This window comes from Antedon mediterranea, chromosome 8 (assembly GCF_964355755.1).
Source record: "Antedon mediterranea chromosome 8, ecAntMedi1.1, whole genome shotgun sequence".
In the NCBI taxonomy this organism is placed as follows: domain Eukaryota; kingdom Metazoa; phylum Echinodermata; class Crinoidea; order Comatulida; family Antedonidae; genus Antedon; species Antedon mediterranea.
The window spans coordinates 15703429-15929897 of record NC_092677.1 but is presented as its reverse complement, the minus strand read 5'-3'; the positions used below and the strand labels follow the sequence as shown (position 1 = coordinate 15929897).

At 33.5% G+C, this 226469-nt stretch overlaps 18 protein-coding genes across 23 annotated transcripts; 8 read left to right on the top strand and 10 right to left on the bottom strand.

Annotated features, from left to right (window-relative positions):
• Window positions 1–26596: 26596 nt before the first annotated feature.
• Window positions 26597–42250, top strand: LOC140057657 (uncharacterized). The gene is made up of 5 exons (XM_072103376.1): window positions 26597–26602; window positions 27516–27630; window positions 28095–28123; window positions 41771–41850; window positions 42028–42250. Exons 1-5 carry the CDS (start codon window positions 26597–26599, stop codon window positions 42248–42250), a joined length of 453 nt encoding a protein of 150 aa, XP_071959477.1.
• Window positions 42251–43879: 1629 nt separating this feature from the next.
• On the top strand, window positions 43880–48839 carry LOC140056395 (out at first protein-like). Its single transcript, XM_072101758.1, has 4 exons — window positions 43880–44230; window positions 45168–45302; window positions 45962–46139; window positions 46569–48839. Exons 1-4 carry the CDS (start codon window positions 44033–44035, stop codon window positions 46826–46828), a joined length of 771 nt encoding a protein of 256 aa, XP_071957859.1. The 5' UTR covers window positions 43880–44032; the 3' UTR covers window positions 46829–48839.
• Window positions 48840–48944: 105 nt separating this feature from the next.
• On the bottom strand, window positions 48945–59162 carry LOC140056392 (retinoblastoma-binding protein 5-like). The gene is made up of 14 exons (XM_072101755.1): window positions 58149–59162; window positions 57729–57754; window positions 57409–57581; window positions 56386–56526; window positions 55907–55994; window positions 55441–55512; window positions 53923–54032; window positions 53352–53524; window positions 52196–52368; window positions 51720–51837; window positions 51355–51424; window positions 51063–51162; window positions 50370–50484; window positions 48945–49827 (listed from the first exon to the last, which is right to left on the bottom strand). The coding sequence occupies exons 1-14, from the start codon at window positions 58165–58167 to the stop codon at window positions 49664–49666; spliced, it is 1542 nt and encodes a 513-aa protein (XP_071957856.1). The 5' UTR covers window positions 58168–59162; the 3' UTR covers window positions 48945–49663.
• A 4096-nt stretch (window positions 59163–63258) lies between these two features.
• On the top strand, window positions 63259–65125 carry LOC140057656 (hepatocyte growth factor receptor-like). Its single transcript, XM_072103375.1, has 3 exons — window positions 63259–63323; window positions 63442–64103; window positions 64251–65125. Exons 1-3 carry the CDS (start codon window positions 63259–63261, stop codon window positions 65042–65044), a joined length of 1521 nt encoding a protein of 506 aa, XP_071959476.1. The 3' UTR covers window positions 65045–65125.
• On the bottom strand, window positions 65060–79620 carry LOC140056090 (TBC1 domain family member 31-like). 2 transcript variants are annotated; one of them, XM_072101334.1, is made up of 22 exons: window positions 79481–79620; window positions 78805–78960; window positions 78021–78136; window positions 77013–77191; window positions 76216–76364; window positions 75640–75799; window positions 74863–75063; window positions 74070–74225; window positions 73617–73699; window positions 73071–73217; window positions 72472–72605; window positions 71780–71913; window positions 71296–71475; window positions 70534–70713; window positions 69819–70024; window positions 68595–68730; window positions 68027–68119; window positions 67541–67681; window positions 66860–66976; window positions 66368–66445; window positions 65999–66113; window positions 65060–65366 (listed from the first exon to the last, which is right to left on the bottom strand). In XM_072101334.1, the coding sequence occupies exons 1-22, from the start codon at window positions 79555–79557 to the stop codon at window positions 65257–65259; spliced, it is 3048 nt and encodes a 1015-aa protein (XP_071957435.1). In that variant the 5' UTR covers window positions 79558–79620; the 3' UTR covers window positions 65060–65256. The 2 variants fall into 2 exon arrangements, with proteins under 2 accessions (XP_071957435.1, XP_071957436.1); XM_072101335.1 differs by lacking the exons at window positions 77013–77191; window positions 78021–78136; window positions 78805–78960; window positions 79481–79620 and having other exon boundaries at window positions 75640–75797; window positions 76216–76343.
• Window positions 79621–79757: 137 nt separating this feature from the next.
• Window positions 79758–86723, top strand: LOC140056091 (derlin-1-like). Its single transcript, XM_072101337.1, has 7 exons — window positions 79758–80259; window positions 81004–81115; window positions 81500–81564; window positions 82109–82135; window positions 82900–83048; window positions 83690–83800; window positions 84370–86723. The coding sequence occupies exons 1-7, from the start codon at window positions 80101–80103 to the stop codon at window positions 84500–84502; spliced, it is 756 nt and encodes a 251-aa protein (XP_071957438.1). The 5' UTR covers window positions 79758–80100; the 3' UTR covers window positions 84503–86723.
• Window positions 86724–91261: 4538 nt separating this feature from the next.
• On the top strand, window positions 91262–101041 carry LOC140056293 (sphingomyelin phosphodiesterase 3-like). Of its 2 annotated transcripts, XM_072101617.1 has the most exons (8): window positions 91262–92512; window positions 95126–95201; window positions 96490–96627; window positions 98092–98245; window positions 98563–98737; window positions 99658–99833; window positions 100103–100127; window positions 100312–101041. In XM_072101617.1, exons 1-8 carry the CDS (start codon window positions 91262–91264, stop codon window positions 100318–100320), a joined length of 2004 nt encoding a protein of 667 aa, XP_071957718.1. In that variant the 3' UTR covers window positions 100321–101041. The 2 variants fall into 2 exon arrangements, with proteins under 2 accessions (XP_071957718.1, XP_071957717.1); XM_072101616.1 differs by having other exon boundaries at window positions 100103–101041.
• Window positions 101042–110651: 9610 nt separating this feature from the next.
• LOC140056072 (RNA polymerase II subunit A C-terminal domain phosphatase-like) lies at window positions 110652–118336 on the bottom strand. Of its 2 annotated transcripts, none has more exons than XM_072101309.1 (6): window positions 118114–118336; window positions 117398–117481; window positions 116699–116789; window positions 116239–116364; window positions 115468–115718; window positions 110652–113909 (listed from the first exon to the last, which is right to left on the bottom strand). In XM_072101309.1, the coding sequence occupies exons 2-6, from the start codon at window positions 117436–117438 to the stop codon at window positions 112211–112213; spliced, it is 2208 nt and encodes a 735-aa protein (XP_071957410.1). In that variant the 5' UTR covers window positions 117439–117481; window positions 118114–118336; the 3' UTR covers window positions 110652–112210. The 2 variants fall into 2 exon arrangements, with proteins under 2 accessions (XP_071957410.1, XP_071957409.1); XM_072101308.1 differs by lacking the exon at window positions 118114–118336 and adding an exon at window positions 117962–118014.
• Window positions 118337–118355: 19 nt separating this feature from the next.
• On the top strand, window positions 118356–124726 carry LOC140056071 (centromere protein L-like). The gene is made up of 10 exons (XM_072101307.1): window positions 118356–118719; window positions 119436–119592; window positions 120288–120466; window positions 120751–120841; window positions 121619–121818; window positions 122114–122201; window positions 122324–122435; window positions 122554–122656; window positions 123118–123180; window positions 123757–124726. The coding sequence occupies exons 2-10, from the start codon at window positions 119436–119438 to the stop codon at window positions 123829–123831; spliced, it is 1068 nt and encodes a 355-aa protein (XP_071957408.1). The 5' UTR covers window positions 118356–118719; the 3' UTR covers window positions 123832–124726.
• A 524-nt stretch (window positions 124727–125250) lies between these two features.
• LOC140056070 (lymphocyte antigen 75-like) lies at window positions 125251–132874 on the bottom strand. Of its 2 annotated transcripts, none has more exons than XM_072101306.1 (8): window positions 132570–132874; window positions 132116–132427; window positions 131702–131959; window positions 131242–131361; window positions 130465–130701; window positions 129262–129783; window positions 126004–126082; window positions 125251–125365 (listed from the first exon to the last, which is right to left on the bottom strand). In XM_072101306.1, exons 1-6 carry the CDS (start codon window positions 132670–132672, stop codon window positions 129587–129589), a joined length of 1227 nt encoding a protein of 408 aa, XP_071957407.1. In that variant the 5' UTR covers window positions 132673–132874; the 3' UTR covers window positions 125251–125365; window positions 126004–126082; window positions 129262–129586. The 2 variants fall into 2 exon arrangements, with proteins under 2 accessions (XP_071957407.1, XP_071957406.1); XM_072101305.1 differs by having other exon boundaries at window positions 126009–126082.
• A 1097-nt stretch (window positions 132875–133971) lies between these two features.
• LOC140057655 (uncharacterized) lies at window positions 133972–143513 on the bottom strand. Its single transcript, XM_072103374.1, has 15 exons — window positions 143472–143513; window positions 142907–142943; window positions 142234–142653; window positions 141684–141932; window positions 139298–139432; window positions 138875–139021; window positions 138506–138637; window positions 137968–138117; window positions 137330–137641; window positions 136618–136941; window positions 135921–136292; window positions 135466–135723; window positions 135240–135371; window positions 134687–134830; window positions 133972–134006 (listed from the first exon to the last, which is right to left on the bottom strand). The coding sequence occupies exons 1-15, from the start codon at window positions 143484–143486 to the stop codon at window positions 133972–133974; spliced, it is 2862 nt and encodes a 953-aa protein (XP_071959475.1). The 5' UTR covers window positions 143487–143513.
• A 463-nt stretch (window positions 143514–143976) lies between these two features.
• Window positions 143977–163319, bottom strand: LOC140056390 (uncharacterized). 2 transcript variants are annotated; one of them, XM_072101751.1, is made up of 19 exons: window positions 162929–163319; window positions 161986–162058; window positions 161256–161289; window positions 160601–160624; window positions 155323–155640; window positions 154526–154939; window positions 153964–154218; window positions 153560–153691; window positions 153057–153200; window positions 152631–152762; window positions 152067–152225; window positions 150840–151148; window positions 150230–150541; window positions 149754–150011; window positions 149255–149368; window positions 148588–148818; window positions 147461–148008; window positions 147065–147136; window positions 143977–146818 (listed from the first exon to the last, which is right to left on the bottom strand). In XM_072101751.1, the coding sequence occupies exons 2-17, from the start codon at window positions 162013–162015 to the stop codon at window positions 147815–147817; spliced, it is 3060 nt and encodes a 1019-aa protein (XP_071957852.1). In that variant the 5' UTR covers window positions 162016–162058; window positions 162929–163319; the 3' UTR covers window positions 143977–146818; window positions 147065–147136; window positions 147461–147814. The 2 variants fall into 2 exon arrangements, with proteins under 2 accessions (XP_071957852.1, XP_071957853.1); XM_072101752.1 differs by lacking the exon at window positions 162929–163319 and having other exon boundaries at window positions 161986–162319.
• Window positions 163234–164650, bottom strand: LOC140057654 (NKG2-D type II integral membrane protein-like). Its single transcript, XM_072103373.1, has 4 exons — window positions 164611–164650; window positions 164035–164265; window positions 163351–163515; window positions 163234–163238 (listed from the first exon to the last, which is right to left on the bottom strand). The coding sequence occupies exons 1-4, from the start codon at window positions 164648–164650 to the stop codon at window positions 163234–163236; spliced, it is 441 nt and encodes a 146-aa protein (XP_071959474.1).
• A 98-nt stretch (window positions 164651–164748) lies between these two features.
• Window positions 164749–177525, bottom strand: LOC140056391 (uncharacterized). Its single transcript, XM_072101753.1, has 13 exons — window positions 177468–177525; window positions 176588–176621; window positions 175618–175641; window positions 172892–173209; window positions 170030–170407; window positions 169658–169915; window positions 168278–168409; window positions 167971–168114; window positions 167512–167652; window positions 167109–167273; window positions 166011–166328; window positions 165471–165782; window positions 164749–165258 (listed from the first exon to the last, which is right to left on the bottom strand). Exons 1-13 carry the CDS (start codon window positions 177495–177497, stop codon window positions 164984–164986), a joined length of 2529 nt encoding a protein of 842 aa, XP_071957854.1. The 5' UTR covers window positions 177498–177525; the 3' UTR covers window positions 164749–164983.
• Window positions 177526–178582: 1057 nt separating this feature from the next.
• LOC140056857 (uncharacterized) lies at window positions 178583–180876 on the bottom strand. Its single transcript, XM_072102363.1, has 2 exons — window positions 180816–180876; window positions 178583–180228 (listed from the first exon to the last, which is right to left on the bottom strand). The coding sequence occupies exon 2, from the start codon at window positions 180215–180217 to the stop codon at window positions 179423–179425; it is 795 nt and encodes a 264-aa protein (XP_071958464.1). The 5' UTR covers window positions 180218–180228; window positions 180816–180876; the 3' UTR covers window positions 178583–179422.
• A 7811-nt stretch (window positions 180877–188687) lies between these two features.
• LOC140056394 (lymphocyte antigen 75-like) lies at window positions 188688–194439 on the bottom strand. Its single transcript, XM_072101757.1, has 8 exons — window positions 194379–194439; window positions 193001–193064; window positions 192395–192652; window positions 190956–191069; window positions 190418–190648; window positions 189293–189838; window positions 188890–188962; window positions 188688–188722 (listed from the first exon to the last, which is right to left on the bottom strand). Exons 1-6 carry the CDS (start codon window positions 194391–194393, stop codon window positions 189642–189644), a joined length of 879 nt encoding a protein of 292 aa, XP_071957858.1. The 5' UTR covers window positions 194394–194439; the 3' UTR covers window positions 188688–188722; window positions 188890–188962; window positions 189293–189641.
• Window positions 194440–205264: 10825 nt separating this feature from the next.
• LOC140056362 (carbohydrate sulfotransferase 1-like) lies at window positions 205265–208947 on the top strand. Its single transcript, XM_072101709.1, has 4 exons — window positions 205265–205386; window positions 205716–205768; window positions 206089–206210; window positions 206431–208947. Exons 3-4 carry the CDS (start codon window positions 206138–206140, stop codon window positions 207426–207428), a joined length of 1071 nt encoding a protein of 356 aa, XP_071957810.1. The 5' UTR covers window positions 205265–205386; window positions 205716–205768; window positions 206089–206137; the 3' UTR covers window positions 207429–208947.
• Window positions 208948–209323: 376 nt separating this feature from the next.
• Window positions 209324–225362, top strand: LOC140057653 (uncharacterized). The gene is made up of 23 exons (XM_072103371.1): window positions 209324–209359; window positions 212096–212249; window positions 212659–212740; window positions 213276–213401; window positions 213836–213961; window positions 214225–214350; window positions 214908–215039; window positions 215186–215311; window positions 215885–216010; window positions 216508–216627; window positions 216824–216946; window positions 217783–217905; window positions 218277–218399; window positions 218725–218847; window positions 219026–219151; window positions 219645–219740; window positions 220139–220234; window positions 220544–220639; window positions 221193–221288; window positions 221775–221876; window positions 223703–223808; window positions 224074–224190; window positions 224473–225362. Exons 2-23 carry the CDS (start codon window positions 212130–212132, stop codon window positions 224531–224533), a joined length of 2472 nt encoding a protein of 823 aa, XP_071959472.1. The 5' UTR covers window positions 209324–209359; window positions 212096–212129; the 3' UTR covers window positions 224534–225362.
• Window positions 225363–226469: the final 1107 nt, after the last annotated feature.

Genomic DNA, 226469 nt, shown 5'->3' with positions numbered 1-226469 from the left:
AATGTTTAAAACTAGAGCTGCAGGTCTTCAAAAAATTGCATTTTATACTTTGGAAACATCAGGCCTAGAGGCTTAAAAAACGCAAGCGTAGACCTTTTTCAGTCGGGGAAAAAAGTTTATTCCTCCCAGGTGTATGCATGCGTACCATCTGGACTTCCGAGTGGTGAGAAATTCATGACATACAGGATATTGAAAATGTAATAACTATAGCTATAATGTTGGCTAAGCGAAAATGGCATGTTTTTTTGTTTAGTAATGGATGAAAAATTTATTTTAGGTGCCCCACGGTACAGAAGGTTACTTGTAAATTAAAAAATTGGTGAACAAACGAACAATTAACATAATTCGTTTTTGCTGTAGTGTAGCGTACGTCGACGCAGTACACGACGTAACCGTCGGTAAACTTCGCCTGGAAAATAACACATTACACATTTTGGTCCCTGGATGAAACTTGACAGGGCCGTAGCCAGGATCTGTCAAGGGGGGGTTCGGACACTAAGTATTTGGGTCACTGTCCCACTGTCACTGTGTTTCCCTTGTGGCCCGGGCAACAGCCTTAATTTCATACTAAATGTTGTTTCTGCCACTAAATTGAAATTGAGTTCCATTTCATCGTATACCATCCGGACACGGAACTTGATAGGCTTAGTCATAAAGTAGTTACAGAGTTGCAGGGCATTTTATCATTGTTGACTGTTTGGATATTAGCCTAATTGTTAAAACGACCTTCACAACCAAAATATTTCTTTGTAATAAAATCTATTTTAAATGGAACGCTACAAAAATAATTCTCTGCTTTATCAGAGCATGCATACCTAATAACCAGACAAGGACGTGTCTTTATTACATTTTACTATCAATCTATTTTCAAGTCACGCAATCCATTTTTCAACAATACAGTAGTATAATAACATTTTGATTGAATAGTGAGGGATTAGTTACAGTTTGACTTTGAATAAACAATTGGTAATTTACTGAAAATCCAAAATGAACTTGTGTTATAATACAAAAAAAATTATTCAATCAAAGAAACGTTCTACTACACATGAGAAATAGATGTCGGTCGATAAACTTCTGACGACGACTAAAACAACGACAATCAGCTAAATGTTAGTAATTTTATTTCATCTCTGGCTTGTTACATTTTTCATGACACATTACCGGACTTCCCCCTCCTCTCGCAATGAACGACAGTACAGATCCTCCCTATCTAGGCTCGTGTATGTAGCATACTACTACGTTATTCACAAATTACGCACGCATAGCAGTGTTACTAGAACCATCACAGATTACCTCTAATGGATCAATCATTCACACATGATTTAAAAAATTCATCGACAAACGAAATATAGCCTATATTCATTCCTTTTAAATATTAGCCATATTGCCAAGGCTAATAATCGATTTGTCCATAATTATTGCGTTTTGCCGGGGGTTTTCCATAATCTAAGGGCAATTTTTAGGCCAAATCATAATTGTGCGTATAGTGTTGTATTTCCCTATTTATTTTCATTTCCGTACGTTCGTCGTAAATAGGCCGAATTTCCGTAGTAATTTATAGACGTTCCAAAACTTGAACCGTGTTATACCGGTAACAGAGCAAAGTTTGCTTCTTTCTGCAAATTTCCTATCATTATTTTCTTTGTTTTATTTGGAGTGTGGTTTAAAACAACACTTTTGTAAAGTTTATAGTGGATAAATGAAAATGAATTTTTGGAAAATGTGGTTTTAACATCTGACTTTATTTAGCATTTTTAAATGAATTAAAATTCCAAATTATACAATTTAACCTTTTGCTCAATATATTTATAGCAACTGCTTCATATTTTTTGTACAACTTTTTAAAATTATTAATTGATAATTAATTTACATTAATTGAGTACAGTTATTAGAATGTATTACCGTACCAAAAGTACCTTAATCGGAGACTTCCCCGCGACGTTTGCATTGAACGAAAAAAAAATTATCATAACATTAGGCGCAGGAGCCCCGGATAGCGTTACGTTTGAAAACCCCAAAAAGTGAGGTTTTCAACCATTAGCGGCATGACTGATGTGAGTGATTAATGTGTTTTACGGACGGTTTCAAGGACTATCCTACCAGTGGGCTGTTCACTGGTCAAATGATTGACACTTTGTATCACCGTTTGTAACTGGAGCTGTGACGACCTTTGTAACTGGAGCTGTGACGACCTTGCAAGAATACTAGGCCAGAATTTTTAATTGAAAAGTGCCTTGGTATTAACAATAACATGGAGATGGAAACAAATTTGTCTATCTTTCTTTCTAAAATAAATGGTCACTATAGTTTCAAACTAGGCTTAGTCCACCACATTAGTAATTACGAATCGAAACCTAAATTAAAATTGTTGGTATTCTTTGGCCGTTGTTTGATTAATTACATCTTCATGCCATGTTTTTTTTTCTCTAATGATTTGGCGATACGCTCCTATATTAATTAGGCCTACTAGCAGAGGGTTCGATGAGTTTTGAAAAGTTATGGAAATGTGGCCTAACATATAGCAATTCAGTTTTTTAAGGCCCTTCTTCCTTGTCCGAGCCTTTGGAAATATTAAAAAGTTATATTAATATAATATATTCTGTGTTTTCATGTTTTGAGAAATTGTATATCATTTCAGATGTTTCGCGCTGCGCTTTTATTTGTTTCGCGCTTCGTGTTGTTCGAGCTTCCTCCGTACATACCGATAATTAATATGATTTTTCATTTCATTTTTTGTACATTATTAAAAAATAGCATACAGAACCCCATACAGAACATACCCTTCTCTGAGAAAACACTTGTGGGCGATTTTCCGAATACGACATGATGGAATAGCTTTGGAGACTTTGACTTTGGAGTAGGCCTAAATCGAAACGTCAAGCAACTCAACAGTTCTTTTCAGAACTAATATAGGCCTACGTGGTGTACCGCAAATTTATATCAACAAATATGTAACTTGTTTAGCACGTTTAAAATGGATAGCAAAACATATTTAAAAAAAAAACCCTGAATTATTTCAAACAGACAGCACATTAGTTCAAACGGATAGCACAATAGATAGCTCAATCAAATGGATATAACTATGATATAACTGTACTGTGCATTCTATACGGATTATCGGGTAGCACATTCTTTCAAATGGATAGCACATTCTTTCAAATGGATAGCACATTCTTTCAAATGGATAGCACATTATTTCAAATGGATAGCACATTAGGTAGCAAAATCAAATGGATATAGTACTGTACATTATTCTATGATTATCGGGTAGCACATTCTTTCAAATGGATAGCACATTAGGCCTATTTCAAATGGATAGCACATTCTTTCAAATGGATAGCACATTATTTCAAATGGATAGCACATTATTTCAAATGGATAGCACATTGGGTAGCACAATCAAATAGATATAGTACTGTACATTATTCTATAAGGATTATCGGGTAGCACATTATTTCAAATGGATAGCACATTAGGTAGCACAGTCAAATGGATATAGTACTGTACATTATTCTATACGGATTATCGGGTAGCACATTCTTTCAAATGGATAGCAAATTATTTCAAATGGATAGCACATTCTTTCAAATGGATAGCACATTATTTCAAATGGATAGCACATTATTTCAAATGGAAAGCACATTAGGTAGCACAATCAAATGGATGTAATTGTACTGTACAATATTCTATACGGATTATCGGGTAGCACATTCTTTCAAATAGCACATTATTTCAAATGGATAGCACATTATTTCAAATGGATAGCACATTGGGTAGCACAATCAAATGGATATAGTACTGTACATTATTCTATAAGGATTATCGGGTAGCACATTATTTCAAATGGATAGCACATTAGGTAGCACAGTCAAATGGATATAGTAATGTACATTATTCTATAAGGATTATCGGGTAGCACATTCTTTCAAATGGATAGCACATTAGGTAGCACAGTCAAATGGATTTAGTACTGTACATTATTCTATAAAGATTATCGGGTAGCACATTATTTCAAATGGATAGCACATTGGGTAGCACAATCAAATGGATATAGTACTGTACATTATTCTATAAGGATTATCGGGTAGCACATTATTTCAAATGGATAGCACATTTAGGTAGCACAGTCAAATGGATATAGTACTGTACATTATTCTATAAGGATTATCGGGTAGCACATTCTTTCAAATGGATAGCACATTTAGGTAGCACAATCAAACGGATATAGTACTGTACATTATTCTATAGCCTACGGATTATCGGGTAGCACATTCTTTCAAATGGATAGCACATTCTTTCAAATGGATAGCACATTAGGTAGCACAGTCAAATGGATATAGTACTGTACATTATTCTATAAGGATTATCGGGTAGCACGTTCTTTCAAATGGATAGCACATTAGGTAGCACAATCAAATGGATATAGTACTGTACATTATTCTATACGGATTATCGGGTAGCACATTCTTTCAAATGGATAGCACATTCTTTCAAATGGATAGCACATTGGGTAGCACAATCAAATGGATATAGTACTGTACTGTACATTATTCTATACGGATTATCGGGTAGCACATTCTTTCAAATGGATAGCACATTAGGTAGCACAGTCAAATGGATATAGTACTGTTCATTATTCTATAAGGATTATCGGGTAGCACATTCTTTCAAATGGATAGCACATTAGGTAGCACAATCAAATGGATATAGTACTGTACATTATTCTATACGGATTATCGGGTAGCACATTCTTTCAAATGGATAGCACATTCTTTCAAATGGATAGCACATTGGGTAGCACAATCAAATAGATATAGTACTGTACTGTACATTATTCTATACGGATTATCGGGTAGCACATTCTTTCAAATGGATAGCACATTCTTTCAAATGGATAGCAAATGATTTCAAATGGATAGCACATTCTTTCAAATGGATAGCACATTATTTCAAATGGATAGCACATTATTTCAAATGGATAGCACATTAGGTAGCACAATCAAATGGATGTAATTGTACTGTACAATATTCTATACGGATTATCGGGTAGCACATTCTTTCAAATAGCACATTATTTCAAATGGATAGCACATTATTTCAAATGGATAGCACATTGGGTAGCACAATCAAATGGATATAGTACTGTACATTATTCTATAAGGATTATCGGGTAGCACATTATTTCAAATGGATAGCACATTTAGGTAGCACAATCAAACGGATATAGTACTGTACATTATTCTATAGCCTACGGATTATCGGGTAGCACATTCTTTCAAATGGATAGCACATTCTTTCAAATGGATAGCACATTGGGTAGCACAATCAAATGGATATAGTACTGTACTGTACATTATTCTATACGGATTATCGGGTAGCACATTCTTTCAAATGGATAGCACATTAGGTAGCACAGTCAAATGGATATAGTACTGTACATTATTCTATAAGGATTATCGGGTAGCACATTCTTTCAAATGGATAGCACATTAGGTAGCACAATCAAATGGATATAGTACTGTACATTATTCTATACGGATTATCGGGTAGCACATTCTTTCAAATGGATAGCACATTGGGTAGCACAATCAAATGAATATAGTACTATACATTATTCTATACGGATTATCGGGTAGCACATTCTTTCAAATGGATAGCACATTCTTTCAAATGGATAGCACATTGGGTAGCACAATCAAATAGATATAGTACTGTACTGTACATTATTCTATACGGATTATCGGGTAGCACATTCTTTCAAATGGATAGCACATTCTTTCAAATGGATAGCACATTATTTCAAATGGATAGCACATTAGGTAGCACAATCAAATGCATATATGTAATTGTACTGTACATTATTCTATACGGATTATCGGGTAGCACATTCTTTCAAATGGATAGCAAATTATTTCAAATGGATAGCATGGATTTGGGTAGCACAATCAAATGAGCACATTGGGTAACACATTGCATCAAATGGGAGCCTACTGTACAGTTATTCTATTGAATTGAAATATATATTTATAATGGGTAACCTCTTCAGTCAAAGACTGGTCTCCCAGAGGGCCCAGTTGGTGATCAGTGGCTGTGATAATACACCGGGGTAACCCCCCACTCGTCTCGAAAGATGTACTAGGTTCTCTAAAGTACACACGAGTTAGATGTGTATTCTATTATCGGGTGTAGCACATTAAAATTGAGAGGATAAGATGGACATCATAATTTATTATTAAGGGGCAAAACAGCAAATCCTTACTGAGGGGACACTCCTATAAAGCGGACATTAAGGGGACGGGGAATATTTAAGCTCAGTGCCAATGTTCACTCAATATATTTTCCATCACAAAATAACAAAAAAGACGAAATATTTATATCCATTTATCGTTATTAAATAAAAATTGATATCATGATAATTATGATACTTTGTTTGTCTTGAAAGTTTTCATTGGTGAAACGTTGCCTGCTACATTTTGAATTTCCGAGTCCAGATCAGTATTGGTATTCCGTGATCTATTCTAACTAATGAAACAATTTTTAGAAAATGATATCTGATAGATATCATCTAACTTTTAATATAGTTCTTGTATAACACCATATCAAGTAGTAGTAGAACTTATTGTAGGGTTTTCTTATTATTCAGTCAATTCAGTGTTTCTATACAGAAAAGAGTAGTCAGTGGCCTTAACATCAATTAATTGTATAATTTGCACCCAAGGTCGAATAGCAAGAAACTCAGGTCCAGTTACATTGGTGTTCATTGGTCAATAGGAAATGAACAGCACACTTATGGGTGGTGACAAAGTTTAGTTATTGATAAGTTGTCCTTGGGAAAAACACATTAGTTGGGTTGACCATGGGCTGACAGAGTTAACGACTTCGTAACGCTATCCGGGGCTCCTGCGCCTAATGATTTACGTGCGAGAGTACTATTTGCGGCCATCTAGGGGTGTCATTTAACAATTTGCTTGCTCAAATACTCAGTGTCTACAGCCCTGGAGTCTTTGGGCAACCCTCTTAAAATAGTCCTGTGACCGCCCCTGATAGCTCTATCTATATTTATTTACAGCAATTTGTTGAGGAAACTAAATATATCAATGTAAATAGGTGGTATTGGTACAGTTGAGTAGGCCTACGTATCGGCTGGTGGTCTAGAAAAAAATAATCGAATGCCATAGGCCTAATGTAAACTACAGTACATGATACCATAGATATTATAGTGTAATATATTAAATTCACTATAATCCTCTATGATGATGATACACTATACTTCATAGCCACACATAAATATTGTAGGTAACCGCAGCGTTCCATTTTTTGATGTACGTCGGAAGGCTATATACTTTATGCATGCTGACTGCCAGTGATCGAAACAATAGGTACGCGGTTGTCTAACGGTGTTCTTTGTACGATTCGTTCGTGCTCAAGCTCGCGTCAATATCATGTTACATCCTGGGACCAAAAATTCGTATTATTTTTCAGGTGAAAATCGGCAACCAATTCATTTGTTTAACAATAAGGTATGAGTTATTCACGGACGAGTTTACAAATTTTTCAATTTACAAACAACCTTTTGTATTGTGGGGCATTTTCAGAGATGAGGGTGTGGTGAGGTATTGTGGATGTCGGGGATAGGGGTTCACAGTCGGTTATGGGGAGGGGGGGGGGGGTCGCTGTAAAGGGGATTCGCCCGAACCATACAACCCCCCCCCCCCCTGGCTACGGGCCTGCTACATGCTTGGCATTGTCACAGTCTACATTGATATGTGCCGTCACTCCAGTTGCAATGTTTGTCAGTGATTTTGTACTGTCTGTATTGAATGGATTTCGCTGTGTCAGATACCTTGATATGTCTTGTACATCACTGAGGTCCTTCATCTTTCTGGCATATGTTGTTTCTTTATGTTGTTCACTGGTAGTATACAACACGTTAGTGAACTCTTGCATTGAATGATTGATCTTGGCGCAGACTGGAGTTGAAAGGACCCAGACAAGTCGTTGAATTTTTTATTTTTTTTTTGTTAGACCTCCTCTTGTTTTTATGCTACGCATAAGACACTGTTCTATGGCAAGATCAGTTGATATTCCAGCCCAACGTCTGTCAGATCGCCGCACTTATTATTTGGTCAAATTTAAAATGTTATACTCGAGACCCGAGATTTATTCATGACAACGGTCAAAATAATGATTTTCGGTTATATTGTACATTTGCATTTGTTTTCATTAGAGTAAATATAAACAAATATACTGGTATAATAGGTCAAAGGTCAAAAACATAGTTTCTATCCATTTTTAAAAAAACTTTTTCATTAGGCCTATAGTGAATATAAATATATGAGTCTTCTGAATCTTTTGACACAAAATTGACAAAGTTGTGCTTAGTGGTTACTGAGATATAAAAAATGTAGTTACTGAGAAATCTAAAATAATGAATATGTGTCAAAGGTCAAAATAATGACTTCCGGTCATTTTACACGAATCTTTTCCATTAGAACTAATATAAACATTGACCTTATGAGTAGTTTGACGCAAATAACGCTCATCTACGCCCACTGGTTACTAAGATACGAATATACGAAAATATACAATAAAATAGGTCAAAGGTCAAAAACATGCTTTCCTGTAATTTTTGGTAAAAAGGTTTCATTAGAGTACATATAAATATGGGTCTTCTGAGTAGTTTGACACCAAAATTAACATGCTACGCCTAGTAGTTTTCAAAATAGAAAAATGTGTAATTTGACCCCTATGACCTTAAAACCCCTTAAAAAGTATGTTCCATTGAACCGATTTTGGTAGATTTTGGAAATGATCTTCCCAGATGCTTATAGAATCAAATAAAAAAGGTTTGGAAACTATTGCAATTTGTTTTGGGTTACGCCCTTTTTTGTCATAGATTGACTGGAATAGCAAGACGTGAATAATTTTCCTGCAACTGAAGGGCATCCAGAGGGGAAGAAATAATGTTTGAATAATTTAATATTATCGTCAAATAAAAGTGAATCAGAATATTTAAAATGAAATGGAAGATCGATCGTTAATGAATAAATTAAATTAAATATCAGAGTACCTAGAATCTACCCATGCGTGACATCCACTCGGAAAACTGGCCATTAATAGTAACGACCTTCTGTTGCCTATTTCGTAAAATCACTAAACCACTTCAAAAGAGAAAATCCAAACTTAGATATTAAAAAAATAAGAAAATACATGAGAACAGAATAAAAAGCTTTTGAGAAATCGGTATAAATCACACCACATTGCTTCTTGTCATTCAAAGCATCATATGTAGCGGCAGAGACTAGCACTGCAAGGTTGGTTTGACAGAACCTTCTAGTCAAAAAAAAAATGCTGGTTTAGACTCAAAACATATGAAACATGATGTGAAACAAAGTAATAAACTAATCTTTCAAAACAGAGAATTGAGTGATACTAATCAAAATAGAGATTGTCTTAGTTATAATCTGACAGTAAATTCCTCTTTTAGATGTTATAAAAAAATATTTAAAACAAATAATGAATGTTTTTATATTCGTGCTATAGTATAAATAATTTCATGTTTACTCTTTATCTCTTGAAATTATTTGTACCATCACACTCATAATCATTCATTATTTGTACGTTTTGTATACTATTAAACATAACGATAATTTGAAGTAGGTCTACTCACTCAGACACCTTATTTCCACCAAAATCCTACTGAAATGGAACGTTTAATGCTTTTTAGGGATTGAGTAAGAATGTTCATGGTCCACTGCTGCAATTGTAACACACCATACACCTTTTCTATTTGTCATGATCAAAAGTATGAATTAGCTTTGAAGTTATTGTCTCTATTTATCGAGAACGATGGTAGCCCTTTTTTGTCTCTCTTGAAATTTTAGAAAGCTTATAGGATATAATGAGATAATATTGTTGAAGGCGAAATCGCCGGTTAATCACTTTGGAAAAAGTAGCGACTCTTTAACATCGCCAAAGGCAAATAACTGAGAAAAAAAAATTAATTAGTGATACTGTTTTTAACCTAAAATGTCTTATGAATAAATTAGCCTTGCACCGTGACACATGGGTTTAACGGTTAACATAAAAAAAAAAAAATTGGTTTTTTATAAAGAGGGGTAAATAAAAAAAAAAACCGATCGTTAATTTATTTAAATGTTTTAATTACGTTAAGTTATATCGAATACAACTGTTTACAAACAAAAAAGACCCCTTTTTCTTTAAATATGATATAAAAACGCTTAATATTCTGTGCCTGATGCAGGCGGTCCGAGTTTGAGTTTCGGTTGGGGAGACTTTTTCTCATTCTCACAGATTTCCTAATCTTTATCGTTTAAAATGAATTAATTCAATTTCAGTATATCACGGTGCGGTTTAGAATTACTGTTCTTTGCCTGATTTGCTTTTTATTAGTTGTATGTGTCTGGCGGGATTAGAACCTGTGACCTACGTTTACAGGGTGAGTATCATACCACTAGACCACAGAGCCATGGTATTATCACAGATTTTCACCCACCAGATACAGTCTCTCATACAACAAACGCCCTCACAATCAGTGGAGGCCTAACTAAGTCAGAATAAATTCCAACTTTAATATGCACCGGTTTCATAGTTGCCATTTCTGGCATTATTATGCTTTTTGGCATTATTTGGAGGCCCACGGCATCTGGCATAATGCCGCGGCATTATTTAGCCGTTTTTAGCATAATCTGGCATAATTTTGTGTTTTTTGAACAACCAAAAAAATAATATACCACAGAACAAAAATAAAATATTTTGTTTAATCTTGCAATTTAATACATATCACCTTACACAATATCATATTGTACAAAACAGATCTGTTCGGGTTTTCCGTACAATAGTTCTTCCATCCTTTTGTTTCGGACTTAAATAGACTCTTCGGATAGGAAGGCTGCTCGAAAACTACCGTGTTGCGATATAGGCAGCACAACAAATCCGAAGAGGCTAGCTATTGGCCAATTATGTTGCTCTATTTCAGAGACCATGCAGGTTATTGGATCCCTAGATATAGAGACAATTGAACGAAAACATTATGAAAGGGGTTTTGTTGTTTCAGTTCATAATTATAAGTGGCCGCACCTCTACCCCAACCCTTGAAATGGCAATTTCCAGTAACTAATTAGAAGCTCTAATTTTAAAAAGAATTTCTTCTAGGAGAATTTGTTTTCCATATTTCAAATTATGTTCCATTTGCATCATCGTAGCAACCCTATTTTTCCAAATGTTCTTCACCTCTCAGCCCCAGTAGTGACCATGTGGGCGAGGTAATTTTTATATTAAGTGCCATTTCCGCTCATCGAGCAGCTCTATTTTTCCATTTTTTTTACCTCACCCCAACCATGGTGGGGCTGAGTCCTGGAGACACTTAATATATATTTTGATTCCCTATTTTCAATTATAATTGCCATTTTCGAACTATGGTGGGCTAAGATCCCGGAGACACTAATAAATATATTTTTATTTCATATTTTAAATTAAGTGGCATTTAAATCAGCATTTTTCAAAATTTTCTTATCAACCATGGTGGGGCTGAGGTCCTGGAGACACTTAATATATATTTTTATTTCCTATTTTAAATTATAATTGCCATTTTCTAATTATGGTGGGCTAAGATCCTTTCATATTTGAAATTAAGTGCAAAGATCGAGCAGCTCTCATATTTCAGCTCAAAAATTCTAAATTTCCATGGCTGTAACAGGTTTTTTTTTTTGGGGGGGGGGGGAGAGAAGGGTTTGTGGGTTGGTGTTTGTTTCATTTGCAAGTACCATTTTCGCACCCCAGATGATATTTTTAGAATTATTAGTTATTACTCACAAAACTAAAAATACAATTTTTGAACGACATAGGGATACAATTTAGGCCCTATTTTGTGTTAGTTGGGGTTTTACAAATGTTTATTAGACATACAACCGTTGGTGGCGCTGTTTAGGGCCAAATTTTGGGGATCTGGCATTATTTTTCCCAATCTGGCATTATTTGAGACAGGATACGGCATAATTTAAATTTTATCGCTGGCAACGCTGACCGGTTTTTACTCGGGGGTACTCAAGTCTAGGACTCATCTTCTCTTCCATCTGGACACTATTGAGCCAACTTTTGCCAATTCAAGTCCTACTAGTACTAGTAGTTGTCTGACGGCTCTGAAACATGCCATGCATATATATAATATATAATATATATATATATATATATATAATACTACTAGGGTAATAGATGAACAAAGTTATAGAGAGAAACATGTTCGTATTTCAACCGGATGCAGAATTATGACGCCATAAACATGATACCAATCGAAAAAAAGTGCGATTTATAAAGTACTACTCCTTCCTTATTCGTTGTAGTATTGAGCTGGTATTTGCCATGAATATACTAAAGGGACATGTTCTTAAAGCTATAGCCGGATTTTTAAATTTCAAACCGAATGCAGCCATATGACGTCTCGAAGATGGTACCGTATAGCCATATTTGTTAGCGAGGTTATTGATGCATGGAGGTATACCTCCATGATTGATGTGTATGTGACGTCACATCCCGTCTTATGACGTCATTACAGCTTCTTTTGCTGTACTCCGAGTATCGCACATTCGTGCTTGTTTAAATAATATTGTGTACTAAATGTAAATCAATTGTGTTGCGTAGCACTGTGTAAATAAGATTATGTAGGTGTAGCGAGACTGGCATGTTCTGTAAGTATATAACTATGTACAAAATGTACAGAATGAAATCAGGAAGGACATACACTGGTACTAAAATACTAATTATCAACTAACAATAGATTAATTTGAATAACAATAGAGCAGCAACGCGAAAACAAACGGGTGAATTTCAATTCAATTCAATTCATTTATTTTCCAGAAGACATATGAAATAGGTTTTTTTAAACTACTCTAATAAAAAAAACCTGTAAATTAAATCAAATTATGTTTTGAAATAAACCAATTGTCTTGATTTTCAATAGGCGTGGTCTGAAAGTATATACCTACACCAAAACAATTCAGAATAAAAACTTCAAAACTGTAGGCGCTATCAAGCTAACAAACATACAACCATACAAATTAAAGTATTTGGCAAAATATATCTACTGATTAATGTATTGGTTAAAAATAATGTGTTTAAATAATTTTAATACAAACAATCCCGGCATTGCAACAATGACCTTTCTAAAATCAAGATTGACCAGAATAATGTTAGAGGAGTGTCTCATTGTATCAAACACTGATATAAATCCACGATACCCAGATTTTCTAACAGTTAAACACCACTATGCTCGTATAGACGTACTAAAACACTCCTCTATAAATGAGTTTCCACGCTTATGGTCAAATCTACCAAATGAAATTAAGGACTCTGTAGTTCATCTTGAAAATACTAATATATTTGCAATGAAATTGAAAGAACATTATAAATAAAAAGAAATAGGTTTGTTAAAACTACTCGTATCAATAAACATGTACATTAAATCAAATTATGTTTTGAAAATTACAAATCACAATTTATAATTCTTAATTCTCGCCTCTTGTCAAAAAATAAGGTTTTTTGGACAGGTAGTTCTCGAGAAAATGCAATTTCAGTTTACTTGTTACTTTAAGCCTGTTCACCTGCTTTTGAAAATTGTCTCCTATCTTTTAACACTAGCCGGTCTGAAAAAAAAAATCATTTTTATTATTTGTGAAGTTATTAATAAACCAATTTTTTGAATTTCAATAAGTATACCTACCTAAACCGAAAATCCCGAATGATAACTTGAAAACTGTAGCCGCTATCGTGCTAACAAACATACAAACAAAGTAAATACTACTGTAAAAAGACACACGCGATCGAATACATACTACCTCCTTGGCGGAGGTAAATATTAATACGTCGACCTTTTACAGCGCTTAATGCACAAAGCTTATAAGCCATTTACATTTATTACCCCCCTTTTATATCTGTCATGATCAACTTTTTTTGTGTGTGTTTTTCTGTAAAAGTATTTTTTTCTATTGGATGAATAAGGTTTGGTAGCAATTTTGTCTTATTTGAGTAGGCCTATAATACGTGCATAGAAATTGTACAAAGACTAACAGCTTGTAGGATAATGAGATTATATTGTTCAAGGTAAAATTGCCTGTTAACCGCTTTGGACTACCTGTTAATGCACTATATTTTGCCTTGTTCGTGAATATTAGTTCGTTGAATATGTATATATGCTTTCGATAACTGAACTTTCCTAATGGACAAAAAATAAATAAAAGATGTGCTTTTTGTGTCTTTTGTCTTTCATTTTACATTATTTACTACCAACAATACATTTATTTATTCAAATAACTTCCAGACCAGTATACTGTCAATTTCTTTTAATATCTTTTTTTTCCAAACAATTTTTGTTTTGTTTTTATGTTTAACCATAGAGATATTATAATATCTCTATGGTTTAACATTTTTATAAACATTGACTTTGATCTAACAATAGTTTAATTTGAATAACAATAGAACAGCAACGACAAAAACAAACGGGTGAATTTGAAAAGAAATAGGTTTTTTAGAACTACTCGTATGAAAAAGCCGGTACATTGAATCAATTTTTGTTTTAAAATTACAAATCACAAATTATAACCCTTGCTTCTTGTCCAAAAATGAGGTTTTTTGAACAAGTAGTTTTCGAGAAAATGTAATTTCAGTTTACGTGTTACTTTAAAACTGCTCACCGGCTTTTGAAAATTGTCTCATATCTTTTAACACTAGCCGGTCTGACAATAATATCATTTTTGTTATTTGTGAAGTTATTAATAAAACAATTTTGTTTATTTTCATTAAGTATATTATACCTACCTACACCGAAAATCCCGAATGATAACTTGAAAACTGTAGCCGCTATCGTGCTAACAAACAAACAAACAAAGTAAATACTACTGCAAAAAGACACACGCGATCGACTACAATATACATATACCTCCTTGGCGGAGGTAAATATTAATACGTCGACCTTATACAGCGTGTTACAACCGCTAATGTAGAAAACGCCAGCTAATGTCGAAACAACCGTTAATGTAGAACAATCCACCGCTTATGTAGTAAAACCTCCAGCTTATGTAGAAACACCAACAGCTTATGTAGTAAATAAAAATCAACACCAGCTAATGCAGAAACAGTCAACAGCTTATGTAGTAACGAAAATTGCCTCCCAGCTTATGTAGTTACTATCGCCAGCTAATGTAGAAAATGTTATATATTTTACAAAAATGTCTAATTCATGTGCAAATGCATCGATCTTTACTTAGCTATCAGTCTTTCCACCTCTCGTAAGCAACCAACTTTCTAAAATGACCACACATCGTAATAAGCTACCATCTCTGTTAAGGGACCGCTTTTTAACACTTAGTGACGTTGTGATCGGGCGCGTCGGGCCTAGCTAATATTAATAATATGACCTGAAATAAGCGGCTAACAAGAACTGTTATATACTTGCTTACAATTGTTTTGTTATTGATGAACAAACAAGCAATTAGATTGAATAACAAATTATTTATTCATTTTTTTGGGGTAAAAACATGTACAAACTAGGCCTAGGGGCCTAGTACTGTATAATATAAATTAATAGTAATATTAAACTAATAAAGTATTAATAAAATATAAAATAGGCCTAACATACAATAAATATTCAATTTTTAAGGTCTACCACATGACAATAACATCATTTACAGAGTATAGTGTAGTAGGTTTGCATTCAACATAAATATTTGTATTGTAATTCATCTAAATCCTCTGCAACATACATATATATTTGTAATTCAACATTTTGTTTTAAATAATTAAATTATAGTTTGGGTATGACAATGTCGGTAGGTACAGGTGTCATCTTTTTATCCACTTCACTCTCAGTTTGAAGTCACAAAGACAAAGAACTCTGCATCATCAACGATTCCTGAAAGTGTCAGAAAAAATAATAAATATTATTTTAAAAAAATGTTAATGTCTGGTTGTATATATAATTATAATATTATATGATGACATAAAAGTAAGGCAAATGGAAGCTGTATTTTATTAATTAAATTACAGTATTTACTATTATTATTTATATAATCTAGGCCTACTAGTAGCCTAGCTAGGCATCTATTGAGCCTAATAAATCAAATAATAAATGAAAAATAAAATAATATTAATACTGATTGAAAAAAAGTATTTTTTGGGGGGGATCAGATCACCAGGCTAGGCCGGCCAGGACCAATGATACTCGTAATCAGTACAACTTAACGACTATCGGATCAGCATCAACACAGTACCAACACACGTCTCGCTATCGCCTATACTGACACACGTGTCTCGCGTTGCCGAAACCACGCTCACAGCTAGAAAATGTACCTACCTTTCGAGGCCTGAGAATACACCAACACATTTTGAACAGGATAGAAATATATCATACTCGATTAAACTAATATTATTCTTGATAAAACAATTGATTACAATTTTTTTAATTTGTTGGGATGCACCTCCGACTATTCAGAAAATGGACAACAAAACAGTAGTCAAATCGTACCACATTTATAAATTTCACGAGTCCCGACTTCAGTCGCCGAATGTATTGTATTAGCTTCGGTTTCTTTGAAGAAAACCGATTGGTTATTCAATTATACTTATTAGGAAATGCTTTTACCATAATAAGTAATGTTGGGCGGTTCTTAAATATTCTTGAGAACTTAAAATAAAACAGCACTTATTTGCTAGGCAACGAAAAATCGTGGTTTCAGTTTTCAACGATAGGTGGCGCTTCAAAATCGTCAATGCGGAAGTAAGTCGATTTTACACGATTTAACGGTCAAAACGCGAAGTGGCTTTCCCACTGTGTTGGTTGTTCTACATTAACGGTTGTTTCGACATTAGCTGGCGTTTTCTACATTAGCGGTTGTAACACAGCGCTTAATGCACAAAGCTTATATAGTAGGCCTGTTAAGTGACCCAATCCTTCAAATTGTGATAACATTCTGAAACTTTGCACAGTTATTCATTAGGGTGTCAAAAATATGAAATGGAAGGGTTGCGCAAAATTTGGTCAGGGGAAAGCCGCCATTTTGGATTTCAAAATGGCGGACCCAAATTGTTCACTTTTCAGGTATATCTCTGCTAAATAGGCACCTAGAGTTCTGAATTTAGGTGCAAATTATATGGTAATGAGGTCACCAAACATATTGGTATAACTAACATTTTAATTGCATGGCGGCCATTTTGGATTTCAAAATGGCGGACTTCAAATTTTCACTTTTTCACTTTTTAGGTATATCTCTGCTAAAGAGGCAACTAGAGTTCTGATTTCAGGTGCAAATTAAATGGTAGTGGGGTCACCAAACATACTGGTATAACTAACATTTTGATTCCATGGCGGCCATGTTGGATTTCAAAATGGCGGATTTCAAATTTTCATTTTTCAGGTATATCTCTGCTAAAAAGGCACCTAGAGTTCTGATTTTAGGTGCAAGTTATATGTTAATGGGGTCACCAACCATATTGGTATAACTAACATTTTGATTGCATGGCGGCCATTTTGGATTTCAAATTTTCACACTTCAAATTTTCACTTTTTATGTATCTCTGCTAAAAAAGTACAGAGAGTTCTGATTTTAGGTGCCAATTATATGGTAATGGGTAACCAAACACATTGGTATTTAACTGACATTTTGATTGCATGGCGGCCATTTTGAATTTCAAAATGGCGAACTCAAAATGTTTCAGTACGGTACCTACAGTTATACTTTTAGGTACAAAGTATAATATAGTATTGAGGTCAACAAACATATTAGTATAACGTCTTTGATTGCATGGCGGCCATTTTGAATGTAGCTCAACCCGTACTGGCTTTACACTATTTGTTTATGTTCATAATTACATTTAACACGGACACTTATTGTAGGTCACATTTTCTCTGGCAACCACACAGCTCTGTACATCGTAAATCACTCTTTCTGCATTTACAGCATCCAAGATCACAGTCGGTGTGTCAACAGCGAATTAAAACCTTTGTGACATCTGCAAGTTCCGGCAATGAACTCCAAGCTGGACTAAATTTGTTGCCGTCCTTCCTCTATCCCCAGTTCGCTGGGTCCTGTTCAACCCCTACATGATAAGTGGATTTGCAAGAGATCTTCTTATTCTGGATGAACGTGCCTTTTGGACGTAGACACGGCGAACCTGACTCAACAATGGTAGCTCTTAACTGGATAAGAAAATGGTGCTTCCTGGACGTTATCAATAATGTACCGGCAATTGGATACACACCAGATAGAAGGGATAGAAACATCCTTACGACCAATGGATATTGCTCAAGTCTTTCTAGCCTAAACCTCTCTTCACTGACATCTTATTATCAACCACCAAGATTTGACAGCACGAACAAAGATAACAACGATGTAGAGCCTGCTGACTTCAAGATTTCATCAGCTTCAGAACACTGGATGAAATGCATGACTATCGAAATCAAAGTAATGGATGAAAAGCTTCCGAATAATGTTAAATGGTTTGCATCTGATCGTCACGTCTGCATCCAGCAACGAATGACAAACATCAGGTAGGTTGAATTGAATTTAAAGTCTGACATTGTAATGTATAACCGTATTAATCCATGGTATACGCTACTGTCCGGAGAAATATTTTCGAGCCGTTGGACTGGTACTGTTAACTCCCAGCAAACAATATAACGTTTGCAGAACGTTATATGAATGTTTCCATGACGTTATATGAATGTTATAAGATAATGTTAGGATGACGTGAAAGTGTGGACCCTTTTTTTTGTTAATCGAACGTTATAACTAACGTTAGTTTTAACATTTAACAAACGTTTGTATAACGTTATTTCTGACATTAAAAGTAACCTTTAAAAAATGTTACTTGAATGTTTTGTTTGAACGTAATTTGAACGGTATAAAAATAACGTTAGGATAACGTAAAAGTGTGGACCCTTTTTCTGGTTAATCGAATGTTATAACTAACGTTGGTTTTAACATTCAATTAACATTGTTAGAATGTTATTTATTACATTAAAACTAACTGTTAAAAAACGTTATATTAATGTTTTTCTGAAACGTTATGTGAATAATGTAAAAATAACGTTAAGATGACGTTAAAATGTGGACCCTTTTTTTGGTTAATTGAACGTTAGAACTAACGTTAGCTTTAACATTCAATTAACATTTTTAGAAAGTTATATATTACATTACAAATAACTGTTAAAAAACGTTATATGAATGTTTTTCTGAAACGTTATGTGAATAATGTAAAAATAACGTTAAGATGACGTTAAAATGTGGACCCTTTTTTTGGTTAATTGAACGTTAGAGCTAACGTTAGCTTTAACATTCGCTTAACATTTTTAGAAAGTTATATATTACATTACAAATAACTGTTAAAAAACGTTATATGAATGTTTTTTCTGAAACATTTCGTGAATAATGTAAAAATAACGTTAAGATAACGTTAAAATGTGGACCCTTTTATTGGTTAATTGAACGTTAGAACTAACGTTAGCTTTAACATTCACTTAACATTTTTAGAAAGTTATATATTACATTATAAATAACTGTTAAAAAACGTTATATAGATGTTTTGTTGAAACGTTGTGAGTAATGTAAAAATAACGTTAGGATGACGTTAAAATGTGGATCATTGTTTTAGGTAATTGAACGTTATAGCGAACGTTAGCTTTAACATTTAAATAACGTTTGTGTAACGTTACCTTTGAAATTAAAAATAACCTTTAAAAAACCTTACTTGAATGTTTTGTTTATACATTATTTGAATGGTTTAAAATATCGTTAAGATGACGTGAAAACGTGGAACTATTTTTGGGTTCGCCGAACGTTATAACTAATGTTTGTTTTAACATTCAAACAAGGTTGTTAGAACGTTATATCATTTAGTTTAATGTTTTGTTGAACTTTATTAAATAAGATAAAATAACGTTAGGTTAACGTGGAATGTGGACCTTTTTTGTTTGGTATATGTTTGGTAATTTACTTTAAAAGATTACTGGTGTTCTGAACATATTAGTTTGTTTTATTTTTCACACATTTGTTGGATTGCTTTAATTGTTTTACAAACGGACAACGCACACAATTCAAATTACCATCATTATCATTGAAATAAAATACTTTATTATGGTTTTATTAATATTTAATTATTTTACAAATAACAATACTGTAGGCTTTAAGAAAGAGTACGGCTGGGTGGGTGGTTCTAGATATATAAGTTAAAAATTAAAATATAGTAGAGGGTGCAATTTATAATACAGTGTAAAAGATAATAAATTATAGAAAGATATAGCGCTCGACGTTGGCGGCGTCTTTTTTTTAATTTTAGAGTTAATTGTATGGTTTCCTCATAGAATCATAGCCTCATCACTACCACTGCCAGTACAGTATGCATTATATTTCTAGGCCTACAAGGTCTTCTGTTGTATCGTCATCATCCTCCTCCATTGAATCGTCAATGTTTACAGCCTGTGGAGTTAAAAAGTCATTGTTTAAAATAATCATCCTTATTTTTAATTAAGTAGACGTATCTTTTATGGATTTTTTAGGGCGTTAGCGCACTTTCGCACCTCGTCTAACCCAATTTAAAACATTCACCCGCTGCGCGGCGGTTACAACTTTAATCGTGGGTGAACAGCATGCAGACTACAGGGTTGGGTATAGACTTGCCCCAAGTCTGTATTATCTTTTTTTTAATTTATTTGTTTTTACTCGGACCGCGATTTTTGTCTGAAATCAAGTAGTATACGTATGAAACGCCATATGTGCCAAAATATTTTTCTTTTTACTACTACGGTAATAATATTAAGACAAAACTCCGTCTGGAACCCAGACTAGGTTGGGTAGGTCAAAGATAAAAGGAGAAGATACAACAGTTCCGTTGGCGGCGTAAACCACATCCGAGTTACTATTTGTCTACGCCTGAAGGTGCGCCACCTTCAGGCGTGGGTAAGGTAAAACTATCTATAAAAATGCAAACGATGATTATTTATCAAAATGATTATCAAAAATATTAATACTGTAATATCAAAATTAGTAGAGCACAGACGCGAGAACACATCAGATCATCACGATCCATCCAAACGTAAAGTGGAGTTGTGGCTTGGTGGTTATGATGCTTGGCTACCAATCCAAGGGTCCTGGGGTCAAGTCCCGTCCATGTTTGTCAGGATTTTTTCAAAAGACTAAATTACAATTCCACTCCAAAAGACTTGTAATAAGACTTTGTTTATGTAAAGCATCTTGTATATAATGTTTGTCTTGTGAACCTCTGAGGGTCCATAATGATCAGCAATTGCTGGATGGATCACCCTCATTAAATATGGTTTTAAAAAAAAAACAAAAAAAAAACGTGGAATTAGACGGGAACCATATCTAGAGCCCGCCGTCGTTCGGCTGCTGGATTCTTACGCGTCCATGAAAGCACGTCCGCGTTTCCTATCCTTCTACTGTATATATAATAGCGCGTACTGTTGATTCTTTACCTATTTATATTCTTTGGGTAGGTTTGGCCGGTATGCGTACCTTTTTATGGCCAGCGGGCGTCCAATTATTGCGCAATATATTTTTAATGGCAGCGTCTGTGCGTGTGAAATACGTACAATGCGACAGAGGGCGTTATATTTAAATTTTCCGCGCGAGATGCCAGCCGGCCACGGACCGGGCTGCGTGGATAGTTATGTGTGGATAGCTATGGGGATCATCGGCCGGCGGAGAGAGTCGGTTTTCATTTTTAAGCGTTTCAATTTTTGGCCTTTATTTTCTGTGTCTGGTTTAGAATTTGTTTTGTCCCTGTGATGTTTATAATTCACCATATTATATAGGCCATTATAAAATATGATTTACATTTATTATTAATTAATTATTATATGCCCTCTGTCGCATTGTACGTATTTCACACGCACGGAGCGGACGCTGCCATTGAAAAAATATTGTGCAATAATTGGACGCCCGCTGGCCATATTGCGCAATATCCGGGACGCCCGCTGGCCATAAAAAGGTACGCATACTGGCCAAACCTACCCAACCCGTATCACAGCAGAGCCATATATATAATTCATTCATTCTTTATTTAGCCTTTAAAATCGAAATACATTTAAAACAAGGTAACAAAAACTGTAGCTCGCAGGCTTGCTTATCCATCCTTAGACATCCAGTACATAAATATAGATAAAATACACACATTAACGATCCTAATATAAATAAATTCTAATTAAGTGAAAGTATAGCCTATTACTACAGTAGCAAATTATTCTTAATTTAGTCAAATTCCAGTACCCAAGGAATTTAATATTTATAATGTTCTTTCAATTTCATAGCAAATATATTAGTATTTTCAAGAACTACAGAGTCCTTAATTTCATATGGTAGATTTGACCATAAACGTGGAAACTCAGTTATAGAGGAGTGTTTTAGTACCTCTGTACGCGGCATATTGATGACTTTGGATACATTAAAAGTGTTTGTGATTCAGAAATATTTTTTTCCTTACCAGTGTATTTCACTATCCTTATAGGATACAAGGGCCATTTTGGGTCTGGAATTTCATGCCTTTTTGCCCTTGCAACAGTGTAATTTCTAAAAAACAAAAGTTAAAGTGGTTATCTTTCTATTTTTAATTGTTTTTTCTTCATACAGTGGTACAATACAATAAGTGAATATAACAAAATACTTACCTCCTGTTTTTTTATTATCCATTTTTCTGAGACAATGTCCACTGCCTCTTCATCATCAAAAATTACTACGGCAAAGTTAGTCATCTGTGGGAAAAAAATATTATTTTAATGTTTTTATTGTTTTAATTTAATACATGTTATATGTCCAACAAATGGCAATGAAAAATTAATTTCATTTTCTTAAATACTATATTAGGTTGAGCATCGTATTGTAAGATCTACCTAGTACAGTATAACCGTTTGTTACTCAAAAACCGAACCGAACCAACATAAAAGTGATTGAATCATCTAGTGTACAACCCACTGGGTATATCAATGTAAAAAAAAAATTAAATTTCTACTGTTAACTTATTTTTGGGGTACAACATCATTTTTTGGTCAAAAATGATTGCTAAACCCCGCAAACCTCCAAAAAACCATAGCAAACCCCACCGAACCAACATAAAAGTGATTGAATAATGTAGTGTACGACCCACTGGGTATATAAATTATTAAATTTCTACTGACTGTTAGCTACTTTTTTTCGGGATAAAACATAATTTTTTGGTTAAAAATTAGCAATCATTCTTGAAAGTAGAAATTTAATATTTTTTTACATGGATATACCCAGTGGGTTGTACACTACATGATTGAATCACTTTTATGTTGGTTCGATGGGGTTTGCTATATTTTTTGGGAGGTTTGTAGGGTTTAGCAATCATTTTTGACCAAAAAATGATGTTTTACCCCAAAAATAATTAGTTAACAGTAAAAATGTATTATTTTTTTTACATGGATATACCCAGTGGGTTGTACACTACATGATTCAATCACTTTTATGTTGGTTCGATGGGGTTTGCTATGTTTTGTTGGGAGGTTTGTGGGGGTTTGCGGTGTTTAGCAATACCCATTCTTATTTGTTTCTGTACAGATTTTGATGTCCGAACAAAAAAAATTAGAATTTCAATTATTTTTAAATTCTTACAAATGTGGTGTGTGTGGTGTGTACAAGCGATCGATAAAATAATGTTGTAGATACCGATGCTGTACCCACAATTTGAATTTCTTGCAATCTGAATTTTTTAACATTTTGTAACTTTGTTGAACAAGTAATAATTACTTATTTTGTGATTCTTTCTCATTAAATTAACAATCATAAAAATATCACCTATAATTCGTCAGAGTGATGATTTAATTTCGAGTTTAATGCTAACATTTGTTTTTAAGAAATCATAAATTAAATCTAGGTATTTTAAGTTCAGTTTAGTTGTTTTTTAGATTATGTGTATGGTTAAATAATAAATAAGTCAGATTTTTCAAATTATGTAGGTTCATGTAGTAAAATACTTTGTATTTATTCCTAAATTGCGAAATAACATTTTCTTAAACCAAAAAACACCGAGGTCTATAATAATGAAGTTAATGTATTTATTTAACAAGTTTAAATGATAATCTATGCATGCAAACATGGTTTGTTAAGCGTAGCAAAATTTGCAAAGAATATAAAAAAAGAAAAAGATTAAAAGTAGAATAAATGTATAAATATAAAAATAAAAGTACTGCATAAAGTAAAGTAACAAGTTTTGGTAATCTGTCTCCCCGGTCTGTCTCAGAATAAATGTTTACATATGGACAAAACACTGCACAAACAATAACAAATTGTAGGCTATGTGTCACGAATGGGACAGCAAATAAACATGACTTTTCAGAAGGTATACATTTATCCTCATTATAAAAGATACCTAATCTGTTTTATATAATGTTGCCAGATAGTTGTTTTATATAACTTACCTGTTTAAATTATAACATTTTATTATTATTTATTTATTTTTATTAAATATGATTTATAATGTCGTTGCGGACGAGACATTTTAACATCCAAATGGAACACTTTTGTCTAGGTTAAAAAATATTATAATTTTGCTATTAAAAGAATTGTTTTTGACGCAGCGCAAACTTTTATTTACAATCATCAATGTAATTCAACCATTGAAACACTGATAAAAGGGGTATTGTTAAATCCTTCAAACATCACAAAAAAACATATTTTTAAACCCTATTGAACCAAAATAAAAGTGATTGAATCATGTAGTGTACAGTATGACTAAATTGGTATGTCAGTCAAAACAAAAATTTGTTAAAAATTGTTAAATACAGTTACAGTCCTTATTTTTGGGGTAAAACATCATATTTAAGGTTAAAAATAATTGGGTTAAAAAATGCTGTTTTACCCAAAAATTCTTTTAAATTGACAAACCAAGTGGTAGGAAGTTTGTGCACTACTACATATTCAATTCAAAATTCTTTAATCATCCCACACGGGGCAATTCAAATAAAAAGGTCTGGATTAAAATTATCTTACAAAATATCACAAAACAGTACAAAATAATAAGAGTCAGATGGCCACTGCACTGGCAAAAACGAATTCCTTTTCTGGTTTGTTCTACATGCTGGGCATCGAAAGCAACACCCATGAGGCATCAGCTCAAAATCACTGAACAAGTCATGGTTAACATTTTTTAGAATAGCTCTACTTTTTTCTAGAATTTGCATGTCACAAAAAGAAGATAAGCTACAAAGTTGAAAACCTATTAATTTAGAACTTAAGTTAACAATTCTTTGTAGTGAGTTTTACTCTTTGACCCTAACTAAGACTAAAAAAACATCATATAAAGGAAAAAGTTAAAAAAACAATTATTATTGATTAGAACCCAACTAGAACTATATAGGGAGACAATTTATGAGAAAAAAAATTTGAAATTCCTTTAAGTTTGCCTTTTTTTGGGTTAAAAACTTCAATTTTTGGGAAAATTACTGATTTCACAGCGCAAAAAAAACAAAAAAAGCTGCGCAAACCTCCTTTAAATCAATTAAAATTGTTTTTTTAAAGAAATTTCAAATTTTTTTCCCCATAAATTGTCTCCCTATATAGGTCTAGTTGTGTTTTAATCAATATTAATAGATTTAAAGGAGGTTTGCGCAGCTTTTTTTTTTTTTTGCGCTGTTAAATCAGTAATTTTCCCAAAAATTGAAGTTTTTAACCCAAAAAAAGGCAAACTTAAAGGAATTTCAAATTTTTTTTCTCATAAATTGTCTCCCTATATAGTTCTAGTTGTGTTCTAATCAATAATAATTGTTTTTAAGGAGGTTTGCACAGCTTTTTTTGTTGTTTGCGCAGTTTAGCAATACCCCCAAAGTTTTACACTACACAATTCAATCACTTTTATTTTGGTTCAATGGGGGTTTGCTATGTTTTTTAAACAGTAAATGTAAGTGTATATTTTTTTTAATAACTAATTAACAAACTAGCATTTATATATGTAATATTATACAGAATTCCCACTGGCAATAAAAGCTGAAATGTAAACATCAATAGTATCAAAACAAATGTAATATTAAACTCAAATTAAAACAAATGAAAAGGGCTATTCATTACCTTAATTTCACAATCAAACAGGTTGCTGTTGCTTCCAAATAGAAGTCAAATTTGTTGTGGACCAGCTGATGCTGAACAATGACAGCATTTATGAAAGATAATACAGTACAGTATAATAATGTGCAAAGAGATATCAATTGTTGGTCTTGTTAACATTAAATGCTAAACAAAGAATGAATTAGTTCAAAAATATAAAACAATTATAGGCTCAATAACTGACCAATCGGATTCAGTTAACTAAAATGATCAACCAATGAAGTGAATTATAGGCTAATGGCTGTTAACCATAGAGAAAGTCTCCACATGAGTTAACAATTAAGTGGTTTTACACATAAACAATTAATCAGCAAGCAATCTCATGATCTGTGTTGTTTAATTCAAATCATGAGACAAAATTTGTATTAATTACTAATTAATAGAGTAATATAAAAGCCTAAAAAAATACTTTTTAATTTAGTTGCAAACAAGAAATGGTTATTTGATTAATCATGGAGGTAAACTCATTGGCTTCATTTCTTTTAAGTCTAGTTTGCATTTCATTGAATAATGCTAAATTTAACAAAAGTAACATTACCTAAATTCCATCAGCACTAAATGTGACCATTAATATTATGGACCTTTAGATCATGTGGATGCAGTTCCCACCAAGCTGTCTTTCTCGTTGAACACTTTTAGATTTCACTCAATGACCAAAAACTGGATTACAAAAGACCTCGGCGTAAAATATTTAGGTGACGTCAAATCCAAGTCTCACCAACTCTCTAATTCTAGTGAGAAATACAATCTGACGCATGCGCAACGTCTCAAAATGATGTAATCATCGGCATGTAAATAAAAGTCTTATAATAGTTCAGACTCGCAAAGTTATTTTTTTTCAATGGGTTTACTGTTACTGAAGGTCCTTACTTATGACATGGTGCAACATATGTAATCTAATGTTGCTCCATGCTTATATTTTTACCATGAGATTCTCTTTTTTTTAGGACTCTTGGGTGGGCTTCTTTTCGAGATTACTTTTGCAAACCAAACAGGGTGGGGAGGCGTTCTTTTTGAGAGTGTAAACTACATCTCCCTGGTTCTACTGGGTAGTGTAGTTAATTGTGTTTGGTAAAATTGCTATACCACCAGTCCATTGGGAGTGACCTTCTCAGATATCACAAGATTTTATGAGAATTCTATGCTAATCATTGAAGGCTATCAGCATGGAGTATTACTCCATGCTTTCAGTTAAATATTGTATTGTTACCACAGTGTTATTTTGTCATTTTCACAAAGATACTTGCCAGTACAGTACTGTAGTTTACATATTAAGATTTAGAATATTCAAGTATATGATATGATTTCCATTACTAAATTGACATATTCAATTATTTTACACATTTTTTTTATATATTTTTGTATATTTAGGAAGATACATTCCTATGTAGATGGAATCAAACATTAAAAATTATTGAGACAGCTGCAAAATTTGGTGTCCATGAATATGAACTTGTACTTAATAAATTACATCCTTGTGCTAAGGGTGAGTGAATATATAATAATTGTTCCTCTGAAATATTAATTTTTAAAACAATTTATAATAATTAAAATTAACTCCAATTTGATTACTATTGAAGAGTGCTAGGTTTGTACTAATATGTAATAGAGTGTATCATCATGGTATTATTAGCACTTGAAAGTGTTTTAATTTTTGGTTTCTAAATTCTATCCTTAGGTTAGGGCACAAGGTATACCATAAGATACAATTATGTTACAATTAAAACATTATAAACTATGAAACGCTGCTTGCGCAACAATTCAGCGAATTTAATTTCGCAAGTGTTGTCGCAGGGTGAATGAAATGCTTTAATGATAAACATTTTTTTGTTAAAAGAAACCTAATTTGTCTTTCCTGGCCATGATTTTATCCAGCATTTCAAATCATCATTCTAAAAGATGATTCTTGCAGCAATGAATTCCATAAATATTTGTGTTTCTACATTACAGTACTGACACTCAATGCTAATGGTAATGAGGTAACCAATGCATCATTGCTTTCACTAACCAAATTTTCTCTTAGTTTCTCACTTTGAATTCTTTGTATCATAATAATAATCTCCATGATCTCAATTATAATCTTCTATAACAATAAAATTTATATATTTAATTCATTACAAAAAGAAAAACATTGCTTTTATTGAATCAGATTTTTTATTTATATTTATTTGGATTTGGATTTAAATTTAAATCGGTGGCGCACACACAATATTACGTAACAAATAAGTAATCAAACTATAACATATAACTACAGTAATACAATTCCCACCCCACCCCAGCCACTTTTCTTTCAATTTATTTAATACAGCAATGATACATACTTTCAGAGTAACACTTAGTAATACATGAGTAAAAAAACAAATTCCACCTCAAAATCTATTCTCATACTCATGGCTTTAGTAGCAATTTTTAGTAGCTTTTATACCATGGATTTCCTTGCTTATATGAAAAACTATTGGTTTACAAAAGCAAAACACTTAATTTGCCCAAACCTATTTTCCTGTTGAGTTAATCTAAGTTCTATAGGCCTACGGTTCCTCATTCTATTTTAGTGATGATAAAAGATAGGTGGTGATTGTACTCCCATTACTACTGTACATTCTTCATAAATTGTGCTTTTAGACAATGTATTTAAAGTCTACTAAACACTATTGGATGATTTTCATATTTGATATTAAAGTATGTACAGTATTTTGGTTTAGTTAAATCATATTTGTTATAGATTATTTTTGATCAATTTTCATTATAATGAAAATTTAATACATACCTGTTATTATTATTATTGTTATTATTATTATTATTATTATTGTTATTGAAAACTAAGATCGACAATGATGACCCCTTGTATAATTAAATGTATAGCATTATCTATGGTGGTCCTGTTTTAAATTTGAACAGCAAATGTCTCAAATCACACTATTAAATTGTACAGTATTATTTTGATCAATTTAGGGCAAATGCTTCATAGCACAATAAATTACATTATGTTAACAAATGAAGCAACAAATTTATATAACATGTTGATCATTTTAAGAAATTTGACATTGATGAATAATAATTACCAATTTAAAATACCCCTTTTCATTTTATTATGTGAACTCTTTGTATAGATATCATGTAAAAACACAATCCTTGTATTGGGGGATGATCTCATGAAATTTATAGATCCATTACAATACAAGGTACATGAATCAAACTATAAAATGCTTTTTCGAAAATAATAATTTTATTGAACATATGCTTTTATAACAGCAGCACACTTTGACATGAAGGTGAGGAAACTTAAACTAGTAATACTATATTTATATAGACAAATTACAAAAGTACGATATTTGACCTACTATTACAAAACACCTATTACATTTAAAAAGTGGTTAGAATGACCATAAAAAATTAAAATTACACAGTAATGTCAATTCCAAATGAATATTATTATTATATTAATTATTATGAATGTGGGTTGTATTTATTGTTATTGTGTCATTGGTAATTTGGTTTAGTGGATGGTGGTACTATCTGAGTGTTATCTGTTTATTTTTAGTTTACTTTTTATTTTATATTATATTATATATGTGTGAAGCCATGTCCCTTGTGAAACTTGTGTAGTAGTGTAACAATTTAGTATCCCATCAATCAATCTCACTCATTTCCTGGTAACTTAGGCCCTATTTCTGCTGCCAATAAACAATACAGTATTTATTTTTGCCTGCGACATGATCGGTCAACATCGTGTTTTTATTTTCTGTCGTTGTCAGCTGTTTTACACACGTGTATAGATATATTCGGCGAAAATGTGGAGCAAAGACGTCACAGTATTTACTAAATCTGTCTGGGGAAGGAGGGGTGGAGAAGGAGGGGGTGGGGGAGCTAAAATTTCTGGCCAACTAAAAGGTAATAAAAGGGACAACCAACATTTATAAAGACATTTCTAAAAAACATAAAGCAGGAGTACGGAATATACTTGTCTCCAAAGCAAGTAAACTCAAAGCTGAAGAGCCTGCGAAAGCAGTACAACATTGCAAAAGACAATAACTCGGGGAGGGAATGAATTACTTGTCCCCATTACGATGTTTTCTGTGCTCTCACAACATCTCTATCACTAGGGCTAGGCTGTTGAAAGTGAGACGTAAAACATCCTTTAAGGCTTTATTGCGAATTTTAATTATCGACCAAATAAATGAATGGCAATTTGGGTAAAAAGGATGAAATTTAACACGACTACCCAAGAAGTATTGTTAGCAGAAACGGGGTACTGAAAAATACGATATAAAAAATACCGTATTTTATACTGTATTTTTAAACCGTATTTTGAGTAGTTGCAGCAGAAACAGGCCCTTATTCTATATGAATGAGTCAGGTATATCAGAGGTGGGCCTGTAACCAGGAATGTACCTCTCTGGTCAAGACTTCAATAACTTTTGCTCCCATAGGATACAACTGGGTTCATTTACCTTTTATAAGTACTACTAGTACTGCATAATTAGGAAACAGTAAAGTCATATCTGAATTGAAGTTCTAATATATATATTAATAGTTTATTTTGTATTTTTGTAGTTAAGTTAAGTGTTCTCCGAATAAATTATTATTAATGGTCTCCCTTCCTTTGTTTTTATGGCCTCCAGATGTTACTTGCCAGTGTTTGCAATAGAGATAACATAACATTAAATGAAGTTAGGTCCTAATTTTAAACTTAACTAAGAATTATTAATTGGCTTAAACAAATTTATGATAATAGGGTAAAGTCAAATAAAAGTAAAATTAATTAAAATGAGATATAAATTTAAATAGAAGAATAACAGTTATTTATCTCCCTGGCTCAATGTAGTTATGAAATTAAAGAAGGTAAAGGTTGTTCTCAGATTTTAAAGATACATTCCAATACACTTGCTTTAGATAGATATTTATGTACAAATAGGTCATAGTTTTATAAATATGGTAACTACACAACAAATTTACCAAATACCAGTTCATTGCAAACTAATAGAAATTTGGATAACATTTGTAAATGTTTGTATGTCTATGCGTATGAAACTCAAATTGCCAAATGTCTTTAATCCTCTAAAAATAGAATGACTATACAAAGTTTGTCGCAGTGTGAATAAAAATGCTTCAATGTTAAAAGAAACCAATTTCCTGAGATGTTTTTCTTGGTCTTGATTTTATCCTGCATTTCAAATCATCATCAAGAAAGCTGACTCTTGCAACACCACTCAAGGCTAATGTACTTAATGCATCATTGGTTTCAGTAACTGAATTGTCCCTTAGTTTCTCACTTTTATACCTCTAATAATCTAAACTAGTAATGTTATGGCTAACTTGATTAAAATTTATTGGAGTAACTTAAGTAATCAAACTGGTGTCAATACTTATAATGATATAGTTATCAATAGTCATGTTTCTGATGTTAGGGAAAATTATATCAATTCTGTTTACAGTCATCAAATTCACTACAGCTGAAATAATCTAATCTATGCTTTCCTGTTTATTGATGTCCCTAATTTGGGTTCCTATTGTTCCTTATTATTTTTGCTGGTGACACTATCAAGAGTGTGTATATCTTAACATAGATTCTAAGTACTGTATATATTCCTTTGTTTATATACTAATTGATATGCTAATTTAGTTTCCAAAGTATGTGGGTTGCATTTAATTGGTATTAGTATTACAGTTTATTTTTAATTTGGTTTTATCGAATTATCAATAAAAACTAATTGATCATTTCTTATTTTTGACTTATTTCTTAATTGAATACTATTTGGAAATTTTTTTTAATGGTTCAACAAAATTTAAACACCATTTATTACTAGATAAAATCTATGATTTATATCAAGATAAAACAATTTGCTCAATTTTTGGACTATAATTGTAAATCATTTTTAATTACAGCTATAGTTAAGTCTAGGACCTGGGTCAAATTTGTATGCATTTAATTTAGGAGAGGATATGTTAGGATAATTTGACACCAACGAACAACATGGAATGTGTGCTGAATTCGCTATCCGGGGCGAACATGCCCAAAATCGGGGTCAAAGGTTCTTATATCTCGACAACCACTTGTCGTACAGATTTGCTTTTGGTGACAAATTGTTCAGAAAGTACATATTTATATTCAGTCTAACACAACCTCTAACGAAAAAATGACTGGAAATGCTTTTACTGACCTTTGACCCCAAAATGACCACATTTTCAGGTCAAATTATTCTTTAAAATGCCAATGGACAAACTGTATGGTATCAAATGAAAGCATACACAATATGCTACCCAACTTGTATTGAAAATGTTTAATTATGAAGCTAATTATATTGAAAATGTGCATATTTTGATTACTTTTATACAAAAAATGAATAATTGGTATCAAATGAAAGCCCATAAAATATTCTACCCATTTCTACCCAACTTTTATTAAAAATCTGTAATTATGATGCTAATTTTGTTAAAAATGTACATATTTTAGTATTTTGTTACAAAATGAGTATACATATTAAATAGTGTAAATTTATTTTGATTTATTTATAATATTTAATAATTGTTCTTTTGGTGTCAAATTGTTCAGAATATACATATTTGTATTCGGTCTAACACAACTTTTAGCGGAAAAATTACCGGAAATGCTGTCACTGACCTTTGACCTAAAAATGACCAAAAAACACATTTTCTGGTTAAATTATTCTTTAAAATGCCAATAGATAAACTGTATGGTATCAAATGAAAGCATACACAATATGCTACCCATTGCTACTCAACTTGTATTGACAATTTTTAATTATGAAACTAATTGTATGGAAAATGTGCATATTTTGATTACTTTTATACAAAAAACGAGTAATTGGTAGCGTAATTGTTATGTTTTTTTATATAATATTAAATTATTTAAGTGTTTGGAAAAACTATTTGGTATCAAATGAACATAAAATATTCTACCCATTGCTACTCTGTAATTATGTTGTATTTTTTTATATCTAGGCTGAGGATAGTCTAGATCATTATCCTGTAACACTAACAGTTGAGATATTCTCTCCTAAATTAAATGCATACAAATCTGACCCAGGTCCTAGACTATATGACTATACATTCATTTTAACTATTATTCATATTGGGTGTTACTTTGTCCAATTCGTTAAATTTATTGGATATTTTACGTACTGTTGGCCATCTCGGATTTGACACCCCTTTTTTAGAAAAATTGCAACATCTTTTTTGTATTACTTTACAACGTAGAGAAACTAAATCAGCTGGAATTTTGCTTTAACAAAAAATGACAAACAAATTACATAGTGGCCTATTAATATGAATATATATGTTCCGAGTATTTTGATACCAATATCATTTTGAAAGACCAAAGGGTTACGGAGATAGGGCAATTTGGATGCCATTTTGAAATTGCATTGAAAATCTGTAATTATGAATAATGATGTAGATTTTTTTGAAAAATGTGCATATTTTATAAAATTTTTGACAAAAATGAGTATATTAAATAGTGTAAATTTATTTTGGTTTATTTATTATGATTAAATTATTGAAGTGTTTAGAAGATCTATTCAGTATCAAATGAAAGCCCATAAAAATATTCTATCCATTGTTACCCAACTTGTATTGAAAATCTAATTATGATATTTAACAACAAAATGTGCATAAGTTTTGACAGAAATGAGTACTGTATACTGTACGTAAGTGCAAGTAGTGTACATTTATTTTGTATAATAAATCAATATTTTTTTAGTTTTAATGAAATATGTGACACTATATCAAATGAAAGCCAATCAAATATGCTATCAAATTGAATTGTAAAGTTAAAATTAATAAAGCTACTTTAGAAAATGTTTTATAATATTATAAATAAACCAAAATAAATTTACACTACTTACTGTATACGGTACTCATTTTTTTCCAAACACTGATGATGTAATGATTTAATATTATATAAATAAACATACCAATTACGCTACCAAATATTCATTTTTTGTATAAAAGTAATCAAAATATGCACATTTTCCATACAATTAGCTTCATAATTAGAAATTTTCAATACAAATGCTTTCATTTGATACCACACAGTTTGTCCTTGGCATTTTAAAGAATAATTAAACCTGAAAATGTGTTTTTTGGTCATTTTTGGGTCAAAAGTCAGTAAAAGCATTTCCAGTCATTTTTTCGCTAGAGGTTGTGTTAGGCTGAATATAAATATGTATATTCTGAACAATTTGTCGTCAAAAGCAAATCTGTACGACAAGTGGTTGTCGAGATATAAGAACCACACATTTTTAACTTTTGACCCCGATTTTGGGCATGTTCGCCCCGGATAGCAAATTTGGCACACATTCCATGTTGTTCGTTGGGGTCAAATTATCCTATAACAGTTGAAATATTCTCTCCTAAATTAAATGCATACAAATCTGTCCCAGGTCCTAGACAACGGAAACATTAAAAAAAATTTTTCTTCTTAATTGTTTTTTTTTCTTCAAATTTTAGATTTAGAATAGATTTTACTATTATGAAAATTGTGCATTGTCAATTGTCCTTAAGATCGACAATTATCCTTAATATGCACTTATTTCTTAAATGTATTGTTTATAGTTCATAGATTTTACAAATATGGTACAGTATTAATTAATAACTTTTTGTGAACATTTTGTATGGGTTGAACCTCTCGTTACGTGTTCCTCCGTTTTAAAAGAGAGAAACCAAACTATTATTATTATAGTTGGCAAGCGTCTATTAATTAGTATAACAACAACATTTTTATATTTAATGACAAAAAGAGAGATTGACCTTTTGCTTTCATTAACTCAGATTAGCAAGAAAAAAAAATGTTTGTCTTTCTTCTTACAATTAAAGAATAATAGAACTTGAATGAAGCTCAATTGATTGGAATGAGAGTATATACTGTACTAGAATTATTTAGTAATCAACAAAACCAAAGAGGTGATAATTGATTTCGGCAAGGTACATAATAGTTTAGAATATCTTAAAAATGAAATTATTGAAGACGTTAACGAATACAAATATTTAGATACTACCATAGTAGAACAAATTTAATGTTACAACTCAGTCAGATGAAAAGCAAATCAGCGATTGTATTTTTAAAAAAAACTTAACTATTTTAACGTAGATAAAAACGATTTTAATATTATTTTACAAATCTGTTGTCCTTAGCATTTTAACTTTAAATTGTATATATGGTAACGTGACGAAAGCAACCAAAAACAAACTTAAGAATGTAAAGCTGCTAAACGTATAATAGGAGAGTGGAAATTGTTATTGAAACCTTAGAAACAATTTATACCAGCTGAACTCAAAAGAAAGTTATTAAGATTATTCAAATTAAACACATCCTCTAAAATCATTAATTAAAATATAATAGATCTGGCATAAGATTATGTGTACCGCGTACTCATATGACAAGATATAGGAATTCTTTTTATCCAAATTCAATTTTCAAGTTTAATCAGGCGCTAATTTTGTTACTTATCATTTGTATTATGTATGCCAAAGGAAAGTAAATTTCCACAAATTATTGGACGAATAAAATATATATTATATCTGATCTTAAAACTTTTTGAAAATGGAACATGTTCCCAATGTTAAATCATTACAGTGACATATTATAACAATAGACCTATTATAATTTATAGGTCCATCAATGATACCAACACACAGATTTATTTGATTTATTTTATATACTATCATCATGTAATTACTTTTAAACCATGATTTGACCAAAAAGATTGTATCCTTTTATTTTGTATATTATTATTAATTGTAGTAAGGGATTGTAATGCTTTTATAACCATACAGTACTACACAACTGCTCTTAGTCTTATCTCTGTGAGTGACAATAAAATCTCCCTCCCCATTAAATAACACCCCCTCCCCCTTGTACCCTAATGACATTCACACAGAGGTTCCAAATATATTGAAAAGATCGTTTTTTTATTTTGCGTCATTAAAAATCTGTAATTTAACGAGAAAATGTGACTTTTATACGCAATTTTGTCCACTCATGTCGTAAATTGTTTACCACAAATGCGATAGAGCGTGACCGAAATTACGATACGCCGTCAGCGCCCGTTGACAAATATGCTATAAAACCTATAATTGACTGTTTATAGAATAATGTAAATTTAATTTACAATAAATACTCAATGAAATATATGACATAATAAAGAAATCCAAATATAAATTGAAATATTTACAGATAATGTGTTTAAAAATATCCAAATTAAAACGGCCTTCCATAACATAAAGTGCGCCCTCAATCGTCATACATTTATCAAACTTTTGAATTGTATGTTTATGTTTTATGCCATCACATATATTTTTCGACTTTATGTTATTGTTAACTAAATTAAGAATGAAAAAATCCATTTGCGTCTACAAGATAATAATTTCACTTTCCAAACTTTAACAGCGGAAAACGGCCACGTTTGTGATTAGTCAGAATCAGAAAATATTTACTCATTCTTCCCTAAAGGATGGTGGAGCTGAATTGTATTGGCATCCCACATTGTGTGACGTTTTTGAGACATTTTAGAATAAATTTCATCCCAAGTGTTATTTGAAAATATAATATTGAAAAAAAAAAACAAAACAACGCTTTCCTCAATTACGTTGTTGCCAAATTGAATACTGGTTCTTCAAGTTGTGTATGATCGAATCGAATTAACACGGGTGTTAAGATAAACAAATACACCATCATCCAGACTGTACCTCCCTTCCTAGACTCATAATAACTATTGTACGCATCTTGGCCGGCGGCCCACTACAATTCAGAGAATTAAAACGCATAATATTTACGAGATACTTGTTTCCATTAAGAAAGACGTTAAAGAAGATGGATAAATGGTGAAAAGCGAATGTAATTTCTTCATTGAATGTCAACAACCATATTTATTTTCCCATAAACAAGGCCTATACAAATACATGTAAAAACTGCAGGTGTGTGGTGGTGCAGGCAGGCAATAAGCTAGGCAGATTCCGACTATACAGACATTTTGCGAAAGGATCTGATCCTGCTATTTTTTCTAATGTCCTTTCTATGACTTAATAATCGCAATAGTTTTAAAATTGTCTGAATTTTATTTCAAAACCCAATACCAACAGCAAAATTAACTCGCAAATATAACAGGAAGGTTTTCCACCAAACGCCATGCTCTGTTGTCAAAATCTACAATTATTGTGTGAAATGAGAATATTATATCATATATCTTTGAACAATGTAAATATAGCTAGTTAACTATTTCAGCGGTACGTTTACAATCTGCGTAGGAACCTTTTTGAAAAGTCTTTGTAGGGCCTCATCGCATAAATGTGTTTCTTTCATCTCTGTTTATTCCGTTCCGTTTACATTGTATGTTTGCCAATGTTTTTATTGAATTAAAAATTGATAGTTGGTAACTAATGTAAAGAGGGTTTGTGCAAAATGTGGTCATCCCAAACCAGAGCTGCTTAGAAGTAGTTTTGGTCATATATTTTGTAGAAACAGCACTTGTGACAAAATCTGCCGTCAATATGTGCTAACAACCACATTATTTTGTGCAAACTTGCCACCCTCAATGTGCAATTGATGTATCAATTGATTTCTACACTTGTGTTGTTTTTGATGGAAATTATAGGTTCATATCGGCAAAAAATCATCACCCAAACATGACGCCGTTATATGTAACACATTTTGATGTTAAATGTGCAAATAATATTTTTTTTTAATCAAAAAACTGTTTCGTTTGCTAATGTGAGATTGAACGGCTGGTAATAATATGTATATTTTGTAACACGAAACATTTTTTTTGTGTTCAATTCAATTCAAATTCACATTTATTTAGCCAAAAGCAGCATGGACCTTACACTCGAAAAACGGCATTCTGTAGTAGTACCGGTAGTAAATCCATTTACAAAAATAAAAATAAGTCATAATATTATTGCTGAGAATTCTAAATTAACTTCAATCTGTGGAAGTAGTGTCATCATCAGCAATAGACACGATCGTACATCCAGTATATCGGACAAAATGTGTTGTTTTTTAGAAGACAGCATCTTTTATTCTGGATTACACAATCATATCTGCAAGGTGGACAAGGACAACACATCTCATTTTGGATACATACTCAGTGTTATTGCATTTTTGCTATTTATTATTGAATTTTTCAAACAAAAATATGGTATAGATAGTAACAACGGATAGAATTATGTGCTAGATGTATCCCGGGTCGTCCCTATGCAACGTATTTTGGTGTTGAAATATTATACTATATAGGGGGCGCTATAACAAGCAAAAAATTGTATTCATAAAAGCATGCACAGCAAATTCATATCCGAATACTGTATCAGCAACAATTCATTTACGGCCTACAGAATTTTGCAAATCAAGATTTTATAAGATATCTCAACCTTAAAATCATATTGATGTTTTAGTTAAACGTTTTTGGGATAGGATCCCGTTATTATCAAGAGGTGTGTATAACGTTAGCAAAATGTTTTCAAAATGTAATGGTTTCATTACAAAGTTATTGTTAATGTTCATTTCACGTTAGTACTAAATGTTAAATTTAAACGGTTGTTGTAAATGTTTCAACGTTATCTAAAAAAGAATGTTTGGATGTTTCTAAAACGTTAGAAAAATGTTAACATGTTATGTAATCGTTTGTTTTAAATTGTAAACGTTTGTATAACGTTAGCAACAACTTATTGAAATGTTGCTTGATGGTTTATTTACAACGTTATTGGGAACGTTCATTACACGTTAGGCCAATGTTAAAAACAAATGTTATGTAGATGTCATTTTTTAACGTTTATTATAAATGTTATTTCAACGTTATTTGAAAGTTATGTTGATGTTATATTTGAACGTTATTGTAAACGTTTGTATAACGTTCGCAAAATGTTATCAATATGTTTTCTAATGGTTTACTTACAACGTTATTGGGAACGTTCATTACACGTTAGGCCAATGTTAAAAACAAATGTTATATAGATGTCACATTTTAACGTTTATTGTAAATGTTATTTCAACGTTATTTCAAAGTTATATTGATGTTATATTTGAACGTTATTGTAAACGGTTTTTTTAACGTTAGCAAAATGATATCAAAATGTTGTCTAATGGTTTACTTACAACGTTATTAGGAACGTTTATTACACGTTAGGCCAATGTTAAAAACAAATGTTATATAGATGTCACATTTTAACGTTTATTGTAAATGTTATTTCAACGTTATTTAAAAAGTTATGTTGATGTTATGTTTGAACGTTATTGTAAACGTTTGTATAACGTTAGCAAAATGTTATCAAACCTTTTTATGATCGTTTATTTACAACGTTATTGGGAATGTTTAAAACAAATGTTATGTAGATGTCACATTTTAATGTTTATTATAAATGTTATTTCAACGTTATTTAAAAGTTATGTTGATGTTATATTTGAACGTTATTGTAAACGTTTTTTTAACGTTAGCAAAATGATATCAAAATGTTGTCTAATGGTTTATTTACAACGTTATTGGGAACGTTCATTGCACGTTAGGCCAATGTTAAAAACAAATGTTATATAGATGTCACATTTTAACGTTTATTGTAAATGTTATTTCAACGTTATTTAAAAAGTTATGTTGATGCTATATTTGAACGTTATTGTAAACGTTTTTTTAACGTTTGCAAAATGATATTAAAATGTTGTCTAATGGTTTATTTACAACGTTCTTGGGAACGTTCATTGCACGTTAGGCCAATGTTAAAAACAAATGTTATATAGATGTCACATTTTAACGTTTATTGTAAATGTTATTTCAACGTTATTTAAAGAGTTATGTTGATGTTATATTTGAACGTTATTGTAAACGTTTGTATAACGTCAGCAACATGTTATTGAAATGTTGCTTGATGGTTTATTTACAACGTTATTGGGAACGTTCATTACACGTTAGGCCAATGTTAAAAACAAATGTTATGTAGATGTCATTTTTTAACGTTTATTGTTAATGTTATTTCAACGTTATTTAAAAGTTATGTTGATGTTATATTTGAACGTTATTGTAAACGTTTGTATAACGTTCGCAAAATGTTATCAATATGTTTTCTTATGGTTCATTTACAAAGTTATTGGGAACGTTCATTGCACGTTAGGCCAATGTTAAAAACAAATGTTATATAGATGTCACATTTTAACGTTTATTGTAAATGTTATTTCAACGTTATTTAAAAAGTTATGTTGATGTTATATTTGAACGTTATTGTAAACGTTTGTATAACGTTAGAAACATGTTATTGAAATGTTGCTTGATGGTTTATTTACAACGTTATTGGGAACGTTCATTGCACGTTAGGCCAATGTTAAAAACAAATATTATGTAGATGTCATTTTTTAACGTTTATTATAAATGTTATTTCAACGTTATTTAAAAGTTATGTTGATGTTATATTTGAAGGTTATTGTAAACGTTTGTATAACGTTCGCAAAATGTTATCAATATGTTTTCTAATGGTTTATTTACAACGTTATTGGGAACGTTCATTGCACGTTAGGCTAATGTTAAAAACAAATGTTATATAGATGTCACATTTTAACGTTTATTGTAAATGTTATTTCAACGTTATTTAAAAGTTATGTTGATGTTATATTTGAACGTTATTGTAAACGTTTGTATAACGTTCGCAAAATGTTATCAATATGTTTTCTAATGGTTTATTTACAACGTTATTGGGAACGTTCATTGCACGTTAGGCTAATGTTAAAAACAAATGTTATATAGATGTCACATTTTAACGTTTATTGTAAATGTTATTTCAACGTTATTTAAAAGTTATGTTGATGTTATATTTGAACGTTATTGTAAACGTTTGTATAACGTTCGCAAAATGTTATCAATATGTTTTCTAATGGTTTATTTACAACGTTATTGGGAACGTTGATTGCACGTTAGGCAAATATTATTTAAAACAGTTATGTAGATGTTGCTTTTCAATGTTATTGTGAATGTTTTACAGACGTTATATAAATATTATTTAGAACGTTAGACAGATGTTGAGTTTGAACGTTATTTTATACTGTCTGATTAACGTTATCAGCATGTTATAAAAACATATTGATTGCAACGTTTTTGTGAACGTTCAATTAACGTTAGACAAATGTTACTGAATTAGTTTTGTAAATGTTACTTTTGGACATTATTGTAAACGTTATTCTAACATTAGATGAACATTATCAAAACATGTTTTGTAATGGTTACATTTTGAATGTTATTGTAAATGTCCTTCAAACGTTACATAAACGTTATTATAAATGTTCTGTATGAGGTAAAACGTAACATTTTGTAGAACGTTTATTTAACGTTAGGTAAATGTTAATAAAACAAGTTTGGAAAATGTTATATATTAACGTTATTATAAACGTTTTTACAACGTTGAAAGAATGTCCGACGAATAAGTCTTGTTAAGTGAACGTTATGTTAATGTTCTTTTAACGTTCGTAGTGAACCTAACCAAACAATAACCAAACAAGAACGTTAGAAAAACGTTATGTGTTTGCTGGGCTGGTACTATTTTTTAGACTAGACATAATACCACAGAAAATACTGTAATATATCGACATTACGGGCCTATACCTTGATATAATGTTATATTTTTGCACATTATAGGTAGTACTTGGCACTGGTACATATGGAAAAGTTTTACTTCATCGTTTTGAAGTTTCTAATGGCGAACTCGTGGCTGTTAAGCGTGGTTCCCACTAGCGACGCAACGCAAGGACGTAACGCAACGCAAGTGAATTGACCAATCCCAAGCGATGGCTTTATTCGCTTGTGATTGCTAACTATCTATAAATTCGCTTGTCATTGGTTAAAACGCTTACGTTGCGTTTACGTCCTTGCGTTACGTTCTAGTGGGAACCAAGCTTTAAGGTTATCGCAACAACCACTCGATCGGGAAAATTCAATCGGTTCATCGACAAGCTGACAGTTTTATTTGAAGCTAGAATAATGATGGTTCTGTCTCAGGAGAGTGACGTGTTTCCACGGATTTATGGCGTTTGTGAAGCAGTTACATCAGACACACAATCGGCCATTGTTATGGAATTTGTTGGCGACTCAACATCATTCAAATCAACATATCACTAATGAAAGCTTTGGCAAGTAGTTCACCACATATTACCACGATTGATTGTTTTCACATAATTTTGGATATCGCAGAAGGAATCGAAATACTACAGAAGAATACTTTGATTCACAATGACCTGGCAAGCCGCAATATTCTCCTTTACAACAAGGGTCCTCGTATCTCCTCAAAAATGTTCGACCTTGGCTCAGTTTGCACCGCAGAAGCACCGTTTGATTTCTTCCAGTTGAACAATACCGACAAAGCCGATGTCTTCGACCTACAGCAAGATCACCCGGAACATGCGCCAGAGCTGTATAACATCAACACACCACCGACCTTTGCCTCAGACATCTACAGTGTTGGTGTCATAATTGAAGGAATTGCCGCTAACAAAGCATTACTGCCGCTAATGGATATCAGCGGACCCTGCCTTCATTCCAGACCAGAACAAAGACCAGCCATCGAAGACTTGATTGATCACATTGAATTCGAATTATTTAATTTCACAAAGAATCAACATTAATATTGTTTATTGTTATTATAATATATTCATTATGCTGTGTGTATAGTCACGTTTATACAAATAGATACATTATATTTTAACTGAAAGTTTATAAATTAAGATATAGTTTGGTAAATGATAACAACGCTATTTCTAAGATTCTAAGATCCTCATAAATCGACTGATCACTACTTCAACAAATCTTACTGAAGTTTAGCAACAAAAACTGGGCATAGCATCAAACAAACTTTTAACCGATATTTCATTTTTATTGATACTCCTTCGTCCTCTTATCCTTCTCGATAATCGTTGCATTTGATACGATTGGTAAATAAGTTCTTCTTGAACGACTTTCAAACAATTTCGGTTTTTCTGGCACATGTATCATACATTTCCGATCGAATCATTTAGACCTATGCCTACAGTATATAAATAATTAATTTTCTACTCCAAATTCCCTAAATGGTGGTGTTCTGTAGGCCTAAGCCTTTCTGTGTATATTTCCCCTGTCGCAAATATCATTCATTCACACATTATCCAATTCCATAATATGCCAACGACAACCAATCTTCCTATCAATCCATCTAATCAGATTCTGTTTTTTATAGGCCTAAACGTCAAAACTGTTTTCAAGAAATTTAATCGTGGATGTCATGTAGGCCTAATTTGAATTTTTTACTTCAAATTTAATTCTTTACCAAATCAGCTTCCATCACTCAAGCTAGCTCCGATCTGCATCCTCAGTTCGTAACCTTGGCGTGATATTGAATCAACACTGATGTTTCACCAATAGGCTATAGTTCCATCTGCAAAATCGATACTATCATCTTCGTGTTCATGCTGTTCACCTCCTTCCCCCTAACCACCCCCCCCCCCCCCACAAAAAAAATCAAAGAACAAAACAAAACACCTGCCCTTATAGGCCTACACCGTCATAAAGATGTTAAAAGGTTATGAGACGATGGAAGCTCTTTTTCCTTTGTCTTCTCATTGGAACGATCCTTTTTTTATTGAAACTTTCACTGACTTTGAGTACTTATTTAAAATAATAAAAAAAAACTCATTTTCATAGACGGTCCCTGCAAACACTGAACACGAAAAAAGACGAGTTTTATTATTATTATCATTATAATGAGGAATTAATTGGAAACAAAATTGCATGATCTCCGTGGATATACGGTTGACCGTGCCGATAGAAAATGATGAATTAAACACACGAAAGACGAACGTGCCGATAGCCAGCCACTTTCTTTTCGCGAAAATTTAATAGTATTAAAGGAAGGACATAAACAAATTAATAATGGCGTTGTTTTTACGCTTCGCCTCTATATTATCGTTAACAGCACTTGTGACGAGTCAACTAGTTGTTAATGTTAAAAATAAAGGCGGAGATTTAATACAAGAAAACATTCAAGCAGATATTCCGAATGATTTAGTGAGGTTAAGTTTTCAGAGGCTAGACGGAACACTTGTTTCTATTCTGATTGATTTTCAGACGGTGGGTAACACATTTTTGCCGCTGTGGGGAACAGAAAGTAGGCTGTCTAGGCTGTTATACTGTAGGGGCTTAGGTAGGCTAGACAAAACCCAGTACTGTACCTTTATATTGAAGTTGTTAAAAGTTTTCAATTTAATAATTTTATCTAGGCCTATTAAATATATATATTTTATATATATATATATGCATCTTACTTAGTTAGGCCTTAATTAATAAATGTTAAAAAAACTAAATATTAAAAATAAAAGCAATAGGCCTCTAGGCCTAGGCCTAGTAGATGCCTAGCTAGGTAGGTAGGCCTAAAGGCCCATTTACACTAGGACGATAACGATCGGCGATAAATAGATAAGCATGCCTTTTTCTTACACAAAACAAAATAATTTAGAAAGGTTTTCGTTCTAGAATTATAGAATACTCATTTATGCTGTCTTTGATAAAAATAATATTTTTAAAAATCCAATCAGATGACGTCATGATCAATAAAACCCAAAAAATCGTTGTATTGTCACGATATTATTGCTCTTACTAATCATGACGTTATTTGATTGGACATGTGAAAATATAATTTTTATCAAATTAAGCATAGATGGTTCCTAAATAGTTCTAGAATAAAAACTTGTTAGATTTCTTTTGTTTTGTGTATGAACAATGCATATTTGTTTATTTATGGTCGATCTTTATCGTCCTAGTGTAAACGGGCCTTAATACGTTTTCCATCATAATATCATACGAATATTTAATCTTAAATAATAGATACAAAGTAGGCCTAGCCTAGGCTATTGTTATTTCATTATTTCACAGTTTGCTCAATTATGAATATGTTTTTTGGAGCCAGTGACTCGGTGTAAATTTAATGTATTAAATTTAAAGAATAATTTAAAAGTTTATACTAGGCCTAGGCTAAATGTACTGTACCTTTTTATTAACTTCATTTCAGGAAACCAAAATACAGCGTTTAATTGTATTAGGTGAACAAGAACGAGATGAAGGTCGCTATCAGGTGGTTTGCTTTGTCAGTAAATTCAATAGAAATGATTTCATCTCATCTGATTCAATGTCTAAACTCCGGCAGGTTGGTACACATGTTTACGTTATGGATAATGTACATTATTATTTGCATGGAGAAAAAATACACCTTTTTCACAAAATAAAAAAAAAATTTGACCGAAAATAACATAGCATTTTCAGGTGATTTCAGGACACCGTGTTAATTTAAAAATTGTATTTCCTGCAAAGAGGGTTGTATGAGAAAACAAAAATTACTGCAAAATGTTCTTAAAAGATTGGCATACACTTACTGAATACTGAATGATTAAAAAATTAGAAACATTTTTTGATTGCAATGGGAAAAAAAGCCTTGAGGTTCAGTTGCGGTGCCTACTTACTTATACATTTTGTTTTACTTTTCTTTTTTTCATTAGATTCTAGGCGATAAAAACAATTTTTCAAATTTTTCAGTAATTTGTGTACAAAACTGTTCATTAAGGAATTATGAATTTTTAAGTAACTTCTACAAAAATATGCTCGCCGGGCTATGTTATTTCTGTTGATTACGCTTCCCTGTACAGCATTGTTTGTCATTGATCAAAGATGTCTTTCATGACAAAGGCATATAGGGGAGAAAATTGATGGGTGTGCTTTAATAACAAAGTCATTTATTTGGTTTTTAAAATTAGTTTCCTTCTCAAACATAATTTTCAATTGACTACCAAATGTGTTTATTCTTTTTAGAAAAATCCGGGTACAATTCGAACACCAGAAGAAGATTTAGGAATCGAAGACCATACTATGAATTTAGCAATTGACCCGAAAAAGTCGAGTCAATTCAGCAAGCATATTGAAACAATGTGCGCTGAAGCAAAAACTACTACTTTTACTAGTGTACTAGACATCAAAGGATGGTCAAAAGGTTAGTGAAAAGTTTTCAACATCAGCATGTCACGTTTCACATACCCATTGCTAAAGATGCTAATATTTTTTGATAGCACTGTTTATGTGATATGTTTTGCCATGCTTATAAACCCCCCCCCCCCCAAAAAAAAAGCGTGTGACGCAGTGTGTTTGACGTTGTATGGACTACTGATCGTGAGTTTGAATCCAATGCTTGTCGTATTGCTTTAGTATCCTCAGGCAAGACACTTTACTTACATTTACCTCTCTCCACCCAGGTGTACAAATGGTTACCTGGTAAAGTCAAGACACAACTTCGTGCTGATTACTAGCTGCTTTATAAAATCCTATATGAAATTAGATAATTAATTTTTTCCAAAAAAAAAAAATTTTTTGCTGATGTGTTCCATTATTGCCACGATTACATATAATTGTTATTGTATTTCAGGAAGCAATGTCACATATCAAGGACTTATGAACTTTGCACGTAGACTGAACACGGAAAAAATATCAAAATGTTCTCTAGTAAGCAAATCATCTGTGCCGTGTGCCTGTGCATTAGATGTTTGCATCGGCTGGTATCCGTGCGGATTGAAGTACTGCCATGGAAGGGATCCTGGAGGAAAGATTATAAATTATCGTTGTGGAATCAAGACATGCAGTAAATGTCATCATTTTACATATCAAGTTCAAGACAGGCATTTCTGACTGTGGGGCGGCCGATCATAATACTGCAATAGCACTTGTAATAATTTATTTTATACAGTGTTTTTTATACGAGGTGAATTACCAATACAGTAGCTAATATAATATACAAATAATGAATGTTTATGAGCAGGCCCGTAGCCAGGGGGGGTTTTTATGGTTCGGGCGAACCCCCCCTTTACAGCAAACCCCCCTTAACCGACTGCGAACCCCCATCCCCGACATGCCCAATACCTCACCCTCATCTCCAAAAATCCTCCAAATACGTGCCCCACAGTACAAAAAGTTGTTTGTAAATTGAAAAATTTGTAAACTTGTTCGTGAACCTTCTTCTCTGTATGAGCGTCAATTAGCGATATGTGTCTGTAAATTTCTAAAAGCTGCAAATGAATTGCCGATTTTAACCTGAAAAATAAATGTTTGGTCCCTGCATGTAACATGATATTGACGCGTCTCATAGCGAACTGGGGCACGAACGATTCGTACAAAGGACACCGCCAGACAACTGCGTACCTATAATTGTTTAGATCACTGGCAGTCAGGCAGCATGCATTAAGTATATTGCCTTCCGACGTACATCAGTATTTATGTGTGACTATGAAGTATAATGTATCATAGAGGATTATAGTGAATATTAATATTTTACACTATAATATCTATGGTATCAAGTACTGTAGTTCACATTATGGCATCCGATTATTTTTTTCTAGACCACCAGCCGATACGTACTAAAATGTATCAATATCACCTATTTACATATTTATATTCCTCAACAAATTGCTGTAAATAAATATTATAGATAGAGCTAGCAAATAGCATTTGCCTTCAACCAGTGTGCTTTTTTCGGGGCTGCTCCTAGATGTACGTTCGCATTGAACTTGAACGCAAAACAAAATACGGAGTAAATGATCAAACAATCGGCGGTTCCGCACAGAGCACGCGCATCTAACATACGGCAACAAATAGTTATCGTCCTTTAAATTATCGACGTGTTTGAGAAGAAGGAAAAATGTACGATCTTTTTGCTCATTGGTAGCATGCTGCACGAGTGTCTTTTCCGGCCATCTAGGGGTGTCATTTAACAAAATTCGCTTCGCATCAGGCCCCACCCCCAGGGGGGGGGGGGGTTTGACCCAAATATTTAGTTTCCGAACCCCCCCTTGACAGATCCTGGCTACGGCCCTGATGAGTGTATATATATAACAAGTGGATTCTAGTCATTTCATTTTGATTGAATGATAGGCTATGATACCAAATTTGTTGTTTTCTAAAGAAGGTATTTACCTTTATATGACTGCATATTTTAATTTGTTTTTTGTATTTTCTAAGTCTGCATCATAGTATTTAGTGTCACTCGTCACAGAGGAAAATTGTGGGGTTGCGAGCCGCACTGCAATGTTCAGTGATTGATAGGGCACTTCATCCAATCACATGACAGGAATCAATTTTAGTAAGGCCGTGTGGAGCAGTGTGTTGGAGGTTCGAATCTAACTCTCGCCGCATTGCTTGTATCCTTAGGCAAGATACTTTACTTACGTTTCCCTCTCTCCACCCAGGTATATATGGGAACCCGGTTATATAAACACAACTTTGCGCTGATTACTAGCTGCATTATGGGAGTATGTTTCCATAGTGTTTGATCCTAAAAAAATGACTGGGGTATTAATGTTCAGCGCTTAGCGGTTCCATTAGGCGCTATATAAATCCAGGATAATATTACATTTTAAATCCATAGTCACAGCCTCTATAGGATTATCAGGGTTGGTGCATTACTACAAGACAATACACAACATACTGATACAACTGTACATGTTTTAATATTCAAAATATGCTACATTTAAACTAAATACTGTGTATTGCAGCATTAATGCTGCTACACACTTGGAAAATAAAGATTGACCATGATAAATTAAATAAACATACATTTTCTTACATAAACAAAATTAGAAAACTTATTCATTCTAGAACTGTATATGCTCTCTTTGGAAAAACAATTGATATATATATATAATAACAACAATAGAATTGTATCGTTGCGCTAATCTTCGCCTAGTATGCTTGGTATCCCTAGATAGGATTTTATGATATGAAATGGTGTCAAGTACATGCTTAATTTAACTTTATTTTTTTTTTACCAGAAACAAGTTAAAAATCAGTTAAAATATTGTTACATTTTTCATTTGTCACAACGTGTCAACATCACTTATCACAGAGGCTTCAGTTGCGGAAAAAACATAATCAGTATTTTGATTTTTTTAATATCACAATAAAATTAAATATTATGTTAGCATGTACTTGATAATACCGGGTGAAGATTAGCATGACCTCCCTGTTAATCATGATTTCCTATAGTTCTAGGATGATCAATTTTTATATAAGAAAAATACATATTTATCTAGTTATTGTCCTAGTATAAATGGGCCTCCCTCTATTTCTTTTTAGTATATGTACTTTAATTTTACATTTAAAAAAGAAACACTAACCATCACTTTAGTTTATGTGTATGTTACAAACTTATTCATATTCCCTCATGGTGAAAGTTTCAAATTTTACCTTAGGATATCACTATTTTTTTAATCAATACAAGCACTTGACAGAGTTGGTAGGTTTGAAAAATGGCTGGCTATAAACATGAGGCCACATTTGCCTGCATATTATCATTATATCTATCCATAACTGATGTTAAACTTGGTTCCTGCTTGGATGATGCAACACAAGTAATTTGACCAATCATATTAGACATGAATCATCCACTGTCGCTTTTGATTGGTCAACCCTCTTGGTTTGTGTTTGGAATCAAGCATTAAATTAGGCATAACAACATTATAAATTAACATTTCAATCCTGGGCATCTGATGATCTATTTTTGGATGACTGTTTTATGTTTCTGTGTTTAGACACTCCATCCTTTGTTCGAGAACTCACTTTTGACTTTGAAATATTTGTAGTCTTTTTCTTCATCTTGCCCTCGCCCCCTTTACTCAGTGCAAGAGGGTGGATTTCTGGGGGGAAAATTACAATGTATTGTTTAAGATCAGAAAATGTATATAGCTAATTACCTTTTATGTTACGGTCAATACACTAACTTTGCGTTCATTACCAGCTGCATTATGGGAGTATGTTTCTATACATGTTTGATCCAAAACCAGTATAGTTACAGCGCCTAGATGGGTTTCACAACATTAGGCGCTTTCTGATTCAGAATTAATATGCTAGTACCATGTATATATTTATCTGTTTTTATATTGTAAATTAATGTTTTAAATAAGTTGATGATGAGGACATATCACTAAATTGCAGAATTAATATAATAGTACAATTTATTTATGTATATAATCCTTTATTTAATTTATATACTATACAATGTGAATTATGTTTGAAGTGAGTGGATGCAAGATATTGGACAAGACAACCTATTTTATATTGCATAGTACGAAGTAGTTTTTAAGCCTAGATATTATGAATATTTAAAATTGTATAGTTGTGTAGATTTTGAACCGTTTTTGGAATAAAATTATATAAAATAAAACAGTATTTGATTTACCGTCCGATGGTGCATTTTTCAAATCTACTTCAACAGCTTTGAGTTTCTTTTTTTTGGGTGACGGACTTATTGATTCTCCTGTAGCAGCACGCTTTTCAGCCAGGGGTTCATCAGTCTAAAATTAAAAAATGTTGTATTTTATTATTAATTAATGATACACAACAATACACATTTCACATTAAGCTCAGCAGTGATACTCTCTATGAAACGCTGGGGACAAGCCATTCCCATCGACCTACCAACCCAGGGGTTTTAAGCAAAATTGTAAATACTGCTCTCTATTCTGTTGTTAGCATCGCGATGATAATCAAAATCATTTTAATTAATAATATTTTTATTGTATAATAAGGAAGTCATATAATATTTCATTTATACTGCTATATATTTTGTACAAATAATTTTAATTTTAAGTATTTTAAAATGAACTATAAAGCAATATTGTGTGAGGATAACCCTTTGACCCAACATCCTGGAGTTTAAAGTTGGTATTTTTAACATTCCCGGCGTGTCTCCACCCAGCACAGAACATTCAGTTCAGTTTGATCTTTATTCACATCAACTACAAATCCTAAGTTGACATCCCAGTGTTTCAAAACACTGTTTGCTAGTTGATGTGGAAGGGGTACAAGATTAAACGTATAGCCACCTTCCTTACTGTGGTGGTGGTCATGGTAAGATGCATTGTTTACTTACAGGGTCTGTTGCAGGTGCCCAGCTTGGTTCCTCAGGTTCTTCTATCTCTGGTGCAACTGGTAAAAACAGCAATGCACTACAATCTTCATCTTCCTCGTCACTACAAAATTTGATTATCATTGCACAATAATTATTAAATAATATTTGTATTTATTATAATTGCGAGATCGGAGAAGGGGAGAGTGCAGTGGCATAACACAGTGGGCAAGGGCCCCTGGTTTAGCACTCTTAAGTGATAGTTGCATTGGACTGCTCCTGCTCCAAAATCTATCGGATAGCATGACGACTTTACCTGCTCATGAAGGCTGCAATTGCATCCACAGAAACAACATCAACTTCCTCATCCTCAAGTTGACGAGCATCTAGCAAAAAAAAGCAAAAAGTATTCATTCAGTTGCCAAAGAAAATTTGGAAATAGAATTTGCATTTTACTTGAACAACTGTAGCCAATCTATAATTCACAATTGTGTATCAATAATAAATAAATGTATTTCTAAAGCTCTGTCTGCACTATTAAACTAGTTTGGCAAAAAAAGTGTGCCCAAATATGGCAGTGATAGGACATTACCATGTCCATATTTGGGCACTTCACACTTTTTTTGTCCAACTAGTTTGATAGTGTAAACAGAGATTTCAAAGAATGTTGCCTCATCTTACCAACAGCATCTTCTACAGACTTGTCTTCATCTTCAATATCAAACTCGCTCTCACGTTCTTCATACTCAACATTCTCATCGAGTTCTTTAAAGTCAGGAGCATATGCACTCCAATTTTCCTGGCAAAAACAGTTATGCATCTGTTAAGTAACTACGTTTTAAGCTAGTACGTGATGATACCGATTTAAGGCCTGTTCACACTACCCATGATAAATAGATAAATATACTTTGCACTGAGGAAGGGTTAGAGTTGCAAGAAAGCTCTACAAATTCTTTCCTTGCTTTATTTGTATCTCCATTGAGATCCAGTCAATGATACCACAGCATTGTCATTTTTTCAGTAATTTGCCTTTTGATTTAAATATGCAATTATCTTCTATTCATCGTTTGTTATTGTCCTAATATAAACATGCCTATAAAAAAAAGTTTTTTTTATAAATTCAGTCTAAAAGAGATCGGTAAAAGACCAATACATACTACTTGATTCTGTGCCCATAGTGACACAACGCCACTAGAAACAGATGCAATGATTGGTCGAACAGGATGCCACACAACGTCCAATAGCAGTTCACCTCTGGTGCCATGAAGGATCTTGACTAAGTTACCATATTTCTTCTCCCATATGTAAAGAGCATGCTGTCTGGCAGAACCTTCATATAAAAAAGACTTATGTCAATTAAACATTCCTCCATTTACTGAGGATTTCAGTCACAATGCAGCTACAATCATTCATTGTCAGCAGGCAGGGAGAAAATACTCTTTTTAAAGTAAAATCGTGCATTTATGTACATTGGACTCACAAATAGTACATGGCAAATGACATGACAAATTCAGGAAAGCATTTGCCTAAGGGACCATGTCAAAATTATTCTACTGCAGTTACTGCAGTACTACATTTTTTTTATGCAATTATTTAGCAAACTTTCTTTGGATAAACATATACACACTGTTTATTGCATGAATGCCTCACAAACTGCTTCATTGTAACCATTGCAAAAACTAAAATCATTTTGTTACTGCAGTAACATACTTTTGACATGATCCCATAGACAACTCTAGTACTATCTATGCCTTTGTCAGAATTTGAACCCATGACCTGCAGGTTTACAGCAGCTACAGTAAAAACTTTTGAGTTACTGCAGTAAGATCATTTTGACATGATCCCCAAAAATACTCTAGTACTAGTCTATGCCTATTTTAGAATTTGAACCCATGACCTGAGGATTTACAGCAGCTGCAGTAAAAACTTGAGTTACTGCAGTAAGATTATTTTAGACATGATCCCTAAAATACTCTAGTACTAGTCTAGATGCTTATGTCAGAATTTTAACCCATGACCTGAGGATTTACAGCAGCTGCAGTAAAAACTTGAGTTACTGCAGTAAGATTATTTTAGACATGATCCCTAAAAATACTCTAGTACTAGTCTAGATGCTTATGTCAGAATTTTAACCCATGACCTGCATATTTATATCAGCTGCAGTAAAAATATAGTTACTGCAGTAACATAATTTTCACATGATCCCTAAACATACTGTGGTACTAGTCTATGCCTATGTCAGAATTTGAACCTATAATATGCAGCCAATCATGTTAAACTGTTATTCTTTTGATTTTTTGCTGCATACCATACCTGCAACAATGTATTCTCCATCCCCTGAGAAACAGCATTTCTTCCATGCTGTCCTATTTACCAGATCCTGCAGTTTTTGAATTGGTTCTGGCTCACCATCTTTGCCACATGCTAATACTTCCCGACTTTCGTAAACTCGGATCACACGGTCAGCAGTATTTACTAGGAAACAACTGACACAAGGGAGAAGAAAAGAGAGTTACTATTTTTAATAATGCAGATATAAAATAAAACATAACCACTTGAACATCGATGGGTTGGCTATCTGTCTACACTATTAAACTAGTGCCCAAATATGGTTGTGATATGCCAACATCATGTATATGGGCACATCACATTTGTTTGTCACATAATGTTTGATAGTGTAAACAGAGCTTTAGGTCAAATGTTCTTGGTAAAATATAATCTATGCCACCTTTATCAACTTAATTTTCAACGAATAAATCTGCATAGAAAACGAGTATCATGTACAGTATTTAAGTAAAGCTACACAGAATGTGTGACGTAGTACCTAAGTTTTACTCATACGCACACAAAGGTTGCCCAAACTGCCTACTGTATATTTACTTACTCTCCTCTTCTTGCAAATTCAATAGATTTGATTGCTGTTGTATTGCTGGAACCTGTACTAACTTTGAAACTTGCATCAACTTTCAGTGTTTTTGTGTTCACAACTATGACCTTTAGTTTCAAGATAAAAACACAATTGTTACAAATTTAGTATATAACCAGTCAATAAGGAAACCTATTATAACTGGTTAGTACACAACCACTCAATAAGGAGACCTATTATAACTGGTTAGTACACAACCAGTCAATAAGGAGACCTATTATAACTGGTTAGTACACAACCACTCAATAAGGAGACCTATTATAACTGGTTAGTACACAACCAGTCAATAAGGAGACCTATTATAACTGGTTAGTACACAACCACTCAATAAGGAGACCTATTATAACTGGTTAGTACACAACCAGTCAATAAGGAGACCTATTATAACTGGTTAGTACACAACCACTCAATAAGGAGACCTATTATAACTGGTTAGTACACAACCAGTCAATAAGGAGACCTATTATAACTGGTTAGTACACAACCAGTCAATAAGGAGACCTATTATAACTGGTTAGTACACAACCAGTCAATAAGGAGACCTATTATAACTGGTTAGTACACAACCAGTCAATAAGGAGACCTATTATAACTGCTTAGTACACAACCACTCAATAAGGAGACCTATTATAACTGGTTAGTACACAACCAGTCAATAATGAGACCTATTATAACTGGTTAGTACACAACCAGTCAATAAGGAGACCTATTATAACTGGTTAGTACACAACCAGTCAATAAGGAGACCTATTATAACTGGTTAGTACACAACCAGTCAATAAGGAGACCTATTATAACTGGTTAGTACACAACCACTCAATAAGGAGACCTATTATAACTGGTTAGTACACAACCAGTCAATAAGGAGACCTATTATAACTGGTTAGTACACAACCACTCAATAAGGAGACCTATTATAACTGGTTAGTACACAACCACTCAATAAGGAGACCTATTATAACTGGTTAGTACACAACCAGTCAATAATGAGACCTATTATAACTGGTTAGTACACAACCAGTCAATAAGGAGACCTATTATAACTGGTTAGTACACAACCAGTCAATAAGGAGACCTATTATAACTGGTTAGTACACAACCAGTCAATAAGGAGACCTATTATAACTGGTTAGTACACAACCAGTCAATAAGGAGACCTATTATAACTGGTTAGTACACAACCAGTCAATAAGGAGACCTATTATAACTGGTTAGTACACAACCAGTCAATAAGGAGACCTATTATAACTGGTTAGTACACAACCAGTCAATAAGGAGACCTATTATAACTGGTTAGTACACAACCAGTCAATAAGGAGACCTATTATAACTGGTTAGTACACAACCAGTCAATAAGGAGACCTATTATAACGGGTTAGTACACAACCAGTCAATAAGGAGACCTATTATAACTGGTTATAAACTAAACCGTGTTTACAATACTATATTAGTGATTGTCACAACAAATCTTGTTACCTTTCCTTTGGCATTGCCCGAATAAATATGACTTCCTCTGCGGTCGAATGTTGCAACAATATTTAGATCAGACTGCAAATAAAATATTTATATATATTAAGTATGAATTACTCAATAGTTATAATTAACTAATTAGGAGACCTCTTAAGTGTAATGTGCCCAAATATGGTAGTGAACTGACATCATCATGTCCATATACAGGTCCATCACATTTGTTGTCACATACATTTTGATAGTGTAGACAGAGCTTTAGGGTGTAATTTCCTTTTTGGGAATTTACAGAGCTATGCCTGGTACCATACAAATATAGAATAATAAGACAATACAAAAGTTACAAGTAAAAATGTTTTTTGAGGAAATTAACTTAAGCCAACAAGGATTAGGTTTGTACTATGGGCAGGTGCTTCTGCACCAAGAAGCCTCTTTACTATCAAACCATTGTCAATGTTTATTCTGTTAAACTTACGTCTTCTTCTAGTTGTATATCTGAATGTGTGCCATCAGTGCTAAGCACCACTGGGGTGTGCTTCATAGGACAAACAAGCATTTGATCTCTACAGTGACAACAAAATAAAGTGACACTCATTGTATGCAAATTAGACCATTTACAATTGGCAGATTTTGGATATAATATTTTTTTTTTCTTTAGACTATTTCCACCCATATTATCAGCACAATTTACCATATTTATTCAATAGTCCTGCTTTGAGTAAATGCCTGCCTCGAATAAATTCCCCCTCAAATAAACACCCGGGGTTTTTATTTCCTTGAATAAATGCTCAGTCACATGCATATATACACAATATAGTATTCCAACACGTTTTTAACTGTAGTAGAATTCATTGATTGACATGATTTACCAAGCTTTCTGATACAATTGTATTAGTATTTTATCACTTCTTGATATTAATTGTAGTCATACAGAAAGTGGTTAAATTTTTGTACCTTTTTCGTGGATTAAACATAACCTTCAGAACTGGAGAAGGAAATCTGAAGCGGTAATCACAGTCACCAGATAGAACATCCCATATTGAGACCATGTTGTCAGTAGATGCACTCAACAGTTTGTGACCGTTTCGACTCCAACTGAAAGAATAAACAAACACAAAATGTAATCATTTTATATATATTGGACACTATTATTATTTTTATTATTTATTTATACTGGATCACCTCTGCAGTCAAAGACTGGTCTCTCAGAGGGCCCAGGTATGATCAGTGGCTGTGAGTGTACTAACACCGCGAACCATGAGAGATCTCGGGAGAAAGCATAGTTGATTCCTATGATTGGTCATTTTGGTAACGAGACGATTCGGCCCGCGACTATTCGGCCCGGGACGATTCGGCCCTGAGACGATTCGGCACAGTTAAATTTATCGGCTTTGATATGCATTTTATAAGCATAAAATAAGCTTTTTCCCCAAACTTTATTTTCAGAGAGACAATAGGGTAGTACTACTAGGAATAAAGATGCAATAAAGCAAATATTTTGAAAACATTGTCGAAAATGATGATGTAAACAAGTTACGCCCTCTGTTGGCCACTTGGCGAATGCACGAAATAATACATTGAATATAAAATTACGTTTTTTTATATCAACATTGTCAATATCAATAAAATACGGATTGATAAACACCTTTAAAAACTCGATAAATACAAAAAAAAAATTTAATATGAATTTGGTCTAAAGTGAGACGTTTCGGCCCACAAAGTGGGATGTTTTGGCCCAAAACTGGGCCGAATAGTCCCAGGCCGAATCGTCCTGGAACCGTCATTTTAATACCAGGGAAATACACACACGGAACAAAAACAGGCCTCTCATCTGTGTGTTTTCTCCTGAGATTTCACAAGGGACCCAGTGAAATTTCCACAAAATTGTCTTCACACTATGCGAAACATGGTTACAAGTTGTTACTTTTTGCAGGTGTGAAAAGGGTATAATACATTCATTTTTGTCGTGACACTTGCCTCAGTGAGCATACAGGGTGAACATGAGCACTGATGATCTTACAAATACCTCTGGTCAAAAAATCCCAGATTACGATCCTGCCATCGTTACAACCAACAGCAAGAAGGCTCCCTCTCTTGTTGAAGCAACATGTTAGTGCAATACTGATACAGTCCAGGGTGCCATCACTTTCCTACAAATACATGTAAAAGTGTGCAGATTAAAAATGTGCAATTACAGTACTTCATTGTAATTTTTTTCACTAACAAACAGTAACAAGAAAGAATGTTGCAATATTTTTTAACTATAAACAAAAATCTTTCTTCATTTTTCTACTTACCTCAGGATAATTTTGACCAAATGACTCTACATGACAAAAGAAACAAAAAATCTAATAATAATATTATAAATTTGTAAAATTTGTTGTACCACACATAATACATTGGAGTGCACACACATAAATAAATAGGTACCAGCACTGTTCATTCAAATTTGGGCTAGCTAGGCTAGTAGTGTATTAGTTAGTATTAATATGTTGATAAGATGGTTGACATTTTAGCAACAAAAAAGTCTAGGCCTACGCCTCTAGTAGGTATGTGATCTGACTGAACCTCGGCTCACAACGCGAAGAGTCAGTTCAGTAAAGTTGGGCATACATAGCCTAGAGCTAGGGCCTAGCCTAGCTAGACCTAACCAGCTTAGAATCTTAAACAATAATTCTGTACGCATTTTCATGTTAGTCAACGTAATGGGTACTTACCCAACAGTTCTAAATTCATTTTCTAAGTAAGTAAAATAACATTTAATTTAAATACAAAGTTCAAAACAAAAACACACGGCGGCCGGTACGCGATTTTTTTTTTCGTACATAAGTTGGGGACCCCCTCATGAAACGTCACAAAATAAACATGAATAATTCATCAGTTAAATTTTCTTGTTCCGTGTGCACCCAAGCGTATAGCAACAAGAAGTGATTACACGAGTGCGGTACGATTCTAGGCCTATCTCCGCTGTTGAAGAATAGCGGCGTTTTGTGTGGATTGTCGAAATAATCGGCCTTTAGTTTATGGTGTTTTTAATATAATTTATTACTAAAGAATTACGTGTTAAAATTATAGTTTCTATTAATACTATTAGGCCTAATTATTAGTCTCTAAACCCATGTCTATTCTAGTAGTAGCTGTGTGGATGTGTGTGACGTGTGTGTGTGTTAGGTATGACCAAAGATAGTGTAACTATCTTTGGTATGACACAATCCGAGTAATAAGTCAGCAAAATTAAACAATACACATTACACAAAAATACATTTTTTATTCTCGTGGGTCAAATCTTCCCATCTCATGTGTTCATATACGCGCATTTTTAAAGTTCTTTGAGTACATTGCATATTGTTTGATAATTGATAGCAGAATTAAAAAAATACAGTACACAAATTATACACATTCTTTATTCTTGTGGGTCTAAGCTTTCTTTGGGCTATATCCAAGAACGCTTGGGTGCACACGGAACAACAACTGCGATACGATTCTTTCTACAATAATAGGCCTAGGATTCTAGGTCAATTCACGTGATTGCCTTCGCGCACACTCTTCTTCACACACACGTCCACTATGCAAAATGTGTCGAGGCTAATCGACAGCTAGGCAAAACATTAAACTAAGTAGTAATTGGACATAGCCCAAAGACACAAGTCACACACACCCACACAGCTACTACTAGAATATACAGGGGTTTAGAGACTAGTAATTAGGCCTAATAGTATCAATAGAAACTATAATTTTAACACGTAATTCTTTAGTAATAAACTAGATTAAAAACACCATAAACTAAAGGCTGATTATTTCGACAATCCACACAAAACTCCGCTATTCTATTATGAAATCAGCGGAGATAGGCCTAGAATCGTACCGCACTTGTGTAATCACTTCTTGTTGCTATACGCTTGGGTGCACACGGAACAAGAAAATTTAACTGATGAATTATTCATGTTTATTTTGTGACGTTTCATGAGGGGGTCCCCAACTTATGTACGAAAAAAAAAATCGCGGCCGGTACGCCAAAAACAAAAGACAGAGGGCATGCGCAGTCGCACAGAAGAGGTAAACAACCTTTTCTGTGCATTGTCAGCTTGCATATAACAAAGCGTCAGCAGCCGCGAAACAAGCGTCAACTGGTAAAAATCATTAGCGTCATCGTTTGGTTTGGTTCGATCATGAACAAAATAAATAAATCCATGGTTCATTCATTTATTAAATAGTATGTAGGCCACTGACCCAAGTAGGCTACAATAATAGGACCTACAGTATTGTAAAATGTAATATTCATTTTCAACTCCTTTGAAGTTGCAACCTTAGGCCTACAGATTCGTTTTTCCCTTTCATGTTTCAATTCAATTTCTTCTATTCTGCCGTGTTCATTGATTTATTCACACATTGAACAATACAATTTAAAAAAAATAATAACAAACTTGAAATTCAAGAATGCCTAGTGAGCGACAGGCCCGTAAAATGTGTTACCTCTTCTTACTATTATTATATATAGGCCTACTTTTTTAATTAAATTTCTCCAAAGTCAATAGAGAACAAGGCCATATAGGCCTACATGGCTGCAGTCGCGTGCTCAAATTTGAGTCAGTGTTTACCGACCGACCGACCGGCCGACCAATCAACCGACCGACCGACATAGTAAGCTGTAAAGTCGCGTTTGCACGCGACTATAAAAACCATACTATCTTATCTAAAGATTCAAGATTCAAGATTCAAGAAATTTTATTTGTCCATAAAAATGGAAATTCACTTTGCTTGGTAGATTAAAACAACAGTATTGCAACAATTTAAAAACGTGCAGTATTATAACAGATTAAAAATACAAGATAAAAAGTAAAAAATACTGTTAAAAATGTAAAACTAATAAAAATTGCATTAACGTCTTACATTAGAATTAAAAATATGAATGCTATTTACAACGAAGGATTTTCTAGTTCTACAAAGATTTGCTCTTGGAGGTCGTAGCCTAATGCCTGATCTATTTAAGTTATAACAGTAATGTAACGGATGAGTGGGGTCTTTCATAATATTGTTTACTTTTTTTAGAATACTCTTTTCATAGATAAATGAACAAGGCGTTAGATCAGCTTTAATAATACGTTGTGCAATTTTACGTGGTCTCTCAATATTTTTCTTATCATTTTCAGTAAAGTTACCATAAAAACATCCAATGCTAAAAGATAAAATACTTTGAATAATACTTTGATAAAATAGAATTAAAATAGTGTTATCAACTCTAATTTGCTTGAGTTTTCTGAGAAAGTAGAGCCTTTGAGATGCCTTCTTGGAAATCATGAGAGAGTTTGACTCCCATTTTAATTTGTTGTCAATTATAGTACCTAAGTATTTGTATTGGGTTACTCTTTCAACCTCGGTTTCTTTAATAGTTATTACATTATGTTCAACTGCGGTTTTACGAAAATCTATTATCATCTCTTTGGTTTTAGTAATATTAAGTATTAAGTTCATATCTTCACACCAATTAACAAATCTTCCAACTTCATTAACAAATTCATTTACCATTTACATAATGCTTACTATCGCAAAGAAAACCACTTACTTAAAGTATTAAAACTACTAGAATAAAAAGAGAACAAAATTGGAGAGATAACACATCCTTGAGGAGCTCCAACACTGGTAGATTCTTTGTTGGATAGGATACCATTGCACTTAACCATCTGCGGTCTATTAATCAAAAAACTATATATAACTTTGGCGAGCTGAGGTGAGACATTAAAACTTAATAATCTATCAATTAAAACATGTGGTAAAATAGTATTAAAAGCACCGGAGAAATCGAAAAATATAGACCGTACATAATTTCTTTTTGAATCAAGGTGATGATATGCATCATGGAGATAAGAATTAACAGCATCGTCAACCCCTCTATTTTTCTTGTATGCAAATTGATTCTTATCTGCATTACCAATATTTTCCTTAAGTCTAGAAACAATCAACCTTTCTAAGCATTTCATTAAATTTGAAGTAATTACAATTGGTCTAAAATCTTTTGGTACACTAGGTTTATTAACTTTAGGCAATGGATTTATGATAGAAGTTTTCCATATGCGTGGAACAGTACCATTTCTAAAAATAATATTAAAAATATGAGTAAAAATTGGACATAGTTGGATATTGCACACTTTTAAAATTCTGTTTGAAATCCCATCTGGTCCAGTTGCCTTATTGACTTTTACACGTGCAAATTCTCTTAAGACCTCGTCTTCATTAACAAGAACATTATTATTATCATCATTACCAATATTATTATTATTATTATTATTATTATATTCATTATCTTTAAGATTGTTAAGTTTCTCACTGGTAGCCAACATGTCTGTTTCATATTGACCATCATCAAATCTGCAGAAAAATTTGTTTAAGGAGTCCACAAACTTCTTGTCACATTCACCTACGTATTTTTTCGGTTTTTCTTTGTAGTCAGTGAGCATATACATTGCCTTCCAGGCCGAATGCGTGTCTTTATCCTTGAAATGTTTTTCCATTTTAGCTTTATATTTTTGTTTTGCTTTTAATATACTAGCATCAATCTCCTTCTGAATTCGCTTCGCTTCATCTTTCTTACCGGCTGCATATTCTTTTTTCTTTTTAACTATGAGACATTTCGTTTCATGTAAAAACCATGGCTTGCAATTTGGGTACATTTTTGGTATAATGGTATCAGCACAATAGTTTATGTATGAACAAACAGCATTCACTTCAACATCGATAGAATTTTCGGATTCTGAGAAAACACCCCAGTCCGTAGATTCAAAACAACATAAATATAGGCCTAATCAACATAATTGTATTTCTATACAGATATTTAGAATAAAATTTGTTGAAGAGTGAGCGTATGAAATGAATTGAGTACATTTTTATTTAAAACAAATAAGATTAAAGAATTCAACATGAATGTCATGGTTGGCTGTACTGTCAGTGTGCTATGGACACGACACGATGCTCTGAGCAGGCCGACTAACTTTTTTTCCGTTCAAGATTTACAAATACTTTTAGTGCGATATATAGGAGGGGCCAACTACGAAAACTTTAGATAATACTGTGTCTTTTAGTAGGATTGCTGAACAAATACAAGAAGACCTAGGCCTGCGTTAGAAAAGTTTCCTGAACAGTATAGGCCTACACTTTATTCACATTGTGACGATAATAACATATGTCCGAGAGGCATAATTTAAAAGAATGCCTCTGGCCATGTCTAAAGCTGTCTTCACTATAATATTGACAAAAAAGAGTGTGTAGAGCTTAACACACGCCATCAACGTTTGTTGCTATACAAATACGCCATGCGCTTCCGTATCTCGTGCGCACTCTTCCATGCGCACGCGTGTCTCATGGTAACATAGTTACAATGGTAGCTGCATGACAACTAAACAAAACATTACTTGGATGCATTTTCAAAAGTGAACACGCAATCTACAAAGCTCAGTATGTTTCTGCTTATTTATTTAGATTATTAAAGTTTTTAATTCTTAAAAATAAAATTAGGTAGTCCTATATTTAAATTGTTTTTTAATTCGATATAATCAATTTAAAGCGCTACTACAAAGTACACCAAACGTTAGTCCATTAGAAATAGGTAGATTTTCTCATTTTGTGTTGGTTTTCTGTTTGTGTTTTAGATTTAATACTTTCAAATTAAGTTTTTCTATTAAACCTCCAGAGGTAAGCAACAATTAAAATTATATTATGTATAGGGCATCTAGGCCTATTTATATATAGTCGAAGAAACACGGGTCGTGCCAGTATATAAACTTGAATTTAAACCTACTAAATATTAACACGTGCGTCCTTTTTGTTTCAGCAATGCCTGGGAGGTCGTGGAAAACCTTCTTTAAATCCTGGAAACCCAGTAAATGTTTTAAGAACAGGTAAGTTATAATACAATTTTATTTCATCAGAAAAAGTACCACGATGAATGAATGAATATCCGAGGACACCCCAACCAGCAAATACAATGAAAAAATAATAAATATGTATTTGTTTCAGCCGAACAGCCATTTCAGGCTTCTTCAACAAATATGTCATGTGCTGTTTCTCTAATGTGAATGATGATGAAAATACGACAAATGAGTATCAAACTTCGTTTCAAACCTGGTGTAATGTTCCCCCTGCCTTAAGAATCACAATTATTCAAATCATATATGGACTTGCTATCGTGACCCTACCTCAAACATCAGCCATCGCATATGAAAATCAAGAATTGCCATTTGACATTGACAACGGCATAATAAGTGGATTTGCAAGAGATCTCCTCATTCTGGATGGACGCATCTTTGGACGTAGAAACGGCGAGGCTGACTCAATGATAGCTCTTAACTGGATAAGAAAATGGTGCTCCCTGGACGTTATCAATAATGTACCGGCAATTGGATACACACCAGATGGAAGGAACAGTAACATCCTTACGAACAATGGACATTACTCAAGTCTGTCTAGTCCAAGCATCACTTCACTGACCTCTTACGATCAATCATCAATTTGTAGCAATCACCTGATCAAACAAGACTTCAAGACTTCTCTAATTTCGAAACACTGGATAAACTGCATGTCAATTGAAATCCAGATAATGGATGGAAAACTTAAAAACCATGTTCAATGTTTGGCATCTGATTGTCTGTATCCAGTAACGAAGGATAATCATCGGGTAGGTTAAATTGAATTCAAACGGTTCTGAATTTCAATATCCTGACAAAGTATCTATGAAGTATACGGTTAATCGATCTTTAAAAAACTGCACATGTGTTTGAAAACGTCTAAACTAATATTAAATGATTATCTTTTTAATTTATAGGTAGTACTTGGCTCTGGGTCGTATGGGCAAGTTTGTCTTAATCGCCTTGGAGATTGTAATGGCAAACTTGTGGCTGTTAAGGCTATCACAACAACCAACAAGTCTAACAAATTCAATCGGTTCATCGACAAGCTGGCAGTTTCCCTTGAAGCTAGAATAATGAAGGTGTTATCCCAAGAAAGTGACGTGTTTCCACGGGTATATGGTGTTTGTGAAGCAGTAACATCCGACACACAATGGGCCATTGTTATGGAATTTGTTGGCGACTCAACATCATTCAAATCAACATCATTGATGAAAGCTTTGGCAAGTGGTTCACCACATATTACCACGGTTGATTGTTTTCACATAATTTTGGACATCGCAGAAGGAATCGAAATACTGCAGAAGAATAGTTTGATTCACAATGACCTGGCTAGCCGCAATATTCTTCTTTACAACAAGGGTCCTCGTATCTCCGCAAAAATTGTCGATTTTGGCTCAGTTTGCACCGCAGAAGCACCGTTTGATTTCTTCCAATTGAACGATACCGACAAAGCTGATGTCTTCGACCTCATGCAAGATCACCTGGAACATGCACCAGAGCTGTATAACATCAACACACCACCGACATTTGCCTCAGACATCTACAGTTTTGGTGTTATAATTGAAGGAATTGCCGCTAACAAAGCATTAATGCCGCTAATGGATATCAGCGGACCCTGTCTTCATTCCAGACCAGACCAAAGACCAGCCATCGAAGACTTAATTGATCACATTGAATTCGAATTATTTAATTTCACAAAGAACCACAACTAATATTTGTTTACTCTCTCAAAATGTATGCTCTTTACTTTAAATGCCAATATTATGACAATGTTCAATTTCTATATTATCATTATTATACACAAATAAATATTTTATCTGAAAGTTTTATAACTTATTGTGGGGTACTTGTTTGACAATCACTTTAGTTAACCAATTAAGCACATCAGTATTTCGTCGGCAAAGTATAGTACTCTACAATGATATCATGGTCGATGACTCTTGTCCGATGCTATTTTGGCTCTTAATTCACGAACATGTTGAAGCAGCTCTTTTTCACGTTCTGGAAATACAAGTCTTCCTCTATCCAACGAAACTATCAAAACAAAAACATAAAAAAGATGAGAAATATTGTGGCACACAATCCATTAAAATTGTTTGGATAGCATCTTCATCTGGTCCATGGCAGCTTCAGAGAGTACCGCCTAAATTCTTCTTTTGCAATAGTTATATACGATGTGAGTGAAAGTAATGAAAGTAAAGCATCTTGCCTAAGAATGCAAACGTGACGCCTATCCTTACCATTGAGCCAGTACCTTTCTTATATTTTTTTGTATATAGAATGCAGCTAGTTATAAAACACAAGGATATATTTTTCAAAGGTTTGCATTGCGAAATGTTGATATAAAGTTTGCGGTACACCACCAACGTATAGTTCTGAAGAAAAAAACTTTTGAGTTTCTCGACATTTCGATCAATATACTTTGATTGTCCCGGCAGGAGTGATCATGCAGAAAGTCCAGGAGATTGGGTTAGACTGGTATGAATCTTGCTATTGTAGCTTTCTTTTCAGAACTATATGTGGTGTACCGCAAAATTTATGTCAACAAAACACAAGGAGCAATAAATATCAAAATGCATACTCTTCCATTCAAGTTTCAGGGGTATGTAGTAGAATTCAATAACATGTTTCTTGAACTAGAAAGTATGTAAAACAATCATACTTACATTCATCATTTGTCTGTTGGGGTGAATTGTCAGACTGAATTTGAATGACAGGTTGAATTACATCAGCATTGCCTTCTCTCTCTTTTTGTTTAATCAACATTTCCCAAATTAGATCCTACAAATCAAAAGGTGAACATATTTAGGCTTACATGTTTACAGTTTTGGGCAACCTAAAGCTCTGTCTACACTATCAAACTAGTTTGACAAAAAAAATGTGATGTGCCCAAATATAGTAGTGATATGCCCAAATATGGTAGTGATATGACATCATCATGTCCATATATACTATAGGCAAGTTTGATAGTGTAGACAGTCTTTATACAGAGTAGTATTTTTATTGAGAAATAGGGAAACAGGGAAATGACAAACCTTTTCTCTTTTAAGTTCTTCTATCGTATCCCAGATAGCTTCCTCTTCATTGGTTGATTTGGTTTGCAGAGTACTTATCTACAACGAAAGAAAACATTACTTTCTGTTGTATCTCAATTACTCTATAAACAATATGCAAAGACAAATCCTAGTTTTCAATAATTATAATTGAAAAAACACATATGAAAACGTCAAAAACTCATATGGCACACCAATTATGACAAAACCAATGCAACAGGACAGGACATCTACAGTACATATGGTGGAAAAGCATTTTCTGTGGCAGCGCCAACTCTGTGGAATTCCCTACCAATTTCAATCAGACAGTGTACTACTCTAAACTCAAGATTCAAGATCCAGTTGAAGTATTTCCTTTTCAAACAATTTAACTTATTGCCACTCTATTTTAATTAATGTACAGTGCATTGAGAGCTTGCTTATTTGTGCTATATAAGAATTATGCTATATGACTATTACTATATTATTATTTACTTGTAACTGATGTAACTTCCTGTCGATGTCATCCAATCTTTGACGATGTTTTACTTCATTCTGGTATTCTAAGTCTGTTTTACGTTGATCAGCTAAAGCCAACCTCCATTGAGCATTCTATAAAGATAAAGAAAAGTAAATAACATTAATGGATTAATTAATTAAAACAATTAAATGGAAACATTATCAATGCTGTAATGTAGACCTTTGTTGTTGTACCTTTTGTAACAATAATTACTTGAAAGCGAAATATAAACCAAAGAGTTTTCATATTTTAAAGACCACAATTTAAAAATGTATATTTGTTTCCCTTAACTAAACAAGATACACGATATTTATTTTCACTTTTCTAAACGTTTTAAATATGTTGTCATTTTTGTATATATCATTACATTATATTACTGTTTCATGTATATCAACTATTTAGGGGAGGTTTTCATCTCTAAAAATAAAATTTTAAAAAATAAATAAAAACTTAAAATTCTTTTTCCTGATGCTAAAAGTAAAACAATATAATATGCAGATGTTAAAAACAGACAAAAACTCAAAAAAGTTAAAACATTATACATTGCACCTGGAATCATCGGTCAAAGTTAGCATTATAAATATATACTGAGTTGAGAGTGAATTAATTTTTAAATCTATTTCAGTACTACACGTTTTTGGTTTAAAATAACTGACCGTACTATCTTGTTGATGGTCAAGCTGGTTACTGTGCCAGGTTTTCCTGCTGACCCTTTCTGCAAGGTCAGTTTGCCGCCTGTGAGAGTCTTGGTATAGCTTTTCCTTAAACTCCACAGTACTTGATTCCTTGGCCAATTCCTATAAAAAATACATTAAATGATAAAGAATTCAAAAAAAAATCAAGAGGAAACTAGATATGCTACCAACAATCAAACTTAATATTCCATATCACATTTAGAGTAATTTTCTAAGCAAAATCATAGTAAAGATTCACTACTCCATTAAAGGGTCTTCACACTTGTTCCAGCACGGTTCAAGTCCGCCGCCGAATCAATGTTTTGTTTTCACAATGCTCTAGGCGGTTATGCGCCAAATCTATATTTCCGTAGCCACGTGAAAACAAAACATTGACATTCTACCTATTTGAATAGGTGGGAAAGACCCTTATAACAGTATTGTTTATGAGTTGTATAAGTAGAATACCTGATGTAGCCGTTCCTTCTGTATTTCTAATTCCATGCTTTTGATTTCAACATCTGCTACAGCTGATTGTGTTTCTTGTTCACGAAGAAAGGACTGCAAGAAAATATGGTAGCTATCATGAACTTTAAGACAATAGTACTGTAGTTTAATCAGTGATGTAACGCTGAGGCTCCTGGTTTTAGGAACCCCAAGTCGCCCTTCAACGATGCAGGGTGCTTTTAGCCTTATTCGACATACTTTAAAGCCATTTTCCCCTCCAGGCCTATAGGCTCCGAGGCCCTTAGTTAAGCCAGTGAGCACTCATACCTGTTACGTCACTGAGTTTAATATTTTGAACTGATGATAGTATAGTAGATTTCACTTAATTTTGTTCCTTTTCATCATAAAAGGTTCTATTAAATTCAATACAAAAAACAATGCAATTCACTGAACATTTAGACAAGGTACTGGGAGAAATTGGTTGTTAGTTATGATGCTTGATTATCCAGTCCCAGTGGTCATCAGTACGACATTTTTCAAGGGAATAAGGCAGTGCTTCTTGTTTTTGAACACCAATTCTACTACTGACCTTTCTCGTCAGCTCATCGTCAAGTCTCCTCAACTGTGTTTCTCGCTGGTTACCTTGATGTTCCATGAAACGCATCCGTGTAGCATCCAGTACCTGCATTTCCCGCATACAAAGCTCACGTTTCATAGCTTGCAATCTAAACAAATTTTAACAGTATAATATAAACAAAAATAATACAAAAATAATCATAAAATTTAATTAATTATCAATATTTTACTAGTAGTACAGCTAACTTTATAGTATGCATTTATGGGTATGCAGTGTAGATGCAATCTGTGCACAAATTCATTTTTATTTGTTTTTTTCCTTAAACTTATTTATATAGGGTTAACAGCGTATGCTGACAATCAAGGTGAGTCCTGATGAGTTATGATAAAAGTGTCTAGTACACCGGAGTAACCCTCTACTCGTCTCGAAAGATGTACTAGGTTCTTTAAAGTGCACTTGAGTCAGATGTGTACACTGGACCTATGGTTTATAGTCCTTGTCTAAGAAGACTCGTTCTACCAGCAGAACCAGGGAGTGAGTAAGCCTCGAACCCTTGCCTATATCATGGTTAGGTATGGTTAGGTTCCAATGTCTTAACCGCTTGGCCACTCATTAATAACTCTTCACTCTTTCTCTCATTCCTACTAATGCTTTTGCTAACTAAAGTAGAAATTCAGTCCCCGTTTATGTCAAAGTAGTTATTGGGCCTGCTGCTTTTATCAGGATATACCAGGATGACAATTGATGATACCATGTAGTGGTACTGAGTTATTCAAATTCATTATTCGCTTTACATCGGTTTATGTATGATCTGTAGAGTTGTGGCATATAAACCCTCTCAATCATATTGGCGTATCACAGTATAGTTTCCTTTGAGCTGCAAATGGATTACCACAGCAAGAAATATTTTCAAATCAATTAATTAAGAAAACAAACTCTATTTTGCAAGATTCTACTCATGCCATGCATAATGTATTTGAGGTGATAGTGGTAGACGTTACCGGTTCATCATCTTTCATACAAATAGGTTTCTTAACAGTTTTTATCCAGCTGCCATTCAGGCACTGAATGATTGCTTGACAGTATACCAGATGAGAGTGATCTGACACTTTGTAATAGTTTTTCATTTATGTGTTTTAGTATATCTCAGAGCTCAGAGAACGAAATGTATATTTTATATGAAAATGACAATAAATGAAACTAATTTTCCACACTGATGAATAAATGAAAGTTCACCTAAGTCTTTGATCCGCAAGTTTCTGTTCCTCTGTCATCAAGTTCCTTCTTCTTTCTTCTTCTGCCTCTTGTAGCAGCTCTTGCTGGTGATACCATCCCTCCTCTTTCTTCTTTCTCAGCTCTGTCTGCTCTTTAATCTCGTTTGCCACTTCTCTCTGGTGCAGATAGTCCATTTCATCTTGTCTAATCTGTTCTCGTTCCTGAGCCTGCAACAGATACAAAAAGAAAAAACATAGAAGTACAGAACCTCTAGATGTTTGTATTCATTACCAGTTGTAAAACAAAAAAGTGATGTATTTTAATTTTATATAAAACGTACAAGAATTGTAATTAGTGTACCATTCACACCTGCATAAATCTGAACAAGTTGTAAACATACTTTGATCTTCCAACTTATTACATGATACCCGTAATTGTGAATCTTGTGAAATATCAGAAGTACAATATTGTCATTGTGATAATAGTTGGGGGGAGGGGGGATGGCAACACAATATCATACTCTAATACTTTCAAACAGGTGTACTGTGGTAGGTCAGTCAAGACATATGTGCAGTACAAATTCGTCTAATGCTAGTGTGTTTTCTCCTGAGATTTCACAGGATTCCCTTTCTTCACAAAATTTCCTTAACACTATGCAAACCTGGTTGCAGCTAGTTACAAGTTGTTATTTTTTGCTAATATGAGAATGTATCAAATGAAAAATGCTGTCATTTACCTGGTAATCGACAATAAACTTGGGGTATTTATTGAACACTGGATACTGGCCCCGAGTTAAAGGCCTAAAGTCTTCTATGGCCTTCACAGGATTGATTTCATTGGGCGTGGTGTTTTGGAGTTCATATGCACACTTTATTACTGCAGTGATATCAACAGGATTACGGTGGTGGAAAAAATACTGTGAAAAAAATAATAGATTGATTGTCCATCATATATACACAGTACATACACATTTGTATTCATACAATTTGATTGGTTAATTACCTGTAACATGTCATTTGGAATTAGCCCTATCTCATTAAAGTGATATCTAATGCTGATAATGAACGGCTAATGCATATTCAGCTTTTCGTAAACATTTTAGGAATGTTTGTCATGTGACATTGTTGACTAATCAGGTTTGGAAATCAACTTATTGCACACCGTCAATAACTGTTCTAGACCGCATCTAAATCTAAAGTTAGAGCACTGCCTTTTTGAATGGTATAGCTTGTTGGCTTAGCATTTGTCTATGATTTACAATGGATAAATTGAAAAAAAGTAGGTATGTTATAAAACAAATAATGATTGTTTTGTATTTGTTGAATGGAGAGAATATTTAATGCTCTATTTTCAATTTTTTAACTCATAATATTCTCACCATCTAACTCATAAACATTTAGTACTTGTATACTAAAATTACTTAAATGAAATTTAATGTATGATCAATTCAATCTTTGATGAAAGCTAAATTCAATAAATAATTCTAATGAGTACTTACTTCAAAATCTGATAGTTCAACACAATTTATGAGAGGCTGTCTTGAGCAGATCAGGTAAGCAGCTACAACATACATCATAAATGATGGATGATTGGTGAAGATGTTGTCCCATAGCTTTAACCATTCATCTCTTGTTACAATCTCCGAGAACAGTGTCTCCATCATTGGCCAAGCATATACCTTTATTTATTCATTACAAATTTGACAAACAAATACAATTTAACATATAAAGTATATAATTTAAAAATTTAAATACACTTAAACAGAGGAAGAAAATAATGATTTTTTAAATCAATGACAATCTGGTTTAGTAATAAAAATAGTATTTTCCAATGTAAAATTGATTTATCTTTCGACTTATATACTTTTTAGCTTAAGCCATATGACTAAAATTTACACAAATTAGTGTGTTAAGTGTTTTATAAGTGTCTGCAAAGTTTGAAGAAACAGTTTCAATTATTTTTACAATAAATCAATACCTCACCTGCGTTGTGATGCCATGTTTTACAAAGTGTTGCAAGAGTGCTTTATCGTGATGAGCCAAAAGATTCTCAACTACAGACAAGATATTGATAGGTGGGTTTGGAAAGAACTCAAACCAGTGTTGACACCAATTTACTAAAAGAACGACAACAAGAAAACCATTAAAGAACTATAGAACTGAAGAAATTGTCTATGCAAAGAGATAAATAATATTAACAAACTTTTTATTTATTTATTTTTTTAAATTTCATTTCAACACATACATAATACAAAATTAATATATAAAGGCAACGTAACTATTAAAACGATATAATACTCTCTCAAAAATAAGAGAGTAATGAAATTAAAGAAAAAAAAATAATGTATCGCAAAAATACAATAGTATACTGAACTGAATGTAAACCAATCCTAATTCTTTTAAGTTTAAATTTACAGATTATCATTTCATACTCATCCAACAGCGAGAACAAACTCACCAATTACAGGATGGATAAACAATTTTATAATTAAAATCGTGCTTCTAAACTAAGTCTCATATAAGGCTTAGGGAGTGGAGTTGAAAAAGTCATGAGTTAGAACCCTGGTACTAGGTCAGGATTGAACCCTGGACCTTGAGATTGGAAGGCAAGCATGTTAACCACCAAGCTATACTATAAAAGTGAGTATAATGAAAAACAACAACAATTCACATACTCAAAACAGTAGCAATAATTTCAAAGCAAACCAACTGGTTGTTTTGAAACAACTTGATAAATGGAAAAGCAAGAACTGGAAGATAGTTGGTCTCTCCAAATACAACACTCCAATGCGCCAAGGCTGATAGCGTTCTGGCAAAAAGAAAATGAAATTAAAAAAACATTAAATCCTAAATTATATTGATGGTTTAAAGATACCAAACAATCATGTAATTTGTATTTAGGATAGATTTTTAACAGGGGAAGTTAAATTAAATTTCAAGAGAATAGAAAAATATGCCACATATGATAGAACTGTATCTAAAAATGGCAAATGAGTGATGACTAATGCCTAGCATAACATAGTTTTTTCTCCTAAAGAGACAAACTGAATGTCTATATTAGAACGCTTCTCATTGGATAACAAAAAACCTTCCAACAGACTATGCAGTGTAAAACTGTCACCTGCAATAAATGATTTCACTAGCAGAAAGCAAAAGCTGTAAACTTAGCCTAGGTCGTCTTAGGCCAACGTTTTGAGACAAACCATGAACTTTTGGATCTGACAAGCAATGAAGCATGAAGGGAGGTATAATTGCTGTTCAGCATTTAAATTACCTTTGTAATACTCTGAGAAGTTTCCTGCTCTTAATGGGATAATCCTGATGCACCTTTGACCATGCCATATGAGTGCCTTTATCCACCAGGCTGCTAAATGCTGCATGATTCTCAGGAAGTCGAAGAACAGACCGCCAGATAAACATTCTGAAATGATTTTCATGTACAAACACATATTATATGTATTTATTAGAAAAAAAAAAAGAAGTAAAATAGATAAAGGGATATGTAGTAAAGCATAATAGTTGATGATGGCTGATATTTATCTTCATGATTGTCTGCATTCAGGTTTATTAGTCCTTTATGAAAATTCCTTTCAGACTTTAATCACTCAAATCACAATTAAAGTAAAGATAAATAAAACAGAAAATAAGATTAAACCAGGGAGTTGTTGCCTGATTAAACATAACAAATATACAGATATAAAGAATAAACCTTATAATATAGTTTTTGTTTCTTCCTGTACACTCTTCAAGAATGCTAGACATTATCGTTGAACTTTCTACCACAATCCATATTCTAAAATTCATCATGTTAATTGTTTACCTATATTTAGCTGGATACTCTCCATAACCTTTCAGAATAGCTTTTAAGCGATTCATATCCAGTCCTTCTGGTAGACCTGAAACCTGGAAAAGCAAAATATAGATAAAATGCTTGTTCATCAAAGTTTACATAAATTAATTTTTTTTAAATTAAGTTAATTTTAACAAAAAGTCCTACAGTATTCAAAGTTAGATTTTTTCAAAGTTTGCAGTACAACAGTTCTTTTCAGAACATGGTGTACTGCAAACTTTACAGTATATCAACCATAATTAATTTCGCCATGCAAACTTTAAACAAATTGGATTTTATTAATATTTTTACGGTTTTAGGTAAATAATTTGTTTCTCTGATCCAATTTTTACCTTCAGTACAGTATTATTTGAAATTAAAATTTTCTATTAAAAAAAAAATTTTCAGTGAACAATGAATGTGTTTTCTATAAAGCCAACTTACTTCTGCCTCTGTATCTTTAATGGACGCCACATCCATTGGCAGCCTAGGCTCTTCTGTTTTGATTGTCTTACTTCTTCCCATTCCTTGTGCTTGAGATTTGGTGTATGATCTAACTCGAGGCTTCTGAGTTGCCATTTTCACAAGTGGAGGTGGTGGCTAAAGTTGTAAAAAACAATAAAGTTTATACTAGATCCACTAAGCAAATTGTTAAAAAAAAAATATTTTAAAGGACCGATTACACTACGTATCATAAAATATATGTTTTCTACAAAATCCAAAAGAAATTTAAGGTTTTATCATAAACTATAGAATAACCCTTTTTAATGTCTTAATTAAATGATGTCATGACCAATATTAAATATTAAAATAATTTTTACAATATGATGATGACATCATAAGATAATCATTGTGATATATACAGAATAATATGAGACAAATTATACAAAACAACCCATTGATGTAGGTGTTTGATTAATAATGTTTTGCATGATTTGCTTGATATCTTCTAAAAGAAATAGAAGTTGACCTCGAAAGCATGTACAGTAGTTGCCTATTCTCTCCTTCCTTTTTGTCCATATTTCACTCTGCTATATTTATGTTTTTATGCTTTTTACTATATTTTCTTATGGATGAATAAAAGAAAGATGAGGTACAGTATGGTGTCAAAGGTTATTACATTGATTTTGTTCAGTATACTGTAAACCAACATGGCAATTTTGTTTCCTACTGGTTTTTTTTTTTATTGTAATCTATATTACACCTTAATTTCTTAAATGGGTTAGTTTTTGCTTGCCTTGTTTCTTTCAGCAGTAAGTGCAGACACACAATACAGATTAATACAACCACTTTCAACAATGGCTACAATATGGCGCCCAGTTGGGCTAATGTCTACATTTAGTATGCGATCCTCTAGTGTTCCAATGTCAAAATCAAGTCGGCAACTAAATATGTTCATGAAACGCATTATACCATCTTGGCTTAGTACTCCAACAACCTACAAAAAGCAAACTAAAAATTTAAAAACTAGATATTAAATGTATACTTTCAATGATCCTCAGCGTAAATCTGGATTTGGCCCTCTATGGCAGCCACAGTGTAACGGATAATACGTATACTAGACTGGGACCAGTGTAAAGTGTACTTAGTTCTTTATTTTGCATGTTATGAATAAAACCATCAACTCAACATCACATCTGAGGGATGAGGCATATTTCTTTTATTTTTTATACTAACTCAGGGACCTCTTCAGTTAAAGAATGTTCTCCCAGAAGGTCAATTTATGATAAGTGACAGTGTCTGTGTGTGTGTACTAGTCCATCGGGGTAACACCCTACTTGTCTCGAAAGATGTACTACGTGTTCTTTAAAGTGCACAAGATCCAGAATGTGTACTGTACACTTGACCTACAGTTTATAATCCTTATCTAATCCTTCTACCACCAGAACCATGGAGCGAGTGAGTCTGTTATGTTTTGGCAATGTATTACAGTTCCACTGTCTTAACCGCTCGGCCACTCACTCAGTGGAAAATGAGAACGCAGAAAACATGATTCATAACATTTAAAACCCACCTGGCCTGAGCCTCCATCAAAACTCTCTGGTAAAAACTGCAGCTGTTTAACAACATGCACTTTGGTAGGAAGCTCTATTACCCTCATTAGACTGTGTGTGTCCAGACACCAAACATGTAGGAATCTGGATTTACCTCCTGCTACTAACAATCTGCCATCTCTTTTTAAAATTAAATGAAAATGTAGAATAAAACGTAAAATACATAACGTAAAATACATACAATATATACATACATATACAACCACCACTAAATGTTCTCTAGTTATAGTTGATAGACTTGTCACACGTGTCTAGTAATTGTTTTATTTTTATGTAGCGCCACCAGCAGGTGTTTGATTTTTATATATATTCAAGCTCAAGTATAGGTATGACATGCCATTCTTCCCAAAATGTTTAAAATACAGTAGAACCTCTGCTTTGAGACACAGCACACATATTCATGGGACACACCTCTATTAAGAGGACACTTTCTCATGAAATGAACGATGAGTAATATTCAGGAGACACCACTATTAAGGGGTTACTTTGTTGGGTCTTGAATAGAAGTTCTACTGTCTTGACATGAATCGACATACCTAGTTGTTGCAAAAGCCTTGTATTGAGGCCGTTGACCTTCTGGTAATGGTAGCTGATATTTACATTTAAGTGTGTCCGATTCCCATGCAAAGATGGAATCATCTTTAAAACACGTAATGATGGTGTTACTGAGTGGTAGAAAGAAGACCTGCAAGAGGGTGTAACATCGATTAATGGAACAATGTGAATCAAGTACTAGATGAATAATTGTGGCAGAAGAAACATTTATGTAGCTGTGGCTCCCTACTGTATATGCACTTTAATAACTGAAAAAGTCATGAGGTGTTTTCCTGAAGGATCGTTAACTGCACTGGGTTTTACCAACTAGTGCCTGAGGCTAGCTACTGTACTACTACAAATCTACTACTAGTAGCCTACAACTACTAACTAGAGTAGGCTATCTACTGTATACTATGTATTAATATTCTTTAGGCCGCTAGCTAATTATGGCAGAAGACACATTTTGTGGAGCTCCCTACTGTAAAGAAAACTGAAAAAGTCTAGAGGTGTTTTCCTGAAGGATTGTAACAATATTAGCATATGTGGCGACTGTAGAATGTACCTCACTTTCTTTGACTCTTTTAGTTGATAGAAGTTTTGAATATTTTTTTATTAATTAAGATAGAATTCTACGATGTAAAAAAAGGAGACAATGTTTAGCAAGACTGCCTCTAGCTCACTAAAGGTGATTTATGTCAGCAACTCTAAGTAGTGACAAATATGTTGAAATAAGTTGAGTTGCTGTCAGATTCCATAGCCACTTTTAAGATGATAGTTAACAAAATGTAATACCTACCTTCACAATATCAACATTATCTTTAACATTTAGCTTTCTCTTCCTTGTAAACGTATCAAGATCCCAAAGCAATGCCGCATCTGCAGAGGTAGTGATTGCATAACGTCCAGATCCGTGAACAGAAATCGAATGCACGGCGGTCCTGTGACCTTTCATCCAGCTTACCAATTCTTTGGTATCTGAATGACAGTACACATTTTTAAAAAAACACTATATTTAAGGTGCAAAAAAGCTATCTTACATACCAAATTCTATGAACAGTAGGACACCAATCAAATAATTCTGCTTCAATACTAGAATATAAAAATTTGATGGATTGACTGTTCAATTAAATAGGACCGTCATGCATCTTTCACCATAACAACATTTTCAAAATGAGAAAAAATAATGCACAGCATGTGATATTAAATTGACCAATCAAAATTCTTTAAGAAGACACACTTTTATAAGATACAGGCCGAGGTATTTGTATTTTATTAATTGGCTTTAAACTTCTCAAGTGAATGCACATTGACCAGTATCATAGCATTTAATGCACACTGACCAGTATCATAGCATTTAATGCACACTGACCAGTATCATAGCATTTAATGCACACTGACCAGTATCAAAGCATTTAATGCACACTGACCAGTATCATAGAATTTAATGCACACTGACCAGTATCATAGAATTTAATGCACACTGACCAGTATCATAGAATTTAATGTACACTGACCAGTATCATAGCATTTAATGCACACTGACCAGTATCATAGCATTTAATGCACACTGACCAGTATCAAAGCATTTAATGCACACTGACCAGTATCATAGAATTTAATGCACACTGACCAGTATCATAGCATTTAATGCACACTGACCAGTATCATAGCATTTAATGCACACTGACCAGTATCATAGCATTTAATGCACACTGACCAGTATCAAAGCATTTAATGCACACTGACCAGTATCATAGAATTTAATGCACACTGACCAGTATCATAGAATTTAATGCACACTGACCAGTATCATAGCATTTAATAGAGTAGTCTGCGAACGTAGCAAGTACTTCTGTTTTTCTTCGCAACTTGAATGCTAATGATGTACATGATTTTCCAGTTTTCTGAACTAATTGAAACCTGTAAAGAAAATTTTTGATAAACAAACTAAAGCTATTTATTCTAGAGAGTCATACAAGATATTAAGAACGACGATTAGTTTAGGTTAAATATAGTACTCAAATAAATTTTTACGTTGGAAATAAATTAAATAAATTAAATTTTTTCCTTACCAATATATGTAAATACTGTATATAAATTAAGCGCCATGCTTGTAGAAGTTCGCATTTAAAATGCAACCTCAACGCAAATCAAAACATCAAGCTCTGTAACAATGCAACATACTTAAACCTGTGTTTACTTGCAGAAAAAGTTTTGCTGATTGCTAGTACAGTCCAACATGATAGTTTCATTCAACTAAATTTTCTTCCTTACATGCTCCTTCCCCCATAGAACATCATAATGAATAAATTCCCCCCTCTCAAATAGATGCCCCATCATATGCATATATACATAATATTGTATTGGACACATTTCTATTTGTAGTAGAATGACATTTTCTACAATTTACTAAGCATTTTGATATCCCTCGAATAAACGTCCCCTAAATACTCTCCTAAACAATGCCATGGTGGGGTGTTTTTTTCGAATAAATACGTCATTATTTGGTGATACTGTCGATGGTGCCATTCATATTAATACATTGTCACCCAAAAACTATTGACATATGAGCGACCGTGCTACAATACCTGTTTCTTGTGAGGTCAAAGACTATCAGATTTCCTTGGTGATCACCAGCCACAAATCGGTCTCCGGAGGTGTCAAATGTCGCATGTAGAAAGCGAATGTTATGGGTATGTGACAGAAAGGGTCCAGGAGAGCCATGACTAATCTTGACAATCACTCTGAAAAGAAATGGGTCTTTGTAAAGTAAGTTCTGTTTTAAATTTGAATGTTTTTGTATTATAAGTGCAGTTGATGTTATCCTACTAGGCCTAGGCCTGAACGGTCAGGTCAGCCATTATTGTTCTTCTCTCTCTACACTCTAGTAGTCTAGGCCTACTTCTTCTATTAGTATTACTATTATTCATCTAGGCCTAGACTACTACTTACTAGGCTCCCTAGTAGGCCTTAGGCCTAGTAGTAGGCCGTATCTAGTTATACCTGCGTATATATTCCCAGGCCTAGCCAGTCTAGCCTACTCCACTACTCTGTCTCTTAAACTAAGTAGGTAGATTCCCCTACCCTCTACTAACTAGGCTAGCTAGTAGTAAGACTAAATGTAGGCTAGGCTAGCTAGGCCCCTCAGTCAGTCAGGCCTAGGTAAGGTAGGCCTAGAACTAGAGGCGGGCCTAGCTAGGCCTAGTTAATTACTATTTGGTGCACACAATAACCAATTTAAATGTTAATCTAAATATTCCATACCCATCTTCATAAGACGCAGAAGGTTTTCTGTGCCATATTTTTCCAGATTCCTTCTTTGTAATGTCAAGGTTTTGCATTTTATGTGACGAAAAATTAGCAAAACATAACAAATCTGGATTTTTTTTTGTTTTTGAATTTAGCGCCCTCTCACCGCCCCTCAATGCCACCTAAAATATGCCCAATCATGGTAGCCTTTTAATACCACGTGATCACATTTTAGAGTTTTGTGTTCAGTCACCCGTGACAATTTCTAACCTTTGACCTCTTGCTAGTCTACGTCGACTTTCGTGATTTTTGCATACGTCGCATTGAAAGACAATTGGTCGTGTTTTTTTAGTAATTTTATACGAATAAACTAGCTTATGTTATGATCATATCATAGAATATAATTTCATAGTTCATAACATATTAGCAAAAGTTGTAAAATATTTAGAACAATTAGTAAAGGCTTGCGTAAGCTAGCTTATTATTAGGCCGTACGGTTTGCGAAAACAGTCGTGGAAGAGAGTGGAACAAGTCCCCGTGACTGGAACACATCAGAGAGTCGGACACTCTAGAGCCCTAGGCCTAGCCTAGTATATCGAGGCTGTAGCAACAGTAGAAGCAATAAAACAAAGAAGATGGCTTCTAACGACATAGGAGATTGGTATCGTGGCATACCTCAGATTACGAGGTATTGGTTCACAGGATCCGTTGCATTACCTTTGATTGCGAAGTTTGGTATTGTGAATGGAATGCATCTTGTTTTAGATTATGCTCTTGTATTTCACAGATTTCAGGTAAAATATAACCATTTATTAACAATTATTTCCAGACTAACTGGTTTTGCATGTTTTGAAGGCTGTAGGATCGGTTTAATTATTAGGCCTACTAACTAGGGCCTAGCTACTGTAGGAGTGTGTAAAGAAGTAAGACTTTTTCAGTTGCATTCTTTACCCCCATCAGAACTGTAACTACCACGAATAGAAATGTTTATGGTGCTTGTAGAACACTCCTGATCACCATTGAATTAGCTCATATGCATTCCAATGGCTGTGACATTAGTACATAGCAAATTCTGAGATTATAAGATGCAGGACATACAACCATGTTCTAATTACAACAAGTCATACAAGTCCTGGCAAATGCGCTATTACCATACGAAATAGGATTTACTAATACTACAGACAGTAGCTACTGCATTTTCATCATCAACAGTCTTGGAGAATATCATTCTAACAGTAGGATTAATGAATATGGAATTAGCACATTGATGAAAATGGAATTCCGAGGGAATGATATTAAGTTTTTGGGAATTATATATTTCCCTCAGCTGGCGCTTCGGGAAATATATATTCTCTCAAACATAATATCATTCCCTCGGGGATGTCAAATCTTATATTTAACCTCTAAGCAGTCAATATCTGTATAAAAGTTACAGTATAATACAAACAATTATTAATAGAATTTACAAGTTTATTACACATGCACTTATGTTTTCATATGTCATGAATACACTGACAATTGTTTACTTGTTTCAACAGATATGGCGTCCTGTAACTGCCTTATTCTTCTATCCAATAACACCAATGACTGGTTTTCATTATCTTATAATGTTGTATTTTTTATACAGTTACTCAGTGAGATTAGAATCTGGTAAGTACAGTACTTTTGTGTGATGATTTAGTGACCCCTCGTTAGGGGACATTTTGGGGATCAGTCCTTGTCTTTTGAGGAGTGGGAGTGTGATCACTCGCCCAACACACTCCTAAAACGCCCTTGAGTAATGCGATTTACAGCACATTTAAATTTGGTAAATTTCTAATGTTTCATACCAAGATACAAACATCACATCAATAGTGCACTGGAATTTGCTAAGGAGTGAAATTCATAGCACACCTGTAATTTTCAAATGGCAAGGCCTTGAGGATACTCTGCCATGAACTGAATCAGGCTCGGCCACTCACTCACTCAGACTCATAATTGGTCTCATTCCTTCATACTCTGTTATTATTTTAATTTATTTTTTATATTTTACAGGGACATTTGATGGCAGGCCTGCAGATTATTTTTTTATGCTTCTCTTCAATTGGATAATTCTTGTAGTATCCTTTCTTTTGTGATATTTAAATAACCTTTTTTTTTTAATTGAATTGAATTGAATTGAATAATCTATAAACTAATACTTGCTAGTCTTCACAATATTATTAAAGGTATACAGTAATAACCACTTAATTATTGAATCCCAATGCAAAACCCCTTTTCAGATGAGAGTGTATACTTATGAATGGATCCTTATGAATTCATACTTGTGTATAAGCATAGAATATCTCTATGATATAAGAGGTTACACAATTGAGAACTCGCTCATATTATGTGTTTTTACATAGTATAACATGTAATGATGTGCAGTATTTTAGCTATAAATGCCTGTGTGTACAATATCTAAGACCTTAAACAGAAATTATACAGAAAAAAGAATGCCTATATTGCATGCACTAAACATATATATCTTTAAAAAGAAAGATGAATATGTACAGTGGGTAGGGTATCAGCAGGTCATTCCCCATAAAAGCGTCCCTCTTTTTTACTTTTAAATACCTGTAGGATCCACTGTTGTAGTTTTCAGCTTCCTAACATATTTTCTAGATCATAGGATTCATGGTCCCATTATATGTAAGTTTTTTTGGACATTTTATTCACCAAATTATATACTTTAGATTGGATGTTGCAATACAGAAAATACTTTGATTAGATTAGAATTGAAATATTAAAAAAGTATATACTGTACAGTTTATATATTCAATTTATTTATCAATTACCTTTTATCAAAAATGATGTTATTACCTCCGCCAAGGAGGTTATTTTCACCCCTGTATGTTTGTGTGTTTGTGTGTCTGTGAACAGCCTGGAGGCCACAGTTTTTATCCGATTCTCACCAAATTTGGCAACAATGATCTATGCCCCAAAAGCTTGGACGAGTTAGAATTTGACGGGAAAAGGTCATACGTCAGGGTCACAACTAACAAAAAACTATTTTACTGCCTAGAGACCACAGTTTTTATCCGATTCTCACCAAACTTAGCCACAATGATCAATGACACATCATATAATTGTGGTTAAATTTTGAAGGTTCAGGGTCAAAGATCAAGGTCCACAAAAAGCTAAAGCTCAGTGGGACTTGAACCAGCGATCTCAACTGTGAGAGGCTGGATACATAACCATTACACCACACTGTCATCCACAACTTTGTAGTGTGCAGTTAACATATTTACACTTAGAACTAATAAAAAAAATGTTTAAAAAAAATATTCAGGGGGCATTTTATGTAGGGGAATTTTACAGTAGGCGGAGGTTTGTACTCTCGGAGTACCCTCTAGTTTAATTATACTTCTAATTACATTTTTTAAAAGTTGTTCATTTATTATTATTCATTTTAGTTACTTTTGGATCCAATGGTTCTCAGTGTGTTGTATGTATGGTGTCAGTTAAACCGAGACACTATTGTGTCATTTTGGTTTGGTACAAGATTCAAGGCGATGTATTTACCATGGGTACTGGTAGCGTTTAACATGATCATCAGAGGAGCGTAAGTAGTATTAATGAATGAATATGAGTTGAATGGTGAGAGTATATCATGAGTTGAAAAATTGACTACTGTATATTTAACGAGGCGGTGCCAAGTTAAAAATAGAGCAGTTAATTTTTCATCTAATGAAATATTTTCTCCATTCAACGAATGCAAATCAGTATTTGTTTTAAATCATTGGCAAATGCTAGGCTGGGAGGCTGGGCAATTAAAAAAGGCAGTGCTCCAACTTTAGACACAGAGTACAGTAGAACAGTTATAAGCAACGCGATCTGTTGCATCGCAAAAGTTCTCAAAATGTTTACAGAAAGCTGGAACATCTATTTTATATATTGTACAAAATTAAAGGAAGTTGCGGGAAAAGAAAGCATGCTGCCTAAACAGAAAAGCAGTTTATCTCATTCTAGCCAGTTCTCAATAATGTATAATTTGTAGAATCTGACACTATAGAATTTGCCTATGTTTTTGACCTATAAATTTGCCCTGTTAATCCGATTGCTAGATAGCTGTTATTTTTCTTTTCTAACTGGACTTAGGGCTGTAAGGAATATCTTGTGGGTACATTTGTGGAGATACAGTGTCAAGAATCTGGTGCTCATTCTTGAAAAATTCTATTACCTAATTTGTTCTTTTTCTTTCAGCGGATTCAGTGAGCTGATAGGAATTGTTGTTGGACACCTTTACTTCTTTTTGATGTTTAAATATCCACAAGATTTTGGTGGCCGGCAGTTCCTAACTACACCAGCCTTTCTGTGAGTAAAAAATTGTTGATTATGCCAAGGCAATCTGACAACAGGTTGCTGAGCTCTGGAGATCAAAGTAGCTGCAACATGGACGATCAGTTCCACGCCTCTTACAGACTATGTACATAGTACAGTACTGTTGGTATTTGTTGCAGCCAGACATAAGATCAAAGGACATATCTTGGCAAGGCGAGCTCAGTGCCCTGTTGTTAGATTACCTTGATTATACCTCATTTGTTGTTTCTAATCCAAGCATCATGAGATGGCTCAATTCTTGATATACTTATTAAAACAATAGTTTTGTTCTGTTTCTTTTTTTGTTATTTATTTTATGTGTTGTTCCTGCTAAATATTTGAATTTCTAACGTCAAAGTGACTATTCATTTCATTGCGTATATTGCATGATTATACATACAGTATAGTGTATATCATAAATATAAAAAATGCTGGAGGGAGTTGTTGTTAATGAGGTTTGTTCTGAAGGTAAAAACAAATCATACAGAATAAATTACTTATAATATTATAATGATAATATTAATTTGAATGAAAATCGCAAATCATTTGATTTTTGTTTGCAGGTATAAATATTTTCCAAATCGCCAAGGAGGCGTGGCAGGGTTTGGTATGGCACCACAAGGCAGACGACAACCACAACCTGATCAAGGAGGAAGGCATCGATGGGGCCAGGGCAATCAATTGGGCGGAAACTAGTCAAGCATACAGTGTTAACTTATAGTTTGTTTCTTCTGGGGTATCTGGAAGACATTTCAGGGGTAGATCCAGGGGTTTGCGCTTGGGGAACATACTCCCCTGTTGACAGCTCAAATTACATTATAAACTACTTTTTATGAAGCTCTCTTGACTATCAAATGTGGATGTGCCTATATATGGACATGATGATGTTATATCACTAGCATATTTGGGCATATCACTACCATATTTAAGCACATCCCAGTTTGATAAGTGTGTAGACAGAGCTTTAGCTTTTTCCGATAGACTATTGATATTTTATGTTAAAGCTCCCCTGAAGAAAAACTTGTATCTGGCCCTTCATTTAAAGCTCAGGTACAGGCATGAATTTAAATATAATATATGATTAATTGTACATAAAAAAAATATTTGTAACAGAAATCTAGACGAAAAAATATGAATTTCCCTTAATATGGTCAAATAAAAAATTTGGCAAAATTCTTCTATAAAAACCAAGAAGACTTTTTTTTCAGTAGTTAGGTAGTTAACCTAATGTAATAACATATGTCTGGTGACTCCCAAGAAGGTGAAAAAAGATGGTGGATATACGGAGGATAATTTTTGCTATAGCATGAAAATAAAAATCTGAAGTTGAATAAAAATATCAGAAATGTAATATTCAAGTTATATTACCTATATTTAGTCATCTGATAACGTGCCTCTCTATTTACAAAATTTGTGTACAAAAGAATAGAGATTTTACTGTGTAATTTGAACTACCCCCACTGATATGAAAGTGCTTATTTTCAACAAGCTTGTGCAACACAAATAAAATTCCAAAAATTATGAAACATAGGGAAAACTATAGATCGACAATTATTGGAATGTATGATCAATAGAAATTTTTTGCCCGCACCTGGCCTTTAATGAATAAAAAAGCTTGGTTCCCACTTAATCGTATATTGATATAAAGTTTGCGGCACATCACATACTGTATGTAGTTCGGAAAATTGATTTGACTGCCTGTACTGACCACAAGCAATGCAATTTAACAACAGGATGCTGAGCTCTGGAGATCAAAGGGTTTTGACTGATTTTTGATGGCCCAATTGGCTTTTATCAAATGTTTGGTTAACAAACACCACGCTGCTGGGAGTACTGTATATTATAGTACAGTGATGTTTGTATGGACCAACCCTTCCTAGTGGGAACCAAGTTTAAGGCTACATAAATAAAAACAAAAAAAAAACATTCATTTGTTAATTTAGTTTAGTATTTAGTACCATTCCAAAATAAACTAATAGAACAAAATGTTAATTTTAGATACAATTGTTTAATTTTTAATTAAAATTTCTATTTTATGAATTTCAAATTGATATAACAAATAAATTTATATTCAATTTTTTATTATAGTGAAAATATGTTATGTTAGTTATCTTGTATTTGATGATTTTAATTAATTACCCCATTGTTCTTATCAGTAAGTAATATTATTTTGTTAATTAATACTTTGGTACACTAAAAACATATCCAATACTCGAGCGGTATCACGTCTAGCTATGTTAAACATCTAACGGCTACCTTCATCCCATGGGATACTGTAGTTTAGAGAGAAATTATTAAGAGGTTTTGATTAATATTTATTAGTTACATGTTATGGTATGTAAAGCAGACATGATACTACAGGATGTTAGACGTTACTAGACATGATACCGTACAAGAATCGGCCAGAAAACGGGGTGCATCTGATAGGCACCCGAGAAAAACATTACATACATTTTGTAAAATGTGTACAGTAATTAGTTAATTAATTTAAAGCAATTGAAATCTCTATAAACTGTCATATATATTGATAGGTAAAGTTTCGTTAAGATTTTTTGTCTAGCTTGTCAGCTTGACTTAGTCAGCTGATCTGTTATTATAATTACTGACGAAGTCAAGCCGTTTACCCATACGAAACTGCCTTTAAGTTAATTCATACTGGTTTATATATTCATGAACCTATTACTACATTGTAAACAGGTGGAACTGTTTCACATTTAACTTTGTTATGTCTTTACCTTTTGTTTATAATTGTCAATGTTAATGCCCTCTGACAACAGTAAACAAGACATGTTAGTGGACTACTGTAATCTTTTTTAAATCTCAACTTAAGTTTACTTTCGACAATAAAAGTTACAAATTTATGTATTTTGTTGTATCCGCAGCCAATCATTAAAACAATTCACACATCTTTGTAAAATGTTTCTTTTCTAATTTTTTTTAAATTAATCCTAAACACTGACTTGTAAGCAATCCTGATAGTAGAGCAGTTAACGCCATAAAAATAGCCAAGTTGTGCACTTTATTACCAAAGCATGAAACTTTCCACAAAGTTTCTTTGATGTATATAGATTAAAAATATCGGGGGGTGCCAAGTGTCCAACGTCCGGTATGGCGGCCATCTTGATTTCAAAATGGCCACCATAAAAACAAAAAGTGTTCATATCTTGGCAACTATAAACAGTAGAGACTTGGTTCTGGTGTTAAATTGTTCACAAACCACATATTTCTATTTGTTCTAATGTAAAGTTTCGTCCAAAAATGACCGGAAATGACGTTTCTTCCAGTTTGACCTTTGACCTATTATTTGTATCTCAGTAACTACTGATCATTTTCAATCGATTTTGGTGTCATTTTGTTCAGAATAGAGACATTTATATTTGTAGTAATGAAACATTTTCACATAAAATGACTGGAAATACAATTTATAACCTTTGACAATGACATAATTATGTGAACATACTGTATGTGGTTTACATTGGTATAAATGCACCTAATTTTTATACCGAAATAAATGACACATAACGCAAAAATGACCAGGAATTATTATTCTGAATTTTTGACGTTTGATGTGATAGGATAGGCATAAAGTATGACAGATCACTGAGCTCATCTATGCCGACTTGTTTGATGTGTCAATCGTTAGATAACAGTTTTGGTCCTCTCTCCTTCATCTTTTCTTTTTTTTTTTTTTTATGTATTATACCATATGTTGAATTGAATTGTTAGATGCCATTTGGAAAAAGTTTTGATGTAAAGTAGCATTCTTTCGTTGGCCTCTTTGATGTTGCATATGAGACAAGTTCGGAAAGTTCTCATTTTCGTGAGTTAAGAGAAGAGAACACCATCTTTCAAAGTACTTACTACAAACTTATCCTGCATTTGTGCAGTAGACCTCAAAGTCAAAAACTCAGATAATTCTTGTTCATTTTCGTTGCATCTAAAAAAATGTACTCCATTTTTATGGTATTGCTGTAAACCTTTCATCTGAATCATTTTCTCTAGTCATTGATTTTTTAGCAAAATCCGAACCAAATCAATTCGTAAAAGACATCTCAATATAATTATTCAAATAATCCTCAAATTAGTGACATGGACCTACAATATACTGTTCTGTACAAGACCTTTTTAAGCATCCACCTGTGGACTTTCACTTTGAAGGTCTTGGTCTCCTAATCATACAAGAAACAATGTCTGATTTAATCAATCAAAGCAGTGGGTCCAGACAAAGAAGGGGGTGTAAGACCATCCACATACAAAGAAGGGGGTGTAAGACCATCCATATACAAAGAAGTGGGTATAAGACCATCCACAGACAAAGAAGGGGATATAAGACCATCCACAGACAAACAAAGAAGGGGTGTAAGACCATCCACAGACAAAGAAGGGGGTATAAGACCATCCACAGACAAAGAAAGGGGTATAAGGCCATCTACAGACAAAGAAGGGGTGTAGGACCGTCCACAGACAAAGAAGGGGTTGTAAGACCATCCACTGACAAAGAAAGGGTATAGGACCATCCACAGACAAAGAAGGGGGTGTAGGACCGTCCACAGACAAAGAAGGGGGTGTAAGACCATCCACTGACAAAGAAATGTGTATAGGACTACTTACAGACAAAGAAGGGGGTATAAGACCATCCACAGACAAAGAAGGGGTGTAGGACCATTCACAGACAAGGAAGGGGGTGTAGGACCATCCACAGACAAAGAAGGAGAGGTAAGACCATCCACAAACAAAGAAGGGGGTATAAGACCATCCACAGACAAAGAAGGGGGTGTAAGACCATCCACAGACAAAGAAGGGGTGTAAGACCATCCACTGACAAAGAAAGTGGTATAGGACCACTTACAGATAAAGAAGAGGGTATAAGACCATCCACAGACAAAGAAGGGGGTGTAGGACCATCCACAGACAAAGAAGGGGTGTCGGACAATCTACAAACAAAGAAAGGGATGTAAGACCACCCACAGACAAAGAAGGGGTGCAAGACCATCCACACACAAAGAAGGGATTATAAGACCACCAACAGACAAAGAAGGGGGTGTAGGACCATCGACATACAAAGAAGGGGGTATAGGACCATCCACAGACAAAGAAGGGGTGTTAGACCATCTACAGACAAAGAAAGGGGTGTAAGACCATCCACACACAAAGAAAGGGGTGTAAGACCATCCACACACAAAGAAAGGGGTTTAATACCATCAACAGACAAAGAAAGGGGTGTAATACCATCACCAGACAAAGAAGGGGGTATAAGACCACCCACAGACACAGAAGGGGGTATAAGACCATCCACAGATCAAGAAAAGGGTGTAAGACCATCTACAGACAAAGAAGGAATGTTAGGACCATATTAACCCAGGAAGCATACAAAAAGAAGATGCAATCAAAATAGGCCTACCACTTCGAAAACAATAAATTGTAGAATAACTGAGGCTTAATTGTTGAAATATAAAGGGTTCTTTGTAAGGTCATTAATAATATATTGATATAAACACGATCATCATACTAATTATTTGAAATTCAAATACAGTCTATCTCGAAAAGAGGCTCATACTATCACCTTTTTGAGGTTTTACGGTATTCCATACATGTATGTTATTTCCTCTGTCAAACTATTAAAACTTTTAGCGAATCAGAAGGTGCCAACATCGTTGAACTAATGGTACCACCAAGCACAATGTTTACCAATTTTATGTACTATATACAATTTAAGTCTATTAATCATTTAATATAATTACGCCTATCAGGTAAAAGTTCAAAATTAGGTGCATTTAAGACCAACAAAAACCACATACAGTATATTCACATAATTAAAAATCAATAAATAAATGTCAAAGGTCATAAATTGTATTTTCGGTCATTTTATGTGAAAATGTTCCACTACTACAAATATAAATGTATTTATTCTGAACAAAATGACACCAAAATCGATTGAAAATGACCAGTAGTTACAAAGATATACAAATACAAGGTCAAAGGTCAAACTGTAAGAAACGTCATTTCCGGTCATTTTTGGACGAAACTTTTCATTAGAGCAAATAGAAATATATAGTTTGTGAACAATTTGAGACCAGAATTAAGTCTCTAATGTGTATAGTTGCCAAGATATGAACATTTTTTGATTTTATGGTGGCCATTTTGAAATCAAGATGGCCGCCATACCGGACGTTGGACACTTGGCACCCCCCGATATTTTGAATCTATATACATCAAAGACACTTTGTGGAAAGTTTCATGCTTTGGTAATAAAGTGCACAGCTCATGTCATTAACTGCTCTACTATGAGCCTTCTGTCATTCAAATTATCACATTATATGTCGCCCCCTATAGAGGCACACCGCACTCAGATTTTGTAATCGATGTTTGGCTAATTGGTGGGTTGTTGATCGATAAGAGTTTTTATCAGTCAGGTGTCAAAAGTATTTCAAGCGTGGCCTTCGTCCACTGAGAAGTGTGAAGTTGCGGTGTGACATCCACAGATAATTGTATCCGAACATCTATCTAATTGCTGCTATGGACGGTAGAACAGCATCATCTCATTTAAACAAATAGGCTACTAGTATATGTAGGTATTTTTATTTATTAAATTATAGATAGTAAATTAATATAAACATCTGCTCATTTATCATAGATACTGTGAAATGTCTTATTGAATTTATTTTGCAAAACTAAAACAAAAATATGTTCAAAAATTCATTATTCATAGGCTAATTAAGTTAATTTTATTAGGCATACGTTGATACCACCACCACCATACTACCACCAGTAATAATAATTTTAGTCAATTCGTCGTTTACAAGAAGCGCTATGGTAGTATAAATATTCATATAAACGGTTTTTTATGGAAATATTGATCAATATTTACACAACAGATTTTTCAATCGTTATTATAAGCAAATATGTTCTATAGGTAAAAATTACTTTAATGTCATGGTAAATATGTATTTTAATTATAATTGCATTCTAATACGTCACCAATATTGGAAAAGAATTACAGAATTTGTATAATTTATCATTATCATTAGCTTACTTATTGTATGTAACCATATCTAGGCTACAGTACATCATTATAATCATCACAGTCATTATCGTCACCAGCAGTAGGCCTACCATCGGTAGACACCCACGTAAGACTTATTTTTTTCGTCGTCAATAACTTGCATCAAATTCAACATAATTATCATTATCTTTATGTGCGTTATCATAATTGGAAGTACACCGGCTGACCCAGGTTGAAAGAGGATTGCAAGTGTGGCCCCGTGATTACAAATGTAAAGATTTGTTAGCTACACGTTCTCTATCTATTTTATATTTCACACAGTGTTGTAGTTTCCTGTGGTGTTACTTGAGGGGACTCCTTGAATGATGTTGCACCTGACAGAGTTCCCGAGTAAGTGTCTCTCAATAAGCTATTGGCTGTCATGTCAAGCCTGCTACGTATGGGTATGGTGCATGAACCAACTGCTATCAAACTTCATCAACACATCTGATGAAGTCAAAGAACACGCAGAAGAACTATGCTGTGTACGACTTTTTGCAAAACTAATTAAAATCATTGTGTGTTTAGGAATAATTGCAATATGGTTTCCATTGGCATTGTTTGCTTTCATACTAAAAATAATTATACAGAAATATCGTTGTCCGTATGCTTATTATTATAAATTGAATAAATATGAGAAGAATCCGCATGGGTATCTTGGTCTCGAAGATGGGAATCGACTTCCATATTTTCACGTTAGTTCTTTTAATACATGTCTATTACCAGAAGCACTGTCAAGAATTAACAATCTACGTAAAGTTGAAAAGCGCGCGCAGATAATTGCAGCCTATGTTGTGAATTCTCAGGTAAGACCGAATCCTAGAATATTTGTGCAATCACCAACAGCTACGGATTTGAAAATTCTATCCGTTTGCAGTACTGACGAACAGTTTAGGTCACTAGCGAATAATCAGTCGCAAAGAACGTTTAGTGGTGACGATATATTTGACGACGTGTTCGTCGCTCAGGTGTCGTATCCGTCGTGTAGTCGAATACAGCGTGATCGTATACTCAGCGATTCAGCAACGTTAGTAAAGAGTCGTTACGCGCAGGATCAAACTGGTGATGTGGCAGCTACAGGATTTACCCAACTATCACGCATAAATGAAGGATTATCATTTAGTTCAGTTGACATGCGCAGGGGTTCTGGTACCAGTGGATACCGTACTTCTGTGAACCGGTATGCTGAACCCGATCAACGACCACGAAAGCCACAACCATCTAGCATGTCTACAACTGGTTTCTTTGACTCAAACCCTAGCGTTTGTCTGCGTGATCACGGCGTAACAGTCAGTGAACCTGTTTCAACGAGCAGTCCCGTGTTCTTTTCCTTTGACACGAGGCACCTTCATGACGTCAGCCACGAAATCATCACAGATTTTGAACATTCTTTAAGCATCAATTTTCCACCAGAGATGGATTTCCTTTGTCTTCAAGAAGTATTTGATACTTGTGCCTCTAAACATCTGGTTAGAGGTCTGCAAGTGTGGTTTAGCCACATTGTGACAGATGCTGGTATCTGCAGCTGGTCGGCAAACAAGTTCATGTTATCGAGTGGGCTTCTTATTGCTAGCCGTTATCCAGTAATTGATGCTGAATTTAAAAACTTTACTGGTAAAGAAAAAGAAGATAAAGCCATCTGCAAGGGGCTTCTGATGGCAAAGGTAATACTTTTTTATTTTAATTATTCATTGACATAATTTACCTATATGTATTCGTATGTTTATCGTGGCAGTTTAAAATAGCACAGAACGTCTGCTGCTGAAGTAAACGAAGTGAAAAATCCTATTCTTTCCTCCAGGTGTTTTTTGAGGCGGTTATCTGTTTCCCTTGGGTTCCATGTCAGGGCGCGCTAGTAATGTGTTTTTGTTTCCTCAGTGTGTGACGTACCAATATTTGCTCTACCAATTTCGGTTACAAAGGCTTATGTCCAGTTATTTCAGCCTAGATCATCATTTCTTATTTTTTCAGGTCACTATTTCCCGAGAATCCTTCTTAGACATTAATTGATAAACATTTGAGGCTATACACCAGATAAAAAAATATATAAAAGTACAAGTTATGCGCAAAATAATTAACAATTAAATTATAGATTAGTAGGAGTTAATAGTAGGCAGTTACACGAAGTCATAATGCATAAAGAAGCAATGAGTAAAACGGACAAGAAATGGGCTTCTGGGTTATTTCTTTACTCGCCTTGCATCATACATGTAATGGTGATGTATATGAAACACTCACCTTATCTGATCAGGGTAAACGTCATCACCATCCCCTGGGTGAAACATTACTTTTTTATTATTACGCTAACACAAACAATAACTATAAAACCACCACTTAACAGCATTATTTCTACTAATTGACAAATCTGGTAATATTATTATGTCTCAATATCATATTTTACTTGTATATATGCCAATGTTTGGTTTTTGTAAACTTTGATCTGGTAACATTTGTCCCATTTATGGCAGATAATTGTATTTTTTATTTGGTAAGATATAGATTAATTTATGTCCATGTAAGCTACTTACGCTATCGTAAATATTCCTTCCCTCTTTGACGCAACGGAATGACGTACGCACAACGCAAGTATAAGTTGACTAATCAGACATGACAGTTTGGATGGTCCACTGTGTCACGATTGGTCAAATTACTTAGGTTGCGTTTACGTCCTGGCGTTTCGTCTTAGTGGGAACCAATATAGCGAGTTTTACTAAGGAAAATTGCCTTGAATTGACAATCTTCCCAGCCCACCTTTGAATAAATCATATTTAAGATTGTGAATACAAATTGTTCACCATTTACATTCATTTTTTTTATTTTCTCTTATGGTGTGCCAAATAATTGCAAATCGTTTGGTTTAACGTAAAAGTGAAAGATCAAAATATTACTTACAGACTCTTATAACTTTAATATGCATGCGCTCATTGACAGTAGTTATGTTTGTGTACTATCCAACATGCAGTGAATCGGAAAAATCGATCTAAGCTCAGAAAATCATCGTTCGTCTACTTTAATAAATGACATTACTGCAATTCGGAATTTTTAATTACTAAATTAGTGAAATCATACAATTAGTCAAGTTAATTGAGGTTTAACGTTGTGTCGGAAAAAGCAAAATGTAATTTACCTGGGAAGGAATAATATAAATCACGAGGACTAGTCAAACGATGGGATTAGATTGATTTAACCCATTAACACACAAAGCTAATAACAAATTACCAAGTGGGGCTCCAAACTCAACACTAGAGTGGAGAAAGTGGGCTAGAATAGGGTCTCAAAAACGTTACGGGTTGGGGTGGTGTGGGCTAGAATGGGACAATCGTTTTAGATTACATCGTTACTGTTTCTAGGTGGTAATTGTCTAGGTATTTCCAATGAATTTTAGTTTTCACTTTATATAATCATATCCTAAATAAAGCAATTCGAGGTGAAGTATTAGTAGAACCTACTGTTCTGCGTAATTAAAAGTCTTGGGTGGAAAAAGGTCACTATTGGAAATGGAACGGAAATGGTCGTATATACCCACTACTGTATGCATATCGATCGACTGTATTACTAAAATGTAGCCTACATTTGAAATCATAGATATGATAATGATAAAGTATCAACAATGAGATTGTATACAGTTGTAATGGAAAAGTAATAAACCAATTTCCTATTATGTTAATCAACACAAGAAACTAAATGCACTGGAATCAAACAGCGCTTAATATAATTAATGAACACAATTATTCCGTTAGCATCATTGATGTGTATGATATATTGTTGCCTCATTCTTTTCTATGAATATTTTAAATTGCAAATGACCAATTACATTTAAAGTTTGGAAGTATAGGGGCCTACATATTTCAGCTAGCATATAAAAAGATACGGCCCGGTAGTTTAAATCGAGTTCAGGCCTATGCGTTAACTTTATCCATGGCATGTGTTCCATATAAATAGGCCTACCAGATACAGAGGGCCTACTAGCTGTTAATACAAAGTCAGCGCTCAACTGGCATTATACCTGCATCACATGATATGTTGTATACTTGGCCTGTGATACAGGACAAAATATGTGAAGAACAGCACTTAGATAAATGTTATAAATCATTGTCGTAAGCTCTGTACACTGTATGTGAAAAAAAGTGTGATGTGCCCAAATATGGTAGTGATTGTGCTGAAATATGGTAGCGATATGACATCATGTCCGTCGGTACATCCCATTTCTTTTTGGCACATAAAGTTTGATAGTGTTGATAGAGCATTAGACACTAATAAGTTCACCCTTCTTCTAGGTACATATTGGTACAACTTCAGAAGGCCAAAGACTTGTCGGATACATATCAACGACACAGCTTCAATCAACACAAGGTATACTAATGCAGTAGATTCTCACATGATGCAATTATTTCATATGAAATCTGAAGTTTTAACAAAATAACCAAATTCTATTCTATTCTATACAGGTTTTTATATGGCGCCCTACAAAGAACAGAGTGCCTAACAATACTTAGTATAATTTTATTAATTATCTTTTTTGTTTTCTTTGTAATGTATTATACCATATGGACAATTTAATTAGTTATTATATTACAAAAATGGATATTATAATATTAAATTATTGGTGAAAATGTGACTGCTAAATTTCAAATTCTTTGCAATTCCTTTAATCTAAATCAATTATTGTTCATTTTAGAATATTTGTTTTTCCAAAAAACAAGAGATTAAGAGGACAATTTCGTTTTTTTGTTAATTTCCTCTGAATAGAGGTGCCACTACTCAAGAGATATCCCCATTAAGAGGACAGGTTTTTGGCTCCGAGTGTACTATCCCTTTAATAGGTGTATATATTTAAACAGGGAAGTGTGATATTAATTCCCTGCTAAAGCATCCGAAAACAAATGAAATAGATTGGGCGGGATTGTTCGGTTACACATTGCAAAATGAAGATGTCGAGACATGGCATCCATCCATCCAGGGACGACCTGCCAATAATGGAAATACAATTACATGGGCGTTAATACACATTAATCTCCCGCATAAATTTATGTTATTGGATAAGAGAATGCATATAGTAACATTCAAATTGGCTTACCTTGTCCACACCAATTCATGCTAAGTGGTTATTTATTAATAATTTTATTTCGCAATTTGTCATAAGTAATTTTCACTCTGGTGGCATTAGCACTTACTATAATTTTCCCTAGCATTACAAATGATAAAAAAGAGAGCATTATCATTTTTGGCGTTTAGAAGTAGGCCTACTTGTATACTTATACCTTATAACATCACTATACCCAACACAAAAGACTAACGGAGGATTAAAACAAACTAATCTGCTGAAAGTTATGGAAATTTAAAATGTAACTACATTTCACATGGTAAAATATTAGATAAGAGAGATAAAGAGAGATTTTGCCAGAATTTGCCTCATCTGTTAATTTGGCGGGGATATAATATTATATACTGTATTTTTTTGCAAATCCTCGAAAATCATTGAATAAATAATATGGTGTAGGTAACACATTTTCGACAACATTACTAATGGCTATGACGAGAAGGGATATACTTTACTTTTAAAATAGAGACAAAAAGCTACCATTTAAAATTATATATACTTATTAATTATACCTATTTTTTTCAATTACTTTGTTTTTAGATCATGAAACCCGGTCACTACAGATGACAGAGATTATGTCATGGCTGGAAACATTTCGAAACACAGTCGAAGACGAAGACGAACGTATAGTGCTAGATGTTCTTACAGGAAACTTTAACTTTGACAATATGTCTCCAAGTAATAATAGTTTTCAAAAAGATATTTTGTCCACTCTACAACCTTTTGTCCACTCTTTTTGTGACACAAGATGTGATGTGCCCATATATGAACCCGATAACGTCATATCACAATCATTTTGGGGCACATCACACTTTTTTATAGTAGTAGTATTAGTAGTAGTAGTAGTAGTAGTAGTAGTAGTAGTAGTAGTAGTAGTAGTAGTAGTAGTAGTAGTAGTAGTAGTTTGATAGTGTAGACAGAGCTTAACTCAATAAAAAACAACCCAAACTGTTATCCCATGGAAATAGAGGTTTTCATTTACTCATCTTTCGATGATTTTATTTCAATATTATTAAGCTTTAAACATTTCTTTACACATCAAAATAAACGAGTTTACATTTTGGAAAATAAGCCATTTTACCGTTTGAGCTAAACAAGCTAAAATAATTTTTTTACACATTGTTTAATGTCATCAACTAATTGACTTTTATTATCTGGGGAACATTATTTGAAATACATGCAATGTTGTAGCAAAGACAAATTGATCATTGAATTATGGAAATTATGCAGGTTACCAAATGTTTATCCATTTTAAAGATGCAATATGCTATTTTAATGTCTCATAATAGTTATCAACTTTGACCAAAATTTGGCAAATGAAAAAAGGGTCAAATTGACTGGTAGTCAATGGATTTTTGATTGAATATAACCGTTTATTTTTTCTTTTTATAAGTGTATTATCTTTATTAAATTACAAAATTGCCTATTCTTCAAAGTCAAAGTTTTAACAATCTTCATTTTCATGTTTTTGTGTGACAATAAATACATCTTTAAATAGCTGATTATAGTTTCAAAAAAGCACACCAACTAATAATTGTAATTGATAAAATTTTCTGTCAAAAATGAAGCAGCCGTTTCCACATGCTCTACGGTTCACGTTTTAATACATCAATCTCACACTATCACAACATCACCAGTCACAAACGATGCAATTATACGATGTACCGTACGCTACTTAACCTATCACTAATTTCTAGAACGTACTCCGAATAAGCCCTTACTTATTAGCGGATCAAAAATAAATCGTTAAAAATAGAATATGAGTTTAAAATCCATACGAAAATATTGTTTTTTACTATGCTGATGCAAATTTTGTTCCCCTCATTTTAATGGTCATTTATCGTCATGTTAGCTGGTCTCTGTATACATAATAATTTGAAAATTCAATAATTACTATAATGTTAATAATGCGAATATAAATACATTTATCAAGAGCAGTAGTGTAATATATTATTTGAATGTTTCCTTCGCGAAATCAAATGTTGGTATAAAGTTTGCGGTACACCACGTATATTAGTTCCGAAACTCAATAGTTCTTTCCATAACTAATATACGTGGTGTACCGCAAACTTTATATCAGCAGTAGTAATATCTTCCTACCTATGTAACCTGTGTTGAGATTGTTGTTTTTTGTTATTACAGAGGATATCACAGACTTCAATCACCCCTTGTTTTCAGTTTACCAGGACCCTTGTCGGCAGATGCCAGGTTTGGACCATTCATGGACTGTGGGGACCGTCCTTAAAAGTAGTAAACTACACGATAGGGAAGCTAGCACCCCTGAAGGCCTACAAAGGTAATCAAACACAACACTTCCCAATTTGTTTACTGAATTGATCATCAGATGGAATATACACGTTGTCAATACGGATTTTTTATTCGACGAAACATAATCGTAGTATATCCGGTTCATGATATACCCATCCCTCGCATAGCTCGGTGTGGTGATAGCTTCCGTGAATACACCACATTCTGAAATGTCGAAAGAATATCTGTGTCTGTTAGGGCGTGGAATTGATCGTGTCGCAGCCACAAATAAACCATTTGATCTCTGGAGTTATTAGATTGCCTTGGTTGTACTGATGATGATTACAATTTCAATTCATTTATTAGAATCCTTGAAGACGTACAGCTGCGAGGCAAATATGTGGAAGATCTTGAAGTGTTTCTGACGTCAGCAAGTGGAGGGACTCCATCAACCTTAAAAGATTGCCAACGTTTTAAAGGCAATGGTCGTAGAAGAGTTGACTTGATTCTGTATAATAACGACAATGCGTATTATCAACAGGTTAGTAGTCATGATAAGGCCAGGGTAAATAAATGCAGTTCTCTTTCTTCCCACCCCATCGAAAAGCATATTCAACTTGTGTAATTGCAACACTATCATTGAATATGGCTGTGTAGATCAAGGTCAATGTAAAGACAAGTTCCCACATGGATGCAACGTAAGAACACTGTATGTAATCCGATCGATCGCGACGCGATGCGTCTCTTCCAAGAAGTGGAAACCTAGCTTTAATATTTAACTTTATTCATGAAAAATAAAACAACACTTTTAATCGCTTAATCATTTATCGTTTAACGTGAAACACCTGACTTCAACGCTCTAAAGAATTTTGCATTAAAATGATTAATACTGCATATGATGACGTCATTTATTATCATGGTGATATTATTTAGGATGATGTTATTGTTAAAAAGGAGAAGGATAATTATAGATGAAGCGTTGTTAATGACACGACGGCGATGAGCGGGTCGGAGGCCGGACGATGATATTCAATTAAATTCAATAATGTTTATTTAAAGATGTTACAATAACGTATGCATAACATAGGAAAAGGGAGATGATCCTAAAAAACCTAATTTCAAAGAATATAGATGATGATAAGATGATAAAAATGAAATGGAGATATATTTTATATCATATATTATGACATCATTATACGCCATAATTTGCCCATAAACCGTATTGTTGCCTATGGTTAATGAATACACACAACTCGACGTGTTATGCTAGACTTGCCCAAAGTCTGCAGTTATTGTCTTTTTTTATGTTAGTCAATTTTTGTCTGAAAATACAGTATACGAGCGATGAAACGCCATATGTTCCAACATATTTATCTTTTTACTAATATTAAGTAAACACTCCGTCTAGAACAGTCTAGAATCATATACAGTTTCATATTAATGTTTATTTTGTATTTACAGATGTGTGAGGAGTTTCATTTTGTTACCCAATTAACTTCACTGACGGACCACATACCTTTAAGTATGGTCTTCTCGTCTGGAACACAACGCCCGGCAACGTGGTCTCAGCTCGATTCTCAGCAAGATGGTGATACCAGGCAAAGCAAAGACCAACTTATATTTTATGAATCGTCTATGTAAGTTTTTCTCTGCTATAAAACTGTCCGTGTACACACATACAATAATTTAAATTGACATTCCTCCTTACACAGAATTACACTGGAATTCGTCACGTGTTCACAATGTAAGATAATACGTCAAGTGTGATTTAGGTTACATATAATCGAATATCACTCGAAATTAACTCGAAACTAGCCTGTATTTTGTCTTTGTCATTTTATGAGACTTACGTCTCGCTTACTATATGTATAATGACAGATTAAAAATTTTTCATTTTTTATCTCAGTGATTTAGAGGTTGCTGTAAGTGATGCAGGCAGCAGTCATGATTCGTGGTCATAAAATCTCCTGGATTTACTCAGTGTTTATGCAACGTCAACCGCTTGTGATTGAGCATGGCAGTACGGTAGGCCTCCTAATACGTATAATAAATGACAAGAGTTTAATTTTATCTTCAGACCGGTGCTCGGCAACAATAGGAAATGACGATCATGATTGCAATTAAGTCTGCAATAATATTAAATGTGGACAGATTATGACAACGTAATGCTAATAAAACCATAACGTTTATAGTAAAATGCAAATTACAACTCGTATATACGTCATAGGTCACATGAAGGAAGCTGTTTTTGTTAAAAGTGGTACAGCTGCGCTTACTTTAAATGTTTTTTCAAGTTACTCTTATACCTAATTCATGCATAAATACAATGTAACATAATATTCATCAGATTCTCGGTACAGTGTCTAGATTTCTCAAGTACCATAGGAATATTCGATAATAGGCCTACAGCATTACAGGTGTTTCACATGATCTCCTTGTATCATCATAACCAAACCTTAACCTAGGCTTTCGTACACAGGCACCGCATGTAATACAAATGATATGCTGTATTACCAAATATTCTTATGATATTGGGCAAATATTTTTTTATGTGGAGATAGGCCTAAAGCACAGCTGAGAAACAGGTTTTATTTGGAACAAATAGGCACATCGTTTCATTACGGCAGTAGGGTTAAATGTTTTAATTTTGTATTTTATAGGCACAGTGTGGGTCTACAGTCTAGCCTAGATAATTTCGGTATAAAAACTTAAAATAAACTTTAAAACTTTTAGATTAGAGTTGTGTATTTATTTGTGACATTCATCAATTAAATTACCTTTATAGCAAAATGACTTTTCTTGGTTAACTTGGAAAGAAATTGTATTTCCATATACAAATCAGAGAGCTGATATAAAATACTTTTAAGCATTAGACCACAAACAATCATTAGGGTTGGTGAAATCTGTACATATGATAAGGGCTTCACCTTGTTATAATGAGTATTCCGTTTATGATACATTAGTACGATATTGTTAAAATAGGAGCTTTTACGGGTGGGTGTCAACAAGTTCTTTGCAAAGCCATAGCTCTGTTTTCATGGCCTAGCTAGATCTGGATGATCTTGTCAGAATGTTTGTAAATTGATGTACCTGAATAATCATCAAAAATAAAAGTACGCTTCACGCTCAACAACAACAAAAGGTATTGTAGGCCTACGTATTTACCTGGAAAGAAGCGGAATATCGCCCATCAATGAGAACGGCTGCAAACAAAATGTGATGAAAAAATGACATAATATACGAAGATCCGCCATTTTGGAATCACTGATAAAACATTTTTCTAAGCAAATTCACCATTTAATGCATGGAATTCCTGACAAGTAGAATACCATTACATAAGAAATAGGCATACGGTATTTCCTCAATGGTAGTACTAGTAGCTCTTTTTTCTGTTATAAACTTCAATACACAATACAAAATAAACAAAAGACATGCTGTGTGATACAAGAAAACTTTTACTAATTACCGACATACTTTCTTTTCAATTTAGCCCTATTATTTGATTCTAATCAGTTATATTATTAGCTGTTCACGAATCTCGTGAAAAGAACCCTTTCTCACTATCATCATCTATAAAAGAAAAACAAAAAAGCAATACCATCAATATGGTCAGATATGCCCTTCTCGTAATTCTACTTTATGCGAAGTACATTATTATTCAGAAAACAATACGCAATAATGTAATGTTGTTCGATTTATATATTAGAGAGGTTTCGTAAGCCAGTAAAAATCTGTTTCGCATGGCAACGAAATATTGAGGCGCGTCCAAAATAATGACTGCGGTAAATTTGAGCGAAGCGCAGGTAGTGTTGCTTGGTGCTTGGCTGCCTAGGCATAGCGTAACATCAAGGCGAGTGAGGAGTTTAAAAACTGCTATTCATCAAAAAATTGACTTGGCATTTTAGTAAATTACTTTAGTAAATTTCAATAAATCTATAATTATATTATAATCATGAATCATTCCTGATTCAAATGCAAAATGTGCAAAATAGATCAAAAACTATACTCGTTTTGTAGTTACGAATATGACTGGTGATATGGCTAGAGTTAGATTCGAGCCAAAAGAACGAAGGCAGCGGGCATTGTACCAACCGAATAATGCTTAACTACTGCAAAGCAGTATGATAAACCATACTAAGATAAGGCATACTACACAAAATAGACTTTCATGTCATCGTTACACTTTACGAATAGTTAATTCCGTTATCAATTGAAATAGTGAAATATACTTAGTGAATTTATCGAAAGTTAATCTTTTTTTAAAATAAAATTGAATATATAACTATTGATTCAAGCTTTACAGTATTAATTTAAAAAGTGAAAGAGCATAATTTCAAACAATTATCTTACAAATTCTCAAAAGATCGCAAGTGAATCCTGTATACTCTTTTGTACATTGGCAATGGAATTCGACATTCCTAAGATCATCCCAGGTAACCAAACACGTTCCACCATTTTCGCACTCTTCTGGTTGAGTGTAGCATTCTAGTAAAAAGAAAAGAAATAAACTACGTCATTAGAATAAACAATTCTCCATCGTTAAAGAACCCATCTCTTCTGTACACATCGCATCGCGTCTTTATTTAGGCAGTTAAAGAGGACGGAAGCATTACAAAACTTATCACACGGAAGAGGTTTATGATTTATATGGCTTAAAAAGTTAGAATTGTAATTGTAACTGTTGAGCGCAAACTCCAAAATAAGTCTGTAAGAAGAGAGTCTATGAGATGTATGCAGCCAGCAATAGTCTGTCAGACCTGATCAATAAACAATGTTTTCGTTTTGGCTGTCAATGCAGGCTGGGTATAGGCTTAATACAATCAATTTATCATTGAATAATGGTCAAAACAATCTTTCCTCTACGATAAATAAATGTATAGTGTATAGATGAAGAATTGTTTGCAGATTAGTGAGTACGTTTGTCGGCGGCAGGGAAATTTAGGAATTTTGTTTACTAGATGGTTGCGTGCATGGGTCACTACGACGTTGGGAACCCATATCCAGGCCGGAATATGTAAGTACTACAGTTTAATTTAGAATTACAATTTTGTTGATTTAGACTATTTTGCGTTAGAAAAATGTAATAATTGATAATAAATCATTATTTATTAAATTATTAACTGAGAATATCAATGAGGAAAAAGCATAATAAAAAATAGAACAACAATTAAAACTGTTACGTCAAAAAGTCGAGCGGTGTTTTTTGTAAAAAAAATAGGCCTAGTTCTTGTTCAAAAACAGTCTTACTAAATTGAGAAGCACTGTCGTAAAACAGTGGTTTTCTATTGACAATATAAACTGTAGCATCTTCCCATTTAAAAATGTTTACTATCAGTCTATTTATTGATAACATTATCACGTGTATTTCAAACACTATTAAAGGTAAAAGTCTGAAGGCAGAGAAAAATCATACCGGAAATCGTATATCAACGCAAAATATCAACGAATAAATAGAAGATTAACAAAAACAGAATTATTTTTATGATGAAATTTATTTTTTTTCAAGACATATATTTTTCAATAGTTTTTTTTAAAATTTATACTTTGCATTGATTTTACTATTTGAACAATAAAATATATACAGTATTCATGACCATCATGGAAAAATACCTCATGTTCGTACCCAATAAGAAGTGTATGCCTTCATTATTGTTTAGCAAGGTATTTTTAAGGTTAAACATTTTTAATATAAGATTGTAATAGTTTGTAACTACTGTGGAGTAGCTTTGCGTCAGGGTGTTGAGTAATGGGTCAGATGTTTTGCCCTACGCTGACGTAATGTGTACTTTATACTAAGTACATTGAGAATACTTGCAAAAAAAATACGCAAGTAATTCTCGGATGGGACTCGAACCCACGACCTTCAGATCACTATCCTAGCGTCCTACCTCCAGACCACCAAGATTGGGGTTAGATTTGAGCCCAAGTAAGTAGCGGGTAATACACCAGGATTGTAATTGTTTGTAACTATTGTGGAGTAGCTTTGCGTCAGGATGTTGAGTTTTAATTGGTCAAATGTTTTTATCATGCTGTTTTAATATACTTTATACGCCTAATGTAGACATAACAACTTACCTTCGGTGAAGGTTTCAGCTTTCACACAGACTAATACATAAAATAACAGAACGACTACGAACGTTGACGACGACCAACCCATATCTAATATCTTTCCTTTCACGAACTGCACACTCACATTTCACATTGTTCTTTTTATTCAAAAAAATATCCATAAAATAAAGATCAAATGTCATTGAATATAAATTACTTCTCATTATTCTTTTATTCAAAACAGTAGAACTATTAATAAAAAAAAAATCAAATATCATTGAATATAAATTACTTCTCATTATTCTTTTATTCAAAACAGTAGAACTATTAATAAAACAAAAATCAAATATCATTGAATATAAATTACTTCTCATTATTCTTTTTATTCAAAACAGTAGAACTATTAATAAAAAAAAAATCAAATGTCATTGAATATAAGTTAGTTCTTATTATTCTTTTATTCAAAACAGTATCTATATTAATAAAACAAAAATCAAATGTCATTGAATATTAATTTTGTTATAACCAACAAAGTGGTCATTCCAAAATTTTAATTTTACATAATTATTATCGTAAGGCTATTGTCATGCACGAATAATACATTAAAACCTGTGTTCATACTTTATATTTAAAGCTATCTATTGAATTGTTAAATACAGGTTGGGCGTAATACTCCAGGAATCCTGTTACGATTCGTCTGCATTCATCAGACGTCCACATATTAAATAGTTTTAAATTACTGAGGGGAGACGGAACATGTGAATCAGGCAAGAAAAGGGGTGGTGGTATCTGTATTTTTGTCAACGAAAGATATTGTCACCAAAATAACGCAGTCGTGAAGAAGCACAGATGCTCACCAAATTGTGAAATTCTTGTTGTAAGCGTACGCCCCTATTATATACCCAGGGAATTTTCACACGTTGTTATTGTTACTGTATATATTCCCAAAACAAGTCTGGTTAATAATGCATCGACAGAGATTGCAGAAGTACTGTACGACATAGAAGCTACCTCGCCCGATGTATTCGTTGTCATTAATGGAGATTTTAATCGCGGATCATTGAAGAAGACAAGCGAGTACTACCAACACGTTACATGTCCTACGCGCGAAACAAGTATATTAGACCTTTGCTACACAAATGTGAAAAACGCATAGGCCTATGTTTCAACCCAGTGGCCGTGCTTGGGAGATCATTTTTTAATCGTACTAAACCCGAAATACATTCCATTAGTTAAACGAGAGAAGCCAAGGACTATTAAAGTAAAGAAATGGACAGCGGAAGCAACGGAACGCCTACAAGATGCATTTGATGATACGGACTGGGTGATGTTTATTAATAACGCTAATGATCTGAATGAACTTACGGACACAGTGTCTGAATATATAAACTTTTGTAGTGATATGCTTATCCCAACTAAAAAGGTTGAAGTGTTTGCGAATAATAACCGTGGATAACCAAAGATGTGAACATTATTATTAACCGGAAACAGAAAGCATTTGCTGAAGGTAATAAAGCGAAATTAAAAGAGGTCCAAAAAGAATTAAAATGTGCAATACGTAAAGAAAAATACAATTTTAAAAATAAGATTTAAAATAACATGAAAGAGGTGTGGCAAGGAATGAGGTTAATGAGTGAACATATAAATAATAAACAAAAATCTGTATCGCTACCAAAAATTGACAAAGAATATGCAAATGAATTAAATATATTTTTCGAATCATTTTAACAAATAATATGATTTTTCAAAAGAAATTAAGGAACGGAAGTGTCAGCTTGAGTCAAATATAAATGACATAAAAATTGATACAAATGAGGGTGAAGTATATAAGTATTTTAGAAATTTGAATGGAGTGAAAGCTAAAACAATAGCTAGGTTCGCAGTTGGTGGGATAGAAACTAGCTATGGAAGAGCATTGTTTCACATGAACAGAAAAGATGAGCTTTTATTTTGTTATTAATCAAGGCCTATATTGTATAGTATTAAAGGTATTCAATCTGTTATTATTATCTCATTAAAAAAAAAAATTCTAAGCGCTTAATAGGACAATCTGTTCTCTTGATGTTTCTTTCTTTTATTTGCCAAAACAATTTGTAAACATAAATTTAAAAAAGAACATAATAAATAATGGAAATGGTTAAAAAAAAGTCGTGCTATATAGTTATAATGACAAAATTTAATATTCTTTTTTAATAATGAAGCATCTACGCGATGTAATCACGCCATCTTCATGTTTAAAGTTAAATAAATACGGGATATTATTTTTGAAACCGAGGTTCGTTCACAAACAAAATGAATGTGTCCACGAGGCCGAGGTCTATAAAATGAAAAAAAAAACAACAAACAAACAACTAGGTCTACTCAATGGTGAAAATGGCATTAATTGATTAATACCTTCGCAAATATAAATGAAAACGTAACTTTCAAATATTTCATGACCGGTGATAGAAGGCTCTTAAAAAAAAAAGAAATATTCTGTATTCCGCATAGGATGAAGTTAAGTCAAATTGGTTTTCGCTACCCGTCGTTAGCTTCATATGAGTTATTTTAACGGCGTGCTTTACAATGTTAATGGCGAAGCATGTGGAAAAAATAAATTCATTTATATAGCGCCCTCTACTGGCGGCTACAAAAGAAAAAACGTGTTCATATAAAAAATAAACATGGCAAGTGGTAAGTTGCGCGTATATGTCGGTCAAGTTGTTGGTACAAAAATGCGTAAAACCGCCAAGGTGTCAGTTCAAAAGTTAGTACTTGATAACTATTTATTGCAGGTATGTAATATTGACTTCTTATTGACAGTGGCGGTAGATTTATAGCTAAACTAACTACTACTACACAGGCCTAGCCTACCTAGTTAGGGCGCCTACTATACTACTACTACTAGACTAACCTAGCAGCCTAACTAGGCGAGGCCTCTCTAGGCTAGTTAATAGGCCTAGCTAGTTATAGTAATAGGCCTAGCTAGTTATAGTAATAGGCCTAGCCCAGCCTAGCTAGTTATAGTAATAGGCCTAGCCTATGTAGGCTAAACCGGTGATGATATCGGTCGCGTTTGAAATCGAACTTCGGCATTTTGTATGGCGCGCCGCTAGAGCTATTATTAGTATTAATGTTGATGATATATCGGTCGCGTTTGAAATCGGTCACGTTTTATTTTTAGTGATATCTTATTCTTTAGGAGCTTCACCCTTATTTTCCGTGTGAATAAAAATATGCTTCGCCTCGATCCCGTAGACGAAAGTGTACGGGAAACAAGTAAACACTATTTAAATGTAATTAAAATATTTGTACAGAGAATATTAATATAGGCCGCCGGCCTAGGCCTATACGTACGTTATATTATTTTATATGAAATTACGTATAACAGTTTTTTAATAAACTTTAATTTACTTTAGTAGTTTAGGCCTACAAAATAAAAATTAAATTCAATTTGAGTCCAGATAAAGTAAGCGAACATACCCATTTTTATTCTCCCCGATATTTCTATCTATGCCCTTATGTTGTATATTTATTAGGTGTACGGTATGGATTGTTGAGGTGGCGAATCATGCATAGATTTCTATACGTTTTTTTTAAATAAAAATTTTCAGTAAAACGATCAAATTATGCGATTGATTAAAATAAGTAAACATTTCTGAAACCATCAGAGTTCATCTGCGCAATCTATGGCATGCAGCTACATGCTTTTGCTAACGAGGATTACCCTTAAAAAATACGCACTTTTAAGCGTCAAAATGATACGTTTGATAGTTTTTTTCATGGATATTTACAAGAATAATAAAACTTTTAGAAATGTGTGTTATTTATTTCTTCATTTATAAATAATCTCATCAAAAATAATCTACATATTTATTATTTATCTAAAATTATATGCTCACTTTGGCTTAAAACAGTCATATTAATAATTTATAATACCTAGACATATAAAGATATTGCATTACTTTATCTATTTGAATTTCTATAATCAGACGAATAAGTCTAAATTAACAATGACCTTTTAATAAAACAAAATCTAGCCCACCCATACAAATTAGCGCGACCGATTTCAAACGTGACAGATATCATCAAAATTATAGCTCTAGTGGCGGATGTTGATTTTTATTGTGAGCAAAATAAAACGCAACCGATTTCTAATGCAACTGATTTAATCTGTCACCACTAGGCCTACTATTAGTACCTACCTGTGGCCTAGGCCCTCTACTACTGCTACTACTCTACTACTACTACTATAATATCTTAGCCTAGTAGTACAAACCTAGCTTAGTAGTGTGTACATTAGTAGTAGATGTGTGCAGCAGCCCCGTTTAGTGTATCACAATCATTTTTTAGCCCTTTCAGATATCCAAATTCATAAACTTCATATTAAAACTAAAACGAAAAATTTGTGGCCAAAATTGAATAACTACTGTATAACAGAGGTAGGCGTGCAGCATTTTTAAACTTTGAAACTAATTTGAAATTTAAACTGAAATGTTGAGAATTTAAATTAAGCCCATCAAGGTCTTATCATTAGCAATATTAGAGATGATGAACCTGGAGACGGGGGTGATTTGTCATGCCATAGTATGACCCTTCTTGTATAATTTAATATTGGCCAATAATCTTGTCTAGGGATAAAGGTGCGGTATGACATCACGTCCCACCACGTATGCAAAAAAAAATATAACGCCTTTGACTGACTGGTGATTAGTGTGAGTGGGATTTTACTCATCATCATTTTTGGCTAGCTTTATGCACTGTATTTTCCCAGATGAATGGGTAAGCTGCAATTCACCATAGTTCACTTTAGTAGCCAAAGCGTTCATGGAGAGTAATTTTAAAGAGAAAAATAGATTAGAGTATTAACTGTACATAATTTCTTCTCTCAGTATTTTCCAAAATCGAAGACTGAATTTGCCCACGACCCGAATGAAGACGCTAAAGAAGGTGACATTGTACTCATTCAAGAACTTCCACTGAAGCGTTCAAAGTTTGTCAACTTCAAGGTAGATAGAGTGATACACAGACTTGGCAATGTAGTGGATCCATTTAGTGGGAGAAAATGTGATTTGCATTCATATTGGAAAGAAGATGAATTACCTGTGGAAGAATCTAAACAAGACGTATTTAATGAGAGTAATGTTTGAAAATAAGCGGTGTACAGTAAAACCAACAATATTTAAAATCAATAATTGCAGTATTACTATTAGCTCTGCTCAACTGTGACAATGCAGATGTAAATCGGAATACAGATATAGACAATATGACATTATTTAAAGGGGGATGTTATGAAATTACATGCAAAGAGTGACATGTAAACCTATTTTACAATGCTTCTCTGTTGTCATAGGTGGATTCATTGCAAATTACAATGCAAAAGATAGGACAGTGGTTTAAGTTCAGCACTTAATTTTGCCATTTTTAGGCCCTCTCCCTAACTTACTGTATCCGCCACTGGTTGTAACTGCAATTGGTATGTACTTCAATTCAAGAATGTAAAATGTATTGAATCACATTCAAGTTATTTCTTGTAATCAAAAGGTGTTATTAAAACCAAATTTTAAATAAATAACAATTACATAACATTAAGGATCAAAATTGTTATACAGGTACTGTTATAATACACACTGCTGCAGTACTGGTACAGTTAACCGTCTACATAAAGACATCTGGTAGCCGCTGACATTAAGTTGGCATATTTAGATTAATGCTACTTTTAAACAATATTTGTTTGAGTGACATACCAGAGAAATTGCAATATATTACACAAAGTAGTCCGTAATATACAAGCTGGCCCTGATGTAGTTGCATCTAGCAAGTTGACTTGTTTGCACAACTCTACCAAGTAATGATGGTAGCTACATTTTTTACTTCATTAACATGATTTTTAAATATTGAAGTTTATGAATTGATCAATGCAGTAATATAAAACACTTTTGGTGCGGTTACATCCTTGTGTTTCGTTCAATTGAGAACAAAGCTTTATGTTTTGCTTAAACTGCACTGTGTAGTGCACAAACAGCATTTGTGCATGAAAAAAGCGTTGAGGTGATTTTGTAGCTTACCAATGTAGGCACTGAACGCAACTGGAAACTTAGAATTGAGTCGCATGTGTGATGTGGGTAAATGCGATCAGTTCAGCATTATATACAACTACGAATCATGTGCGGACGGTAAGATTAGCGCAACTGGTTACAATCCGTTCCATTGCTGACATAAGCGTTCGAACACTAGTTTGTTTCAGTTTCAACATAAGCACTCTGGTGGAACTACTGTAGTTCCATTCAATTGAGATTTTTTCAGTTTATTAAAGCTCTGTCTACACTATCAAACTAGTTTGACAAAAAAGTGTGTGCCTAAATATAGTAGTGATATGCCTAAATATGGTAGTGAAAACAGAGCTTAAAAAGAGAGAAGGAAATGTATTTTTACAGGAAACATTTTTATTACAAAAAGAAAAACTATTTTATACAAAACATACACTATTTACAAAACATTCATCTATACATACCAAACATTAATTTGTGTCCAATTAATTATACTATATAAATCTTTATCCCTGAAATCTAAACAATTTAAATAACTACTTGATATATAATTAATTATGGGGTTTACAGTTATCAATACAATTATTTTCTTAGGGGTTTTTGTAACTATGTAGTACTATAATATAAGAGTAAGATAAAAGAACTTTTATTTTACATATTTTTTTTCACTAAGCAGCATTATTTTTAATATTTGTTTGGGAAGAAGTTCTATTTGGATAAAAAAAAATTCAAAAATATACCTCATTGATTCTGTATACATGCAGTACATGGAGTAATATTTATTGAGCCATGGTACATACTAGGTTTTGAACATCTTTTCTTTTTAATGTATTTTTTTATCTATATTATCTATACTAAGTGTATTGGCAAAAAGTGACATCACAGGTAATCCATTTACAGAACCAAAATACACATGAGATGATATCCAGATGCAAAATCTTCTACAACCGGTATTTGCAACCGGAGAAATTTTGTAATTTTTCGTAATTTGTAATAAGAAAACATTTTCAAATACTGTTCTGTAATACATCAAAATTGTAATTAATATGATTTTTTAAAAGCTAAGATTAATAAAATCAGACTTTGAATAGGCCATTTTGCAATTTTAATAAAGTTATTCACTTTTGTAGAAAAAAATTGTAGAAAAAAAATGTTACTTATAAAAAGACAAACGGGTAAATTCAACCAAAGACCCATTGGCTAGCAGCCAATTTGACTATTTTTTGCTTTAAATAATTAGTTTTTCGAACCAATTTTTGCTAAAAGCGAATAACTATATGTGACATCAAAACAATAATATTTCAACTGGAAAATATATCTTTAAGCATATTTCCATAATTTCCACATCCACTGTCCGTACTAGATCATTTTCAAATTGGTACTGTACGTGGAGTTGATTTGCAAGACAGTAGATAGTTAGGGGAGTGGTTCCAGTTTGACATCACATTAAAAAAGGATATCAAATTTAAAGACTAAATTTTACCTACTCAACACCAAAGAACGCTGTGTAATAAAATAATATACACTATTGCGGTTAAGTGTCATAAAATAACAAAGTTTCTATAAAAAAATGATTATCAATATCACATAATGCTAAACTGTTTGTTTTAAAACAATATATTTAGTTGCATTGAGAATTGTTATGTAAATTGTAAGCAAGAATCAAATACTGGTACTAATCGAACAAAGACTACACTAAAAAAATGGTTCTACTGTAACTGTACATGCTTTTATTCATTATTATTAAACAGATTGTAAAACTGAATATATACAATCAAATGATGACAGAAAATGTGATTTACATTATTATTGTTAGATAATTATTCGGTAAAAAATTGACAAGAATTATTTTATGTCTAGTAAAATAATTGTATAAAATTGCCTTAGAATAATGTACTAATAATAAGCCTTTTAATTACAAATTAAGTAATATTCAGTCACAAAACTTTACTATAGGTCAAAAGGTCATCAATAGCAGCAGCCATTTTGTCTTCATCCTCGCTACGATCCTCATCACTTAAGCCTGGGCTTGAACTACTGTCATCTTTTTCTACTTTTTTTACACGCTCTTCATCATCAGACTCAACCGGAGGTCGCTTTCGTTTCCATCCATGAGGTTCTTCTGGATCAAGGCTATCCTCACTTGACGAAGACGGAGCAAGAGTTACGCTACCAAGCGAGTTATCTCCACTGCAGTCGTCTGATTTACTTTCGTCGCTACTCTCATTGAAGATATCCTCAACTTCCATATCCATACACTTCAGATCTTCACTTGAGAAGCTGTATAAAGGGTTATAGTCACTGCTGAGTCTCGTCAAACGTCGAGCTTGTGGATTGTTCTTTTCACGTCTTTTTTTTGCAACTTCTTGATCCTTCTCGGAATCTGTGAATGCAGATGCTGGTGTGCTGCTCCGACTTCTTGAGCCACGTCCAGGTTTTTTGCTAGAGTGCAGGAGAAATACACGTTCATCAATGTGTTCCCAACGCTCTTGACAGCACCATAACCAATCAACTGTTACAACTTTGACGCCTTTCATTCGTCGGGCTTGTCGAACTTTCTCGGTACCAGGCTTTGCTGCTACTAAATGAGTTGTCGCATTTACTGGTCCAGCATTATCTTTAAAACGAGCAATCATTGAAGGTGAGACCGTAGCACCTAGTTCCTTAGCAACCTTCCATGCACGGCTTTTCTCTGGTGGCATGTCAGTTGGAAAGACACCACTGAACACAATGTTGACACCTGCAAGTGTTGATTTGCGTATTGAAGGCACAACCGCTTTCAGATCTGGGACTGAACAAGTATTGTCTGTTGATTTGCTCTTATAGTGGTCATAAATTTCATAAAACTTTTTATGTACTTTTATCAAATTTTCTTTTAGGTACAGCAAGTAATCGTCACGATCATCATCATTGTTTTCTTCCACTTTTTCAACTTTTGCTTCTTGGACTGTTACTTCCCTACCTTCACTTATTTTACTGTTTTCTTTGTCTTTTGTAATGTTCCCGGTTTCTTTCTTTTCCTTGCTATCAGTATCACTGTTTTTCACCTCTTGTAATGTTCCATTTTTTAGTTCTGTTGAATTGTTATTTTGCTGCAAAGTTTTATTTCCATTTGTATTTGATGTTTCACACGACTTTTTAGACTCTCCAGTAGCCTTTTCGGAGCCCTCAGTGGTTGGAGATGTCTCAACAGTTGTCTTGCCAGAGATCTCAGTGGTGAGAGATGTCTCAACAGTTGTCTTGTCAAAGATCTCAGTGGTTGGAGATGTCTCAACATTTGTCTTGTCAAAGATCTCAGTGGTTGGAGATGTCTCAACATTTGTCTTGCCAGAGATCTCAGTGGTTGGAGATGTCTCAATGTTTGCTTCACCTGAAGCATCAGCCAATGTTTCATCAGCTGTATTAATTGACCCTTCAACTGATAGTTTGATTGCATCTGTGTTTGACACAGGCGAACTAGTAGCTGAAGGATTGTCACCCTTAGTTGGTTTCTGGTACAGTGGGGGTGTATTAATGTCTCCTGTTCCTCTAAAATAGCAGTATGGTTTCACATGTATCAAATTAGGTGCATTGCTCCAGACATCTTCACGGTCATCAATAATGCATACCATAGAGTCACCGCATGGGAAAATTGAACTAAAAGAAGCAAAAAAAAAAACATCTAGTTGTCAAGGTATATTATACAGTACTTTATAGATAGATAATGCACATTGATATTCCATATGCAGGGATGTCACCAGCTTTTTGGAGTGCCGGTCGGCAAATTTCCCGGGGGCTGGGGGGGGGGGGTATCTCCCCCCCCGGGGTTTGTCGTTATTTTAGAGTAAAGAATTATGAAAATAAATAACAACAAATTGCGTCAGGTCTAGGCCTAACCTTGTACCACCGGGGAGTCGCCGTTATTATTCGCGAAAACAAAAAAACGCTTACGAAATGAATAGCAATAGATCGCGTCAGGCTTAGGCCTAGCCTTGTAGACACTACGACCACTAGGCCTAGCCAAGGCTTAGATAGATGCCCCAAAATCTGAATTCCACAAAAACAGGCGCTTCCTTATTTAGGCCTAATCCCTAATCAAATACTGTAGATAAATTATTAGCCTAGACCTTACTACTTGTTGCTCGATATAATGTTCGTGTTCTTTTGCGCGAGAGTTTTTTAGCGTATTCGCGAATTCCGGATTTTTTGTTTCACAACTGTGCAGCAAGCGTAGTGCATGGCCGGGAAGAACAGACACGTGTTTATGGGTTAACTGAAGTTCAGCAACCTGAAGTTATCCCAGGGACGTGTAATTATTGTACAGTCAACTCTCCCAATACCGGACACCTTTGGGCCGGCCAAATAAGTCTGGTTTTCCGGAAAGTCTGGTATTCGGAATGTGTTTTTAATGGTAAATATAAATTTGGGACCTTTTGGTCCTTAAAAAAAGTCTGGTATTGGGAGAGTTTCTGGTTTTCAGAGAGTCCGGTATTGGGAGAGTTGACTGTACCATGCTCGGCGATCATAAACGAACGAACTTGCCCGGTCTCACTGAACCATGCGCATGTTTTTTTATTTTTTTTAATAGTTCGTAGAGTACAAAAATGTAAAACTAGTAACATAATATAATTAAAGCAGGGTGACAAAACATTCAGCAATTAAAAATGATTTTGTTTGGGTCTATGTAGTTGTACATTTTTAATTACTGCGTACTTGTTTGTATTTTTAATCTGTGCAAAATAAAACGCTTGAATGGTCGCTATGTGAACTTTAAACTTGTACACTGTGCTGTGTAGCACGTTGTTCGCCATGACTCACAAGCTGTAACAATGAATACCAGGGCAGGGTAGGCCTGGTATTGTGTTACAAATAAAGTAACGTACGTAACCACGGAAACATTTGCTGTAGTCTTTTGTCTTATCTATATGAGGCTAGCTTGACGATGTGCTAGGTAAAATGTTTTAGTACGAATTTTAGTTAGGCCTAGGCCTAATATAAATATCGTGATGATTAATAAATAATAGTGGTGGTCGGCAGCCTGTAAATCCTGGTCGGAAATGTTGAGTGCTGGTCGGGGCCGACCAGCGCCGACCAGCGTGGTGACATCCCTGCATATGTTACAATGAATTAAATTGTTTTATGATATTTTATAATCACCCATGAATCGAAATTCCTAGTGCATAAACCAAAAGTTAGCAAAACAAAACAAAATTACCCTAAATTTGCAGTTTTCAGGTTGCGATCAAAGCATTCATCCCTTGAAAGAATACGATGCGAGAAATACTTCTGGTTTGGATCAAGAAACGAAGCAATCGTATGCGCATACATCCTGGCCCCCATTGTGAAGATGTGTAGTTCATAATACTTGGAAACCTCCTCAAGAAAAGCTTTACATCCTGGCCTGATTCGAGTGTGATACCAGAGAGATTGAGGACCACAGTTCCATAACTGGAAATGATGTACATCCTAGGATCAAAATGCAAATGGAATTTGTGGAGGTTTTGATGTGTTTCAAATGTTGGGAAAGAGGGCTACAAAAAAAATTGTAGGTAGGTAAGCCTGTACAGGGGGTCACGGTCTACTATTACTGTTGATTTGATTTATTTCAAGAAAACAATTAAAAAACCACAACAGATAAAATAAAATGAATGTACATGAAACATAGATAATATAAACATAAAAAAAACAGTGATACCAATGATAACCCAAAAAAGTTTTAAAAGGACTTGTTTCCAATGGGGTGCTTTAGAAGAAAAAAAGTTCCTCAATTATCTGTTGTCAAGCAAGGTCATTCATGCTCACTGCTGATTGGACAAAAGAAAAAAATCGTACAATTTCAGGAAACAAATGGCTTCTAGATCGGAGTCCGAATCTGGTACATATTCAAAACGTTGCTTGGCAACAAATCAGCTTTGAATTTAGTTGGATGAGTTGTTGATGATGTAATAATGTAAATTCTTTCAGTAAACCCTGATCACAAACTTGCCTTCATTGTTGCAGAAACTGCTTCCATCGTTGTATGAATCAATGTTTGATCCAAGTCCACCACTAAGACCAGCTTATGATGCTTCAAAAGGCGTTCCTCATCATCTTTGGCCAAGCTTAGTGCCTCCTAAAAATTAATGAATTCTGTTAATTTCTTTAAGATTCATCATCACCGAGTAAGTCAATGCGTTTGGTAATTTTATCAGGTTAAATAATTAAAGAATATACAAATTGAATTCACTAATAATTAGTTAAAACCTTTGAAACATTTATTCATTCCAATACAACATGGTCATTCAATGTTGAAAATTATACATATTATGATTCACTAGTTAAATGCATTGTAGCCTTGTTTTTTCTGGCTGTGTATTATTAGTGTGATTTCAAACCCATTCCCACACACACAGGTTTTACAGTACAAGTTTAATTATAGCACATTAAAAGTTCATAAACTTGATTACCTCTTTGCTGACATGAAGCTCTGGGATGCTGTGTACCATAGCTACAGACGCTGAGCTGGATTGTTGCCTCTCACCAGGTTGGCCTTGAGCTCTACAGAAACAGTTAAAAAATTTGTCATTCTACGCCATTGTATTGTAAACTTGTCCATTTTAATTACTTACTACTGTATATCAATTATATAATGAATTATTCGCTGTCAATTAAATTAATAATACTAGATAAACAAACAAATTTACATTATTTTTTATAACAGTAATATCAAATTATAGTTGGTAATGATATTTGGTAAATAAAAAAACTGAACTGAAACATTGTTGATTATATGCACTTGTCAATTGTATGACGCACTATACGACCCCCGGGAGAGGTGCGTCATTTGTCCGATGTGCGTCATACTTTTGAATACCATGACGCACCCGTGCGTCAAAAAGGTGACTTACCTTTAGGTGACCATGACGCACCCATTTTGACGCACTGTGACCATGTTGTTTATGATATGGTTGGTGGTAAAGTGACGGACATTGACACACTTTGTTCATTGATGTGACGTACCATCTAGGTTTTTTTGACGCACCCCTGCGTCAGTAATTATTTGTAAATGACGCACCCATGACGCACCTCTCCCGGGGGTCGTATAGTGGGTCATACAATTGACAAGTGCATAATAAAGGTAATGACACAAAAGAAAGTTATCATACGTTCTTAGGTCTGCACCACACTCTGCACACATGTCCTTCATTACTGTTGGATGTTGACATCCTAAGATTGCAAACAAAGGTGTCCTGCAAATATAATAAAGAATACATCACAATCACAATGGTTTTGATTTTTTATGTGCACAATGAAAAATCCTCGACATATTTTTAACAACATAAAATGAACAGTTAGTATAATATAGTGTAGTAAAGAGTAGGACATTCATTCTTCATTCAAACAAAATCATCAATAATAATAGACAATAAAATATAATTTTTAATATACTGTATATTAGAATTTTAGATATAATATAAGGCCTAGGCCTAGCCTACTAGGCTAGTACTAGGCATAGCTAGCTAGGCCCGGGCCTCCTCTAGCCTAGTAGGCCTAGTAGTAGGCGTATTATTAGGTAGGCAGCCTAGGTGTGGTAGTAGACTAGGCTAGTAGTACAGTATTATATTAATAAAATAATATCGCTAATGCGGCTAAATAAATATTTGCATGCAAAACTTATTTATTAATATTATAATTTATTTAATATTTATATTCATAATATTAAAAAATACAGTAATGTTTTTAAATTGCACGCCAAACTAAGCACAATCAGCAGCTACGATACCACCAGCACAGTACAGATCATGGCCATCCAGGTACCTGTTGTTTATTATAATACTCTGTTTACTAATACATGGGTTGAGTCATCATCATTTTGACTGACCTGGGATCGATGGTGTCGCCCTCTGAAACAAGTAGCTCTTTTACAGTTCCCACTGTTTCAGATCGTATTTTTTCAGTATTTTTAGATAATCCATCATCTGCGTTAGCATCAATTACTTTGAACAGTCCAATAGTAGAACCTTTTGATACTCTCGTACCTATTTTTACTTTCAAATTCACAATTTTGCTCCGTTTATTTCCGCAAAACGTAACGATGTTGTCAAAAGCCGCCATCTTGAAATAATGAATTTCAAAAGTAATATATATTTTTGTTTTTTATAATCATTAACGTTGCTTAAAAATTATATTTGTATTCTAAAATATTATTATTTACTTGTTGGTATATTTTTAGCTGTAACTTATCAATTCGATAACAAATAAAATGCTCTTGACGTTAACAAAATTAAAGAACAACATTGAATTTTGTCACGTGACGTCGTAAAAGAGGATTGGTGAAGACTCTAGGGGGCAGTATTAGGCGCGTGAACTTAAAATTATGGAGGACGTGATCGACGGATGTCAAAACATTTAACTTTTAAGCTTTATAGTTTTTTTTTAGCCTGTAACTGTGTTATTATGTAAAAAATATGTGATTTAATATATAAAGGTAATCACAGATGACAAAGATTATGATGTGTTTTTTAAGCATAGGCCTAGCTAGGCTATTATTGTATTTAAAAACTGGTTTTTCGCAATCAGCTGCTGGCCCCTCTTATTAAATATTATTATACTAGCTAGGCTAGCTATACTAGTAGGCCCATATGCCTAACCCTCTACTATACTAGAGTAGGGTACCTAGGCCTACTGGGTAGAAGAGGCCTAGGAGATTTAGAAAACTATAGGCCTAGGCTAGTGGTTATGTTATGATTATGTACCCAATAAAATAAATGATCAATATTATTAATTTATTATTATTAAATATTATTATTAGTTAGTAGGAAAGTCGATCACCGCATCGCACAGAGTTTACTATCTACTGTGCGGTGAATGTAGTTAAAACTGGTTGTACTGTAGTGTAGTATGTAGTGATTGACGTGATTTAATTATAATACAATTCTGTAGGGCAACAAGGGTGTAATTATAATAAGAACTGCTGAGCATTTAGTTTAGGCCTATAATATCTGAACAGTAGTCCAAGTAGTAGGTCATTTTTTACTGCTCCCTATACTACTACTGATGAGTATTTTTGACAGATCTCGTAGCCTATAATTTATTAAATAGGTTTAAGCTTCAAAGACAACCTCACTATCTTAATTATTTAACAAAACAGTACTGTACATCATGTTGGAATTTATTGGATAAGGTAATGTGTTTATTTTTCAGATGTCTGCTACAAAAACACCAGATACACAAGGTGTGCGATTTAGTGAAAGTGTAACATCAACATTAAATTCAACTGCTGACAATTCTTACAAATCACCATGGCCAATGAGAAGACACACACCATTTGCCAAGACACCACAGTCAAGGAGAATCAAAGGTATTTATTTCAGACTGATAATTCCGCAACTGAAACTGTATGTTGGGACCATGTAAAAATTATTCTACTGTATTTACTGCAGTAACTATATTTTGTTGACTCTTGCACTGTTATTCATCATCATGCATTTTTTAGGTAAAACAAAATCATACACTGTTTGATGACTACCATAAAGTTCTACATTGAATCAAACCAAAAGCATACAGTAGTAGAGAAAGTAGTAATCTCATTTGCAGGGAAGAATTTCGCCAGTGTAGCATAGCAAAAAGCTATACAAAACAACCTTCTTGCTACACATTTCTAAAATTGTGTAGCAAAATATACTATAGAAAACTATGTTTCTCGACTCAAACATCAGTTTTTTTAACAATATTGCTAAACAAAAATGAAATTTTTTCCTGCATTTGAGTCTTAGAGACTGGAGAGTTACAACATATTTTTGCGCAAATCAAACAAACATTCCCGAGTTCTGATTGGATGCGATGAATGTGCATTTTTTGCCTCATAAAAAGTAAATGAAAATAATATTATTACCCATGTGCATTTAGTGTCATAACAATAAATAATTTTCCCTTGAAGAAATTAGGCTTTTCAGTTGAACTATAAATAAATATATAATATTTATTGGTTACTCTCCTTTAAAATAAAGGAACAATCTCGTAACAAGAGTTTCGAACTTAAACTTTTTTTTTCAGTTGGACAGAAGTCTGGACGCTTAACAAGAACGCCACCAAACGAGTCACAAATAAGTGACTGGAAGCAACTGATTAATAAAACGTGGCATACATATTGTGTGACACCGATGTATCAATTCAGTTACGAAACTGACCAAATGAAGAAGTATTCACAGCATTTATCAGCTCAGCTAAAGTCGGTAGGTACAATGAGGCAAAAAATTAGCCAATGAAAATTAACCAGTAAAATCCCAGTGGAACCCATTTTTACGCTCAAGATAAATTAACCGATAATTATCTCATTTCAATCAGATAATTATTTGATAAATGCAATAATTTTTCATTGTGTTGTAATTGGGCACTCAGTTGTCTGATCATGCACACTTACTTTAAATTAATTATCTGATTGGTTAAAAAATTAACCAATTATTTTGTCTAATGTGATGATTGTCTAACATGTATTACATTGTATTCATAACTGTAGGAGGCAAACAAAGGCACAGGAGTTAGTTGTGATGAATCATTTGCAGACCGTGCTGTATTTCGTGTTTTAAAAGGCTTGGCAATAGGTGCTGGTTAGTATAGTACTTTTGTTACTCTTTCTAAATGTTTTTTAATCATTAAATCATAATCAGGTTTTTATTTTTTTTTTAAATTAATCAGTGTTCCATGACCTTCTCATCAAAATTAATGTCTCTCATTGTTGTGCTATGTCAACATAATGTCAATGACGGCGAAATGTCCCCAATAATGGGGATAGCTATGCAAACATGTAAGTAAGTAACAATAAAATCCAATTGATGTACAACCCTTTTACCCAACCACCTACCTATGCTGGATTGAAAGGAATCTTATTTAACTACAGATACATACAATACTGTAGTAATGTACATAATTTAATTAGTTTCAATTCAGTTTACTGTGAGCAGTTTACCGCAATAAACAGTGTGTGATTGCCCAAAAAAACTCTTTAAATAATTGCGTAATCTAGTTTGAAAGAGTAAAAAATGCAGTGCAATTTTGGACTCCCAAATATTTTGTCCATGACTTACAGTACTTATCTTTAACATATGCTTCAGATTAGAAAATGACAATAAGACATTATTATTATTATTGTAGAGCTGGTGCATATGAGTAATTCATACATCTTATAAACAGAACACTCCTAAAAAGTTTTTTGTTCTTTCCATTGATATGAGAGCCTTTTATTTGTTTTATTCGGTACTCAAACAAGATACCAGAATAACCCATAAAGCTTTCAATAGGGTCCTTAGTAAAGTTGGAAAACATAGCCAAATCAAAAAAAAAATATATTAAAGTTTAAAAGTCAGATCTGTTTTATCTACTTTAAGATGACTCTGAAGCTGTCGATATCACAGTAACCTCAAAGAAGGCAGGTATATCAAAGACTATTTTTAGTGCTATGCTCATCAGTGTTGAAGCACAGGTTGGTGATCAGATGCAAATAGCTAATCACAACTTCACAAATCTGCCTCTGCTCCTAGTCAAGGGACCTGTGGCTATATCAAGAACAGTGGTTGATTTCCTTCAGGTGAGTATGTACACTAATTTATTGGGATAACTGAGTGTGGTGTCAATGGGAGAAAGTTAACAAAAACTGTCTTTATTGACTTATTTTACGTGATGACATAGATTTATAATTGGAAACTGAGATTAAACCTGCCAATGAGCTACATAAAAAAAGTTACCAATACAGTTCTGCTTTAAGACATTCCACTCTCTCTAGACTCAACAGTTCTTCTTGAATATGCTTGATACATGCCAAACTTTTCTTTTTATTTTGGACATTCATACTTGACTCCCTGATTCTATATTTATCATTTCAGACTGGATTTGACTGTGTTATCAATCCATTACAATTTTGTCCAATGGAGCTAGCATGGATGGTTACAGTGTGGACTGGTTTCACAGAAGGTTAGACAACGCTAATCTTAGAATCATAATTTCTTTTTTGTATTCCCTTTTGTTATATAGTATTCTACAATGTTTGTATTATTTTCAATATCTTTAAATAAAGAAGTTTTTATTTTAAACAGATGGTAGTAAAAAACCGACTGAATTGTTTTACAAAGTTCCTGACGAGGTCAAAGGTCTTCAAAGAATCACTCTAACTATTGAAGCAGACGACGCTAAAGCTCTTTGGGATAGGTTAGTAATCTATATTCAGTACTTACTTAACAATTATGCTTACATCTTCAATCTAATATTTTATCAATCTAGAACTGTGTTGTATTAGGTCTATCTTTATTTGTTATTTCTTGGATAGTGTTCATGAAGAAGGGTCAAATGAGGTCACTGGTGAGGAAGTAGCTGCATTTATCAAAAGTCTTGAACGGCATTTTTATCGACATTTTAAAGTCCATTTAGATGTAAGTATTTTGCGTGTAGTAGAGATTTTGATTGTATTGTAAACAAAAAAATAAAATGTGAAAATGTGGGCGATGTTACAATTACTCTTTTCTTGAGCTCTGTGTACACTTTCAAACTAGTTTGACAAAACCAGTGTGATGTGCCCATATATGAACATATAACACGATTACATATCACATATTTTAGCACATCACACTTATTTGTCAAACTAGATTGATAGTCTAGACAGAGCTTTATATATATTCAGAGAAGCATAATCACACGCTACTACTTGCACAGATCTTGGAAAACACAGCGCTTTGAAACCTTTGTCTCTTGCGCTTTATAAATGTTATTTATTATTATTATTATTATTATTAAAAAATGTTCTATTGGGTTAGAGATATTTATAAATTAATACTAATATTAATATTAATACTAATATTAATACTATTTTTCTTTGTTATATTACTATTTTCAGGCCATGACAATAACAAGAATTGGAACGGGTGTAGCTTATGTAGGTCAAGAGGGAAGACTAAAGGTAACATTACATAATAAACCAGAATACAGACACAACACATCAAAACACTCAAACAAATAATGATGAAGATTAGTATAGTGCTATCCGCAACAATAGCGGGACTGTGGATGGTTGACCTTATTAACAACATTCTTCTCCCCTACAGTCAGTGCTGCCAACTACGGCGCTTTTTCTTCTGTCCACAAGAGTGACTATATGAGCTAGTACACTAGGGTAACACTTTACTCGTCTTAAAAGATGTACTAGATTCTTTAAAGTACACACAAGCATTTTGTGTACACTGGACCTATGCTATAGTCCTCTTCTGAGAAGCTTCGTTCTACCAAGATAAAGTCAACTTTATTGTCAAAATATTACTATTTTGAGATGTTTTGTACCTTAGTAGAATCATTTAAATAATACAAAGTGATAAATATTTAAATAAATTATTATACATTACAAGTTACTATCTTGTGAGAGTGAGTCTTGAACCCATGCCATTAAGGCTAAGGATTACAAGGTACGCTGTCTTGACAACTGCTAGGCCACTCTCTCACTGAGTAACCTTTACTAATATATTACAATTTTTTTTCTTAGATTCTTTCTGAAAATCAAGTTATTCAAGTTCTGGCCTACCTAACAGACTTGGCTCTGACAAACACTATTGTCTAGGATGAAAAACAAATCGTAAGTTTTCCAAACGGATTTGTTCATATAAAAGTAACATTTGCAATGTATTGATAATAATATTAAGTAAGTCAATGATGACACTATCATTTGGCTGTAATGTTAATTAAAAACTACTCGTGATACGAAACTGCTGGCAAAGCAAACTAACATTTTGAAATCAAGCGATTTTAAAGCTCGCTCGTTGAACGTATTGTGGACGTCAGTACAGTAGTGGTAACTTGTTATAGGCCTAGATGAAACCATATAATAGTGTTATTCTATTACTATGCCTAGACCTGTCTTGCAATAAACTACATAGTACTGCCAGGATGGTCTGGTATTCTGTTTCACATAGCAGAACACTGGGTAAAAAAAACAGTACAGCACAACAATGTTGTCTATATTTTACATGTTTATATATGCAATTTTGTTGCGCATGTAAAAATAGCAAAGTGTAAAGGTTTTGTAAGGTTTTTTTAAACACTACATTACACTGTACAGAGTTTTATCATAAGATTAAACGAAAGTACTTCGTCATAAGCACGTTCGCATATACTGTATAGATAGTATAGCATGAATTCCAGAATGTTGAGCGAGAACATTTTAACATTATTTTATCATGAAATGTATAAGCGAGAGTACAGCGTACGTCAGCACAGTATTTAGATTCACAAAAATCGAAGTGAATTTCGAGAGGTTTTAGGTTTGCGTGAATACTTTTAATACTCCTTGGTGGTATCATCAAGACACATAAGTAAAGAGTAAAATGAAGCTTCAAGTGATCACTAAACTACTTGTGTGTATACCATACCAAAAAAAAAACTTCGCAAAATCCATAGTGTTACAATATTTTTATTAAGAGATAGATGGTTTACATTAGCATGGAAAGGTTTACAGAAATCTTAGTTCGGCAAAAAAAACTTTTTTTGATCATATATTTTACTTGATCATGTAAGTGAAAGTGCTCGGTAAAAATATAGAGCAGAATAGAAATGGTCAAACATGTCGCATTTTAAGCTAAATATTTGAACTTCATACATACTATTTCTTTAGTATTTCTAATAATATAGTGGTTGAAATATTTCAATGTTTAAGGTACCATATAGTATCATGTTTAAAGCTCTGTCTGCACTATCAAACGAGTTTCTCAAAACAAGTGTGATGTGCCCAAATATGGTGGTGATGTGTCCATATAAGGTGGTAGAGATATGACATCGTCATGTCCATATCACATTTTTTTTGTCCCATAAAGTTTGATAGTATAGACAGAGCTTAAGAAGAAATTGAATGTGAAGCATAGTACAGTCTTGTAACGTATAATGTGTGTTTACACTTACTCGTTACTACTATTATACTGTACTCTAGACAGGATGTAATACTGTAAATATATTAATAATATATTTTGTACATAATATTATTTTGAACGTTGTAATTAAATCATATTTGTCTTGACAGTTTTTAAAAGCTTTTGTCTTGGTTTCCTTCAAAAATGAAATGAACATTTTCCGTCTTCCACAATGCAGTGATGTATGGGTAACTGAAAAAAAATCAATTACATTGTCTGGTTTAATCAGTAAAACTAAATCTCTCAAAATGTCTTTGTTTTAACATTGTATTCATTCGACTTATTATTGCAGTAACTACTAATTTATATTTGTTGTTTCAAATCTGTTTTCACCTAAATTTATTTGTATCTCTCTATTCTAATTGCTTGCTGCTTTTTTTCGCATCATATTGTAGATGGAAATGTTAATATGCATGCTTATACGAATATGGCCATATTGTGTTGAAACAATGTTTCTCGTAAGATCACTGAGTTAAGCAATGTTAGGCCCGATTGCGTTCTGGATGGGAGACCGTCTGGAAATCACGTCGGGCGACCGGAGAGTGATGGTGCAATGGTAATATAGGACCAGCATGTGATAGGCATGGGTTCAAGCCTATCTCTACCATACTGATTGCATCCGTAGGCAAGATGCTTTACTCTCATTGCCTCATCCTTTGGATGGAATGTAAAGCTGTTGGTTCCGTGTACATATAGTGAAGTTAAAGAACTTGGTACACTATTCAAAAAGAGTAGGGGATCGTCTCCCGGTGTGCAACTTGACCTTTACCCTTTTTTTTTATAAGCAAGCATCACTTTTAATTTATTTTATCTTTTAATTATTTTTTTACCTCACCTCACAGCACATGGAGATTGTAGATTGTGTCTCATCATCATGTCTGTACTGCAATGCACCCATCGTCTATATACCTGTATATTTACAGCCGTTTAAAAGAAATGGAAATGTATATTTGTGAGTTGTTTTGTAATTAAGACATCGGAAAATGTGTTTCTTTAACCGAAAATGGATCCAACGATTATATCTTTGCTTTGGCCATATCACTATCACAATTCAAAGTCACTATGATATATCATTATGATATCTACTGAGAGGGATTTGAAGTGTATGAATGAAACGAAAGATCCTAATTGAACTGCAGCAGTTTTAATAGTGACAGGTAGTGCCTTTGTTGTGTATTTAGATGAGTGGAAATAGACTTTTCAGTCAAACAAATTGCAACAGTTTGTTTTTTTGCTGAAATATGCTCAACTATATGTAGATATTATCATATCCAAAATCTACCCTGATCTGCCCATTATAAATTACCTAATTTACATAAAATCAAAATGGCTGCCATTTTACAACTTTGATCCCAATTATCTCTTAAACCATAAAGAATTTGGTGTAAGAATGTATTGAACACAAATATAAACATGACCCCAAAGATTCAGAATAATATATTTGATTTGTCTTTGGGGTCAAGGTCAAAGGTCATTCCAGTTTGACATCTAAAATATGCTAATTATCTCTTAATCCATTAGGTATTTTGAATAAGAATGTATAAGTATGAATATAAATGTGACCCTAAAGATTTAAAATAATGTATTTGATTTGTCTTTGGGGTCAAGGTCAAAGGTCATTCCAGTATGGCCTCTAAAATATGCTAATTATCTCTTAATCCATTAGGTATTTTGAATAAGAATGTTTAACTACAAGTACAAATATAGGCCTAAACATGACCCTAATGGTTTAGAATAATGTACAGTAATTGAGTTGTATTAGGGTTCAAGGTTCAAAAGGTCATCTAATTACACTATATAAAATTTGAAAATAACTCTCAAAACATCAGGTATTTTTAACAAGAATGTATTTAATATAAATATGACCCTAAATATTCAGAATGATGCAATTGAGTTGTATATGGGGTCAAAGTCAAATGTCATCTAATTATGCCATATAAAATATGCTAATTATCTCGCCAAACATCAGGTATTTTTAACAAGAATGTATTTAATATAAATATGACCCTAAATATTCAGAAAGATGCAATTGAGTTGTATAGGGTGAAAGTCAAATGTCATCTAATTATGTCATATAAAATATGCTAATTATCTCTCAAAACATCAGGTATTTTGAACAAGAATGTATTTAATAGAAATATACATTAATATGTTCTTATGATTTGCATTTGATTTGTATTTGGTCAAGATAAAATGTCATTATTTACAATATAAAATACTCTAATTATGAAGTGAATTCATTTCAATTTGGATGATGTACCTATGAACAAATCATATCTATTTTGAAAAGCTCATTTGAGTTAACTTCAGGGATCAGACTATTAGGAAAGTTGTTTTAATTGTAAGGAATTACATTTATTATATTTGGTTTTTTATTATATTTGATTATAGTACACTATGCTAAAAACAAACAAAAACTGTCAATCCTGGCTGGTTGTGTGAAGTGTTTAAACTGAAATTATGGGAAAGTGTGGAAACACCTTTACCCTTACAAAATTTGTAACTGTGAAAATGGAGGTCATGTGGTTCAAACAGTAACCGACCACTTGAAACAGTAAAACCTGACCCTAACATTGGGAAAAATTAAGTTGTACTAACCAAAGTGGGTGCAGTAGTGATAGATGACATATTCTGTGTATTAAGAATACAGAGACTATGTGAACTAAAAATCTTTAGAACAAGTGTCTATAGTTTACTTTAGTATAAGAACGAGTCCTCTGCTCTCAAATGACACAAATACAGAAAATATAGAGATACATTTAAAAAAAAAATAGAATCTTTCGTAACACCCTAAATTTTAAAGTTTGAGATGGATGAAAATTAAAAAAAATCCAGCCATTAAAAACAAGTGTAGTTTGTATTCATATTTAAATACCCTTTGTGTATGTTAAAATTTATCTAAACACAAACAAAGTATCAGTATATATTAGGATTAAGTAACAGTATTTATTAATACTTTTATTAGCAAAATGATGCTTCAATCCAGAATTGTAATAAATACAGTAAGACAGTAAGTCATTTTGATACTTACTAAAGTATACTTTAACAAAACTAGTTCTTTGCAACTGTTGTTGCTTAATTTAATTGTAGATAATTTGATTTAAAAAAGATGATAATTTAAATTAATAATTATCAGAAAGCTAAGTTTATTGGTCTACTCTGACGTAATTTTACTGAATTCTCAGTGAAGCGAGAATTGTCCAGAGTATGGCAAAAACATCTTAAAAAGTAACTCTATTGACGATCGAGTCCGACCCAAGAATTATTTAGACATTTTTGTGACCAATGTTTCAGAAATGTAAGCTTTGTAGGTCTACTAAAGTAGGTATGCCTAAATGTAAAAGTAAATGTCAAAATAAGCTATACTGTATGGTATAAAGTAAATGACCTACTGATACTTTGTAAATTTAGTAGTTATAATATTTATAAATAAACAATTTTTTCAAAATTGACCTAGTAATCTCTGGGTGGGAGGGGTGTTGACGCAGTGTGCAGACATCAATCTGCTGCAATGTCTGTACTGTATATGCTATGTTTTTAGTAGTAGTAAGACTACTAGGGAAATTGATTTAAAGGATAATTTGAATTTTTTTATATTGTGACCTTTGACCCAGTGACCCCAGGGTAAGATGAAAAATCAAATGTGCTATTCTGAATCTTAAGGGTCATGTTTATATTTGTACTTATACATTCTTAATCAAAATACCTAATGGATTAAGAGATAATTAGCATAATTTAGATGTCAAACTGGAATGACCTTTGACCTTGACCCCAAAGACAAATCAAATATATTATTCTGAATCTTTAGGGTCATGTTTATATTTGTGTTCAATACATTCTTATACCAAATTCTTTATGGTTTAAGAGATAATTAGGATCAAAGTTGTAAAATGGCAGCCATTTTGATTTTATGCAAATTAGGTAATTTATAATGGGCAGATCAGGGTAGATTTTGGATATGATAATATCTACATATAGTTGAGCATATTTCAGCAAAAAAACAAACTGTTGCAATTTGTTTGACTCAACGCCTATTTTTCATCTATTTCCACTTATCTAATTAGTAGTAATCTAATCAGTAAACCTACCTATTCACATTATGCTTTTCTTCCGTCTTCTTTGGTTTTTGTATTGTATACTTTCCAACTATTCAAATTCTTGAATATATACTTGTAAACCCTATCCATATTCTGTACACTTAGCCTACACTTAGTTTAATTAATTAATGTAAAATTTAAAGTTAGTAATTACAGGTTGCTCTGTGGGTACAAACTATCTGTTAATGCTGTGGAAATAATGGTTAATGGCTGAAAATGATAGATAGTTAAACTGTAGAAGGAAAAACACCACATATACATATTTATATTTTTAAAAAAAGTTGGCTATTACTTTTACCCATTTGATAGAAATAATTCAAAACGCTAAATTTGTTAAGTGTTTGTTACCTCTTATATCCTTACACACATATGCATTTTCTGTTGAACAATCCATGAATTTCCAAGAGAAAATGTGATCATCTTGACTGTATGCTGCACATTTGCTATCTATATTAGTTTGATTAATTCCGTTAATCAAATACTCAACATCAGTTTCATCAGTCCATTGAAGGCCTGCAAAAAACAAATGGTCTGGTGCTATGTCAGAGGCCGAATTAAACCCATCTTCTGGTGCTATACCAGAGGCCGAATTGATTCTGACATATGCAAATTGTGTTTCTCCAGCCGATAATTGATCTACCCATCTTCTGGCGCTATAGCAGAGGCCTAATTGAACCAATGTTGTGGTGCTATACCAGAGGACGAATTGAATCCATGGTCTGGTGCTATACCAGAGGCCAAATTGAACACATATTCTGGCGCTATACCAGAAGCAGAATTGAACCAATGTTCTGGTGCTATACCAGATGCCTAATTGAACCCATGTTCTGGTGCTATACCAGAAGCAGAATTGAACCCATGGTCTGGTGCTATACCAGAGGACTAATTGAACCCATGGTCTGGTGTTATTTTAGAGGCCGAATTGAACTCATGTTCTGGTGCTATACCAGAGGCCGAATTGAACCCATCTTCTGGCGCTATACCAAAGGCCTATATCAAAGGACAAATTGAACCCATGGTCTGGTGTTATGCCAGAGGCCGAATTTAACCCATGGCCTTGTGCTGTACCAGAAGCAGAATTGAACCCATAGTCTGCCAGTGGCAAAATTAAACTCGGTGCTCCGGGATTAGAAGGTATTGAGTTCGTAGTAGTTTTTTTAATATAAATGTTATTGTTTTTATATTTGGTATTACCAGTTACTTCATTGTTTCTATATTTTAACCCGATCCATGTGTCTTCGCTGTAGCTCCGAATGATGGTTTGAACAAATTCATCTTCATTTAAAGAATGGATACTAGTTAATTCAGCAGTTCGAAAATTTCGGCAGCTTTGCGCCGCTTCTTGTCGTGTTGTACGATTGTTTAAGTATTTGTAACATTCGTCTTTATAACCATGCCAAGTTTCGTCAAGACAGCCAAATTTCTGAACACCTAGAATAATAACAGCAATGTAAATTGAATGATAAGTTTTGCTTTGTTATTACATTACTGTATATTAGAAATTCATTATTGTGAACATTCATGTGCTTTAGATATAAATGGTAGACATTGGTATATTTACGCCGTTCCTCTAAATAGTCTGTCTTTGTTCTGCTTATTGTTTTGTTTTTTTGTGTCAATTTTATGATAGAGTTTGTCTCTGAATTAGTGAAATGTGTACAGTATGACTGATTATAGAGATTTCTGTATGTTGTATTTATCATTTTGCTTGTAACACATTGAACGATAGAGGTTTTGTGTTCCATCTTTTGTAAGGAATTTTATTTAAGATTTGTAGAAGCATCTAATTGCTATGACTCGTAGTTATAGCTCATCCGTAGGTCCCAATGTGTAATGATTAATAATAATACAGTAATACTCATCTGTGCTTTATTTTAGTTTCGAAATCTATTATTGATCCTGTAATAATATCTTTTATTAAATCAGATAACTGCATATTTTCATCTTAAAGTGAACATTTTCAAACTTTACCTTTCTTACAAATGGCTCTATTCCCAGTAATTGATTGACAAGGCATATTTGACCAAAAACCACTGTCTGAGTCGATCTGTGCGCACGCTCCTGAAGAGGCGTCTAGTGTTCCTTGCCAATCTAATAAAAAACAAAACTTAGTTTAGCGTTAATATATTATTGTAGTAACCTGAATTAGTAATTATATATGGTGGTTAAATACGTAATAGCTATTGTACACGGACTTCAATGTTTGTGGTTCTGGTAATAACATTTTGTTAAACTACTAATTGCGAATAGTGAGTTAGTTATTTGTAATGGAATAACAATCGGCTAGGTCTACGATATACAATTCGAGCGAATTTTGTATGTAATTTTGGAGAATTATGTTATATTATTCACAGCAGTTCTTCACACATAGTAATAAACCTTGTAAGAAAGAACGATTATAACATTTGGTTGTTATCGTTATCTAACATACTTTGATACGCAAGTATCTCTCCTGTACTCCAGTACCAATTCATAGAACTGCTTTGGAAACTAAGACCAATCCAATGATCATATGCTTTCCCTTGTACTGCCAATACGACAAAGTCACTTTCGCTTTGGGATATTATAGATACCAAATGTGCAGACTGTTCCTGACAGAATGAACTAGCGTCATTCCAGTTGAGTAAACTATCATCTAACAGATAGCAAGTGTCTTCAAATTGTTTCCAATCATACGGACAAATATTATCTGTAAATAGATGACAAGTGTTATTGACTACATATGTCAAGCAATAGATATATTTTATGTTTAAGATCCAATTAAAGCATTTATCTGAAATTCGAAAGCTGTTGACCTACGCAGGAACACAATTCGGACAATGTAATATGTTGATGTTTAACCAACCTTTTAGCACGACTAGAACCGGGCTTGGTATTCCGTTTTTTTCACTTTCACCATTAATGTAAACTGTTGCTATTCTAACAACCACATTTGTATCATACGTAATATTTGGAATGAGTATTCCTTCTGATGGATCACCGGTATACCTGATGGTACTGACGTCAGTTGCAGACACTGCATCCCACCATTCAACGATGTAGGCTGTTACATTGCCAATTCCCTTGTCAAAGGCGTACGTCCATTCATCCCAAGTAATGTTGACGCCCAAGGAGCCACGTGACAGTAACGATGGTGGCCGGAGTAGAGACGGTGGATCTAAGTAAAGAATATTTTGGAATTAAAGGTGTATAAGATGCTTTTGATATTTATTTAATTGACTTTGTTTTATTGAATTGTTTTGTGACACCTACGTATACCTATTTTATGTGATTTATTTTAAAGGAATTACGGTACTTACATATTTCGTGATTTGTCGTAGGACTGGACTCTCCAATTACTAATTGTTCATCTATTTCTGTGACAACTTTCACTGCAAAGCTATACTGTGTGGAGTAGTTCATTTGGCTCCAAGATATGTTTGTTTCGACACCATTTGTTATATTCAAAACGGTTACATCACTGGTAATATTCGTTGGCCAAAAAACTAGTTGATAACTGTCAACACTTCCGCGACCATAATCATTATTTAGCGTCCAGGTTGACCAGTATGCATTGACAAGATTCCCAATAGTGGTGACAACTGGTGCTTCGCTTAGGGCTGGAAGAGCTGAAACAAGAGTGAAGTCCGTGAATAGCAATTTGTAATTTTGAATACAACGAGTGTGAACTACACATGTCTACTCTGCTAAAAAATGATTTACAATACTAATTACTGATAAATTAAGTTATTACTGTCTATAATAATGATTGTTTTAAAGATGTGTTGTCCCCCAAAAACATTAACAATTAAGATTAATTAAAACAGACTTTGAATAGGTTATTTTAAAGTTTTAATCAAGTTAATCACTTTCGTAGAAAAAAAAATGACGTTTTCACTTATAAAAAACAAAATAAACATTAAATTTAACCAAAAATCCATTGGCTGGCAGCCAATTTGACTATTTTTTGCTTTAGAATTCAGTTTTTTTCCGGTAAATAATGTTCTTTCTGGTAAATAATGTTCTTTCTATCTATTTTTGGTCAAAGTGAATATATTATGTGACATTAAATATATAATCACATCATAATCATTTTATATCTTCAGAAATATCTAAGCGATTTACTTTATTATTGTGAGGACGAAATACAAAGTTTAGGAATAACGTTAAAATGGGTTACCTTGCTGACAACCAAAACCAGCCCATGCTTCTGCGCAATGGTCACCGTTTGGGCAACTTCCCGTCTCACGATCACAAACTGACGAGTTTCCACAATGGCATATTTTAGTGCATTGTTGGCCATATAAACCTTCCGGACAATCAGCATTCGGGTCTCTCTCTAAAAAGAAACAAATTTTTATAGTAATCAACCTTAGAATAGAAAATAACAACCCTCATATCATAGTGATGACGTCATCGTGTCCATATATGGGCACATTATATTTGTTTTTTGTCATATAGAGTTTGATAGTAGACAGAGCTTTAGACGTATTTCTACACAATGTACTATACAGTACCTAAACACGTTGTTCCAGTATAACCGCTGTGACACGTGACACCTTCCCCACAGCCCTCTGTACGGTCGCAATCACTACTGTCACAATGACATTCTATCAAGCAGTTTGGTCCATACATACCAGTTGTTGCCGTATCGCATGCTATAACGAAACAAAGATATTTCATATTACTATAGAATACCGGAAAAGTAAATGGAAGAAGAAGTCATCGTTGTGAACGTTTGACATACAGGTATTTCTCTACAATCAACAAAACTTGGCTCACCAACACAATAATAAAACTGCATATAACCGGGAACTCTGAAGAACAAGGTCATCCCTGACGTCTACAACCAGAAATGATAACAAAAGAATACCGGTCGCATGATTTCGAATTATCAACAATTCTTTAAACCCAGTAGTTCGTCAGATTTGTTCGTTTCACCGTCTATTATTTCTTGCATAGTTCTTAGACTCTACAGCTCACTATATCGGTCGGTTGGTCGGTAAACATATGATAACTAACTGGAGTATTTTTGGAGTGTTTTTTCCCTTTAAATTAACGTCATCTTTCAGGTTTTTATTTTATAATATTGCCTCGATTAGAGAACGTTGTTTCATAGAATAAAATGTATATACAGTACTATAATAGGAAAATGCAACGATTATATTAGTTGATACCGATTTGTATAAATAATAGTGTCCATTAGCTCTATTTGTCTTTATTATCACCTTTAATTTGCATACGTTATGTGGGTTACATTTTGAATTTACTGTTTTGGAGGAAAGTGGTTAGGCCTACTTTTCCTTTCGATACCCTTTGATTTCAGCATTGTGTTTATTTCTGGTCAAACTACCATAGATTTTATCTTCGTTAATTTTGGGGGCCACTTCAGTTTTTATCAAAATAAATGTTACAAAAACAAAATGTATAATATTACCATTTTCACATTCAATTCCCTCATATCCTGAGAAACACGAGCATCCATATGGATCAGGCAGGCTGTATAATTTACCTGGGCATCCAGGGGTGCGAGAGTTACAAAGAATTGTACAGTCTCGTCCCCAATTATTGATTCCACATGCTATAGATATAGTATGAAATGTATTACATTCTGAACAATACATCTTTATTGCCAGTTCGTTATTAAAATTCTAGGCTAATGATAATTAGATTTTGATTTTGTGACGACATAGGACATTATAACGTCACAATTTTAATATACACAATCTAAATCGAATTTACAGAGGGACGAAGTTCGTAATGACTATCACAAAGTAAAGTCTACAAATAAGTCCTCGTTTTTTTGTGACTTCATATAGACCTAAAAACCTGTTTTATTTTCGGTGCTTAGCGATCTTCACAAATGAAAGCTTTTTGACAACACATTTGAGCTATTCGCGTAGAATATACGATCAAGGCAATTTTGCTATGCTACTATCATCCACTTAAACATCAGCATAACATTTGATAAAATTCAATTACTGTAGTACCTTCTTCACAATGGTCGCCTTTAAAGCCAGGAGGACAGATACATGATCCGAATTCAGTACACACGCCACCATTGTAACATACAGGACAGTCTAATTCACAGTCCGGAGGTAACCACTTCCCACGAGGGCACTCTGAAATATATTAAAGATCAGCGCGACTACAATATCGCCAACTAAGCTAAATACCAAATTTCCTCGCCATAGAAGACCATTTTGCAAGACCTACCTCTTACAATCACTCGTACTATTGCATGCTGCCCTTCGTCCCGATGGCCCTCCTGGTAGCATTCGTAAATACCGTCATCCTTCCTTCGAACATTTCCAAGTGTCACGTGACTCAGACCGTCCCATTCAGATATATCCGCCGTATCACCATTTTTTTTCCATCGTAAAGTAGTATCGTCAATGCCATCAAGTGTTAACACTAATTCAACGGATTCACCAATACTGGTTGATATTGTGCGGTGCTCTGCTACAATTGGAGCTATGATTTAGAAATTAAGCCATGCATGTTACAATTTTCCTGTCCGCTATAGTACGATAGAATAGAACGATTCATTGATTCAAAATACATTTAAAAAAAAACATTTATTAACGTCTAAAAGACAAATGTAACCAAAAAACAACAACGGCAAGAGATAATAAAGAAAATGGACGAAAATGGATTACGCTAACACTTACCACCTCGTGCTAGAAACACCATCGATGTCGACACAACGATTCCATTAAATTCTGTAGACATGTACTTTACTCCGATTCGGCGCACACCAACACTATTAGGAAACTTCAACTGGCATCTCACTGAAATCATACTTTCGACACATGGCGTAAACGACGTGGTGGTAGTAAAAATAGAATTTGCAACATCACCATCTTGGCTTTTAAATTCATTCTCCCCAAAGTGTGTTCCGTTATCATCTACCCATAAGCCGACTCCAAAATTGACATTTAAGTTTACACCGTCCTCTGTGCCTGTGTATGAACGCATGTCGATCTCCCCGCCATTGCTAACAATAAATGACGAACTAAATCCTGTAATGTCCGGTATATTTTCTAAAAAGAATAAACAATTACAAACACGCGGTAAACATAGTAGGTATACATTTACCACATCAGTTACCTAATTATTTCATCATTTCTATACACAGTAAATGTTTAAAGTTGTGTAGGGGTTTTCCTGCATTTGTCGCGCCCTGCTCCTCCCACCCCGCCCCCCTCCTCCCAACCCATGGTACAAAGTATAAGAATCGCATACACATACATATTTTTACGTAAGTTAACTGTCATTTTACAGCATGCAATTGAGAACGGGGGTGGAGAGGATAGCATGCATGATTTGTTAACGATATTATTAAACAGTTTAAAGTAAATTGATAACCTTTTGAGATATTCATCACAGGGCTCCGTGGTCCAACCATATCAGTTCCATTGTATTCATAGTTCACCAACACGGTGACTTGGTATGAGTAGTAATTAGCGACTTCAGGTAGTAAGATCGTGTAATGTTGTGAGGCGATAGGCTCGGTTACCACGATGCTGTAAACGTCTTGTGGAACAACTGTGATCCAGTACTCAACTGTGTAACCTCTCACCACACCCATACCAATGTGTACTTCGTGATTCCAAGTATCACACGTTAAGATAGTTGAATGATTTGAACTGCGAGTGTAAGTACAAGGATGAAACAAAAACGAAGGAGGTTCTGAAAATTAAAAGTAATACACAATGATAATCAGAGGAAAGCTATTGAAACACGACACTGATATTTAGTAACACCTACAAGCTTACAGATATATAATGACAATTTCTTAAGGCTAACATTGTATGTTTTGTGAATCTCTCTACTTTACCGTGAACTAGGTTCTTTAAAGTGCACACCGGTAAACTATGTTCATTGATGCTAAGGAAGACATTTTAGAATATTTTCAAACATTTAGTAGGCCTACATATCATCATCATTTTTAAAAATGTTGATTTATTTATTTGCATCTCATTAAAAACATATTTATGATACAAGATATATAAATATATACAATTTCAATTATATATCATATAATATTGACAATTATTTTCTAAATAATAATTCTTACCAATTGGTCCAAATTGCAATACAGGACTAGGAATGCCTTGTGTTATCACACCCAGAACGTCAGTATTTACGGAAACTGTTGCTTTGTAAGTTGTGTTGTATTCAATTGATGAAATATTGAATTCTATCTGAAGTTCTGTGATATTGTTAATGGTGATCGCATCATCCTTCGCAGACAGTTTCCAGTATTTGAGGACGTAACTGTTGACTTCCGCACTACCGATATCTTGAGTTTGATTCCAAGCCGTCCATACTATCAACACACTGGAAGCCCTTAACTCAATAGAGGGGGCATTGTACAGTGCTGGAAGTGCTGTAATGGAAAAGCCGTACAAATTAGTCTTGGATTCAAGATCCCAGTTAGTGACAGGAGTAGCAGAGTTAGCCACAGAAACACCGACTGGAATACTAACATCATAAACAAAATTAATGACTAGATACTTGATGCAAGTCTAGTCTTCAGATGCATGCATTGATTAATATAAACAAAAGTGTTTTATATTATTCGCCGGTGAAATTTCAAGCGAATACACGTAGTAGACCTAACAGCTGGTAATTACAAGATGTTATATACCATTTTGGCATAGACTTGTATGTGTTCTTGCAAGAGGTGAAGTCATTCTTCAGTGTTTAACTTACCTAGAAGACAGTCACTACCAGCCCAGCCGTCTTCGCAATTTCCTGGACAGCTTCCATCGGTTTTATTACAAGCTTCTGAATTGGCACAGTGACATGATAAATCACAAAATACACCATGGAATCCATCGTTACATTGCAGTCCCGTAGGAGCTGTTGTAAATCAAACGATGTTTATGTTACCTTTTGATAGTTAGATAGTGGTTTTTTAGCTTACATTACAAGAAGTAACCGTTGACTTTGAACGTAGTGCAGTTTGGAGCTAATTTTACTAAGCCTCCGTATTATATGGTAGGGTGGTCAGTTCCTGTCCACGCCGCCTTATTTTTCCAACCAGGTGTACCCACAACTTTTTGAATTGAGAGTTGTTATCAGAAATTTATCGAATCTGGGTCTTGCTGTTATATCCACTTTACTACCGCTACTCACAAGTTATTGTAATTGCTTAGCGAATTTTACAATTGCATATTTCAACAGTGGGGCCATGTATTAAACATGAAATAAAGTTAAACAATGTAGTACTCGATAATACTGTACTTACTTAGACATCTCTCCCCTTCGAATCCTTCATCACATACAGAAGTGACATTGCAACCAGACGAATGATCGCAATCACTGTCTGCGCAATGGCAATCAAACATACAGCCAGGACCGTACTTTCCACTTTCACATTCTACAAATGTTAACATTAGTTGGTTAGATTGTGTTTTATAACCTACCTAACTGTATCCTTGCCAATTGGTTGTTATTTTTTCAGACGAAATTGGTGATTTCTTCAACTATTACATTTGTAAACAATGTGTGATTAGATGCGTCTACTTTTTGCATGTGTTTTTTCTCTTTTGTGGCGTTCAGTCTTCTAACTCGTGTAAACATGTTTGGAAAAGGTTTTATATATCATATCACATACCGGTGCTGCAGTCTACATCTTTCCATCCACTTGCGCATCCACAACCAATGGGATCTTGTCCACAGAATAGCTTCCCACTGCACTTCTCCTCCACATTTGCTGTGCACAAAACATAGCCGTTGAAACCAAAGTGGTTACCTCCATAAGCTTAACATAAAATTGTTGTTACTGTATTTGTTAATAATATATACATGAAAATATATTTCCAAAATATATCACCCCCGTACGAAACAAATATATTTGTGATTTCCTTTTCTGTTTTAAGCCACTTTCTGACCTTGGCTTGCTATTTAAAATCAATTGATAATTATATTACTTCAACAGATCTAAACATGTCATGGTAAATAATTAATAAGTTTCGTAATGTTTTTTTGTTAAACTTGAATTTGCTTGAATTGTATAGTAATATAAGATTAAACTTACACGTCTCGCAATTGTCTCCTGTGAATCCAGTAAGGCATAGGCATGATCCTAGGTACACGTCACAAATACCGCCGTTATAGCATACCGGACATGATGATTGGCAAAATGGTGGAGACCATTTAGAAGCAGGACAATCTGCAAAGGATAAATGGCCATTCTATTTTCGATTGTTCAGTATCAGTTTGGGAATTGTAGCTCATAACACGAACATTTGTAAGGATATATGTGGGTGGTAAGATAATATTATGCAAACAAGGAGCAGCGAAATTCAGACAAGGAAAAGCAAGATATGCAAAGAAAGAGCAGTGAGATACACAAGATAGAGCAATAAGATATCCGATCAATGAGAAGCAAGTATGCAAGAAAAGAGCAACGAGATATGCAAGGAGAAGCAATAAGGAAGTATGTGAACGATATCCAAGAAAGGAGCAACAAAATATGCAAACAAAGAGAAACAAGATATGCGAGGAATTAGCAGCGAGACACACAAGGAATAAGGAACTGCAAGATATGAAAAAAGAGCAGCGAGATATTTCATGGAAAGAGCAGCACGATATGCAAATAAAGAGAAGCAAGCTATTCAAGGAAGGCGCATCAAGGTACACAAGGAAGGAGCAACACGATATGCAAGGAAGGATCAGCAATATATGCAAAGAAGGAGCAGCACAATATGCAAGGAAGGAGCAGCACGATATGCAAACAAAGAGAAGCAAGATATGCAAAGAAGGAGCAGCAAAATATGCAAAGAAGAAGCAGCACGATATGCAAGGAAGGAGCAGCAAGATATGCAAGGAAGGATCAGCACGATATGCAAACAAAGAGAAGCAAGATATGCAAGGAAGGATCAGCAAGATATGCAAGGAAGGAGCAGCACGATATGCAAGGAAGGAGCAGCACGATATGCAAGGAAAAAGCAGCAAGATATGCAAGGAAGGATCAACAATATATGCAAAGAAGGAGCAGCACGATATGCAAACAAAGAGAAGCAAGATATGCAAGGAAGGATCAGCAAGATATGCAAGGAAGGAGCAGCACGATAGGCAAGGATGGAGCAGCAAGATATGCAAGGAAGGATCAGCAATATATGCAAAGAAGGAGCAGCACGATGTGCAAGGAAGGAGCAGCACGATATGCAAACAAAGAGAAGCAAGATATGCAAAGAAGGAGCAGCTATATATGCTAAGAAGGATCAGCACGATATGCAAGGAAGGAGCAGCAATATATGAGAAGAAGGAGCAGCACGATATGCATGGAAGGAGCAGCACGATATGCAAGGAAGGATCAGCAATATATAAGAAGAAGGAGCAGCACGATATGCAAGGAAGGAGCAGCACGATATGCAAAGAAGGATCAGCAAGATATGCAAAGAAGCATCGGCACGATATGCAAACAAAGAGAAGCAAGATATGCAAGGAAGGATCAGCAAGATATGCAAGGAAGGAGCAGCACGATATGCAAGGAAAAGGAGCAGCACGATATGCAAGGAAAGAGCAGCAAGATATGCAAGGAAGGAGCAGCAATATATGCAAAGAAGGAGCAGCACGATATGCAAGGAAGGAGCAACATGATATGCAAGGAAGGATCAGCAATATATGCAAAGAAGGAGCAGCACAATATGCAAGGAAGGAGCAGCACGATATGCAAACAAAGAGAAGCAAGATATGCAAAGAAGGAGCAGCAAAATATGCAAAGAAGGAGCAGCACGATATGCAAGGAAGGAGCAGCAAGATATGCAAGGAAGGATCAGCACGATATGCAAACAAAGAGAAGCAAGATATGCAAGGAAGGATCAGCAAGATATGCAAGGAAGGAGCAGCACGATATGCAAGGAAGGAGCAGCAAGATATGCAAGGAAGGATCAGCAATATATGCAAAGAAGGAGCAGCACGATATGCAAGGCAGGAGCAACACGATATGCAAACAAAGAGAAGCAAGATATGCAAAGAAGGAGCAGCTATATATGCTAAGAAGGATCAGCACGATATGCAAGGAAGGAGCAGCAATATATGAGAAGAAGGAGCAGCACGATATGCAGGGAAGGAGCAGCACGATATGCAAGGAAGGATCAGCAAGATATGTAAAGAAGGAGCAGCACGATATGCAAACAAAGAGAAGCAAGATATGCAAGGAAAGAGCAGCAAGATATGCAAACTAAGAGCAGCGCTATATGTAAAGAAAGAGCAGCGAGCTATTATACAAGGACGAATGCGCAGCAAGACATACAAGTAAGGAACAGTCATATATGCAGTGGTGTCATATAAGGAACCATATAGCGTGTGCTTTTCAAAGCAGTCAATGTATACTGGTGAAAAAAGAGAATTCAGACGTAGAAGTTTCGGTTTGGTTATCAACGTAAATTAAACTAGTGGTTTCACTGTACTCTTACCTCTCACATGGATAACGATAAACGCATGCAGTCCTTCAGATCTACTTCCAGTTACGTAGCACTCGTATAGTCCTGCGTCGGCTAATCGGACATTAGTAATCGTTACTGTAGCAATGTCGTTCCAATCCGTTATTTCTGTTCCTCCATCTTTTCTCCATCTTAAACTCGATTCATCAGTTTCGACGGATATTGTCAAGGTCGCATCACCGACACTGGCCGTCATTACACTTCTAGTAGGTCGTACATTAGCTTAAATATATTATTGTGTAAAGTTAAATAATATTATATAAAGTTAAATATATACTATTGTTGACAATAATCTTGACCAAATAAAAAAATGTTCATATACAAGATGATGCGTTTTGAACAGTTGATTGCATTAGTTATAATGGAGATGTATGACAGAGAAGGAATACTATGTGCGAAGGAATGCATACATTTGTAGCGACGGAAAATGATTTAGAGAAAATTTAGAAACATTATTTGGTACTGTGATCTCTAAAAGGAAGAGAAAAAGACTAAAGAAAAAGAATGGTATTTATTGGTTTACCATTTTGACTTTGCATTGGCATATTTATTACAGCTGTTCGAAATCCGTCCTTTTGGGCTCCGAGATAAAAAACACCAACACGATCTGGAAGTTCCTGGTCGTTTGTGAAGTCAATACGAAATGAACTGTATGTATCTTTATCTGTATAGTACACTGTGGTACCGCTATCAAAAAGTGTGGAAATATCACCGTTAATACTGCTGGTTGATGATGCAGATCGAACTTCTGGTTCAACGTCGTAATGCGTTCCGTCTAGTAACGGGGACAGTGCTAAGCCAATAAACAAGTCCTCTGTAATATCGGGAATGATCGAAAAACCAACCAAGATATACCCAGCATCATTTTCACCAGTGTCTGTAGCACTGGCTCTGTTTGTGTAAGAGATGAAATCGAGCAAAGGTTGCTGGTTACCAAATGTACCTGTTTACGAATAAACATGGTTACTAAAACTACATGACACTTATCACTATTAAAATAACATGTGTGTCTGTATGCGACAGTATCAGGTTTTTAAAATTTGTTTCACGTTTTAATTTTTTCAATATTAGTTTGTACTCTAAATAACGTTAAGAGTTCTGTGGTTTATTCTTTCCGTGTAGTTTCTGTAATTGTAGAAACGCATTTTGTATTATATAACATGTATTAGTTATATACAGATACAGACATTTCTTACCCGTAATGCTCCAAAGTATTAGTATAACACTTAAGATCTATATTAAAAGAAATAATGATAACAATCACGTTTTGACAAATGTGAAATAATATTGTATGCGAATCAGTAACAGGTAATACAGAGTCGCAGCTGTTTTAAAATTAAGTTAACACCTAACCCCACATGGACACCATATTAAGGAAACATGCGGTTGTCTTCTAAACTATCATTTTTTGAGATATTCTATTTAATAGACTTTAGTTTTCAGTGGTTTTTAAACTTACATTTAAAATGTGTTTTAGTCTATGTTTTGGTGGCATATGTGTGTAGATAATAAAGATGAGAAACTAACATGCAATAGTAAATATGGTTCTTCTGAAATGACCAAGTAAAAAATGTCACTACTGACTGAGAGTGAAAAAAGTCACTCCAAACTGAGATTGAAATAAAGTCTCTACAAACTGATTAAATAAGTTTTACACTTTCACTAACAAATAAATAAATTTGAAGTTCTATTTTAATAACTTAAGAATTTATTTATTTCATTCACAGTCTTCTCTCTTCAGTACTTGCAACTACATCTTACCTGTATAAAGTCCATGTTTCAAAACCCGTGTTTAAAAGTTTACATACATCTTGTCAAATGAGAATGTTGTTGGAAACGATCTCGTTTATATATTGGAAATTTCTTGTGAATCTTAACATCTGGAAAATATTGTGCAACTTTAATATTTGTTTAGTGTCAAACAGTGAGCGCTAACAATATATTGCACAAAATATCAATTTTGTTGCATTGTCATATCTTAATGATAGACCGTTGTTATGGACACTTGTTACCCAGCAGTCAGCCTCTGATAACTTGCTTATGTTTTTCAAACAAATCTTTCTTTCTTTACCTAGTCAGTTACCTACTCTTCTGACTGGGTTCTGTTTTTCTAAAGAATATTTCTTCTTTTCTGTCTTAGGTCAAAGGTCAAACACTTCATATAACTGGGTTTATGTTATATTGCCTCTAGTTAATGATCTATTTCCTGAACAATGTGAGACATAATGTTAAAAAAACCGATGAATTTGATTTAATTTATTTCGGCATCAGTACATAAAAAATCACAAACATAGTACAATTAAAAAATAACATATATAAAAAACCATGAATAAAACAAGAAGGATGCCAAGGATAACTCATAAAAGTCCTCTACGGACTTGTTTCCAATGAGGTCCTTTGAAAGAACAGCAAAAAAAGACATACAATGAAACATATAATTATTAATAAAAATACTAACAATAAGACTATCAAATATAGAGGTAGCGCTTTTTAAATAGTTTCTAATGCAAGTGTCCGTTCCTGTAGATACTTTTTAACTTTACTTTTAAAACAGCAAACAGTTTGCGATTCCTTAATGTTAATTGGTAAATTATTCCATTCTTTAATGGTATTGTAAAAAACAACATGCATTACAATGAACAGCACTTGTCTGTATGTTTAATGTATTTCATTCTCTGTGTACAAAGTATCACTGTTGTAGCATTGGCACATTACTTAATAGACCGCTATAAATATTACATTACGAACCTAAAGAAATTAAAGTAATTTATTTACAGTTCAAGTAATACATAGATATCGCGATAGGATATACCGCACATGCGCAGTACCATTTCGTTTTAACCGTAAAATGTGATTCTTGCCTGATTTTATTAACAATAATACTTTATTCAAAGATAATTATATAGCATAACTTATTCCAATGAAATAGTAATCTATGGCTTCTCTATCATAAGTCTAATCAAGTTATATTACTCAATAAATGAATTAGATACATCAACTATGATAATAATTATAGCATACCACCATGATCATCATTTCAATGGAATTAGATCGAAACACTCGTGTCTTTATTTGGAGCTTTTTTAACTTTATCTAAAACCAATCAATTGATATTTTCGTAAATAATTGTTGCACTGTTTAGATTTTATATTCAAGTGCAATGTACAAATGTGATACATTTTTTAAACATTACACTTATTAGGTTGCTTATCAGTTGTTTTAAAACATTTTTTTCAATACCAGTTTCTATACTGGAAATAGGCTATCTTATGTATTTTCGGATACGCTGTTGCTATGGACATTGTTTGCAAAAGAAAGTTACACCACGTATACAATAATCGATTTAATGAACAATGATCGTTGCAAAATTAATTTAAACTAAGTAAACAACTAACAGCTGAACACAATACAATACGTTTGTTTACTTATAATATATTGGTCTGGTACTTATAAATAATAAATGAGGAGAAGTTAAAGCTAAATTGTAAATAGGACTTACAATATTCACCGGATTTTGTATAGTCAAATTACTGAAATAAATGAACATGCTGTGTTATCAGTGGCTGTATCTCAATGGAGAAAAAAGCAACAGACTAAATCAAAATGGTATAGTAAAACAACTAGTAACAATTTATATATATTTTGTGTAACACCAACTCTTCCTCAGATCAAGAGTATGAATAATTTTCTATTACGATTCAATATTAGAATAAGCTACATTACTGTTGACTTATGAAATTTCTGTCTTATTAAGAGTTGTATATATTACAATGCAATGCATATTAGCATTTGAACTAAATTTGTGTGATGCGCAGCACATTTGGCTACAACCGGGCGATCCCCCCCCCCCCCAATATAAAGATTAACAAACTTTGTCTAAGCCGTTTTGTAGTTTGTAATAGTTATTCAGTAACTTCTCCAAAAAATCACAAAAGATCCAATTTCTGGTCAAAGTAAATAATTTTATTAAATATATCCTAAAAGTAGATTATTTAGTAAAATCTGACTAGTAAGATTATCTTTTGTTCTACAATTTAATATCACAATAAGCTACTGTCGGTGTTTTATTTTTATTTTGTAAGAAACGCCCCATTAGAAATGTATGTAACAAGTACAATACAATTAAGTGTTTACACTTCTGCTTATAATGAAATAATATTTGTTTGTGTGTTGAGCATTCTGGACGCAGATTGGAGCGATTACTGGCTATCGATGTTTAGTACACAATTATTCAACCGCTTAAGAATTACGTTACTTTCATTATACAGTATGCTTTTAACCAGATCATTGAAGGTTGGCTATGAGTTCCATACATAGACAAATCTGTAGTTATATTGTGTTTTTAGTCGCGTGGACGCGACTCTATAGTTCACTATGTCGGTCGGTCGGTCTGTCTGTCGGTCCGGTATCACTATGCGTTTTATCGCTTTTCTGTACTTTTTGAACTGTTTTGATGTACAGAAAAGTTTTAAAGTACATTACTTTTTGAAAGTTCCTTTTTTCTGAGAGCACGCGACTTATGGCTGTTGGCCTTGCTTTATATTAATCATCTATTCGGCGTTTCGATTTTTGTCTGTAAACTTTTCGAGCTCAAGTAATATAGTATGAAACAGAGTGCCAAACTAGTTTGAGTCGAAACACATTCCACCACCCAGAATACTCCAGATATTTTGAATTCGATTCACTGTATTCATTTCTAATTTGCTAACGCGTGGAGATATTGGATATCGGTTGTCAAGGTCATTCTCCAATTGTTTCATGCCACAAATTCATAAAATATCATGAAAAGAAGAGTTATTCCTTGCCATTTGTCATCTTTTCCAAGATCACTCTAGCCTAACAGTGAGGCACTTTGTCCAGTCTGACACAATGTTTGTAATACCTTTGCAAAATACAAAGTAACCATATCATCTTTCAAAATTTCTGCATACAATGTCAATGTTTTAGATTCTTGGTAGCTTCCATGAGCTAGTCCTTTGTTGGAGGTCGGTATTTATTTCCAGATACTCTTTGGGTGGATGTGCCGTGTGTCAGGATCGGGTCTGTTTAGAACGTCAGTTGCATCCATCTTTTAATAGTCATTTTTCAGTAGCTACTTTCAATTATTCCTTCAATTATAAAAGATCAAATGTAAGATATAAATAGCAAAGTATTAATCAACCTGATATAGATAGCAAATGTGCAGCATACAGTCAGGATGATCACATTCCTTCTGGAAATTCATGGATTTTTCAACAGAAAATAGCACCATATTGGATGGATAAATGTTATCAACTGAGATGATAAATAAACAGATGAAACAGGTTTTGTGATTTTTTGTGAGTTATTCATTAGATGTTGCAACTATTACAAACCTCATAACAGCATTTGGATTTTAGTTTGTATACCATCAGTCAAACGTTATGTTCAAATGTATGTTGACCATTCTACAAAAGAAAAATGTAAATTTATTTTCATTTGTAAAAATCAGTACGCTTCCTTGGTAGATTTAAGCAGCATTGATAGCAGCAATATCAACAACAAGTAAACTAAAATCACTTTATATGAACTTTCGATTAGCACGTCCACTATACGTCGACTGATATGTGCAAGTCGACTGGCCAAATTTCAGAATGTGTCCAGTGAACATTTCTTGTTGCGTTGTGTAAATGGTCATAAGGAATAACATGGATTCTATATTTGTATTACCGTTACCACGTGTCTGTGTAAATTGGCTATAACAACTAAACCAATGCTATTTAAAGGCTTACCCAATCGTTGTGAGAATTATAACGACGACCACAGTAGTAGATTTTCTTCCTGTTGCATGCATTGTGCTGTAACTTCCAATTCCTCTGGATTATATTATTCTTTCCATGCGACTCATTAATTACTTTTTGTAATCTTGTTTAGCCTATATTCTGTACACTTATACTTAGTTTATTAAATTAAAATTTAAAATTAGTAATAACATGTTGATCTGTGGGAAGAAATTTTCTTAGTTAATGCTGTGGGAATAAATATTGTTAATGCTAAAAAAAAGATAGGTAGTTAAACTGTGGAAGGAAAACATACATGTTATGTTAAAAACGTTGGCTATTGTTTACCCATTTGATAGAAATAGTTCAGAACGCGAGATTTGTTATGTGTTTGTTACCTCTTATATCCTTACACACATATGCATTTTCTGTTGAACAATCCATGAATTTCCAGAAGAAAATGTTATCCTGACTGTATGCTGCACATTTGCCATCTATATAAGTTTGATTAAGTCCGTTAATCACATACTCAACAACGGTGCCATCAGTCCATTGAAGATCTGTAAACAAATATACATAAAATAATGTGAATATCATTATTGATAACGTCTATTAATATACCATTATTCATGGTGATATATGGGCCCATTAGTCTGGTACGCAGAAAATAAACTTTTACGCACGCATGTGAGTGAACTTTTTTTTTTCCAAAAAAAATTATAGAATATTTCTACCGTAATGATGTGTAGGTCACTCCACCTTTTGTTAATCAATATATAATTACTGTGCACTCTAATTCTCAGTAGTGTATCTTAATTTGCCCAGTGATAAAGCATCAACATCAGCACATACAACCTAAATCATTGAACCATAACCTAACCTCAAATGATACAGGTATGTTTGTGGAACATCTGTATTGTAGATTTCGTCTATAATAGACAATATTGTCATATGTGGAGATACAGTACTGATAATCGGGTGGTATCACATAGTTTACACTCTTACAAAACTTTTTGAATAATATTATGCACATTTTTAGCCCTACCCAACGGAAAGTATCCAGTTGAGTAAACGTACAGTTCTGGACATAGTAAGTAAAACATACATTCGATTACAATTTGATCAATACACAGTTTTACCAGATTCTTTTGAGTAGTTCAGGCCAAGCCATGTGTCCTTGTTGAAGTTTCGAATGATGCTTTCAACAAACTCATCTTCATCTAAAGAATGAATACTAGCTAGGTCAGCATTTCGGAAATGTCGACAGCTTTGTGCGGCTTCATCGTGTGTTGTACGATTGTTGAAGTATTTGTAACATTCGTCTTTATAACCATTCCAACTTTCGTCAAGACAACCAAATTTTTGAACACCTATTCAGAAATAGAACTAAGTACTATTATAACTATTAAGACTGATTTGGAAGAAAAGTACAACATTGTAAAGTTCGGTAAATAGAAACGTTATTTCTTGTCCAAAAAAATCGTTCAGGTGACGTAAAGTAAAATAAAAGAAGGGATTACTATAAAATGCATGTGTTTGCCTACAGCTTGGTTCCCAACGCAAGGACGTAAGCACACCTAAAGCGTGGTTCCCACTAGCGACGCAACGCAAGGACGTAACACAACGCAAGTGAATTGACCAATGATTGCGTTTACGTCCTTGCGTTACGTTCTAGTGGGAACCAAGCTTTAAGCGAGCTGACCAATTTTACTTGTGTTGCTTTTTTGCGTCCTAAGTAGGAACTAGACCTTACAGAAAGTGTTCGCTTAGGGCAGTAGTAAGTAAGGGCAGTAACTAAACATTTACCTTTCTCGCACATTACTCTGTTAATTGATTGACAAGGCCTATTTGACCAAAAACCATTCGATGTGTAAAAATATGCACACTCTCCCATTGCGTTGTCTGGTGTTCCTTGCCAATCTTGGTAGAAAAATAAATTACATTCTCGTGAACATTACGTAATACTGTACCGTAATTGTATTTCGACCGAAATTTCTCCAAAAAAAAATAATTACAACTATTTTGATTACTTAATACAAATATAAATATTTATATATAGACCTTTATTAGATTAAGAGGACATCCTCGGGGCCTACAAAAGTGACCTAGATAGAGATTAAACATCGGCGCTTGTTTTTTTAACGAAACATAATACTAATAATACATCGCTTCGTTCTCCAGCACTTTAAAGCTCCCATTTTATAACTAACCGGAACAGAATTCAAAGTGTCCCCTTAGTAGGTGATCTAAAGTATAAAGCTCATGTCCATCGAGCTATGTAAATGATATCATCTACTGTACATACTTTTATACAAAAGTATCTCTTCCGTAATCCAATACCAGTTCCTAGAAAAGCTCTGGAAACTCAATCCAATCCAAATATAATCATATAATTTGTCCTGTGCCAACTGTTTAATGTATTCATTTTCGATTTGTGTTGTTATAGACACCAAAGATGCATTTTGTTTTTGACAGAATGCGTTAGAGTCATTCCAGTTAAGTAAACTGCCATCTAAAAAATAACAAGTATCTTCTAATAGTTTCCAATCGTAGGGGCAGTTATCTGAAAAGAAATTAAATGTAGGCCTAGTTTTAAATTGATCGTATTGCATTCTTTAAATATTGTGTTAAATGTAATGTAGTTACGTACGTACAACAGTATTTTATATTAATTATTGGATTATTTAAAGTAATCTTTGTAATTTATAACTTTCGGCTGATGAGTAAACCCACAACAGTTAGAATATCTAAAACATAACCCAGTCAAATAATTAGACCAACCTTTTAAAATGACCAGAACTGGACTGGGTTCTCCTTTTTGCTCACCACTGCCATCTACGTACATTGTCCTGATGGTGACAACCAAGATAGAATCATACGTTATATTTGGAATAAGTATTCCTTCTGATGTATCTCCGGTACACCTGATTTCACCGACGTCAGCTGCAGACACTGCATACCACCATTCAACGATGTAGGCTGTTACATTGCCAATGCCCTTGTCAAAGGCGTACGTCCATTCATTCCAAGTAATGTTGACGCCCAGGGAGTTACGTGACAGTAACGATGGCGGACGGAGTAAAGACGGCGGATCTAGATATGAATAATTAACTAATTGTAAAATGTATGCAAGTTTCAAAACAATTTAGATGACATGTCGAGAATGGAAAGACTCTATACTCACCCCATCAGTGACGATATAATGTCACTTTAAACAGCGAGGTACCGTATTCATAGCACACTGTCAGCACTGTCGAAAATGGTTCTTTTGTAGGATACAACCAAAATTGGATTCACAGTTATAAGTTATATGCTTAAACTCCACTAAACGTATTTTGAAAAATCTTTTCAGATTTTTAATAGACGATGTCATTATTGTTAGATTACTTACATATTTTGTGATCTTTCATAGGACTTGCCTCTCCTAGGAATAATTGCTGTCCTATTTCTGTAAATACTTTAACCGCAAAGCAATATTCCGTGTAGTAGTCCACTTGAGTCCAAGATACGATTGCTTCAACACCGTTTGTAATGTTTAACGTACTTAAATCACTGGTATTGGTATCTGACCAAAACAGTAATTGATAACTTTTAACGATTCCTCGGCCATAATCATTATTTAGTGTCCAGTTTGACCAATAAGCTTTTATGTTATTACCAGACGTTTCAATAAATGGAGCATCACTTAGAGCTGGAAGGGCTGAAATAGATAAAGCCATGTGATGGGTTTGGAAATAAATTATTTTTAGGCCTAGGCTGACCAGCTTTATAAAATACAACAGATATAAGAACACAGTTTGCATCTTAATAAATGAACGTTTAATTCATTCATGATAATTACGGTACCGTACCTAACATAGTTTTTCCCAATAAACTGTTATTATAACACACCTAAATATATTTGTCATTATTTGAAGATCGTGTGTAAAGTTTAGTTTTGTTTGTACGAAAAAAATAACGGTTCACTCTATCGAAACTAACATTTTTGGAAAGCGATATATGTTATTTTAAACCAAAAACAGCACTTAAATTAGCTTTAGATCGTTTGTATGATTTTGATAATTCTATAAGACGTGGAATTGTTGGGAAAAATCAGAATTAGTCTAGATCAGTTTCAGTTGTCTGGAGATTTTTAAATATTGCTAATCTTCCTACACAAGGCCCAGCCCAGGCCTAGGATTGTGTTTCGGTTATTGACACATAAATAACAGAGGTATGAATGTTTTATAATCGTGCAACGGTACAAATAATTTCATTCGGTGAAATATTAAATTACATTTTAACTCGGCTTCGCCTCATCTTTTGCCTCATGCATTATGTGTACCATCGCACTCCTATAAACATTAAGTATTTGTATGGTATTTTTTAGGTTTGAGGTATCTACCATATGTATTAAGTGTTAACGTTTCCCGCCTTTATATTTGAACCGTCTCAATATCTTCATACATTTTGATTAATATGTTAAGGTACTCGTAGATTGTTTTATAGTTTAAAGACAAAAGTTTAAATTGTGGGACAGAGAAGCTTATATTCTTTAAAACATTATGTTGTATCGGCATGCCATATAATGATAAAGAAAACAATGTTTATTTTAAAGGAATATGATTTAATATCCTACCCTGTTGACAACCTAAGCCAGCCCAACCTTCGGCGCAATGATCACCGTCTGGGCAACTTCCACTGGTACGATTACAAGTTGATGAATGTTTACAATGACATACTTTGGTGCATTCTGGCCCATAGAACCCATCAGGGCAATCAACATCCTCACTTCTATCTGAGAACACACAAAAAAACATTATAAAACATACATGTGTGTATTTATGAATTATACTATTTTAGCACAACAAACCCAGCACTAAATGAGTTTTTTCTATTAAATTTTTATTATTTATTCGCGACTCTATACAGCTCACTATCTCGGTCGGTTGGTCGGTAAACACTAACTTGAGCACGCGACTGCAGCCTTGTATATGCCCTTGTTGTTTATAATACAGTATTCAGACCTACAAACATATTTTAGTATAGTATATATTATTACATAGCCTATGCAAATACAAGAACGTTACTGGTTAAAATGGCATCATGTGGCTAGCCCTCCGAAGATCTAAAACGTTATAATTCTATGGAAGGCCAAGGATTCATCAATTAGTGTCTTTCTACAGTTAGTAAAATGACTTACATAAACACCTTTCTCCAGTGTATCCACTGTGGCATGTTGCAGTTATAGTACAACCACTTGTCCTGTCACAGCTATTTTCGTCACAGTGACATTCAAGCAAGCAGTTTGGTCCATACATACCAGCGTCGCATTCTAAAGTTGAACAAAAGTCACAATGGAATAATACAACCAGTTTTATTGTAGTTTCGTGCCTTCTCTTAGATGCTTCTGAACAACACAATACGTTTTGTTTAATAATATGTTAAGCTACCACAGTGACGAATATTAATTGTTTGTTAGGAAATAAAACATGTATTTATAATTATCCTTTTTTTATTGTTCTTACATAATGTTTGAATTAAAATAAAAATGTCGAGCCTCGTTTGGGTAAAATATTTTAGTAGGCATATCTGAAAAAGTATATAATTATAAGAAGTGTAACATTACCATTATTGCATTCTATCCCTTCATATCCCGTGAAGCATGAGCATCCATATGGATCAGGCAGGCCGTATAATATACCTGGGCATCCAGGGGTGCCAGAGCTACAAAGAATTGTACAATCTCGTCCCCAATTATTGATTCCACATGCTATACATATAGTATGAAATGTATTACATTCTGAACAATACAATGTAATGTTTACCTGTTCCTTATTAAAATTCTTGGCTAAGTAGAGCTACAAACAATTGTACAGTCTCGTCCCCAATTATTATATCCACATGCTTCATAAAACAAAACATGCAGTTATACATCTACTGAGTGAGCAATTAAGATCTACATGAAACATAGCTTACCGAACAGGTTGCAGTTCTTAATTGTGTAGCCAATTAAGCTTGCTTCCCCCGCTAAGGACGCAACGCAAGAACGCAGATACAACGTATCGACGCAAATTGCTTTTAGAAATAATAGTATTTTGGTTCAAAGTAAATTTGATAGAAGTTCATTACCTTGTTCACAGTTATCGCCTTTAAATCCTGGAGGACAGACGCATGATCCAAATTCAGAACAAACACCGCCATTGTAACATACAGGGCAGTCTAACGCGCAGTCTGGAGGGAACCACTTTCCCCGTGGACACTCTGAAATATGTTATGCAAATGTTTATTTCTTTCTGAGCACTTTATATTACCAATACTGATTGCTTTTACAAATTCAATTCATTCAATAATTTGATCAAAAACAATTAGGCCTACAATAACAATAATTACAAACAATTACTGTTGTAGAATTCCACTTTCCTGTTCAAGAATATACCCCTGTTTTCTAAATTGCTTGCGAGAAACCTTGTAATGATTTTATGATGCACGTGGTAAATTAAGTTCCCATAGAGCATTCTATAAAAAAGACTTACCTCGAACGATCACTCGAACTATTGCGTGTTTTCCTTCGTTCCGATGACCCTCCTGGTAGCATTCGTAAATACCGTCATCCTTCCTTCGAACATTCTCAATAGTCACGTTACTCATACCGTTCCATTCTGATATATCAATACTGCCATCTTTTTTCCATCGCAGCATAGTATTGTCAATGCTAACAAGTGCTACAGCCAATTGAATAGATTCACCAATACTGGTCGATATAGTTCGGTGCTCTTGTACGATCGGAGCTACGAATTAGAAAATAACGATCAAAAATGTCTTATCTTAAACACAGGCCTACTTATATGAACGTACTAGATAGTTTTATTTAAATAATTTAGGGTAATTAAATATTTTCCTGCTAGAAAATTCATGATACAAAGTTGAATAATAAACAGACGTGGCGAGTTGATAGTTTTGGCGATATCTGTTACTACCTCAAATCACATTTCACACATCGCATTATATGTTAAATGTTAAGTTAATATCTAATTTCCACCCGTTAAGTTTAGTACTACAGTAATTGAATAGACACATTGAATAAAGTACACTTACAATTCTGTTCTATAAATACCATTGATGTCGACGCAACAATTCCATTAAATTCTGTCCACATGTATTTTACTCCGACTCTGCGAACACCAACGCTATGGGGAAATTGTAAACCGTATGCATCGGCATTGTTGTGTTCGTATTTCGAAAGTGTTGTACCTTCGGTGAAAATAGAGTTTACTGGAACATCAACAGTTCTATCACTATTAAGGTTGTCGTCGTCCACGTCCACGTCCACATATCTGTTGTTAAGTTCTCTTTCCCTAAAATGTGTTCCGTTGTCATCTACCCATAATCCTACTCCATAGGAGACGTTTAATTTGTCATTTTTGGGTGTATACGAACGCACCTTAATTGTGTTTGTCTGTGTTACCATGTAGGCCTTATTGCTAAACGCAGTGATATCTGGTGTTTTTTCTAAAGAAAATGTAAGCCAGTTAACAATACAACATTGAATAACATACAATAATAATAATACGGAAAAAAATTGGGCAAAATACGTCAAATTGGTGGTGCTATGCTTTATTAAAATAGGTGACAAATAATAGGTGATAATTAAAGCATAACAAAACTATTTGTTTAGACGAAAAGCTTTGGGAAAATATAAATAATAAAACTTACGACATAATATCAAATACTAATAACAAAATTGGACATTTTTTTAATATACATGTTATTAAAAAAAATCCAGGTTACATAAAATCACCAAATTAAATGTATAAAGTAAACAATTTTAACAAAATGTTGAACGTACATAACAGTGAGAAAAGCAGAAATATAGCAATAAATAAACAGAAAACCTTTCGATATATTCAGTAGAGGGCTCCTTGATCCAACCACATCAGTTCCGTTAGATTCATAGTTCACCAAAACTGTGACCTGATGTGAGTAGTAATAGCTACTATGCAATAAGACCGTATATTGCGACGAGATAGGTTTGTTAACAGTGATGTTGTAAACTCGATTCGGTAACTTGGTGAGCCAATACTCAATTGTGTAACCTTTTATAACAACGTCATCATCTTGTCGTTCGCCATTCCAAGTGTCACACGTTAGGTTTACATACCAATTTGAATGACGAGTGTAGTTGCATGGATTATTATACGAGTACGATGGTTCTGTTTGATGAAATGAAATCAATAAATAAAGAAATACATAATATTTAAGAAATTCTATCGCGACAATGCGATTCTTCTACGTCTTTGATCAAATCATAACCATATACAATATGCTCTTGTTGATGTTGTACTACTAGTTATTAATAATACTATACTACTATTAGGCCTACTACTATTATTACTACTATTATCCGTACTACTATTATTACTAATATCATTTATTTTTATCATTCATTATGTAGGCCTATAATAATATTTCTTTACCCAGGGTAACCCAAACAATTAACATTTTATATTCACTTGTGTCTAGAAAACTCCGATATCAGATATATCTCAATTTTCTAGATCTATAGAAAACTCGGATATCAAGATCTGAGTCTTGGATATTTGGATCGTTCCATTATTCATTCATTCATTCATTTATCTTTTTATTTCGGAATATCATGGTGACATAATATTATATCCATAGCAAAAGAGAGAAAAACAATCTTAATCTAACAGCTCATAGAACAAAAACAAAGATATGTAAATATATAAAGTCAATGCAACAAAGCATTCCATTGTATGTGCATTCTTGACACATTAAGAACGTGGCGATTAATGGCCATGATCAAGGAATTACTACTTGTGTTCACACGATTTTTAAAACTAAAAACAGATTTTCTAATGAACTCATCAAAGGATGGGACGTCATTTAAGACAAACATCATGCTTGCACTACAATGTCTAGGCTGCTTCAGCAGCAAACGTAAGGCATTATTATAACATACTTTCAGTGATCTCAGAGTGCTCTTATTATATCTACACCATAAGGTTGAACAGTACATGCTGACACAGTAACTCTTAAATAGATAACGTTTAGTCTTAGTAGAACATTTTCCAAACTTTCTATTTAGAGAGTTGGCCCTAATGCAAATAGATCGATATTGACGTTTGGTGTCACTTTCATCACTCAGGTTATTACTAATCACATGACCAAGATAGGTTATTGAATTATCAACGATTAGAGGTGCCCCATTTAAGGTAATATGTGGAACACCTTTGAGGTTGCGGACTTTCGGGAAAAATAGCAAGCATTTGGATTTGGTTTCATTAAAAGTAATATCATGGTCACTAGCAAAACCTTCACAGAGTCCAATTATGCTTTGTAAGCGAGTCACTGACGGAGCCAAAAGGACCAAGTCATCGGCAAAGCTTAGGCAATTCAGTTTAAGACTGTTAATTTCACAACCTTCTTTTGACTTAGTCAGTTCACCAGTTAACGGATCAGTGTACACATTGTAAAGTAGAGGGGACATAACGCCTCCCTGGCGAACCCCATTACGAACAGTGAAAGAATCGGAAACGGAACTTCCCCACCTGACAACAAATTCCTGATTCCTATACCATGACCTCAGTATCTTAACTACAGGTGAAGGGGTACCCCTGTCAAATATGGTCGTGAAAAGTGTCCAGTGGCTCACTTTATCAAAGGCTTTGCTAGCGTCCAAGAAACAGCAATAAACTGGGCTACCATGATTGTTGTAATGCTCGATAATCTGTTTAAGAGCAAATATACACAATTCGGTTGAGTGACCAGATTTGAGGGCAAACTGGTTGTCATGGGAGTCCAGTGAATTACCACAATGTTGTATCATTACAGACTCTAGAAGTTTAGAAGCTGGCCGATAATTCCCTTTATCAGTGATATTCCCTAATTTAGATTTAATTACCGGCACAAGCGTGACTTTTGTGAGATTACTTGGAACAAACCCGTGAACAAACATAGCCTTAAAACATACACTTAAAATAATACTAAGTCGCTCAGAAGCGAATTTGAAATGCTCATTGCATAGACCATCATATCCCGCTGCTTTAGCATTGGGCAATTTGTCAATTAATAGCTTAATATTATGGGGTGAAACATCAATTTCACCGTCTGTACAGTTTTCAAGAGTTTCATTAACAACAGTCTTATGCTCAGATGAGTCAATACTATTAAATAAATCGGAGAAATGTTGACGCCATAGGTCACAAATGTCATTTTCGCCCTTAGCACTACCAATAATGTTAGACTGGGAATTGGCGTAGCTGGATTTCTTAACCTTACCCCAGAAACTATTATAGTCCTTATCGTCAAAAGACTTGGCCATCGAGTCCGCCCTTAGCATTTCTTCGTTGGATTTACACTTTCTGAGGGCATTTTTGAAATTAGATCTAGTGATTTTCATGTGTTAATAGATGTGGCCATATCTGGGTTTACCCAACCCACGCCACTTCAAAAATGCTTCCCGGGCATGTTTATGAAATCCAGCTACTCAGTTATTCCACCCAGGGACAACATTGACTTTTTGATTTTTAGTCGACTTAAAACACCCCTCAGAACTGACTCTCAGACACTCAATAACATTGTCATATAAATCACTAATATCATTGCAATGGCATTCATCTTTACTTGAGGAATCATTACAAAGTATACCATCGCAATTGAGAGTAAGGTTCAATTCAAGGAACATCTATTCACGTCTAAAAGACAAAAGTGACAAAAACAAAATGGCAAGTGATAAAACAAGAAAATGGACGAAGGCAAATCCCAAAAAGATTACAATCTTGTGACGGGATTGCCTTTACAAAATATTTAAATTAAGAGAAGAAAAAAATATAAATAAAGAAAATAAATAAAATAAAGGTTACTAAGTAAGGATTCAGTTATCTCATTAAAATTGTTTATATCCTCCCTCTTAACATTATTCCAGTTAACTCTGATAGTTTTTGAGGATTCATGCATATTTTCACCCTTGTCATTACAATCATCACAAATATCAATGCCTAAATAGTCAAACGAAATAGGAAAGTGATCAGAATACATAAAATCATAATTAACTATAAAATTACACAGCAGAGAATGGGAACTATGAGTGCTCACAACATGGTCTAACCAACTTGTGGTACTGTGAGCATCACTAAAATAAGTAAACGTACCTGAGTAATGACCAAAGTATTCCAAATCAGATATAACCAAGTTATACTCAGTGCAAAAATCAATCAATTCGTTACCGAATTTTTTCTTAGGATCAGAATTAAAATCACCAACAAGGACTACTTTGTCATTGTCAAACTCTTCAACAATACTTTTGATTTTACCTAAATATTGTAAATATTCACCAAAGTTGTCGTCGCATTCATAGGGTAAGTACAGGTTAACAAATAAGGTTTTATACCTACCCTTGCCAACCTCAATAGCGACAAGCCTATTATCTTTAAGATCAACAAGTTTAACAACATCGTGTAATGTTTTCCTAAATATTAATTAGAGGGTAGGTTATTTGGAAATACTACACTATTATTCTATTAATATTGATTATACGTTTTCTTACTAATTAATATTTAAGTTGGGTACGAGTTGGCTTGGGTACCAGTTAGTTTGGGTACAAGTTGACCAAGCATCCCTCTAGCCTAGTAGGGCTAAGTCTACTCTTTCCGATACATCGCGATCGCGGCTCACACGGTGAGCCTTGAATTGAGTTTGCTTAGCAGCTAGGCTAAGCCTAAATACTAAGTCCAAATTTTACAGTGATATCTACTGTATTTTCTTTATGATGAAAACGTACAATACTGTAGTATTTCAAATAACTTACCCTCTGAGTAATAATGGAACGACCTATTTGATGATCGATGATTTTTTTAGTTGAAGAATGGAACTAAAAATTCAGATCTTGATAATATGAGCGTTCCAGATCGAGAAAACTCAGATTAATCTGAAATCTGAGTTTTCCACCCAAAATCCCAAAAAAAGGAATGATCAATATTGAATTACCAATATTTGAAAGATATTGTTCCCCTGAAAAAATATATGTTTTAAAAAACTTAAACTTTTTGAATAATGCTATTTTAATGTCACATTATTTGAAATTAGATCAAAGCAATTATTTAACCGAAAAAACTAATTTAACGGGGAAAAGACAAATTGTCTTTCAGACAATGGGTTTTTAGTTTAATTTAAATGTTTGTTTTTAGTCGCGTGGAAGCGACTCTATAGTTCACTATGTCGGTCGGTCTGTCTGTCTGTCTGTCTGTCGGTCTGTCTGTCTGTCTGTCGGTCCGGTATCACTATGCGTTTTATCGCTTTATGACCTTATCTTGATATCAGTTTAATCTAGCTAAATCAATTTTTCACAGAATATTCCTTATGGCCAGGAATCGATGTGGTTATGATTTCACGGTGCGCAATAAAAAAATTACGCGGTCTACGCACGATTTAACGAAATCACGTTTGTAATCATATCTTAACAACCATGAATCACAATTAAATAAAATTTGGTACTCATAAATTTCAGGGCATAAATCATCATATGGCAATACAATTACGTGCGTAGCGCATGTAACGCATGCGTACGCGCGCCTAAAATTTTCAAAATTTATTTTCGATGAAATAAGAGTACGTTTCAGGCAATTTTAAGCGTTTACAAAATTGCCATGAGTGCGCAGATTTTTGCGCGCACACTGCGCGTTAAATGTTATTGCGCACTCTTTTTGCCCGATTTCTGTTTTCTTGACTTACTTTTCAACTCGAAATTACGTTATACGAGCACGTCAAAAGTGACAGGCTACGCACGTGTAAATTAAAAAAATATAAATGTTTTTAAACATTTCAACATTTTTAAACATGTTCAGTAATTTCGGTCAGTATAGTTCACTATGTCGGTCGGTCCGTCTGTCTGTCGGTCTGTCTGTCTGTCGGTCTGTTTGTCTGTCGGTCCGGTATCACTATGCATTGTAGCACGCGACTTAATGGCTGTTGGCCTTGTTATTAGGAAAATCATTATTCATTTTGTATACGTAAGTGAATAAAGTCTGATTTTATTATTATGTTCTAATAATTATGTTTATGGGGAAAATACGGGTACATGTTTAAATTATAAATTAGTAAATAGTTTTTACATTTAAAAATAAAGAACTAAAATAATATAAGTAAACTTACCAATAGCCTGGTAAGCAGATATACCTTATAAAAAAAAACAGATTTTGTACGTGAATTTAAAGTTGTCACATTTCGCAGAAAATATCGCCCTATCCTTCTTTCCACTACAATCACTCGGTGATATATGGAAAAATTAATTGATTTTTAAACGATAAAGATGAAGAAATCTGTGAGAATTAAAAAAGCCGCCTAACCGAGATTCGAACTCGGAAACTGTTGATATATATAATATTCATGATATATATTAATATACTATTAACTACTTGTATAAATTATAAAAATATAAAAATACACGACTTAAATAATGCGGCATTCAATTCAGCAAAAAGTTTTAGGACCCCTTCTGAAACAGTTTGCCAGTTTAAAGGATTATACTCTGCTATACCATAAATATATATTACTTTGTTTCTGTATGATTTTGTTAATTATAATGTATTGTATTGTGGATATTATTAATAGCAATAAATAGTACAAACAAACAAACCCAGATGGATCAAGTGAGAATTATTGCCTACTTTGAATTCCAGAGGCCTCACCAAAAATCTAATTCGTGAGACCTACATTTTATAGGAAATTATCAATGTTTAAACAAAAGTACCATGGCTCATTGCTCCATGTACAGTAGCTCATTCAATAAAACAACAACGGAACTTACCAATACTTTTCCAAATTAATATAAGAATCAAAACCTAACAAAACAAAAGAAATTTATGGTAATAATAGATCAATCATCTTGCAGTCAATTTGTAAATTAGTATAATAGATAGGTAATTCCTCGGTGATATTTGCCTCATTTTAATACACTGTCTGGTACAGTGGTGACACCGCTAGGCTAGTGTTCAGTTAATCAAAATGTAAATAGTTTTTCTGCAATACATAGTTGTATATTCATTGAACAAAACGATTTAAGAATTAATTTGATTAAAATCTAAATAATTTCATTTGTACAAATCAATACAGACACACATACAGATTATGTCATCATTAAAAGATAAACTAACATTACTTGCCAATGAAATTGATATTCAACTATTTCTAGTACGGTCTTGTCTTATTGAAGATCCCCTTAAAAAGTAAGGCCTACTATTATGACTACAATTACTAAGTACTATAAAAATAGTTATAAAAAATAAAAGAGTGAAAATTAGTCCCATAGGTGGTATTTAATTGAAAAAGAATATTACGGTATTGTCTAATTGAAGACCCCCTTAAAAAAGTAAGGCCTACTGTTATTACTACAATTACTAAGTACTATAAAAATGGTTATAGAAAATAAAAGAACCGAAATCCGTCCCATAAGTGGTATTTAATTGGAAAAGAATATGTTTATTAACTTTCATTCAATTTTACTGATAAGCAGTAGGCCTACATAACGTACATCTTACCTGTGCCAAGTCCATATTAAAACACAGCATTGAAATAGTCTGGAATCTTCATCTGTTGCCAACAAGAAAATATCTGATAATATGTTGGAAATAATATTCTTTTATATACGAACATTTATTGTGAATCGTAACATCTGGAAACTATTGTTCAACTTTAATAATGTTTTGTTTCAACATCATTTTGTTAAGGCGGGTCACAATGTCAAAACTAATGTTTAGGTTTTGCCGTAAGATATACATTTTGTAACATCACCATATTAATAAACACACGCTGTTGCCATGGATTTTGTTTGGAAAAGAATAATGTAGAATCATGTGACCCAAAATAGGGCCAATTTAATCAATAATCATTATTATTAAATTAATATGAACTAAACATAAGACAATGTACACGAACATAATTCCTTGTGAATAGCAACATCTGGAGATTATTGTTCAATTTTAATATGTTTTGTTTCAACATCATTTTGTAAGGTGGGTCACAATGTCAAAATTAATCTTTAGGTTTTGCCGTAAGATATAATTTTTGTAACACCACCATATTAATAAACACGTGCTGTTGCCATGAACTTAATAATATTATTTGCAACAAAAATAATTGGAACTGTGTAAACATGCAATGACATCTCGACAGTTCTTGGCAGGATGCCATTATATTTGGTATTCGTATAGGCCTACTCATAAATAATAAATTATGAAACTAACAAAATTAATTTTATTACAAAAGAGAAGTAACTAGGACGATAACTAGCAAAACATATCAATATTGTTCTTTACATTTCGATGTTATGTACATTCGGTTTTATCACAGCATCCATTTATTATTTTTAATCCATCCATTGTTCAACTTGTTTGCACGTACCGTAAATTACGGATACATTGTAATATTTTATCATTTTCTTTTATACAGTAGGGGATTTTTGGATAATAATGATAATAATACCTTTTATATCGGCAGTGTCAATTATTAAATTAGATCAGTAGATGTGGTCTGCATACCACCGAACACAGTTAATGCTTTTCACGATGTTGTAACTGGTATTGCATTCTTGTGTAACTTCCAATATCATCTTATTAATATTTCCATGCGGTTCCTCAATTGTGTGTATTCTTGTTTAGCCTATATTCTGTACACTTATACTTACTTTATTAAATTAAAATAGTAACAAGTTGATATTCTGTGGGGGAGACATTGTTTTTGGTAATTGCTGTGGAAGTAAATGGTTAATGCTGAAAAAAAATAAGTAGTTAAACTGTGGAAAGAAAAAAAAATACACGTACATTTTATATCTAAACAAGGTTGGCTATTGTTTACCCATTTGATAGAAAAAATTCAGAACGCGAGATTTGTTATGTGTTTGTTACCTCTTATATCCTTACACACATATGCATTTTGTGTTGAACAATCCATGAATTTCCAAGAGAAAATGTGATCATCCTGACTGTATGTTGCACATTTGCCATCTATATCAGTTTGAATAAATCCGTTAATCAAATACTCAACAACGGTGCCATCAGTCCATTGAAGATCTGTAAAGAAATATACATAAAATAAATAATGTGAATATCGTTATTGATAACATCTATTATTATTGGTGATATATGAGCTCATTAGTTCGGTCCGTAGAAAAATATAATTATGCACGCACGTAAGTGAATCTGGTTTTTCCAGAAAATAGTAGAATAATTCCACCGTAAATCATGTGTACATCAGTATATATAATTCTCAGGAGTGTATCTAAGTTTGCCTAGTACCCCGTTTTGTGATAAAGCATCACAAAAATTACATATAAAACCTGTATAATTATTGGACATTAGCCTATGCATGTTATGAAACAGGCATGTGTGTAACATATGAGAACTTGTATTACAGATTTTTGACACTAGACACATTGTCATAGTGGAGATACAGTACTGTAAAGTTTATAATCAATTTTACAAATCATTTTTAATAATATTTATGCACGCATTTTAGCGATGAAAGTATATTTAACTGTAATCTAATAACTAAAATATACAATCGACTGCAAATAAATATTCAAATTTTACCAGATTCTTGTAAGTAGTGAAGGCCAAGCCATGTGTGCTTGCGGACATTCCGAATGATTGTTTGTACAAACTCATCTTCATCTAAAGAATGGATACTAGCTAGGTCAGCATTTCGAATACTTTGACAGCTTTGTGCGGCTTCATCATGTGTTGTAGGATTGGTGAAGTATTTGTAACATTCGTCTTTATAACCATACCAAGTTTCATCAAGGCAGCCAAAATATTGAACACCTATTTAGAAATAGAACCAAGTACTATAGTTATAACTACTAAAACTTCTTCAATATTTGGAAGAAAAATACCATCTTGTACAATTTAGGTAAATAAAAGAATGGAGTAAGGTACTATGCAATACAGGTGTTTGTTTATAGCTTGGTTCCCACCAAGACGTAGCGCAAGGACTTAAGCGCACCTAAAGGGAGCTGACCAATGGCAAGCGATTGTTCAGTTAATCCGTGTCTTGCGTTGCGTCTACAGTATTGGGCATCCTGTCGTTGCGTCCTAAGTACGAACTAACTAGGCTTAGAGAATGATTTCGCTTACGGCAGTATTAAGGGCAGTAACTGTAACACATACCGTTCTCGCACATTACTGTGTTGTTTGATTGGCAAAGCATATTTGACCACAAGCCATTCGATGTATTGAAATATGCGCACTCTCCCAAAGCGATGTCTCGTGTTCCTTGTTGCCACTCTAGGTAAAAAAAAATTACAATATCGTGAACAGTACGTAATACTTACATAAGCTTACATAAAATGTCTGTGGAAAATAATTACTGATGTAAATGTAAATATTTATATTATTATATGCCTCTAGTAGGGCCTCTATTAAGATCGCGGACCTTCGGGACCCACAAAAATTGACCTCAATATAGATTCAACATCGACGTTTATTCGTGTCCCTTAATAGGGGATCTAAGGTATGAAGCTACATCGAGTTGTTATATAAACTATCTAATCTCCATACTTGTATACAGAAGTATCTCGTCCGTTGTCCAATACCAGTTCTTAGAAAAGCTCTGGAAATTCAGGCCAATCCAAATATAATCATAGGATTTGTCCTGTGCCATCTGTTGAATGTATTCATTTTTGCTTTGTGATGTTATAGACACCAAAGATGCATTTTGTTTTTGACAGAATGCGTTAGCGTCATTCCAGTTAAGTAAACTGCCATCTAACAAATAACAAGTGTCTTCAAAAAGTTTCCAATCGTAGGGGCAATTCTCTGAAAAGAAATTGAAAGTACTTCTAAAATTGATTGTATATTGTATCATTCAATGGTATTTGCGTCCAGTTATGTACTTATTGGATTGCTGTAGGTATTCTTTGTAATTAATCACTTTCTGCTGATGAGTAAATCCACAACAGTGGTTAGCATAGTAAAATAAAATATTAAGCATTAGCATTTTGTAAGCATTTAAAAGACATTTGACCAACCTTTTAAAATGACCAGTACTGGACTGGGTTCTCCTTTTTGCTCGCCACTGCCATCTACATACACTGTACTGATGGTGACAACCAAGATAGAATCATACGTGATATTTGGAATAAGTATTCCTTCTGAGGGATCACCGGTATACCTGATGGCACTAACGTTATATGCAGACACTGCATCCCACCATTCAATGACGTAGGCTGTTACATTGCCAATGCCCTTGTCAAAGACGTACGTCCATTCATCCCATGTAATGTTGACGCCCAAGGAGCCACGTGACTGCAGCGATGGTGGAAGGAGTAAAGACGGTGGATCTGGATATGAATAATTTACTGATTTTAATATTTCTGTCCTAATGTATAGGAGTAAATACGGTGGTGTATCATAGATATGAATAATGGAGTTGAATATAATTGATGTATCTTTAACGTAACTCAAAATATCAGCTAATAAGTAGGCGCCGAGTGGCCTAGGGCCGAGATGATGGAGAGCTGACTGAACAGGCTTGACATGCTTTTTATTTATAGAATTATACTACTTACATATTGTATGCTTTGCCGCAGGGCTTGCCTTTCCCAATGCTAATGTTTGCCCAACTTCTGTAAACACTTTTACGACAAAACTGTACTCTGTGTGGTACTTCATGTGAGTCCAAGATAAGTTCGTTTCAACGCCGTTTGTAATGTTTGAGTGTTTAATATTGGTAGTGGGGTTAGGGTTAGTTGTTGGCCAAAAAAGTAGCTGATAACTTGTTACTGTCCCCTGACCATAGTCATTGTTTGGTGTCCACCTTGACCAGTAAACTTTGACTTCATTATCGAACGTTTCAACAACTGGGGCATCGCTCAGTGCTGGTAGGGCTGAAATAGATAGGGATATGAATGGATTTTATAGTAGAGAATCATTATCGGCTATTTAAAAAACAACCACTATAACAGTTGTGGCAAAGCAATCTAACAACAATCCACCGAGCTCGCCTTGACAATATAGGAAGTTATAACAGGCCTTTGAACTTATGTCTGGCTGCGACAAGTACTAGCGGTGTCTGGTGAGGGGCGTGGAACTAAGGTCGTGTCATTTGATTTCCGCGCTCAACGTCATGTTGCTTTGATTGCAGAATAACAACCGGAACGCCTCAACCTTACTTTGCTTTTCGAAACACTTGTTAACCGCAAGCCAAACTTTACTAATATAAAACCCTTTTTAAAAATTACACTTCCATTATTGACACAAATGTACAATAGACACGGGTGCTTTTCAGCTTGGATCAATTACAACAAACCAGAAAACAAATACATGGACAAATTTTATTAATAATAAATTCCATAACCAATCAGCATCCCCGATGAGACACACCGTGCGAGGGAAAAGAGAAATACTACTTTACTTTAATGCGGAAGTGTTATAATATAAGTAATATCATTCACATCATGCTATTATATTTTATATTTGAGGCCGTACTTTAAATTATAAACCTTTCCATTTCCAAATGTATAGATACGCCATGAAAGTCAAGATATCTACAGTATAGCGGATAGACTGTTAATATAACGTATCGACCAAAAGTCTTTAATTTTAGGCGGGGTGGTAAATGTTGAAAGACTTTCTAAACAATTTTTTTTTTGTTTTAAAATTCCTACCTTGTTGACAGCCTAAGCCAGCCCAACTTTCTGCGCAATGATCACCGTCTGGGCAACGTCCACTGGTACGATTACAAGTTGACGAATGTTTACAATGACACCTTTTGGTGCATTCTCTTTCTGTGTCATAGAACCCCTCTGGGCAAACAACATCCGGCTTCCTTTCTAATGAAATAACACATTTTCAAATTTAAAAATATTTACATTATTATTAGTTTAATAATTATACTCCGGCTGTCAATTAATAAACTTTGAACTTGTACAATATACAATAGCTTACTGAACTTAAACTAGTAACCATGTTATTACGTTGAAATAACTTCTCGAAAAAATGTAATTGTTGTTATGTGTATCATGCTAGCATTGTCTAGTGACGATTACATGTATTAGGTGTATCAATTACCTAAGCACGTTTTCCCAGTGTAATTGCTGTTGCACACGGCACCCTCAACACAACCCTCTGTTTTGAAACATTCACTTGTGTCACAGTGACATTCCATCATGCAGTTTGCTCCGTACCTGCCAGTTGTTTGTGTATCACATTCTGAAAAGAATTAAATATCTAATGATGCGCTTTATATATTTTAAAATAAATTTGGAGTGTTTTAGTCATCAACAGCTATCTTGAACATGCACAGTATCTTCTTCTCAATCTCGGGTTATTGATTATCGATCATTTTATTGGTTGGTGTTTATTTAAAAAAAATGTTTATGATACCATTATCATACATCTGCTTATGTATAATTCTAATGCTTTTTATGACCTACCTTAACCAATTCTTAACTAACTAATAAACTAGACAACCTATCTTAATCTACCTTTAACATTTAGTTATGTGTTATTATAAAATGGTTACATTACCGTGATCACACTCCAATCCCTCATATCCTGTAAAGCATGAGCAGCCATATGGATCAGGTAAACAGTGTAAATTCCCTGGTTCGCATTTATAACCAGATTTACAAACAACTGTACAATCCCGTCCCCATGAGTTATCTCCACATGCTATGTAATTTTAATGAAAACATAATAAAATATATTATTACATAAGTAGATTTACCTATAACAGAAATGGAAGTTTTTTTTTCGTTTGTCAAACAGCGGCGTAAAGACTAGACCTACAATGAGTTAACGGAAAGCACTGAATCGGTTAATTTAAAATATTTACCTTCTTCACAGTTATCGCCTTTAAAGCCTGGAGGACAGACGCATGATCCAAATTCAGAACACACACCACCATTGTGACATACAGGGCAGTCTAATTCACAGTCCGGAGGGAACCACTTCCCACGGGGACACTCTGAAATATAGGTTGTTTATTATTGCTCATTTAAATCAATGTGTGATTCTTTTGTGGTTTATTGGTCAGAAAATTTAATGGGGATGTGTCAAACAAACTCTTTGAATTTTACTTGGTAACAATTATTTCAATTAGGCCTACTTTTTAAGATTAAAACCGAAGAATTTTGTTTGCAAGACCCGTCTTCATAATAATGCCTTCACTTGCATTTGCATAGGAATTATAATTGGAATAATTGTAGTGCAAGTGTTGTGCTTTTTATTCAGTTTAAAATTATTATGACATAAGATTTAAAAATAAGTTGTTTATAATAAACTAGTCCCTATAGACTAAAAAAGGGGTGTCTAAGATCTAGAAAACTAAGATATTTTAGGTCTTAGTTTTCTAGATCTTAGTTTTCTAGACAAAGGAACTAAATGTATAGAAAAAAATTGCCATAAACTTCCTCAATCCTCTTTGCAGATTATATAACACAAACGCAGTATAAAAACTGTTTAATGAACTAAACGAAGAAAGTAACAACATCGGAATAATTAATACTTGACACCTATAAAAACGATAAAATAAATCAAGGTTTAATAACGAAATCATCAAGGTTTGGAGATAAATAATGAAAATGGATTACAGCAATAAAAAGAACCGGGAAAAAGAATACAGACTGACTCGAATGCTTTTGGAAAATATAATAAAAACACTTAAAAGAGTAACATTCCGCTATGCCTGACACGTACAGTTTTTAACCAGTGTATCACCTACGAAGCAGAGACGCAATGGCAAAAATGGAACACAAATTCAAATAAACACAAAGAAAATATAAGGAAAGAATGATAAGAACAATAACATTGGACAGGAAAATAATAATCTATATATAGTGTTTTTAAATATTGTAATTAATTTTTTTTTTTTTTTTTTTTTTTTTTTTTTTTATATGAAACGTTTTTATATATTTTTGTACAATTTTGTGAAAAGCACTCAAAATATTTTCCTATGTGGACGAAATAAAGTTATCAAAGTATCAAAACTATAACGTGATTTAGAGATCAAACCTCAAGACAAGCAACAAGTACAATTAAAGAAATGGAGATGACAATTAACAGATGGAATGATTAAATTTCCTTTAAAAATAGCTCAGGCACATGAGGCCAAAAGAAGTCATATTTTGTTGTTATGAGTGGTTATTAAGTTTATTACGTAATATAATATTAAATTATGGAAAAATAAAAGGTATTCGTGCTGAAAATATCTTACCTCTTACAATCACTCGTACTATTGCATGCTGTCCTTCGTCCCGATGACCCTCTTGGTAGCATTCGTAAATACCATCATCCTTCCTCCGAACATTCTCAATAGTCACGTTACTCAGTCCATCCCATTCAAAAATATCAATAATACCGTCTTTTTTCCATCTTAAATTATTAGTGTTAACTGTATTATTGGTTGTTACCACTAATTCAATAGATTCACCAATACTGGTAGATATAGTCCGGTTCTGTGCTACAATCTCAGCTATAAATTAAAAATGAACTTACGTAAATCATCTCACCGCTTTTAAAATGTACTATAGGCTTACAGTTGTTTTGTTAATATAGAAACATTTATCCACATTTTATTCACACGTACCATATTGTGCTAAAAATACCATTGGTATCGACGCAACAATTCCATTAAATTCTGTCCTCATGTATTTTACTCCGACTCTTCGAACACCGACACTGCCGGGGAACGACAACTCGTATGCTACACCTGAGCGGGAGTTGAAGCTTGTAGTTTGAGTAAAAATTGAATCAAGTAGATTTTCTCTTATTATTTCTATCATATTTTTACTACTTAATTCTTTCTCCCCAAAATGTGTTCTGTTATCATTTACCCATAAGCCGACTCCATAATTGACAATATATTTCGTAAGCTGCTTTGTATAAGAACGCATATGCAAAGTGTTGACTTCCTTCATCATGTAGAAACCAGACGCACTGAACCCAGTAATGTCTGGTGTATTTTCTATGGAAGAATATATACATTATAAGAGAACATAAATTAAATATTGATATGCAATCATTTCCACAAATTTCGTCTCCAATAAGGTCAGTTCAAAAACTAACAATTCTATTTCTATATGGATGTTTTTCGTTGTGTATTATTTTGATACCTATAGATAAAATAAAAAAATCGTTTTCATGTTTAACAATATAGTTAGTGTCCATCATCTAATTTCGACTACCACCACCATGTGCACTTTTGTGTTGATTTAAGGTCCGTAAGCAGCTGCAGTTTTAGTATTTCAATACTTCACATCTCAATTCTATAAATTACCAATTCATATGTTATTGAAATGTTTTAAAATGCCGACTGATTGACAGACCATCATGCACGTTGTCACTTTCTGACGCGCACCCTAGATTAATCTATATATACATTTACGTAAGGGCAAAATTCGATAAATCGCGGTTTATTTCTAGAATTTTTACTCGATGGTATATAAAGTTGGTTCGTACTTTCGATGCTGATTTTAACCATCTTTACTAATTAAATTGAGTTAGATAATTAGTTATTGACATTTAAAACGAATTTAGGTTCAACGATTTGCCCCAAATAGGGGTGTTTTGTGGTCGTGGTATACACTGTCCAATGGATGTCCAACTTGAAAAATACCCGCAGACAATAATGCGAGGATGCTTCGCACTTTCCTATCTCCTCCTACGATAATTGTTTTTAATAGCTGAAAACCGGTTGAACAGCTCGAGTACAGCATCATAATGTTGAAGACAGGCCGATTTTCTTTAAAAAATACTATTTTGATAGATTTAATATAGGCCTACGTTTATACAAATGTTTTGATCTGCGATAAATGGAACATTCCAATCTCTGTTCCACAAGTGTCTATTCCCTCAGGCGACGTAAAGACAAGTACAGTCATAACAGAAATTCGATCCATTTTTTTTCAAACTGTGGAATCTTTTTTTTTTGCGCATAATGAGCTAGCCTTTCCAGTCGCCGTCTATTATGTACAATCAACTTTATTATTGCAGTTAAACCACCACCAATACCACCACCCTCCCCCTCACTGGCATGAGTAGCGTTGTAAAGCCAGTAGAGGACAGGCCTACAGTACGAAGGATCACATGCCCTAAACGCAGAACAACTTTGGTGGTTAGGAAACAACTTAAGTATGAATTGGCTCTAAGAAACAATTGACCATTAGGCCTACTAATTAAGTTGAGTTAGATAATTATTTATTGACGATTAAAGTGAATTTACGAATTCCGAATAGATTTGTTTACTTTATTACCGACAGTTCCTTCTGAACGTTTGTATTAATTAATAATGTAACTACAAACAAATACAAACGTCGTATTAGTGATGTATCGTTACATGTACTGTACTATTTCAATCGACTATGACGGTGACAGTTTCAACAAAGTATTAAATCGCAATGTTTTACTGTGTTTAGTGGTATATTATTTGTAAAACATTAAAACAGTTCATATTTCGTTACTAAATCGATAAAGAATATATTTTAAAATTGTTCGTCTTTGCACACATCCTCTTCCCCATCCCTCAACCCTAATGTTACATACAAAACACAAATTCAGTTTGTTTCTTATTTTGTGACAAGTTTCTTTTTCGGAAGTAATTCCTGGGGTGCTAATTTTAGTTGAGTACATAAATCACCGTGTTTATTTATTTGTTCCTGTAAACGACATGTATTATTGTCCTGCATGTACATTTGAAGTCGCCAGTTTGTTAACGCTGAAATTACTATGTATTCGAGAACCATCTGTGGGCACGACCTAGATGGTACGCGAGCGAAGCGAGCGTACCATCTAGGAAAGAAACCACAATTTCTCTTTAGCTTCTTTTATTTTCTTAAAATCTCATACAATATTGCTTTCATTTTTTAGCTTACAGATATTTCAAAGTGAAGAAATACTTCGTGTATAACAAAATCAATGGCCGTAAATAGTACACAATTGTATTCTTGACATTTTGTTTTTTTTAAATTAATTTTTCAGAGTACTTTTATCAGGGAATACTGCGCTTTTAATATACTTATACTCATCCCATGCAAATTAGTATATGACCACATCAAGGCAGAACAAGACTGTGCGGAGCCCGGGTTACTGCTAGTTAATTAACCATTTGGGTTGGTGGTGAGCATCATGGAAAAATACGTCAAATTGAGAGCCCTATGCATTGTTAAAGTAGATGAAAAATAATAGGTGCTATAATAGAAAATGTTTATTTGTTTAGACGAACAGCTTGGGGAAAAGGTATAATAGAAATAATAAAACTAATAACACATACTAATAACAAAATTGGACATATTTTAAATATATATGTTATTTTTAAAATCCATGTTACGTCAAATCAATCAATCAAATATAAAGTGTGTGCACATGTACACATTTTAAAGTAAACAATGTTTTAATAAACAACGTACATGTTAAAGGAAAGCATGAATATAGCAATAAATATACAGAAAACCTTTCGATATATTCAGTAGAGGGCTCCTTGATCCGACCACATCAGTTCCGTTAGATTCATAGTTCACCAACACTGTGACCTGATGTGAGTAGGAATAGCTAACATGAAGTAAGACCGTATATTGCAACGACATAGGTTTGTTGACAGTGATGTTGTAAACGCGACTCGGGAACTTGGTGAGCCAATACTGAATTGTGTAACCTTTTATAACAACGTCATCACCGTGTCCTTCGCCATTCCAAGTGTCACAAGTTAGGTTTACATACCAATTTGAATGACGAGTGTAGTTGCATGGATTATTATACGAGTACGATGGTCCTGTTGAAATTTATAAACACGTTTTAATATTATACGGTATTGGTAATACCAGACTGGGTGTATTGTAAAGAAGTTTTAATAGTTAAATGTACACCAATCAATCACGGGGGAAAAAAAGTCTTTTTTTAATTTAGTATAGTAAAAATCTAGTAATTACTTCAATCCTAATGTTACCATATCTGGCGATAACTCCCAAGAAAATAAAAAAAAATGCATAACAAAATTGTTAGTGGGAGTTAAAGTTGAATAAAAACACAAAAACCGGTAAAATTCAGTAATACATTGTTTAATGCCTCTCTTTTATAACATTTTGTTTACCAAAACATAAGAATTTTACTGGATACCTTAAACTCTTCCTCCCTGGTAAGAAACCGATTTTTTTTTAATAAAATGGGTTACATAAACATTTTTTTCCCCGCAATTAGCCCTTTGCCATCATTTTACTTCAGTATTACTGTTTTATACTGTAGGCATCAGTGGATTGTTAATCCAAGGTTAACAATACTGTCTTATACCTCGGTCGCACTGGATTTCATCTGGTCAAATTAACCGAGTCGCCGACTAAATTGACCAAGAAAGGTTCAATTCGAACACTGGCTACAATCTATATACATTTACGTAAGGGCAACATTCGGTAAATCGCGCGTTATTTCTAGAATGTTTAATCGATGGTATATAAAGTTGGTTCGTACTTTCGGTACTGATTTTACCCACCTAATGTAACCCTGTTCACTAATAAAATTTAGTTAGATAATTAGTTATTGACGATTAAAACGAATTTAGGTTCAGGGGTTTGTTTCGATCGTGGTATACACTGTCTAATGAATGTCCATCTTGAAAAATACCCGCACACTATGAGGATGATTCACCTTTATTTATCGCCTCCTACGATATTTGTTTTTAATAGCTGAAAACCGTTTAAACAACTTGAGTACAGAATCATATATATGTTGAATTTAAAAAGATTTTTTTTAAAAATACTATTTTGATAGATTTAATATACGTTTATACATTTAATATACGTTTATACATTTAGGTAGGCCTAAATGCACACTTCCAGTTACTTTAAACAATGACATAAAAAAGGTGAACTCCCCTGGCATGATGATGCTGGAGACAATGAAAGATGTTTAATATTTTAGAAAGTTGGCCAATAAACGAAAGGAATGGAGAAACCTGATACAAAGAGTAAGCAAGGCAGCCCAGGCGGAGAAATCAGAAGATTACTCGGCAAAGAGAAACTGAATAATAATAATAATAATAACACCACTAATAATAATAATAATAATAATAATAATAATAATAAATTATACAAATGGATAAATGGAACATTCCAATCTCGCAGTCTCCCAGTTTGGTTTAACACAAGTAGGTTAATTTATGAGCTACTCGAGTACAGAATCATATGTGTTAAATTTAAACATATTTTCTTTAAAAATATCATTTTGATAGATTTAATATACGTTTATACAAATGGATAAATGGAACATTCCAATCTCTCAGTCTCCCAGTTTGGTTTAGCACAAGTAGGTAGATTTGTTAGCTCTTTATTAAACACAAGTAGGTACATTTATGAGCCCTTAAGGAGAATAAACTTAAAACCTTAAGTATTGCAATACTTTGACAATACTGTAAATACGTATTAACCATTTTGGTCGCCATTTAAAAGGAAAATTTCTTTCTGTAAGTGTACTTTTAGATATATAAACACATATACAAATAACATTTAATACTGTGACTGTGGGTAGGCTCTGCTGTTAGATATATAAATACAAATAAAATGTATTACTGATAGTTGCTTCTCAACGTTTGTGTATTAATAATTATAAAAAATATAAACGTCGTAGTGGTGTATCGTTACATGTACTTTACTATTTCAATCGATTAAGGGACAATTTTAACACAGTATTAAATATCAAATGTTTTACTGTATTTAGTGGTATATTATTTATAGGCATATAAAAACATGAAACAATATTTCGTTACTGAGTGGATAAAGAATATATTTTATTTTGTACCCATCCCATGTACATACAAAACACAAATTGGGTTTGTTTAAATGAGAATCAAATCAAAAATTTGGTTTCTCTTTCAGAAGTAGGCATAATTCACAGAGTGCTAATTTTTAGTTGATAGTCCAGTAAAACTTACCATATTTTCGATAAAACAAACCACGCGGCTAGAAAGTCGAATCCGAACGTCCGACTCATGTTTAAAACATGTGAGTCAATCGTTGTTTTTAACATCGCGGTTAAATTTTGTAAATTTAACTTCGTGAAATAGTGCGAACGATGGTCAAATATTCCGATGACATTGGCTAAAGCTACTGTGGTTAAATTTACCATTTTTTCAAGTCCAGTGCGAACAAGGTTTTAGCAAAATAGCATTAGTAACTGACGTGTACTTACCAACAGTTTGGGTAACAGATGTACCTTTACAACAAAAAAACAACAGTAAAGTTGTATAAACAAATTATTGGAGAAAATGTCTTGTTAATCTTAGAAAAAATGCATACTGTATAAAATAAAAATTTACTCCGGAGGCATGTTAATTGTTGATAACAAAAATGTTTTGTAACACATTTATACAGCTCTGTTTACGTTGAATTTTGTATTTAAAAAAAGAAAAAATTACTGTTAATGTAATTAGCAATAACAGATTAAGAATTTAAAAAGATATTAAAAATATATGAATGAATGAAAGAATAATAATAGTAATAATAAAAATAAATATAAAAAGGCATTGACTACAAATAAAGAAATAAAGACATTTATAGAATATAGTAAATCTGAAAAACTTGAGACACATCCGGCCTACGACAGAAATAAATGACACAAAATAGTAGAACGCGCTATGTCTAACGACGATGAAGCGTATGGTTGATGCAATTATGCGGCTCTTACGAAATAATTACAGAGTTTCAAAGCTTGGTTCTCACTAGGACGCAACGCAAGGACGTAAGCCGAAACGAAAGCGATTTATTAAAACACGAGGTTCGAATAATCCATTGATTGTGACTTTACGTTGCGCTTATGTACTTGCGTTGTATCCTGTAGTGCGAACCAAGCTTCAGAAAACAATATGCTGCAACGCACGCAACATTAGGTAGGAAAAGTGCCCCCCCCCCCCCAATATGGTTGTGTTGTCATGTTGTACTCTGACTTATTTCTAAAGATTCGTTCCCATTAAGCTTGGTTCCGACTGGAACTAAACCGCAATGCAAGCAAGTTTATCAATCAAAATTCATCTGTTTTTAATCGACGTATCATGGTGGGAATTGATGTGATCCAAACGCTAGGCTTAAGTTCTTGCTTTAGGAATCCATATTTTGTAGGAATGTTCACATTTCATATAAAAGGGCAATATAAAGGATCTTACCAATACTGTTCAAAAGTAGTACAGCAATCAACACCTGAAAAAAATCAGAAACACATTGCTTGTATTCTGTTTGCGCTTGTTGTGGAGTTACCGCAATTGCAATGGCGAAATATTAAGCGTAGTTCCTACTAGTAACGCAGTGTAAATACGTAGAAGCGCAACGCAGGTGTGTTTTGACACGCGAAAGTTCGAATAAAACCATTGGTTTTGATTGATCAAATAACTTATGTAGAAACCATGTTTTAGTGCCTGCATTTACATCATGTCCGTTATTTTGCTAGATTGTTGTAAGTACTTTTTTCTCATCGATTTAGTGTAATTACCAAAAAATATACGTTAATTCGAAACAGGTATTTACATTTGTTTAGAGGATAAGCATGTATTTTCTTTCGTATGTATATTCCTAGTATATAGACTTAAAAAACAAAAAAGATAATTACAACCGTTGTTATTAGGGGGATTTCTATTTGCGACCAATGACCAAACTACGTCATGCTAGTATGCTTGAAGAGATATTGATAAGAAACATTCCAAGTTATAGTGGTATTCTGTTAATAATGTAAGCACGTTAATATGGTTTATTTATACTTTACCAGTTTCGTTACTATAGAAATTAGATTTACGCCTTTTCCTTAAAAACTAAATAAACACCGATGAAATAAACGAATCAGTTTGATACTTCAATACGCTTACATTAATGAAACATTCGAGGTTGTTCCTATAAAATCTTGCATTATATATTTAGTGTTGTCTAATTAAGATCTAAAATGTAGAAATTAATTTTGTGAGACAATATAATTTGAAATTAAAACTATCGAAATATTAAGTTTATTGAGTGGTATTCAATTAGAGAGCACCCTAACCCTAAAATACGTCTTACCTGTGTGAAATCCATAATTGCAACATACATCTCCTCTCGTCTTAACAAGAGAAATAACTATCAATTCGTTGAAAGAAATTGTATGTTGGGAATTATAACATCTGGAAGACATTGTACACGTTTATGATATATTTTGAACAATATGAAGTGTGTACCCATCAAAGCTAATAATTATTTTAATTATTATAACGTTGTAAAAACGTTGTGTTAATAAATAATCTTTATAAAAAAACAGCTCATGACGCTTTAATAGACACCTTAGGCGCTGATTTCAACATTGATGTTGTTTATACTGTATATCATAATTGTATTTATCTACAACATAAAATACATATTCATAATAAAAATCAATGTGTTTACACATATTTATTGTTATACGTAGTCTGCTGCTTGCGTTTTGTGAGCTTAAAATCGATCTAACTTACTCTGTCGACAGTTTTTGTTTATGTCTTAACTATTAAGTTTATGTATCGAATTATTAGTCGCGTGCAAACGCGACGCTACAGCTCACTATGTCGGTAGGTCGGTTGATCGATCGATCGGTAAACTCAAAATAACTCAAATAAAAATCTATCTAATTTTTTTTCTTACAAATGGTACTAAATCTTTCACATGAACGCTGACTTTTTTCTTATCTGTTTGTCGGTGTGTTGGTCTATCAATGAATTCTTTCTTTAATTCTCATTTTTTTTTTAGCAATTACTGTATGACAAATAAATTCTTTACTTTCCACATGAAAGTTCGATTTGTGATTGTTGGTATTAAACCTAGTTTCGTGTCTATGATTATCTTTGTGACCGTCCTTCTGTTATCTGTTACTTAATTGTCTTATTTTTTAAATTTACCCTTGGTTAATTAATATAATATATTTTCTCTAAAAATTTCATCTGGTTTCAAAATATTATTGTGTAAAAAAATTAACGTTGCAAGTGAGTACTTGATAATTGGTTTATTAAAGTTATATTTTTTGTATACAATAAAATGTATTGAATATGCATACATTGACAAAAAAAAAAACATAATCAAAGCATAACATGATATGTCAACCATGAGGAAACCGTGTCACGTCAATGAAATGTAGAGTATTGTTATATAAAGAGACAGATAAGCATGGAAATGGAATGGTTTTCATTACAATAAGGTATCTCCATTTTTTTCGTACGGAAATGTGGACAGACAAAAAAATAGGCTGAAGTTTTAAGATAGACATTTTAAGTTTAAAATTAATTAATCCTTACGTCTAAAGGTTAAAACATTGGAGGATAGAAAACAAACGTTGTTAGTACTGTATATAAATTGTTATTACGTTAATGGTTAAATTTTGGTACGTTATTGGTTATGAAGTTTCTTAAGTTAGTGATTAACTGTTGTTACGTTAGTGGTTAAACTGTTATTACGTTAGTGGGTGATTGTTACGTTAGTTGTTGATTGTTACGATAGTGGGTGATTGTTACGTTAGTGGGTGATTATTACGATAGTTGGTGATTGTTACGTTAGTGGGTGATTGTTACGTTAGGGGTGATTGTTATGTTAGTGGGTGATTGTTGCGTTGATGATTGTTACGTTAGTGGGAGATACATACGAGGCTCCGTGTGTTCAGCCCTGTGTTAAAACGATAGATAAAATAATATACATTTTTATAATTAAAAAAAAAGAAAATAGAAAAGTAGAGGTTATGCCCTACTTATACTCTCTTGATGGAAATAATATTTCACAGTTCCATTGTCAGTAAGAATAATAAAAACTGCTGTATCTTATGAATTGTTTTGTCTTATTGATTTTATTATCCTATAGGATGAACACTTTTTTTCTGTAGAAAAAAATGCATAATCCATTCGGCGTTCGACGTATAGAGTCGAATTTATATATAGATGAAATAAAAGTGAGTGAATCTCACAAAAGACAAAAAAAAAATATATATTAGTTATCTTAATGTTTGTTTGAAATCGCACCGTTTAACATGCACTAAGCTTTTCATAATATGGCATTGATTTGTGTACATACTTTTGTACTATGTTTGGTAATTTCTCGATTGAGGGAATGGGTTTTGATAGCTCTCTCTTAAAACCACCCGCTGATAAACTGTTTGCAAACCAATTATACGTATGGTCTACATCCCAAACGGTCGCTGCCACATTCCACTTTACTTTGGGCTTGCTGTCCCAGCTTAGTAAACCATCGTTATACTCAAATCCAACAGCTTCGCAATATTTTTCTAGAACTTGTTTAGGATTTGTTAGCAAATCATCTGCATTTACAACAAAAGGTTTCTTGCCGTTTTCGTTTTCAAGGTAGCAATATAGTTCCCAAAGCTCTTGATAGCCTAAGCCTTCTGGAAGCCAATGAGAAAGGTTGCCATCTACGTCATCTGCACCAGAAGATACTATCGCATTGTAATAAGACAAGAAAGATTTGATTGGATGTCGTATAAGAAATGAGTGTTTATAGCCTTTAGCGATTTTATCATACCGTTTATGAACGGCGTAACCCATGTCCTTTACAAAGACACATTTATTCTCTAGTGATTTATCTTCTAGTTTTGCCTTAACGTAATCGTAGGTACACTGCATTTCAGACGGAGAGGCATCCATTGGAATAAGACGTCCCTCCGGGCCGTAGTGATCTGCACAACCATATGGTTCGTGATATATTGCTACATTATCAATACTTTCCATGCTTCTGGTAAAAGCAGTTGACAATGATCTTGGAACTGCCCAAAGAAAAACGTGCGCATTTCTTGATGACGTCATGGTTTTCTATGCTAAAAAATAATATAAGATAAGAAAAATTTGTATTGTCATAAACACAATATTTTACAGGTAATGTTAAAAAGTTAATGTAAACATCTAAACCCGCAGAAATTCATATTATATTATACAATACATGGACAAACTTTGAAAAAAAGACATTGATATTGAATTATTTTTACACTTCAAAGAACGGAGACCAGATTTGAGTACATGTTGATCATTTTTAAAAGGTCATGAATATTTCCATTATTTCTTATACGCCTGTTTTCCTAATATTAACAACAAAATGTTACTAATGTTCTGATTAGTCGAAAGAATAACAGTAACATAACTTGTATTGGTCTTCTAAAAACGTATCCTGTAGGATGTGTTGAATATAAAGTCATTTTTTGTTGGTACACTGACCTTTTATCCTTCCTCAAAATCGTCGACATTTTGATTGATACTAGATTATAAATGGCCAGGTTTGTCAATATTTGGATACTACATAGTCTGTTAAAGACTAGTGTTAAAAACAAACCAACCAACACACAGACAAAAAGGAAAACATACCTCAAGGCGGAGGTAAATTAAATATAAACAACATAGACAAAATTACCTTTTTGAAGACTGAGTAACTCGATCAAATCTTGAAACCACCACAGTAAAATAAATACAACTAGATTTTTTTTAAATACCGTACAACAACGAACAACGAGTATTGAATTAACTTAGCTTCTTGTCCATTGTTTGGCATTCATTCATTTGATGAAAAGAAGATTTTTATACACAATCAAATGGAAGTTTTACTACAATAGCTTGGCCTTGGGAATTGCAATATTAAAAACAAGAAATATTTCTTACAAAAAACGCTGCTCGCTTATTGGAAAATATTTGTTATTTCAAATGTTTTTGAATGTGTCATTTTATTGTCACATCATAGATACAATAGTTATTTTACCTGAAAAAATGTAATTTAAAGCAACAAATACTTAAATTGTCTGTCAGACAATGGTTTTTGGGTTTCTTTTCATTTTTTATATGTGAATAAATATTACTTTTTTGTTACAGAAGTGAATACTCAATTTCTGTCACTTTAGTTAATTTTATTGCTAAGGTCAAATCTGGGGGTCACTTCATCACCCTAGATATTTCAATTGTGAAGTATCCTATTACAAACACAAACTTTAATGGACTGTTTCGATAATAATTCAATGAATATCTGACACTGACAGTGAATATAGGGATTTGTAATTTTAGCATGACATGTCCTAATAGACTCTTTCCCAGCCGTTTTTTGGGTCTACTGGAATCAATAAATCATAGTGGAGTTTCCATTTTCACAAAACTGTCTGTCCTTAGAACTATAACTGCTGCTTGCTTTAGCTTCTGATTGAGTAGTCCTAATGGGACGTAGCGGGCTAGAGCAGCAGCGTGATAAAAATTTTGTGATGGTATTGTCGAAGTGGTGATGTTACTATTTCATTAACCGCTTACGTAACAAAATGTAACCGATAAGCATGGAAATGGCTAAAGTTTTAAGATCGAAATTAAAGGAGGTTAAAATATTGGAAAATAGAAAACAAACGTTGTTAGTATATAAACTGTTGTTATATATGTGAACTTTATTCATTCAATCGTTCCCACATGAGGGTTGCGGACTAGTCCATTATCGTACAGGGATGTTCTAATTTAATGTTTCTGGGTAAGCAAGGGCGAAACGACCAACTGAATAACGATTATGTGACACTAATATGGCATTTTCAACAAAAATATATATATTTTATATTTGTATATATATATATATACTGACGAGATCTAATAAGATCGAAACAGTAGGCCTACTGTCTGCAGATTGGATATTACGCTCCTCTACTTTCTGCTATATTCATATATAGTATGTTGTTTTGTAGAGCACTCTTCATTTCGAAACGGTGCATATTTGTTTTGAATACTATTAGCATCTTGCAAAGCACGCTCGTTGAGCTTGTGCACTCTTTGTGTTCATAATCAGTGTACCATGTCCCGCATACCTGGCTCAGCCTATATATTGTGCCAGTTCTGCGGTACATTTCATTTCGAAACCTGAGCTGCACTGACAAGATCTAATAAGATCGATACAGTACTGGCTGCAGATTTGATATACTTTACTGTACGTTTCTTTTTTGAAAGATTTCTTGTGATTGTTAAACCTAGATTTAAACTGCCCACCCGTCATACCAATATATTTCTTAGTTTCGTTATTGGTTATGACGTTGCCAGAGTAGACAATTTCAGATGCGAGGCATGAACCATTTAGGGGGCATTCGGGTTTGTTGCGGCAATTGCACGCACTTTCTCGTTCTGTATGGGGGTTCAGTACATTGTGGTTATGCTTGCTAATTACATTTTTTACACATGACATACAACTATAGCTTACTTTAACATTGTTCTTATTAAATATTTTATGTAATACGTGTCCATTGGGAAAATGTTTTTTAATTAATTGTAAAAAGGTTCGTGCGACATTTGTCTTAATGTTCGTACTGAATGGTGGGTTGAACCATATTATGTTTCTCCCTCTGTTTCTTCTTATACCGGATGCGGAGTGGTCATTACGTGTACAGCCCCATTAGAGAATGTGTTCATTTTTACCCCAAGTTTTTCAAAACTTCGGGTAAATGTCACTTAACCTCCTACTGTTACATGTGTTTATTTAAGTCCAACGGACGGGACTGAAACTACCGTGTACTTCCAACTGTGAGGTCGCGTGTGGCAATTAACTTACGCCTCTGGCTATAAAAAATTAGAAAACCATCTGGACGAAAAATCCACCAACTTTACTGGTTATTTCAATCCCATTCCAATTACACGCTGCCTCGGGGTATAATTAATCAAGCGTTAACGGGGTCATGTCAAATCGCGACCTCAAATAAGCTTTCTGATTGTTTAACAATTATTGTTTAAAATGTTCTTTTTCGTTAATGCAAATGTATATCTATTGTTTTGTAAAATTATATATAAATAATCAACTCGTTGGTTTTTTTCCGGTGACCTGAACTTGCGAATCGGTGGCTTATAATGTACATGTAACGGCAGGGAGTTCTGTATTGTGGTAGCCTGGTGTCTGTGAATTACCACATCAACCGTTCGGTTCGCACGATAAGAGGGGTACAGTGCGTGTTAAATGGAATTTTTACAACAATAGTTCGGCTCGCACGATGAATACACGTGGTGATTTTTACAAGAGGGGTACAGTGCGTGTACATTAAATGGAATTTTCACAACAATAGTTCGGCTCGCACGATAAATACACGTGGTGATTAAGATTTTTACAAGAGGGGTACAGTGCGTGTACATTAAATGGAATTTCCACAACAATAGTTCGGCTCGCACGATAAATACACGTGGTGATTTTTACAAGAGGGGTACAGTGCGTGTACAGTACATTAAATGGAATTTCCACAACAATAGTTCGGCTCGCACGATAAATACACGTGGTCAACAAACAACATACGTTAGCAGGATTTTCGATCATTATTTATTTAAAAAGTAAATTGTATTCGATGTATTATAAATATATAGGTCTGGTTGTCGATTGAAAAATAATAATTGAAGGATTCGCGCGCGAAACGACATGCAATATCCAGTTGAATTTGTCAACACGCCATGTCAATTGATATGGGTCGACGCACAGAGGGCGCTTTTTGACCTAAGAATTCCGATCTTAATTGGTTTCGTGTCAGCTTACCGGTACTTTGTTTATTCGTACGAACGTCGTATGGGTTTTACCCCAAGGGTAAAACCCAAATAAACGTGTATTTCAATCGCCGTACGAACACGGTCATATTGATAGGCAGGTCGTTAAACTATTTGATCATTGCCGAATTCTGCTAGTTTTTGCCTGACCATTGACCTTGCATACTGAAGAATGTAACTTGTCCTAATCAATCAATTACAAGAGAGCTAATAAAATCACAGGGGTATAATAGGATTCATGTCATTAATCACCTGCTTAGTTGATTTATCTGATAAGGATTCTGACCAAAAAGTTCTAATGGGGATGTACACCTATTGGTGGGTTTAGAGTAAGTTATCTTTGTAATTTTTTCAGTAACTTGCCTTTGGATTTATATATGTATATATAAACACATCATATATTTAATGTCACTAGAATTTATCCAGGGATATACTTACGGTTTAACCAGATAATACAGAATGGACGAACAAACGAAAGAAATCGGTTACAATTGTAATCCTAAACCATGTATTTTCCTGCTCAAGCACAATGCCAAACAAAGGCTTACTAAGCTTTTAAAATGTATAATACGTAACCAAGCCTTGACAACGTTCACTCTTCCCTGACGTAACAGGTTTTAACTTATTAATTTATTAAGCACCTTTTAATAGTTTTACTGGTAATATTGTTCAAATATTAACCAATTGTTAACCATTTTTTAACAACCTTTATCGTGTACTTTGTTTTTTTCCTGTTTTTTATATGTATTATATTTTAACATGAACAAACGCGTACAATTTCAAACTAAGTAATGTGTGTTTGGAATAATAAATGAATGGTATTATTTAAAATGAATGTTTGACAATGAAAGTTAAAAAGAAATACGTCTGTGCTGTTTAGTGTTAATTAGGCCTATAGCTAATAGAGATAATATCTCTATGATTAAATAAACAATAACCGTCAGGTAGCATTATAGCATATCAGTGACTTAATGTCACTAACATTATGTTTTGGATTCCAGACGGAGTTTTGGCTTAACATTAGTAGATAAATTGTTAGTAAATAAACATTTTGGCACATATGGCGTTTCATACGTGTACGACTTGAGCTCGTACTTTACTTCCTACCCTAAACTCGTATCCAACCAAATAATTGGTTGATTTCCCGCTAGACTAGTAGGCCTAGCCTAGCTACAATATTCATTATGCCCTGCTAAAAAGGTAGATGAGCTACTAGACTAATTACGTAATTCGTATAATAATAACAATATTGACTAGAAGGCCTAAAAGCGGCGGAAAGCACCTATCCATTCTTGCATGGCAGTACGAAAACCTGCCTATGGTTGTACATCATTATAAATTGTCAACACACACTGTGCTACAGACAGTGTACCGTGTGTTAAAAGTACAGCATTTATAGCAGACAGCAACGTGTATAACTTGCTATAGTTTTACAGATAGCACCTGTGGACAGTAGCAGAATCGGGTGTAAAATAGCTAGTAAGAAATTACAGAGCTTTTGTGTAACACCAACTCTTCCTCAGAGCAAGAGTATAAATAATTTTCTGTTACGATTCAGTATTAAAGCTACATTACTGTTGACTTCTGAAATTAGATCGTGTCTTATTAAGAGTTGTATATATTACAATGCAATGAATATTATAGCATTGAACTAAGTTTGTGTGATGCGCAGCGCAAATGAACACATTTGGCGACCCCCAATATAAAGATTAAAAACAAACTTTGTCTAGGCCATTTTGTATTTTGTAATAGCATCAGTAACTTCTCCAAAAAATAAAATATAGTTGTCTTCCATATTCATGGACAACTCTTCCGGTTTATTTGCAGATTTTTCGATCCAATTTTGCATCAAAGTAAATAATTAAATTAAAATTGAACATCAAAACAATCTTACAATTATTTTGTTCAGGGGGAAATATATCCTAAAAGTAAATTATTTAGTAAAATCTGACTAATAAGATAATCTTTTGTTCTACAATATTTAATATCACAATAAGCTACTTTCGGATTATTATTTTGTAAGAAACGCCCCGTTAGACATGTAAGTAACAAGTACAATACAATTAAGTGTTTACACTTCTGCTTATAATGAAATAATATTCTATAATGTTTGTGTGTTGAGCATTCTGGACGCAGATTGGAACGATTGCTGCTATCGGTTTTTGGTACACAATTATTCCGCCGCTTAAGAATTACGTTACTTTCATTATACTAGATGCCCACAGATGGTTCTCGAATACACAGTAATTTCAGCGTAACAAAACTGGCGATTTCAAATGTACGTACCGCAGAACTATATACATTGTCGTTTACAGAAACGAATAAATAGACACGATGATTTATGTAGTCAACTAAAATTAGCACCCTGGGAATTACTTCCGAAGGAGAAACTTATCACAAAATCAAGTTTTTGATTTGGATATTTTGTTCATGTTTTATAGGCCTATAAATAATATACCTCTAAATACAGTAAAACATTTGCGATTTAATACTTTTTTTATTTTATTTATTTATTTATTTCTTTTAAATATTCATTGTACACTAATTTTCCCCGTGTATGGCAAGAGATTCCTAATTATATTAGAGAACATTCTTTATTTAGTTTAGTTAAAACTGTCACTGTCATAATCGATTGAAATATTAAAGTACCATGTCACGATACACCACTACGACGTTTATATTTGGTAATTATTAATTAATACAAACGTTGAGAAAGAACTGTCAGTATAAAGTTTATTTGTATATAATAATGTGTTTATATATCTAACAGTAGAGCCTATCCACAATCTCGCAAGTTTATTCTCAAAGGGCCCATATATTTACCTACCGTATGTGTTAAACCAAGGGCTCATAAATTTACCTACAGTACTTGTGTTAAACCAAGCTCTGGCAGACTGAGAGATTGGGATGTTCCATTCATCGCAAATCAATAGATTTGTATAATCGTATATTAAATCTATCAAAATAGTATTTTTTAAAGAAAATCGGCCTGTCTTCAACATTATGATGGTGTACTCTAGCTGTTCAACCGGTTTTCAGCTATTAAAAACAATTATCGTAGGAGGAGATAGGAAAATGCGAAGCCTCCTCGCATTTTTGTGGCGGGTATTTTTCAAGATGGACATCCATTATACAGTGTATACCACGGTCGGAAAACACCCCTATTTGGGGCAAATCTTGGAACCTAAATTCGTTTTAACCGTCAATAACTTATTATCTAACTTAATTTAATTAGTAAACAGGGTTACATCAGGTGGTTAAAATCAGTACCGAATGTACGAACCAACTTTATATACCATCGAGTAAAAATTATAGAAGTAAGGCGCGATTTACCGAATTTTGCCCTTACGTAAATTTATATATAGACTAGATGGTACGCTCGCTTCGCTCGCGTACCATCTAGGTCGTGCCCACAGATGGTTCTCGAATACACAGTAATTTCAGCGTAACAAAACTGGCGATTTCAAATGTACGTACCGCAGGACTATAGGCCTATACATTGTCGTTTACAGAAACGAATAAATTGACACGATGATTTATGTAGTCAACTAAAATTAGCACCCTGGGAATTACTTCCGAAGGAGAAACTTATCACAAAATGAGTCCAAGTTTTTGATTTGGACTCATTTAAAGAAACCCAATTTGTGTTTTGTATGTAACATTAGGGTTGAGGGATGGGAAAGCGGATAGGTACAAAGAGGAACAATTTTTAAATATATTCTTTATCCACTCAGTAACGAAATATTTTTTTCATGTTTTATAGGCCTATAAATAATATACCTCTAAATACAGTAAAACATTTGCGATTTAATACTTTTTTTATTTTATTTATTTATTTATTTATTTTAAATATTCATTGTACACTAATTTTCCCCGTGTATGGCAAGAGATTCCTAATTATATTAGAGAACATTCTTTATTTAGTTTAGTTAAAACTGTCACTGTCATAATCGATTGAAATATTAAAGTACCATGTCACGATACACCACTACGACGTTTATATTTGGTAATTATTAATTAATACAAACGTTGAGAAAGAACTGTCAGTATAAAGTTTATTTGTATATAATAATGTGTTTATATATCTAACAGTAGAGCCTATCCACAATCTCGCAAGTTTATTCTCAAAGGGCCCATATATTTACCTACCGTATGTGTTAAACCAAGGGCTCATAAATTTACCTACAGTACTTGTGTTAAACCAAACTCTGGCAGACTGAGAGATTGGGATGTTCCATTCATCGCAAATCAATAGATTTGTATAATCGTATATTAAATCTATCAAAATAGTATTTTTTAAAGAAAATCGGCCTGTCTTCAACATTATGATGGTGTACTCTAGCTGTTCAACCGGTTTTCAGCTATTAAAAACAATTATCGTAGGAGGAGATAGGAAAATGCGAAGCCTCCTCGCATTTTTGTGGCGGGTATTTTTCAAGACGGACATCCATTATACAGTGTATACCACGGTCGGAAAACACCCCTATTTGGGGCAAATCTTGGAACCTAAATTCGTTTTAACCGTCAATAACTTATTATCTAACTTAATTTAATTAGTAAACAGGGTTACATCAGGTGGTTAAAATCAGTACCGAAAGTACGAACCAACTTTATATACCATCGAGTAAAAATTATAGAAGTAAGGCACGATTTACCGAATTTTGCCCTTACGTAAATTTATATATAGATTACGTATGCTTTTAACCAGATCATTGAAGGTTGGTTACGAGTTCGATACATAGACTTCGCCCAAAGCTACTTTCAATTATTCCTTTGCTTCAATTATTCCTTCGATTATAAAAGATCAAATGTAAGATATAAATAGCAAAGCATAAACTAACCAACATTGGATGGATGAATGTTATCAACTGAGATTATAAATAAACAGATGAAATAGCCTTTTTTTTATTTTTGGTTTTGTGAGTTATTCATTATATGTTGCAACTATTACTAACCTCATAACAGTATTTGGACTTTAGTTTGTCTACCATCAGTCAAACGTTATGTCCTCTTCATTTGTTGACCATTCTACAGAAGGAAAACGTAAATTATTGTCATTTGTAAAATTCAGTACGCTTCCTTGGTAGATTTAATCAGCAGTGGTAGCAGCAATATCAACAAGTAAACTAAAATCACTTTACATGGACTTTCGATTTGTACCTCCACTATACGTCGACTGATATGTGAAAGTCGACTGGCACGCCAACTGCCAAATTTCAGAATGTGTTCAGTGAACATTTCTTGTTGCGTTGTGTAAATGGTCATAAGTATAACATGTACTCTATATTTGTATTACCGTTACCACGTGTCTGTGTAAATTGACTATAACAACTAAACCAATGCTATTTAAAGGCTTACCAAATTGTTGTGAGAATTATAACGACGACCACAGTAGTAGATTTTTGCATGCATTGTGCTGTAACTTCCAATTCCTCTGGGTTATGTTTTTGTTTTCATGAGACTCATTAATTACTTTTTGTAATCTTCTTTAGCCTATACCCTGTACACTTATACTTAGTTTATTAAATTAAAATTGAAAATTAGTAATAACATGTTGACCTGTGGGGAGAAATTTTCTTAGTTAATGCTGTGAAAATAAATATTGTTAATGCTGAAAAAAAAGATAGGTATTAAAACTGTAGAAGGAAAACATACATGTTATATTAAAACAAAGTTGGCTATTGTTTACCCATTTGATAGAAACAATTCAGAACGCGAGATTTGTTATGTGTTTGTTACCTCTCATATCCTTACACACATATGCATTTTCTGTTGAACAATCCATGAATTTCCAAGAGAAAATGTCATCATCCTGACTGTATGCTGCACATTTGCCATCTATATCAGTTTGATTAATTCCGTTAATCGAATACTCAACATCAGTTTCATCAGTCCATTGAAGATCTGTAAAGAAATATACATAAAATAAATAATGTGAATATCGTTATTGATAACGTCTATTAATATAAGATTACTTATGGTGATATATGAGCTCATTAGTCTGGTACGCACGCACGTGAGTGAACTTTTTTTCCGAAAATTGTAAAGTAATTCCACCGTAAATCATGTATACATCTGTCCATATCAATATATAATTACCGTGCACTCTAATTCTCAGGAGTGTATCTAAGTTTGCCCAGTACCTCTTTTTGTGATAAAGCAACAATTACAACATATACCGGTACATACATACTGTATGATCATTGGACATAAGCCTATACATGTTATGGTACAGGCCTGTGTGTAAAACCTGAAAACTTGTATAGGTATTACCGATTTTTGACACTAGACACATATTGTCATATGTGGAGATACTGTACTGAGAATCGAGTTGTATCCGATAGTTTATACTAAATTTTACAAATCATTTTTAATAATATTTACGCACACTTGTTACCCGGCGCATTATAGCGATGAAAGTATATTTAACTGTAATCTAGTAACTAAAATATGCAATCGACTATATAAATATTCAAATTTTACCAAATTCTTTGGAGTAGTTCAGGCCGAGCCATGTCTCATTGCAGAAGTTTCCAATAATTGTTTGTACAAACTCATCTTCATCTAAAGAATGGATACTAGCTAGGTCAGCATTTCGAAAACTTCGACAGCTTTGTGTGGCTTCATCATGTGTTGTACAATTGTTGAAGTATTTGTAACATTCGTCTTTATTACCATACCAAGTTTCATCAAGGCAGCCAAACTTTTGAACACCTATTTAGAAATATAATTATAACTACTAAAACTTCTTCAATATTTGGAAGAAAAGTACCACCTTGTACAATTTAGGTAAATAAAAGAATGGAGTACGGTACTACTGTATGCAATACAGGTGTTTGTTTACAGCTTGGTTCCCACCAGGACTTAAGGGCACCTAAAGCGAGCTGACCAATGGCAAGCGAGTGTTCGGTTAATTCTTTTCTTGCGTTGCGCCTACAGTACTGTACATCCTGTCGTTGCGTCCGAAGTACGAACTACCTAGGCTCACGGCGATAGTAAGGGCAGTAACTGTAACATTTACCTTTCTGGCACATTACTGTGTTATTTGATTGACAAAGCATATTTGACCATAAGCCATTCGATGTATTGAAATATGCGCACTCTCCCGAAGCGATGTCTGGTGTTCCTTGCCATTCTAGGTAAAAAAAAATAATTACATTATCGTGAACAGTGCGTAATACTTACATTAGCTGTAATTTCGACCGAAATTTCTGGTGAAAATAATTACTGATTACATAATAAAAATGTAAATATTTATATTATATATATATATATATAAACACAACAGGCATAGAAATAAATTCCAAACCGCCCGGTGATACACTGATATATAGATATATATATATATATAAATCATACTGTAAATTGTAGAAACAGTGCTCATATTCGGAACATAATCTCACAATCGCGTCGAGCATAGCTCATTGGCGAAAGTTCCGTATTTTTTAGTTGTATGAAAAAATGTCTCTGGCTGGATTCGAACCTGCAACCTCTCGCTTACAGGGCGAGTATCATACCACTAGACCACAGAGCCATGTATGGTATTATCACAGATTTTCACCCACCAGATACATTCTCTCATACAACAAACGTTCTCACAATCAGTGGAGGCTTAACAAATCAGAATAAATTCCAACTTTAATTCGCAACGGTTTTTTAAATAATATTGTGTATATGTAAATCAATGATGTTGCGTAGCACTGTGTAAATTATATATAAATCATACTGTAAATTATAGAAACAGTGCTCATATTCGGAACATGATCTCACAATCGCGTCGAGCATAGCTCATTGGCGAAAGTTCCGTATTTTTTAGTTGTATGAAAAAATGTCTCTGGCTGGATTCGAACCTGCAACCTCTCGCTTACAGGGCGAGTATCATACCACTAGACCACAGAGCCATGTATGGTATTATCACAGATTTTCACCCACCAGATACATTCTCTCATACAACAAACGCCCTCACAATCAGTGGAGGCTTAACAAATCAGAATATATATATATATATATATATATATATATATATATATATATATATATATATATATATATATATATATATATATATAAATCATACTGTAAATTATAGAAACAGTGCTCACTTGCACTGATAAAGGGCTAGTGTTGCCCGAAAGCTCTGCTAACTTTTCTGGCTGTTTTACTTATTGTTTTGATTTAGCTTTTCGCTTTTTTTTTGTATCTCCATTGAGATCCAGCCACTGATACCCACAGCATTGTCATTTTTTCAGTAATTTGCCTTTGGATTTATATATATTATAATATATATATTATTCTCTGTAGTAGAGCCGCTATTAAGATCAGACCTTCGGACCCAAAAAAGTGACCTCGATATAGATTAAACATCGGCGTTTATTCGGTTAACAGAAAAGTGTCCCTTAATAGGTGATCTAAGGTATGAAGCTCCATCGAGTTGTTATACAAACTATATTATCTCCATACTTGTATACAGAAGTATCTCTTCCGTTGTCCAATACCAGTTCCTAGAAAAGTTCTGGAAATTCAGGCCAATCCAAATATAATCATAGGATTTGTCCTGTGCCATCTGTTGAATGTATTCATTTTCGCTTTGTGATGTTATAGATACCAAAGATGCATTTTGTTTTTGACAGAATGCGTTAGCGTCATTCCAGTTGAGTAAACTGCCATCTAACAAATAACAAGTATCTTCAAAAAGTTTCCAATCGTAGGGGCATTTATCTGAAAAGAAATTAAAAGTACTTCTAAAATTGATTGTATATTGTATCATTCAAATAGTGTTTTATGTAATGTTGTTATGTACTTTATTATTATGTGCAGTTATGTACTTTATATTACTTTTTGGAAAAGAAGGTATTTTTTTGTAATTAATCATTTTCTGCTGTTGAGCAAATCCGCAACAGTTGTCAGAATATCTAAAAGATGTAGCATAGTAAAATAAAATATTAAGCATTAGCATTTTGTAGTCATTGTATGGCCATTCCTGGTAAAAAGACGTTTGACCAAGATGATTGAGGGCCGACTTAACAGGCTTGACAGGCTTTTTAGTTGAAGAATTATACTACTTACATATTGCCGCAGTGCTTGCCTTTCCTAATCCAATAATGTTCCAAAGTAGTACAACAGTCAACACCTAATTGAAAAAAATAAATAAAATAAGCATAAACTCAACAACACCTAATTGAAAAAAATAAATCAAATAAGCATAAACACACATCATTTTTTTACAAACGAGAATCGAGGAGTTTTAACGAAAATGTTGTTATTGAAACATTTGGAGACTCTTCTTGAATTTGTTCACCGCTGGGAACCAGAAGAAAGGGTTTATTGAATTCAGCTTAAAACAAGTTTATAATTGACTGTAGACAGTTAGTTCGAATATGTAATGACAGATGCAGAATCGAATGTTTTTCTAAACTGAGATTATATTTTACTCTATAAGTTACTAATGAAGCTGAATTGCATAAATTGTTCAAATCGTGCTTAACGCAAATGCATTTTTTTAATGTAGAAAATCAAATAAACTCTCAGTTCATTATGTTTTGTAAATTTCCTTTGAAATAGAAGAACATCAGTCTGTGATGAACTTCAATATCCCCGGACATAATTGTGTTTGTTTTGTTTGTTTCTTTTTATTTAAATTTTTTTTTTTTGCTTTGTAAAAAACGGATTATTTCAGCCTTCATTTAATATTACTACAATTAAATACGCAACTGGCTATATATTGAAAACATATTATGTTAGAATACCCCGTAAATATTTCGTATTAGCTTATTATTTTAACTAAACTGATTTTGGTTGAAAAAATGATTTGCAAATTTATAGAATTCATTTTGTCAAAAATGATCGTTTTTAAGCTCTGTCTACACTATCAAACTAGTTTGACAAAAAAAAAAGGTGGTGCCTATGTATGGTGGTGATATGCCCAAATATAGTAGTAATATGACATCACCATGTCCATTTATAGGCACATCACATGTTTGTTGTCACATAAACTTTGATAGTGTAGACAGAGCTTTACACTTTACGGCGTCATGTAGTGAATTGTGAATTTGTAAAGATTTGCACATTTGAGGGTGCCATGTTTTCACAAATGTAACTGTTTCTCGATTCAACATCGATAAAAGCTGAACTCGATTTGTTTTGCATAATTGTAAACGGGTTGGTATTGTTTTATTTTAAATAATTGCATTATATTCATAGTCATAGTATTGCTAATCAAGATCATTACAAGTTAGGCCTTCTCTAATTCATTTTCTTTCACACAAAATATAACTTAGGCCTATTAACCAGCAATTAAATGTTGACTAATAATTCTAACGATTTTTAAAAAAACTTACTAACCGGTACTAAAAGCGATATTTAATTGGATTATGTTTTGTTTTATAACTTTTTCTCATAAATTGATTTGAATTAATTTATAATAAGTGAGTAACACAAATCTTACCTGTATAAAATCCATATCGCAATACTACTTTAAACGTCTGAACTCATCTTGCCAAAATAAGATAACTGGTTATATTAATTTGAAAACAATTGCAATATGCGAAGATTTGTGTGAATTATAACATCTGGAAAATGTGCTATTGTAGTTTATCGTATTATTGAGAGGCGATCTATTCATTACAATGTTATACAGGTAAATAAAATAAAAGCAGTAATACATTTAATTATGGCAATAAGTAAATACTATATGTTCTCTTCAAAGCCGAATACAATGGGATGCGGTATAGTGAAGTATATTTTACCGTAATTATTTACAATTTATAATTTTGTTTACATTTTACATCCAACAGTACACCAAAAAGAAGCGAGTTCTTGCCAGTTTGGTAACTATTATTTAAATGCATCTACATACATACATACGACATACAATAATTATGTACATACAAAAAGTAAAAAACATTGGTCGCCCACGACCGGTCAGCACCTCCAGTGTGGCACTCCCCTGTGGGGTCGGTCGAATATGCGCCCTTGTTGATATTATGCAAAGCATTTCCCGCTAGCATCACACCTAGTGCATTATTAAATAAAATAGTGAATAACTAATGTATTCATGTTGTTCTGCATCGCTTACCTACTAAAAGTAATAGTAAATACTGTATTAAGGGCCTTTCACACCTGTTCCGGCACGGTTCCGGTCCGGCGACGGCAAATCCAATAGAACGTCAATGTTTCGTTTTTACGCGGCTACGCGCATATCGATTGGTGCTTGGCCGCGTGGAGCGTCGTGAAAACGAAACATTGGCGTTCGATTCGCCGGACCGGAACCGTGCCGGAACAGGTGTGAAAGGCCCTTTATGCCTTAATATAACAGCTTTAGGTAAACTCATTTATTTCATCATTGACAATGTTTATATTTCGTTATTATATTTATTCAAAGCATAATGTACAAATTCATAATAGAAATCGATGTGTTTTTATTCATATTTATTTTATTTGTGGTTATAGTCTGCTTCTTTCTCATGTTTTACTTTTTATGACTTTATTGAAAGTTTTTGGTTGGTCGGTTTTCACGGGCCAATGAATTTTTGATTGGTTTAACCTAGATGACGAAGGCCAATGTTGTAATACCTGTAACACTAGTCAAGAGCCTCTTTTTTTAACAGTATGATAATATAAGCTGGAAACAAGTCTATCGTGTCATTTGAAACAACTAGGTAGAAAGTTGAATAAAGTAGATTATGTGTTTACAAACCCCCGTACAGTACTTGCAATATGTTTCACGTGACAGGAGTAGATAGATATTGTTGCGCGCGTGTAAATAGACTAAAATATTTTTGGAAACATTTTCAGTAGCATTGACAATTTAAAGTCACGTAGTATTAACCTTGATTTGGTCCTGTATTCACTTTGTCGCAAAGTGTAAACAACAGGATTTACAGAAGAGTTACAAAGAAGAACAAACCAAACAACATCAAACGACAAATAGTAATCAGTCCAATCTGCGCAAAATATATCAAACGCGTAAAAAGCCATTAGTGGAGTACTAAACAATAAGTACGCCCCAACCACGATAATCGTTGTTTTGAAAGCTTTCAATTCGATCTTAAATAACTGTCTTGTGTTAAGTTCAATTGCATTCAGTTCTGTTGTGATACGTCTTTGATGACGTTTAGCAATGCAAAATATTAAAATGTGTAAAATAACCGTTATGAATATCTCAACTAGCATCATCATGTATGTCACAAATTCGACAAGTACGAAATCGCCGAATGGTGAATGCGGACAAGCGACAAACGTATCACTAGGAACGACATACAGACCTAGCGAAAAAGGTATAAGAATTAACCAAACAGAGATAAGAACTGTTCGCGTTATTCCCGTTTTGTGGCTGTGTTTTTGATACCAGTACGGTCGAGAAACTGCTATATATCGGTCTATACTCAAAAAGAAAATATGGTTGAGAGAAATGATACCCAATATTTCTCTCAAAACAGTTACTATCCACACAGCAATTTGCAAATCTTCAATTGAATACGCAACTGCATTAAATACCATAATCAGACCAGTCATAACATCAACTGACGCCAGGCTGCATATTAAATGATTGCTGAGACAATACATATGCCCGGTGGAACGTATCACATATATCACAAATGTATTGCCAATAATGGCAAAAATTCCAAATATTGTATATCCTATCAGGTATAAATAATGCCGATATTCTAAGTCACCTGGCTTATCACGTGATATGTTTACATTCATCAAAGCGGTATCAGAGGATGACCAGTTCATGTTTGACAAAAAATACTGATTCACGAACATAATAACATTGCTATAAACTGTATGTGACCGTTTTGTAGGTTAACACTATGCACACACAGTACAGCTATTAGATAAAGTTCTTTTGAATAAGTTACAAAATGATTGACAACTTTAATTTTTGTTAATAAGCTATACAAACACAGTTCACTAAATGATTTTATAAATCGATCGATCACAGTGATTACCTTTTACTCACAAGCATGGAATTGAACTCTTACCAAATGAGTTAGCACTGTCATCGGATGATCGATTACTAGTCAAAAATTCTTAGGATAATAAATTGAAATGAACATTTATGCTATTAAAATACAGACCTCCAAAATCTCGCGAAAATAATGGGAGTTTCCAGATACTTCGAATTATATCACTAAAATATAATGTCTTCCGATTGTTGATATATTAAACAAAAGCATCCGATAATGTATGTATTACTTTTTTTTTCTTTCGTGGTTAACCACCACCTTTATTCATTCAATGTCATATATTTTTTTTATACATCTTTTACTTGTATCCTCTTTAATATATCATAGGCCTACTTATACATATATTCTACTGTATTCTGTTAAAAATCAATTTAACACATTTCCATTAACACTTTTTTTTAACATAGTGTTTTTTGGGTTTTTTTTAATCTATCTGCATATTTTGTTATACTTGCATACGTTTCTTTATACAATTATCTGTTATTACTGTACATTTCATTTTCAATAAATCCATCTAATTTTTGGATTATTAGTAAATTGCCATGTACAAAAACAGTAATGTACATTGAAGTTCATAAGAGTTGGATCAAAAATATGTTTGTAAGGAATGCATACGTGAATTACTCTAGTAGCTAGATCAAATTTCGTATGCACTTTGAGGTCCAGAGAATTGGTTTAGGGTGGTCAAACAATCATTTTTGGCTTGGTTACACATTTTGAAAATGTGGCGAAAGGTCAAAAGGTCATGGTGAAAGGTCATAAGACCAAACACCAATATGTCCTTAAATCTCAACAACCACTGGTCACAGCGAAGTAATTTTGGTTTCAAATTTATCAGAAGGTATACATTTATATTCAGTCTAATGGGACATTTTAGTTAAAAATGACCGGAAATGCCATTTATGACCTTTGACCCACAACCCAGGGCATGTATTTATCTCCGTAACTACTGGTCGTAGACACTTGAATTTGGTTTTAAATTGTTCGAAATATATATTTTGTTATTTGTTACACATTTTGAAAAATTTTACAAAAGGTCAAAGGGTCAGGGTCAAGGGTTATATGAACAAATAAATAAAGGTACTCGTATCTCGGCAACCACTGGTCGCAGCAAGTCAATTTTGGTCTTAAAATGTTCAGAAGGCATGCTTTCATATTCAATCTAATGGGACATTTTAGTAAAAAAATGATCAGAAATGCCATTTCTGACCTTTGACCCACATACCAGGGCATCTTCATATCTCTGTAAGTACTGGTCGTAGAAACTTAAATTTGGTATCAAATTGTTCAAAATATACATATTTACATTCATTGTAATAGAAAATGTGGTTAAAAGATGAACAGAAAATACTATTACTATTAAATGTTTCAAACAAAAAACATATCTCTACACAACTTATTCTTGGACAGTAATTTTATACAATAACTGATAGTGATACTTTAAATTGTTTCAATTTCAAGTACTAGTTATTGCTGTCCATGAGAACATTTTGATATAAACGTCAAGCTCAACAGTTTTTTCAGAATGCTAGAAGTAACTTGCCATGTGTATCCGATTAAACGCCCCGGGCATTTATTGTTCAAAAGGGTTTTTAGTGGGAGGGGAGGCATCTTTATTTGGGGTATAATATGGTATTAACATGATGTTCTATTGGAGGGAATGGTGGCGTTTATTTGAGGGAGGCTTTTATTCAAAGCGGGTGTTAATTCGAATAAATACTCGAGCTCAACAGTAAAGAATGCTAGAAGTAACATACCATAGTTACCCGAATAAAAGGCCCGGGCATTTATTTATTCAGGGAAGGCGTTTATTTTGTTTGGGTGTAATAATGGTAACATGTATAATCAAATAAATACACCCCAGTTAAAAAAAAAAAAAAATTAATATAATAAGAATAATAACTGGATTAAACCTCATTCTATTCTGGTGCAAGTACAATCATGTAATAAAAGGTATCAGAGACAATTATAGGCCTAATAGACCAATTCATTGTCATTATTCCGTAACACTGTTGCATAATATTTTTGAATGTTACCGACAAAACTTATACATAATATGTATAAGTTTTGTCGGTGTATATTATACACGTCTGTTCCCAGTGTAGATAAAAAAACAATATATGTTTCTGGAGATTTATTATCAATACCACTAGAAACTTTGACATGTTTTAGGTACTGAATGCATTGACAACTAGAAAGCCACTCCGAGAAAAAAATTCTCCTACATCAGATTTCTCCGGTAAAAAAATATATATATATTTGTTTGTGATTTACGCTAATTTCACTACAAGCTTGTGTATGCGAGTTTGGTGTAATGGTTTGTAACAAGCCTTTCAATTAACAATAGCTTCAGTTGACTAACAATAGAACAGCAACGCGAAAATCAAACGAGTGAATTTGAAAAGAAATAGGTTTTGTAAACTACTCCCATAAAAAAACGTGCACATTAAATAAAATTATGTTTTAAAAACTCTTGCCCTTGTACAAAAAAATGAAGTTTTTTGGACAAGTAGTTCTCGAGAAAATTCAATTTGAGTTTACTTGTTACTTTAAGACTGCTCGCCGGCTTTTGAAAAATTCTGTCCTATCTTTTTAACACTAGCAGGTCTGAAAAGTATACTAAAAAGTGGTCCAGAATTGGGACCGTGGTCCGAAATGGTCCCAAAATTTAATGGAATGGACCACATATCTATCTGTAGATTCATTTTGGTAAAGACCTTGTAATTACTTTTTGAGTAATCCTGCTAACAAACAAACAGACAAACAGACAGACAAACAAACACACGCGATCGATTACATATACCTCCTTGGCGGAGGTAAATAAAAGCATCAGAAGTTATCATGATAAAATCATACTACAACACTGTACTACAGTACACAAGGGTGTTTTCAGGAAAGCTGGACATATTGTACAATAGTAATGAAACTATGTATCGGCATTTAAAAATATGCAAAAGATTGTTGTCAAATTGTAGTCACAAACAAACAGATGATAGAATGAAGATCCATTGTGAGTGCAATCGTGTCAGGATAATGTTTTATATCATTATACTGCACCTGGAGGAGAAGATCCATTTAATGTATAGTATTTTTGCTGATTCTTTTTTTGAGCGTGATGAAGATGTTAGAACACGTGGTCATTCTTTTAAATTAAAATTTAAGTTCTCACGCACAAATTGGATGAGGGACTCATTTGGTCGAAAAGCTATTGTATTATGGAATTCGTTATCGGAGGATGTAGTAGCTTCAAGATCAACCAATCAATTTAAGTCCGGTCTTGAACGGGCATGGTCCAACCACCCTCTTAAATTTGCGCCATATTCAAGAGTTGATGTAATTATCAAGAGGGGCTTATAGGCATAGCCTAGCCTCGACTCCGGACCCAGCATTGCTGAGCTCCGGAAACAAGTAAACAAGTAAGTAAGTAAACAAGTAATGTTATCTATGACAGTGTCACTTTTATTCTAAAAGACAGAAACAAGAAGAAAAAAGAAAGAAAACGAATCATGTAAAGTACCTCTTATCAGTTGAGAAACGAATTATAATTATTAAAATTACAGTATTTATTCGAATTAACACCCGCTTTGAATAAAAGCCTCCCTCAAATAAACGCCACCATTCCCTTCATGTGGAATACACCCGCCACATGCATTTACACAATACCATTGTATCACAACACATTACATTAACTACCATAATCTACAATTTACCAAGCATTTTTTTCACTTTTTGATATTAATTGTGCTGTATTTTTTTTACATCTAGGTGGTATTTATTTGATTATACATAGTGTATTACCATATTATACCCCAAATAAAGATGCCTCCCCTCCCCCTCAAAACCCTTTTGAACAATAAATGCCCGGTTAATCGGATACACATGGCAAGTTACTTCTAGCATTCTGAAAAGAACTGTTGAACTTGACGTTTCTATCAAAATGTTCTTGGGGACGGCAATAAGTACTTGAAATTGAAACAATTTAAAGTATCAGTTATTGCATTACATTACTGTCTAAAGCTTGGTTCCCACTAGAACGTAACGCAAGGACGTAAACGCAACGCAAGCGTTTTAACCAATGACAAGCGAAGTTATAGACAGTTAGCAATCACAAGCGAATAAGCCATCGCTTGTGATTGGTCAATTCACTTGCGTTGCGTTACGTCCTTGCGTTGCGTCGCTAGTGGGAACCACGCTTAAGGATAAGTTATGTAGACATATGTTTTTTGTTTGAAACATTAGTGATAGTATTTCTGTTCATCTTTTAACCACATTTTCTATTACAATGAATGTAAATATGTATATTTCGAACAATTTGATACCAAATTTAAGTTTCTACGACCAGTACTTACAGAGATATGAAGATGCCATGATATGGGGGTCAAAGGTCAAAAATAGCATTTCTGATAATTTTTGACTAAAATGTCCCATTAGATTGAATATGAAAGCATGCCTTCTGAACATTTTAAGACCAAAATTGACTTGCTGCGACCAGTGGTTGCCGAGATAGAAGTATCTATTTATATTTGTTCATATAACCCTTGACCCTGACCCTTTGACCTTTTGTAACATTTTTAAAAATGTGCAACAAATAACAAAATGTTTATTTCAACAATGTAAGACCAAATTCAAGTGTCTACGATCAGTAGTTACGGAGATACATACATGCCCTGGGGTGTGGGTCAAAGGTCAGAAATGGCATTTCCGGTCATTTTTGACTAAAATGTTCCATTAGACTGAATATAAATGTATACCTTCTGATCAATTTGAGACCAATTCGCTGTGACCAGTGGTTGTTGAGATTTAAGGACATATTGGTGTTTGGTCTTATGACCTTTCACCCTGACCTTTTGACCTTTCGCCACATTTTCAAAATGTGTAACCAAGCTAAAAATGATTGTTTGACCACCCTAAACCAATTTCTGAAGTCAAATTCTCTGGACCTCAAAGTGCATACGAAAGTTGATCTAGCTACTAGAGTAAATAGTAGAATGCTCTGTGTTTTAATATTTTGTTTTGTTTGTATATAATAATTGTTTGTGTATACACGTCTACATTTTAATTCTTTGGACTGCTGACTCTGATTTAATCTTATTAACAGTCTCTGACCAATCTCTATATATTTTATATTATGGTTTGTTGGTCAAATAAATAAATTATATTGAAACAGAGAGAAATATAATTATAAAAAATAAATATAATGTTAATATTCATTGGTTATTAGTAAAACAGCATGACTTGCATCGACGCACCTGTTTTGTATTTGTATTTCACGAATATAAGACATTCATTTTTAATACGCCAACTTTCACCGAAAGGCTAGACCATGGCCTACACCATTTGAAAAAGGCAGCGCACACTACAGGATGATTTTTCGAAAACTATTCAGTCAAACAAAATTTGGCGTTTTTGTCCACCATGTAAAAATTTCCTCAAAATGCGTTGTTAAGCCAACTGACTATCATGGGTCTCCGAAATTGTATTCGCCTATAACAAAATTGCACTCGCATAACGAAATTGCAATTTTGATGACGTAAGAGTTCAATGGAATAATTATTGAAAATCATGTGACCACAATCGTTCAAAATGAGAAGATTCCACTCAGAGCTGTGTTATATTATTTATTGTATGTGTGAACTCAGTTAAAAAACATTATTTAGGTTCAGTTCTTATTAAGTGGCTGCTCATTCACGTCTGAATTAACTTTGAAAGTAATCCGATATCAAATATCTACAAACAAATATCCTCTCTTATTTAAAAAGCTGTTCGTATCTGTAGTTGAAACTCGGTTTGTATACTTCTAATTAACCTCAAGAAAATGCTATATTAAATTGACAGTATTGGTTTATATACGGAGAGGTTTTTGATTCAAATTACATGACGTGTTTAATACTTTTAAGATTAACAAATTAGAATTAGATTCGTGTATGTGTATTTAGGTCAGCAACTTCAACCTTTGAATCTACCAACAAATCTAAAGTTATTTTTCTAAGATTTTAGCAAAGCATTGATTGTTGTTTAAGAAGCTGTTGGTTCAAATTACATGTTGTCTAAATTGCCTTTAAGAAACAAACTGGAATTAGATTATTTAAGTCAACAATCTCGAACCCACCAGCACATTCTGTTTCCAACGTTTTGGCGGTACGGCGTATCAAAGTTACATATATTCAATCGGATACCATATTATTGGATCTTCAGCAGTTATCAGCAATTATTTGTCGTATCTGTGATTCGCAAAACAAAGCATATGCATTGTCTTGTGTGGCTACAACAAAAACAGAAACAAATTTTGAAAATTGAGTTTAAAGCAACAAAGACCACGATTATCGTGGTTGGTGCTTATATGTCTACTCTTCTTATACTGTTTTATATAGGTGTTATATCTTGCGCTGATTATCGCTGGTGGAAGTAAATGAAGATTAATAACATCATAATTTGAATAGGCCATTTTTTAATTTTTAATAAATGTAATCACTTCCATTAAAAAAACCAAAACTAATTTAACTTACAAAAAGACAAAAGAAACGATTGAATTAAAAACCCATTGGCTAGCACCCAATTTAATTTTGCTTTAAATTACATGTGTTTTTCAGAAAAATATATATTTTATTTTTGTGTGTGATCCGATATCAAATTTCTACAAAGAAAAACTTTATAATTGAATGTTAATTAATAAAGAGTTTCGATCGCTTTTCGTTTCTACAGTTGATTATTGTTTTGTTCGCTTGCAATTAACTTCAAAAGAATTTGATAATGTATTTTTACAACAAAAATAAATATATATAGGAGTATTGATTGTTATTTAAGAAGCTGTTGTTGGTTCAAATTACATGTTGTCTAAATTGCTTTTTTAAAGAAACAAACTGGAATTAGATTCACGATGAGTGTACCTGTGCATATAAGTCAGCAATCTCGAACCCACCAGCTCATTCTGTTTCCAGCGTTTTGGTGGTATGGCGTATCAAAGTTACTTATATTCAATTGGATACCCTGTTATTGGATCTGCAGCAGTTATCAGCAATTTATTTGTCATATTTGTGATCCGCAAAACAAAGCACATGCATTGTCTTAGTAATTATTTTATTTTTAGCCTAGCAGTGGTAGATACTTTGACTGGTTTTACAATGATCTTCAGCGCAATTGTATTGTTTATAGGCCTACCTGAATTGCATACAACATCAGGGATTCTACGCGAGACATTTGCTATGATTTCGTTGAATCATATCTTCTTTCTAAGTATAGACCGGTACATAGCAGTTTCAAGACCTTATCTATATCAGTCATATAGCAGCAGGGACATAGTTACCAGAGCATCTATTGCCACCGTTTGGTTATTCATTCTACCTAATGCACTGTGTATGTATTTCATTCCTCCAACTACATTTTACACTTGTACTCACGATCAAAATGTTAAAATGTTACTTTTAGAATTTATTGCATTTGTGATAATGTTAGTTGAATTATGTATTACAGTTGCTTTATATATGTTGATATATTGTATTGCTAGACGTCATCACTTACGTATCCAATCGGAAATAAGTTCAATCCGGATACAACAAGAACAGAAACAAACTTTGAAAATTGAGCTTAAAGCAACAAAGACCACGATTATCGTGCTTGGTGCTTATATATTGTTTTCCACTCCTCTTATACTGTTTTATATATCTGTTATATCTTGCGCCGATTGGACTGATTATCGCTGGTCTTTTGGTACCGTCTGGTTTGTCGTTCTCTGTAACTCTACTGTAAATCCAGTTGTATACACTTTAAGACAAAAGGAATACATAAGTGCTGCAAAAAACATACTTGATAGACTTAGATGGTGGTAATATTTCAAACTCGTAATGACAATGTTTCTCTTTTTGTAAAATAGTGTATTTAAATAATCTCTACAGACTTTTTCGATACAATATTTATACCCGATCAAAACACTCACATTTATAAATGATACATTCTGGAGGCCTATTGATAATAAAAAAGTGTGTACCCGATCATTCTCTGAAATGTACACCATATAATAAGGAATATTTCGGCTACAGAATTGTATTCCCGAGAGTAGCTCCAATTTGAATTGAATTGAACAAAGTTCTCTCTAGAGTGAGTTGAATCTGCTTATCATGCTCGGTGTTTTCGATGAGACTGGAAAACGAAATATCCACACAGGATTTGTTAATCGTATTCATAATTCAAAAATTGGAAATGTCAGATATTTATAAATAGTAATTCAACCAGAAAATAGGCCGCTCCTATTGGCCAGGATACACGTCCTATAGAACTCAACGAGGAAACATATTAGTCAACTTCCTGAACGATAATTAAATTATTGAATGTATACAAAATAAAATAGAAGGACGGTACTGGCTAGCCTTAACAAGACACTGCCTAGACAATGAATGTTTAGCCTGATCAGATACTGGTCCAAACACATGTAGGCCTGAACAGAACTTGGAAACAGCCCGAAGAAAATGACGTGAAGTATATTAAAAGGTTGGTTAAGTATACAAATTTGGTATATTTTGCCTGTCACGTTTTTTTTTACGAGACAGGCAATTGTCTGATCTGGCGGTAATCCAACGTTATAGAATAACAATGTTTGTGCTTTATTTTAAAATAAAATAGATGCTTAAAACCAATTTGATTTATTTAGATCTTATTTTGATAATGTAAACTGCAGTTCATGAGTAATTGTTAAAGTAGGCATACGTAGTCCTGTCTGCTTCTGGTTAACTATGAACTTGACATTAATCTATAGACGGAAATAATAATTTAAATGTACTATTTAGATTTCTGAGCGATTTTATTTTATTTCATTTTAGTATTGCGTGGAAGTTTCGCAGTTCAGCTTCGTCGACAGAAGACGATATAAAAAGTAAGTAATATGCCTACCTTACATTTTCTATAAAGTCGCGTTTGATTACGTCGTATTTTTTAATACAAAATATACTTTATTACAAAACAAGAGAGCTAAAGTTATTACAGAATCGACTAGAGTTATTTCAAAAAAGGTTTGTTACAAAATATCATAATCAATATAGAATGGCATACACGTAATAAGTATGATATTTTGTAAACAATGCAATTGATGATTTTATTTTAGTTGTAGGTTATACAAGGGCCAATAAACAAAACATAGGTTAGACCTGAAAGAAACATTTCTCTCATTTCTCTTATTATATTTCTTATTTTCAGATACTGGTACAGAGTGACGTCACAACGTTGATGTCCCAATTCAAACGCAATGAAAATAAAACGTTTATTTATACTACTTTGTATGATAGTACTTCTATCTTTTATGTCAACAATGTTTCTATGTAAGTATAGAATAATTATTCTTTTATTTGTCAGTATGTATGTGTAAAAAAATTCCCATAGAACATTGTCATGATCATGTGGTTATTTGTGTGTTACACTAAATTACGTCATGAAACTATAAATAGATCAATTGATAGACATATCGGCTGGATTGCTTTTCTAAAAATATCTAATTTTTGTTTGTATACTATTTGAAAGGTTTTATTATTTAACGTTTAGACGGACCTATATTAAATAGCGGACAAGTAACACAACACCAAGAGCCTCTATTGGAGTCGCATTATTTAGTGGAAAAGAAAAGAGCACAAGTTGTATTAATGACCTTCAGGAGATCAGGATCAACATTTACTGGAGAGCTCTTTGGAAACAATATGAGATCTTTTTACTTGTTTGAACCGCTTCACTTTTTGCGCTTCTTTAATAAAAGACCTGTGGACCCTGGCTACATTAAAAATGTCAGTCGTTCAACATTAGAGGCAATTTTATCGTGTCAGTTCACTAAATTGCCGTTTCATACTATTTGGTATCACGACTTTCCAGATTACATGTGTTATTATGGCAGCGTTCTGCGTAATACTTCGTTTTGTTCTTCTACTCGTCAGCCTATTTCTGCTATCTATAGAGAGATGAATAACAGATGTAAACAATCAGATTTTGTCGCCATAAAAACGATACGATTATTCAAAATAAAACACCTTGAACGTTTTGCAGTAACGCCAGGAACAAATTTAAAAGTCATACATCTTGTTCGTGATCCAAGAGGAACAATTAACTCAAATAAGCGTCACTTTCGGACAAGTGTTTCAAACATCACATCTTTATCACGTGATCTTTGTAATTTTATTGCCACAACTCGGCAACGAGTGAAGGATAAATCTATATGGAATGGTGGAAGCCGGTACATGGAGTTAAAATATGAAGATTTATCTTTAAATCCACTCAAAATATCTAAACAAATATACGACTTTATTGGTTTCAATTTGCCGAATGAAATTGTAACGTGGATTGGAAAAAATACGAACGTAACTAATTTTTCCAATGGTTCGATGGTTGTTGCTAAAGATTCGAAAACGGTACCGTTTGCTTGGAGACAGACCATGAATCTACAGGATGTTCTTGATGTTCAAGCTGTATGTGAACCCGTCATGAAACAGCTGGGTTATAGACTTGTTAAAACCGAAAACGATCTTAGAGACACAGAACTTAATCTGATGTAGAAACTTGGCTAGTGTGTGGCATTGACTTTGTAACGTTTGTTGTCTTCGTTGTACTGTAGGCCTATGTGTATATTTCTAGACGGCTATTTCATACCTTTACGAGCGCTATCCAAACTATTCCAAAACATATAACAGGCCATGTGTGCCAAAATGTTTTTACCACATCTTAATATAAAATGAATAAATACATTTTTTTTTTAAGTTTTGCACATATATTTCCTGGACAAGTTTTGTTGGCGATCGTAAAGGAATGTACATAACATGCAAACGACAATAACCAGTAAAATCATGAAAACCAATAACTAGAGACTTGGTGAAAGTATATGTTCCGTCGTTGGTAGTTTTTGGTATTGACCTAGCGCATTTAATAATCAGAAACAATTGTGTTATTTGTACATTATTACTCGTCTAAGTTGAGCTTTTGACAGGTTTTTTTTAAACAGGACCAAGCATTTTCGTACATGATTAATAAAGACATTTTTGGTTAGGCCTAAAAAATATAATAATAATAAAATAACATAATAAGCCAATCGATGATTGAAGAACATAAATTTACTGAATGAAACATTTTTCAAAATAAATATAATGTTCCAGGAGATGTTTTTATTGTAGTCTGGTTAGAGGCCTATTGTTTTCATATTTTAGAAAAGTGTAAAATTACATATTTGTATTTATTTTTATTTTAGTAATTTGAATTAAAGTAAATATGTTTTAATGCATGCATGCAAGTACATAAGCATTAATCTGCACTCTTAGTAGCATATTATGTTATAAATAAACACATCAATATATGTCTTAAAATCCATGAAATAATTAATAATAACAAATCTCAGGAAGGAAGAAAGTGAAAATGAAGTATATTAATAAATGTAGAGTGGAGATATCTTGAGCGGGTGATAAAAACGTTTTATGTCAGAGAGTGGTGGATGGTGCTTGATAAACGCCATTTCTCATTTAACAGATCCCCATGTTTGGCAGTCATTTTAATTATTCAGCCGTTATTATGTAGATATTATCTGACTGTTGACAGTCATCTGGATTCGAGTCAGGTGTATGAAGTATTTTAACACCTCACGAATCGGATGTTACTTTACTTTTAACAGAAATAGAACGATAATGCTGAATGAAAGAAATGGCCTAAAACGACTAGTATGACAATATTTGTATATAAAAATGTGTTTATTAATTTTATAAATAAAATAAACCTGGTACAGTATAAAGTAAAAACTCGCACTGTTTGCTTGATGCGGGTGGAAAGTGTATCGGCGGTGCCTATTACAACCGTAGTATACGGAAGACGTTTAGCGTAGTAAGAGTAATTACCATAACAATTAACCATTTGCACTAGGTCTAAATGAAAATAAAAAACAGCCTATAACTTAGCTTGAATGAAATGTAAAGGTGTACACAAGTGAAATCTTTTTGCAATTACAGTATATTTATGTAAGCATCTGGTTCGGTAATTTGCAAACCAAACAAACCAAATTAGGGAGAGTGGTTATATGTTAGCAGCTACTACAAGCCCATGAAATACATATTATCAATAAATTATATTGATTATAATACATGGTCGGTTAAAATGCCGTTATGCCTACTATATATTATTGAAGACATGTGACTTTTTGGTTACCTACGTAAGATAGTCATGTTGACTGTCCTCGAACTTGTAATTGGAAGCGTGTAACACAATCAGTGTGTTTTAGTGGGTGGCAGTTACGATCGATCGGTATTGTAGGCCAAAAGTTTAAATAGGTAAGTTTAGCGAAGAACACATCGCAACATTCTTCTCTGCTCTTTAAGCTCAGTTCAGAATTTCTTGATAAAGAAACAAGGCTTATATTGTACGTAAATTGTTTTTATTTTCAAACACTTGCGTTTTAGATTACTTGCTGCTGACGAAAGAAGAATTTGGTAGCTCTGTACACTTTAAGGTATGTTTTATTGTTTGCAGTTGCAGGCTATATTTGTATTTCAACAGTCATGTATAAAGTAACGGCTGCAGGACTACTACATTCGAATCGTTATTATTTTTAACCTATAACTGTTATAGTTTTTTTTTTATCATGTATATAAATATATTGTATAATCCGGGTTGTAAAATGAAAACAAACCAATGAAAATGTGTGAACTATTTTAAAACGGGATAGATGATAATGATGATCCTGTCAAGTGTATAACAAAATATAAGAAAATTAATGAAAAAATGAGTAATACAGAATTCATATATGTAAAAATGTTACAAGTTAAATAATACGATTTTATGTAATATGAGATAATATGAATGTGAATAAAAGTGGTGTTTGCGCCACAAAGGAGAAAAAAAAAACTGTTATAGATAGACCAAGTCATACATGACATGGAATATGTTCTTTTCACTATCGTATATACAATCTAGAACGGGTACATTTTCTATTCTTTTCTTAATAATTGTTTGTGATAATTGTTTTATTTCCTTGTGTTATTGTTGAAACCTCATCACGTTTTTTGGGGATTTTAGTTCAAAAATGTCATTTTTTTAAATAATAAAAAATAGCAATTTCGCGTCTTGAGTGTAACAGTAACACCACCTCCGGAATTGTAACCTGGCCTAGGATGCTGAGTATTATATCCCGGATATACTTTAATAAATAACGACCGGTAATTATCATTGTATTATCTTTAATTTCAAAAGTTTACGTTTCGACATTTTATTGTTTTAATATACAAAAAACTTCAGGGTCTCAGTATAGTCAATGAAGCTCTATAGCTCTTAGATGTCCTAATATATATCAGTAGGCCTACACAGTACTGTATATACAGTATAAAGATGTTTAAAAAGTACACACGACTACACCCATGCGTGTCACGAAAACAGCAGGTTTAACCCCAGGAGACGGTTAACGAGCCGTCATGTTTATTGACTTATACAAATTGCTACATGACCTGCGTGTGACGTTTAACCTTGATCTATAACTATTTGATATTAAACTGTCTAAAAATTGTAAAATAATACGTTGTACAGTAGCTATATTAATATACATAAGAATTTAACTATTGAAATTACCAATAGCCTAGTGGCAACATAAGAGGTAGACACACATAATAATTATTTAGATTAATTTTAACTTTAAAATACACGAATATGCGCTTACATTAAGAAATTAAGATATTTGAGATGAAATCGTTGAATAGAAAAATATAATTATCATAAATTGTGATTATTAAATTTTTCTATTCAATGATTTCATCCCGAAGTGTTTTAAAAGCTCAACACTGATTTAAGCTAATTCATAAAGCTGTTGGTGATATTGTAAATGTCAACAATAGAGATAAGAAAGACAATTTATAAACTGAAACAAACAAAAAACAAATTACCATCTGGCTTCATTTGGATGTTCTGTGAGTGCTTTACTAAAACAAAAAAAATGCTTTCAATTTACACGCGTTCCACATTTGGTTTTATTATAGTAGTAATTACAATATCACAATGCATGTGATTCATATAGAGGAAGTTAGTTAAAGTACTAAAATATGTTGAATGTTTGCTCATCAATCATCTCTATATAGATTGATTTGATTACTCGAATGATCCCTCGCTCTATATACTACAACTTTAGCTTATAGTGATGCTGGAAAAGTGTAAGCCTGCGTATTTTTCACACTTTATTACTGTACTCGAAAACACAGACAGTACAGTCCACATCAAAATGAAATTGGACATACAGTAACTATTATACTAGTCCCTTTAAATGTTAGTTTGTGACGTGTGCTTTGATGTTTGTCTCAATTATTAAACAACCGACAAACACAATGCGTAAATAGTGTAATTTGGTGTAGATTTGATTAAAGTCGCTAGTTATCTGTCTTTTCTTACCTCTATAGGTGTCTACACTAACAAACTCTAACTTGCAATACTCTTGGTTTGTCAAGAAACATTTTCCAAAGTTTGTTAGTGTAGGCCTAGACCAGTTTGCAGAGGTGTGCCTTCTGCAAACTTGTTTTCTGCAGTTTGCAGAAGTCACACTAGCAAAAGTTTGCTTAACTGTATTCTACGTATGAAACTCTATGTGTAACAAAAGGTTTTGGTATATATTAAGCAGAACCGCCGTCTGTTTCCTAGACTAATGTCAGAGCAGTAACTTTTTTTTCAAAAGTATTGGCTGTAACACAAATTACTTGACTTCGCGATTAGCCTTTTATCAGGGTAATCATTCAACACCTTACTTGGTAATGCTCTTTATTAATTGTTATTTTATAAACTGTGAAATAATGTATAATTTAATTTCATAATGGTTATTAAGTTGTCACTTTGTAGCGAGTTATGTATGTTAATGAATTTTTCAATTATCATCAAAGTTTTTAGACATTTCTAGGTCTTTTTAATCAAATGGGTAGGATGATTCATATAATTCTTTATAATTCGTTTTTTGTTACAAAAAGATTTGTTGGTGCATTTGGTAATATGACTTTCATAACCCTTCGACAACCAACAATTGTTTTGCGTCGATCCTTTTCAAAAGTACAGTAATTTACACAGTAACATGGTCATTTCACCCGATTCCCAGTGCCGTTGTATCTCCACATACTATCTATCCGAAGTATCATTGTCATCATCGTGTTGTTCCTTTTTTAAATTACTTTTAAGGAGACTTTCAACAATTTAAGTCGATTTATATTTTGTCCTTTAGTTGCCGCATTCCATCAATTTAAAATCCAACTAACATGGAGTTTCTAAAGACATTACTTACTCTATGTACATTAATGTCGACAAGCTACAGTGAAGAACTAGAAGAGACAATAATGTTGACAGCTCGATACGAAGAGACTATTTCAGACGAAAAGGTAATGATTATAGGAAGATGTCGAAGAGTATATTTAACCCCTGTCTACACTATCAACCTTTATGTGACAAAAAAATGTGATGTGTTGTGCGATGACTCCATATCACTACCATATTCAAAGGCTCTGTCTACACTACCATTATTTGGGCACATCACACCTTTTTTTGTCAAAGTAGTTTGATAGTGTAGACAGCTAAGACAAGTCGGCGATTAGTAATAATATTGGTGAAAAGTATGTAGATGAAGATATAAAGATTATTATTTACTGTAATTGTGAAAATTTTTTCTAAACTCCTGTTAAGCCTGTTAGTGTCGATGATTCGCTGTTGAATGGATTGAAATAAATTAACTAATAAACGTCAATTAATAATTTATTTTAAAATCAGCCTGATGAAATCATAATTTTACAGGAATATGCAAGTGGAACTGGAACAGAAAGTCCAGATTTAGTGACAATGGCAGAATCACAAATCAAGATGTACACTACATCGGGTTAGTAAATCAAAAGTAAAGTAAATCACATATTACTATAATTTTTCAATGTTTAAAAATGATTGAAAAACGGTAAGCTTCAATTTATGTTTAACAACTATAAAGTCTTTTTTCATGAAAAGTCATATATTTTGTTGTTTTGCTTTGTTTTTACCTTTTGTATCTTGTCATTCTGATTGTCGGTATATTTAAAACGTATCATAAATAAATAAAGAATGTATACACATGAAGCTTTCATATTTTACAATGCACTGCCGTTACTCAATCATTCTTGTAGGTTTCCTTCATTTTAACAAAATATGTTTTGTCACCCTTCGTTTATAATTCAAGTTCAACTTATATCGTGTTTATAATATAATATATAATATAATAACAGGATTTTTATAGGTTACCAAACAAAGGAGCAGGATACACATTTGCCTTGCATTTATCTCAATTCTTTTAGTTAGTTGTGAGGGCTTTATGTATTTATTTATTGTTATTTATTTATATTTACTTATCTATCAAACGTGCTTTTTATGCTAATAAACTTAAGATCAATGTTTGATCGACAATGGCGGATGTAGTGATGTATGTTTAGCACTGCCAGGTATGTCCACCATACAATGTGAATGCCAAGCAGATGGATTCAAACTTGGCTTAGATGAAAAGACGTGTGAAGGTAAGCTGAAGCAGGTCTGGGAATGATGGGAGAGAATTTTTCTGTTATACTATTCTACGCAAACTCTTTACTTTCTCGATATTTTGTTTCAAAATTCATTTCACATTCAAGGTCTGAGGGTCTTTCAAATTTCAGAAGAAAAAATGATACACTATATAAATAATATATAATATATTATTATAAAGAAACTTCATTTACTGTTTTTGCCGTCCTTGTTCCCTATTTCAAAATCCTAGATCTTAGACTAAAATATGTAGGCGTATATTATATTTTGGAATAAAGGCACTGGGAAAACACCATAGGGCGGTTAAATGTAGTTTCCAGTCACAGTTGTGGTCATTTCAATACACATGTGCATGAATACATGCAATAACAATATGTATGGTCCGTATAATGGACAGTAAGGACTATTATATATACGTATTTTATTTTAGATATTGACGAATGCGTTGAGCTCGTCGCATCGTGCAATGTAGATGAGGTATGTCATAACACACCTGGTTCATACCAATGCCATTGTCCAGAGGGTTTCAATAGAAGATACGACGGAGCATGCCAAGGTAACCCGGGCAACTAAACATAATTCTTTAACGCATGACATCGATGGCTAGGCACCAGGTGCAATGACTAAGGTTGAAGCTCAGTTTAACATAAGCCACTAGCTGCTGTTTGAAGAAACCATTTTTCGTTCGCGGTGTTAAGCCATGTTGCTATTAGTCATGGGGTTGACACGTTAGGAAGAACGTCTCGTATATCAAAATTTCGATGTCGTTTTAGTATGTATTCAACATTGATTATTATGTGTTTTTGTGGTATTTCTTAGATGTTGACGAATGTACAGATCCCTCTATCTGCCGAGCTCATTCATCGTGCCGCAACACACTTGGATCTTATGTTTGTCTGTGTAACTCAGGATTCATTGCTGACGAAAACGGGAATAAGTGCGAAGGTAACATTAGTGTGTGGATTAAAGAGAAAAAAACACACATAGTTGTCGGGTAGATATTATGTACGGAGAACACTGATACTATTTACTTTTCCCTGGTATGAAAATGGCAATTCAGCAGTAAGCGCTGCTGCAAAAGACGGTCTTTTGGTTCGTTTCCAGCGGATCCGAATTTGCTGGAAACAAAAAAACGCAAACCACCACTTTTGATAATCAAAATTAAATTAATTAATTCCAGTACAATGTTGCTAAGTTATTTTTGTTTGTTTGTCGGTTTTATTGCCACATCCAAATTTTTTATCTTTAGATTTATGTTTCGATATTGTCTAAATATTGTCTGTACTTTTCTATTCTTTTAAAAATGTTTCATGTATTTTAAACTGATTAACAAAGATTTTCTGAATTTTATTTTTATATGAATTAGACTACGGTCATAATAGATGAATTTTATTATGCCACCACCTTCATAGATAAAAATAATAACTATTCCAATATGTCGTCACCACAACGGACATCATGAATTAGGTGGTTTTGTAAAATGTATTTTTTTCCTCTCTGAGATGTCAATGAATGTCAATTTGCTAACCTGCTGATCTATCTTTGTGGTGAGCATTCAACGTGTGAAAATTCACCTGGCTCTTACATATGTAATTGTGTTGATGGATTCGTCTCAAATGGAGGACTTTGTCAAGGTACCGTTACTGTATATAAAATAGAATTACAGTATAACCATTTGTACTTTGCACAAAAATAAACATGCCTTCGTAAATATTACACATACTATAAGTGAATTGTAACCACCTAAGATGTACATTAATTAAATTATTCTCGGTTTTAGATATTGATGAATGCGCAGTAAGTTCTGACGTGTCGTGTGGCTCCAACTCGACTTGTCTCAATACATACGGTAGCTTTGACTGCGTGTGTAATGAGGGTTACAGAGAGACTCTTACAGGCTGTCAAGGTAAAGATTCAATTACAGTACTGTATCATACTGTATAACACACGTCCCAAAGGCTTTCACACACTATTAAAATGAAGGGACAGACGTATACTGTTCTAAATTCATACTTAGTGCTTGTGAACATAATGAGTGTGAACATATACCCTAACATTGTTTGTCAAAATTTGTCAAATATTACTTTAGACTATTAACATTATCATTAGCAAACAATTAATAAATTGATTTTTAAACAAGCTCTTTTTTTAGCATACGATAATGCTTTTGTAATACACGCAACGTAGAGATTATTCAAATATTCCACTACATAAATTGTTAAATGATGTTAGAAGTTTTCAGTCTATAGAGGGCCTACATCTGTATGATATTTATACATTTTATTTTTAAAAAAGAAGTACAGTACCGTACACTTTATTTACGGTCTTGCATTGCGGTGTTAGTAATCACATTGTTTGTGGAAGCTTTCTAAATTTCTTTAAGAAGAAGTCCCTTTGATTATATTATGTTTTGAGCTCTCAAAACAAGATAATATGCCTACAGTCGTCGTGCTATAGACCATACGTTTTATTTCAACAGATATAGATGAATGTATGAGTGCTGATTCTTTATTGTGCCCAGGGGTTAGTCTCTGCAAAAACGTGCCTGGATCATATGAATGCGTCTGTCCTGTTGGTTATTCAGGAAACGGTACATTCTGTACAGGTAATATACCTATGTACCCTTTAGGTTTAGGTCAGAATCAACCAGAGGCGTCTGGGTTATAACATTACCTCAGCAGCCTGTTAGATCTTTCCGTAAACAGATTAATAGTTTCAATTTTTTCGTAAATACGCGATGAAGAAATCATGAATTATTCATTATTTAATCCGACTATGGACATAATCCAAGTTCTGTAGGTCTACTGACTCAGCTAACTCTCTGAATAACTTCTAACACTATGAAAACGATATACAAAGCACACAGTTAAGACTCGATGGAAAGTGTTTACATTAGAAAAATTGTGCTAAAAATAGGTCAAAAAACGTCACGCATATTTTATGAGGTAGAGCAATAAATAATGAATAATTCATAATATCTTAATCGACTATTTACTACACCGTAACCACCAGATGTTTGATGATAATGAGGGACGACAACGAACGATGGTAAAAGGATCAATATTGTATTATATTGTAATAATGTGTTCTGCGTTACCACAGATATAAACGAATGTAACCTGTCACATGACTGCCATTATTATGCCCGTTGCTACAACGTAGAAGGCTCGTATATCTGTCAATGTATAACAGGTTTCCATGGCGACGGCAGGAATTGCATTGGTAAATATTTTATATGTGTATACAGTATTTAGATCTTTATAATTATTTGTTACATATTAACTCAAACATAAGAGTATTATATTATATAATTATTATAGAATTAAGTAGGCCTATGTTATAATATTTGTAAATATTAAACTAGAAAATATTTAACTCGGTAATGATCGTTAAAAATAATTATTTCGTATTACATTAGATTCAGACGAATGCACTGTTGGAAATGGTGGTTGTGACCAGGTGTGTATCAACATTCCAGGTAGCTATGTATGCAGGTGTCAAATCGGATATAGAATGAACTCAGACACCGCCGTTTGTGAAGGTAAATTCGTTGAGATATATTGGCCTATAGCATTAGTTCACCGATGAATCATTCAATGGGTAGCTAAACTAACTCTATAATTTGGTATATCGAAACTTCTACAGAGTACAAAAGAAAATAGGTGGATTGATTCATATTCATAAGATTACTAGTCGGCTATAGATTGCGGAATACTAGACGATGAATACTTCATAAATATACCAATACTTCGTTAAGTTAAAATTAAGTTTACTGGTTTATATGAAATACTAAATATCTATTAACTTATATTCACAGAAACCAGATATAATGTTTTCTTTACAGAAAACAACATTAATATGATCAATTAAATGGTGCCCCCTATGTCGTCGCAGAAACTAGTTCCATTGCATGTAGTTTATACAATATAGAAGGATAACCAAAATGAAGATAAACTGTTGTCAATTAAATGGCGCCCTCTATATCGTCACACAAACTGGTTTCAATGTATGTTATACTTTGGATAACCCCAAGTGAAGATAGAGTACCTGTTATCAATTAAATTGCGCCCTCTATATCGTCACACAAACTGGTTCCATTGTATCTTATACTTAGGATAACCCAAATTAAGATAGAGTAACTATATCAATTAAATGGCGCCCTCTATATCGTCACATAGACTGGCTCCATTGTGTTTTTGTACGTGACAACCCAAATAAAATGAAGATAGTTGTATAGTAACTATTATCAGGGTGACTTACATATCGTCATATAGAAAAAAGGTAATTTCCAAAGGTACATTATAATTATTGTTGGCCATATTACTAAAATTATTATGAAGATATCTGTATAGTAACTTTTCCCCTTGTTTATTATAGATATAGACGAATGTCTCGTATATGATAACTTGTGCAATCAGACTTGTGTCAACACAGAAGGCTCATATGAATGCAGGTGTAACGATGGATTTCAACTTAGTGTTAATCGTCGTGACTGTACTGGTGAGTTAGGCCGAATACATTAGTATTTGCATGTATCCGGTTTAGCCAGATCTAATGTTTTAGGTGTGCCCCACTAATAATTTCAAAAGACAAAATAAACCATATATTATTATAACATTATTCTTTGAATACAAACCGTTAACGGCCTTTCTTCTACCTCCCTAATATAATGTCCTAGAACGAACCTCCAATAATAATAGGCTTACAGTATTGAAGTCCGTCAGTTATTGATGGTAATTTAATGGTTAGCAATTTATTATAAAACAAGTAGTATTAATGTTTATGATAGCTAGTTCCATTACTGGTACTATACTATTGGTTAGGATGTTTTCTACTGATCTAATGTATTTTGTTTTCAACTTTGTTCTTAGATTACGATGAATGTTTAATCAAAAACGGTGGATGCCAACAAACATGTATTAATACACCGGGAAGTTGGAAGTGTGATTGTGGCGACTCATTTTATCTTGGGTCAGACGGTCGGACATGCGATGGTATTATAGTACTTATTAGGGAGCTTGCGATATGCGATGACCGGTCAGATAAATAAGCGTGTAGTTGGCTGTCGCCTGGACCTAGACACCATTCAAACGCTGTAGAGAAAAGGAACAAGAAAACACTCTCAATATCCCGCATACGCACAATGATTTAACATTACATAGTCTGGTGGTCGTCGCAAAACGAAAGTTCCCTATATCTATATATATTTATCGTGATAACAATTTTATAGCAACAACATTATTGACATTTGTTTTCAGCTAAATATGTTCCAGTTCTATATGTATCTATATATATTTATGATGATTATTATTATTACAGTAATAACGTCATGCAGCATCAAGAATGGAGGGTGTAAACACATTTGTAAGTTCGGTCAACGAGGGTTAAAGTGTAGTTGTCGGAAAGGCTACGTACTTAATGCGGATTTGGTCAGTTGCGATGGTAAGTTGTTGCTGAAACTAGCAACCTATATCTGTATTTTCCTTGAACTGTAATATGCATACACATCGAAAGATAATACATAAAAGTGATTTAAACGTTATCTGTTTGTCCCAATGTAGTTTTAACTAGTTACTTGATGGTTATCGTGATAACGTGTTAATATATGGTTATCATGTAGATATAAATGAATGCGCAGACGCAAACGGGGGTTGTGAACAGAAATGTGTTAACTCGGTTGGAAGTTATGAATGCGAATGCAAGCCTGGTTACAGGGTCAAGATCAGGTTAGATCACGAATGTGAAGGTAATCAATAACATCTACATTAATATTATTATTACTATCAATATGATTTAAGTTATAGTCACTTCTCTAATCCATGACACGCACCGTTTTTAACGTAATAATGTTTCAAATTCTTAATAATATAATCGTCATTAACATTCTAAAAAAACTGTGCAGACGTCTAGAATAATTTGATGAATCAGAAGATAAACATAATGTGGCATTATGATAATATCCCACTAATAGGCATAGGCAAATTAGAGTCAACGGGTTATGATGATTTTAACCAGGGAAGAGTGAATTTCCCTGATTCATATTTTCGAATACTCCCGATAAAATGGCGATTTTATTTAAATTGAATGCGAATTAGTACCCAATAATATGTTTGGTGAGAAAGTGTTTCCAACTGTCTTCGACATATTATAGGCATACGTATGGCAATTAGTTTTGTATTGGTGCACACGGTAATTATTGAGCTGTGATACATCCTACTGATTTTTTGTTTACATTTCAGTAATGTGCGTTCCCCCGTGTATGAATGGTGGCGTGTGCACGGGACCTAATCGCTGTTTATGTACTCGAGGCTATGCAGGAGATACATGCTCAACCCGTGAGTCCAAAGTAAACGTTTGCGCATGTCCGACCTATCGACTGCTGACTTGCGTAGCTTTGCTTAAATGAAACGGACGACTCATGTTTGTTTCCTCATTCTTACTCTATGCTTACTTTTCTGACAGACTGACTGCATGCTCATCCTTCTTGATTTTGTCTCATACCTATTTGACACCCTGTTTTGACAGACCGCCATGGGGTAATTTCCCGAATGATCATGAAATTTTAAAAAAAGATACTGGGTTTGGCCCGTCCCATTCATAGAAACCTTGATGTAGAAAGTCTATCGGGTGGTGACTATTGAAATGGTCCCGAGACATGGCTATTGGTCTACTGTATTCTGCCAGACTGCATAACTTCTGTAGATTCCAGTAAATAATACCATCATAATTTCAGCCCATTGTGAACCTCATTGCGCACATGGAGGACAATGCATACGTAACAACATGTGCAGGTGCGTTAATGGTTATTCCGGCACTGGCTGTCAGAAACGTAAGTTATTAATTTGTATCAACATTGTCATTGGTTCTCCTCCACTTGTTTTAACCACAATCTATCTTCCTAGTTTCGTGACGTTAATTACTTATGTTTTACTTGTTGTAAGAATCTTATTGACCGACAACATGGGTATCTTAACATCATTTTGTGCGTACTTCAAAAAGTGTGAATTTAATAGTATTTGTTTTCATGTTTTCGGTACATGACAAGTAGAAACAAGATATTTTTGAAAAGAAAATGAATGACAAAAATACTGTTTGGTCTATACATTATGATATATAAAACTACCTTTTTCACCAACAGCGGTCTGCCGAATCACATGCCGAAATGGAGGCGTTTGTGTGGGACCAGACACGTGCCAGTGCCCATCGGGATACACGGGCAGCTATTGTCAGAAGGGTAAATAAGAACCAATTGTGCAATTTAGAGAATCACCAATAGTGTATATATCTGAAGAGTTAGGGGCGTACTGTACTGATATATCTCAGTCCCTGTCATGGACCGAATTAAAAGTAGCTATACGTGTCGTCACATGTGCGCAATTCATCTCAGTTACGTTGCAATATAAAGTTTATTCCCTACAGTTAGAGGAAAAATGGCAAAATCAGCACTGTGGTCATGTAACAAGAATATTCAAAAGAATATAGATTATCTGATAAAAATCCTAGAAAGTAGGAACAATTCTGCCTACGTTGAAACACAAACGAAAACCAAGACCAAACCAAGTTGAGTCATGAACCATTGCCAGTCGCACACTGGATTTGTCTCATGACGCTACTAACTGAGGTCGTTTTCGTCTCAACATGTTCCTAGTTCAGGTTGTAGTTAGTAAGGTCAACGTAGATCATTTTTTAAGGTTGTTAAAAAATGAAAGCATATTGGAAACTCTTTCGATATTCTGAGCGAGCTGAGCGTAACTCGCTCATTTTTTTTATTTTTTTTGTTTTACTAGCGGCATGTGTGCCTAGCTGCCAGAACAACGGAATTTGTTACAATGAAAACAATTGTATTTGTCTCACGGGATTCACCGGAACACGGTGCCAATACGGTTGGTTTGTTTTAATTTCGTCTCCTTTCAATAAAACAATTCGCAAATCAAATTATTCGGTACCTTTATATCTTGAAACATGTTCAAGTTTCAGCTCCTTAAAGCGTGGTTCCCACTAGCGACGCAACACAAGGACGTAACGCAACGCAAGTGAATTGACCAATCACAAGCGATGGCTTATTCGCTTGTGATTGTTAACTGTCTATATAACTTCGCTTGTCATTGATTAAAACGCTTGCATTGCGTTTACGTCCTTGCGTTACGTTCTAGTGGGAACCAAGCTTAACGATCTTGAAAATACGTCTGATGATATATCACACGTCTTTCATTGAAAAGTTCAAAGTTGTTTTCAGCAGACAAGAACATTCTGGGGTGTTTGTTTTCGCCAGAATGGGGTGCTATGTTGTCATCGTTTGGCGTATTTACCATATTTATAGATAGTTTCGTTTTTGTCGTATATGATGTAGATTTTGTATTGATCTTTAGAAATACCCTCTTGTTCAACACCGTGTTTAAATGGCGGAAGGTGTGTAGGCAGGAATAAATGTAGATGTCGTGCCGGTACTAGCGGATCCAGATGTCAAATACGTAAGTATGAGCAAGACTATAAAGATTGCGTCGTTTTGGTCAAATTGTTTGCGTTATGCTTACGTCATTGCGTTGCGTCCTAGTGAGAACCAAATTTAAAAATCACTATCATCAATGAACTATACTCCTAGTATAGTTCATTGCTACATCTTGGTGATTGATCATAGGAGGTCAGTGAAGTGATAATTGGGCAAGACATACTTGAGTAATGTCCATTGGTAGTAAGGATGTTGATGTCATTTCCGTCTGGTGTATTTCCAATCGCCGTTACATTGTTGATAACGTCCAGGAAGCACAATTTTCTTATTGTGTCAGGCTCGCCGATTCTACGTCCAAAGATGCGTTCATCCTGAATAAGGATGCAAATCCCCTTATTATGCCATTGCCAATGTCAAATGGCAATTATTGATTATCGTATCTGATTGCAATTCCATATATTATTTGAATATTTCTCATCGTCAGAATCATTTTTCGTATTTTCCTCTTCTTTGACATTATGGAAAAAACACAGGACGTACTTTCTAAAGAAGTCTGAAATATCTGACCGGCTGAATATTGAACAAATAATTACTTGTTTTACTATTTTTTCTCTGCTGAACAAATTATAACTTACCTTTTACTAAAGCATCTGCTTGGTTTCCAGCCTTTTATGATGTTTTTCCATGACCTTCTAGGTAAAACAAAAGGAACACATAATATTAAGTAATTTAATGGACCTAAATTCAAGTTACGAGAGAGAAATTAGTTTATCAGCGTTAGGAAGCACATAATATTAATTCACATGATTGAATTAACAAACATTGACTAGTAAGAAAATATTTAAAAAATTACTTCTGTTCCTTAAAAAACAACCGATTCTTTATTATAATAAATATAATATACATATTGGTTACCTCTCTGGAGGTTTAAGAGAAAAAACAAGTGTGTTTGAAAGTATTCAAACTATTAATATAAAAACAATCCAGATTAGACAAATTATTTTTCGTGTATTCCAAGTGTACCGACGTTCTTTGTACTTGGCCTAGTAGATAACTATTCCTAATTTTATGGTTTTTTTTATGGAAACTTCTAATAACGTAGGCTAACAATAAACAAACTTACTGAGATTTGAAGATTCCGTGTGCACTCTTGAAAATTCATCCAAGTTATGTTTTGTTTAGTTGTCATGTAGTTCCCCTTGTAACTATCGTTACCCTGACACGCGCGTGCGTATGGAACTGTGCGCACAAGAAACAGAGGCGGCGAAACGCTGATGTATAATTTATTGGCTCTCTGCTTTAGAGATTTATTGGAGGAATAATATTTAATAATATTTCAATATATGGCTCTGGCTGTCTTAAAAGTTAGACATAATAGCTTTAAATTTGTAAGTCAGATTCGTGAATAAAGTGTATAATGACATATGCGACACACTTTTCTTTTTCTCTACTTTATTAATTTTTTTCCAGCACATTCAGTAAAATCACAGAGCTATGAAAAAATGAAAAACATTATTTTATCTTTAAAACACAACATATTTTATTGACACATAACTTTCTATAAAATAATATAATGTATGTTCATATCATGAAGTAAGGTAGTGGTTTTTTTCTAAACTTTTTGTAGTGTAGGTGCGCTTTATTGTTTGAGGGGACCTAGCAAAAGGACTACAACCAGTAGTCTTTAGCGTTAGTATTGTACTAAGTTAACGTTGTCTTATGACAAGAAAGAAAAAGACGACAGTCTTACTGCATCTTGGGTTCGTAGTGAAGGTGTACCACTGTGTTAAACATTATTCTTGTTGTATGTAAAACAAAATAACTCTCTCTTTGTATTGCCTTGTTCAGTTGAAGTAAAGGCATGCAAACCATCCTGTCGGCAGATGGGTGTATGTCGTCCCGGTAATAAATGTGAATGTACTGCGGGGACTACGGGCCACAGATGCGAAATAAGGTTAGTTTAATATTATAAGGCCAGTTGGTGAATGCCTTTGATGATGAAAGAGAAGATAGTGTGTATTCAAGAAATATTGACCAAAATGTATAGTTTTATGGTTCATGAATAGGCTTAACAAAAATAGTTCGTCTGCTGTCTAATTTTATTTTGGGATGGGCTGGTGGAAAACGGTGTTTTAAGTTATTTGTAGGATGGTGGATCATTATAGATCATACATTACAGCTAATATATTTTGATTTAATTTTGTATTATTATAATTTAGGACATGTCCGCTTCAGACTTACCAACAGAGCGTGAAACAATTTAAACGGGTTTACAAGCTGGAGAAATACCAGGGCCCTTGTGGAACGTTCGGATTTAGAATTTGCACTAAATATAGGTAATTTATAGACTAACTGGCGTGTTGACAGATTACCGAAAGTCATGGCTGCCACTGACTGTGTGGTATTGACGAATGGCAATAAAACTGCCCAACCGACAAACCGACGGGCTTGATTGACCAATTACTTACATAATAACATACGCCGACAGAGCGGCTGCTTATACATAATAAACACCGCACTTATTCATATCAAATTGAATAGTTTATAGGCCTATTGTTATAACTGTTGCAAAAATTGTATTTTAATTCATGATTGTTTTCATTTCTATCCTTTTGAAGAATTACAAATAAGCCTGTCGAAGTGACGGTATACCGAACTGGCTATCGCATTAGCTGTTAATAGAAGAAATCTCAACCAAAATCAGAAGCAAACAAAAATGAAAGTTCAGATGATGTCTTCCGGAATCCAGGATCTCGCTCAAAATGCGAACTCAACTTCGGCCGGCCATATTAGTTATTACTGCTTGTAAAATCTATTTTTGATTTTTTTGGTTTTTGATTCTTTGTTAGTAGTAGGGATCTTGGTGGTTATAATCTTCAAACTGATTCATATCTAAACGATTTAAAGTTTTTAAAATTTAAATTATTATTTTTATACTTTATAATTATTATAGTAAAACAATAAGTAGAAACTTACTGAGCTTTGTAGATTGCGTGTGCACTCTTGAAAATTCATCCAAGTTATGTTTTGTTTAGTTGTCATGCAGTTCCTCTTGGGACCATCGTTACCTTGGCACAAGCGCGCGCGTATAAAGTGTGCGCACAAGATAGAAATGCGTTACTCTGTAAAATTATGCCACAGAAGGATGAAGAAACTTTATGTGAAGCCACAATCAGTTAAATACTAAAAATGAGTAATCCTTAACATATAACAATTATAACATAATAATTTTTTAAAAAAACTCTTTACAGAACTATACAAAACAATTACACATTGACCTAGTGATTTATTTGGAAAACGCTTTTTTGAAACAAAGTAATGTGCATATATTATAGTAAAACATTCTTTCACTACAAATGTACAAAATAAACTCAATAATTAATTATTATATGAATATGAAGCATGGACATTAACAAAAATACGCAAGATTTAAGCCTTTGATATGTGGTAGTGCTGGAGGAATATAGATATATAATAACACACTATGACTCTTAAAGATGTATTGTCCCTTGAAACACAAAGAATGACAGTCAAAATATTCTAAATTTAAATTGGCCATATCAAAGTAATATTAAAGTTATTCACTTTAAGTCGAAAATTCGAGGCAAAAGCAACAAGTTTACGTAATTAACAGTTAAATTAATTTGATTACATTTCATCTGGAAAATCTCACAAGCGAAAGTAAACAAAGATTTCAAACCACGAGTATGCATTATGCATGATGCTAATTAGGATTGTTTACAACTCGTCTCGGTTGAGAAGGTGTTTTCACACAGATCGCGAGGAAGTTTTATGATTATAATACATACAGAGTAGCTAAATAAGCGTGTTGCATTATGAATATGTTTTGATCGAAAACTTTGACTGGAAGTCAAAGTTATTTTTTGAACCAAAAAACGTCCGTATTTCGGTTAAATTATTTTTTTTTCGACTAATTTTTGGTGAAAGTTAATAACTATCATAATACTTCAAAATGACCCACTTTTCTTAGAAATATTAAAAAAAATTTTTTTTTTAAATTACTCAAAGGGACAATACATCTTTAAATTAACTAATCGTTCAAAGTTGAAGTTGCGAAAGTATGGAACAACTTACTAATTGATATCAAATATTCAACAACAATTACTTCTAATTCTAAATTATAGATCTAATTTCTTTTCATAAACTGAAACTTTTTTTTTTTTTGTATCTCAGACAGGACCACAATAAAAAAAACAAGTGTATTTATACCTTATTGTGAAATCCTGTATAAATATGATGTAAAATAATAAATACGGTAGGCCTATTGCCATGTAATTCAATGTCTAAACCATCAGGGTCATAGTCACCAGTATTGTTGGTAAGTTTTCGACATGTCATCTTTTGGCAGAAGCTTGAAGGAAATAAAGATACAGCTCATTCACAAGATTCATAGCGGGATTCATAGGCAGCATTAACTCCCACTTCTCATCTTCTACAATCTCAACCGATTTCATTAGATAAGTACACCCTACAGATGGACCACCAATTATACACTGGTTTGATGAGTTTACATGGTTGTGGTTTAAAAACTCATGTTTATATTAGGGAAAGACAAGATAATGCCTGGTGATGACTTTTGTCCGAGATGAGTGGA

Coding starts and splice junctions, on each gene's coding strand:
- LOC140057657 (XM_072103376.1), top strand. Junction 27,631..28,094: donor ATTACATCCTTGTGCTAAGG/GTGAGTGAATAT, acceptor TCTACATTACAG/TACTGACACTCAATGCTAAT. Junction 41,851..42,027: donor GGCGAACTCGTGGCTGTTAA/GCGTGGTTCCCA, acceptor GTGGGAACCAAG/CTTTAAGGTTATCGCAACAA.
- LOC140056395 (XM_072101758.1), top strand. CDS start 44,033: ATGGCGTTGTTTTTACGCTTCGCCTCTATATTATCGTTAACAGCACTT. Junction 45,303..45,961: donor CAATGTCTAAACTCCGGCAG/GTTGGTACACAT, acceptor TATTCTTTTTAG/AAAAATCCGGGTACAATTCG. Junction 46,140..46,568: donor CATCAAAGGATGGTCAAAAG/GTTAGTGAAAAG, acceptor ATTGTATTTCAG/GAAGCAATGTCACATATCAA.
- LOC140056392 (XM_072101755.1), bottom strand. Junction 56,527..57,408: donor CACCCTGTATGCTCACTGAG/GCAAGTGTCACG, acceptor TTATTCTTTCAG/TTGGAGTCGAAACGGTCACA. Junction 49,828..50,369: donor GAAAAATGCACCATCGGACG/GTAAATCAAATA, acceptor TTTTCCCCCCAG/AAATCCACCCTCTTGCACTG.
- LOC140057656 (XM_072103375.1), top strand. CDS start 63,259: ATGCCTGGGAGGTCGTGGAAAACCTTCTTTAAATCCTGGAAACCCAGT. Junction 63,324..63,441: donor AGTAAATGTTTTAAGAACAG/GTAAGTTATAAT, acceptor TATTTGTTTCAG/CCGAACAGCCATTTCAGGCT. Junction 64,104..64,250: donor GAAGGATAATCATCGGGTAG/GTTAAATTGAAT, acceptor ATTTATAGGTAG/TACTTGGCTCTGGGTCGTAT.
- LOC140056090 (XM_072101334.1), bottom strand. CDS start 79,557: ATGCAAAACCTTGACATTACAAAGAAGGAATCTGGAAAAATATGGCAC. Junction 78,961..79,480: donor TCTGCGTCTTATGAAGATGG/GTATGGAATATT, acceptor ATTTCTTTTCAG/AGTGATTGTCAAGATTAGTC. Junction 74,226..74,862: donor TTACTGCTGAAAGAAACAAG/GCAAGCAAAAAC, acceptor TTACAACTTTAG/CCACCACCTCCACTTGTGAA.
- LOC140056091 (XM_072101337.1), top strand. CDS start 80,101: ATGGCTTCTAACGACATAGGAGATTGGTATCGTGGCATACCTCAGATT. Junction 80,260..81,003: donor TTGTATTTCACAGATTTCAG/GTAAAATATAAC, acceptor TTGTTTCAACAG/ATATGGCGTCCTGTAACTGC. Junction 83,801..84,369: donor CTAACTACACCAGCCTTTCT/GTGAGTAAAAAA, acceptor TTTTGTTTGCAG/GTATAAATATTTTCCAAATC.
- LOC140056293 (XM_072101616.1), top strand. CDS start 91,262: ATGAACCAACTGCTATCAAACTTCATCAACACATCTGATGAAGTCAAA. Junction 95,202..96,489: donor ACAGCTTCAATCAACACAAG/GTATACTAATGC, acceptor CTTTGTTTTTAG/ATCATGAAACCCGGTCACTA. Junction 96,628..98,091: donor CTTTGACAATATGTCTCCAA/GTAATAATAGTT, acceptor TTGTTATTACAG/AGGATATCACAGACTTCAAT.
- LOC140056072 (XM_072101309.1), bottom strand. CDS start 117,438: ATGAAGGACATGTGTGCAGAGTGTGGTGCAGACCTAAGAAC. Junction 116,790..117,397: donor TGTGGTGCAGACCTAAGAAC/GTATGATAACTT, acceptor CTGTTTCTGTAG/AGCTCAAGGCCAACCTGGTG. Junction 115,719..116,238: donor CAGTTTCTGCAACAATGAAG/GCAAGTTTGTGA, acceptor TTTTGATCCTAG/GATGTACATCATTTCCAGTT.
- LOC140056071 (XM_072101307.1), top strand. CDS start 119,436: ATGTCTGCTACAAAAACACCAGATACACAAGGTGTGCGATTTAGTGAA. Junction 122,202..122,323: donor GTGGACTGGTTTCACAGAAG/GTTAGACAACGC, acceptor TATTTTAAACAG/ATGGTAGTAAAAAACCGACT. Junction 123,181..123,756: donor GTCAAGAGGGAAGACTAAAG/GTAACATTACAT, acceptor TTTTTTTCTTAG/ATTCTTTCTGAAAATCAAGT.
- LOC140056070 (XM_072101306.1), bottom strand. CDS start 132,672: ATGAACTACTCCACACAGTATAGCTTTGCAGTGAAAGTTGTCACAGAA. Junction 132,428..132,569: donor TACGACAAATCACGAAATAT/GTAAGTACCGTA, acceptor TTCTTTACTTAG/ATCCACCGTCTCTACTCCGG. Junction 131,960..132,115: donor GGTTCTAGTCGTGCTAAAAG/GTTGGTTAAACA, acceptor ATCTATTTACAG/ATAATATTTGTCCGTATGAT.
- LOC140057655 (XM_072103374.1), bottom strand. Junction 137,642..137,967: donor TGGTAGTGACTGTCTTCTAG/GTAAGTTAAACA, acceptor TTTCCATTACAG/CACTTCCAGCACTGTACAAT. Junction 135,372..135,465: donor AGTACGAGTGATTGTAAGAG/GTAGGTCTTGCA, acceptor AATATATTTCAG/AGTGCCCTCGTGGGAAGTGG.
- LOC140056390 (XM_072101751.1), bottom strand. CDS start 162,015: ATGCTGTGTTTTAATATGGACTTGGCACAG. Junction 154,940..155,322: donor TCTACTGAATATATCGAAAG/GTTTTCTGTTTA, acceptor CATTTTCTTTAG/AAAAAACACCAGATATCACT. Junction 150,012..150,229: donor AGTTCTGGTCATTTTAAAAG/GTTGGTCTAATT, acceptor ATTTCTTTTCAG/ATAACTGCCCCTACGATTGG.
- LOC140057654 (XM_072103373.1), bottom strand. CDS start 164,650: ATGCTTTGCCAATCAAACAACACAGTAATGTGCGAGAACG. Junction 164,266..164,610: donor CACAGTAATGTGCGAGAACG/GTATGTGTTACA, acceptor ATTTCTAAATAG/GTGTTCAATATTTTGGCTGC. Junction 163,516..164,034: donor TCACTACTTACAAGAATCTG/GTAAAATTTGAA, acceptor ATTTCTTTACAG/ATCTTCAATGGACTGATGGC.
- LOC140056391 (XM_072101753.1), bottom strand. CDS start 177,497: ATGTATGTTGCAATTATGGATTTCACACAG. Junction 176,622..177,467: donor CAATTATGGATTTCACACAG/GTAAGACGTATT, acceptor GATTTTTTTCAG/GTGTTGATTGCTGTACTACT. Junction 169,916..170,029: donor GGTATTTTTAGCACAATATG/GTACGTGTGAAT, acceptor TTTAATTTATAG/CTGAGATTGTAGCACAGAAC.
- LOC140056857 (XM_072102363.1), bottom strand. CDS start 180,217: ATGACGTCATCAAGAAATGCGCACGTTTTTCTTTGGGCAGTTCCAAGA.
- LOC140056394 (XM_072101757.1), bottom strand. Junction 190,649..190,955: donor CACAGTAATGTGCCAGAAAG/GTAAATGTTACA, acceptor ATTTCTAAATAG/GTGTTCAAAAGTTTGGCTGC. Junction 189,839..190,417: donor GAACTACTCCAAAGAATTTG/GTAAAATTTGAA, acceptor ATTTCTTTACAG/ATCTTCAATGGACTGATGAA.
- LOC140056362 (XM_072101709.1), top strand. CDS start 206,138: ATGAAAATAAAACGTTTATTTATACTACTTTGTATGATAGTACTTCTA. Junction 206,211..206,430: donor TATGTCAACAATGTTTCTAT/GTAAGTATAGAA, acceptor TTTAACGTTTAG/ACGGACCTATATTAAATAGC.
- LOC140057653 (XM_072103371.1), top strand. CDS start 212,130: ATGGAGTTTCTAAAGACATTACTTACTCTATGTACATTAATGTCGACA. Junction 212,250..212,658: donor AGACTATTTCAGACGAAAAG/GTAATGATTATA, acceptor ATAATTTTACAG/GAATATGCAAGTGGAACTGG. Junction 217,906..218,276: donor TAATCGTCGTGACTGTACTG/GTGAGTTAGGCC, acceptor CTTTGTTCTTAG/ATTACGATGAATGTTTAATC.